The sequence below is a fragment of the Myotis daubentonii genome, chromosome 1 (genome assembly GCF_963259705.1).
Source record: "Myotis daubentonii chromosome 1, mMyoDau2.1, whole genome shotgun sequence".
NCBI lineage: Eukaryota > Metazoa > Chordata > Mammalia > Chiroptera > Vespertilionidae > Myotis > Myotis daubentonii.
In genome coordinates, this window is record NC_081840.1 from 63,321,673 (window position 1) to 63,610,030 (window position 288,358).

The following is a 288,358-nucleotide window of genomic DNA, read 5'->3' on the forward strand; positions in this document are numbered from 1 at the left end:
ACAGAAAGAGTTCCCTTAGATGTCCAGCTGAGGTTACCAGAGGCTAAATGAGTGGAGGGGGCAGGGAGCTGAGACCCTGCCTTCAGCCAGCCCAAGTTTCTTTCTAAGCCTTCCCAGTCATCTGACCCAGCTCCACCCTCAACACCAACGGATCTTGCAGCTGCAGAAGCACAGTCGAACACCAAGGTAAAACCTAGACCAGGAGCGGGGTTGAAAGCAGCTCATCTTCGTGCTGGGTTTTTCCCCCAAGTCCCTGCACAATTAAGACTCCTATAGTGCTGCCCACCTCTGCACCTTCTCCCATCCTTACCAGACAGCTCCACTCCCTTGGGAAGTTCACGGTGGCAGGGTGGGTGGGTCTGAAGGGATGCTCCTCCTGGCTTAAAGGCCCCCAGCCAAGAAGCCCTGGTCTCGGCAGTCAGACACCTATGCTAACCTCATGACCCGCAAAGAGAAGGACTGGGTGATAAAAGTGCAGATGGTTCAGCTGCAGAGTGAGAAGCCCTGCCTGGATGACTATTACTACCAGGTGAGCCCCGTGTGCTCTTCCCAGCCTTTAACCTTGGGGTTGAAAGGTCCTGGACTCCACGGGCCCTCTCAGGTTCTCTCTTCAGCTCATAGGGGCCATATTTCTAAAGTTGACAGTCACCTCTCTGTTCTCCTACATTCAGCCAAATGGGGTTGTGTACAATTTCCCAAATACACTCTGGGATTTTGTCTCTATCCTTTGCCAATAATTTCCCCTATTCAGCCTGAGAATATAGACTTTTCCACCTTTGTACACTTTTCTGAGTCTTTAGAAATGTCATTATAAGCATTCATCTACTTAACTTTATTATTTTAGGTAAAAAATACAAGGATCTTAGAAATAGTAGGATTCGATTTGTTGAATTGAACAAATGATGGCAGACATTTTGACTCACCTCCTCCTGTTTCCTATCTACCCTCTATTACGGGACACATCTTTGTTTATGGGTTTTGGGGTTGTCAAAGCTTTGTCTCACTTTTCTCCTCAACCTCCATGAGCCCTCTACCAAAGTTCCCACTTTTATCTCCTTCCTATTTAGTTTCTTTTTTTTCTTTCTACCCTGGTTCAAAAATCCCCTCTTTCTGTCAAGATCACTGAAAGTGAAATTGTTTTATATTCTGGCCTTTTTAAAAAATATATATATTTTATTGATTTTTTACAGAGAGGAAGGGAGAGGGATAGAGAGTCAGAAACACCGATCAGCTGCCTCCTGCACACCTCCTACTGGGGATGTGCCCACAACCAAGGTACATGCCCTTGACCCGAATCAAACCTGGGACCCTTGAGTCCACAGGCCGACGCTCTATCCACTGAGCCAAACTGGTCAGGGCTATTCTGGCCTTTTTTGTTCTGCTCCTAAATAGAGGAGCTTTATTCAAATCCTTGTTTGTCTCGCAGTCAGTGGCTTTATTTCAGCTTGGGATTTTACATATTTCTTTAAGAGAATATCAGAGCTGCTGAGAAAATCCTCAGAAGTATAAAATTGGCCAACTGACAACAGTGCTATCTCTGTACTTCTCCATGCCACCAGATAAAGTGACTTTGGAAAGCACAGGCAGAATCACAAAATCAAAACGGGGAGGATATATGATGTGTAGTGTGTAACTTGGGAACAAGGAATGCAGGAAGGTTGCAGATGCTGGGACAGGTTTGCTTCCTGGCTCTACACTTCTCTCTCTGCCTCTGCCTTTCTATCAGACCTGGAAGTGGTACCTGGCTCTTTTTTTTTTTTCTTTGAGAGAGAGAGAGAGAGAGAGAGAGAGAGAGAGAAACATCAATTGGCTGCCTCTTGCATGCCCCTACTGGGGACTGAGCTTGCAACCTGGGCATGTGCCCTGACCTGGAATTGAACCCCTCTTGGGTTCATGGGTCAACACTCAGCCACTGAGCCACCCGGCTGGCCAGTACCTTGCTCTTGAAGTCCTTGGTATGAGGATCCCATGAATGGCAGCATGAGACCTAGGGTGTTTAAGGTACTTTAGAATGATTGCAAATATTGCTTATGGTGCCAGGAACATTTCTGGAATAGATGCTATAGGAAAAGGTGCGTTAAGACGTTGCACTTGAGAACCTTAATTCTAAATTCAGAACACGAGGACTGTATCCATTTTTACATTCCATGGGCTCCCAGAAATATTATCAGAAACTAGAGAAGAAGGAGGCAGATGAAGAGCTGCTTGGACAAAGGAGCAAGGTGGGGTCCCTCAAGCTGGTAACACCTTACATTCAGAAGGCAGAGGCTTACGAGTCAGGTAGGCCCAGGGCTGACCTGCTGGGTTGGGCTGACCATCTGGGTGGACAGAGGGTAGAAAGGAGAGGGAAATATGCCTGTCTTGACTCCTTTCCTGCAGTGGTTCGATTCGAGGGTTCCCTGGGCCAGGTGGCCATGTCAACGTGTTTTAGCCCTCGCAGAGCTATTGATGCTGTACCCCATGGAACTCCAGAACCGGTAGGAATGTTGTCTTCCCAGAACCCTTTTTTCTCCTCCCTGTTTTGGAGAAGAGTCTTAAGCATCATCATGCTTGAGTTCAGATTGTGACCTAAGAGAGAGAGAAGTGTGATCAGACTTTGTGTTAGCCTTTCCAGCTCAATGTTTAGCTCCCCTGAGGCCTGGGTTGCTGCTGTGGAGGTGTGGCTGATGGCTGGGGACTCTTTCTTCTAGGAGATAGGAGCTGCAAGCAGCCAGAGGCTTCGGGTGTTGTCCTGGATTGAGAAGGTGAGATCAGCTCCTACAGATGAGTTCCTAACTACTCCTTGAAAATGGGATATTGCTCAAATTGACCTCTTCTTCCTCTTTTCCCACCTCAAATTCCCAGATGTTTCTTCAGTTACTAGAGATAGAGGAGGGCCAGAATGGGCCTCCACAGTCCTGCTACTCTGAGCAGCAGAGAAACCAGGTTGAGAAGCTCTTCCAGGCCTTAAAGACCCAGGAGCAGGACAACCTGGAGTGAGCGTGGGAGGTCATCCCTCCGCCCAGGAAGGGGAGGATCAGCAAATTTGCTTTAGCTGCTCCTTTCTGGCATGTCGCCCTCTCCGTTACGTACAGCCCTGAAAATACTCTATCTCACTCGTAGGGAGGCAGCAGATGGCTTCCTGCAGGTGCTCTCAGTGAGGAAGGGGAAAGCCCTAGTGGCCCGGCTGCTCCCCTTCCTGCCCCGGGACCTAGCTGTCAGCCTTCTTCTGGCGATCATCCACCATCTGCCACTCCTGGTCAAGAGGGATGCAGCTGATCAGGTACTGTGGCACCAAGTGGAGAAGAGGATGATTTCACGGATGAGATAGGGATCTTTTCTCCTCTTCCAGTTCCCACCCCCAGAGATGCCAGAGAAGGCTGGGCAGTGAGGGGTGTCGACCCTGCCACCTCAGGTGAGGGAGTTACAGAATAAACTATAGGAACAGCTGATCATCTTTAGGTGTAATGGACACAAGAAAATATACAGGTGTGAGTGCGCTGTGGAGGGTGAGAAAATAAGGACTCCCCGACAAGTATTGAGCCCTGTATCTACTTTTCTTAGGGAAGGCATCCTAGAACAAGTAGGTATTGAAGGACCAGTGTTGGTGATGGAGGGGCATTAGTGGTGATAGGTCTGGTGAATAACCTGACCAGGTAGGTGATCAAGGCAGGTCAGCAAGAAAAGGGACGGAAGGCAAGGTGGGAGGAGGTGAAGTTGTAGTAAAGTCTGAGAGAGGCACTCACTGACCTTCCTGTAGGTCCTACAAATGTTATTCAAGCCTCTGGGCAAATATATCAGACACTTGACCTTCCAAGAACTCCTCCAAGGACTTCAGGGACTAATGCTGCTTCCACCTGGCTCCTCAGAGCGGCCAGTCACTGTGGTGCTTCAGAATCAGGTAATATATCTGGGAGGCTTTTTTTTTTTTTTTTTTTTTCTGGGAGGCTTTTGTCTTTCCATAGATGAGTGGTTCTCAACCTTCCTAATGCCTCGACCCTTTAATACAGTTCCTCATGTTGTGGTGACCCCCAATTTCATTGTTACAAATTGAACATAATTAAAGCATAGTGACTAATCACAAAAACAATATGTAATTATATATGTGTTTTCTGGTGGTCTTAGGCGACCCCTGTGAAAGGGTCATTCAACTCCCAAAGAGGCCGCGACCCACAGGTTGAGAACTGCTGCCATAGATGGTCTCCAGGCTGTTATCACTGGCAAGGAATAAATGAGGGAATGTTCTCATCTCTGCAGTCTCCTCCTCTCTCCCGTTTATCCTTTCCAGTGCTTATCAGCTTCTAGTGAGCATTAGGATCACCTTGGGCCCACTGCCTGAGTCATTGAGTAGACCCGGGGTGGGGCCCACACATCTGCTCTCCTAAAAAGCTCTCTGGTGATGGTGCTGCTGTAGACCTCTAGAGCAGAAGTCACCAAAGTTTTAATAGAAATAAATTCTGACCCATATCACCTATGTGTGTATTTATAAGCAGTTTATATGTAACACTATACTAATATTAGGCACGTAATAAATACACAAGTAGAACATTTTAAAAGATGAGACTCTAGATATGAAGTTCTGATATCTTCTAATATGCCAGTGGATTGTCTTATGAACCTCTCTCTGAAGATCTTTCCTAAAACAGTGCTTCTTAAAGTGGGGTCAGCAGACTACCTGCATCAGGTTCCCAGGTCCATTCCTAATTTACAGACTCTGGGGGCAGAACTCATGAGTGTGCATCTAGTACACTCCCCAGAAGAATCTTTAGGGTAGTTCAGAGCAGTGAAAGGTCTGAGAGTTCTTCGGCCAGCCAGTGTAAACTCTGACAGTTGTTTGGGTGTTGGACTCCATTTGTGCACGTAAACTTGTCCTTTTAGTTGGGAAGACAGAGCCAGGTAAGCACCGGATGCCTCGGATGAACTCATTCCCCCTGGGTACTTTATCACTTGCAGTTTGGAATATCTTTGCTCTACACCCTGCTGAGTCATGGGGCACAGCTGGTATCCCTGGATCCATCCCTGGAGGAACCCAGCAGTGACCATACAGCTTGGTAAGATCATAATGACCTGTACGTATTATTTCAGTACATCTGGGATGTATAGGCTGGGCCAGATGAGATATTTCCTGAGTAGTGTATACAAACATCAGGCAAGAACTTGGTCAAAGGGAAAATTCCCAGAGTTGTAGCTGCTCTGCCTTTTCCCCTCCTTATAGTCCCCTAGAGTTTATTTTCCATGGGAGGCAGTGTAACATAGTAATTAAGGGGACAAGCGTTAGCATTAAACAGATCTACGTTTGAATTTTGCCTCCATCACTTATTAGCACTCTAAGTTTTGGGAATGTTACTTAACCTTTTCTTAACCTGTTTCTTCATTTACAAACTAGGGATCTAGGGATGACAGTACTAGCCCCTTGGAGTTCTTAAGATTAAGAAAAATGATGTGTAAAGCCTTAAGCTGTGCCCTGGCATATGTCAAATGTGCAAATGTTCTCCCTTATTTGCTACATGCACAGAGGGTGATGGTGGTGTTAAAGGGTAATAAGGATCTTGGCTTTGGGTCTGTTTCCTGCATAAATACAAATACTTTGATGTATTTCCTCCTCTCTGGTCTCCAGGACAGACATAGTGATTTTGATCGCCTGGGAAATAGCTCAGATGCCTACAGCCTCTTTGGCTGAACCCCTAGCCTTTCCCACCAACCTCCTTCCCCTGTTCTGTCGCCACGTGGACAAACAATTGATACAGCAGCTAGAGGCTACAATGCAGTAAGTTATGGCAGAAACAAGGTCATTGCCCCTTGTTCAAGCCCAATCTAGGGCCTATCATTTACTTCTCTATTTCTTTTAAACCAAGAGCATGGACAATAGCTTGCTTTTATTATTTTTTTAATATATTTTTATTGCTTTCAAAGAGCAAGGGAGAGGGAGATAGAAACATCAATGATGAGAGAGAATCATTGATCAGCTGCCTCCTGCACATCCCACACTGGGGATCGAGCCCATAACCAGGGCATGTGCCCTGACAAGAAATGGAGCCGTAGCCTCCTGGTTCATAGGTTGACTCTCAACCACTGAGCCACGCCAGTTGGGCGAGAATAGCTTGTTTTCAGAAGTAGTTCCAGACACTGGCAATTACTGAGTAAAGAGTCTACCTCAAGTTAGGACCCTGTGGTATCTTCAAATAAACCGTTGAATTGATTCCCAGGTGCTTTGGTCACTTATGCTTAGCTACTTGAGGGCAAGACTTAATTTGAGAAACTGAATCGTTAATTCAAGAAATATTTGAGGGACAACTATTCCAAAACATAAACACGAACAACACGGAGGCCATCTCTTTCCTCAGAATTTGCCATCTGCTGGAGTCAGATGTTAATTAAATCACCTAATACTTTAAAAAATGTAATTGTTTGCCGTTAACATCTGTTCCCTTTGTAGGCTTGCCTGGATCTACTGATCTCATTGTTCTAGAATATGGACATGTGGGGAAAGTTTAATCATCAGACACTAGCTGTGCGAACTATGTCTACAGGGATCCAAGAGTCTGAAGACATTTCTTATGCCTTGATACATTGGAGGACCCTACCCAAAACATTTTCTTAGCTGTCTTCAAAAACCCGAGTGATGTGCCTAAAAAGGCATGGCATAATAAGGTATAATTAAAGAGATAATGATGTGTTGAAACTTGTTTGTAAGAGAAAGTACCCCTAGATGAGCTATGATTGTTGAATATACACATACACATCTCTTTGGGGATCTGAAATGTTTGGTTTAACTTGACAAACAAGGTTATCAGTAAAGACTGGAGTGCCTTTATGAACCAGGCACCGTTTTAGGCGTCAGGGTACCAGTGGTAAGCAAGAAAAAGTCCCTGCTCTTCTGAAACTTGCATTCTGTTTGGACAGGGACTAACCCAAAACATCAGGTGGTGATAAAAACCACGGTGAAAACAAAACTGGGTGATGAGTGACTGGAGTGGAAGCTCTGTCAATAGAGGTTATATTTAAGTTGGAATGAAAAGTATTTCATGTAAAGGCACTACTGAGCACAAAGCCCCCAAAGTGAGAATGAATTTGGTATGTTTCAGGAAAAGATTGAAGTACACAGGTAAGTGGGGAGGGTGATGAGGCTGGAAAAAGGGAGGCAGGGTGTAAGATCTGTAAGCCATGATTTTTAAAAATTTGGATTTTTAACTGCGATGAAGTCAGAATTTTAAACAGGAAGGTCCCTTTTAGAGGACCACTTTAAAAATGTTACCAAACATTGTTAGTGGTGTTACCAAAGTTGAAAAGAAAGTACGTTAAGAAGGGAGTGAGGCCAAAACCGGTTTGGCTCAGTGGATAGAGCGTCGGCCTGCGGACTGAAAGGTCCCAGGTTCGATTCCGGTCAAGGGCATGTACCTGGGTTGCGGGCATATCCCCAAGTGGGAGATGTACAGGAGGCAGCTGATCGATGTTTCTAACTCTCTATCTCTCTCCCTTCCTCTCTGTAAAAAATCAATAAAATATATTTAAAAAAAAAAAGAAAAAAAAAAAGAAGGGAGTGAGGAATGATAGGTTGGTTGTGGCAGTCTAGAGATCATTCATTTTGAGGGAGAGTTTTTTTTTAAAACCCAGGTACAATGCCCTTGGACCGGAATCGAACCTGGGACCTTTTAGTCCGCAGGCCGACGCTCTATCCACTGAGCCAAACCGGTTTCGGCAGAGGGAGAGTTTTGGTGGAGATGGCAGCCTGATCAGAGGGTTGAGGTGAGGAGAGGGAGTTTTTCTGACCACAAGAAGAGTCAACTTGGAATTTTCTAAAAGGGAAGCAGAAATTTGACAGTAGGTAGCCATTGGTGTAGGATAAGGGAAGTCATTTTCTTTTTTAAAGAATGACATATGTTTTAGAACAGAAAGAGTTTGTCCACCCAGCACTAGCAAAGCCAAATACTAAACACTGAGACTTGCAGTAGAGAAATATTGGCTATTTATTTTATTTTTTTTAAAATATATTTTATTGATTTTAGAGAGGAAGGGAGAGAGATAGAAACATCAATGATGAGAGAGAATCACTGATTGGCTGCCTCCTGCATGCCCCCTACTGGGGCTCGAGCCCGCAACCCAGGCATGTGCCCTTGGCTGGAATCAAACCTGGGGCCCCTCAGGCTGACACTCTATCCATTGAGCCAAACCAGCTAGGGCATATTGGCTATTTATGGACGAATGGCCTTATCAAGGAGAATGGGAAGCTAATGCTCAAAAGCTGGAAATCCTTGATGGCCTGTAGGTTACAGATCATATAGGGCAACTGATTGGCTGGAGGTGAGGGAAGGGTAATGAATCATTTCTTCAGGTCTTGAGGACAGCTCTGAAGTCTTTTCAGACTCCCTCTGGTCTCATGGAAAGTAGCCAGGGGGTTGCTCCACCATAGGACTCAAAAACTGAAACATAATTTAGGTCAAGATGTTATCTTTCGTTTGCCAGAGGTCTGGTCGGTGTGACTATTGGTCAGGTCGGGGCTACTAACTTCTGTTTGAGAGGTTGCTGATTATTCAGGGAGAAAGGCTGGGTCTACGGGGTGTATATATAGATAGAAAGAGAGAGATTATTTCTAGAGCCAAGACTTAACACTAAATTTAACCAAAGTCACAAGGAACCACCAGTTTCACATATCAGAGCACGTCTGCATGATAATGAAGTCACCCCAATAAAGAGGGAGAAAGCAAGGCAGGAGAAAAAGAATTTTGTACACACCGAGCCCTAGAACAGTGATGGCGAACCTTTTGAGCTCGGCGTGTCAGCATTTTGAAAAACCCTAACTTAACTCTGGTGCCGTGTCACATATAGAAATTTTTTGATATTTGCAATCACAGTGAAACAAAGACTTATATTTTTGATATTTATTTTATATATTTAAATGCCATTTAACAAAGAAAAATCAACCAAAAAAATGAGTTCACATGTCATAGGTTCGCCATCACTGCCCTAGAACTAGAGCAGTGGTTCTCAACCTTGGCTGCACATTAGAATCGCCTGGAAATCTTTTAAAAATCCTGATTTCTGGGCCTCATCCTCCGGAAATTCTTTGTTACTAATGTGTGTCCCCAGCCCATAACAAAGAAACAGAATTTCTGGAGGATGAGGCCCAGAAATCAGGATTTTAAAAAGATTCCCAGTGATTCTAATGTGCAGCCAAGGTTGAGAACCACTGAACTAGAGGGTTCGAGTCAAAACAAAAGGAGGCGCTAAGCTTTGGGAGCCTGTGGGCCCACCTGACCGCGGGTGAGAAAGGCACTGCTATTAGGGCCCTTTTCCCAAATGCCTTCTCCACACCGCTCCTCGCCCCTCTGCTCCTCTCTGCCCACGACCTTGGGTCACACTTCCCTGCGGAGAGCAAAGGGCAACGCCACCGCCCCTTACCCCGTGCCCCTGCGCATTTCAACATTCGGGTCAACTCAGGACGGGCCGGTCCACGCTGCTAAGGATTGCTTGCACCACCCCAGGGCTGTAAACAAATAAAAATAAGAAATGCCATGAGAAGGGGCGGGGACTTCCAATCCCTAGGTGGCGCCTAGATTAAGGCGGCAAAGGGTAACGCCACAGCGAGCCTCCTGTTGCAGCCGGCCCGGCCCGAGTCCAGCAACAGGTGCAGATCCGCGGGCGCCGCAGGTGCGGACCCCCGCACGCAAGGGAGTGGCGTCTGGCCGAGGCCGCTGGCCCGGGGCGGCGGGAGTCACGAGGCAGCCGGGGTCGGCTCCACTGCGCATGCCCAGGACGTGGGGGGCGGGGGAAACACACACACACACACACAAATAACTGCCGGACCAAAGATGGCGGCGAAGTGATCCGGAAGTGCTGCCGCCGGCGGCTTCTGCAGCGCTGCCACCATGGAGCGGGTTGTGCCGATGTTGTTGGTGCCGGTCCCCGCTGAGGCCACGGCGCGTCTGGGAAGCCGGGCGCAGCTGCACCGAGAGCAGGAGGTTCTGGGGAGCCTGACCGCCGCAGGCAGCCTTCAAGTGCTTTCCTTGGCCGCGGGCGGCCGGGGCGGGGGTGGCTGCTCCCTGGACGGCCCCTTCCGGCAGTAAGTGCTGCGAGAGGGTTGGGCAGCTGCGGCAGGGCTGGGCAGCTGCGGCGGAGGAGCGAGGGGTTCGGAGCCCTAGCCTGGCGGGCCCTAATGCCCTTCTGGCAGGGCGGGAGCGGGATGCCGGCCGGGACAGTGCCGCCGGCGCGCCCGCCCCGCTCGCGGAACCTTTCTCGCTCGGCCGCGGGTCTGCACCGTCGCCTCCCAGTTCCGGGTGGGCGGGGCGGGGCGGCGCCGCTTCTTCCCCCGCTGTGCCGCCTCTTGTCACTCGGCGAAGCTCGGCTAATCGTCATTGTGCCGTGCACCTTGCGCATTTTCTCCTTCCAGTGAAGTCCGCTGACGATAGCAGCTGGGGTGATGTTAGATTGGGATCATCTGGATTGGGACCCTTTTCTTGCCCCTGAGACAGAGCGAGTTCCGTCACCGACGGGCTCCCCCGCCTTCTTCCGGGACTGAGAGCCTAGTCACGAAGTGGTTCTCAACCTGTGGGTCGCGACCCCATTGGCGGTCGAACGACCCTTTCACAGGGGTCGCCTAAGACCATCCTGCATATCAGATATTTACATTACGATTCATAACAGTAGCAACATTACAGTTATGAAATAGCAATGAAAATAATTTTATGGCTGGGTCACAACATGAGGAACTGCATTTAAAGGGCCAGAAGGTTGAGATCTATTTGTATTAATAGATCTTAAGACTCCAGAATAGTTCTGTACAAAAGAACTCTTTTGCACAGAACTGGTAGTGTGTCCCGCTCGCTTATTCGCGCCGCGTGCATTCCTGTGCGCTGACTGTCACCTCGGGGCCAGGCCTCACTAGTTGAGGAAGACAGTTCTTCCCTGGGAGGCTGGCACGGTTCAGGAATGCAGGGGAAGACCAGCGTTACAGTCGTGTACTATGACTTTCCGTTTTGTGACCCTCGGTCCAGAACTTGGTTTTTTACCTCATTCAGTTTGGTAGTGCCCTCGGAGTCTTCGGGCTCTTTTTATCATAGAAAACGTTTTGGAAACGAGCAGCTCTGTAAGGCCTTGAGGAGTCAGGAGGTGCCTTCCCTGGGGATCTCCAGGCTGCACGGCAGTGTCCCACATAGGAGAGGCGTCAAGTCGGCCAATGCTTTCATCTGTCCTGCGTGGGCCTTCTTTCTTCCTGACCCCTGGTCTCCCCAGGGGAAGTAAGTTTATTCAGCAATATTAAGTCCCCTGTGAACAGAACTTTGTAAATCCAGGGATGAGGCAGTGAAAAGCAGAACGCTTTAGGTGTTGGAGAACTTAACAGAAGATAAGAGACCCACACCTGAATTAATGGGGCATGAAATTAGTAGAGGGGGTAGGTCAAGAGAAGCTTTCTTATTTGCATTTAATTGAATTAAAATACTTCACAGGGTAAAAATAAGGGCAAATTTTTAGTATTCAGGGTTTTATCCTACTTTTCTCAAAGTATACATCGTTCTTTTATATTGCTGCAATCACTGTACATTCTATATTTTCATTGAAAATTTTGCCTTCCCACATGCTAATGTAGTCCATGTGCTAATGATGTTAATGGTGTCACAGTGTGCTTAATTTGTGGAACGTTTTCCATATTCAACATTTATATTGGGGAGGCAGAATGAGAGAGATGACATCTTTTCAACTGGCTGCCTTCCCGTGGCATGGCAGTCTCAGGCACTAAGTGTGTGTTCCCTGACATTTGTATGTTGAAACCTTAACTACCCATGTGACTGTTTTTGAAGATTGAGGAGCCCTTAAGGAGGTCATTAAGGTTAAATGAGGTCATAAGAGTGGGGTTCTAATTCTATAGCATCGGCATGCTGATAGTAAGAAGAAGGGACACCAGAGATCTCTCTCTCCAAGCACACGGAGTAATAGCCATGTGAGGACACAGCAAGAAAGTGGCCGTTAGTAAGCCAGGAAGAGCTGCCTCACCAGAAACCACTCTGCTGGCACCTGGTTTCTGGGTTTGTAGCCTCCACAACTGTAAGAAATAATATCTGTTGTTTAAGCAACAAAATCTTTATATTGTTTTCCAAATTTCAATGTAAACAGTCAGGAGTTGGTTGTTAAAAAAATCATCAGTCTAGCTATAGGATTAGAAATATGCAATGTGCTAATCTTTTTCTCTGATAAGGACATTATAGCACCAAAGTCCAATTTTCCTAGATATAAAACTTACTACTTTGGTAGAAAAAAGCTTTTTTAAAAAGATGAGACTTATTAATGTGGAAGTCTCATCTCATTCCATTGCATTGTTTTCAGAATTGGGGCCCTTTGATGTTTTTAAATGATTTAACAATCATTTAATTTTTAAAAAAATTTTACTTTTGTTAATCCTCACATGAAGATATTTTTTCCATTGCTTTTCAGAGAGAGGGCAAGGAGGGTGGAGAGAGAGAAACATCAATGTGAGACACATGGACAGATTGCCTCCCTCACACGCCCCAAATGGGGGCGGGTAGCAAACCAGCAACCAAGGTCTGTGCCCTTGACTGGAATTGAACTCCGGACTCCTCAGTGCAAGGTTGGATGCTCTAACCACTGAGCACACCCACCAGTGCTAAATGTAATTTAATTTGAATATTTAACTTGAAGCTATAGCATCATTAGTCTCTTTCCATCCTTGTTAGCCAGTATTCTTATGTTGACACTGCACTGCTTTAAAAATTCTGTAACTGTTCTGTCCAGCATGGTAGCCATTAGCCACATGTGACTTAAAAATTTAAATTCATTTCCACAGTTGCGTTACTCACATTTCAGCTGCTCAGTAACCATATGTGGCCGTTGGCTACTGTATTGAACAGTGCTGATATATAGAACACTTCTATCATCACAGAGTTCTTTTGGACAGAACTATTCTGGAGTCTTAAGATCTATTAATACAAATAATCACTTTCTTTTTTAAAGTTGAAAGCATTTAAGTTAGTAAAACTTAGTTTGTTAATTGTGAGCACCACCTCATTTAAATAATCTACATCCTTGGTTGTTGAAATTTACCTTTGATCATAACAATTCTTTTAAATATATCATCAGTCAGGATTTAGGATGAAGAAATAAAAGCAGATGTCATTTCTTGCTCCATGCCCCCTTTTCACCACTTACTTCTATATTCTCGTGCTGGTGTGAAGGGGCTGAGGGGGAAGAGGTAGGAATGCAGTTTACTTTCTCTTAAATTGGATATAGAATTAATGCTACCAGGTAAACTAAAGAACTTTTCTCTGTTCATTCTGCTCTTCCAGTCTCACCATTGTGGGTAAATATTATTGTAGATAGAGAATATAAAAAATAATGTAAATTTTTTCCTTAGCTTTGTGTGGGAGGATTCTCATAACAGCAGCACACCAACAGACAAGCCCAGACTGCTCGCTCTTAGTGAAAATAATGAATTGCTCATCTATGAATTTAATTTGAAAGATGGAAGATGTGATGGAACCATTTTGTATAACTGTAGTGAGGAGGCTTTGCAAAAGCTCATTGAAGATCAAAATGTCAGTAAGTATTTACAGGTGGGCTTTCAACATGTTTAAATCTGTGGCATTACTGTGTAATTTTGTGTATTTCAGGAAAGGTTCTTATATATGTGAAATCAATGTGGGAGACCTGCCTGTCCAATACTACCCACTAGCCACTTGGGGTTCTTGAACACTTGTCCGTTTAGTGTCAAATACATACCAGATTTTGGAGACTTAGTACAAAAAAAGTAAAATATCTCATTAATAGGTTTTTGTATTAATTATATGTTGAAATATTTTGGGATATAATGAGTTAAGTAATATATATTAAAATTAATTTCACTTTTTTTTTTCAATGCAGCTACTACTAAAAAGTTTAAAACTACATGTGGCTTGCATTTGTGGCTGGCATTATATTTCTGTTGGATAGTGCTGATCTAAGACTGGTTACAGAGCTCTTTACTAGGTCCCATTCTGAGAGCTGCAGGGAGCAGAAATCAAGGCACTTGGGCTTCTATTTTTAAGGCAGTAGCATATTTGCCACCTTTGATTTTAAGATTCCTTTTCCCCCCCAAAAAATTTGTCATTATTGATTTTAGAGAAAGGAAGGGAGAGGGAGAGGAAGATAGAAACATCGATGAGAGAGAAACATCGATTCAGCTGCCTCCTGCACGCCCCCCATGGGGGATCGAGCCCACAGGCCAGGCATGTGCCCTTATCGGGAATCGAACCAGTGACCTCTTGGTTCATGGGTTGATGCTCAACCACTGAGGCACACGGGCCCAACCCTTCTTTTGCATTTTTTCAAAAAGTCTGTGATTATTCTTGTGGGGTCTCATGGATAGTAAGTAGGCTTTTTGAAACTTCTGGTGTGCTGTCAGAATGGCCATAACACAAGGAACAAGAGACATTAGACCAGCTGCTCTCAATCTGTGGGTCGCAACGCCTTTGGGGGTCGAATGACCTTTTCACAGGGGTCGCCTAAATACATCCTGCATATCAGATATTTACATTACGATTCATAACAGTAGCAAAATTACAGTTATGAAGTAGCAACGAAAATAATTTTATGGTTGGGTCACAACATGAGGAACTGTATTAAAGGGTCACGGCATCAGGAAGATTGAGAACCATTGCATTAGATCATCTTTATTCATACCCTTACCTACCTTTCAATATCCACTTGCTTAGGTAGGTATGAATAATAACTGCCTAGAGTTGGATTGAGTTAAGTGGTGTGTTTTTTGTTTGTTTTACCTGTTTGTGTTATGTTTTACAAAGTCAAATTTGCCCATTGTAACAATGTGACCAATGAGTTTGAAATACTATTCTTTTGTTTCATAGGTATTTCCTTATTAACTTTGAGAATTCTGTCATTTCACAATAACACATCATTATTGCTCATCAACAAATGTATCATCCTGCACATCATGTTTCCTGGAAGAGATGCTGAGATTAGAGTACTCAACTATTTCACATTATGCTTGCCTGCACAGGCTGTGGACAGTATTATTGACATGCAGCTCTGCAGAGGAATTCTTTTCGTTTTGAGTAGTTTAGGCTGGATCTGTATCCTTGGCGGCAAAAATGTTGTTGTGCAGGGGAGGAGAATACCTAGAAAGATAAACCCTATTAGGCTTTTAGTTTTAAGGAACTTGGGTGTAGGTTGATGGTTACTTTTTCAGTAAAAAAAACTGCAGGGAAAAAGATCTTCATGAACTTAACTATATTCATGATTCCATTCAAATACTTTTCATTGTATACACAAGTTTTTTCATAGTCATAATCATCTTGTTAACTTATTTGTGTTCCTTTTAAATTGTGTATACTCTGCATTACCCATTTATTCAAATATGATTATTAAATATCTGTTTTGTTCTTGTTCCAGGAATGTTTTAGATGACCACTTATGATATAATATGCCCACTCATCACAAGTAATGATTCCATCATATTATTGAATCATATGATTTGCTTAACCACTTTTATTTATTTTTGGAAAATATTATGGGCTTTTTATCTTTAGCAGATCCATAGGTCATCAGCAATATTATTTCAAAGGCTTGAAAAAATGACCTCTTATGTGATTTTGGAACCTTATTTTCTAAAAGGAATAGGTGTTGTGTGTGTGTGTGTGTGTGTGTGTGTGTGTTTAGATATATCAGCCTCTATTAAAACTTTTTATACAAATGTCAAATTATTGGATTAACTTCATTTTTGTTGCCAGATTATAGAACTCCACTGTTCAACATAGCACTAGGCATATGTGGCTTTGAACACTTGAAATTGGCTAGTATGATTGAGGAACTAAATTCTTAATTGTATTTAATTACTTGAGTTAAAAGCTAATGCTTGGAGAACTTTTAAATATGTTTGGAACAACTTTGGTTGTTCCAAGTTCTCAAATGTAAATTTTATGAAGTCTAAATACAGATCAGGTATTTTCAGTGAAAATTTAGTGTCCATATGGCGATATGCTTTAAGTGTAAAATACCAGATTTCTAACACTTATATGAAAAAAAGGGTTTAAAATATCTCAATTTTTTTACTGATTACATGGTGAGATGATATTTTGGATATATTGAGTTAAGCAAATTATATTATTAACATTAGATTCACAGATTTCTTTTTACTTTTTAAATAAGGCTACTAGAAAATTTACAATGGCAAATGTGGTTTGCATATATTTTTCTTGGACAGTACTGTTGTAGAACACTAGTGGAAAAATATCACCAGTGTCTCAGCGCCTGCTCAGAGTGGGCATTCAGCAAGTATTATTGAATGAACTCTATCAGGTTGTTTATTGGGCCGCCAACTTCCTAGTCATCTGGTTACTATGATATGGACAGCTTCAGTGTCCTGTACTTACAAGGTTGGATCTCTAGCCATCCTATGGTTTAAATGATTAGGCATACTTAAGACTGGCATTTTCTTTAACTCTAACTCAAAGACATTTTCGACATTGTGGGTGGTACACATGTAGCTCATGTGGATTTAGCACTTCACCAAGAAGATATGTGTGATGAGCAGCAACAGGAGCCAGCCAAGATTTCTTCCTTTACTTCACTGAAAGTGTCTCAAGACCTAGATATTGTTGTGATTGTCAGCTCCTCCAACTCTGCAATTGCTCTTAACTTAAACTTGTATTTCAGGTATGTAGATTACTGTAATCTCTAATTTGAGGTAAATAATTTGAGCCATAAGAGGTTAAAAATGTATTTGTTAACTTTTCCTTAATAATAGTTTTCTTCCTCTATTCAGTTAGGTCATATTGTAGCTACTACATGGTCAAGTTGTTATTGTATAATAATGGGTGCAAATGACTACTGGTTACCTTTTTTTTTAATATGTTTTTATTGATTCAGAGAGAGAAAGGGAGAAGGAGAGAGATAGAAACATCAATGTTGAGAGAAAATCATCTATTGGCTGCCACCTGCACACCCACTACTTTAAGCCTGAAACCTGAGCCTGGGAATCAAACTGTGACCTCCTGGTTCATGGGTCGATGCTCAAACACTGAGCCACACTAGCCGGGCCACTGATTATCTTTTTATTTCTGGGTGTATATAAAATTCTTCATTTTGATTTATATATGTTATTATATATGGCTTATGTCATTATAGAAGTGAAAAAGTAATCAAGCACAATTTTAAAAGCCCTTTGCGATTATACATTGTCTACTTCCCTCTTGCCTCACATTAGAGTGGAAGAGAAATGGGATTTCCCCTGTGTTAGGACTCTTAACGTGAGTGGCTCAGCATCCTGGCTTCTTTGGGGATTACTTTCCTCTTAAAGTAGTTTGTCAAGATACAGTAAGCTAACTTTCTCCACCTGAGGATTTCCTCAGGTGTTTCCCTTGGAGAGGCCACCCTTTTGGCTATCTTAATATATTAGTAAAATTTGAGTGCTTATTTGTGTTGTTTCTTGATTTAGGTGGTATTCTACTTGCTTCTGATTTTATAATGTTTGAGAGGGGTGTGTATGTGTGTGCGTGTGTGCTCACACAAACACAGAGTAGCCTATATATTGCAACTTGCTTATCTAAAAGTCAGCCAATCCACAATTAGGAATTTTAGTATTTAGGGCCATTCAAAATCATTTAGGATTTTTGGTCCTAACTTAATATGAATGAGATGAACAAATCCTTGTAATTGTAATGTACCTTGATGGGTTTTATTGCTTATTGGATCACAAAAAAATGATAAATTCATTTTTACATACCTATCAGAACTCATCACTGTGATTTATTTTATTATATATTTTTTAAAATCTTTGAGTAGGGATGATTAGCATATTCCCATATTGTGTGCTTGTTTATTAATAGGCCATTTTTACTTACTAAAGCATACCTGTATGTGTAGTTACCTCCTGATCATTAGTAAAAACAATTTGGCAGGTGGAGGGAAGAAAGCCTACACGGCCACTCTGGTCCTTGAGTGTAGGGTTCTATTCCTCTGGCAGCACTCTGAGAGAACTCTGAAGAGGGCACCAGGCACATTCCTTTTGAACAAATTTCCTTGAACTCAGCCATGTAAGAGCAACTTTTATTCTGTTTCCTGCAGTACAGTTAGGAATCTGTTCTGTCCAGCTAAATGAGTGATTTCTGTTTATTAAATACATGGGTGGGATCCCTCTGCCTGGCCAGTGATTTGGGGACGACCGGCTGTGGGGAGGGACCATGGGAGGTTGGCTGGCTGCAGGAGGTTGGCTTTGGGAGCACACTGACCACCAGGGGGCAGCTCCTGCATTGAGTGTCTGCCCCCTGGTGGTCAGTGCGCATCATAGCTAATGGTCAACCAGTCGTTGGGTCCACCAGTTGTAACGGTTGCTTAGGCTTTTGTATATATAGATTTACATAAATGCTCTTTAATTAGTATAAGTCCTTTGGAGTTTACTGCTTGTTTTATTTTGTAAGTGTGCTCTGAAATCTAAGTGTTTCTGTCTTTCCTGCCTCATGGCTCTGGCCCTTCTTTCCCCTGATACAGAATGTTAGTCCCTCCTTTTCATTTTCTTAAGTCCTTTGCTATCCACCTCTTTCATGAAGCCTTTCCTTAATAAAAATCCCTTCCTCTTGTAATTTTATACTCATTTTGTAATTTTCCTCTTTGAGCTTCTGTTTTGAACTACCATCTAGCACTTAATTGTATAGTCTTGTATTCCCTAATTTTTTTATGCTTCCAATAGAGCTTGGAAGCTCCTTGAGAACCCAAACTCATGGTTTGTTCTCTCAGTGACTTTTTCTTCCAGTTTACCTTAGCTGTCCACTCTCATAGTCATACCCTGGGCTTTGTCATTATTTGGAACTGCTCTTCCCTCAAATCACTGTTCTACACATCTCACTCATTGACCACACTTACCAAATTTTCCAGCTCACATACTCAAGTACTCCCACTTCATCTGTCATATGACCTCATTGGAATTTCCAGTTAATTTACCTTCCACCTTCCAGCCCACTCCTGTCTTCATTTCCCTATTTTTTTCAGCAGTAGTCCTGTGACCCAGTATTTAAGTCATTTTTTTTTTTTTTTTTTTTTTTTTTGCACACACCGAAAACTCTTGCTCTTGCCCTATGGTAGTGCTCGGTCTGACAAAATCTTTTTTTTTTTTTTTTAAACTCTGCCTTTGTAGTCCCTGCTCCCAAGGAACTAAACACTTGTGTGAAAATCACAAAGAAAAATTGATACCATTGTAAGTTCACATTCAGGACCTTCAACTGGTCTCTCAATATTACCTAGAAATTTTGCAATGATTTTTTGTGTGAGCCCATTTTCTTTTTGTTTCAACTAAGTTTTTAAAAAATCTTTATTGTTGAAAGTATTACATATGTCCCCTTTTTCTCCCCATTGACCCTTTCTAGCCTGCCCCCACTCCCCCCCCCCTTTACCACCCTATTGTCTGTGTCCCAGGTTATGCATATATGCAAAAAGTTCTTCGGTAGGTCTCCCCCTCCCCCCCCTCCAGATTCCACAGTCTGTTCTATGCTTCTGTGTCTTGTGAGCCCATTTTTTACAACAATGTTTTTAAGCTTCCATTTTCTTCAAACCTTCTATTCATCTCTTTATTCCCACCTCTTCTTGGGTGACTTTGCTTCCTGCTTTATAAAGGAGTAGATCCCATTAAATTTCTTCACATTAAATTACAAACCCTCTTTTCTTTATCCATCTTGTCTGTCTTCCCTCCAATTACAATGGAAGGATTTCCGCATCCTATGAAAGCCCATCCCTCTGTGTGTGCTCTGAATCTCACTTCTTCCCTCAGGGACCGTTTTCCATTTCCTCTCTTTTTATATTTCCAACCTCTTTTTTTCCCCTCAACCTCTTAAGTATTACATCCAGATAATCATGAGATCCTAGCCATTCTATTGTTACAAATGTTTCTTAAATCTGTTCACTTAACTCCTCTGTTATCATGCCACTATCGTCACCTACCTGAACTAGCTTAACAGCCTTGAGATTGGTCTCCTCATGTCTGTTCTTACCCCCTCAGACCCATCCTCTATAGAGCAATCAGTGATGTTGTTAAAATCTTATAAGAGGTATATCCAGGTATTAACATCTGGGGACAGGGTATATACCTTCTCCATGTATCATCTTTTTTTCCACTATCATCCTTCCTTCTATAACTTATTTTCATCATCTCCTTGACAAATCCATGTCTATATACTACCTTCAAATTGTTGAAAGGGTTAATAGTTAATAATTTAACTAAGTACCTGGGGTTTAAATGCATCCCTTTTTCAACCCAGCTACTCTTTTGCATCTGACCATATCACTCCTCTGCCTAAAGCCCTTATTTAGCTTCCTTTTCCCCTCCCCAAGCTAAAAACTAAAAGTCCTTAATAACCCATAAAGCTCTGCACCATCTGTCCTGCCAACCTCTCCAATTTTATCTCATACCACCTTGCTTCTCATTCACTATGCTTTAGCCACCCTAGCCTTCTTTGTGTTTCTCAAACATGACAGCCCTCTCTCTGCACGTACTCTCCCACACTCCTGCTTTGTCTCCTAGTTTTTATGCCTTTCCCTGTCTTTATGGTGTCGATAAAGAGAATGCTTAAAAGCCTTTATAGTGACATTGACCTGGTTCAAATCCAGCTCCACTGTTTCTCTGAGCCTTAGTTTACGTATCTATAAAATGAGAGCATATTTATTTCTTAGGGTTGTTGAAAGGCTTGGATAAGATAATTTATATAAAGTTTTTATCACATCTGCAATATAGTAGACAGTAAATGCTCTTATATCTTTATAAAGCTAACTGCCCTTAAGGGTCATATTCTTTTTTAAAATTCAGATCAAATTGACATATAACATCATATTAGTTTCAGGTGTACAGCATAATGACCCTATCCATCCATCTAGCTAGCTATCGAAATGATCATCATAGTAAATCTAGTTAACATCCATCAACATACATAGTTACAAAAGGGAAAACTCTTAAGGCTGACTATGATTCTGCTGTAAGAATAGAGACAAGAAGGAGTTTACCAGTTTCCCTGTTTAGGGAAACTTACTGTCTGCACTGTCCCTTCTCTGTGATACCCTCGCTACCCCCCGCCCCCCATTTTTAGCTGGAGCGGTAGTAACAGATTTGGATTTGATCATCATTTTTGACTGTGCCTATTATTTTAAAATGTAGGCAACACCCAGGACACCTATTTTGTGAAAAAACTCTAGAAGATATTCCTATTGAAGGTGCTAAGGGGATAGACGAAGACGATCTTGTGAATTCTGACTACAACATGAAACTGACCAAGTTTTCCTTCCAAGTTGATAGGTACAGAAACCCTTTTTGGATTTACTTTATTATTTTCATTGTTGTCAGAAATAGACACTTCTTTAAAAAAGTGCACTTTATTCCTTGTTCAATGTGTTACTTAATTAGTGCCTTTCGCTTGTAACAGGTGTGGGTTCTACCCTGTCTTCCAGGTCTTGGAAAGCCCAGCTATTATCATTGAATGAAACAATAAAGAGCTCCACAATGGAGGTTTCCCACTGTGCTCCATGGTTCCAGGATATTTTGCATTTGGAGTACCCTGACTCTAATAACCATTGTACCAATGTGCCAGGTTGGGCCTTCATTCCACAGGACATAATGCACAGTCAGTATAGTTTTCCACAGAAAAGTCATGCCAAGACCAGTGATCCAGGAAGAGCATGGAAAATAATGCACATCAGTGAACAAGAGGAACCCATCGAGCTTAGATGTGTGTCTGTGACAGGATTCACTGCCCTGTTTGCTTGGACAGTAGGAAAGATGGGCTGTACCATTGTCCTTTGGGATTTGGAGATCGAGGGCATACAGTGCTTTTCCCTTGGCAAAAGGTGTATTCCTATAGATAATAGTGGAGACCAGCAACTGTGCCTTGTTTTGACAGGTGAGAATGTCTTGTATCGGGCTGTCTATTGCTGAGAAGACGTGCTTTCTTTTAAACACTGCTGCCCTGCTGGTTTTAGTGCCTCCTCTGTTCTCTAAGTGAATGCTATGATTGAACTGACCCTGTGTCTTTAGTACCCCAGTTTTGGTAATCATATATTTCTGTGTGTTAAGAGCATGCTATTAGTTGTTTTACTTAGTAAACCAGAAATGTGACATCTTTTTAAATAGTTAAGGACTCCAGGTATTGATTGTGCAAGATAATACAAAGTAAAAAAGTGAAATTTAGTGCTATTTCATAGACGGCATTGTTCTTACTAGAATTGCCTTTTGGTCAGTGTTTTAAAAATAGAACACTTTAACAACATTGAAAAATCATGATGAATTAATTAAGGTCATAATAGTACCTTGTGTCCAATAAATATATTTATAATTAGTTCTGAAGTATTAGATAATTAGAAATTAATTCCTGCCATAATCCTAAAACCTAAGTCCTACTAATTTATTAAAGCTAACTTTTATTTTTCACATAGAAAATGGACTCTCTCTGATTTTGTTTGGTTTGACCCAAGAGGAGTTTTTAAATAGACTAATGATCCATGGAAGTGCCAGCACTGTGGACACTCTCTGCCATCTCAATGATTGGGGCAGGTGCTCAATCCCCATACATGCACTAGAGGTAACAATTAAATTCTGTAGAACTTTATATTCTGTCACATACAGTGGGGCCTTGACTTATGAGTGTCCCGACTAACGAGTTTTTCAAGATACGAGCCATCTCTAGGCTGATTTTTTGCTTTGAGTTGCGAGCTAAAATTCAGGTTACGAGCCAGCTTCAGATACCCCACTGCTAGTTGGCGCAGCAAACGTCACAGTGATTTGACATATGAGTAATTTGAGTTATGAGCTCCATCACGGAACGAATTAAACTCGTAAGTCAAGGCGCCATTGTACTCTTATATGACTGAAGATTTGGGAGAATTCACTTAACCTAGGAGCAATAAAAAAACAACAACAACAAAAAACCTATAGTCTTTATCTATCTGTTTGCTTAGTTCTGGTTATTTCATTACCCTAATTCTGCTTAGCAGTGTACACTTTTTGGCTTTAAAAGATATAAGATTATAATAAACACTATTTAAGGAAACAAAAGGTACAAGAAATAGAAGCAACAATAAGCCAATGAGACTAAACAAAGTGGAAACAAGCTATAGAAAGCTTGAACAGGAGTAATCTTTTATTCCTACCTGGTAGTCCTACTATTATAATCCAGCTATAGAAACATCACCTGAATTTTTATAGCATATTTTAGTTCATAAACACTCTTTTTAATTGTACTATCTAATTTTGTCCTAAAATTAACCACATGAGATGGGTTGGGTAATTTTCATTCATTTTATTTTATGAATGAAAATCCTAAGGCTCAAAATGGTTGAGTGAGTGGTTCATAGCCATACTAATAAAGACAGGAGCTAGCATCAAAGTCAGGGCACTTTCTGCTATATCACACAGGCCCTGAAAGGATAAAAAGTAGAAGTTAATAATGTTCTGTGCCAGTGTTTTGTTTTTTTTAATGATAGCTTTATTGAGATACTAGTGGCCCGGTGCATGAAATTCGTGCACGAGGGGCGGGTCCCTTAGCCCGGCCTGCACCCTCTCCAATCTCGGACCCCTTGGGGGATGGCCGACTGCCGGTTTAGGCCCGATTCCCAGGGACAGTCGGACATCCCTCTCGCAATCTGGGACTGCTAGCTCCTAACTGCTCACCTGCCTGCCTGCCTGATTGCCCCTAACCACTCTGCCTGCTGGCCTGCTCGCCCCCCACTGCCCTCCCATGCCAGCCTGGTTGCCCCCAACTGCCTGCAGGGTGGGGGGTCCCCGCTGGGGTGCCTGACTAGCTTGGGTGAGGGGCTGATGGCTGTTTGCAGGCTGGCCACGCCCCCAGCGGGACCCTCACCCCACGGGGGCGTGTCCAGCCTGGGTAAGGGGCTGAGGGCCGTTTGCAGGCCCCTCCCTCGGCAGCTGGCCCAGGTGACCCAAGCCTCCCATGCTCAGGCTGGCTCCGTGGCAGCTGTCCACAGGCCCCTTCTTCAGCAGCCAGCCAGGGTCGGTGGGAAGCTTGGCTTCCTCCATCACCAGGGCAACCCAGGCTTCCTGCCCGCTCTGGCCGGCTCTGTGGCCACTGTCATCTTTGTCCTACTAATTTGCATACTCACTCCTGATTGGTGGGCATTGCGAAGTGATGGTCAATTTACATATTTCTCTTTTATTAGTGTAGATAATTTAAATATCATAAAATTCATCCATCTACAGTTCAGTAATTTTTTTATATATATTTTATTGATTTTTTACAGAGAGGAAGGGAGAGAGATAGAGAGCTAGAAACATCGATCAGCTGCCTCCTGCACATCCCCCACTGGGGAAGTGCCCGCAACCCAGGTACATGCCCTTGACCGGAATCGAACCTGGGACCTTTCAGTCCGCAGGCTGACGCTCTATCCACTGAGCCAAACCGGCTTTGGCAACAGTTCAGTAATTTTTAATATATTTAGAGTTGTGCAGCCATCATCACTGTCTAATTCCAGAACATATTCATCACCCCAAAAAGAAACTCTGTGCCTATTAGCAGTCACTTCCTATTCCTTAAGGACCCTGAGTCCCAAACATGAACCTACTTTCTGTCTCTGGATTTGCTTTTTCTGGACATTTCATTTAAGTGGATTTTTGTGATTGCATTTTTTCACTTAGCATGTTTTCAGGGTTCATCCATGAGGTTGTATGTTTCAGTACTCCATTCTTTTTTATGGCTGAATAATGCTTCATTATATGAATATGTCACATTTGTTTGTCCATTCATCAGTTGATAGATGTTTGAGTTGTTTCCACTTTTGGGCTACTGTGAATAATCCTGCTATGAACAGTGATGTAAGTTTTTGTGTCATTCTATGTTTTTATTTCTCTTGGGTAGACAGCTAGCACTGGAATGACTGGGCCATTTAACTTTTTAAGAACCACCAAACTATTTCCACAGCAGTTGCACTATTTTACAGTCCCTCCAGCAATATATGAGGGTTCCAATGGTAGTTCCACATCTTTGTCATCACTTACTGTTCACCTTTTGTGTTATAGCCATCCTAGTGGTTGCGAAGTCAAAATGAAGTGGTATCTCGTTGTGATGTTGATTTGCATTTTGCTAATGACTAATGATGTTGAACATGTTTTCATGTGCTTATTGGCCATTTCTATATTTCTTTGGAGAAATGTCTATTTAAATCTTTTGTCCATTTCTAAATTGAGTTATTTGTGTTATTGTTGAGTTCTAAGAGTTCTTTTTTTAAGCATATTTTTACTGATTTCAGAGAGGAAGGGAGAGGGAGAAAGAGAAACATCAATGATGAGAGAGAATCATTGATCAGCTGCCTCCTGCACACCCCCCACTGGGGTTGAGCCTACAGCCTGTGCCCTTGACTGGAATTGAATCCAGGACCCTTCAGTCCACAGGATGATGCTCTATGCACTGAGCCAAACAGGCTAGGGCTCTAGAGTTCTTTATATGCCCTGGATTGTAGACCTTTATGAGATGTAAGATTTGTAAATATTTTCTCCCATTCTGTGGATTGTCTTTTCATCTTCTTGATGGTGTTCTTTGAAACACAAGTTTTTATTTAATTTCGATGGCCAAAAAAATTTTTTTGGTCACTTGTACTTTTGGTGTCACATCTAAAAAACCATTGCCTAATCTGAGATTTACTCTTAGGAATTTTATAGTTTTAGCTCTTACATTTTAGGTCTATGATGCATCTTGATTAATTTTTGTATTGGTATAAGGAAGGAATCCAACTTAAAGGAAGAATACCAACTTAATTCCTTTTCATGTTCCAGACCATATGTTGAAAAATTTACTTTTATATACTGGAAAATAATCATTGTAGAATGTTAGAGTAATAGGGGGAAAGGAAAATTTGCTTTTATCCCATGAGAATTTTTCTCTCTTTCTTGTTCAACTGAACATTTAAAGATTCATACATACACATTTTTTTACATCTGTAATTTCTAAATATTCTCTATGGAGAGGTTCCTCAAGATACCTAGTCAGAAATGGTAGTCTTTTTTTAGCCTGCTTTTCAGTTAACTTGATATCATACTGCTTTAACATGTTAATTTAAATAGACTGTAACATAATTGTAAGGGTGATCCACAAGTACCTAGCATTGAATTGTTTTAGGATTACAGAACAGTAGTAGAGCTGGAAAGGTGTTTTCATCTAACCTTCTGTTTCTGGTGAAGCAGAAACTAATGTTCGGAAAGGTTACAGACACTTGCCCCAGATTGCGTAATTAGTCATTGTCAGAATCCTCACTAGAACCCAGGTACTCCTGTGTTGTAAATGTTTCCCTCCTGTCCCGCGTGGTTCAGGGTTCGGATCTGGAAGAGGAGCCGCACACAAATGAAAGAGAAAGACAAGAGATAATTTGGGAATATTGGGGGCCAGGCGGGCAAGTCCAACTCAGGAGGAAGGACTTCCCCTGGTGCTCAGGCCGCACCAGCCTTTTATTTGGTTTGGGATCCACCCATAGTTTCGCCCTCAGGCAGGAGGTTCCAGTGACACACAGACTATCTTATCAATAAGGATTTACATGACTAAAGGTGGGGAGGTTGCTTCGGCTACCATTACCTGGATTAACAGAGTTGGTGCACAGCTCTGACCTTTGCTAGGGCTTCAAAGGTCGCCAGCCTCCCGGGTTCTCTGTCTACACCTCTCTGCTAGTGAAGACAATAGGCGGTTTCCCACACTCCTGGAGCAAGATAAAGATAGGTTTGTGTCTTCAGTCTCAGCACATTTAAGTTCTGAAGTTTAAAAATATTTTTTTGTTTCCCACCATTTTTCCTATTGTAATTTTTTTCTCCCATTTCAGGCAGGAATAGAAAATCGTCAGCTGGACACAGTAGATTTCTTTTTGAAGAGCAAGGAAAATCTTTTGAATCCATCCCCAAAATCTTCTGTACCTGATCAGTTTGATCACTTTCCATCACAATTATATTTAAGAAGTAAGTAAAAGAAAGATGTCTACATTTGTGTTTACTATTTTATCTTTTTGTTGTTGTTAATCCTTACCTGAGGGTATTTTTTTCATTGATTTTTTTTAGAGAGAGAAAAAGGGGGGAGGAAGGAGAGAGAAAGACACATTGATGTGAGAGAGACACATCGATTGGTTGCCTCCTGCAGGTGCCCTAACTGGGGCTAGGGATTGAACCTGCAACCCAGGTGTGTGCCCTTAACCAGGAATCAAACCCATGACCCTTCAGTGCACCAGCTGACACTTTAACTACTGAGCACACAGTCAGCTCATTTTATCTTTTTAATCACTTCCAAATTATCATTGTATTTTCTGATGACTTATTTATTTACCGAAACTCAGTCATGAGATTTCATTTAGTTGGTGGAAACTTGAGTTGTGAGAACATATAAATGTTCTAAGTGGGGTGTTTATTGTTCATGTCCTGTACTGTGTTTCATATTTTTAGTATAAAGGAAGAGATGCTCTTTCAAATTCAGAAGGTTTTTGTACAAAATAGAAAATTTTTATTTGAAAAATTCTGTGCCCTTGCAACTGTCTAAGATGTACAGTGACAGTGCAGAGTTGGCTGAGATGTACAGTGAGAGTGCAGAGCTGCCTGAGATGTACAGTGACAATGCAGAGCTGCCTGAGATGTACAGTGACAATGCAGACCTGCCTGAGATGTACAGTGACAGTGCAGAGCTGCCTGAGATGTACAGTGACAATGCAGAACTGCCTGAGATGTACAGTGACAGTGCAGAGCTGCCTGAGATGTACAGTGACAATGCAGAAATGCCTGAGATGTACAGTGACAGTGCAGAGCTGCCTGAGATGTACAGTGAGAGTGCAGAGCTGCCTGAGATGTACAGTGACAATGCAGAACTGCCTGAGATGTACAGTGACAGTGCAGAGCTGCCTGAGATGTACAGTGAGAGTGCAGAGCTGCCTGAGATGTACAGTGACAATGCAGACCTGCCTGAGATGTACAGTGACAGTGCAGAGCTGCCTGAGATGTACAGTGAGAGTGCAGAGCTGCCTGAGATGTACAGTGACAATGCAGAGCTGCCTGAGATGTACAGTGACAGTGCAGAACTGCCTGAGATGTACAATGACAGTGCAGAGCTGCCTGAGATGTACAGTGACAGTGCAGAACTGCCTGAGATGTACAGTGACAATGCAGAGCTGCCTGAGATGTACAGTGAGAGTGCAGAGCTGCATGGGATGTACAGTGACAGTGCAGAGCTGCCTGAGATGTAGAGTGACAATGCAGAAATGCCTGAGATGTACAGTGACAGTGCAGAGCTGCCTGGGATGTACAGCGACAGTGCAGAGCTGCCTGGGATGCACAGCGACAGTGCAGAGCTGCCTGGGATGCACAGTGACAGTGCAGAGCTGCCTGGGATGTACAGTGAGTGCAGAGCTGCCTGAGATGTACAGTGACAGTGCAGAGCTGCCTGGGATATACAGTGAGTGCAGAGCTGCCTGGGATATACAGTGAGTGCAGAGCTGCCTGAGATGGACAGTGACAATGCAGAGCTGCCTGGTATGGACAGTGACAGTGCAGAGCTGCCTGAGATGTACAGTGACAGTGCAGAGCTGCCTGAGATGTACAGTGACAGTGCAGAGCTGCCTGGGATGTACAGTGACAGTGCAGAGCTGCCTGGGATGCACAGTGAGTGCAGAGCTGCCTGAGATGTACAGTGACAGTGCAGAGCTGCCTGGGATGTACAGTGACAGTGCAGAGCTGCCTGGGATGTACAGTGACAGTGCAGAGCTGCCTGGGATGTACAGTGACAGTGCAGAGCTGCCTGGGATGTACAGTGACAGTGCAGAGCTGCCTGGGATGTACAGTGACAGTGCAGAGCTGCCTGGGATGTAGAGTGACATTGCAGAGCTGCCTGAGATGCACAGTGACAGTGCAGAGCTGCCTGAGATGTACAGTGAGAGTGCAGAGCTGCCTGAGATGTACAGTGACAGTGCAGAGCTGCCTGAGATGTACAGTGACAGTGCAGAACTGCCTGAGATGTACAATGACAGTGCAGAGCTGCCTGAGATGTACAGTGACAGTGCAGAACTGCCTGAGATGTACAGTGACAGTGCAGAGCTGCCTGAGATGTACAGTGAGAGTGCAGAGCTGCATGGGATGTACAGTGACAGTGCAGAGCTGCCTGAGATGTAGAGTGACATTGCAGAGCTGGATGAGATGTACAGTGACAGTGCAGAGCTGCCTGGGATGTACAGTGACAGTGCAGAGCTGCCTGGGATGCACAGTGAGTGCAGAGCTGCCTGAGATGTACAGTGACAGTGCAGAGCTGCCTGGGATGTACAGTGACAGTGCAGAGCTGCCTGGGATGTACAGTGACAGTGCAGAGCTGCCTGGGATGTACAGTGACAGTGCAGAGCTGCCTGGGATGTACAGTGACAGTGCAGAGCTGCCTGGGATGTACAGTGACAGTGCAGAGCTGCCTGGGATGTACAGTGACAGTGCAGAGCTGCCTGGGATGCACAGTGACAGTGCAGAGCTGCCTGGGATGTACAGTGACAGTGCAGAGCTGCCTGGGATGCACAGTGACAGTGCAGAGCTGCCTGGGATGTACAGTGACAGTGCAGAGCTGCCTGGTATGGACAGTGACAGTGCAGAGCTGCCTGGGATGTACAGTGACAGTGCAGAGCTGCCTGGGATGCACAGTGAGTGCAGAGCTGCCTGAGATGTACAGTGACAGTGCAGAGCTGCCTGGGATGTACAGTGACAGTGCAGAGCTGCCTGGGATGTACAGTGACAGTGCAGAGCTGCCTGGGATGTACAGTGACAGTGCAGAGCTGCCTGGGATGTACAGTGACAGTGCAGAGCTGCCTGGGATGTACAGTGACAGTGCAGAGCTGCCTGGGATGTAGAGTGACATTGCAGAGCTGCCTGAGATGCACAGTGACAGTGCAGAGCTGCCTGGGATGCACAGTGACAGTGCAGAGCTGCCTGAGATGCACAGTGACAGTGCAGAGCTGCCTGGGATCTACAGTGACAGTGCAGAGCTGCTTGGGATATACAGTGACAGTGCAGAGCTGCGTGGGATGTACAGTGACAGTGCAGAGCTGCCTGAGATGTACAGTGACAATGCAGAGCTGCCTGAGATGCACAGTGACAGTGCAGAGCTGCCTGGGATGCACAGTGACAGTGCAGAGCTGCCTGGGATCTACAGTGACAGTGCAGAGCTGCCTGGGATGTACAGTGACAGTGCAGAGCTGCCTGGGATGCACAGTGACAGTGCAGAGCTGCCTGAGATGTACAGTGACAGTGCAGAGCTGCCTGGGATGCACAGTGACAGTGCAGAGCTGCCTGAGATGCACAGTGACAGTGCAGAGCTGCCTGGGATGTACAGTGAGTGCAGAGCTGCCTGGGATGTACAGTGACAGTGCAGAGCTGCCTGAGATGTACAGTGAGTGCAGAGCTGGATGAGATGTATAGTGACAGTGCAGAGCTGCCTGAGATGTACAGTGAGTGCAGAGCTGCCTGAGATGTACAGTGACAGTGCAGCTGGCTGAGTTATGGATTGGGATTTTTTATAAGAATTTTCAGCCTGACTCATCTGCTGTATTACCAATACTTTTCAAGATTTGGGCTTTCCTTTTTAATAAACAGAAAAGCTTGCTTTTATTCTTGGGCCAGGTAGCCATATAGATCTATTCTCATAGGCTAGGGTAACAAATATGTTTCCCCCATACAAAAGGTTTATAATCTTAGTAGAGGCCCGGTGCACGGATTCATGCACTGGTGGGGTACCTCAGCCTGGCCTGCACCCTCTCACAATCCAGGACCCCTGGGGGGATGTAGTAGTGTGTGAAGTGGCGGGCAGCTGGGGAGGAGCCGCACTGCTCCCACTCATCGCAGCCCCACTGCATCTGCCTCTGCCGCTGCTTCGTAGCGCTGCCACAGAGGTGAGAGAGGCTCATGCTGCTGCAGCTGTTCTCCCCAATCGTGAGCCTTGCATTTGGCGCTCCTGCTGGGGAGAGCACACTGACCACTAGGGGGAAGCTCCTGTAATGAGCATCTGCCCACTGGTGGTCAGTGTGCGTCATAGCAACCAGTCGTTCGGTCATTTGGTCTCTTAGGCTTTTATATATATATAGGTAATATATTTAATTGATGACATATTATAGACATCTTTCTTGTTAATAATAGATATGCTAATTATTTATGGGATTAGCGAACATTTGATTCTGTCCAAAATATCCAGAGACATTTGGTCCAAATCCAAAGGTCCTTGAAAATTGGTCCTGTCATAAACCTCCATGAGCATATTGGTTCATGCCAAATGGTCCTTGACATTTGATCCTGTCAAAAATTTCCATACCACCCTGGCCGATGTGGCTCAGTTGGTTGAGTATAGTCCCATGCACCAACATGTCACAGGTTCAATTCCTGATTAGGGCACATGCCTGTGTTACGGACTTGATCCCCAATAGGGGATGTGCAGGAGGCAACCAATCGATGTTTCTTTCTCGCATAGATATTTCTCTCTCTCCTGCTCCCTTCTTTTCTCTCTAAAATCAATAAAAACATATTTTTAAAAAATGTCCATGCTTAGGAAATATTCTTGGGTTCAAACAGCTCATAATGTTTATTTATACTTTTGGTTTACAGGATTAACACATAAGAAATATTATCATGTTGTATTAGTCCAATAATTGTGTTGTGGTTGTATTGCCAATAATAATTCTTCTTGCCATGGCTCCTCCTCGGCTGCCATGATAGCCTCACATGGGATTTAGGTAGATGAGTGGCCTGGACCATCAGTGATTATATGGTTGTTATACACTACTGCTTTTTGGCGGTCCGTGATTTCTCATCAATTCACTGTCACCTGCATTGCTCTGCCCTAAAGGATAGGGGGAAGAGTCGGGAAATAAGGAGCCTGGGAATAGCTTTATCTGCTCTCCCAGAGGAAATCCATGTTTCCCATCCTTGTCATTCACACAGATAAAGTCCTAGAGCTGATGCTGAGATAAACAGGAATCACTTTATTAGGGCCTGTAGCTGACAAATTGGAGATTCAGGGGCACATATTCCTTGCTTTCACCTGCATGTTTAAGGTAATGGTTTTGGAATCAGACAGGCTTAACTTCAAATTTTGACTGCTGTTTACTTTCCAAATTAGCTTGGGCAAGTTATTTATTCTTTCTGAACCTTAGTTTCCTCATCTATAGAAATGTAGCCGCAACATTTACCTCTCAGGTTGTTGAAAGCAATAAATGATATAGCATTTATAAAACTTAAGATACAGTAGGTGGCAAAATGATAGTTATTGTAATACAGTACCAGTAAATAATGACTAGTAGTAAGTAGAATCACTAAAGTTTGCAGATAGTAAAATTTTATAAAAGTTTTGTAAGCTTTTTTGAGAATTAGACATTAGTCCTTGTTTTTCTTTTTTTAAAAATATTTTTTTATTGATTTCAAAGAGGAAGGGAGAGGGAGAGGGAGAGGGAGAGAGAAATAGAAACATCAATGATGAGAATCATTGATCGGCTACCTCCTGCATGACCCTTACTGGGGATTGAGCCCACAACAGGGGCATGTGCCCTGACTGGAAATTGAACTGTGACCTCCTGGTTCATAGGTCGGTGCTCAACCACTGAGCCACACTGGCTGGGCGGTCCTCGTTTTATGTTTTAAAATATTGCAACATGGTATTTTTGGATATGTTATTTTTATTGGGAATATCCTGGTGTTGTTCATGTTAATTAATTTCTTTCATTCTTTCTCAGATGTGGAAGAGCTGACACCAGCATTGGATTTACTTTGCTCAGCAATTAGAGAAAGTAATTCTGAAACCCAAAGCAAAAACTTTTCAGAACAATTACTTAATCTTACACTGTCCTTCCTTAACAAGCAAATAAAGGAGCTTTTTATTCACAGTGAAGGTAAGAATAGCAGCAAAGAAGGGTGCAATTCTCCGATTCCTGTGTTAGAACAGAGATATAAGTGAGCGTATTGCATGAGAGTACATAAGCCAATGGAGTGTTATTTACTGAAGTGGGGTAAAATCAATATGTAGCTGAGTAAGTAATATGGGCTCTAACACTGGGAAAGTTGGCAGAAAGGACTAATCATTGTGAGAGGGGTTATATTAAATCACAGAACTAATTGTAAATAGGAAAAAGCTCAGATTTTTTTTGTTTGAAATTTTAAAAACACTGAGTTTGAATTTTGGATTTTCTAGAATTCTTCATAACAGCTGTTGATATATTCTCTCTATATATACACACACATATTTTTATGTGTATATGAAGTTGTTATGTTGGTGTTTTCCATAGAGTTAGATGAACATCTACAGAAAGGCGTGAACATTTTGACCAGCTACATTAATGAACTTAGAACCTTCATGATAAAGTTTCCTTGGAAGCTAACAGATGCTGTAGATGAATATGATGTAAATGAAAATGTCCCCAAAGTAAAGGAGAGCACTATATGGGAGAAACTCAGCATTGAGGTAAATATGAGTAATTATCACTTCTTTTATTTGCCAGATTCATAGGATCTTAGAAAACAATAGAGGAAACAGAATTTAGACTCTATACTGTGATTCAAAAACTTTGGCAAGGGCTTTAAGTTTTGTAGATTTGGAAATCTTCGGGCACAACTTCAAATTTATGTTTACAAGCTTTGTTATTTAATTCAGAATACAGATAAGCTCCCTCTTAGTGCCACATCTCCTACTTGGCTTCAGTGACAAATACCCAACCCCAAACCCATGAGCAACACTCCCTGAATGGCTAGGGCCATTAAATCTTTGTTTTTTATATGTATTTTTTATTTACTTATTTTATTTTGTGGGTTTTGTTTGTTTGTTTTTAATCCTCGCCTAAGGATATTTCTCCATTGATTTTTAGAGAGAGTGGAAGGGAGGGGGAGAGGCAGAGAGAGAGAGAAACATTGAGGTGAGAGAGACATCGATTGGTTGCCTCCCACGGCACCCCAACCAGGGCTGAGCATCAAGCCTGCAACTGAAGGTATGTGCCCCTGACTGGAATTGAACCCAGCACCCTTCAGTCTGAGGGCCGATGCTTTCTCCACTGAGCAAACCGGTTAGGGCAGAGACCTGACCTTTTTATTATAGTACTAGAGGCCCAGTGCACAAAAATTTGTGCACTGGCGGGGGGGGGGGGTGGTGTCCCTCAGCCCGACCTGTGCCCTCTCACAGTCTGGGACCCCTCGGGAGATAACCACCTGCTGGCTTAGGCCCGCTCCCTGGGTGGTAGATGGCAGGCCCAATCTCGTTGTGCCTGCCCCACCTCCCCGGGTCACAGATGGCAGGCCTGGATGGCGGCAGGGTGGGCGGCGGCTCACGCTGTCCCACCCCGCTGCCCCGGGTCACAGATGGCAGGCCCGGATGGCGGCGGGGCGGGCAGCGGATCACAGTATGCAAATTCAACGGCCATCTTTGTTGGGTTAATTTGCATACTCTTCTGATTGGCTAATGGGCGTAGCAAAGATACAGTCAATTAGCATCTTTGTCTTTTATTAGTGTAGATCTCTAGGGTCCTCGCCTTCCCCCATTCCCATTCTGCACATTTCCTGTGGTAATCTGTCCCCAAACTGTCCTGTGCACTCCATCCATCCATTAAGGCTATGCCCAAAGGGGCTTGTTTCCCTCCCCTACCCACAGGGACTCTCCCACCCATTCTTACAAATGTCATCAAAGAGCATTTGTATAAAAAGTAGGGGGAATTGGGGAGGAATCTGGTGATCCAGTGTAAAATCAGGGAGGCAGGCACTGCTTTTAGCTGGGACTAGTTATGGGCTCCCTGTCACCCCAAAGAAACCCTTCTCTCCTCTCTCTGCTCTAGCCTGCTGGACTTTTGTTTGTTTTTTAAAAAATATTTTTATTGATTTCAGAGAGGAAGAGAAAGAGAGAGGGAGAAACATCAATGACGAGAGAGAATCATTGATTGGCTGCCTCCTACACACACCTACTGGGGATCAAGCTCGCAACCTGGGCATGTATCCTGACCGGGAATGGAACTGTGACCTCCTGGTTTATAGGTTGACACTCAACCACTGAGCAACACTGGCTGGGCAAGGGCCTGACATTTGGACTTATGCATTCTGCCTGATATTTGAATTGCTGCTGGTGATTCAGTCTTAGGAAACTTTTATTTTATGACATTATCACCTGGAAGCATACTTGATTTGAGTCCTATCTCAGATTCTAGTTAAGGTATTTTGCCAGTTAAATTTTCTGTGCTCATTTGCTTGCCTTTCTTTTTATAATAGAGGTTAACACAACCAAACTAGTCTAGTGTACTAGACTAGGACTGAAAGAATCCCTCCAACCACTTGGAGAGTCAAAGGCCAAAATAACTTAACCCAGCTGATCAGTATCAGTAGGGAGTGAAAGTGATAAGGTTGAAAGGCTGCCAGGTTCAAAGGACTGCTGTTCTTGGGGTGGAGACATGGGGAAGTAAAGTACCTAGTGTAACTGCATTTTCTGTATCTCTTATTTATTCTCTAACCAAAAATTACTTGATTTTTTTTTCTACTTTATTTGGCTTCTCTTTTCCAGTCTCCTTTGCAGGTTTCACCTTCTCTTCCCCACTTTGCACCCCCCTTTAATGTCTCCAAGGCTCAATCCATGGTCCTCTGCTCTTTTTACTCAAAATCACTGGTTTTTAATTCCGAGGGAGATTATAGTCTAACTACTTGCATTCTGCCTCTAAAAACATACACTTTAATGTATGCGTGTGCACATACACACAATTTTGCACATGATTTGATAGGATTTACTTCCTTTCTATTCTCTCTTGGGTTTAGGCCTTCAATTTATGCTTGATTTCTTCTTACTCATATTATTGCAGTAACCTAATGCCTTACTGTCTTGACCTTGAATCCCTTTCAGTTCATTCTCCACATTGCTGCCTGAATATTCTTCCTGATATATATACATATATGTGTATTAATATATGATTATACCATCTCACGCTTTTAAGATCCTTAAGTGTTCCACATGAGTTTCAGGATAAAATCCATCTCATACACAATGCGCTTCAAGATGGAACCTCTGCTCCTCTGCTTTTCTCTCAAGTCTTATCTGCTACTCTCCCCAGCTTTCCGCCGCCCGCTCCCCCCCCCCCCCCCCCGTTTTATTGAGTAATTTGGAGTTCCCTGAAGACTTGATGCTGTTTCTTGTCTTTATGCCTCTGCACATCTGCACATAATTTTCCCTCTTTTTGGAACTCTTGTCTTCTTTTCTCTTATTTAGATGATTCTCTTCTGAACCCTCCTCTCTAGAACCTTGGGTGACACCTGTATCCTTTCCTTTATCATACAGAACTATAATCAGCACTTTATTTGTGTGTCTTCCACTAGTCTAAAAGCTCTTGGACAGCAGGGTCTGTGTTTTGAATGAACTTTATATCCTCCGTGCAAAGACCCAAATGTAGTAGTAGATTTTCAGTAAAAGTCCTGTAGTGGGATCGGTCCTCAATAAATGTGTAAGTCATGTTGATAATCATAAAATGGAACTTAAAAAGCGGATTCCCCCCTCCCCCCCTTTTCCTAGGAAGTTATTGCCAATGCCATTTTAAACAACAAAATACCAGAGGCACAAACTTTCTTCAGGATTAACAGTCACTCTGCTCAAAGACTCGAAGAGCTGATTAAAATAGGCCTCGATTTGGTCTTTGACAATTTGAAAAAGAGCAATGTAAAGGAAGCCTCTGAACTTTTAAAGAATATGGTGAGTACATAATCCATTTGTCTGATCTTAAAGTCCTTAAAGTAAGAGAAGATCTCTATGTACTTAATACCGTTTTCTGGTTGATATAAGAATTTATTTATGACTGCCCTGGTCATTGGGAAATCAGACTTGATTCCAGCCAGTGTGAGTCATTTATCTCAGAGTTGCAATGGAACTACATACTGATATGATGAGAATGTGCAGCCTTTTTTATGTAGATGTGGTAGAATGAATATTTTTATAACATGGAAGGCCTTAATCCTTTAAAAATGTCAAGGTGAAGCTTAAATTTTTTAGTACAAATGCTCAAATTGGAGCTTAGTTACATTTCTTTTATAACCTTTTGGGTGTCTGGTCAGGAGGAGACATAGATTTTTCTCTGTTTACAATGATGCAATGAACTCAACACGTGTTGGCCACCTTTGGACTGCAGTTACTGATTTGTAACTTGAAAGGCCACAGTTGACCAAGGCCTGGCCTTCCCCACCCCACAAGATATAGACAGGAGCTTGAGTTGACCTACTGAATAGAAAATAATAAAGCCAAAATTTTACACTCCCCCTCCCCCCCAAAAAAGAATTGATTTGTATTCATAGTTGTATCACAGACTGAGAAATTTGTGTAGCTTTTAGTAGGAAATAATGACAGTGATACTAAAATGGTTTTTGGGTACTGAGAACTTTCTTGAGGATATATATTTTTTAAATATATTTTTATTGATATCAGAGAGGAAGGAAGAGGGAGAGATAGAAACATCAATGATGAGAGAGAATCATTGATCGGCTACTTCCTGCACATCCCATACTAGGGATCAAGCCTGCAACTGGGCGTGTGCCCTGACCGGGAATGGAACTGTGACCTCCTGGTTCATAGGTCGACGCTCAACCACTGAACAACACTGGCCGGGCTCTTGAAGATATTTTTGATTCAAGTTTCCATCATTTGCTCTCTGTTGGGCTTAGCACTTTGGTTAGAAGTAGGCAGTGTTTTTCGTCGAAGGATTCACACAAGGCCAAGCCTGCACAGGATCTTATTATTTGTTGGGGGAAATTCTATATTGTGTATGTGACCGCTTACACCTCCATTTGAATTTTCTAATAGCCTATATCTTTGCTTTGTGCTCCATGGTTTTACTTCATTTAAGGAGGAGAAATCCTAGAGGTAGGACTCCTGGACTAAACTAAGTTGTGGCTCTAATCTTCATGGTCAAGGTCTTAGCCATGGCAACTTTCTGGAAGTGTAGAGGAGTGAAACTACGTAAGAGTTGTTATTTGTATTGACTGTTGTTTTTAAGTGAACCATCATAGCAGATACCTGTAGTTTTGGTCCAATGGTAGCCTGTTATTACCTTAAATTGTTCAATGTGCTGCCTTTATTCTGGCAAAATGCTTAAGGACTTTAGGCAGAGGCAGTAAATATATATTATAAATGTAGAAAATGAATGTTCACAAGAGCAGGAAAGCTGTGGAATTTTATACATGTGTATAACAGAGTATTTCTGTATATAACATATATATTTATATTTAAAATAGCTCCATTACAAAATTAAGTTTTTTCTATGTTTATTGTAGGGTTTTGATGTAAAAGACCAGTTGCATAAGATATGCTTCTATACAACTGATAAAAATATACGGGACTTTTTGGTAGGTAAAGGTGAGACTATGTAGTTTACATTTTCTAGTAAACCTGGTGAAATTTAAAAATAAATTATTTTAAAATTCAACTAATATCCAGTAAGTAAAAGTAAGACAACTTCTTTATCTTTTTAAATGATCACTTTGCCTTTGTGGTAAAGGAAAATTTGTGTGAATATATACATTACTTCAAAAATTCAAAATACAATTCTTAAGTGGCATGTAATTTCATGACATTTGTTTTGCAATGTACTTGATTTTTGTGACGTCACTGCTTTACTTTTTATTCAAGGTTGAAATTTTAAAAGAAAAAAATTCTTTTTCTGAAAAAGAGAAAAGAACTATAGACTTTGTGCATCAAGTTGAGAAGTTTTATTCAGAACATTTGCAAGAAAATATGCAGATCCAGTCCTTTCCCAGGTAGTCTCATTAGCCCCCTTTTGGTAACATGGGAAGAATATTTTAGATCGTGTTTAGTTTTTGTTAGTGAGCACAGATTTTTTCTGTGGAACTGAGCTTATATTCCCTATAAAGGTAAAACTTGCCCAGAAGTCACTCAGGAATTTCCTGTTCTTTCAATATGCACATAATCAGATATATATTTTTAAGATAATAAATATAACATTATGAGTATTAAAGTATGTGTTCCCCAAAAGAATAATAGTCTTTGAGCAGATAAAGAGAAATGCTGCTTTTTCCTTCAAAATTAAAAAAAAAAAACTATATCACTGTTTCAGGTATTGGGTAATGGAGCAAGACTTTTTCAAGCACAAGTCTGTTTTGGACTCATTCCTGAAATACGATCATAAAGATAAACTTAATAAACAGAACCACAGAATTGCATTAAATTGGGCTCAGTGGTGGAACCAACTAACACAAGAATCTATCCTCCTTCCCAGGATAAATCCAGAAGGCAAGTGTGAGAAAGCCTGAAATCTGAACATACTGAATGAGTATTAAATTAAGCTGTAGTATATTTTGTTGTCTCTCCATTTTAGAATTCCTTTGGGGGGGAAAAAATCAGTTGCTTTAAAATTCAAGTCTGTAAGACTTCTTATCTCAAGGTTTCTGTAAGGGACTTGTGAAAGAAAAAAGTTGTATGTTTCAGTAAATTGAGACTTCAAGGCTGAGTTGTTTGCCTCAAAGTGACATTCTTTATTTTTCCCAATAGTCTTTGAGTTTCTTCTTGTGTAAACTAAAGATCTATATCAATTGGGGTTCCAGGGAATAACTAACAATGGTAAACAGTGGTAATTCAGAGGGTGTCAAATTCATGTTTATTATTATAGCCAAAGTTTTCATTTATATTAAGAAAAAGAAAAGGGGGAAAGAGACCTGAAAAGATAAATGAAACAGATAGCTAATTCCCAAGTTTTATTTAACAACGGTACTAATAAGCAACATTTTGCTCTTCCTCCAGCTGAATATTGATTATAAAATGAACAGCAACATAAAAGAGGAAAATAGTAGAAGAAGAAAAGGGCCTGCATATTCACATATAAATATTTGTCCATTTTGTCATATTTCCTCAGTTGATTAGTGTTGAGCTTTGTGTCAATAATCATAACTCATTGCTATTTTAAAATGTATTTTGTTCTTAATGTAGAATATAAATCATATTCCCCTGAAGCCCTCTGGAGATACCTCACAGCTCGCCATGATTGGCTAAGCATTACCTCGTGGATTGGAGAATTTCAAACCCAGAATAGTTATTCTTCACTTCAGCAGAACAAATGGCCTCCTCTGACTATTGATATTATTGATCAGAGTACTTGCTGCAACAACAACATGAGGAATAAAATTTTAGATGAGCTGGCCAGGTACTATAATTGTGGGGAAGAGTAATAAGAAATAATTCTGTAATGTTTCCTTTGCAGTGCCATGAATCCAATGGAACATTGTTTCATAGTATTTTAAAATTGAAAGGTTTTAAAATTACATGTTTTTAGCATCATAGTGACTAAGCTCTCAGATTCTATATTTGCTTTGGTGTGGAAATGGTAAGCTGTCGGTGCAGCTACAGGGCCCAAGTGCAAGAGCTTAGTAACGTCTCCCACTGTTCTCACTGAAGCCATATGCTATGTATGGTCTTGAACTAAAGAAGATTACTCAGGTAAGAAATTAGTGCAGGGTCGGAGCTTCTGAAGTGGTAAGGAAAGACTTTAAACTTTAATTAATTTCTAAAAATAATTCTCTTAGATCAAACCATGTGAATTTGCCATTTGTGTAGGTCAAAAATGGATGAATAATCAGCTATTTCATATTGTTCAACCTAATCTATCAAAATAATATATGGAGACTTAAATGTGTTAATTTTTTAAGTTTCTTAAACTTCCCATATATTACTTTATTTTATAGTTATACTTATTGGGGAAGTATAGCTGTATTATTTACCCAACTTAAAGTTGTGGAATCCAGAGAAGTTAAGAGCTTTGCCCAATCCAGTACTTGCCGGCTTTAATTTTTTTTTTTACCCTTGTCTTTGTAGTCATTCTTCTTCCCATTGCAGTAAATTCTCTTCTTAAAAGTAACTTTCATATAACTTGTATGCTTATTAATTATTTTGGTTAATATTTGATTAAATAAAAAGCTAATATATGTGTGATTTAACATAAATTATGATAATAATGAACTATTGAGATCTACTACATTAACAGATTAAAGGGAAAAAATACTACCCTGATAGATACACAAAAGCATTTGATAAAATTCAACATCTATCTATTTATGATAAAAGCCATTAGCAAACTAAGAACAGATGCAATTCCCTTAACTTGAAAAGGGTATCTAAAAAACAATCTTCTAGCTCTAGCCGGTTTGGCTTAGTGGATAGAGCATCAGCTTCCAGACTGAAGGATCCCGGGTTCAGTTCCAGTAAAGGACACATACCTCTGTTGCAGGCTCCTCCCTGGCCTAGGCCCTGGGGGGAACGAGGGCAGGGGGAGGGTGTGGTCAGAGCCCTGGTCAGGGTTTGTGCAGGAGGCAACTAATATTTCTCTCTGTCTTTCCCTCTCTCTTCCACTCTCTAAAAAAAATCAATGGAAAATATCCTCGGGTGAGGATTAAAAAAATAAAAACAGTCTTCTAGCTAACATTATACTTAATGGTGAAAGTCACAAGCATTCTCTCAGATTTGGAATAAGATAAGCCTGCTATCAATTCTTCTCAAAATAATCTTTAGATATAGTACAATCTCAATAAAAATCCCAGCAGAATTTCTTCTGGATTGTTATAAGCTGATTATAAATATTAATATAGAACTGCCAAGGGTCAAGAATAGCCTTAAAAAAGAACTTGCCCCTTGAGAGATTAAAACTTATTCTAAAGCTATAGCAATTAAGACATTGGGAATGTTAATGGAGGGATAGACAAATATACCAGTACAACAGAAGAGTGAGCATAGAAACAGACTTATATATGTTCACTTTATATATGACAAAGGGACCATCACAGAACCGTGGGGACTGAATAGTCTTTTCACCAAATGGACCTGGGGTGACTGGATGATAGTTTTATGGAAGAAAGTTAAATTGAACCCTCTGCCTTATATCATGCATAAAATCAATTCCAGGTAGATTTTTAAACTTAAATATCAAATGTAAAACTATAAAGCTTTTAGAAGATACAGAAGAATATGTTCATGACCGTGGGAGTAGTGTATGCTTTCTAAAAGGCCTGAAGGGGCAAAGGAAGAGAACAATTAGTGAGATCAAGAGAGAGTGTCAGTCACCCAGCACAGAGAGAGCTAAGGCATCCCCACCCCATCTTTTTCTGACTCTTACCTCCTGGTAGGGGTCTCCCTTAGGGCAAACCAAAACAGAAGCCTGATGGTGGGATAAGGACACATATGTAATACCTTAATAAAGAAATTTTAAAACAAAACAAAAACAGAAGCCTGAGGGCACTGGAGTCTTCTTGAGCAACTGATAGAGGTGAGCTTTCAAGGACATAAAGCAGGAGAAGAGTAGAGCTTGGATCTGAAAGGGAAGATACCCCACAATTGGGCATTTCATAAAGAGGAAGCAAAAATAGCCAATAAACATGTAAAAAGGTACTCTTCCTCATTTATAGTCATGGGAACATGAATTTATTTTACCAAAAAAATCTAGGAACAACTGCAATGGCCATCAAAGGTAGAGTAGATAAATAAAATCCTATATAATAAAAGCCTAATATGCTAAGTGGCCAGGTAGCCAGTTGGCTGTTCAACCAATCAAAGCATAATATGCTAATGATATGCTAAGGCCGCTCAACCGCTCCCTATGACGTGCACTGACCACCAGGGGGCAGACAGCCGACCAATCACTATGACGTGCTCTGATCACCAGGGGGCAGACGCTCTGACTGGTAGGTTAGCTTGCTGCTGGGGTCCGGCCCATTGGGACTGAGTGAGATGGGCCGCACATGCCCTGGAGCCCTCCTGCGGTCCCTCCCTGACTGGCCAACCTCCCGTATCCCTCCCTGCCCCGATCATACACTGGTGGGGTCCCTCAGCCTGGCCTGTGCCCTCTTGCAATCCGGGACTCCTCGGGGGATATCAGAGAGCCAGTTTTAGCTCAATAGTGGAATGACAGGTTGCTATGACCTGCACTGACCACCAGGGGGCAGACACTCAACACAGGAGCTGCCCCCTGGTGGTCAGTGCGCTCCTACAGGCTCACAGCTGGTGTATGCAGTGGTGGTGGCAGGAGCCTCTCCTGCCTCAGCGGCAGTCGGACATCCCCTGAGGGCTCCTGGACTGCAAGAGGGCGCAGGCCAGGCTGAGGGACCCCCCCAACCTCCCTGAGTGCATGAATTTCATGCACCAGGCCTCTAGTGCATTATAATCATACAGTGTAATATATAACAAGACTAACAAACTGTAGCTACAGGTATCAACATAGATATATTTCATAATGTGGAGTAGAAGAATGTTCCATAATGTACCAGAATGTGTTTGTTTTGTTTGTTTTTTCATCCTCACCTGAGGACATGCTTAGAGAAAGGAGGGGAGAGAGAAACATTGATGTGAAAGAGAAACATCGACTGGTTGCCTTCCATACATGCCCCCAACCAGGGATCAAACCCACAACCAAGGTATGTGTCCTGACCGGGAATCAAACCGGCAACCTTTTGGTGCACAGGACAATACTCAACTAACTGAGCCATGCAGACCTGGCAAATGTTTTATTTATAAATAAAGTTTAAAATAGGCAAAACCAAACCATATATTATTTGAGATTACATATATGAGTGCTAAAACTATGACTAAAACTAAGGGAATGGTTATCACAAAAGTCAAGCTAGCAAATGAGATGCAGTGGAGAAGGGATACCACAAGGGCTTCCAAGTATAATGTGCTATAATCTGGGTGGTGGTTACATGGTTTTTCTTTTTTTTAAAAATATCTATTTATGATAAAAGCCATTAGCTTTTACCTTTGGTTTTTATCTTTTTAAAACCTCTTGGTTTTTATCTTTATATATATAAAATTGATTTCATAGAGGGAGAGAAACATCAATGATGAGAGAGAATCATTGATTGGCTACCTCCTGCACACCCCCTACTGGGGACTGAGTCTGCAATCCAGGCATATGCCCTTGACCGGAATTGAACCCAGGACCTTTCAGTCTGCAGGCCTCTCTATCCACTGAACCAAACTGGCTAAGGCAACATGGTATTTCTTTAAACTTCATATTATATATATTTTTTAATATGTTTTTATTGGTTTTAGAGAAAGAGGAAGGAAGAGGGACAGAGAGGTGGAAATGTTGATTGGCTACCTCCTGCATGCCCCCTCCCGGGATGGAGTCCACAACCCGGGCATGTGCCCTGACCGGGAGTTTAACCGTGACCTCCTGGTTCATAGGTTGACGCTCAACCACTGAGCCACACCGGCTGGGTCATATAATATATTTTCTGTATTCCTTTATATGGTGTATATGATGTTTTTAACAGTAAATTTGTAAAAAATAATATTTCAATGCAGATTTCTACTGTTTAGTAGTTGGTTTATTTAAATTATTCTGCTTTAGTTTCTCCATCATTTTGTTTGTATATTTTGGTGAATTTCTCAGTGCTTAAAACATCTAGCTTCAAAAGCTAACCACTGTTACACACTGGATTGTATAGTTCCAGCCAAAACCAAAAAAAATGTAGATAGCTTAGTTTAGGTTTTTGAAATATTTAAGATAACTCAAGACCGTCATTACTACCTTTAAATACTACAGTGATTCAGAAACCTTTGTTGGAAACCAGCAAAATATGACTCATAAGGTATTTATAGAGTAAAAATTGGCAGTCTTAGTTTTTAAATACTTTTAAAAAAATACAGTAAGTCCTTACTTAACGTTGTCAATCGGTTTTGTGACTTTAAGTGAATTGACGTATAATGAAACAGTTTTGCCACAGGCTACTTGATGAAAACAAGAGTTAAGTTACATTGGCATCTCATCAATATTGTAAGTTATGACAAAATGGCATTGAGAGAAACAAAAGAACATTATGTGAGGACCTTCTGTAGCTGAGACTTAAACTCATGGAAGTGGTTTGGTGTGCTCTGAATCTATCAACTTCTTAAATTTGCCATCTCTTAAACCTGCTCTTTAGGAATGGGATTTTTCTTATATCTGAACTAGAAGACTTTGAACTCTTCCTCCTAAGACTGAACCGCATTGGGGGTGTGATGCAAGATACCCTCCCTGTTCAAAACTACAGGTCCAAAGAAGGTTGGGATTTCCATTCTCACTTCATTCTTTATTGTTTGGAACACAGCCTGCAGTATCTTCTTTATGTCTATCTCGACTGTTACAAGTAAGTACTGAGAGTGATTTGTCCTTGAGCAGGTCCTCATGTGACAAGAGCACATGATACTTGAATGTGACAAGAGCAAAATATTGAGCATTCACTGGAGGAATACTGATCTTCCTGAAGTAGTTCCCCTCACTGCAGCACTTGGTACATCTTTTAGTTTCATGCTACATCCAACTAAATGCTTACCATGGTTTTTTGTTTGTTTGTTTGTTTTGGTGATGTTAAATCTGTAAGCTCTCTGTTAACCTTTTAAATAACTAGAGATTAGAATGAAGTGGAAGAAATGCTTTAAAAGTTAAAAAGAGAGGAAGAGACTAAAGGTTAACTTGGGAGTTCTTTGGTAACGTTCATTACCAGGCAAATGTTAAACAACTTTGAATTCATAAACACTGCAGGTTAGATATGCTCTAAAATTTACATTTGGATGGATGGGTGGGTGGATTGATCGATAGCTATACAGACATGCACCAACATATACTTACTTAAGATCAACTTGCAGAATCATATCTGTGGCCAGTGTTCATTGCTATTGGGTCAGTAATAACAATAATAGTAGTAATCTCTAATATATGAGTGCTTACAACGTTCTTGGCACTTAGATTATTTTACTAATCTTCACAAAAACCCTATGAATGGTTACTTTTTGACAGATGAGGAAACTGAAGCTTCAAGTGACACTAAGTGTCTTATTATGGCACACAGCTAGTAAATGGCAGAGTCAGATTTAATTCTACTTACGTTTGATTCTAGAGCCCACTTTCAGTGTGCTAATGAGAACATTTAAATGTGTGTAGTAAAAGCAAGAAATTCAAACTGGGTATATTTCTGGTTCATATCATTGAGGCTTAATTACACACAGAGATGTTTTTCCCAAAGCTACTGTCAAGAGATGATTTAAAAGCCATATTTTCTTTTCTTTTTTTAAAATATATTTTATTGATTTTTTACAGAGAGGAAGGGAGAGGAATAGAGTTAGAAACATCAATGAGAGAGAAACATCGATCAGCTGCCTCCTGCACGCCCCCTACTGGGGATGTGCCCGCAACCAAGGTACATGCCCTTGACCGGAATTGAACCTGGAACCCTTCAGTTCACAGGCCGATGCTCTATCCACTGAGCCAAACCGGTTAGGGCTAAAAGCCATATTTTCAAAAGACCTATTCTGAACCTTAACTCCTTAGTCCTAGCTTCTCTGTAGTTGTGTAAAGCGTTTTAAAAACCTCTTAAGTTTGAAAATGTTAAAGAGTTTTTATTGTAAAAATAATAAAATACAAAGTATTTTAAAGTACAAGGTATCTGTTAATCTTATACAAAGCTGGTAATATTTTATTATGGTAATAAACACAGTTTAAATATTATTACCTCTGTCTCTAAAATTTACCTCTATTTCCAGATCATAAGGAATATGTAAAACACAACACAACTGGGAGTATATTATATTTACTTTTTAATTTCGAGATTCTTTTTTTAAAGCTAGTTATTACATGAGCAAACATGGTTGTAATTATCTGTCTTATCTTGCATGTTAATCAGAGAGTTTGTTTTCTTTTGTTTTATATACAGGCTTAGTCCTCCAAATTGTTCCTTTTTGGGGAAAAAAGAATTACATGAAACTCACCCCTGGTTTGAATTTTTAGTTCAGTGTCGAGAAGTTTCTAGTAACTTAACAGGTATGGGTACTCTATTAAATACAAAAATTTCTTTGAATAAATAACTGGTCTGTTGAGTGGCATTTAACTTGTGAACTTTTTTTAAATAAATCATTTGGCTGTAGACAAATATATGACTATAATCTAGTCTCCAGCTTTGTTTAAAAAGCAGAAGATCAAAACTGTTAACCTCTTCCGAGCCAAGAAAAACCAGGCAGAGCAGACAGTATATAGTTGTTTCCTTTCCCTCTCACTCTCCTGCTCTATTCCTTTTGGCTATCTCTCTTCCTACCAGTTTATTACAGGCTGAATTCCTGCTCTCCGGCAAATTGGCACCCTTTTCCAATGAAGAAGTAGTCTGTCTTTTAGGAAGGAACTCCAGATGGAGTGAAAAGATATGCACAGTGTGTGTGGGCTTGTATCTTCTGTGGCAGAGCTGCTGACAGAGAACATTGCTCTGATTATAATCAGACTAGGGGCCCGGTGCACGAAGATTCATGCACTGGGCAGGAGGGGGTGGAGGGGGGGTCCCTCAGCCCAGCCTGCACTCTCTCCAATCTGGGAATTTCTGTCTGTCTTTGCAATCATATGAGTGAATTGTCTGAGACCCCCCCCAACCCAGTTTGGTTTGTTGCTCACAGAATAATACAGGCATTTTTTTTTCTTTGCTTCATTGGTGGAGATTTCCTGAAAGTTTTAGGATATCTTCTCTTTAATTTTTCCTAGGCACTCTGATTTTACTTATGTCTCTCACCTTTGCTTTCCCTCCATCCCCAACTGCAATAGTAACTTGCTCCAGGCTCAATTTGCTCTAGTGTCTAGATCCGTCTGCCACCAGAACTATGATTCCCAGCATTCCTGGTGCTCCCCGCGCTCTGGGCTTCTGCTTCCAGTCCTGGAGCTGCCACCAAAACTATTCCCAGAATTCCTGGTGCTCCCCATCCTCTGGATTTTCCCCGACCGAGGGAGCCACATGCCCCCAGGTCTCCGGCTCTCCTGCTCTGCTCTCTGTCCAGTGACCGAGGGAGCAACCGAGAGAGCCACGCCCCCCCCCCCCCCAAGCTGCCGGCTCTCCCACTCTGCTCTGTGTATGCAAAATACCCACCATCTTTGTCAGGTTAATTTGCATACTCCTCATTGGCTGGTGGGCATGGCTTGAGCGTAGCAAAGGGATGGTTAATTTGCATGTTCCTCTTTTATTATATAGGATAGAACTGCCCTGTGAGCCCTGAGGGTATTATTCCAGAGATTCAGGGAAAGGGCAAGGAATGTGAACAGCCAGTCTTTCACTTTTATGTAATGTCCAGTTTCTTTCCAAAGGAAGAATTTTTTCCTAATGTGTTCTTTTGTTTTGTTTGTTATTTTTGATGCTGATTACAAAGTAATATATGTTTATTGTAAAAAAATAAATAATTGGAAGCCACAGACAACTATTGAGAAGATAACATGTCCATGGATAGATAGTAGATAGGAAGATTCATAGGTAGCTCTTGATATATTGTAATGTATTTTGTAGTTATTGTCTTCATGCTCTTTTTGGTCTATAGTATTTCATTCATCTAACAAATATTTATTGAGCTCTAACCTTGCAACAGTCTATAAATGCTAGGGATACAAGAAATATTTGTGGCCCTAACTGGTTTGGCTCAGTGGATAGAGCGTCGGCCTGCGGACTGAAAGGTCCCAGGTTCGATTCCGATCAAGGGCATGTACCTTGGTTGCGGGCACATCTCCAGTAGGAGGTGTGCAGGAGACAGCTGATCGATGTTTCTCTCTATCCCTCTCTCTTCCTCTCTGTAAAAAATCATTTATATTTTTTTAAAAAAAGAAACATTTGTGTATTTGTATTCTGTTTTCCCCCCATATAGTAATTATAAGAATTTTCCTGTGTACTTGGAAACAATGACCATTTTATGTTTACACTAGGGGCCCGGTGCACGAAATTCGTGCACTGGGTGTGTGGGGGGGGGGAGTGTCCCTCAGCCCAGCCTGCCCCCTCTCACATACTGGGAGCCCTCAGGCGTTGACCCCCATCACCCTCCAATCGCAGGATCGGCCCCTTGCCCAGGCCTGATGTCTCTGGCTGAGGCATCCAGCCCGGGCAGCGGGGACCCGCAGCTGCAGCAGCCCCACGATTGTGGGCTCCGCTTTAGGCCCAGGCAAGGGACCCCTAGCTCCCGGGACTGCCAGCTTCGACCGTGTCCAGCTCTCATTGCTGGCTCCACCCCTACTTCCTGCTATCACTGGCCAGGGCGGAAAAGGCGCCTGATTCTCCAATCATGGCTGGGGGGCAGGGCAAAGGCGGCCCCAGGGCCGCCTTTGCCCTGCCCCCCAGCTCTTAGCTCCCCCCTGGGTTTCCGATCACTGTCCGTGGCAGGGGGCTTCTTCCTGCTTTCCCTTTCGCCTCCCTGCATTGTGCCTACATATGCAAATTAACCACCATCTTGTTGGCAGTTAACTGCCAATCTTAGTTGGCAGTTAATTTGCATATAGCCCTGATTAGCCAATGAAAAGGGTAGCTCGTACGCCAATTACCATTTTTCTCTTTTATTAGTGTTGATAATATTTCCTTGTATGAATATATTCATTTAATTTACTACTCTCTCATTTATTAGCATTGAGACTGTTTTTTCTCTCCTGTAAATAATAGTCTTTAGTATATTTGAACATAAAATTTTTGTCTTGTTCCAGATTTTTTTTTTTTTTGTAATCCTCAACCGAGGATATTTTTCCATTGAATTTCAGAGAGAGTGGAAGAGAGAGGGAAAGACAGAGAGAAATATTGATGTGAGAGAAACACATCAGTTGGTTGCCTCCTGCTTGCGCCCTGACCAGGGCCTGGGCTGGGGAGGAACCTGCAACCGACGTATGTGCCTTTGACCAGAATCAAACCCAGGACCCTTTGGTCCACAGGCCAATGCTTTAATCCACTAAGCCAAACCTGCCAGGGCCAGATTATTTCTTTAGATAGGTTTTTGGATATGAAATTACTGGGTCAAAGGTTATACACACTTTGAATATTCTTGCTATAAGACCAGATTGCTTTCTAAGGGGTTTGTACCATAAGTCCCAGCTATTCTACACACCCTGTCCAGCTGTCTGATTGAGGATGATTATTTTTTAAAATCATTACTGTTTTGATAGGTGATATATGGCATCTAATTATTTTAATGTGCATTTCTGTATTGTTAGTGAATTACATATTTTTATGGTTGGACATTTATAGTTTCTCTTTTGTAAAATGGTTTTTTCTTTTGTTCATTTATCTGTTAGTATTTGGGGCATTGTTTTGTATACGCTCTTGGCTAAAGACATTAATCCTTAGGTTGTCATCTGTTGTTAATCTTCCCCCTAGTTCATCACTACCCTTTAGTTTTTAATATAAGTTTTTGTTTTTACATAGACAAATCTTTCATTTTTCTCTTTGTCATATTTTCCTATTGCTTTTAAATTTAGAAAGTCCTTCTTCCTTTAGAGAGACTTAAAATTAATTTTCTTTCTCAGAATTATATAATTCTTAATTTACATTAAGGAGAAAAACATAATCTTTTATTTTCCAGATCCTAAACTGATCTTCCAGGCTAGCCTTGCGAATGCTCAAATACTGATTCCCAGCAACCAGGCCAGTGTAAGCAGTATGCTGTTGGAAGGACATACCCTCCTGGCCCTTGCTACCACAATGTATGCTCCTGGTGGTGTCAGCCAGGTATGGACAGTACCTCTACCTATTATGGCGAAATAGGACTGATTTTAAATTTAGCAGAAATATCTATGGATTTCCTAGAAATCAGTTGTATTAAAATATAACCACTCGTATTAAAAAACTGTGGTATGTCTACACGATGGAATACTATGCCGCTATAAAAAAGAAGGAACTTTTACCATTTGCAATAGCATGTTTGGAACTGGAGAGCATTATGCTAAGCGAAATAAGCCAGTCGGACAAAGATAAATATCACATGATCTCACTCATGTGGGATATAATGATCAACATAATTTGATGAACAAGAATAGATCCAGCGACAAATGGTAGGGGCGGGGAGTTAGAGAGCAACCAAAGGACTTGTATGCATGCATATTAGCATAACCAATGGACACAGACACTGGGGCGGTGGGGTCTTGTCTGGGGTGGGAATGGCTGGGGGTGAGGGGGGTAGTCAACTGGGGGAAAAAGAAGACATATGTAAAACTTTAGACAATAAAAAAAAAAGATCCAGCAATAAATGTTGGGGGGGGGGGGCGGTTAGAGAGCAACCAAAGGACTTGTATGCATTCATATTAGCATAACCAATGGACACAGACACTGGGGTGGTGGCGGCTTGCCTGGGGAGGGAATGACTGGGGGGGGGGGGGGGTCAATTGGGGGAAAAAGGAGACATAAAAATAAATAAATAAAAAGAAAAGGGACACTGGTCACCCTAATGGATGATGTCCACAATAGCAGTATTTTATTTTAATACAGAGACATTCCATGCAATATATATATATATATATATATATATATATATATATATCCACTCATAAGTATTTTATTAGATTAAAAGAGCATAAAACAAGGGTGAATTTTGAAATTTTATATCATATCCTCTTAAAAGGGAACTAATATGTTGTAGCGATATTATTTTTCCCCTTTATTTGTTTTCTAATGTTCTAGGTTCATTTTCAGGATTGAATTAGGATCTGATTGTTTCTGGGAGTAAGTATACTTTAGATCTGTGACTTGGGAATTATTTTGTGCTATTTGCCCTCTTAGGTAAAAGGGAAATCATAATTTTTAGCTATGTAAACTCTTTTGAGGGACCCAATAGAAATTTGCCCATCTCTCCATTTTTGAAAATTATAGTGTGCCTGGTTGGAGGGAACATAAGAATGCTTTTAAACATTTAATCTTCAAAGATTTCTCTTTTAGATTGTTGCAATATACCTTAATTTATATGGTTATTTCCGTGTTCTTAATCACCTTTCAGAAATTAGTCATAGAGTAACATGAGAGCTGAACAAGGGTCATCTAGTCTAGTAGTTATTTTTCTTTTAAAATATTTACTATTTAATATCTAATTCAGTATTTAATATTTAAGTACTTTAAGTAATCCAGCAACAGTCTTTTTTCAAACAACTTTCCACACAGTTTGAAAACCACTGATCCAGCTGAAATTCCTAATTGTGTAGGTGAAGAAGCTAAAGCCTGTGTTAAATGTGACGCCCGAGACCACACAGTGGTTTGTGTTACAACCAGAACAAGATCTGTTGTTCTCTGACTCCTTTTTAAAAATATATTTTTATTGATTTTTAGAGAGAGAGAAAGGGAAAGGGAGAGAGAGATAGAAACATCGATAACAGAGAAACATTGATCGGCTGCCTCTTGCACGCCCTCTGGGTATGTGCTCTGATCGGGAATCGAAGCAGCAACCTCTTGGTTCATAGGTCCACACTCAACCACTGAGCCACACAGGCTGGGTGGCTTCTGACTCCTTGGCCAATGTTATTTTCACCACCATGTACACTCAAGCTAATCTTATTTCACAGGTTCTTGTGAAACAAGAGCAAATGTGGAGAAGAAACAAACATTACTGTGTACCATGTTATCTGTCTTTTTATTTAGGTTGTTCAGAATGAAGAAAATGAGAACTGTTTGAAAAAAGTAGATCCCCAGCTACTGAAGATGGCATTAACTCCTTATCCCAAGCTAAAAACTGCTCTCTTCCCACAGTACACTGCCCCTAGTGTCCTACCACCGGATATTACACTCTACCACCTTATTCAGGTACAGTATTTATTTAGGTGGCTGGTATTTAGGAGTATCAGACAGGATTCAACCAGGAAAACAGAAACCACTCTGGGTCTTTCAAATAGAGAACAGTTAATGTAGAGACCACAAATTTTCCCTTGATTTAAAATCAAAGCTGCTCTTTCCTTAGACATCTAAATCTTGACTTAATAGTTCTGTTTTCTCCTGTATCCCTCCCACCATGTGTTTATAGTCTTTGCTAAACCTTTGGCCTAGACAGATTTCAAATAGTCACCGCTCCCTGCTCTCAAAACTTTTCTGACTGACTTGACCTTAGTCTGCTTTTTTCTTTGTTGTTCATGATTTGATCATCACATACATTTTTTTAAAATATATTTTTATTGATTTCAGAGAGGAAAGGAGAGACAGATAGCGACATCAATGATGAGAGAGAATCATTGATCAGCTGCCTGCTGCATATACCTCCCACTGGGGATCGAGCCCACAACCTGGCCATGTGCCCTGACCGGGAATCGAACTGTGACATCCTGGTTCATGGGTCAACGCTCAACCACTGAGCCACGCTGGCTGGGCACATACATTTCTTTTACTCTTGATCTGATTGTCTTACTCTTTTCCTTTCCTGATCTGCCTTATCTTACCTTGTCATGTTTACGTGGTAATATATTCTAGCCTCTTAGTCCTCTTGCCTTTTGATTCCAAAAACATTTCTAAAGTCCATTTTACATTATAATTAATGCTGCTTCTACCAAAAGAGAGTGCACTTTGCACACACAAGTTGAAGTGAAGAGAGTCTTTAAAAGGAACACAGCCAGTTCTATTTTTATTAAAATAGAAAAGTGGCTCATACATTCTTTTTTATGTTCAAAGAATTTATGTCCAGAAAGATAAGATTTTTAGTTGCCCTGGAGAAGGGAAGCAGACTGCCTGTGAAGTCCTTTCATATAATTTTGTTTACTTACTTTAGAATCAATCAATTCCCCCCTCCCATCACCTTTTAAGAGGCCTAGGTGGGAGAGAGCCACTGCCCCTAAGAGGGAATGCAGGGTCCCTGTTAAGGCATTCTGAGGCTCTCATCGAAGTTAATAATGAAGAAAAGATGGTTAGCAAATAGTCAGCCTCAAGATTAGTTTCCTCTTGCAGAGATTCCTTTAAAATAATCATTTTCCCATTGGTTTAGTAATCAAATTAATTTAGTTCTAAATGAATATAGAAAATAGTTATGTGGCTGTCACTGATTTCAAGAAAATCTTGTTCTATCAGGAAAATTGGGGCAGATTTTATTAGCAAAAAATTTATATTATACCATAACATTCCCTAGTTGGCAGGGAACAGGTTCTGATATCAAAACAGGCCTTGGGCCGAAACCGGTTTGGCTCAGTAGATGGAGCGTCGGCCTGCGGACTGAAGGGTCCCAGGTTCGATTCCGGTCAGGGGCATGTGCCTGGGTTGCGGGCACATCCCCAGTAGGAGGTGTGCAGGAGGCGGCTGATCGATGTTTCTCTCTCATCGATGTTTCTAACTCTCTATCTCTCTCCCTTCCTCTCTGTAAAAAATCAATAAAATATATTTAAAAAAACAAACAAACAAACAAAAAAACAGGCCTCGGTTGATTAGATACCCCTACCATTTGTACCGAAGCTTTTCTCGGAGGGAAAAAGCAACCTCCTTGGGTGTGGTTCAGAACAGATAAAGTAGCCCCAGTATCTACAAGGGTCTTAGTAATTTCCTTTCTTTCAGTTTCTCCTAAACAAGTAGTAAGAAGGGAAACACCCTCTCATAGTCCTCGGAGCAACCCTGTGCTTGCTTCTTTTCTCTTTCTGAATCCCATTTCAGTTTTCTATAACCCTTCTTAAGGTGATCTGGCTTTCTGTAATAAACAGGAGTTTCCCAGCAGTTCTTATTTAGTAATTCTGTTGCTTTGCTCCACAAATCAGTAGATATACTGATTGAAATAGATCAGTATAGTCAGGATCACATGTTCTTATAGTTAAATTCCTTTGTGAACCCATCAGGATTTTGGAGAAAGTCATGGAAATCTTTAGGTAGATTCCTTAATTCTGTACAATCTCTGGTTTTCCTCTGCCTGAGACTGACTTTTCTGGTTTTCTGAGTGTCCCCTAGGTCAGTAGAGAGCTGCATAGGGAGCTGAGGGGGAGGAGGTAAGAAGAGAAAGAAGAGGGAGGAGGAAAGGAGAGTTAAGTCCAGACAATGAAGTAAAGAGTACAGCAGGGCAGTTGGAGAAGAGGGAAAAGTGGGGCATTGGCATTGAGCAGCTTCAGGAGCCTTCCTTAGTTCAGAGATAGGCTCTACAAGTTCTTATTAACTTCTTGTGGAGAAGAGAATTTATCTGTGCTCCTCCCAGAAGCTTCTAATTTCCAATCAAGATGAGTTTCCCATTCATTCAGTTTAATTTTAGAGCTGGCATTTTCTAATTTTGCATGCAAAAATTTAATTTTGGTGTCAAAAGAGTTTCATTTTGGCCATCTTAAGTTGATATCACTTCTAGTTACATCTTCCCATTTCTATAAGTGCTTACAAGTAAAAGTTTCCTATTTATTGGATATCTACAGGAGTATTAATGGGGACTGGGAGTTGCAGGCCTTGAAAGCACAATTTCCCATGTTAATTTTAGTTTTATTTTGGGATCTGCAGAGTCTGAACCAATTTTTAGGGATATTGTGTAGTTGGTTGAAGTGTGCTGCCTATGGGTTGAGCTCCAAGGGGCTATTAGAATCAATTAACTTTTAACTCTGATTTAATTTTTCCCCTTTTACAGTCATTATTGCCCTTTGATCCTAGCAGATTGTTTGGCTGGCAGTCTGCCAACACACTGGCTATAGGAGGTAAGTCATTATGGGCACTTCTTGCTTTGGAAGCATTTCAATAATGTTGATCCATAGGAGAAGTTGATTTATGTAAAAGCCAACCCAGTGTTTTTTTTTTACTGCTTTCTACTTTAAAAATAAAGGTATATTCCAATGAATTGAAAACATATTGTATTAGGTCACTAGTGCTGTACTTGCTGGGAAATATAATATGTATTTATCTGCTTAAGTTTCTTCTTTTCCCCAAATCCCTTTGTTAGTGGTATCTATACTAATAAAAGGGTAATATGCTAATTAGACTGGACGTCTTCTGGACAAAGCAATGGTGGCAGGGGCTGAGGCAGAGGTGGTTAGGGGCAGTCAGGCTGGCACGGGAGGGCAGTTAGAGACAGTTAGGCTAACAGGAGAGGGCAGTTAGGGACGATTGCACCAGCTTGGGAGGGTAGTTAGGGGCGATCAGGCTGGCAGAAGAGCAGTAGGTAGCGATTAGGCCGGCAGGGGAGCAGTTAGGGACATCAGGCTGGCAGGCAGAGGCTGTTAGGGGCAGTCAGGCAGGCAGGTGAGTGGTTAGGAGCCAGTGGTCCCTGTGGGATCTGCCCTAAACCGGCAGTCGGACATCCCCCGAGGGATCCCAGATTGGAGAGGGTGCAGGCTGGGTTGATGGACACACACACCCCCTGCATGAATTTTGTGCACCGGGCCTCTAGTAGTATTATAAAGGGTAAAAGTGTAAGTGTTGGTATTAGGTAAATCCTAGCTCTACCATGTAATAGTTGTAGGACCTTGGGCAAGGACCTTAAATTCCCTATAAAAAAGTTTAATAATAGTGCCCACCTCACATGTTACATTGAGAATGAAAGGAGACAATGAAAGGCACTTAACAACCTCTCACAGTTCCTAACACAGTTACTAACACAGTCAGCACCAGTTATACACAAATTGTCTTCCTCTCTAGATTATGAGAATTTCTGTTTTGTTTCTCTGTGTGTGTGTGTGTGTGTGTGTGTGTGCGCACACACCTTTTTAAAAGTATAGTTAACATACATATGCTATTCTTAAACACTGCTTTTTCTATCTTTTTAATTATTAAATTTAGCGTTAGCCTTTAATATCATGTAACCTGTGGTGTCTCTGCCTAAATTACTCTAAAGTTGGCTTCAAATTACTACTTAAAGTACTTAGCACATAATATACAACCTGTGACTGTTTATTGACATACATAAAAATGAATGTTCTAATGTGTCAGTTTTATAAGTTCACATTTTAATATATTGAATTTACCTAGTGTCCAGAGCCCATTACAGGCCTATAATAGATGTTCAATAAATATTTATTGAGTGCTGAAAAAGTAATGCTTATTGTATTTTCAAATGAAAACACATGTTTTAATCTCAGTAAAGTTACTAGAGACTAGACAGAATACCCTGTCCTGTTCTTCTACCTCCACCTTCATCATGTAGCCAGGGTCTTGGTCTTCCTCTTGGAGATCGAGCATTCTAGTAGGTACACAGAGGAAAAGGACATTGAAGGCATGTTCCCTGCCTAGTTTTTGGACATTTAAAAATTTTTGAGCAAATAAATCACAATGTAAATGAAACAATGATGAAGACAATAATACAGATTTATATAATTGGAAAGCTATATTTATTTAGTTAAAGTATTTACTAACTTTTTCACATGGTTTTACCACTGAAAGGGGATATGAAGTGACTGCATATTTACTTTGTTTCCATGGCAGGCCAGAGAAAATTCTTCATTTGGGTAGAATTTTCTCACACACAATCTCCAACTGCCAAAAAATCAGGGTCTTATTTTAATAAAAAACTTAAGTTTACTCATTTGGCACCTGGAAGTACCATATACTTGACATGTACTCAGTAAATATTTCAGAAATGAATGAATAGTTTTATGTGAAACTAGAGGCCCGGTGCATAAAATTCGTGCATGGGGGAGGTGGGTGTCCCTAAGCCCGGCCTGCACCCTCTCCAATCTGGAACCCCTCGGGGGATGTCCTAAACTGGCAATCGGACATCCCTCTCGCAATCCAGGACCACTGGCTCCTAACCACTCACCTGCCTGCCTGCCTAATGCCCCCAACTGCCCTTCCCTGCTGGCCTGGTCGCCACCAACGGCCCTCCCCTGCCAACCTGATCGCCCCTAACCTCCTGCCAGCCTGATCTCGCCCCTAACCCCCTGACAGCCTGATCTCACCCCTAACTGCTCTTCCCTGCCAGCCTGATCTCACCCCTAACTGCCTCTGCCTTGGCCCCCACCATCATGGCTTTGTCCGGAAGGAAGTCGGACGTCCGGAAGATGGCTGGTTGACCTGGTCTAATTAGCATATTACCCTTTTATTAGTATAGATTATAAGTAACCAAAGTTACTCTGTTCTCACAAAGCATACAGATGCATGTGACTACTTTTTAATCACAAAGAGGATGTACTTTTAAGTAATAGTTTTGTAAAATGACGAGACACCATTAAGATCTTTGTCTTTTTTAAACAATAAAAAAAGTGAAAAAAATAAAAAGATCTTTGTCTTTTTTTGTGGGAGCCAAGTCACAATATAAGAAGTCTTTATAATTCCATGGGAGGATAAAACTTTATTTCAGAAATAAGCTTTGAACTTTGAAAATAAGAACACATACACTGTTTTCCAGAATTGGTTTCTTAACAGTTCAGAATGTTAGCTCACCTTTTAAAAAATCTCACTAATAAAAGAGAAAGATGTAAAATGACCATACCTTTGCAACGCCCACCAGCCAATCAGGAGTGACTATGCAAATTAACCCAACAACAATGGTGGGCTAATTTGCATACACAGGTACTGAGCAGCCGGGGGCGGGGCAGGACATTTGCATCACTGCCATGGCGACAACACAGGTGTTCCACACTGCCCCAGCTGCTCCGGGCCTCTGGGCAGTGTGGGAAGGCGGAAAGGCAGCTCCGGGCCGGAGCGAAGGCAGAAAGGCGGCTCCGGGCCTCTGGGCAGCGTGGGAAGGCAGAAAGGTGGCTCCGGCTGGAGCGAAGGTGGTGCTGGCAGCAGGGGAAGGAAGGCCATTGTTTTTTGTGTTTTTTTTCTTTTTTTAAAAAAATATATCTCTTTATTGATTTCAGAGAGGAAGGGAGATGGAGAGAGAGATAGAAACTGCCGGGAGCCGGTCCATCCTTGCTGTTTCAAGGGACCTGGCATATATGGCATACTTTTCTTAATATGTTTGCTCACCTTCTTGGCGCTGTGTTTTAACCAAAGTCACCTCTCCGAGAAAGGTTGAATCCCCAGGTAGGGATTTTCCCCTGAAGTTAGGGAGGGAATAAAACCCCTCAACTAAGTGCCAGGCGGGTAATTAATCCCTTTAACTACGAACAATCATGCTTAAACTACATAATCTTTTCTCCCTGGAATGGAGATAAGAAACGCCCTAACCTTTGTAATAGAGATTGATAGGATTGAATCAACTGGTATAAATACAGTTGTAACAAGACAGAAAGACTCAGAACTCAGGAGACAGAATTCAGAAGACAGAACCTACACGGAGCCTAGAGACAGAAGAACTTCGCTGGCGAGAGCATGCCAGAGGATCCTGGACCGGGACTGGCCTCGGAGCCTAGAGACAGAGCCTAGCGGGAGAACATGGCAAGGGATCCTGGACTGAACCTGACTACAGAGATTGGCAGGAGAATCTGACTGGAACCTGGACACTGAACCTGACTGGAGAGCCTGGACAGAACCTGGCTGGAGAACCTAGCGAGGGAACATGGCTACAGAACCTCTCTGGAGATCCGAAGCAGAACCTCTCTGGAGATCCAGACCAGAACTTGGCTGGAGATCCTGGCTGGAGATCCTGGCTAGGCTGCTGATCAACTGAACGCTGTCTCCGTGACATTCCTTCTTCGCCGACTCCGTCCACACCTTTGGGGACCCCTGGACCTGCTGGGGTTGGACCCCGGCAAGAAACATTAATGATGAGAGAGAATCATTGATCGGCTGCCTCCTGAATACCCCCCACTGGGGATCAAGACCGCAACCCAAGCATGTGCCCTTGGCCGGAATCGAACCAGGAATCCTTCAGTCTGTAGGCTGATGCTCTATCCACTGAGCCAAGCCAGCCAGGGCAGGAAGGCCCATTCTTGCACGAATCTTCGTGCATTGGGCCTCTAGTAGATAATAAATGGTTAAGAGACAAATATTAGGGCTTGACAGGAGTGGTTATTGCATACTAACTTCTCACATCCGAGTATCTTCTGACTTTAAATTTCTCTGAAAAGAGAGAAAAAAACTTCTTGGCTATTTTCATGGGCACAGAGGAACTTAATTTTTTAAGATTCATCTTTTTTACATTTATACTAGAGGCCCGGTGCACAAAAATTTGTGTACTCGGCGGGTGCGGGGGCGGGGGGGTCCCTCAGCCCAGCCTGTGCCCTCTCGCAGTCTGAGACCCCTCGGGGGATGACCACCTCCTGGCTTAGGCCTGCTCCCTGGGGGGATTGGGCCTAAGCTGGCAGTCAGACATCCCTCTGGTAGCCCAGGAGCCCTTGGGGGATGTCCACTTGCCAGCGGGGACCAGGCCTAAGCTGCAGTCGGACATCCTTAGCGCTGCTGAGGAGGCGGAAAGGCCCCCACCACCACCGCTATACTGGCAGCTGTCAGCCTGGCTTGTGGCTGAGCAGAGCTCCCCCTATGGGAGCGCACTGACCACCAGGGGGCAGCTCCTGCATTGAGTGTCTGCCCCCTGGTGGTCAGTGTGTGTCATAGTGACCAGTCATTCCCAGTCGTTCTGCTATTAGGGTCAATTTGCATATTACCCTTTTATTATATAGGAGTGCTGGCCAGCCTGGGTGAGGGGCTGAGGGCCGTTTTCATGCTGGCCACAGCCCTTCAATGTGAGGGGGTCCTGCTGGGGTGCCTGGCCAGTCTGGGTGAGTGGCTGATGGCTGTTTGCAGGTTGGCCAAGCCCCCCAGCGGGGACCTTCACCCCATGAGGGTGTGGCCAGCCTGGGTGAGGGGCTGATGGCTGTTTGCAGGCTGGCCACAACCCCCAGCCACCCAAGCTCCCAGTGGAGGCTGGCTGAAAGCAGGTATCTGGGATTTATTTGTCTTCTATAATTGAAACTTTGTTGCCATGAGCGGAGGCCACAGCCGGCTTAGGGCCGGTGGGAAACTTGGCTTCCTCCATCGCTTGGGCAACCAAACCTCCTGCTTGCTCCAGCTCCGTGGCTGCCGGCTGCCATCTTGGTTGGGTTAATTTGCATATAGTCATTCTGATTGGCTGGTGGGCGTGGCTTAGGGCATAGCGAGGGTATGGTCGATTAGAATCTTTGTCTTTTATTAATGTAGCTATTTTTTTAAAAATATATTTTATTGATTTTTTACAGAGAGGAAGAGAGAGAGACAGAGAGTTAGAAACATCGATGAGAGAGAAACATCGATCAGCTGCCTCCTGCACATCCCCCACCGGGGAAGTGCCCACAACCCAGGCACATGCCCCCGACCGGAATCGAACCCAGGACCCTTCAGTCCGCAGGCCGACGCTCTATCCACTGAGCCAAACCGGTTTCGGCAATGTAGCTATTTTTTTATTGATTTTAGAGAGGAAGGGAGAGGGATAGAGAGCGATAGAAACATCAATGATGAGAAAGAATCATTGATCAGCTGCCTCCTGCACGCCCCCTACTGGGGATCAAGCCCACAACCCAGGCATGTGCCCTTGGCTGGAATCGAACCTGGGACCCTTCAGTCTGTAGGCTGACACTCTATCCACTGAACCAAACCGGCTAGGGATGGAAATTTAAACTGAATCACTCTGCTGGAAAGATGGTACCAACATGTAGATAATAAGGTGCTCTGTGCCTACAACATCAGAAAATACAGCTAGTGATAAGGAGAGTAGAGGAGGGTATTAATATAGAGAAAAAGATGTTCTTCTCAAGGTATTTATTAGCATGGTACAGTGACCTGGCCTTGGTGAATAGAGGACACAAATATATTAGGTAGAGATTTTATTGCATAATGAACTTCATGAATGAATTAAAAGCTTTTGCAGATCTTTGGCAGAGATTTTTTAGTCAAAAGGTTATTGCTATTGTGAAGTTAAATATAGATTTAAAATATATAAAATTATAAGTAAGTTCATGGGGGAAAAGCACAATTTATAAGTTTTCATGCAGCTTCTCAGATACACATTTTTGCATAAAATGAGGGCCATCTCTCCACATTAAAATAAAACTATTACATTTAGGTGGTTCAAAGTGACACATAACGGTACAAAATGATTATAGCAACCAGTTTTCTTAAAGTTTTAAAACTTAAAGACTTAAGTTTTCCATGTACAGATCTGCAGTTGATCATGATGAGGTGTAGGGCATTAATATTGCTTCACTTTTCCCCCAGATGTATCAAGTCATCTCCCACATTTCTCTAGCCCTGATCTGGTTAATAAATATGCTATAGTGGAACGTCTGAATTTTGCTTATTATTTATATCATGGACGGCCATCATTTGCATTTGGTACTTTTCTGGTCCAGGAATTAACTAAGAGCAAGACCCCCAAGCAGCTGTGAGTAAAGTATAATTTATACTTGTTAATAAAAGGTATATCTCTGTATTTTACCTGTACATTTAAAAAATGTACTGGAAGCACGTATAAGAGTTAATAGTGATTCTATTTGGATGGTGATTTTTTTTTTCCATTTGTGTTTTTCTGTGTATCCTCAGTTTCTGGCATTTAGTGTGTGTTACTTTTGTTAATAGGAAAAAAGATTAAAAGTATATATACACACACACACACACACACACACACATATACATATTTTTTTAAAATATACTTTTAATTGATTTTTTTTTAGAGAGAGGAAAGGAGAGGGATAGAGAGATAGAATCATCGATGAGAGAGGAACATCATCAATTGGCTTACCTCTTACAAGGCCCCCACCAGGGATTGAGCCCATAACCTGGGCATGTGCCCTGACCGGGAATTGAACCAGTGGCCTCTTGGTTCCATACTGGCGCTCAACTGCTGAGCCACACCGTTTCAGGGGGGAAAAAAAAAAAGATTTTAAATAACTTTTTAAAAAAATGATCCAGGAGCTTGTTAAATGTTAGCCATTATGCTAAAGAGAGAGTTCTATAATGAGATGTGAATTCTGAATTTAAGATCTTTGTTAGGTTTGCTTTATTGGTTTGTTTTATAATTAACAAAGTAATGCATTTTATTGGAAAAATATTCAAGTAGCTCAGAGGGTGAAAAATGAAATATAGAAGCCTCTCAAGGGGGGGGGGGTTTATGGGGGGATAAAAGAGGGGAGGACATCTGTAATACTTTCAACAATAAAGATAAATTTTTTAAAAAGTCCCTCAGTCTTCTAGCCTCATTCTACATAGTAAATTCTTGTGTGTCTTTCCTCAAAAACTTTCTATGCATATAAAAGTACAGATGAGTCCTTTAAAATGTGTGTGTTTTATGACATCAAACTTTAAGTGGCATTAATTTTCTTGGTAGTTTGTGTACATATAATTGACAAGATCACAAGTTGGCAATCTTGGAAATTCTACTCCCTGTTCCCTAGATGAAATTGGAAGCAGAATAATTTAGACTGTGAGTAGGTGTTTTAGGAGAAGGTAAAATACGAGGTGTTCAAAAAATATATATATGCACTTTAAATGATTATAAAGTCAGTCTTATTAGCATATAGTTCATTTTCAAAATGTAAAAGAATCTACATAAATGAATAATTTTGGGGGGTCAATGCCTGTTTTTAAACTGATACCTGATCTGGCCCAGGCCCTGCTGAAAACGCAAAACAACGGAATTGAAAACATCAAGAACCATTTCGTTTGGTATTTGTGCACCCTCAATTCATTGACTGTTGCAGATTTTATACCATAAACTTTATCTTTTATGTACCCCTATAAAACAAGTCTAGTGGCACTTTACGATATATTTCCTTTGTTCAAAGCTTAGTCTGGCTTCACCCATTTTTTCAAATCAGTTAAACCTGAAAAGGAGTGAAAGTCAAGTGAGTTATAAGCTGTTAAAGTGTGTATACATTTTTTGGAAACATCCAATATAAAGAAATGGGGGGTGGGGGGTGAAAAGGCAATCACAGAAGAATTGCTTGCTTTCTTAGAGCAGCGGTTCTCAACCTGTGGGTCTCGACCCCTTTGGGGGTCGAGCGACCCTTTCACAGGGGTCTCCTAAGACCATCCTGCATATCAGATATTTACATTATGATTCATAACAGTAGTAACATTACAGTTATGAAGTAGCAACCAAAATAATTTTATGGTTGGGTCACAGCATGAGGAACTGTATTTAAAGGGCCAGAAGGTTGAGAACCACTGTCTTAGAGGAAGCAATATGGAACAGTATTCAACAACAGGAAATAAAAAGGTTTGTGAGTTGCAATCCCAGCCTCTTTCAGCAAGCTTTTGTTGTCCCAATGTGTGTCCGCCTAGTCTTTCTTCCAGTACCTCAGGTGTTTTCACCAATCCCCCAGACCTTATCTTCCTACTCCTCCAACCTACACAACCTAAATGAAAGTGAGCAAAGGGCACAAAAAGGGAATGGGGAGGAAGCCAAAACTCACATGCGTCTGACACTCCATGTATCACTGATCTGTTTTTCCTGATGATGAGATAGTTTCATGTTTTGATGTGATTTTGCTTTCTTTCAGGATCCAGCAAGTAGGCAATGAAGCCTATGTTTTAGGCCTCTCTTCCTTCCACATACCTTCAATAGGAGCTGCCTGTGTTTGTTTCTTAGAATTGCTTGGGCTCGACAGCCTCAGGCTCAGAGTTGATATGAAAGTGGCCAATATAATTCTGAGCTACAGGTGTGCAAATGAAGACGCTCAGTACAGCTTTATCAGAGAGTCTCTAGGTATAGCACCTTTCTTTCTGTGGGTTGGTTTGTTTAGAGGACATAGGATGAATTAGGTCTACGACACTGAATTGTGAGTTGTTGGGGAAGAAACAGTTATCGTCCTGTTTCATCCCTTTCCTTCAGTGCTTGTTCTTTGCCTCACTTTGTTGGGCCCTTTAATTGGATACTGAAATGGTTCTGGACTATACTTTTCAAACAGAAATGCCCAGTTCCTTAACACTTTCTCTTGATCAAATTGGTTGTTTGTATTTCTTATAGCTGAAAAGCTGTCTAAACTGGCTGGGGGTGAAAAAGCAACCACAGAAGAATTGCTTGTTTTCTTAGAGGAAGCCATATGGAACAGTATTCAACAACAGGAAATAAAGAGGTTTGTGAGTTGCAATCCCAGCCTCTTTTCCAGCAAGTTTTATTGTCTCAGTGTGTGTTTGCCTAGTCTTTCCACCAATACCTCAGATGTTTTCACCAACCCCCCAGACCTTATCTTCTTATTTCTCCAACATACAGCAGATACTCAGTAAATGGATATTGGTTTTAATCACATCTTACCATCAGTATAAGGAGGGTGAAGATAATGATTCCCTGTTTTTCTGTTTTTTTTTCAGTTTTTTTTTTATTTCAAGAAAAATGATTTTAAATATAATAATGTTACATGCAGTAAACCTTAATATTTCAAGAAAAGTGATCTTAAATATAATAATGTTACATGCAATAAACATTAATATCTCAAGAAAAACTATTTTAAATATGATAATGTTAAATGCAATAAACAATTCAAGAAAAATGATCCTACATATAATATTACATGCAAGAAACATTAATATTTCAAGAATAAAAGGATTTTAATTATAATAATATTACCAAAACTGTACTAACATAGTATGATATCACAAAAGTTGTAGGAAATATTAAAAAGCTGCAAATAACAGGATTACTTATTTTATATACTAGAATATTCCCTCCCCCATGTCTCTATTTTTGTTCATCAGTTTATGTTGTTTATTATATTCCAAAAATGAGTGAGATCATATGATATTTATCTTTCTCTGACTGGCTTATTTTGCTTAGCATGATGCTTTTAAAGTCTGTTTTGTCGGATATGAATATTGCTACTCCAGCTTTTTTTTTCTTTTCTATTTGCATGAAAAATTTTTTTCCATCCCTTCACTTTCATCCTCTATGTGCCTTTTGTTTTGAGGTGGGTCTCTTGTAGACAGCATATAGTTGGGTCATGTTTTTGTATCTATTCAGCTACCCTACACCTTTTGACTGGAGCGTTTAATCCATTTACATTTAGGGTTATCATTGAGGGGTACTTATTTATAGCCATTTTAATTCTGTATGGCTAGGTTTCTCTCTCTGTTTCTTCTTCTCAGCAATCCCTTACAGCAATTCCTTTAGCATTTCTTGTAATGCTGGCTTGGTGGTGATGAACTCCTTTAGCCTTTTTTTTTGTCGGGGAAGCTCTTTATTTGACCGTCTATTTTGAATGATAGCCTTGCTGGATATAGTAATCTTGGTCTCAGATCCTTGCTTTCCATTAACTTTGAGTACTTCATGCCATTCCTTTCTGGCCTATAGAGTTTCTGATGAGAAATCAGGTGTCAGCCTTATGGGAACTCGTTTGTAGGTAACAGTTTTCTTTTTTCTTGCTGCCTTTAAGATTCTCTCTTTGTCTTTAATTTTTGGCATTTTAATTATGATGTATCTGAGCATGGGTCTATTGGATTCTTCTTGTTTGGGGTTCTCTGTGCCTCCTGAACTTGTGTGACTTTTTCCTTTACCAAGTTAGGGAAGTTTTTTACCATTATTTCTTCAAACACCTTCTCTATTCCTTTCTCTCTTTCTGCCTCTTCTGGCACACCTACTATTCTAATATTGTTACATTTCACCACATTGTCCCACAGCTCCCTTAAGCTGTCCTCCTGTTTTTTAATTGTTTGTCCTTTTTGGTTCTCTAATTGAGTGATATTTTCAACTCTGTCTTCTAGTTCACTGATTCAGGCCTCCACTTCCCCTAATCTGCTGTGTATTCCTTCCAGTGTGTTCTTTATTTGTGTTATGTCATTCTTTATCTCAGACTGTTCTTTTTTCATAGTTATATATCTTTTTTCATACTGTTGAGCATTTTTAACATCATTACTCTGAACTCTGTTTCAGATAAATTTCTTGTCTCTGCTTCATTTATCTCTTCTGGAGAATTCGCTAGTGCTTTCATTTGGGGGTTGTTCCTTTGTTTCCTCATTTTGGTTGTCTGTTTGGGTTTGTGACTATGTATTAGGTAGATCCTCTACACCTCTCAATCTCTAGTGCAGGACAGTATTAAAGGCTGTTTCTGACTAATTGGATCAGGCAAAGACTCAAAGCCTCCAGAAACCACCTCTGTCTACAGACTAATAGGATTCCAACTTGAATTGCCCCCAGGCAATCATCCTCAGGTGTGGTGAGAGTTTTTTCAACAGGGTGGGGCAGTTGCTTCTGCCTGGAGGCTAATTGTTACTTTTAATCTCTTAAGTCAGTGGTTGGCAAACCGCGGCTTTCGAGCCACATGCGGCTCTTTGGCCCCTTGAGTGTGGCTCTTCCACAAAATACCACATGCGGGTGTGCACGTACAGTGCGATTGAAACTTCGTGGCCCATGCACAGAAGTCGGTTTTCGGCCTGGGCAAGTCTATTTTGAAGGAGTGGCGTTAGAAGAAGTGGGGGGTGTCAGTTGGTCAGGCGACGGGACACATGGCGCAGGCAGGCCAGGGAATTCGCAGTGTGGGGGAGGCGCGAGCGATTCATGCACGAGTTGAGTGTGGATGGGAGAATTGGATGGGGTCGACCTCAGCGAACGTACCTCAATCAGCTTGAGGATGTTTTTAGCAAAGGCCAGCTTAGGAGTACCCTAAGTCAGTTAATAACAATGTACCTACCTATATAGTTTAAGTTTAAAAAATTTAGCTCTCAAAAGAAATTTCAATCGTTGTACTGTTGATATTTGGCTTTGTTGACCAATGAGTTTGCCGACCACTGTCTTAAGTGGACTCAGGGCAAGGTGTTTTCCAATAGGATGTGTTGACTGTCTTCCCCCCAGGCAAGGTAGATGTCTATGTGGGAAAGATGTCCTCTGCTGTGTGAGGGAATGACTCAGCCCAAGGAACTTGGGGTGTCTGCCTTCTGAGCTCTATCCCCCAAGACCCCAGTCCTGGGTTCTGCTCTCATAGCTCCAGTCCACTTCACCCTCCCTCTGTCAAAGTACAAGGTGGGTGGCTCCACAGGGAATTTTTGTGTGTTGGCCCTTTAAGAGGATGCCCAAACTTTCAGCTGCCACTCCCTGGCAGACAGTACCCCACTGCTTTTTACAGCTAGATGTTATGTGGGTACCCTCCTCATTTTGGTGCTCTCTGCTGGGGAGCCCAGCTCCGGGATTATCAGTGGCTCTCCCCACACCTGAGATAACTCTCCGGGACTTCAGTTGCCGTGTGTGGGTGCCCGGCCAGCCCTTTCACACCTCTATCCCTCCTACCAGTCTCTATGCCATCTCCATCTTCAGTCCTTGGGTATCAGGGTTCTCTCCTGTGAGTTTTCCGTTGATTATTCAGGAAGCCTTTCCGTATTTCACTTGTAATTCCAGCTTGTTCCTGGGAGCATGTCCATGCAGCATCCTCCTACTCTGCCACCATTTTTAATCTTGTCATGATTCCCTCTTAAGAGATGGAGTTTCTAAGAGATGGAGAGGAGCTTTACCCGCTCCACTGCCCTACTGGTCAGGAAGTCTATTAAATTGTAGATGTTGAAATCATTTCAGAACATGTGGGGTGGATATCGGAAAATTTGACTCTGATATCTTTAATGTTTTCTTGCTATTATGTCAGTTGATACTGGAATTTGAGGTGATCATCTATCCACAAAAGCTCCTCTCCTTTTACAGAGTGGGGCAGAAGTAGGTTTACAGTTATGAGTGAAACAGTTTATCCTTGAATTTTATTGTATTATTTTCCATATGAACAACTATAAACCTACTTTTGCCCCACTCTGTACGTTCTTACTATCCTTCCTCTGTGCTATCCACTGGGGCTGACCCAGCCACCCCAGACCATGGGTACCTACCATTCTCCTGAAACACCTATCACTGATTCTGTTCTCAACAGCTTCCTACTTTCAGCAGGAACAGGTATCTTCCCCTTAGTGAGGAAGTCCAGGTCCCTGTCAGGGCTCTGATTCTCTGAAGTGAGTCATGAAAGATAATTAAGCACTCAGAAGATTTCTTGAGTGACTCTTTTCTCACTTTTCCTAAAGATTATACACAGCTAGTTTGATAGATACTTGCTTAATAAAAGGAATGAATTGTACCAGCATGCTAAGAAAGCTATTGTGTGTTAACAGTTCTTTTTTGTTTTTTTCAAAACAATCTAATAAATATTTGGTATTTTTTGAAAAGCTTTTTATTTTTTAAATATATTTTTATTGATTTCAGAGAGGAAGGAAGAGGGAGATAGAAACATCAATGAAAAAGAATCATTGATCAGCTACTTCCTGCATGCCCCTACTGGGGATCAAGCCCACAATCTGGGCATGTACCCTGACCAGGAATTGAACCTCAACCTCCTGGTTCATTGGTCAACACTCAACCACTGAACAACACCAGCTGAGCTTGAAAAGCTTTTTAGAGAATATACTGTAGTTAAATTTATTTAATTTTTCAGTCTAAAACTAAAGCAATATTTTAACAAGTTTTTCTCTCTACCACTCCCACCCCCAATTACAGGTTATACAGCGAATCTAGCATCCAGTGGGCATTGGTGGTACAGTTCTGCAGGCTCCATAATATAAAACTGAGCACGTCTTACCTTAGAGAATGTGCCAAAGCAAATGATTGGTTACAGTTCATTATTCACAGCCAGCTCCATAATTACCACCCAGATGAGGTAAGCCACTGATTGTTGCTAATTATGCAAGAGGATATTGGAACACTTCTTAGAGTGAAAATATTGTCCTTTCTGTTGTGAACACATAGGCTTTTTTTTTTTTTTTAAATATATGATACTGTTATTTTTACTAAAATTTTAGTGGGTTGGCTTCAGACAAAGGACTAGTCATTATTACTAAAGAGATGAAGGAAGAACTTTGTGACTCCAGATTGCAAATGGAAATTCACTCAAAAGCAGCAAACAACTTTTAAAATTATATGGTCACCTCTGAGTGGGTCAGGTTGAGAAAGAACAATTTTGCTTATGCTTTTTTCTAACATTTTCAGCTCCAGCTGAAATTGAGACTTGGTTATCTGCCTTGTGCATTGTTGGTGGGATTGCAGATTGGTGTGGCCCCTACGGAAAACAGTATAGAGGTTACTCAAAAAATTAAAAATAGAACTATCTTATGAACCAACAATTCCACTTCTGAGTATTTATCTGAAGAAATCTCAAACAAAATTCAAAAAGATATATGCACCCCTTTATTCAATGCAGCATTATTTACAATAGCCAAGATATAGAAACAATCCAAGTACCCATCAATAGACAATTGAATAAAAAAGATGTGGCACACCCGGTTGGTGTGGCTCAGTGGTTGAGTATCAACCTAAGAACCAGGAGGTCACAGTTCAAATCCTGGTCAGGGCACATGCCCAGGTTGTGGGTTTGATCCCCAGTGTGGAGGGTACAGGAGGCAGCTGATCAATGATTCTCTCTCATCATTGATTTCTATCTCTCTCTCCCTCTTCCTTCCTCTCTGATATCAATAAAAATACATTTTAAAAAAAGATGTGGCACATATATACAGTGGAATATTACTCAGCCATAAAAAAGAATATCTTAACATTTTAGACAGCATGGATGGACCAAGGGGTAATTATGCTAAGTGAAATAAATCAGACAGAGAAAGACAAATACTATATGATTTCCCTTATATGTGATACTAAAGAACAAAATAAATAAAACAGAAACGGACTCAGAGACAGAGAACAAACTGAGGGTTGCCAGATGGGTAGGGTTTGGGAACTGGGTGAAAAAGGTGAAAGGATTAAGAAGTGCAGATTGGTAGCTACAAAATAGTCATGGAGATGTAAAGCATACCCTAGGGAATATAGTAAATAATATTGTAGTAGCTACGTATGGTGCCAGGTGGGAACTATTTATTGGAGGGTCACTTCATAAAGTATATGATTGTCTAACCACTATGCTGTACAACTGAAACTAATCCTATATAATAAAAGCCTAATATGCAAATCGACCAAATGGCACTGATGTGCACTGACCACCAGGGGCCAGATGCTCAATGCAAGAGCTTCCCACAAGCTTGTAGGCCCCAGGCCAGCCAAGGCGGGTGCCAGCGGGGGCTCCCCATCCCCCGATCACCCTGCTGGTTGCCCCACAGATTGGCCCTGATCACTGGCCAGGTCTAGGGACCCTACCTGTGCATGAATTTCATGCACCAGGCCTCGAGTATAAAATAATATTGAATGTCAACTATAAGTGAGAAATAAAAATAACTTGGTTGTCTGTTTTAATCGTCTAATGTGTTTTCCAGGTGAAATCTCTTCTCCAGTATTTCAGCCCTGTCCTTCAAGACCACTTAAGGCTAGCTTTTGAGAACTTGCCCTCAGTGTCCAACTCCAGAATGGATAGTGATCAAGTCTGCAACAAGTCCCCCCAGGAACTCCAGAAAAGCAAAGAAGAGAGAACTGATTTCTTCGAAATTCTGCTCCAGTGCTCAGAGGAGCCAAACTCCTGGTGCTGGCTCCTGGCTGAAGCAGTGAAACAACAGTCCCCTATTCTTAGTGTCCTAGCCTCATGTCTGCAGGTGAGAATCATGAGAAGCCTAAATTAAAGAACCAGAGAGTAATAGAAGAATTGGGGAGGGACAGGAAAGGCTGATAATCAGAGGGTGTAGGGGGAATGATGATATTGAGGCTCTAGCCCAGGGGTGGGCAAACTTTTTGACTCGAGGGCCACAATGGGTTCTTAAACTGGACCGGAGGGCCGGAACAAAAGCATGGATGGAGTGTTTGTGTGAACTAATATAAATTCAAAGTAAACATCATTACATAAAAGGGTATGGTCTTTTTTTTTTTTAGTTTTATTCATTTCAAACGGGCCGGATCCAGCCCGCGGGCCGTAGTTTGCCCACGGCTGCTCTAGCCTCAAGGTCACTGCAACTCTTTATGCTTCTCCAGTGTGGCCATCCAGTGCACTTCTTTGTGCCTTGACATATAATAGCTTAAGTGGTCAGAGCCTTGGTTCCTGGTTGGCAGTCACAGAGAAGGATGCTTTGGTGGACTGACCACCACTGCCTCTGAGCAGGGAAGAAGGATACTCCAGACAGTCCCTTGGTCAGCAGCTCTGTGTGTTTTCTTATACTTAGTACTTCCCTGACTTTCACATATATCCTCTCAGTCTCTTGGCCTTTTCACCTGCCATACCCTACAGGATGGTTTATAAAAGTCCCTTGGTTGTTCATTAGAGTTTATTTCACCTTTGAAGGATTTTCAAGCCACTTTAACCAATTTAGTGAGGTGATTTTTCCTGAACAGGAAATAGCCATCTGTAGTTGTAGCATTGCTGGAAACTTCCCTTGTCAGGTAATCCAAGCCCAGTTGTTATTTTATTTTGAAAAGTTTTTATTCAATGGTAGGATGCCAGTGCTATTTCTTGTCTCTGTGTTTGGATCATCGCTTCTGTGGAGGACAGTATTGCAGCTGAAGCAATGGGACACATCCAGGACTCATTGGAGGGCCATACATGGGACCTTGAGGACTTCTCAGTCATCTGGAGAACATTATTAACAAGGCAGAAGAGCAAAACTCTCATCAGAGGTTTCCAGCTTTTCTTTAAGGTATTTATTTATTTATTTACTTATTTAAATATGCTTTTATTGATTTCAGAGAGAGGAAGGAAGAGAGGGATAGAAATATCAATGATGAGAGAGAATCATTGATCGGCTGCTTCCTGCATGCCCCTTACTGGGGATAAGCCTGCAATCCAGGCATGTGCCCTGACTGGGAATCAAACTGTGACCTCTTGCTTCATGGGTCAACATTCAACCACTGAGCTACACCAACCAGGCCTAAATCTATTTTGTAGCCCATAACAAATAATGATAATAGAACTACCATTTATTTAGCAGAGTGCTTTCTATACATTATTTCAGTCAATTCACACAATAATCCCCAAAAGGTAATTGTCTTAGGATATTATGAAGTGGTCTTATCCTCATTTTACAGAGTAATAAACCAAGGTTTACAGAACTTAAGTAACATGAGCAGGATTTCACAGTAATTTAGTGAGCAGAGTACTTACAGTTCAGATCCATACTTTCTAATTCCCAGACTCCTGTGCTCTGACTGGAAAGCTCCCACTGGAAAGCTCCACTGAAGTGATGGAACTGTATGGATTGATGCTGCAGGCAGCAAGCAGTAGGTTGGCAGGTCACTGGAGCCCATTATCAGGAAGTGTATGTAAAGGTTTCCTAGCACCATCTAGTGGACTATGTCCTGCTCTCGTGTGTTGGACCAAGTATAGGATAGACAGAAAATGGACCGACCTTTGAGTAAATGTAACTGCCTTTCTTTTTAACATACATAATTTAATTCTATGAAACTGCTATTAATAATATTTGCCTTTTACTTTAACCTCTTATATTGCCATTATTCATGAGAAAATAGTATTAAGTTCAGGATTTTGTCTTTTTTTAAAAATATGTTTTTATTGACTTTAGAGAGAGGAAGGGAGATGGAGAGAGGGATGGAAACATCAGTGATGATAGAGAGTCATTGATCGGCTGCCTCTTGCACATCCCCTACTGGGGATCGAGCCTGAAACCTGGGCATGTCCCCTTGACTGGAATCGAACCGTGACCTCCTGGTTCATAAGTCAAGGTTCAACCACTGAGCCATGCCAGCTGGGCAGGACTTTGTAATTTCTTTCAAACTCTTCTTCAAAGGATTCCCCATTACTACTGATGTTGGAGATGTATGAACTCTGTATGTTCTTCAAGAATTATAAGGAAGCCAAAGCTAAACTACTGGAGTTCCAGAAGAGCCTTGAAACTGTAAGTTAGAATAATATGTTCTTTCTTACTGACCTGAAATTTGTTAGAGTGGCCTGCTGTCTGCTAGTAGTCGGGATGTGACATTAGGTAAACAGCTGTTATGTGGTGTAATTCAAATGAAATCATTTGTACTGTGCCAGAGATAGCGAGTCAGGGTAGGAGTGACAGTGGCCTTGCTTATAAATCACCTCAGGTGCCAAGGATGACAGGTTTCATCTAATGTGCTAACTCTGATCAGTATCCTGATGCGGCAGCCAAGCTCAGTGGGAAAGAAATTCATGGTATCTGTTATGGATACTAGAGAAGAGTATGGTGATACATGGGCCACGTTTTAACAATTCAGGATAGCCTGTCCAGAAGAAATATACCTTAATCCTGCCTGGAGTTTTGGCACTTTTGCCTTCTCTACCACAAAAGAGCTCTATGATAAATAAGACAAAACTATTTACTGATTTTACACAACACATTTATAACAGTGGAACCTCAGTATAGGCTTTTGCTCTCAATCACATTGGTCTTCACTGTAATGAAGATTATTATTTGAAAATACAGAATCAGTTATTCAAATATGCCTGAGTTTTCTAAATCACAGAAAATAGGGACATTAATTTCTTTGGTTTATAACTCTCCATGGCTTGGCACCCTAGTAGGTATCTTCTTTTGTTATTTGTGGTCAAATATACATAACATTTACCACCTTAGCCATTTTTAAGTGTACAGTTGTATTAAATACATTCTCATTATTGTGTAACCATCACCACCATCCACCTCCAAAATAACTCTTTTCATCTTGTAAAACTGAAGCTATACCCATTAAACAATAAATCTTTATTCTCCCCATATCCCTAGCCCCGGGCAACCATCATTCTGTTTTCTGTCCTTATGGTTTTTACTACTTTAAGTATCTCATAAGTGGAATTGTATAGTAGTTGTCTTTTCATGACTAGCTTATCTCACTTAGCATAATGTCCTCAGAGTTCATCCATAGCATATGCCAGGATTTCCTTCCTTTTTAATGCTGAATAATATTGCATTGCATGTATATACCACATTTTGCTAGTCCATTCATTCATCGATGGATATTTGGGTTGCTTCAACATTTTAGCTATTGTGAATAATGCTGTTATGACATGGTATACAAATAGTTCTTTGAGATCCTGCTTTCAATTCTTTTGGGTGTTTACTCAGAAGTAGAATTGCTTGCTGATATGGTAATTATACTTTTAATATTTTGAGGAATACCATACTGTTTTCCACAATGACTACCATTTTACATTCCTAACAGTATTACATAAGGGTTCCTATTTCTTTACATCCTCACCAATACTTGGTCTCTGTTTTTTTAATAGTAATCATACTAACGGGTATGAGGTGGTGTCTCATTGTAGTTTTGATTTGTATTTCCCTAATGATTAGTAATGTTGAGCATCTTTTCATGTGCTTATTCGCCATTTGTGTATCTTCTTTGGAGAAATGTCTATCTAAGCCCTTTACCCATTATTTTTATTGTTGACAGTATGCAGATGTCCCCCATTTTCTTCCCCTTTGCTCCTATCCACCCAGCCCCTTTTTAAAATTGGGTTGTGTGGTTTTTTTATTGTTGAGTTTCAGGAATTCTCTACATATTCTGGGTATTAATCCCATACCTGATATATGATTTGCAAATATTTTCTTCCATTGTGTGAGTTGCTCTTTTACTCTTTTCATAGTATCTTTTTATACACAGAATTGTTACATTTTCATGAGGTCCAATTTGTATATTTTTTCTTTTGTTATCTATGCCTTTGGTGTCATTTCTAAGAAATCATTGCCAAATCCAATGTTATAAAGGTTTTGTCCTATGTTTTCTTCTAGTTTTATTATTTTAGGTCTTACATTTAGGTCTTTTGTCCATTTGGAGTTAATTTTTGTATATCTTGTTAGGTAGGGGTTCAACTTTATTTTTTACATGTGGATAGTCAGTTTTCCCAGCACCATTTGTTGAAAAGACTGTGCTTTCCTCATTGAATTGTCTTGACACCTTTGTCAAAAATCATTTGACCATATATGCAAGGATTTATTTCTGGGCTTTCTTTTCTATTCCATTGGTCTATATGTCTGTCTTTATCCCAATGCCACACAATTTTGATGACTGTAGCTTTGTAATACGTTTTAAAATCAGGAAGTATGAGTTTGTTCTTTTTTAAAATTGTTTTGGGCCCTAGACGGTTTGTCTCAGTGGATAGAGCGTCCCAGGTTCGATTCCAGTCGAGGACACATGCCCAAGTTGCGGGCTTGATTCCCAATAGGGGTGTGCAGGAGGCAGCTGATCAGTGATTCTCATCATTGATGTTTCGATCTCTATCTTCCCTCTCCTTTCCTCTCTAAAATAAAAAAAATAATAATAAAAAAAAGATTGTTTTGGCTCTTTGGGGTTCCTTGGGATTCCATATGATTTTAAGATGGGTTTTTCTGTTTCTGTGAAAGCATCATTGGGATTTTAATAGGGATTGCATTGACTCTGTAGATTGCTTTGGATAATATTTACAATTAGACTTCCATTTCAGTAACATGGGATGTGTTCCCATTTTTTATATCTTTAATTTCTTTCAGGAGCATTTTGTAGTTTCATTGTACAAATCTTTTACTTTCTTGGTTAAGTTAATGTCTTAAATATTTTATTCTTTTTGATACTGTTAGAATTATTTTTATAATTTCCTTTTCAGATTGTTAATTGTTTATAGGAATGAAACTGGTTTTTGTGTGGTGACTTTTTCTCTCCTGTTACTTTGTTGAATTCATTTATTCTGAGTTTTTGTGTGTGGGATCTTTAGAGTTTTCTACATATAAAATTATATCATCTGAATAGAAATAATTTTACTTCTTTTTTTTTCAACTTGGATCACTTCTTCCCCCTTCTTCTTCCCCCCGAAATGCTCTGGCTAGAACTTCCAGGACTATGTGGAAAAGAGGAGTTGAAAGTGGGAATCCTTGCCTTGTTCCTGATCTTAGAGCAGTGTTTTCAGTCTTTTGCCATCGAGTATGATGTTCACTGTGGCTTTTCACATATGGATTTTATTATATGGAGGAAGTTTCCTTCTGTTCCTCATTTATGGAATGTTTTTATCATGAAATGGTGTTGAGTTTTGTCAGATACTTTTTCTGCATTGAGATGATCATGTGGTGTTTTCTTTTGTCCTATTGATGTGGTGTATACATTGATTGATTTTTGTATGTTGAATTATTTTTGCATTCCAGGAATAAATCCTATTTTGTAATGGTGTATAATCTTTTTAATATGCTGCTGAATTCAGTTTATTAGTATTTTTTTGTTGTTAATCCTTACCTGAGGATATGTTTTTTTCATTGATTTTAAAGAGAGTGGAACGGAGGGGGAGAGACAGAGAGAGAGAAACATCGATGTGATAAAGATACATTGATTGGTTGCCTCCTCACATGTTCCCCGACCAGTGCCAGGGATGAAGCCTTCGATGAAGTATGTGCCCTTGACTGGAATCAAACCTGGGACCCTTTTTTCTGAGAATCAATGCTCCATCCACAGAGCCAAACGGGCTAAGGCTATTAGTATTTTTTAAATGATTTTTAAATTGATTTTTAGAGAGGAAGGGAAAGTGAGGGAAATATCGATGTGAGAGCAAGACATCGGTTAGCTGTCTCCTGCATGCCTCGTACCGGGAATCAAGCCCTCAACCTAGCATATGCCCTGACTGGGAGTCGAAGTGGCAGCCTTTTGGTGCACCGGACGATGCCCAACCAACTATGCCACACCGGTAAGGGCAGTTTGCTAGTATTTTGTTAAAGATTTTTGCATCAGTGCTCATAAAGGATATCAGTATGTAGTTTTCTTTGTCTTTGGTGTCAACCTTATGTTGGTTTCATAGAATAAGGTAGGTAGTGTTCCCTCCTCTTTAATTTTTTGGAGAAGTTTGAGAAGGATTGGTATTAGTACTTTAAATGTGTGATTTGCCAGTAAAGCTATCAGGTCCAGACTTTCCTTTGTTGGGAGATTTTTGATTGATGATTCACTCTCTTTACTAGTCATAAGTCTATTCAGATGATATATTTCTTTGTGATTTAGTCTTGATAGGTTTTGTGTTTCTGGGAATTTATCAATTTCATCTAGGTTATCCATTTTTTGGCATATAATTTTTTCACAGTAATCTCTTATAATCCTTTTTATTTTCTGTAGAATCAGTAGTGATGTCCCCACTTTCATTTCTAATTTTAGTAATTTGAGTCTTCTCTCTTGTTAAAAGTATATTGTTTAATTTCTAAAGTTTTGTGAATTTTACAGTTTCCTTTTGTTACTGACTTCTAACTTCATCCCACTGTGGTCAGAGAAGATACTTTGTATATCTGTCTTTTAAAATCTGTTGAGACTTAATTTGTATCCTAACATATGGTCTGTTCTGAAACATTTCATGTGCATTTGAGAAGAATGTGTTTCTTGTCATTGTTTTCTTCTGTCTGGTTATTCTGTCCATTATTATGAGTGGGGTATTAAAGTCTCCAACAGTTATTGTGGAACTGTCTATTTCTCCCTGCAGTTTCATCAGGTTTTGCTTCATATATTTGGTGCTCTGTCATTAGGTCTGTACGTGATTATAATTGTCATATTTTCTTGCTGTGTTGAACCTTCTATTTTGTTGTTGTTGTTAATCCTCACCTGAGGACATTTTTCCATTGATTTTTAGAGAGAGTTTTTAGTTTTAATGAGTTCAGCTTATCAGTTTGAGTTTTATGTTTAGGTCTTCCCAGATATCTTCTTATTCTTAGCTGACTTCTCCTGCTGCAGCCTTTTGCAAAGGGGCAATGCAGCTGCTCCATCCTTGCCTCAACCCTTTATTCCCATATGTTTGTTCCTTTAACCAGTTCCATCATCTGCCTGCTGTAGTTTCTCTTCATAGGGCAACAGAGGTAAATAAACCAGAAATAAAGACTAAGAAATCATGTTCTAATTCAAACTAATGAGGCCTGCTACTTGGGGTCATTTTCCTGTTAATATTTTTATCATTTCCTTGAAATACGATAACTGAGAACCTTCTTAATTGAGAATCTTCTCTAGTGATATTATAAACTACTAGAGACCTGGTACATGAAATTTGTGCACAGGGGGTGGGGGTCTCCTCAGCCCAGCCTGCACCCTCTCCAATCCAGGACCCCTTGGGGGATGTCCAACTGCCAGTTTAGGCCCAATCTCGCAATCCTGGACTGGTGGTTCCTAATCGCTCACCTGCCTGTCTTCCTGGTTGCCCCTAACTGCTTCCCGCCCCGCCCCCCCCCCCCCCCCCCCCGCACGCCAGCCTGGTCTCCCCCAACTGCCCCCCCCTGCCGGCCTGGTCACTCCTCACACTCCCCCCGCTGGCCTGGTCGCCCCACACAGCCTGTTTGTTCAGTCGTTTGGTCGTCCCTCACTAATCCCCCTGCTGGCTTGGTCATAGGCAGCCATCTTGTGAGGGCGTGAGGGTTAATTTGCATATTACCTCTTTATTATATAGCACTAGGGACCCAGTGCAAATTTGTGCACTTTGAAAGGAACTGTGGGCCATGAGGCTGCAGTAGGCACAGGGGCGGGTCTCAGCCCATCCTCCGCGCCCCTGCCCAACCCCTCCCCCTGCGCCCCACCCCCATCCCCTGTCTGCGGGCAGTTCCTGCCGCCACCACTCCCACACGCTGATGGTGCCAACCCCGCTCGCACCCGCTGACGGTGTGGAGTGATTGGGGCCAGCGCCAGCAACGGGTGCAAGCAGCAGTGGGACTGCGGCGCAAGGGAGCAAAGAATTTTCAGTAACCACCAGAGGCTCGCCCCAATGACAGCGACTGGTGCCCTGCCTTGATCTGGCGCCCCTGCTCACCCGCTCCACCACCCCATCGTGACCAACGCCTGCCATGTTCCATACACACCCCCTGGTGGTCAGCACACGTCACAGCCGTTCCAGTTGTTCAGTTGTTCCGGTTGGTCCGCCATTCGGTCTATTTGCATATTAGCCTTTTATTATATAGGATAAGATAACTATTAGAACCAGCTCAGCAATGTTAAGCAAGTCTTTCTAAGAGGTCTTCTTTCATATGTGAATTGCCAAACTTCTGGATTTAAGGGCAGCCTATATCCTCTGAAGAAGCTTTTAAGTGAAACATGTCTGCTTAATTTCATAGCAACTCACAGGGCTGTTAGTCAGTAAGGGGGCGTATTTTCATCAGTTCACTCCAAAGTAGTCCTGGGTCTCTTTCCCATCTTTGACTTTCATGCACACAGTTCTCTACACCAAGATGCCACACAAAGAGGCACACTGCTGCTTCCTGCCTTCGAGAGGACCTGAAGAAGCATCCCCTTTGTGACAGATCAGCACTTTGGATGGCCATTTGGAGGTTTTGAGTTGTCCCTGTGAAACCACTTTCCCTGACCCTGTCTTTTTTTTATAGCTTGAAACAGCAGCCATAAAGGTCCACGCTGCCATCCCTGTCCCATGGCTGAAGGAGCAGGTGTCTTTTCTTTTGAAGCTTATGCTGCAGCAGTGCAGGACCCAGTACGAGCTGGGAAAGCTTTTACAGCTGTTTGTTGGGATAGAGCATCTCTTCTCTGAGGGTAAGACAGTCCTTGCAGTTAAGTTGCTGTTAAGAAGTTAGCTGTCTTAATCTTGAAAGTATTTTAGAAGGGAATTCTTGGAATTAAAATGCATATGATATATATATAACATTACATTTAAAGTTCATAACAGGATATGAAGGAGAGATTATGAAACTTCAATCATGGTTAAAACATTTAAAACAAAGCACAATAGGATATAACATAAGTAATATAACTATCTACTCATCCTAAGCAGTTGTCAAATAGCCACAGTTCCCCCTGGGTAGCCTCTGCATTACCCTGTCACTATCATGCCTTTCTCTTACAAGTCAGCTTAACATATCATCACTGCTCAGTCACAGGCTTGTTTCAGGAATGTCTAATTTGTTTTGAAGGTCTCAGACAAATTACGCTTATTTTTTGCAGGTGTTTCCAGAAATTGGTAGTCTCTAAGCTTGTTGATTATTGAATAAAACCAGTATTGCCTTACCTTCTTTCTACTTGTAATAATTTCAAGTTTTTGTTGAATAATAATGTTATTCTTTTACACTAGATTCTGACGTTTTCACTACTAGGGTTGTTTTATCACATTTAAACTCACATAGGTTCAGCTAAAGAGCTCAGAGTTGCACAGAACACAGAGAATGCTGGGCTCAGTGCCATTGTTGCAGGCTGTGGGGCTGATGACGGGGAGAAGAGAGGCCTGTTTCCTAAATGTAGGGCATAGAAGATGACTTTGTAGACAAGAGAATAGATCCTTTTAACATATTGGTGTTTTCATTGATTGGTAATAATTTTGTTTTCAGAAATGAATTTCCTGTTTTCTTGCTAGAGTTGCTCTATCCTTAAAAAATTAAAAGGATTGTCTAGATTGTTAACATTACTATAATGCTTTTATTCATATAATTTAATTATTTCTATTTTTTTAAAATATATTTTATTGATTTTTTTACAGAGAGGAAGGGAGAGGGATAGAAAGTTAGAAACATCGATCAGCTGCTTCCTGCACACTCCCTACTGGGGATGTGCCCGCAACCAAGGTACATGCCCTTTACCAGAGTCGAACCTGGGACCCTTGAGTCCGCAGGCTGATGCTCTATCCACTGAGCCAAACAGGTTAGGGCTAATTATTTCTATTTTTATAGTGTGTGTGTGTGTGTGTGTGTGTGTGTGTGTGTGTGTGCGCGCGCGCGCGCGTCACATACATGCTTAGAGAAAAGAAAAAAAAAATTTTAATCTGTGTTTTATATGATGCCAGCAAAGAAACGCAGCATGCTCACACTGGTGTTTATTGTGCAGGATGTCTCACTGTCTCTGTATTACCTGAATCAGACCACAGCCCAGTAGGTGACATTGGAGCAGGCTCATATAGAATGCTTTTCATGCTCTTCCCCTATGGTAGGGCACACATAGGATTCTCAGATTATTTGGGAATGGGAGCAAAACCAGCCACATAAGCCGTAACCGGTTTGACTCAGTGGATAGAGCATCAGCCTGTGGACTGAAGGGTCCCGGGTTTGATTCCGGTCAAGGGCATGTACCTTGGTTGTGGGCACATACCCAGTAGGGGGTGTGCAGGAGGCAGCTGATCGATGCTTCTCTCTCATCGGTGTTTCTAACTCTCCATCCCTCTCCCTTCCTCTCTGTAAAAAATCAATAAAATGTATTTTAAAAAAAACAGCCACATAAGTTGTTGGCAGAGAATCCTATGTTACTGTGGAAAAGAATTTCCCAGGGACATCAGGAAGAGCTCAGCTGGGCCTCACTGGGTTAAGTAGATAGATATCCAGAGGAGCAAGTGATGCTCCATTCTGAAGACAATGTGCTACTGGCCAGCTGCAGTTTCAGCTGCTCTACAAGTCTGTGTCTTAATACCCATGACACCGCATTGAATGAACAAGTGAACAGTCATAAAAACAAATTTGTTCAAGATAGGAGAAAAATACAGAAAGAGATGAGACTGACCTGAATGAACGGCCAAATCTTCCCAAGATTGACTTGAGTTGCTACTGCATAGTAGACCACCAACCTCTGCTCTGTGTTTAAAGCCAGATGTGTGGGTTGAGTCCATGTGCCAACCTCTAATAGTTCTTACTGTAAAGGAGCTGCCTATGGCTTCCTCTGCTCATTAACCAAGCTAGAAAAAGAGGTTTTTCATTTTTCCTTTAACCACATTATTATTTTAAATATACATATTTCCCTTCCTGATATTTAATTAAAAATGCCATAGTGGCATTTTTTTTAATGAAGTGTTTATACCCTCTTTTCTTTGGTACAGGTCCAGATGTAAAGAAGCTGTGTATCCTTAGCCACATTTTGAAGGATACATCCATAGCCATTAATAATGTAATTATTGCCAACTATAGCCTTCAGAATTTTCAGCAGGAATGTAAATCTATTTTGGAAAAACTGGAAACGAATGGACAGTTTGCTTTGGCTAAGAGGGTAGCAGAATTAGCTGAGTTACCTGTGGACAACTTGGTTATTGAAGAGGTAAGGTAACATAAGTCTTTTAAGTTATTTAAAGTCTTAGCTTTTTGCCCTAGCCAGTTGCTCAGTGGTTAGAGCATTGGCCCGTGGACTGAAGGTTCACGGGTTTGATTCCTGTCAAGGGTATGTACCTTGTTTGCAGGCTCGATCCCTGGCCCTGGTTGGGGCACACGCAGCAGGCAACCAGTTAATGTGTCTCTCATCAATGTTTCTCTCTCTCTGTCTCTCCCCTTCCCTCTACTCTCTAAAAATCAATGGAAAAAATATCCTTGGATGAGGACTAACAACAACAAAAAATCTTAGCTTTTTGAACCATCAATAAACCAAAAATCAAATGAGATATGCAATTTATAGGAGATGAGACTTTTTTACTTTTGATACACATTAGTTTCAGAAGTGGATGAGCCTAGAATTCCCATTTTTTAATAATGTATGCTTTATTATTGTTTTTATTGATTTTAGAGAGATAGGAAGGGAGAGGGAGAGAGCAACATTGATCAGTTGCCTCCCGTATGCACCCTGACTGGGGATTGAACCCACAACCTGAATATGTGCCCTGACTGAGAATTGAACCAGCAACCCTTTGGGGCATGGGATGACGCTCAACCAACTGAGCCATACTGGCCAGGGTGAAGAATGTATTCTTTTTTTTTTAAACTATTTCATCAATGATTTCTTCTTTTTTTTTTTTTTAAACATATTTTTATTGATTTCAGAGAGAAAGGGAGAGGGAGAGAGCTATAGAAACATCAATGGTGAGAGAGAGAGTCACTGATCGGTTGCCTCCTGCACAACCCCAACTGGGATCAAGCCTGATACCCGGACATGTGCCCTGACCGGAAATTGAACCATGACCTCCTGGTTCATAGGTCGATGCTCAACCACTGACCCACACCGGCTGGGCAAGAATGTACGCTTTAAATATAAGGTTAGCTTAGGTGGCTTTTCCTTGAACCCCATTCAATTGGATAAATTTAAAATTGTTTTCCATACCTTAACTTTCCAGATAAAATACCCAGAAACATCTGTAGCCATGCCTCATATTCTTTGACTTGGGTTTAAAAAGTATGGTGTAATTAAGGAACGGTAGCATTTATGATACTTTTTAATAAAATTTCACAGGTAACACAGGAAATACAGACCTTAAAACACATTGACCAGTGGTCCCTGAAACAAACAAGAATTGACTTCTGGAAAAAATGCCATGAGAATTTTAAGAAAAATTCCATTTCAAGCAAAGCAGCTTCTTCCTTTTTCTCAGCCCAGGCCCTTGTGGCGCGTGAGTACCCTACTGAGGAGGGACAGAGCAGCACTGAGGAGTGCCATCTGCTGCTCACCCTGGCAGGGCATTGGCTTGCTCAGGAGGACCTGGTCCCTGTGGAGGAGCTGGAGGAGCTGGAGAAGCAGATCTGGCTCTGCCGTGTCACCCAGCACACCCTCAGAGGAAACCAGGAGGAAAGAGAGCCCACATTTTCTCAACAGATCTCAGCTAGTGGTGAACTTTCCTTTGACAGCTTAGCCAGTGAGTTTTCATTCTCCAAGTTGGCTGCCCTGAACACATCAAAATATCTAGAACTTAATGGCCTTCCATCCAAAGAGACTTGTGAGAACAGACTAGATTGGAAGGAGCAGGAGTCACTAAACTTTTTGATTGGGCGCCTATTGGATGATGGCTGTGTGCATGAAGCCAGTAGAGTATGCCGGTACTTTCACTTCTATAACCAAGATGTTGCCTTGGTACTGCACTGCAGAGCACTGGCTTCAGGGGAAGCTAGTGTGGATGACCTACAGCCAGAGATCCATGCTCTCCTACAAAGTGCTGAGCTGCTGGAGGAAGAAAAAGAACCTCGCATTCCTCTAAGGAAAGTCTCAAGCAGTAAGTAAAGGAGATCAAGCTGCCCTCAGTCCTAACCAGTGTGTTGGCACTCTTTCCAGGAAGCAAAGGGTCTCTTTTGAGATAATATTTACACTGTTAAAAGGATAGCAACTCTTTTCTAGGTAATCCATAGGCTAGTTAATTAACTAGTTGATGAAGTAGAAACACTTATGTGATAACTAGCTGTGTATCAAAATTAGAGGGACTCCATCTGACTTGTAATTACAGTGGGGCCTTGACTTACGAGTTTAATTCGTTCCGTGATGGAGCTCATAACTCAAATTACTCGTATGTCAAATCTTAAAGTGAACAAGTGAGACACCTTATGCTGGGCTGATGTTGTGGCGTTCACTGTGATGTTCGCTGCTCCAACTAGCGGTGGGGTATCTGAAGCTGGCTCGTAACCCGAATTTTAGCTCGCAACTCAAAGCAAAAAATCGGCCGAGAGACGGCTCGTATCTCGAAAAACTCATTACTCGGGACACTTGTAAGTCAAGGCCCCACTGAGCTCATTGAACTTTATTCTATACAATAATCATGTTTCCAGTTGTACATTGATAGTGTATAGAAATATGGTTAACTTTTATGTTAACCTTATATCCTGCGACCTGGCTAAACTTGCTTACGTTAGGGGTTTACTTGGACTCCTTGGGATTTTCTAAGAGAGAATCATGTCATGAAATAGAGACCGTTTTATTTCTTCCTTTCCAATCTGTATGTCTTTTGTTTCTTTTTCTTGCTTTATTTTACTGGCTAGGACTTCCAGTATGTTGGATATTCTTTCCTTGCTACTGATCTTAGGGAAAAGCATTCAGTCTTTCATTATTAAGTACGATAGTAGCTGTAGATGTTTTGAAGATGTGCTTTGTTATGTTGAATATGTTTCCTTCTAATCCTAGTTTGCTGAGAGTTTTGAATCAGTGTTGAATTTTGTCATGTTTGTTCCGCATCCATTGATATGATCACGTGTTTTCTTCTTTAGACTATTAATATGGTGGATTACATTAATTGATTTTTTTCATATTGAACCAGTTATGCATTCCCAGGATAAACCCCAATTGATCATGGTGCATTATTCTTCTTGATATATATTAATGGAATCAGTTTGCTATTTGGGAATTTTTGTATTTATGTTTATGAGCAATATTAATCTGTACCTTTTCTTACTGTTGCATTTTTGTATCAGGGCAATGCTTGTTTCATGAGTTGGAAAGTTCTTCCAACTCTTCTATTTTTTGGAAAACATTGTGTAGAATTGATGTTATTTCTTCTTTAAATGTTCAATAGAATTTACCAGTAAAACAGTCTGTACCTTAAAAATTCCATTTTGAAAGACTTTTAATTATGAACATTTTTTTAAATTTAGTCTTCAATTTTAGTTATTGTAACTTTATATTTTTGCATAGTCTTTTTAATTGTTTGCTTTAGGGATTACATTATACATTTTTAACATTCCAGTATATTTAAAGTCAGTATTTTTTATTAGATATATTGGGACGACATTAGTTAATAGGATCATATAGGTTTCAAGTGTACATTTCTATGATATATCATCTGTATATTGTATTGTGTACCCACAGCCCAAAGTCAAATCATCTTCCTTCACCATATATTTGGGTAAAGTTGGTATTTTACCACTTCAACTGGAATGCAGAAACTTTACCACATGTAGATCACTTTATTTCTCTCCCTTTATATCCTAGTTGTATATCTACATACATTGGAAACCCATCAAACAATGCTATAAATTTTGCTTTCAACCAAAAAGTATATTTTAAAAACTCAAGGAGAAAATAATTTATTATATTTACTAAGATATTTACTACTTTTGTTGTTCTTCCCTCGTTCCTGATATTTCAAGTTTCCTTCTGATTTCTTTTTTCTTCTGCTTAAAGGAGTTCTCTTAGTAATTCTTTTAGAGTTGTCTGTTAGTGACAGATTCTCTTTGATTTTCTTTATTAGTTTTTCTTCATATAAGAACTAGAGGCCTGGTGCATGAAATTCGTGCACTCTTGGGGAGGGGGGTCCCTCAGCCTGGCCTGCGCCCTCTCACAGTCTGGGAGCCCTTGGGGGATGTCTGACTGACGACTTAGGCCCATTCACCAGGAGCGGGCCTAAGCCATCAGTCAGACATCCTGAGCACTGCCACAGAGGCGGGAGAGGCTCCTGCCACCACCGCTGCGCTTGCCAGCCGTGAGCCCGGCTTCTGGCTGAGCAGTGATCTCCCTGTGAGAGCCCACTGACCACCAGGGGGCAGCTCCTGCATTGAGCATCTGCCCCCTGGTGGTCAGTGCGTGTCATAGCAACCGTTCTGCTGTTTGGTCAATTTGCATATTTTTTATTATATAGGATGTCTCTATTTCACTTTCATTTCTGATGGATGGTTTTTGCTGGATATAGAAAATTCATTGCCCAAACCCCGTGGTCGGCAAACTGCAGCTCACAAGCCACATGCGGCTCTTTGGCCCCTTGAGTGTGGCTCTTCCACAAAATACCACGTACAGTGCAATTGAAACTTTGTGGCCCATGTGCAGAAGTCGGTATTTTGTGGAAGAGCCACACTCAAGGGGCCAAAGAGTCACATGTGGCTCTTGAGCCACAGTTTGCCGAGCCGCAGTTTGCCGACCACTGCCCTAACCAGTTTGGCTCATTGGATAGAGCATCGGCCTGTGGACTCGAGGGTCCCAGGTTCGATTCTGGTCATTCGATTTCTTACTTGTTTATTTTGATTTTTAGATTCAATTGTTGATAGATATGTATTTATTGCCATTTTATTCATATTTTTTTATAAATATAAATCACGGCGTTTTGTTTTTTTTAAATATATTTTATTGATTTTTTTACAGAGAGGAAGGGAGAGGGATAGAGAGTTAGAAACATTGATGAGAGAGAAACATCGATCAGCTGCCTCCTGCACACTCCCTACTGGGTATGTGCCCACAACCAAGGTACATGCCCTTGACCAGAATTGAACCTGGGACCCTTGAGTCTGCAGGCCAACACTCTATCCACTGAACCAAACCAGTTAGGGCTACTGTTCATATTTTTTATCTTTTTCTTCTTCTTCCTCTTCTTAAAGAATACCCTTCAACTTTTCATGTAATACTGACTTGGTGGTGATAAACTCCTTTAGCTTTTTCTTATCTATGAAGCTCTTTATCTGACCTTCAATTCTGAATGATAGCTTTGCTGGGTAAAGTAATCTTGGTTGTAGGTTCTTGCTATTCATCACTTTGAATATTTCTTGCCACTTCCTTCTGGCCTGTATAGTTTCTGTTGAGAAATTAACTGACAAGGGCGCTCTCTTTCTCTTGCTGCTTTTAGGATTCTGTCTTTGTCTTTAGCCCTTGGCATTTTAATTTGATGTGTCTTGGTGTGGTCCTCTTTGGGTTGCTCTTGTTTGGGACTCTTGTTTGAGTTTCCTGGACTTGTAAGTCTATTTTTTTCACCAGGTAGGGGAAGTTTTCTGTCATTATTTCTTCAAATAAATTTTCAATATCTTGCTCTCTCTCTTCTTCTGGCACCCCCATAATGCGAATGTTGATATACTTGAAGTTGTCCCAGAGGCTCCTTACACTCTCTTCATATTTTTGGATTCTTTTTTTTTCCTCTTCTGATTGGGTGTTTTTTGCTTCCTCATATTTCAAATTGTTGATTTGAATCCTCTACTCTACTGTTGAATCCCTGTAAATTATTCTTTGTTTCAGTTAGTGTATGCTTAATTTCTGAGTGGTCCTTTTCCATGTCTTTGGAATTCTCACTAAGATCCTTGAAAGTCTCACTAAGTTCCTTGAAGACCCTTGAGTAACCTTATAACTATGGTTTTGAACTCTGTATCCAGTAGTTTGCTTTCTTCCATTACTTTCATTTGTGTTATGTTTCTTTGTCTCTGCATTTTGGCTGCTTCCCTGTGTGTGTTTGGGTAGAGCTGCTATGTCTCCTGGAATTGGTAGAGTGGCCTTATGTAGTAGGTGTCCTATACGGCCGTGTCTCAGTCTCTCCAGGCACCTGAGCTGGGCCCTCTAGGTGCACCTCTGTGGGCTGTGTGCAGTCTTGTAGTTGAGCTTTGATTGCTGTTGGCATCACTGGCGGGAATTGACTTCCAGGCCAATTGGCTGTGAGGACCAGCTGTGGCTACAGTGTGAGAGCTACTGTGCAGGAAACACCCTTATGGAGCAGGACTTGCTTCAGTAGGGCTTTGGTACTCACTGAGTCTGCCCCTTGATTGTGTCGCTTGTGAATATATAGAGTTGTAATCTGGTATGTCTGAGGCTGTCCACTGGGTGCACTGGCTCGAGGGCCTTCAGGAAGTTGCAAAATTAGCCACTTCTGAGGGCCACCCAGCAAGAGCTACAGAGAGATCTGCAGATGGCTGCTGTTTGTATTGGGCTAAGAAGTGCCCAGGTGTGGCCCAGCTGTGAAGCAAGGTAGGCTGGTACTAGTGCCAGGTCTTGGGCCTTTTACTGATAGATTTGGGGCACCCTGACACCAGCTGAAGCTTGTTTGAGAGATTTTAGCAAAGTCTGAAGTCTGAGCCAGGTCAGGCCATTCATATGGAAAAGCTGCTGCAAACAGCTTGGGTAGGGTTGCAAATTAGATGGGGCGGGGTCTCAGAGAATCACCACGGCGGAGCAAACAGTGTTCTCCAGGTTGATGGCGACTCAGATATGGTTGCCAGACAGCCCTGGGACAGGGGAGGTCTCGGCATAGGACCAATGACCCCTGTGAGCACCTCCATCTGGTAGAAGGCCGCCCCCAAGTTCCTGCCCTGATGCCACACAATCCAGTTCCTCCTAGTATGTGTCTGGGTTCCCCAGTGACTCAGGGCACTGGATCTCAGAGGAAGTGAGTCCAAGTAAGTTTGTGCCTGGCCCTTTAAGAGGAACACCTGGGTCTCCAGCAGCCTCCGTGTCCTGCAGCCACAATCCTCACTGGTTTTTACAGCCCGAAGTTACGGGGATTTCTCTTCCTGGTTCTGGGACCCTGGGCTGGGGGTCTGGTGTGGGTCTGGGACCCCTTGCTCTTCATGGTGGTGTCAGCAGGGACAATCTGCCTCTGGATTAAACAGATGGCCCATGTGGGTGCCAAAGCAGCCTATTCCACCTCTCCACCCTTCCTACCAGTCTAGTTGTAGGGCTGCTGCTTCTTTTTTTTTTTTAAGAAATCTCTCTTCTTTTTTTAAAAATATATTTTATTGATTTTTTTACAGAGAGAAAGGGAGAGGGATAGAGAGTTAGAAACATCAATGAGAGAGAAACATTGATCAGCTGCCTCCTACACACCCCCTTCTGGGGATGTGCCCGCAACCAAGGTACATGCCCTTGACTGGAATCGAACCTGGGACCCTTCATTCTGCAGGCCGACGCTCCATCCACTGAGCCACACCGGTTAGGGCAGGACTTTTTTTTTTTCCTCTAGTGGTAGGACTTCCATTCAGCCAGCTTTCAAGCAGTTCTGGATGGTCTGTATTTTAGCTGTAATTTTGATGTGGTTGTAGGAGGCAGCGAGTACCGGCGTTTACCTATACTGCCATCTTTTGTACCACTTCCTTTGGACCTCCATGGTATCTGATGAATAATGTGCAGTGATTTGAATTATTTTTTTCCCATATAAATAATGCATTTTTCTCTGGTTGCTTTCAAGATGTTTTTCTGTCTTTGGTATTCAGCAGTTAGATTATAATGTGGCTGGGCATGTATTTCTTAGTATTTATCTGATTTGGGGTTCACTAAGCTTCTTGAACATGTAGTTTTGTGTGTTCCACCAAATTTAGGTTGTTTTCAGACATTATCTTTTCAGATACTTTTTTCAGCACCATACTCTTACTCCAGTCCTTTTGGGACATGAATCTTAGAACTTTTATTAGTGTCTCACAAGTCCCTGAGGCTTTGTTCAGTTTTTCTATTTTTTTTCTCTCTATTGCTCAGATTGGATAATTTCTGTTCATCTGTCTTCAGTTTCACCGACTGTTTTCTCTAGCATTTAAAAAAAATGTTTTTATTGATTTCAGAGAGAGGACAGGAGAGGGATAGAAACATCAATGATGAGAGAGAATCATCTATCGGCTGCCTCCCACACTACTAGGGATCGAACCATGACCTGGTTCATGGGTCGACACCCAACCACTGAGAAACACCAGCCAGCCAGACTTCTCTGGCATTTTTATTCTGCTATTAAGTGTTTTAATTTCTGTGATTTTTAAATTTCAGTTATTGTTCAGTGCTAAATTTCCATTTTATTCTTTACGCCTATTTATTTGCTAAGACTTTGTTTTTCTGTTTATCATAAGAGCAGTCATAATTGCTTGTTGGAACATTTGTATAGTGGCTACTTTAATCTTTTTGTTTTTGAATTGATTTCAGATAGGAAGAGAGAGAGAGAGAGAGAGAGAGAGAGAGAGAGAGAGAGAGAGAGAGAGAGAGAGAGAGAGAGAGAAAGAGAAAGAGAAAGAGAAAGAGAAAGAGAAAGAGAAAGAGAAAGAGAAAGAGAAAGAGAAAGAGAAAGAGAAAGAGAAAGAGAAAGAGAAAGAGAAAGAGAAAGAGAAAGAGAAAGAGAAAGAGAAAGAGAAAGAGAAAGAGAAAGAGAAAGAGAAAGAGAAAGAGAAGAGAAAGAGAAAGATCAATGATGAAAGAGAATCATCCATCGACTGCCTCCTGCATACACCACACTGGTGATCAAGCCCACAACCCAGGCATGTGCCCTGACTGGGAATCGAACCATGACCTCTTGGTTCTTAAGTTGATGCTCAACCACTAAGCCACACCAGCCAGGCTAGTTGCTTTAATCTTAATCAGACAATTTCAACATTTGTGTCATTTTAGTACTCTGTCATCTGTTGTCTTTTCTCACATGAGTTGAGATTTTCCTGTATATTTGTATGTTGAGTAATTTTGTGTTGCATTTAAACATTTTGAATAGTATGATATGAGATTCTGAGTCTTAATTTAAATCCTATGAAGAATTTTGATATTTTTTTAGCAGGCATTTGACCTGGTTAGGTTTAGGCTACAGGTTCCGACCCACTTTCTGTGGGCCAACCCAGTGCACTTTTCAAAGTCTTTGTGATACTATTCAGATCCATCCATGTGTGTACGATCCTCAGGTCAGTCTATGACCTAGTCCTAGGCAGTGGTTTATCTGTTAATTCAGTTTTATAAACACCTTCATGTTGCTTTCCCGAATCTCTCTCCCAAGTGCTTTCTGTTTTTCTGAGGCTTCCCTTTTCAGTCCTCTGGCCAAAAGCTAGAGGTTTAGTTACCCCATTCTGCCATGCACTTCCCTGAATTTGACTGCATCCAGGGCCACCTTACGGGGGACCAATGGAAAAAGGAACAGGATCACTCCACCCTCTTGAGACCAGAGCTCCTCTGATCCTCAAAGAGGGTTCCTTTCTAAGTTTTGGTTCTTGCCACCTGCTGCATCAGCCTCTGTCACCAAGGCCAAAGGGTTGCTTAGGAGCTTAGATGAGAGAGAATGAGCATTAGGAGTTCCTGTTCCTACTCCTTGAGCCCATACTAGAGGGCTTTTCCTGGGGAGCACACTCTCTCTGTGAGCCTTAGTGCTCAGTTCTGGGTTTTAGGTGGCACTGCCTTCAGGCTGGCGGTTACTAGAGGGGAAGAAAGTGGTAATTCTGGTTATCTGCATTCCACCGCCTACTATTTCCATTTCAGAGTCCTTGTATGGTGCTACATGCAGTGTCCAGGTTTTATGTTGAGTTCAGTGGGAGAGAAGGGTGGAGTGATCTCCTTACCTAGAACTGGAACCCCCGAAGAAGGATTTTAAATAGGGGAATAACATGGTCTGAGTTGCTTTTTACTTTGGTCTTTAAAGTGTATTTTTTAAAAATATACTTTTATTGATTTCAGAGAGGAAGTGAGAGGGAGAGAGAGCTAGAACCATCAATGATGACAGAGAATCATTGGTTGGCTACCTCTTGCACACCCCCTTCTGAGGATCGAGCCCACAACCTGGGCAAGTGCCCTTGACTAGAATCGAACCTGGGACCTTTCAGTCTGCAGGCTGACTCTCTGTCTACGGAGCCAGAGTGGCTAGGGCTAAAGTGTATTTTTTAATGGATAATATCTTAAATGCAAAAGTATTACATGTTTAGTGTAGCAAATAACACAATACATAAATGCATAAAGTGAAATCATTTACCCATTCAACACCACCCCCACCAAATTCCCTAAAATAAGTATTTACTTGCTTGGCATGCATTGTATTGTACTTGTGGGCTTGTGTGTGCCAGTGCGCATACACACACACACACACACACACACACACAATTTCTTTCTTACAAAAATAAAATTACATTGTTCTACTTTTTTTTTTCCAGTACACAGATTGATTGATCTCATTCTTTTTTTCTTTTCTTTTTCATGGCATCCTTGCGCAGGGGCCATGCCAATCTTCTCTGTGTTGTTCCAGTTTTAGTATATGTGCTGCCAAAGTGAGGACGCCTCATTCTTTTTAATGGCCGCAGAGTATTCTATGTGGATAGACTACTATTTAACAATGCTCTATTGATACAGATTTAAATTTTCAATTTTGTTTTTGCGATTAGAAATAGTGTTACATAAATAATCTACTTTTTTACTTAATAGAAACACTTGATCAAATTAAGAAAGCTTTCTTCTATTTCAGACTAAGAGCATTTATTTGTTGTTTGTTTTTAATCAGGAGTGGATTTTAATTTTATTATTCCCTTAAGGTATCTATCCAGATGATCCTTTTTTTGTATGATTTGCATTTTAAGAAAGACCCTGATGAGTATGTGGAAGATTGACCTGGGGACAAGGGGAGGCTGGCAGCAGGGACCAGTGACAGCCTCTTAGATGCCGGGTGCTGAAGGCTGGAACTAAGGTGGTGATGGAGAGGCGTTTTGGAGATACAGTCAGCTAGACCTGTTGACTTATTTGATAAGGGAAATTAGGAGGAGAGGGTGTGGAGGAGAGTCTATCAGTCAATTTTGGTGATCATCTCTAGAGTGCTCGTTAGGTGGCTTTGAGTCTTTTGTACCCTATGAGGCCTGTGAGGTATTTCAGCCTGGGATTTCCTGGAAGGCAATGAAAGAAGTTCAAGGGGACCCAGACCCAGGGGGACTGATGGGGGTACAGTGCAGTAAGTTGTGGGCAGAGAGGCAGAGCCATAATGGGCTGAGGAGAGGCCTTAACTTACCAGCTTCGTCACCACCACCCCCTACCCACCACCTTCAATCTGTATTTGCTTCTAGCTTCAAGTTTGGACAGTCAGTCATTTGTGGTGCTGCCCCCCAGTGATGAAATGGTGACTAATCTGGAAACTCTGACACACAAATGCCTCCATGGGAAGAACTACTGCCGACGGGTCCTCTGTCTGTATGAACTTTCCAAGGTAGTGCCAAAGGGGGGACCTCCAAAGGAACCTCCCTCTGAGAGGGAGGGAAGCGTGAAGCTCGAGGGAGATTTTGCACATTGCCAAGTCAGCCCATTAGATGATGATCGTGACCTGGGAGTAGAGCTCTTGTCAGGATACAAATCATTTCTTGGAAATAATGGGGAGGATGCCCACCCAAGTGACTTGAGTCCTGGCTGCAGCTTAGCCAACCAGAAATTAGAGCCAGACATTTCACTTCTTTAAACCCTAGTTCTTGATCTATAAATGATTTGACCACGAGAGTCCCTTCCAATCTTAGGTCTTGCTTCAGGAGCTTTCCTTGTCAGGGGGAGCCCAAAATAAGTTTAGAATAAAGTAAAATGGAGTATGATGACCCTAAAGACAGGAGCAGTACAGCCAGGAACTGTTTGTGGCTTTGTGCTGACTGAAGGAGAAAAACAGTAGATGCTAAGTGCAGAGGGAAGAGCACGGGAGACACAGAGTGGAGCAGTAATGCCATTTGCCTTGGGTAAGGTTCAGAGGCTTCCTTGGAAGTGGAGGGTTATGCAGCTGTTGTGGGAACAACACGGAAAGGGCTCTTCCCTTTTATTCAACTTTCTCACATTGTATAACATTTGAAGAACTCAGTGTTCAATACAAGATAAGTCACCTGATGCTTTTTGAAGACAAGACTCTTCCTTGGATCCAGCTCATTGGTGAAGTGGTGGAAAGAACTGGAATACAGTGCTTGCTTCTTTTAAGGTTCCTGCTCATGGCAAGCAATGCAGCCTGTCCACATCAGAATTCAGAAGGGGCTAGCTTTTTCCTGGCTCCTAACAGTAGCTTTGACTGACTTGTCTTCTTTTCAGGAGTTGGGCTGTTCCTACACAGATGTTGCTGCTCAGGATGGTGAGGCCATACTCCGAGCAATCTTGGCCTCTCCGCAGTCTGACCGATGCAAGCGAGCCCAAGCCTTCATCAGCACTCAGGGCCTGGAGCCAGAAAGGGTGGCTGACCTTGTGGCCGAAGAGGTGACCCGGGAGCTACTGTCCCCATCAGAGGGAGCAGGTACCCTCCCTTCAGGCTTCCTCAGCCTTTCAGACAACTTTCACAAGTATCTAGAGTTAAGGATTTGGATGTTATGCTCGTATGTCCTGCATGTTGCCCTCTCAAGTTGCCAGGTTGCATTCATAAGAGGAAAATACATTGCGTTTATTTTGTTGTAATCGCTTTTTGTTCATTCATTGTTTTACAATTATGCTTTGAGAGCTGTGCCTTCCTCTGAGCTAATGAACTCCTGCTGTTGTGTCAGCTGACCACTAGGCCAAGAGAAGAGCTGCACTGGGAACTCCTTCAGCATTACTTCCTGGTGCCCAGGCCAGGGCAGCATGGGGCTCTTATATTTCTCTCAACTGTCTCCAGGTAAACCAGTGCCTTTCCCCATGTCTTTCTGTACAGGACAGAAGCAGATGGTCACCCCAGCAGAAGAAAGCCAGGCATTTCTTCAGCTAACCACTTTGTGTCCAGACCGCACCTTGGTAGGAATGAAGTTGTTGGAAAAGATTTCCTCCGTTCCCCATGGGGAATTGTCCTGCAGTAAGTTCTTGGCCATTTTCTCACGTTTTGGGCCCAAGCAGGTCTTCAAGAAGTCTTTTAGAGCTAGTCTTTCTAAAACTCAATTTGGATCCCTCCTGCTCTCACCCCTACTCCTCCAGAATAGTTTATAAGTTCTTGGCAGAAAGCCATAAGTTCATAGGATATGTATGGAAAAGCAGCCCCAAATTTATTTATTTATTTATTTATTTTTATTTATTTATTTTTTTTATTGCTTAAAGTATTACAAAGGGTATTACATATGTATCCATTTTATCCCCCCGCCCTAGACAGTCCCCTAGCCTCCCCTATCACCCAGTGTCTTATGTCCATTGGTTATGCTTATATGCGTGCATACAAGTCCTTTAGTTGATCTCTTACCCCCCTACCTCCTGCCCCCCAACCCTCCCCGGCCTTCCCGCTGCAGCTCGACAATCTGTTTGAGGCAGCTCTGCCTCTGTATCTATTATTGTTCAAAAGTTTATAATGGTCTCTATTGTCCACGAATGAGTGAGATCATGTGGTATTTTTCCTTTATTGACTGGCTTATTTCACTTAGCATAATGCTCTCCAGTTCCATCCATGACGTTGCAAATGGTAAGAGTTCCTTCTTTTTTATAGCAGCATAGTATTCCATCATGTAGATGTACCACAGTTTTCTAATCCATTCATCTACTGATGGGCACTTAGGCTGTTTCCAGATCTTAGCTATGGTGAATTGTGTGCAGCCCCAAATTTAAAATCACACAAAAAGGTAAACCTTTAACATTTGGCATATTTATCTTTTTACCTTATAAAGTGGATATTATTGTCCCCACTTTAGGAGACTGAAGCTTAGAGAAGTTGATTAACTATTAAATGGCAGAATTGGTATTTGAACCCAGACTGTGATTTAAAAGCTCACTCACTTTCCACAATGTCTAGTTCATTACAGGCATTCAGAAATATGTGTCCCTCTGATCTTTTTCTATGCAAATCAATAGGCTTTTATTTTTCAAAAATGACAGTTTTGCATATTGTTTATAATTTATGAATATGCTGACATTAACATCTTTCCATTGAGTATTCTCCTATATCATTTTTTAAAACATTGATTTTTTAAAATTTATTTCTTGTTGTGAATCCCCTTCTGAGGATATCCTATATCATATTTAATGGTTACACAGTATTTCTCTTATATGTAATTAAAAATTGTAGACCCTGCCCCAGATGTGCTCAGTGATTGAAGATCAACCTATGAACCAGGAGGTCACGGTTCAATTTCTGGTCAGGGCACGTGCCTGGGTTGCGGGCTTGATCCCAAGTAGGGGTGTGCAGGAGGCAGCCAATCAACATTTGTCTCTCATCGATGTTTCTCTTTCCCTCTCCCTTCCTCTCTCTAAAATCAATTTTTTAAAAAATTGTAGACCCTATTGTGGGACTTTATATTATTTCCAATTTTCTGCTGTCTTTTTTTTTTTTTTTTTTTTTAGGATGTGCAGAGGCACAGAACGGGCTGGCACCAGGATGCGCTTTTTTTTTTAAATTAAATCTTTATTCAGATTATTACAGTTGTTCCTCTCCCCCCCCCCCCCCCGGTTCCCACCCCACACCTCTGCCCTTACCCCCCAGCCCCACTGTCCTCATCCATAGGTGTATGATTTTTGTCCAGTCTCTTCCCGCACCCCTCACACCCCTTCTCCCTGAGAATTGTCAGTCCACTCCCTTTCTATGCCCCTGATTCTATTATATTCACCAGTTTATTCTGTTCATCAAATTATTTATTCACTTGATTTTTAGATTCACTTGTTGATAGATATGTATATGTTGTCACTTTGTTGTTCATAATTTTTTTATCTTTACCTTTTTCTTCTTCTTCCTCTTCTTAAAGGATACCTTTCAGCATTTCATATAATACTGGTTTGGTGGTGATGAACTCCTTTAGCTTTTTCTTATCTGTGAAGCTCTTTATCTGACCTTCAATTCTGAATGATAGCTTTGCTGGATAAAGAAATCTTGGTTGTAGGTTCTTGGCATTCATCACTTTGAATATTTCTTGCCACTCCCTTCTGGCCTGCAAAGTTTCTGTTGAGAAATCAGCTAACAGTCATATGGGTACTCCCTTGTAGGTAACTGAGTTTCTTTCTCTTGCTGCTTTTAGGATTCTCTCTTTGTCTTTTGCCCTTGGCATTTTAATTATGATGTGTCTTGGTGTGGTCCTCTTTGGATTCCTTTTGTTTGGGGTTCTCTGTGCTTCCTGGACTTGTAAGTCTATTTCTTTCACCAGGTAGGGGAAGTTTTCTGTCATTATTTCTTCAAATAGGTTTTCAATATCTTGCTCTCTCTCTTCTTCTGGCACCCCTATAATTCGGATGTTGGTACGCTTGAAGTTGTCCCAAAGGCTCCTTTAACTATCTTCATATTTTTGGATTCTTTTTTCTTTTTCCGGTTGGGCGTTTTTTGCTTCTTTGTATTTCAAATCTTTGACTTGGTTCTTGGGATCCTCTAGTCTGCTGTTGGGTCTCTATATAATATTTTTTATTTCAGTCAGTGTATGCTTAATTTCTAGTTGGTCCTTGTTCATATCCTTGAGGGTCTCACTAAATTTATCGGCGGTTTCTAGAAAATTCTTGAAAAACCTTATAACCGTGGTCTTGAACTCTATATCCAGTAGTTTGCTTTCCTCCATTTCCGTCATTTGTGACCTGTTTCTTTGTCTCCGCATTTTGGCTGCTTCCCTGTGTTGGTAGAGTGGCTTTCTGTACTAGGTGTCCTCTAGGGCCCAGTGGCTCAGCCTCCCCAATTACCTGAGGTGGACACTCTTGGCACACCTCTTTGTGGGCTTTGTGCACAATCTTGTTGTAGTTAAGCCTTGATTGTTGTAGGTGTCATTGGGAGGAATTGACCTCCAGGCTAATTGGCTGAGAATCTGCTGTGGTTATGGTGGGAGAACTTCTGTGCTGGAGACACCCTTCTGGGCAAGACTTGCTTCAGTGGGGTTTTGGTGCTCACTGAGTCTGCCCCCTGAGCGTGTCCCTTATGGATCTGAGGAGTTGTAATCTGGATGGTCCCACTCTGACCACTGGGTACACTGGCTCTTGGATCTCTAAGGAGGTGCTAATTTAGCCTCTTCCTGAGGCTACCCAGGAGGAGCTATGGAGAGATCTGCAGATTCCTCTTCTTTGTTTGGAGGTGCCTCGATGAGGCCCAGCTGTGAAGCAGTGTAAGCTGCTGTGGGGCCTTGGGCCTTCTTTTGGATGTTCTGGGTCTCTCTGACCCAGCTGCAGTTTGTTACGTAATTTTCAGATTACAAAGGGCCAGGCCTTTCATATGCAAAAGCCTCTGAGCACAGCTTGGGTGGGGCGGAGTCTCAGGGAATCAACAGGGCGGAGCAAACAGCTATGGCTGATCCTCAGCCCTGCCCTAAGAGGCCCCGGGTCTCACTGTTTGGCAGTAATCGCTGCAAGCATCTCTGAGAGAAAGCCGCCCTCAAGTTCTGCCCAATGCCGGACAATCCAGTTTCTCCCCGTATGAATCTGGGTCCCCAGAGACTCGCCCGGAACTGGTGTTCAGAGCCATCGGGAGCTTGTGTCTCCCTCCCAATTGAAAAAGACAGCCGCGTCCTCAGCCACCAGCCCTTTCTGCGTGCGCCTCCGTACATCTGCACTTTACTTCCGTACCTCCTCTGAGTCTCAGTGTGCTTTTCTCTTTCCTTCTAGTTGTAGAATTTCCACTCGGCCAGCATTCCTGTGGTTCTGGATGATGTCCATTTTGTCTTTTAGTTGTATTTTTGAAGTGGCTGTGAGAGGCAGTAATTTCCAGTGTTTACCTATGCCGCCATCTTAGTTGCCTCCTCTGCTGTCTTAATATACTGGCAAACATCCTTATAGGCAAATCTATGTGCACACCCATGATTATTTCCCTAAGATGAACTATGATTCAAAAGTATGCTGTCATAACATCTTTCCATGATGTTTTTAAAGCTTATATATATATTATCAACTTTTACTCCGGAAAAAAAAGTTCACTTCTTACTTCCATTTAAGCAGAGGTGAAAGTAGTATTTCCTGGAACCCATTCCACTTTGCAAATTTGATAGACCCAAAAAGGGCATTTTAATGATCTTTAGTGAACAAATAAGTTTTTAAAGGTTGAACAGTTTTACTTTAAAAATAACTTTCTATATCTCTTCTCAGTCCAGTCCATAGTATGTACAGAGTACCAGCTGTGTGCTAAGTACTCTAAAAACCAGGGATGTGGTGAACATAAAGCAGCAGTCCCTGGAGCCCAGACTAGGGGTGTGACACAGTAAGAGCCAGACTGATGAGGGTCAAGAAATGTTTTTGGAGGAAATGTCCAAACCAAGGCCTGAAGGATTATTAGTCAAGATTGCTCAGTAGTCAGGTTTGGGGAGGGTTCCACAGGTACCAAGACCCAAAAGGCACATGTATTAAGGCTGGAAACCCTGTTGCTGTCTTCAACATTGCAAACATTTTTCCCAGTTGGCTTTTTAATTCGCTTACAGTGATTATGTGTAACAGTTTGGAATTTGTATGTAGTCAAATCTTTCATTAATCTAGAAAGCCATCAGAAGTGCAGAATATTGCCCTGGCTAGTATGGCACAGTTGGTTGGAGTGTCACCCGTGCACCAAAGGTGGAGGGTTTGATTCCCAGTCAGAGCACATACCCAGGTTGCAGATTCGACCCCTGTTCAGCATGCATGCAGGAGGCAACCAATCGGTGTTTCCCTCTCTTTCTCTCAGAGGAAGTGCAGAACGTTATGTGGCTCTTGATTAGGCCCCAGGACTCTTCACTGAGATAGAGACTGCCCTCGGGTTCGGGTTCATGTTGGCATGAACTCCATCAGTTTGTCTCCAGAGTGTCTCCATCATTAGAAGTCAAGGATTCCTTGTTCTCATGTGCCTGGGCCTCAAAATGTCACTGTGCAGTCACTACATGACTGTCTTTGGGGAGAGATTGTACTGTCACCGAGAATAATTTAGACATCATCTGGGGGGTTGGGGGGGAGTTGTCCCAGAGCTGGAGCTGGTGCGGCCAGGGATCTCAGAGAACTGGTGAAGAGTCTTCTCCAGGCTGTGTGTAGACAGTGGGTGGCCAGGGTTCACAATCTTATCTGACCAGTACCCCACCTAACCAGCCACAGAGCTGCTGATTCTGGCCCATCACTGCTTCACGCTGACATGCCACATGGAGGGCATCATCCGAGTTCTGCAGGCTGCTCGGCTGCTCACAGACAACCACTTGGCCCCCAACGAGGAGTATGGGCTGGTGGTAAGTAAATCCCTCATCCCCACCTTCCATCCTAGGGAAACCTTTGAGAGCAGGTAGGCTAGGGGCCAGTCCAGGGCTGATTCTTACGGAACTTGCTCATCCGGATACCACTACCTACTTGGTAGCCAGCTGGGCAGCCCTCTGCTCCAGGCTCTAAGTTCTGTCAGAATTAGATTGTTCCAAAGGAGAAATCGAGAGGTTCCCTACCATGTTCCTGGGTGTCATCCCCCTTGCCAGAGGCTAAGACAGCTGTATTTTCCCCCAAAACAAGGCTCAGACCTACCTCTTACCTCTGAATTGAAGTAAGCTGACAACACAAGCCTCCTATGCCTCCCCAAATAGTCACTTTTAGAGACAACAGAGGAGAGAGCAGCAAGTGGTGTGACTAGGGTTTCTGAATCCCCCAGAAGCGGCCCTTGGTTGGGTACAAGGGAGAGGGAGCTCAGCAAGGCAGCCTGGTCATTAGCCCTTCTACCCCTGGAGCTTGGCATCTGCAAGCAACCTTGATGAGGGCAGTGGTCTGGCTCAGAGAATTCCAAATGATGCTGATGGAAGCTGCCTTCTTCCTTTTCAGGTGCGTCTCCTCACTGGCATTGGAAGGTACAATGAGATGACATACATTTTTGAATTGCTGCATAAAAAGCACTACTTCGAAGTGCTGATGAGGAAGAAGTTGGATCCGGTAGGTGTATGGTATTTTGAGCTCCAGGATGACATGTACTGACTTTCAGGAGTCTTACACTTTCTCAGAAATAACCCCAATCAGAGTAAACCCCTGGGATATGCAGGGAGCGAATTAAGGGCCTCCCTAGGATTTGTACTGTAACCAGTACTGTAAGGTTACAGATTTCAGACCAGACAGTGAATGTGGTAACAGGTGCTAACAAGTGAAGAAAATAAGTTTGTGCATATTCACCTCAGCTATCACCTGCCTCTGCTATCTAGTGTCTGCTCTGACAGGGGCAAAAACCTTTTCTGAGCCATGCAGAAATGGACTGACCAGCTCGGAAGGCCATGTCTGAGGGCTAATTTTACAGGGGAGTTCTCAGGGGACCATAAAAGAGTGTGTTGCTGAGAGCTATTAGGAAGTGAATGCCAAGGCCTGGGCCTGGGAAGCTGTGGAGCTGTTTATGATGGTGACCAGAAAGGAGGCTTGGAAGCAAAGACCAGATTTGGCAGGCCTTTGGACTCTGGGCGTTTGTCTGTCCTCCGCATGCTTATGTGATACCCAGCATGTCACTCAGAGCCTGTTTTCAAGTCACTTATTTGGCTGAGTCATTGCTTCAGCCCATTTCACCTCTGAGGATTTAAAAACCACAGTACACTTTTGGCTTCTGGGAACTTGGGATGAGCCAAGCAGGATTAAGAGACAAAGCAGAAAAATTCTCCTCAGTGCGGAGTTTCAGGACAGACCAGCTAGTCATCAGGAGACAAGTCCTGAACATCTTTAGGATCTCCCAAAGGGTATTTAAATTGTTTTTGAGGCATTTTTGTTTCTACATTTAAATATTCTCTTTTAATAACTTTCTTATTACAAAAGTAATGCATATTCAAAGTTAAGACACTTGGAAAACAGAACACAGAAAAAAGCCCTCTGTGTCTACCATGTGGAGATAGCCACTGCTAACATTTTGGTATAGGCCCTTCCTTTGCATACATACTCACAAACATATAAACATACATTCTTAATTTTTTTAATAAAGCTTTTATCATGCTGTCCAAATATGAGTCTGCCTTTCTCACTTGATAAACATGTTATATTTCCCAAATCAACATCAGTTTAAATAGCTACAAGGTATTTTCTTAGCCCTTATTTTGAACATCTGCATTATTTTTAATTGTTTGCCATTATATATCCTTGTTACATCCATCTTAGCACTTCTGCCTGCTTATTTCTTTAGGGATGGATCTAGAAATGGAGTTGTGAGAATAACACGTGTGCATTTTTAAGGCTTCCCCCTTCTGACAGGTTTTACTGTTCATACTCCCAACAGCAAAGAGGATGTACCTGTTTCCTTATATTCAGGATAGCATAAACTTTTATATTAATTTTTCTTTTCCTTTTTCTTGGGTGTTTAAGGAGCTTTAAGAACCAAGGGACTCAGCCAGGCCTGCCTGCCTTGCAGTCCCTAGTTGAGACCTTGGTGTTTCTTTTTTTCTGGGCAGAGTGGTACCCTGAAGACAGCCCTACTTGACTACATCAAACGCTGCCGCCCTGGGGACAGTGAGAAGCACAACATGATCGCCCTGTGCTTCAGCATGTGCAGGGAAATCGGGGAGAACCATGAGGCAGCTGCCTGCATCCAGCTGAAACTGATTGAGTCTCAGCCCTGGGGTGAGCAGAGGTCACAGTAGCACCCTCAGGGATGGTTCTTAGGGCTTAAAAAGACAGGAGCTCATTGTATTGACTAAAACCCACCTCAGCTTCTAGCAGCTACTGAATGCCACCCCAGCTGGGCAGGTAAGTGATGTAAGGGGACTTGGAAGGCATTTGTCTGCCCTGTAGCCTGAGTGTCCAGGTCATCTGTCAGGAACCAATGTGTATGCTGATGCCATGTAAGCCTGCCTTGATGTTTCAGAAAGAAATGAAGAACTAGATGGGGCACTAAATTCTATTCCAGACTGTGTACTTCTGGCCCAATACCCTCTAACTGAGACATATCTGCTCCCTGTGAACACGAGCTGGGATATTTCTAGTCCAGCCGGTGATCACTCTGATGCGGTGGAGTAGCCAGCCGTGGGAGTCAGGCACACTCCCATTTCTTTTACTCCTTTGCAGAGGATAGTATCAAGAATGGGCACCAACTGAAGCAGCTGCTACTGAAGGCCCTGACTCTCATGCTGGATGCCGCCGAGAGTTATGCGAAGGTAACCATGGAGTCTTAGTTTAGGCTGGTTTGCAGCTTGGTACCTTTGGGAACTTTGTCCCTGAGCTCTCCCAAGGGAGTTATGGGGCAATTGGCAGCAGAAGGGGGAGGAGGGCTCAGTTGCTGGAGGCTTCATTGGGAGATGATGGCTAAAGTTCACTTTTGCATCCCTCCACCCTGTCCCTCAGGATTCCTGTGTACGACAGGCCCTGCACTGTCACAGGCTCACCAAGTTGCTGACACTGCAGATTCACTTTCTGAACACTGGCCAAAACACAATGCTTATCAACCTAGGCCGCCACAGGCTGATGGACTGCATCATGTCCCTACCTCGGTTCTACCAGGTAAGCACGGAAGAAAAATCTAGCCAGCACTGCCAGCATCCTCTCTCCTGCTATCCATCTAATAGGGCTAAGATTGACTTGTCTAGTCTCAGGGTTAGTGTCAGAACCAGGACAGTTCAGCTCTCCTGACTTAGCTGTCTGACATACAAATTGCCTTTTTTTGTAGTATTTCTTGCTAGCATGTTTGGACAAAGGTTGGAGAATGGTGAGACACATTGTTAGGCCAGCAGGGAGGCAGACACTTTCGCCCCTTAGACAGTTGAGGTTCAGAAGAACATCCCTGCTAGGGGTTCAGCAAGCACCTCTTAGCCGCAGTGTTTTACAGAATGGTGCACCGGGGTTAGCACAGGGAATCGGGGCTATTGGGGGCCTGGTTTCAGTCTTGTAATGAGAGATGGTTTCAGGAAATTGGCCCTTTCACTGTTTCTTACACAGTTTAGTATGAAAAAGATGTTTTTCAGCAGTTTTACTAGTATTAATCCACTCAGGGAAAGACTGTGTTTTGGGGCTTTAGGGGAAGCAAAATGTCAAACTGACACCAATTCTGATAGACGGAGCCTTTTAGTATGATTGATAATGATCAGTCAATGTATATGCAGCATTAAGTTTTCTAGAACTATCTGCCTTCAATTTTACATCAGATAGGCTCTAGTGGTGTTCTTCCCTCCATTCTTTTAAGGCTTCTATTGTGGCTGAGGCCTATGACTTTGTTCCTGATTGGGCTGAAATTCTATACCAACATGTGATTCTTAAAGGAAACTTTCATTACTTGGAAGAATTTAAGCAGCAAAGGTTATTAAGAACCAGTATATTTGAAGAGATTTCAAAAAAGTAAGTATTAAAATGCCTGATTTGGATAAGGCATGGGTAATAATTTTATGGCTAATTATAACATGCCACCCCTGTGCTTGAGATGACAAAGAAATGTCAAGAATCCCCAGGAAGATCTTTTTGCAAAAAGATGAGTGAAAACACTTTGTTTATAGTGCTCTGTATTTAAAATGGGAGGACAGTTACTCAGCTAGCCTGAGGTGCCAAAAATCCTAAACATCAGAGATCCCCTTTGGAGTATTAACTTATTCCAATTAAGGTAAGCAGTAAGGCACTCATTTTTAAGAAATAATGTCAGTCTTCCACTGTAGGTAATTGTGTCAGAGCTGATAGCCCTCGCTCAAGATACATACAGTATCTTAACCTGTACATTCCTGTTTCTTTGTCTAGATATAAACAACACCAGCCTACTGATACAGCTGTGAAAAACCTGAAGAAGTTACTCACATATTGTGAAGATATCTACTTGTATTACAAGCTGGCATACGAACACAAACTTTATGATGTTGTGAATATGCTTCTGAAGGACCCTCAGACAGGCTGCTGTCTAAAGGACATGCTAGCAGGTTAGATGGGTTCTCATACAGGTGCCTGTTTTCTCATACTGCAACGAGGTACCGTCAGATGTTTGTGATTACAGTAGAATAATGCATTGGGAGCTTTGTTGTCCAAGTTATAAAATCCAGAACTGATCATACCAGTCCTCTATGGGTCAAGAATGAGAGTGTTTTCACAAGGATATTACTATTTTAAAAGTGATGTTTCTCTGTACCATTTTATATAGATACTGGTATTAAGTTCAAAACTCCCATCTTCCTCAGTATGGCTTTTACTTTAGGACATGATATAATATTGATTAAAGAATACCTGTGCCTGCAGATTCCAGTTTCAAAGGAATTTAATATTATTTACACAGTTAAGGAACAGATGATACATTTCCATTAGTTAGAAACTGATCTCTATAATAAAATAGATTTTAAATTCAGTGCATGTCATTATTAACTGCTAAGGAAATCTTAGCCCTTGTCTGCCTTAAAACAATTTTTATTGGCTGTAATTATTGCTGTGTAGTCACTGCTTTCTGTTAATTCCTCAAATTATTTGGATGGTCCTGTCTTCCACTTAGTGCTCTACAGAGTTTTGATTGAGACCCTCCCCTTTGTATGTAAGAGAAATTTAAAAAAAATCATTTAATTGTTCTGTCCCTACTTTTGAGTCTGTGACAGTTTTAAAAATTTAACAAATTTGGTTAAATTGCTTAAAAATATATATGTAATAAAGATGACTCAATCTATGCTCACAGCCATACCTGAGTTATAAGCTCAATTACTCCAATAAATAGTTCTAGGTATCTTAGACCTTACATACAAATTGCCTTTCTATAGTAACTAAACCACCAAATAATTTTTCCCCAAATAAATAAAATGAGGAAGGCAGCCCTATACCTTTGTTGCTCTAGGGTGACCCTGTTAAGGGCCTGACAAATCATTTTTGTTTTAAAGCTATTAACTACTCATCAAGCATTTATTAAGCTTTGTTAAGTATATAGAGAACTCTAGTCCCAAGAGCTGTGCTCTATACTCTCCAAAAATATCTCTTGGGAGATAACACAAAATTTAAGTCCTCACAATAGTGATTTTATTAAATTAGTTGCTTTATAAAACATTGCAGATGTCATAATTGTTAACATAACAATTTACCAAACTAGTTAACTGGTGCAGCTTGCTAGCATGTTTTATAAAGGAAAGGAAATGCCAAAACCCTGTTTAAAGTTATTCCATTGCAGCCCAGAAGAACAAAGGAGATTTGTTCCTCAGACACTCCAATCACGCAAATAAAGCAGATAGGGTTTCCCTCCCCCATCTGAAGCAATTCATCAGTAGAACAGTCTGATAGACAGTATGCACTCAAGAGATTTCACAACTTGTAATACAATAACGGAGAGGTTTACCTTCTTCAGCTTCAAAGTGGAGGGTTTTGGTCAATTTTTAAGTATCAGACTAGTAGTTTTCAGCCGCCGTATCTTCACTCTGACAAAAGCAGTCTTCTTCACAATGTATGTTTAATATCCTCACGCTCAATTTTAAGACAAAGCAATTTTAATACTAGGTGCACATCACATGCCCTTGCTGCAAACTGCTTTTCTTGACAAGTTATGAAGTAGTTCAAGGAGGTATGGTTAAGGCTGTATTACTGAATGGTGCTGGTCAATACTACACAATTTCTTGTCATGTTGCAACCTTTGTTTCCAATTTAGTGACTGCTGCTATAGAATCAGATAGCAACAATGACAACATTATTAAGTTTGTGTGTTTTTTAAAACTATGATTTAGTAGCAATTGAGGTTCCCAATTTTAACCCCTTGGCAGCGAGATCCAAGTTCCCTCATTTGCACATTAGCACCTAAGTGTCAAGGGGTTAAGTAACCAGCACAAAAGATACTGCACTTCTGATTGTAGCATTTGGCAGAACTGAAAGGAAAGGAAGTTGTGCTACATGTTGAAGGGATTGTGGGCAACAGAAAGAAGACACCAGAGAAGATAAAATGTCACATGAAATCTTCAAAGTCTTGTACATATCCTCCATCATAACCACCATAATCTGCCAGATCGTCTTTCATGGTGGCCTTTAATCCCCCTCCAGGAACCACACCTTTCTTCTTCTTTTTGGCTTTGCTTTGCTAAAGATAAAAGAGAGTCAATTCATGAGACTTGATCTACCAAGTGTTTCTTATCTGGTATAGCAATCCTCAAAGAGACACCAAAGCCTCTGGTCACAGAAAAACTTCAGTTCTTTAAGGGAGATTCCCAGACAACCCAGGACAATTTCTACTATTAATTCAGAAACCAAGACTGTGAACATGTTTGTTTGGAAAAAAAAAAAAAAGTAAAAGTCACTCACACTCACACTGTTCTATTCCAATTTAAATGGTATTGGTAACCTTTAAGTTTTCCAGGCTTGTTAAGAATGTTATGCCTGCACCACTATCCTAATGAAATACACATTGCCCCACACAGCTTGCTCTTACCTTTTCTTGCTTCTGTTTCTCACTACAAAGCACAGTCAGTGAATTGGTGATCTTTTTCAAGTCATCAATTTCCACTATAAAAGAAAAAGTATGCCACTAATTTTTAATCATTTTTGGGAGTAAGGCAAAATATACATTCTTCCCCATGTGCTATGAAAAATCTAATTTTTCTATCATTAACTTCAGTATCTTTGAAAAGGTTGTAATTCTCCTGTTTGACATACGGCCAGGCATACAAATCAGAACTATTAAAAACTAGAGGCCCAGTGCACGAATTTGTGCAGCAGTGGGGTCCCTTGACCTGTGGGATCGGGCCAAACCCAGCTCTGCAACATCCCCCTAGGGTTCCTGGATTGCAAGAGGGCACAGGCCCGGCCAAGGGACCCCACTGGTGCGCAATCAGGGTCAGGGAGAGATGCAGGAGGTTAGCCAGCCAAGGAGAGACCGTGGGAGGGCTCCAGGGCGTGTCCAGCCCATCTTCCTCAGTCCCGATTGGCCGGACCCCAGCAGCAAACTAACCTACCAGTTGGAGTGTCTCCTCCCTGGTGGTCAGTGTACATCAGAGCGATCGGTTGAGTGGCCTTAGCATATCATTAGCATATTACACTTTGACTGGTTGAACAGCTGACCGGACACTTAGCATATTAGGCTTTTATTACATAGACGAGGGGCCCGGTGCACAAAATTTGTGCACAGGTAGGGTCCCTAGGCCTGGCCCTGCCCCCTGCCACCAGTCGCCTTCCTCTGCAGGGCAATTGGGGGAGGGGGGGGTCCCCACTGGCACCTGCCTTGGCTGGGCTGGCACTGCCCATTTGCTGGCCCCACCCCCCACCTCCCTCTGCAGGCTGACTGGTAGGGCGATCAGGGGTGTGGGGGGGAGGGCCCCCAGCTCGCACCCACCTTGGCTGGCCAGGGGCCTAGGGGAAACTCCTGCGTTGAGTATCTGTCCCCTGTGGTCAGTGTGCATCATAGCAACTGGTCGTTCTGCCATTGAGTCAATTTCCATATTAGGCTTTTATTATATAGGAGATATATGTGAGTGTGTGTGTGTGTAGCCAGTGTCTGTGACGACCAAATGACCAGTCACCATGAGATGGTCCCTCCCCCAACTCAACCTCCCACCCATGAGCAGGCAGGGCAGGACTACGGACTGGCAAACAGGCAGAATGGCTGACCTCTTGGTCCCTTCCCCTGGCCCGCAGGCTCCGATGGATTAGAGATGGTGAACGGGGGAATCGGGGTGGGTAGCGGGAGGACCGGGCTGGCTGTCAGGCCGTTGGGATCACCAGCTCATCCCCGGCTGCTTGGAGGCTCAGGCCTGCATAAAAGCAGGCGCTGGTGACTTCACCTCCATGCACATGCGCCGGGCCAGCCGCTGAGGGAACACGCTGCCCGCTCAGGCCTGGGCGGGTAGGTCGTGGGTGTGCCCCACAGCTTCCATCAGGACCTCAAGCCCCAGCAGCGGCGGTGGCACCCGCGTGAGCGGCCCCAAGTGGGCAGCGTGTTCTATCAGCCGCCAGCCCAGCGCACGCACATGGAGGTGAAGTCGCCAGCGCCTGCTTTTCCACAGGCCTGAGCCCCTGAGCAGCCGGGGATGAGCTGGTGTTCCCAACAGCCTGACCGCCCGGTAGCGGAGGTGGTGTTCGGCCTTGGGACTGCTAAACGGGCAGAAAATGGCCCTGATCACAGGAGGCTAGGCCCTAGGACCCTACCTGCATGATTTTGTGTGTGGGGCCTCTAGTATAGAATAAAATGGCAAACTCAGCAACAAAAATTTATCTTTATAATGACCTGTTATCACCAAGACACCAATGCTAACCAAAGAGAGAAACTAAGTGTCTTTACAGCTCAGTGTTCCCTCCTGTTCTCCTTTCCCCACCAAACATACAGATAACCATGCCCTTCCATAATATCCTTGATGCTCAGTGAATGAACATGGAATAATAATTATTAAACCTTCAGATGACAACTCCCCACCTCCTGGAGTCTCCATTTTCTAACACAGGAACTAGAATGAAAGTAGTAGCTATCTCAGAAATCTGTGTCCTACCAGGAGACAACATCTTTTAGTGAACAACAACATATCCTCCTATCTTTATAAAAATATTAAGCTGAAAACAATTTTTAGCTACCAAAAAAGTAACTAGTTTTGATTAGGGAGCTCCTTCAAAACAGGAAAAATAGTATATGCAGAAAACACCAACTCTGGGGATATAATAACTCATCAAATAACCCCCAACTTAGTAATAATTTCTCAAAACCCAATTTAAAATCCATTATGTAAAATTCCTTTTCCTCAATCTTAAAAACAATAAATACTAGCAAAACCCGTCCCTTACTGTATTGGTGCTGCACCACCCCTGGTTGTCACTCCCACACCCAGCCTCTGAAATGCGGGACTGAGTCCTCTCTCAGGGCACAGCACCACACCCGTGGGCCCAGAGAATAGGTGCTAGCTCTGTTGAGCAACTTGCACCTGTCACAGGCTTCTTCATTTATAAAAGGAATTTACAATTGCTGTGATCTCAGCTCTAAAATCTTATATGCCCAGAGAGCATTTTCCCCAAAAGACACTTCCTAGCCCCTTTCAAGATATTAGATAAAAGAATAAGCTAGTGCTGTATTAGCTGCTGTGGCAACAAATCTCAGATGTCTCCTTGGGAAACCATTGTAAAAACATTAAGAAGGCAGCCTCAAAAAGGAACAAAACCATTCAACCTAATTGCATGTTTGCAGAACACCATTCTCATAGTAACTACTAAAAAGTAAATACTAAGTCTGTATATTATAGCATTCCTCCTCCCAGCCCTGCAAAAAGTCAACCTCCATCTTCTTGAGTGCGCCCTTACTAAAATCCACGTGCAGGGGCTAGAGATTAGAATTACTTACATGAAATACACACATCTCGAACTAAGGCTTCTAAAAAACTGGCATAATATAATGACTTTTCATATTGTGTAATTTTATCTTTTAGTAGCTTTCCAAACTCTGTGAAGTCCTCTCTCGAAGATGGGTTCATAGCATCTATTCCAAAAACTGTATTAGTAACACCTGTAATAGAAAGGGAGCACTGCAAATATCAGAAAGATATTTTTAAAGTTTATAAACCAATTAGACACCTGAACAACCCTGCTACGTCATTCTAAAGCAGAAATTCTTAACCTGGGACCTTGAACAGAATTCAAGGGGCCTGTGAATTTGGATGAGAAAAAAATTATAGCTTTTGTTTTTACTAACCTCTAGTTTCCTTCCATTTTGATTACCGGCAACAAATCACAGATGCAAAACCTGACTGTTACCAACAGAGATCAGATACTTTCCTTTCACATTACAGTTGTCTCAGATATCTTGAAACATTATTCAGTCATTATTACTTTAAAATTACATTACTTATTAGACCTGCTCTAGGTCTTACTCAATACATCAAAGAACCATGTAATTATTGTATCAAAAGTTATTTTAATATTTTGATAGCTATTTCAATATTTATTTCAAAAGATTTATTTTGTAAGTAAAGTCCTGTGTGTTTTGTTTTATGCATTTAAAACATCAGATTAAAAAGGGGCCCACGGGCTTTGGCAGACTGCCATGCCAAAGGAGTCCCTAGCACAAAAGAATGCTCTTAAGGCAGGGGTGGGCAAACTTTTTGACTCGAGGGCCACAATGGGTTCTTAAACTGGACCGGAGGGCCGGAACAAAAGCATGGATGGAGTGTTTGTGTGAACTAATATAAATTCAAAGTAAACATCATTACATAAAAGGGTACGGTCTTTTTTTTTTTTTTTTTTTTAGTTTTATTCATTTCAAACGGGCTGTAGTTTGCCCAAGGCTGTCTTAAGGTATCTGTCCAAGAACAGCCCGGAGTGAAGTGGGGAGAGAAGGAATAAAGCAAAGAAAACGATGGTTTCTGTCAAAGTATCCAGCTAACTAACTCTAGAAGCTAAGCAGGAGCAAACCATGTGTTAAATCCCAATAGAAAAATTAATATGTCGGTACACTTTTTTGTCCTCAGTAGTCTAAATTAGTTGTTAACAATGCCACTGATTCAGTATTTTAATATGAAAAACACAACACTGAAATCCTATTAACCAAATAATGACTGTATGTATGCATGTTTTGGCCTTTTAATCTGTAATTGGTGTCCTATATTAGGATTTATGGGTACCACATAAACCCTTCTCTTTAATAAACACATGGGCAGCTTTTACCATCCTTGAAGACACAAGAGAATGGCTGAGTGCCCTCTGTGATGAGATGAGTGCAGTTAAGACATTGCGAGCACATTCCAGCAGACAGGAGCATCTCTTGAAAGATAAGGTCACACTTCCCATAAAAAGGAAATGACTACTATAGTCAGCCTGCTTGATTGTTTTAAAGAAAAGGAATGAGGGGAAAACTAGATTGTTTTTGGCTCTAGGTTTCGATTTCCAGTTATTTAACTGTTTCAATATGATCTTCTACTCTACAAAGTACTCAATAGCTGACAACAATAAACTTGGTTAAAATGAGAGCTTTTACTTTCTCTGGGCATGTTCCTTCCTTTTACCCTCTGTGCCATGTAACTATCCTCCTGGGACACTCTGAACTGATTTTTTTACAGGACCTTGAACATGTCTTTTATCTCATGCACTAACCATAGCTGCAGGTATGGCACACAGAATGGAAGCCGTCTGCAGCGGTCCTCAACCTGTGGGTCGCGACCCTGAAAATACATCCTGCATATCAGATATTTACATTACGATTCGTAACTGTAGCAAAATTACAGTTATGAAGTAGCAACGAAAATAATTTTATGGTTGGGGGTCACCACAACATGAGGGACTATATTAAAGGGTCGCGGCATTAGGAAGGTTGAGAACCACTGGTAGAGATAGGGCATGGTGAGGGCCAAGAAGGGTTGCAGAAAGAAAATACTCTGAGCACAAAAAGGCACAATCAAAGTGGAATACCACCCTCTCACCACCACCTCTCTCTCCCAGCACTAGCATGCAATACTAAGTCTTATTCAAACTTAATTAAAACAACAGGACAGCCCTACAGGTAGTTTGGTATTTAAATCTCAAAGCTACAGACCTCACATTCCATCCAAATTTCACACCGTTGATAAATACATTTTACAAAGTGGTAGACTTTATTTGGGTCCAATGACTTTTTAACTTAATAATCTTTTATTTGGCCTGGCTGGTATTGCTCAGTGGTTAAACATCAACCCATGAACCAAGAGGTTGCCGGCTCAATTCCCGGTCAGGGCACATGCTTGGGTTGTGGGCTTGATCCCTGGTGGGGTGCGTGCAGGAAGCAGGAGATCAATGCTTCTCTCTCACTGATGTTTTTATCTCTCTCCCTTCCTCTCTAAAAAAATCAACTGAAAACATAGTTTAGAAAAATATATTTCATTTAATACTCAAAACATAATTATTCAAAAATCTAAATATGTGTCTCACTCCACCATAATTCATTTGAAACCTCAAATATAAAGAGAATAAAAACTGCTAATACCTAAAGTAGCCAGTAATATGTTTCTTCAAAAAAGATGTTTTCTAAACTTTCATAACTACCAAGATTTTCACAATAATTACTTGAAACCTCAGTATCTCCCACTTACCAAAAGTTTCTTTTGCTAATTCAAGGTCTGCTTCTTCCTGTAATTTCTTTAGCCGCAGTTTATCTGCTAATTGTTCTTCTGGTGTTAGTACTTTTGTTTCTTCAGGTTCTTCTAACTAAAATGATACAGAAGTGAAGTTTTAAAAGGGCTGGAATCATGATAGGTGGACCCAGTACATCTATTTTCTATGAATTTTTTTATAAGCACATGTAATCATAAATAATAGCAAACACTTAAAAGTATATACATACTGTATTTTGGCATTCTTCTAAACATTTTAGATATTCTTATCCTAATATTAGAGGGGAAAAAACTGAGGCACAGAGAGGTTAAGCAACTTGCCCATGGTAACAGGTTAACACAGCTTGTAATGGGAAAGAGCTAAGATTCGAATCCAGGAAGACTGAGCTTATTTCTACAACCTTTTTTAAAAATAAAGAATTGAGCCCTAGCTGGTTTGGCTGTGGATAGGATCCTGGGTTTAGTTCCAGTCAAGGGCACATGCCTGGGTTGCAGGCTCTATCCCTAGTAGGGGGCGTGCAGGAGACAGCCAATCAATGATTCTCTCATCATTGATGTTTCCCTCTCTCTCCCTCACCCTCTCCCTTTCTCTCTGAAATAAATAAAAATATTTTTTTAAAAGAAAGAATTGAAATTGTAAAAAAAAAAAAAAAGATTTGAGATTGTAGACAGAGTGAAAATGGCACTCACATTCTGCTGCTAACACTGTATACTGAAACAATCTTCCTAGAGCAACTTGGTAATAAGTATCAAGTCTTTATTTATAATTTCAACTAAATTTAGAACCAACTTGAATGTTCAACAACCAAATGGCATATCCATATAATAATATGCAGACATAAAAACACTTATTTCCCAATCACACACCACTGAGATGACAGTTAACATTTCTATATATTATGATATAATTTTCTACAACACACACACACACTGCTTTTACTATAATAAGGGGAAATCTTCGACAATATTTATCCAAGTGGGAAAAGTGAAAGGAATTTGTGTCATTCATAATTATCCATGCCTATGCAGTTTGAGGATTTTGATTCAGAAGTCCACTTCTGAAATAGATCATTTTATTTCTCATGGAGAAGATGAAATGAGAAAGTTCATTATGCCAAGTTAGGAAATCTCAAACACTTGCTAGAAAGAAAAAGGGAAGTATCTTGACTTATTTGTCTAACAGTTAAGTGTTGACATCAAGTATTTCCTGCATCAAAGCTAAATATATATTAACTCAATACCTGGCCTAAGATAAACTGAGTACATTCAAAGTAAGGTTTATGTTAGATTTGTATGTACCCATGGACATGGACAAAGACAATAGGGTGGTGAAGGCCTGGGATGGGGGTGGGGGGGGGCGGGCTGGAAGGGGTCAATGAGGGGGAAAAGGGAACATAGGTAATACTTTCAACAATAAAGATTTATGGCAGGGGAGGGGGGGTTAGAGATCTACCAAAGGACTTGTATGCATGCATATTAGCATAACCAATGGACACAGACACTGGGGTGGTGGGGGCTTGTCCTGGGGGGTGGGAGTGGCGACGGTGCGGGTGGGGTCAATCAGGGAAAAAGGAGACATATGTAATAATTTAAACAATTAAAAAAACTAGAAAAAATAGATGGGGGGCCAGTATGGCACAGTGATCGAGGGTCAACCTATGAACCAGGAGGTTATGGTTCCATTCCTGGTCAGGGCACATGCTGGAGCGGCACAAACCCCAGTGTGGGGCATGCAGGAGGCAGCCCATCAATGATCCTCATCATTGATGTTTCTATCTCTTTCTCTCCCTCTCCCTTTTGTCTCTGAAATCAATAAAAATATATTTAAAGAAAAAATAAAGTTAAGCCACAGCCAGCTCAATTGTTTGGAGAGTCGTCCCATATACCAAAAGGCTGTGGGTTTGATTCCCAGATGAGAATTAAAAAAATAAATAAATAAACTAAAATCTTAAAACTGAAAACAAACAAAAAAGTGTACCAAACTAGACATAAGGCCACTGGGAAGAGAATTCAAATGACTTTAGAACCCAGGACATAATTATACATCCTTAGCAGGACATATTCAAAGCTCAAAATGAATTGCAAGGAAATCCTAAAATTCATTCAGTAGCTCTACCTTGTTAGTAATATTGGTATTGTAAAAAAAAAAAAAATGTGTAGTCAGAATAAGAAAAAATACCAGTATGAACTAATGATCACACATACACCTTACTTTCCTAGCTTATTAATCCACAAAAAGGGATGTAGGCTATCACAATAACACTAAGTACTACTGACATCTAGATTTGGCCTCTATATATTATTTTCCACTAAAAGAAACCTCAGAGGAGCAGCTAATTCCAGGCTTAATGAAGAATGTTTATCGGGTAAGGCTGGCACTTCTTATTGTATCAGATACAAGGAAGCTTTCAAAGACTAATGGAATCCCTACCAAAAGGATAAAGATAGAAACTACTTAAAGGGATTCCTACTGGCCAAAGTTGGGACAGTTTGACCATCAAAAAAACTACTGTATATTAGTAAAACACAATGAATTTATAAAAATCTCCAAGTCCATAAATTTATTCAAAATAAAATCCACAAAATCCTTCATTTTTCACCACATGAAGTTATTATCTCTTTACTCTGAAAATTTATAATTAAAAGGAAAAGAATTAAGCTTTTACTCTTTCTAGTACAAACCATATCCAAAGGAACCAAGTAGCAAAAGAAGAAAAAAAGCCAACCAATAAAAAAAAAAAGGAAGAGAAGTCACAATGAGAAAAATCACTATTCTGTAGTATCTAATGTAATAATTAGGCAATGATCAACAGTGATACAAAACTATTGGGTGAGAAGCTGACGTGAAATTAGATTATTTGCCAGAAGAAATATGTAATTTTATGAGAAGGATCAGGCTGTCTCAACTTTAACCCAGTGATCAATTTTAGCATCACTAATAATAGGACAGACATTACATGACTACTGATGTGATGTGAAGTAATATGAAGCACACAGCATTACCTCTAAAGCAGTGGTCGCCAACCTTTCGGACCTCACGGACCACCAGTGGTCCGCAAACCACCGGTGGGCAACTGCTGCTCTGAAGTATTGTAAAATGCATAATGTGTTATTTATCTTATTTTAGCAAAAAATTGCTGAAACAGGTTTGGCTCAGTGGATGAAGCGTCAGCCTGCGGACTGAAAGGTCCCAGGTTCGATTCCGGTCAAGGGCATGTACCTTGGTTGTGGGCACATTCCCAGTGGGAGATGTGCAGGAGGCAGCTGATCGATGTTTCTCTCTCATTGATGTTTCTAACTCTCTATCTCTCTCTCTTCCTCTCTGTAAAAAAAAATCAATAAAATGTATTTTAAAAAAAATACATGAAGCAAATATGGCAAAATATTAACAACTGTGATGTGTATGATTATTCATTATGCTATTGATAACTATGTGTTTTTGTTGAATATTTGGAACAAGATTAGGAATCTTGTATTAATTTGTGTTTGTTTGTTTTTTTAAATAGAAAACACATTTAAATGATTCAAAAATAAAAACAATAAGAAGCACTTCCAACAGCATGGATGGAACTGGAGAGCATTATGCTAAGTGAAATAAGCCAGTCAGAGAAAGATAAATATCACATGACCTCACTCATTTATGGAATATAATGAACAACATAAAATGATAAAAACAGATCCAGAGACAGAGAAGCATCGATCAGACCATCAAACCTCAGAGGGAAGGTAGGGGAAGGTGAGGGTAAGGTGGAGAGATCAACCGAAGGACTTATATGCAGGTATATAGGCCTAACCAATGGACACAGACAACGGGGGTGAGGGCATGAGTAAGGGGTTTGAGGGGTAATTTGGGGATAAGGACACATATGTAATAACTTAATCAATAAAGAAATTTAAAAAAATATAAATAAATAAATAAACAAACAAACACATAGTACCTGGCAGAGAAACAGACACTTTTTATATGGCTGTGGTCATTACACAATTATAACTGTTCCCGAATGTTTGTGAAAAGTTAAAAGGCATTCTAATACATAAAGTTTCTAGGTTTGGGTTTTGTAAAAACCACAAATTCAGTTTTGGGATTAATTTATTGATGGTGTTTATTTAACGTCTTTACAAAGCCCCTCAAATTGCAAGGCAGTATCGGTTGCCTGTTAAGACACTGTACTACTACTGATGTGAGAGGTCTATATTTTAGAAAATCAATAGTACTTACCCTCTTTTTAATTTCTTCTTGCCTTTTCTTCTGTTGCCGTTCTTTTTCTTTTATCTTCTCTGTTATTTTTTTCTTTTCTGAAATTTTTACTTCTAAAAGTAAAGAAATTTTTTAATCAATTATTTTGAATATTTTCCAGTTTATGGATGAGACAGACATGATACCTGTATACTTCAAAAAGCCAACCCTCTCCCAGCTCCAATTTCATATGGTGATTTCTTGGCAAATAAGAATGGGAACGTTCTGGAACTCTTTTTCCTCTCTAACCTGACCCCTAAGATCCAAACACCTGCCTTCATATTTTCCCATAGTCCTTTACGCAGGACTTAGATCATTCAACTATGATACCACACCCTTTACTCTCTCATAATACTAAAAAAGAAGCATGTATCTAATCTAATTATGTTTTGAGATGAGAGAAGAGATGCAGGGAGAAGAGAATAAAGTGGGAATGAAAGGATGTTTGGTTTCTAAATACCAAAATTTTCAGTCTTGTGAGTTTTTTGTCATTTGTCTTAACATAAGTACCAGATACTCACCAAGACATAAAACCAAAAATGTAGAAACCCCAGTGGCTCACCTGGTTTTACTTCTGCTTCCTCTTTTTTTTCCTCCTCCTCATCATCCCAATTATCCTAAAGAAAAGAACTTCCATTAATAACTCTTGCATTTTTACTTTTCCATGTGAACTTTATTATCAACTTGTCTAACTCTACAGAAACATGCTTGTTGGTATTTTTTTGGTCCTGCATTAAATTTATAAATTAATAGTGGAGAACTGTCATCTTATGTTAAGCTGTTCTCGCCAAGAAAAAGGACTATCTTTCCATTTGTTCAAGTTGACCTCTATATCTTTCAAGGATTGGTTTAAAGTTTATCTTTTAGGTTTTGCACATTTCTCCTTTTATTTTATTTTTGCACATTTCTCAAGCATTTCATCTTCCATGTTACTACTGTAAATAGGGCTGTGTTTTTTTCCCTTTTATGTCCTCTAACTGGTTATTTGTGTATAGAAAAACAGTTTTTGGTTTTTATTTTAAAGAGAAAGGGAGTGAGAAGGACACTGATTTTGTTGTTCTACTTGTTTATACATTCACTAGAGGCCCAGTGCACAAAATCATGCATTGGGGTCCCCTCTAAGTGGCCTGCAGGGATTGGGCCGAAACCTGCAGTTCAACACCCACCTGCAATTCAATGCCACCTGCAGCTCCTACCTGCTGCTCCTGCTCATCCTGGCCCCACTGTGCCTGCCATGGACTCACACCTAATCAGTCCTGCATCTGGTGCCCTCCCAAGGGGAGTGGCCTGTGGGATCCGGCTGAAACCAGCTTTCCGACATCCCCCAAGGGGTCCCAGACTGCAAGAGGGCACAGCCAAGGCTGAGGGACCCCACCGGAGCACGATCAAGCCAGGGAGGGATGGAGGGAGGTCTCCAGGGCGTGTCTGGCCCACCTCGCTCAGTCCCAATCGGCCAGACCCCAGCAGCACTGACCTACCGGTCAGAGCGTCTGCCCCCTGGTCATCAGTGCACATCACAGGGAGTGGTTGAGCAGCCTTAGCATATCATTAGCACATTACCCTCTGATTGTTTGGTTGTTCTGCCATTCAGTCTATTTGCATATTACCCTTTTATTTAGGATTGCTTGTTTTTTTGTATATGCTTTGACTGGAGGTCGAACCTGCACCCTTGGCATATGGGGACAAATGCTCTAAACAACTGAGCTACCTGGCTAGGGTAGGTTTTTGTTTGTGGTTTTTGTTTTTTTTGTTTTTTAACTTTTTAATTGAATTTATTGAGTTGACAATTGGTTAACTATGTTAATTTTATAGTCTACCATACTAATTTACCACTTAGTTTTATCATTGATTCTCTAGGGTTCTCAAAGTATACTATCATATCATCTGCAAACAAGAGCTACTGTACCTTTAATTCTTCTTTACTAATTCTATGCCTCCACAACTGATTTATCTAACTGCACTGGCTAAACCCCTAGAGCACAATGTGAATAGCAGGAAAGATAACGGGTATCACTGCCTTGATCTTCTTTAAGGGAAATGCCTCTAGTGTTTCCCCATGAAGTGCTATGAACCCCACCACATTTATGCAATAAAATTTATCAATCTTACTGCCTCTTGATTTTCTTACAGCAAGGAATTTCCTTCTAGAACACGTATGATTTCATTCTTTTTTTCACTTAGATATCTGATCCATTTGGAGTTTCTTTTGTATGATGTGAAATATGACCTATTTTATCTTTTTCCAAATGGTTACCTAGTTGTCACAGCATCATTTATTAAAAAGTCCATTTTTGCCCAGTCATTTACAATATACTATATTTTCATAGGTATCTGGTCTATATCTGCTTTCTATACTATCCCATTAACCTACTGTTTCTTCATACACCAGTACCAGACTGCTTTAATTAATTACATCGACTTTATAGTATGTTCTTATGTAAGCTAGGGCTAGTCTCCTCTTGTAGATTTTTTAGTGTTTTCCTGCCATTCTTGCATGTTTGTTTTTCCATATTAACTTATATCAAATTGTCTAATTCCATAAAAAAAGCTTTTCCATTAAGAATTAAAACATAAGCCCTAAACGGTTTGGCTCAGTGGATAGAGCATCGGCCTGCGGATTGAAGGGTCCCAGGTTTGATTCCGGCCAAGGGCATGTACCTTGGTTGCGGACACAAGAGTGTGCATGAGGCAGCTGACTGATGTTTCTCTCTCATCAATGTTTCTAACTCTCTATCCCTCTCCCTTCCTCTCTGTAAAAAATCAATAAAAATATTAAAAAGCAACAACAACAAAAAAAACATAAGCCCTGTTCAGGTAACTCAGTTGGTTAGAGCATCATGCCAATTTGCCAAGGTTTCGAGTTTAATCCCAGGTCAGAGCACATAAAAAAATCAACCAATGAATGCATAAATAAGTGGAACAACAAATCAGTGTTTATCTCTCTTCTCTCCCCCTCCCCGCCTTGCTTTCTCTCGCTCCTCTCTCTTCTCTCTCTCTCTCTCTCTCTCTCTCTCTCTCTCTCTCTCTCTCTCTCTCTCTCTCTCTCTCTCTCTCATATCAATAAATAAAAGTGAAAAACACCACACAGGACAACCAAACCAAAACTAAAACCCTCTCTTAAATTCATAGTTTTAAAATAAAAAAGTAAGTACTTTATCCTTCTTACTTTCCCATATGTAAAAACATCCAACATTCTAACCATTGGCTCAATTATTTTAAGCAGTATTCCATATAGCACAACCCTGGTTACTGAATTAAATACAGTGCAAGGTTGGGCAAAACTAGATTCATAGTTGTTGGTATGGAAAATAATACAATAATAAATAACTAATACAAAAACTCTTTTGCATACTCAATATTTAAGAGGAGTCAAGAACTGATACACAGCTTCATGGAACACACTCCCTAACTCGGGTGGGACACTTTAAGGTAGATCTATACTCTGTCTTGTCTACCTATAACAGTCGTTGAGCTAAAAATAAACCAATTATCAAACAATTTTCTAAAGGCTCCACAGAATTCAGAAGGTTTAAGTTTAATAAGGATAGACACAGCCCTGTGTTTAAATAGGGCTTTAATGTATAGGTAGCTTGGACATTGTCTAAGCAACCACCAGGCACACTATGACGCACCATTTGAATTTGAGCCATAGGATGGCAGATGCAGAGCAAGCAGTCCTGACGCTACTAAAAGATGCAAAGGCTGACTAATGTGCTTTAAATATGACACTGAGGTTCTGGTTTTATAACAAGACAGATCATAAAATCTAAATCAGTCTAGATATATAAAGTAACCAAGCCTTGATTCTTTCTTAAGATTTTTTATTGGTTTTTAGACAGAGAGGAAGGGAGATGGAAAGAGAAACATCGATGTGCGAGCAAAACACTGATAAGCTACCTCCCACATTCTCCCCACTGGGGATCTAACCCCACAACCCAGGCAAGTGCTCTGACCAGAAATTGACCCAGCAACCCTTCAGGGCTCGAACTGAGCCACACTAGCCAGGGGAAAACTTGATTTTTTTTTTAATTTTATTAAATACTGGAGGCCTGGTGCATGAAATTCGTGCACTGGGGGAGGAGGGTGTGCCTCAGCCCAGCCTGCACCCTCTCCAATCTGGGTTCCCTCGGGGGATGTCCAACTGCCGATTTAGGCTCTGATCACAATCCAGGACTGCTGGCTCGCAACCACTCACCTGCCTGATTGCCCCTAACCGCTTATGCCTGCCAACCTGATCACCCCCTAACCACTCCCCTGCCAGCCTGATCGACACCTAACTGTTCCCTGCCGGCCCGATTGCCCCCAACTACCCTCCCCTGCCGGCCTGGTCGCCCCCAACTGCCCTCTCCTGTTGGCTTGGTCGCCCCTAACTGCCCTCCCCTGCCGGCCTGGTTGCCCCTAACTGCCCTACCCTGCTGGCCCGGTCGCTCCCAACTGCCCTCCCTTGCTGGCCCGGTCGCCCCTAACTGCCCTCCCCTTGCTGGCCTCATCACCCCTAACAGCCCTCCCCTGCTGGCCTGGTCGCCCTTAACTGCCCTCCCCTGCAGGCCTGGTCCCCCCCAACTGCCGTCCCCTGCCAGCCATCTTGTGACCACATGGGGGCAGCCAGCTTGTGACCACGTGGTGGCCGTGGCGGCCAACCAAGCCTTCTTTTTTTTTCTTTTCACAAGCCTTGATTCTCAATAAAAATCTGTATGTCCATCAAAGAAACAAAAAGTCCCAATTAAGGCTGCCATGAGGTCTGCAGCACAGTAGAAAGAACTTGTATAAAAGTAAAAATATTTTTATAATCACTGTACCTTGGCAATTTAACCCATAGCTCAGAGTTCACAGAATGAAAGCAAAACAAGAGCAGATTGGGGGTTGGGGGGACTGGGTGAAAAAGGTAAAGGGATTAAGAAGAACAAATTGGGCCCGGCCAGTGTGGCTAAGTGGTTGGGCATCAACCTATGAGCCAGGTCAGGGCACATGACCAGGTTGCGAACTTGATTCCCAGTGTGGGGTGTGCAGGAGGCAGCTGATCAATGATTCTTTCTCATCATTGATATTTCTCTCTCTCTCTCTTCCCCTCTGAAATCAAGAAAAAATATATTTGGGGGTGGGGGGAAGGAGTACAAATTGGTAGTTACAAAATAGTCACAGGGATGTAAAGTACAGCATAGACAAATCTAGCCAAGAACATTTTGGTAACTATGTATGGTCCCAGAGGGGTACTGGAAATACTGGGGAGGACACTTTGCAAAATATACGATTGTCTAATCACTATGTTTGTACACCTGAAACCAATACAAAGTACTATTAAAAGGAAGCTGTAATTGAAAAATAAAATATTAAACCCATGTTATTGGTTTAAAAAAAAAAGAAAACCAGCTAGTCATTGTTGGTACATCTGAGATAACAGAGTTAGAAATTAGAGAGCAAATGTTTGCATTACCTTTCTGGTTTACTTAAGTCCTTATATCAAGACACCACAAGACAAAAGGAACCAGCGAACTAAAAATAAAAGTTAACTACCAGACATGTTGTTTTAATCTTCACAGAATATAGGAGAGCTGGGTCTGTGAGTGGCATGCTGCTTAGGCAGTGCTTCAGATAGGAGGACCATTTGCTTATTTCCAGGAAGTGCATATTCACAACTCTAATAGTGATAATGATGATGATAATAATAATAATAGTAATAGCATTTACTAAGTGCTTACTTCACACCAGGCACTGTACAAAGGACTTTATATGTAACACAGTAACCCTCACAAAAGTCCTGTAAGATGGTGTTATCCCCATTTACAAAGACAGAAATAGCTACCCCACAATCTCAGTGAAAAATAATGAAGGAACATGTTCTGAATGGACCAAAGTTCCTTTAAAGTGTCATGGTAAACGACTTCTAACCCGAGACATGAAGTATAAAATAACTATCTGGGAAGTAGGTCCCTCCCCACCAAAATTTGTTCTTTCAATTAGTTATGAATGAGCTCCCCTGGAATCTCCTCAAAGAGAAGGGTATGGTTCCTACAAAGAAAATATGCCCAGCTACAACTACATAAGTTACCCATTTCAAATTACTTGTGATGATTTTATACTAATTTTAAGAAACTAGTCTAGCATCTCGGGTACTGAAAGGCTAAGAAGAAGTATGGCTGAAAAATGAGCAGTTCCTCACTCCAATAACTATGAAATAGAGAAAACATGCAACAAAGCATTTTTTTCAATGCTGATTCCCTTTCCCATTAAATCATCCCCACCCTACCATATCACTGCTCCCTCAGACAGTCAAGTTAAACTGTCTCATCAGCCAGACATAATAAGACTACATAGAATTCCACATTCCCTTCCCCATCTCCTTCCCCCATAGGCAAGTTTCCCTTAAACCAGTGGTCAGCAAACTCATTAGTCAACAGAGCCAAATATCAACAGTACTTCTTCAAAATAGACTCGCCCAGGCCAAAAACCGACTTCTGCGCATGGGCCACAAAGTTTCAGTCGCACTATACGTGCGCCCGCATGTGGTATTTTGTGGAAGAGCCACACTCAAGGGGCCAAAGAGCCGCATGTGGCTCGCGAGCTGCAGTTTGCCAACCACAGCAACCCATAAGGGACCCCATGAGACTTGCAACCAGGGGACCAATGGGCAGCAGCAGCTCGTCCCAGGCTAACCCCCTGAACCTGTCTCCAAGGCCCCCTTTTCTCTGACTTCCAGGTGAGCCAGAGCAGCCCAGCCTAGGCACTATTGCTCCTTCTATGCCCTTCGTTGTGTCACTGCCCTGAGTTTTTGCTGTGGTCAATAAATTCTTGCTTGCTTTTCTAAAAAAAAAGGAAACTGGTCACATTTCCAAACAGATATCATCCCGAACCAAAAAGCCAGGTGGCTTTCCCCAGGAACTTAAAAAGAGTTTTTGTTTCCCTAGTTATAAAATATGCAGGTGCTCTAAAAGTAAATGTAAGGTAGAATTGTCTAAATCTGCCCAATTTTCTGTAAACACTAGGACTTTGTAAATGCTGACAATAAATTCAGATAAAATGCAGAAAAGCCCTAACCGGTTTGGCTCAGTGGATAGAGCGTCGGCCTGCGGACTGAAGGGTCCCAGGTTCGATTCCAGTCAAGGGCATGTACCTGGGTTGCGGGCACATCCCCAGTACGGGGCGTGCAAGAGGCAGCTGAATCGACGTTTCTCTCTCATCGATGTTTCTAACTCTGTATCCCTCTCCCTCTCACCTTCCTCTCTGTAAAAAGTCAATAAAATATATTTAAAAAAATAAAATGCAGAAGATTCCTAGAGAAACCTAAAAAGTTAACACTTAAAATAGGAAGTCTATAATTTAGTAAGCCTTAAATGGTTATTTGCTTCAAGAGACTACCTATCAATATCCAATTAAATTCCTTACCAAGTTATTTTAGGTAGCCAATAAATCTTCCAACTGTTACATACAATTTATCTCCTAAAATGGCTAGCTTCCTCAGAACAGAGGCTGTTTATAAACTACAAATTGCTTATCTATACTCTTCTCCCACAGACACACACCCAACATCATTTGAGCCATTTCTCTGAGAGATATGGCTGCTTTTCAAGTTTAAAAACTGCTTCCCAATTGAACTAAGAATTGAAAACAAAACAAAAATTTTAAGCCCTGTTTTCTTTTTATTTATAACAATGCGGCCAGTAGTTGGTTGGTCTGTCATTTTTATAATGTACAACTACAGAATGTCACATGCAATTAGAGAACACATTTGGGCCAAAATGCTTTCCAACTTAAGCAAGATATATTTATAGATCGTCAAACAGAAGTAGTTTCAAGAGCAGTAAAATTATTCTGCCCCATAGCCATAGCCCACTAACATATACTTCTTCCCCCTTTTCTTCAGTTTGGATTAAAGCATAACCTCTTGCAGGAAAAGAGCCTTTCACTGGCCGGTGTTTTGTTGTTATTAATCCTCACCAGAGAATATTTTCTCCATTGATTTTCAGAGAAAGTGGAAGGGAGACAGAGAAACATCAATGTGAGAGACATCGATTGTTGCCTGCACACATCCGACTGGGGCAGGGATCAAGCCGGGAACCGAGGTATGAAGTCCGTGCCCTTGACCGGAATTGAACCCGCAACCCTTCAGTCTGCAGGCCTATGTCAACAATAAATTCAGATAAAATGCAAAAGTAGCTAGGGCCTGGCTAGTGTTTTGTAAAGCTATTCTAACCTGCTCTGAGAGGCCTCAGAACTCTGTAATGGCCCCTGGCAAGGCTGGACTTCCCAGCCAAGTACAGTTTTTAAAAGAAGCTCAAGCCGTGACTGGTTTGGCTCAGTGGATAGAGCGTCGGCCTGCGGACTGAAAGGACCCAGGTTCGATTCCAGTCAAGGTTATGTACCTTGGTTGCGGGCACATCCCCAGTGGGAGGTGTGTGCAGGAGGCAGCTGATCGATGTTTCTCTCTCATCGATGTTTCTAACTCTCTATTCCTCTCCCTTCCTAGCTGTAAAAAAATCAAAAAAATATATATTTAAAATAAATAAATAAAAATAAAAGAAGCTCAAAGATTCTTCCATCATCTTAGAGCTATACTGGTCTCTGGAAACCAAATCATTCATTTAATTTAATTTCATTAAGTTTTTAACATCCTATTATGCATGGTTTAGCACTCAGCTGAATTCCATCTCAGTGCCTGTCTAATATTCTGAAGTGTTATCAATCAATACTACTTTAAATTCCTGGCTAAGCAAGATCTAGATCAAGACACTGAACTCTAACCAAGTAGCTTATTTTCAGTGTTCCAGCACTACAATAACAGTATGTAAGTATTTTTCGATAGCAAACATGCTTCCTAACTAAAAACTTTCATTTATAAAACCTGTAAGGGTATTGCTCTGGCCGGTGTGGTTGAGTTGATTGAGTGTTGTCCCATGTACCAAAAGGTTGCTGGTTCAATTCCCAGTCAGGGCACATGCCAGGTTGTGGGCTCAATCCCCAGTAGGAGGTGTGCAGGAGGTAGCCGATCTATGTTTCCCTCTCTTCCTCTCTCTCTAAAATCAATAAACATATTCTTTTTTTTAAAAATGCCAGGGTATTGAAATGATTTAATTGGGATTTTCTTCAAAATAATCTGGTTGGGCCCTAGCAGGTTTGGCTCAATGGATAGAGCATCAGCCTGCGGACCAAAGGGTCCCGGGTTCAATTCCGGTCAAGGGCACATACCTCGGTTGCAGGATCCTCTCCTGCCCAGGCCCTGGTCGGGGCTCATTCAGGAGGCAACCAATCAATGTGTTTGTCTCACATAGATGTTTCTCTCTGTCTTTCAATGGAAAAATATCCTCGAGTCAGGGGAAAAAAAATCTGGTTGGGGGAGGAGAGATGTAAGTGGGAATATAGAAGAAAGAAGATTGGCCATGAATTTATTAAACTTTTCTTTCTACTTCTGTATATGTTTGGAATTTTTCATAAGTTACACACATACTTCAAGATACCCATTTCCTGGCAAAATGCTCACCTTCTGAATATTTCCCAACAATCTCCCATTTCTCTAAACATAGATCCCCTGCTTCAGAAGTGCTATTTCCAATGCTTAAAAAATGTCCTTACTGTGACAGATTTAAGCTATTAACCCAGAAAGGATCCTAACAGATGGTTCAATGGGTAGGACGATGCAGGGAGTTTTCAACTCTAGGGTCTTCATAAGAAATTCTATAACATTATAGAAGCAAATGCCTGAGACGCTGAACACAATCAGAAGCAGTTTTCTCAAAACAAACTGTACACTCTTTGAATAAATCTAGTTTCTAATCTGTTCTACTGAAATGCTGGGAGACTAGTAAAATGCAGTAAAAGTTGTACTATCCCAGCTTGCAGTGGGTAGGTACTCACTGCCTTTTTGTCAACACAGCCCATACATCATTCCAGCAACTGGGAAGGAGTCCAGCAATATATACCAAACGAACAATTCCTCCCACAGCCTCTGTATAACATCAGTATAGTAAGTAAAATAAAGCCAGTGTAACAGGAAAGTATGCTCCCTGGTTCTAACCTTTTTAAGTGGAAGAAACATAGGCTTTCCCTCCACTAATATTAACAATTCCATAGTTTTACCTAAACCACTTCTGCCACTGTCAGACAGCTATTTTAAAAGTCAAGCGCAGCAAAATGCTATAATGTCTACTAAAAGATAGTAAACTACTGGAGTAAATTACTGTAACAAAGACCTGTTTTCCTTTCATTCCTCAGGACATTACAGATGACATTAAATCTATATATATTTTTTTTTAAAGAAACTTGTTTATTGGGGGGCAAGAGGATACAAGCAATATAAAAATCAAAAGTTTATCCAGCTTTATTGGCTTTTCTTTCTCTTGGTCAATGGGGTGGGATTTTATTTGTACATTTTTTTAAGGGTCCCAATCTGTTCATGAAATTCTTATATAGGGGGAAGCTGTGGGGCACATATTCCTTAAGGGACCCATTGGGAGAACTATTATCAGGGCAAAGTAACTGCTCACTTCCTTCCCTTCTGCTTCATGTGTACTACGAAATAGTCATTGCATGTGATGTGAGTCCAGCAATTAGCGAAAAGCAGCTCTGGAAGCCCACTCTGCCGTCTCGGCACTGGTCCAGGTCCTTCATTATTTTGTCTACAGCCAGAGGGTCTTTTTGATTTTCCAAAAATCCAGGGAACTCTTTTTCCATGAGTACTCTTAGGTCCTCCTTTGTTAAGTAGCCTTTATCCCCAGCAAACTTATGAAACCTGAACATCATGGCTTCCATGGCATGTTCCATTTGAGACGGTATTTTGGTGAGGTCTTGGCGGGACGCATAGCAGGACCGTCGGCTGCTGGGATGCGCGGCCAGTCTAAATATACATTCTTAAAGGTTAAACACTAGATACTGATATAAACTGAAAACTTACTGTTTCCCCCATATCTTCTGAAGACTTTAAAAAAGTCTCATATTGGCTGGTGTGCTCAGTGGTTGAGGGATGACCTTTGAACCAAGAGGTCATAGTTCAATTCCCAGTCAGGCACATGCCCAGGTTTCAGACTCAATCACCAGTTGGGGGCATGCAGGAGGCAGCCGATTGATGTTTCTCTCTCTCTCTTCCTTCCTCTCTCTGAAATTAATGAAAACATTTTTAAAAATTCCCATATTGTATTAAGGACGGTGATTACTCAATCTCATGGAAACTTAGCCTTGTATGCATCTCCTTAGGAAAGGATTAGGTACTATAACATTAGAATTCAGATAGGTGGTATTACTACCATCCAAGGAGAGAAAATTCAACTTTGATTGGTAACCTTTGAGCAAGCAAAACCTTGCTTGATAAACTTGGTCATTCCATTCAAAATATAAAATTCAGCCTTTTGGCCGGAACTGCCATCTTCCAGTAATTTGCCAAAGTGACTAACACAAAGGGAAAGAGGAGAGGCACTTGCTATATGTTCTCTAGGCCTTTTAGAAAACATGGAATTGTTCCTTTGGCCACATATATACAAATCTACAAGAGAGGTGATACTGTGGACATCAAGGGAATGAGTGCTGTTCAAAAAGGAGTGCCCCACAAATATTACCATGGCAAAACTGGAAGAGTGAACAATGTCACCCAGCATGCAGTTGGCTTTTTGTGAACAAGCAAGTTAAGGTCAAGATTCTTGCCAAGAGAATTAATGTACATATTGAGCATATAAGGCACTCTAAGAGCAAGATAGCTTCCTGAAACATGTGAAGGAAAATGATCAGAAAAAGAAGGAAGCCAACGAGAAAGGTACCTGGGTTCAACTGAAGCATCGGCCTGCTCCACCCAGAGAAGCACTCTGTGAGAACCAATGGGAAGGAGCCTGAGCTGCTAGAACCCATTCCCTATGAATTCATGGCATTGTAAGTAGAAAAAATAAAGATGACTTCTGTGCTGATAAAAATGTTTCTCTTAATTGAGTAGAAGTGTGGCGGCGTCTCTTCTCCCAAAGAATAAAGAAAACTTTGTGACCTTAAAAGAAAACAACCCATAAAATTCACAATAAACTGCCACTATGGCGAGAACTTAATCCTTCTGAGCTTAGGAAATAAAAAATGTGGTACAAAATAAACCCCAATACTAGATCTAAACAGCCGAAGCATACATTCCATTAGCTAGAAAAAGACAATATCTTAAAGTAAGAGACAATTAACATTTACTGAGTGCCTACTATGTATCAGGCAATTCTGCTTAAGGCTTCCCCTGCAATCTCATTTAAAATGCAAATTAACTCCCATAATGACAAGTTACAGATTGAAAACTAAAACAAAGATCAAACACTTGCTCATGACCACAAATATAAAAAATGTCAAGGCAACAATATCAACCCAGGTCTGTCCATTCCGGAGTCCAGGAATCAAACTATTCCGTGGATATCATTATGAGAATCTTGAAGAAACTCAACAGAAATAATCCAACATTTAAACTTGGAAATAAAACAGGCAAGTTCAGCTTTCTTCTCCAAGATCAACTTCAAAGTTTATGTAAAATAAATAAGCTATTTGTATAAGAAAAAGAAATTCTGCATTGAAAGAGTGAATTGGCGAGATGACTTTTATAGTCCTTTAAACTCGTAAATCTCCAAAATTAATTCCAAGTGGTCAGAATTAGAATTACATTTATCAGGATTAATACCATAGATCCAATAATCTCAGGCAGTTTACTTCATGATATCAGCCCAGATTACTCCATTCAAACCTCATTTTCTGATATTTTTGTCCAGATTTCTCTAATAGTTTCTTCTCATTTGGTAATTTATTTCCAATTTTCATTAACAGGTATCTTAACTGCTGCATCCAAGTATACATAGAAAAATTAAAAGGGCAAATCTGAACTAAATGCTCCAAACAGAAAATGTTCTACAATGTAGGAAAGTAACTTATATCTTGCAACGAAGGGGTTAACATAATCCATTCCCATGTCTAAGTACTTTCACAACAACACTACTCATTTATTAACACCAATGTGTGCAAAGCTCCCTTCGTTTCTGAACCTCAGGTTGTTCAAGAAATTGTACATTCACCTCATCAGACTCAGGAGAAAGCAGTACTGAGTATTAAGTTAATAGCAATTTTCTAGCTTAAAAATTTTCAACCCAAGCAGAAGGACTTGTAGAATTAAGTATATGCCAAGGAATAGAAGTTGGGAGTGAAACATTCACTAAATGAACCCCAAACCACGAAATACCATTTTCCAATTCATACAAAACTTTATCTGCACAAATATTTAAAAACGTTGAGAACTTTATCAATAAGAGTCTTCACATGATGGGCTTGAGACTTCTGGAGCTACTTTTAAAAAATCGCCATAGTCATGTTTCTGAAGCCATAGGCTAAGCCCCCAGGAGTGCTCACAAATGCGCCAGGAGGGCAAATCTGGATCACCCCTGAGAGGATGCACTGGCCCCGCTCTAATCCAGCCTCCAAGTCTTCCATCTCTCGTGTGAAGATGAATGTCACTGTCAACTTCACGGTTTCCCGGTCGCTGCGGACTGCCCGGTTTCTGGTCAGTAACTGCCGGCCCTTTCGGCACTCAGCTCACCCTTCCACCACAGGGTGTGGGCAGGGAGGCGAAAAGTTATTTCGCTTTACTGTTTCTATTTCTCTTGCGTGGAAAAGTTAGACTTAAGCCACAACAGTTCCCTTGTCTAATTGTACCAACTCTACCACTGGGCCTTCGGGGACGTGAATGAATGACTGGCTCTGGGGAGACAGGCGCTCGAACAGGCGGGCGCGTGGCGAGGTGTCCCATATGGGGCAAGCCGGGGGGCTCCGTCCCCGCGTCGCCAGCCTCACCGCGGCCAGGGGCTCCGGACCACGAAGTTTGCACGTGGGCCGCCCCGCCGCTGCTGTCACCTCCCGTCGCCAGTTGGCGGGTGGGATGCAGGCCGGGGCGCGGACCGACCAAGGGCTGGGGCAGGGCCGCCGCCGCCTCGCCGAGGAAATCCGAAAGGCCACGCTGCCCGTCCCGGCCACACAGTCGGCGAGCGGAGGGAGGGAGGGCAGCGTCGGGCCCTAAGCTCGCGCCCCACCCAGGGCTCGCAGGCCCGGGCGGCGCCCCTGGGCCCAGAGTCCGCCCGCCCGCCCGCCCGCCCAGCGGTGGGCAACTCCCGCCCGCGACGGCGCAGCCCGCAGCCCCGGCCCGCACCCACCTTGACGTCCTCGTCCTCGTCCTCGCCTTCCCAGCGGTCCCCGCCGGCCGTACCGCCGGCCCCCACCTTCCGTACCGGGTCTTCCACGGAGAACGTGTCCGCATCTACGGAAGAGAGCAAGCCGCGTTAGTGCCAGCCGGGGCGAGGGCCCGCGCCCGGCCCCCGGAACTTCCCCTCACCCCAGGAGTCGGAGTCCCCCGCCGCAGCCGCCGCCGCCATGTCGAGCCGGGCGTGAGCGTGTGTGAGGGGAGAGCCAGCGAGGAGCGAGCGCGGCGGGGGTGAGTCACTGGATTCGCTCTCGTTGGCCCGCGCAGGGCACGCTGGGACCGTGGCTGACTGGACGCCCGGGCCCGGGCCCCGCCCCCTCTGGCGGCGGCGACACGCGCGCGGGCGGGAAGGGGGCGTGGGACGTGGCTGGCGGCGCCGCGGAGAGCTCGGGAGGGCGCGGCGGACACTCGGTGCCCAGCGGGGCGGGAGGGAGCAAGCGGCGTGGAGGCCGCCACGCCAGCCTGGGCCCCGCGGAAGAAGCGTGAGTGCAGGAAAGTTAGCAGCGCTGCCTCTCGCCTGGTCCTGGCCGGTCCTCGCCTCCCTTCCCGGCCTGCCCCACCCCCGCCCCGACCGGTCGGTCCCTTTGCTCGCCGCAGGTGGCAGGTGGCGGACGCCAAGAAGACCCCCACGCTCGGAACCGGGCTCTGAAGGCCATGTCCGCCTGTGGGGACGGGGACGGTGGACCGGCCTCCCGAGCCCCCGGAGGGCGCGGCCGTGCGCCGGGCGAGGGGCCCTCGGCCTGGAAGCCGGCGTGCGCGGCGCGCCCGGGAAGGAGCGAGCGCCGAGGGCGGGGCCCCTGGCCGCCTTCCCTGCCGGGTGCGCGGACTCGGCGCCTGGCGGGTCGGCCTGGCCGGGGTCTCGCAGGGGTCAGAGAGAGCACGGTGCTCGGGGATCGCCGCTTCCTGCGAGCCGCTGGCGGCCGGCGCGGGACTCATCCTCTCGCGGAATAACCTCGGGACGCGGTCTGCGCTCGGCATGCGCTCTCGCCTGGTCCTCAGGTCCGCACAGTCAAGGAGCTAAGATAGACGCGTAAATAAGTTCTGGCCCAGTGTGCTGACTGAGACAGACAGCAGCATTGTGAGGTTAATACATATAAAAAGGCGACATTAACCGTGGGGGAGAGGGGAGGAGGCGGGAGAGGAGCGCTGCGGAAGCGGGGGTTTGGAAAGATCCAGTGAAGTTTGCTCAGGTGCATTTCCGGTGGAGATGACACAAGCGCTGCCTGACCGACCGAGGGGTGAATTGGAGATAAACGCAGCAGGTGAACTGTTCGTAATGGAGGGCTTCGGAGAGGCTACGCTGCGTTCCGACCTGTGGGTCGCTGGGCTCCACGGCAGGGTTTTTAAAAGCGAACAGTTGGAGATATTTTGTTTTTGCTGTTTTCTTAATTTATTTTTGAATATGTAGCACACAGACTGAGTGCATCATTCGGGTTATAAAAGGGAATGTACAATTGTCGGCCATTCTGTTCTTTCCAGTGGTAACTATTGTTTCCCATTTCTTGTGTGTCTTTTCAGAAAGCGTACAGATACACATTTTAAAAAGGTGATCTCTTTGGAGAGAGACTCTACAGTCCAGTTACTCTAAGTTTGTTCCTAATCCAGCAGCAACACCTGGGGAGCCTGATAGAAATGCAAAATCTCAGACCATCCCAGACCTAATGCATCAGAAGCTGCCTTTTAACAAGACCCTCAGATGACTCAGCAGATTAAAATGAGAGAGGAGGTGATCACAGACATCCCTTTACAAAGATGTATTGGGAGGAGGCAAGGCAGAAGACGGCAAGGAAAGGCTGGAGTGTAAAGTCCCTAGAGCACAATCTATCTTTTATTCACAGTTGTATCTCCAGCATTTGGCACAGTGTGTAATACATAGTTAAATATTTTTTAGTTAAGTGAGAATAACACAAGCCTCAAATAAGGCAATGGTAACAAAAGGAGGAACCAATCTGAGAAATATTTAAAGATTAAGATACACAGAATTTAATGGCTGTGATGGTTAATTTTTTGTGTCATCTTGGCTAGTCCATGGTACCTAGTTTTTAGTCAAACACTAGTCTGGTTTTTGCTGTATTTGTTATATATTATTAACAATTAAATAGACTGAGTACAGCAGATTACCCTGCATAATATGAATGGTTCTCATCCAGTTAGTTGAAGGCCTTAAGAAAACACTGAGCCCTGACCAGTTTGCCTTAGTGGATGGAGCGTCGGCCTGCGGACTCAAGGGTCCCAGGTTCGATTCTGATCAAGGGCATGTACCTTGGTTGCGGGCACATCCCCAGTAGGGGGTGTGCAGGAGGCAGCTGATCAATGTTTCTCTCTCATCGATATTTTCAACTCTCTATCCCTCTCCCTTCCTCTCTGTAAAAAAATCAAAATACAGTGGGGCCTTGACTTACGAGTTTAATTTGTTCCGTGACGGAGCTCGTAACTCAAATTACTCGTATGTCAAATCAGTTTTCACCATTACAATGACACGTGATGCTGGGCTGATGTTGTGACGTTCACTGTGACGTTCACTCTGCCAACTAGCAGTGGGGTATCTGAAGCTGGCTCGTAACCCGAATTTTAGCTCACAACTCAAAGCAAAAAATCGGCGGAGAGATGGCTCGTATCTTGAAAAACTCGTTAGTCGGGACACTCGTAAGTCAAGGCCCCACTGTATATTTTAAAAAACAAACAAAAAAACACTGAGGAGCCCTAGCCTGTTTGGCTCAGTGGATAGAGCGTTGGCCTGCAGACTGAAGGGCCCCAGATTCGATTCTGGCCAAGGGCACATACCTGGGTTGCCAGCTCCATCCCCAGTAGGGGGCGTGCAGGAGGCAGCTGATCGATGGTTCTCTTTCATCATTGATGTTTCTATCTCTCCCTCTTCCTTCCTCTGAAGTCAATAAAGAAATATATATTAAAAGAAAACACTGAGGAAAAAGGAATTCTGTCTCCAGACTGCTTTGGACTCTGCAGCATCAGGTCTTCCCGGAGTCTCCAGCCTGCTGGCCTGCCCTGCAGGTTTTAGACTAGCCAGCTCCAAAATATCGTGAGCCATTCCTTAAAATACATTTCTAAATAATACACACATCATATTAGCCCTGTTTCTATGGATAATTCTGACTAATCCAGTGACTGGATATGGAGTTGGTGGGAAAAGTGGTTAGAGGATAAGGCCTTTGGAGATGGAATGAGTGGTAGTGACACCCAACTATAGGTGCTCCAGTCAAAAACTGGAAACTATCCTTGCTTTCTTTCTCTCACCCCCTAAATTCAATCCATCACTACATTCTGTGATTTACTTTCAATATTAATCTTGAAGTCATTTAATTACCCCCATATGTCTTGCTACTGCCTTAATCCAAGCTTTCCCAATAGAATGAGAAGAAACCTTGAAGGACATCAACATTTAAGGAGCAACCAGAGGGAAAAGGTATGGAGAGGATAGAGTAAGATTTTATTTTTTTATTTTTTTTTTAAATATATTTTATTGATTTTTTTTACAGAGAGGAAGGGAGAGGGATAGAGAGTTAGAAACATCAATGAGAGAGAAATATCGACCAGCTGCCTCCTGCACACCCCCTACTGGGGATGTGCCTGCAACCAAGGTACATGCCCTTGACCGGAATCAAACCTGGGACCTTTTAGTCCCCAGGCTGACGCTCTTTCCACTGAGCCAAACCGGTTAGGGCTAGAGTAAGATTTTAAAGAACCCTAACTGGTTTGGCTCAGTGGATAGAGCGTCGGCCTGCAGACTGAAAGGTCCCAGGTTCGATTCCGGTCAAGGGCATGTACCTTGGTTGCAGGCACATCCCCAGTAGGGGGTGTGCAGGAGGCAGCTGATTGATGTTCCTCTCATCGATGTTTCAAACACTCTATCCCTCTGACTTTCCCTTCCTCTCTATAAAAAATCAATAAAATATATTAAAAAGAATTTGTACCACTGTGGAATATGGTGTATTTGAAAATTCACCATTAGATGTCAGGAGACCTGGGTTCTAGACATTCAGGTGATCAGATTATATTGAACTGAACACTGGACACTGTGGTGAGAGGTGGGGAAGGCTCACAATGATTCTTCCTTGTCTGGAAAGTATCCCAGTACACAAGTATAAGTGGGTTCCCCAAAGCCACATTTGCTCCTTTACCATAGCTAATTTGGGAAAGGGGGGTCAGAAACAGATTAACTGTGAAGTTCATGAAGCTCTAGCTTCAGGGCCTCTCATTGCATCAGGCCCTCATTTGTCAAGGTCCTCCAAACTGTATATGCGTCAAATGATATAAAATCTGGATCTGCCCCAGGTGGAATCCCCAAATTCTCTAGTAGCTAGTCTCCAAAGATGCCCCTTCAGTGAACAGTATTCAAGTCCTTATGTGCCCCCCTCCTCTTGAGTCTGGTCTAGTCCTATGATTCATTTTCGATCAGTAGAATAGGGCAGAAGTGACACCCAATGCTAGGCCATAGCAAGCCTTGCAGCTTACATTTGTGCTTTTCGGAATGCCCACTCTGGTGGAAGTCAGCTGCTAATTAAGAAGTCTTACTACCTTATGACAACCCTGTGCTATTTCAAGATAACCATGTAGAGAGGCTGTTTAGGAAGAGAAATACTCAGCCAACCCCTGACTTCCAGCAGAGATGCCAGACATGGGAGTGAGGAAGCATCTTGGACATCCATCCTGTTTGAGCCTTCGGGTGATGCCTTCCCCAACTACCACTCCATCGCATCCACCGAAGACCCCAAGGGAAGGGAGAGTTGCTCGGCCGAGCCCAGTCAACCCACAGTCTCTGAGAGAGAAGTTATCTTAAGCCTCTTAAATTTTGAGGCAAATTGTTACGTAGCAATAATGGAAAGATTCACTTTCCCAGGCCTTTAGAACTTGGAACGAGACTTTCACTGCCTCGAAATTGGTGACTGATTACAGCACCTGAAGGGAAGACCACAAACTCCTGATGAAGTGATGATTTCCCAGGTCACTTTACTGTCTCTTGCTTTCTCTTGAGGCCCAGTTGTCCAGCTCTTCCTTACATGCCCAATATCTTTCCAGTATTCCATTCTTGGCCTCAGGTAACAATTTTAAATACATTCTAGGAGTCTATTTCAGATAAACTCTGCTTTACTTAATTTTGGGTATAGCACATTGCAGATACTTAACTGTTGAATGACTACATGAATAAATTTCTATGCAGAACTGAGTTTTCCCCCAGGAAATACCTGCCTCTCAGGCCATTGTTTCTTTTCATGAAAGGTAGTCCCAAAGAAAATTAATATAGCCGAGCCCCAAAGAAAGATGCTTTTTTTATTGCATTATTAGTAAGCTCACAACATTGTACAGTAACCTGAACTAGGAAATAGTAAATAAGTGACTAAGAGGATGTGAGACCCAATCAACTCTCCCGAGGTGGTCTCAGGAAATCAAGATTGGATATTGCTGAAGTGGTAATATAGTCACCTGTATTAACTTGCCTAAAGTAATTGTAAGATAGTGTATCTAAAAAAAACTTAACAGAAAGGTGAAATACAGAGAAAGTGAGACCAGAGAACAAGATTTTTAGTCTCCAGGGAAAAGGGTAAGCTGACCTACAGACTTCTAGCAGATATTTAATAGAGATAACGGTATCCTATTGATATTAACCATAATGTTAAGTGCCTGTTCTTTGCTAAACCCAAAGTTTCTGGTTCTACCCTTACCAATTGTGATTTAGTTTCCTAAGGAGGAAACTTGCCAACAGTAAACAAATGAAATTGAAATATAACTTAAAAATTTGTGTCTTATGAGTTTAGTGTGAACCAGTTCTGCTGAGTCTCATCAATTCTGGGCTGCACTTTATTTTTTTTTCTTTTATTTATTTTTTATTGCTTAAAGTACTACAAAGGGTATTACATATGTGTCCATTCCCCCCCCCCCCCGCCCTAGACAGTCCCCTAGCCTCCCCTATCCCCCAGTGTCCTATGTCCATTGGTTATGCTTATATGCATGCATACAAGTCCTTTGGTTGATCTCTTACCCCCTACCTCCTGCCCCCCAACCCTCCCCGGCCTTCCCACTGCAGTTTGACAATCTGTTTGAGGCAGCTCTGCCTCTGTATCTATTATTGTTCAAAAGTTTATAATGGTCTCTATTATCCACGAATGAGTGAGATCATGTGGTATTTTTCCTTCATTGACTGGCTTATTTCACTTAGCATAATGCTCTCCAGTTCCATCCATGCTGTTGCAAATGGTAAGAGTTCCTTCCTTTTTAGAGCAGCATAGTATTCCATTGTGTAGATGTACCACAGTTTTCTAATCCATTCATCTACTGATGGGCACTTAGGCTGTTTCCAGATCTTAGCTATGGTGAATTGTGCTGCTATGAACATAGGGGTGTATATATCCTTTCTGATTGGTGTTTCTGGTTTCTTGGGATATATTCCTAGAAGTGGGATCACAGGGTCAAATGGGAGTTCCATTTTCAGTTTTTTGAGGAAACTCCATACTGTCTTCCATAGTGGCTGCACCAGTCTGCATTCCCACCAGCAGTGCACAAGTGTTCCTTTTTCTCCACATCCTCTCCAGCACTTGTCGTTTGTTGATTTGTTGATGATAGCCAGTCTGACAGGTGTAAGATGGTACCTCATTGTTGTTTTGATTTGCATCTCTCAGATGATTAGTGACTTTGAGCATGTTTTCATATGTCTCTTGGCTTTCTGAATGTCCTCTTTTGAAAGGTGTCTATTTAGGTCCTTTGCCCATTTTTTGATTGGATTGTTTATCTTCCTTTTGTTAAGTTGTATGAGTTCCCTATACATTTTGGAGATTAGGCCCTTATCAGATATGACATTGGCAAATATGTTTTCCCACACAGTGGGTTTTCTCGTTGTTTTGTTGATGGTTTCTTTTGCTGTGCAGAAGCTTTTTATTTTGATGTAGTCCATTTGTTCATTTTCTCTTTAGTTTCAAGTGCGCTAGGAGCTGTATCAGTGAAGAAATTGCTTCGGCATATGTCTGAGATTTTGTTGCCTTTGGATTCTTCTAGAATTTTTATGGTTTCCTGTCGTACATTTAAGTCCTTTATCCATTTTGAGTTTATTTTTGTGTATGGTGTAAGTTGGTGGTCTAGTTTCATTTTCTTGCATATATCTATCCAATTTTCCCAACAACATTTATTGAAGAGACTATCTTGGCTCCATTGTATGTTCTTGCCTCCTTTGTCAAATATTAATTGAGCATATTGGTTCGGGCCGATTTCTGGGCTCTCTATTCTATTCCATTGATCTATATGCCTATTCTTGTGCCAGTACCAGGCAGTTTTGAGAACAGTGGCTTTGTAATACAACTTGCTATCTGGTATTGAGATCCCACCTACTTTGTTCTTTTTCAGGATTGCTGCAGCTATTCGGGGTCTTTTTTTATTCCAGATGAATTTTTGGAGAGTTCATTCTAGATCTATGAAGTATGCCGTTGGTATTTTAATGGGAAGTGCGTTGAATTTATAGATTGCTTTGGGTAGTATGGACATTTTGATGATGTTGATTCTACCAATCCATGAACACTGTATGTTCTTCCATCTGTTTATGTCTTCCTCTATCTCTTTTTTCAACGTCCTGTAGTTTTCTGAGTAGAGGTCTTTTACCTCTTTAGTTAAGTTTATTCCTAGGTAGCTTAATTTTTTTGGTGCGATGGTAAACGGGGTTGTTTTTATAATCTCTCTTTCTGAAAGTTCACTATTGGTGTATAGAAATGCCTCAGATTTCTTGGGGTTAATTTTGTATCCTGCTACATTGCCAAATTCATGTATTAAGTCTAGTAGCTTTTTGATGGAGTCTCTAGGGTTTTGTATGTATAATATCATGTCGTCTGCAAATAAGGACAGTTTTACTTCCTCTTTTCCAATTTGGATGCCTTTTATTTCTTCTTCTTGCCTAATTGCAATAGCTAACACTTCCAGTACTATGTTGAACAGGAGTGGTGAGAGGGGGCATCCCTGTCTTGTTCCTGTTCTTAGGGGAAATGGTGTTAGTTTTTGTCCATTGAGTATGATGCTGGCTGTGGGCCTGTCATATATGGCTTTTATTATGTTGAGGTATGATCCTTCTACTCCCACCTTACTGAGAGTTTTTATCAATTTTGTCAAATGTTTTTTCTGCATCAATTGATATGACCATGTGGTTTTTCTCTTTCAATTTGTTTATGTGATGTATCATGTTTATTGATTTGCGGGTATTGTACCATCCTTGCATCCCTGGGATAAATCCTACTTGGTCATGGTGTATGATCTTTCTGATGTACTGCTGGATCCGATTTGCTAAGATTTTGTTGAGGATTTTGGCGTCTATGTTCATGAGGGATATTGGCCTGTAATTCTCTTTCATTGTGTTGTCTTTACCTGGTTTTGGTATTACGGTGATGCTGGCTTCATAGAATGAGCTTGGAAGTGTTCCTTCCTCTTGAATTTTTTGTAGTAGTCTGAGAAGGATAGGTTTTAGTTCTTCCTTGAATGTTTGGTAAAACTCCCCTGTGAAGCCGTCTGGTCCGGGGCTTTTGTTTGATGGAAGCTTTTTGATGACTGCTTCAATTTCTTCCATAGTTATTGGCCTGTTGAGGTTTTTAGATTCTTCCTGATTGAGTTTTGGAATGTTGTATTTTTCTAGGAATTTGTCCATTTCCTCCAGGTTGTCTAGTTTGTTGGAGTAGAGCTGTCCATAGTATTTTTTAACTATCATTTGTATTTCTGTGGGGTCTGTTGTTATTTCGCCTCTATCGTTTCTGATTTTGTTTATTTGGGTCCTCTCTCTTTGCTTCTTGGTGAGTCTGGCTAGAGGTTTGTCAATCTTGTTTATCCTTTCAAAGAACCAGCTCTTGGCTTCATTGATTTTCTGTATTGTTTTTTTGGTCTCTATGTCATTTATTTCTGCTCTAATCTTTATTATCTCCTTCCTTCTGCTCACTCTGGGGTTTTCTTGTTGCTGTCTTTCTAATTCTTTGAGTTGTAGAGTTAGATGATTTACTACCATTTTTTCTTGTTTTTTGAGATAGGCCTGTAGAGCTATAAACTTCCCTCTCAGGACTGCTTTCATTGTGTCCCATAGGTTTTGGATTGTTGTGTTTTCGTTGTCATTAGTTTCCAGGATGTTTTTAATTTCTTCTTTGATCTCATTGGTAACCCAATCAATATTTAATAGCATGCTATTCAGCTTCCAGGTGTTTGAGTATTTTGGGTTGTTTTTATTTCAGTTTATTTCTAATATGCCATCGTGGTCTGCGAAGATGCTTTTTATGATTTCAATCTTCTTGAATTTGGGGATACTTTGCTTGTGTCCCAATATATGGTCTATTTTTGAATATGTCTTATGAGCATTTGAGTAGAATGTATATTCCATGGCTTTGGGGTGAAGTGTTCTGAAGATGTCTATTAAGTCCATCTGATCTAGTGAGTCATTTAGGATTGCTGTATCTTTGCTGATTGTTTGTCTAGCGGACTTATCCAGTGATGTCAGTGGTGTATTTAAGTCCCCTACTATGATTGTATTGTTGTCGATCTCTCCTTTGATATCTTCCAGGAGTTTTTTTATGAATTTGGGTGCTCCTGCATTGGGTGCATATATGTTTACCAGAGTTATATCTTCTTGTATTGATCCCTTTAGTATTATGAAGTGGCCTTCCTTATCTCTTGTTATGGCCTTCACTTTGAGGTCTATTTTGTCCGATATAAGTATTGCTACCCCAGCTTTCTTTTCCTTTCCATTTGCCTGAAAGATATTTTTCCATCCCTTCACTTTCAGTCTGTGTGAGTCCCTTCTAATGAGGTAGGTCTCTTGTAGACAGCAGATGTATGGGTCATGTTTTTTTATCCATTCAGCCACTCGATGTCTTTTGGTTGGAGCATTTAGTCCGTTTACGTTTAAAGTTATTATTGAAAGGTACTTGTTTGTAGCCATTTCTTTTTGTGTGTGGCTGTTTTCTTTCTGAGCTTTTTATTTCTTCTTTTTACACCAGTCCCTTTACCATTTCTTGCATTGCTGGCTTGGTGGTGATAAACTACCTTAGTCTTTTTTTGTCTGTGAAGCTTCTTATTTCCCCTTCAATTTTGTTTTGTTTTTTTTTTTCAATAGTTTTATTCATTTCAAATGGGCCGGATCCGGCCCGCGGGCCGTAGTTTGCCCACGGCTGGGATAGAGTGTCAGCCTGCGGACCAAAGGGTCCTCCCCTTCAATTTTGAATGATAGCCTTGCTGGATAGAGTATTCTTGGATTCAGTCCTTTGCTTTGCATCACTTTGTAAATTTCCGTCCATTCTTTTCTGGCCTGATGTGTTTCTGTTGAGAAGTCATTTGATAATCTAATGGGAGATCCCTTGTATGTAACTTTCCTTCTCTCTCTTGCAGCTTGTAAGATTCTCTCTTTGTCCTGAACATTTGCCACGGTAATTATGATGTGTCTTGGTGTGGGTCTTTTCGGGTTCACCTTGTTTGGGACTCTCTGGGCTTGTGTGACTTTTTTCTTCCCCACCTCAGGGAAGTTTTCTGATATTATTTCTTCGAGTAGGTTTTCTAATCCTTGTTCCTCTTTGTTGTTCTGGCACCCCTATTATTCGTATGTTGTTTCGTTTCATGTTGTCCCAGAGCTCCCTTAGGCTCTCCTCCTGTCTTTTAATTTTTTTCTCTAATTGCAATACAGTTTGGGTGTGTTTTGCTTCCTTGTCTTCTAATTCACTAATTCGGTCCTCCGCTTCTCCTAGTCTACTGTTGATACTTTCAATGGTGTTTTGTATTGTAGCTATATCACTCTTCATTTCTTCTTGGGTCTTACTTAAGTTGTTGATTTTTTCATCTGTTTCTTCTAGCTTCTTGCATATGTTATTGATTTTTTCCTCCGTCCAGTTTATGAACTCTAGGACCCTTATTCTGAATTCTTTATCTGTCATGTTGCATGCCTCTGTATCACTTAGCTGCTTTTCTGGCGAGTCCTCTTTTTCTTTCCTTTGGGGGTTTCTTTGTCTACCCATGTTTGATCTCACTGACATATCTAGACGTTGAGTCGTTCAGTGGCTGCTCCCTTGGTGGCAGTGACTCCTTGGGCTGTGGTTGCTCTTCGGGCGGTTGCGGTAGCAGCTGCTTCTCAGTTGGCAGCAGCTCCTCTGGTGGGTGCTGTTCACAGCTGTGGTAGCTCTTCTGGCTGGTAGGGGGAGGTTTCACGTACAGCTGCTGTTCCTCAGACAGAGGGTGTGGTACTCAGGAGGCTGCTGTTGTTTGGATCTGCTGCGTTGATTTAAAGGCACAAAATACAACACAACAAGGCACTGCGTACCAGGCACCACTCTGTGTTGTTGCTGGGATTGAAAATCCCTCTATAGGCCAGACCCTGTTAACTCCCAGGGAGTGATCAGATTATTTTAATCCTTGATCTTGTTCAGGATGGAATCTGGGTGTGGTTGTGCTCCTTGCCTGGGGGCTAGGTAGGGGAGTCCCACCCTCTGGAAAGAATGGCTGCCCTGATCCTGGGCCCAGGGGTGTCTCAGCACTCAATCCGCTGCCACCTTTCCCAGCCCCCCCTCTCTCCTCAGTCTCCCCAGATTCCACTCGTCCGCACCTTCTCCCTCTCTTTAGCACAGGTGAGTGTCTGTATCCGAAATGTCTTATGAACAGGATTCAGTGAAAATAAACAAGTAAAAGCCAGCCACGGAAACGGGGAAGGCTGACTTTCTACAAGCTCTTCTATTACTGGCACTGCATGCTCTGGTCAGCTCTTCAAGCTGTTCCCCTGTAGGCTCAGTCCTCCGTGCTCACAGAACCCAGCTCTCAAATCCCCCAGTGGTGCCAGGAATCCTGCGGATCTCCTTTCCCCAGTCAGGGGCTGTGCCTGTCCCAAGGGACGTTGCTATCTGCCACGCGGTCTCCCTCTAACCCTCTGGGCTCAGAGGTCTGGCAAACTTTCCTGCCCAGATCCCTGGTTTTTTACCTTTCCAGGGGAGCTCTGCCCTTCCCGGCTACAAACTGTCTCACCAGCTGAGTAGTTTCGCCAATTTGGGGTGGGTGTTATTAGTTTCAGCTGCTTACTCCATTTGCTCCGGGAGACGACCTGGGACGCGTCTGCCTATATCGCCGCCATCTTCTCTTTTCTCTGGGCTACACTTTAATGAATCAATTTTCTGGACTTACCTATATATACAAAAGCCTAAGAGACCAACGGATCAAACAACCGGTCGACTGGTCACTATGACAGGAACTGACCTCCAGGGGGAAGATGCTCAATGCAGGAGCTGCCCCCGGTGGTCATTGCACTTCCGCAGTGGGAGCCCTGCTCTGCTGACCCATGGGTGCTAGACACAGGTCTCACAGCTGGCTAACGCCTGGAGACCTCAGCAGAGCAGCAGTGAGCCTACTGAGCAGCGGCAGCAGGTGCAGTGGGGCTGGGATGAGCAGAAGCGGCAGGCAGCATTGGACTGCCGTTTTCAGCCCGATCCCTGCAGGCTATGCCGAGGGACCCCACAGGTGCACGCATCTGTGCACTGGGCCTCTGGTAAATAAATAGAAATCCAAACTTTGAAATGAGAACATATTCACTTATTCAACAGATAAATAGTGCCTACCCTCTACCTAGTACTATTCTAGGTTCTTGGGATATTAACTTTAAGGAATTAAAGCACGTGTAATTGAAAATGAGGTGTAGGGGTTGGAGGTGCTATGGAAAAAAACATGGGCTATGTGTATGGAGCACTGCTAAATTTTTGAGGCAGAAATTGAGAATTTATTCACAGTATGGTACATGCTGTTTTTTGAAATGAGGAAGCAGGGAAACAGTTGTCTAGATCTGTGTGCTGGGGACTTCATTTAGTCTTTAAAACTGTGTGGCCCTCGCTGTTGCGACTCAGTTAATTAGGTGTCCACCCATTCACCAGAAAATTGCCAGTTTGATTGCTAGTCAGTGCACATCCCCGGGTTGCGGGCTCTATCCCCCATTGGGATGTTTCACTCTCATATTGATGTTTCTCTCTCTCTCAAAAAAAGAATCCATTAAAAAATATTAAAAAACAAAAAATGAAATGTGATTCGTGTTAGTCTCTAGGTGAGCCCTATAATCGTACATGACCATATTCTCATTCTACAGATAAGCAGAGTAATTGAACAGTGTATGTTGACTCTGCCTTTAAGAATTTCATCATTAAAGCCATACGATGGTAAATGGCAGCAGAAATGAAGCAGAACTGCTCATGGCTCCTTTTTAAAAGAAAGTGCTTTAAGCACCAGACTAAAAATCTCATAAAGATGAAATAAGGCAGAAGAGGTTTTAATTGCAAATAGAAACAGGTTAAACTCATTTATAAAATACCCAAATCACTGAGTCATTACATATGTGAGAAGATTTATTATTTGGAAAACTATGTAATTGAATGACTTTTTCCATTTTAAACCACCTTCCCCCAAAAGCTTACCCAATAATCTTTCAAGATTTGAAATGCCAGCATGTGTGTCCATTAAACTCCTACACATTCCATACTTATTTTTATACAGTGCCATAAAATCCCAAAGTACCTTCCTATTCCTGTCAGTCAACCGGACAAGCCATGCTCTCCTTAGGACTTCAACCTTCTCCTGACCTCAAACTATCCATTATGATGCTAGCACCCAATGCATTAGCCTTTTGTTGTCTTGGAAAAAGGAATGCATTTGTGTGAATCAGGTCAACTGCTACATCTTTTAACTGGCTTCCTATCCACCCACTCTATTGCCAAGGCCCGTGGTTGGCAAACTGCGGCTCGTGAGCCACATGCGGCTCTTTGGCCCCTTGAGTGTGGCTCTTCCTAAGCCTTAGGAGTACCCTAATTAAGTTAATAACAATGTACCTACCTATATAGTTTAAAAAAATTGGCTCTCAAAAGAAATTTCAATCGTTGTACTTGTTGATATTTCGCTCTGTTGACTAATGAGTTTGCCGACCACTGACCTAGGCAGCAGCCAAAGTGGTCTTTTTTTTTTTAAAATATATTTTATTGATTTTTTACAGAGAGGAAGGGAGAGAGTCAGAAACATCGATGAAAGAGAAACATCGATCAGCTGCCTCGTGCACATCCCCCACTGGGGATATGCCCGCAACCCAGGTACATGCCCTTGACCAGAATTGAACCTGGGACCTCTCAGTCCGCAGGCCGATGCTCTATCCACTGAGCCAAACCGGTTTCGGCACCAAAGTGGTCTTTTAAGACAAATCTGATCATTAATTCCCTTGCTTGATTTTACCTCTTGACCCTCAACCAAACCTGGTTTTACATATTTTTCAATATTCTACAGTTCTCATCTTTTGTTGTTGTTAATCTTCACCAGACGATACTTTTTCAATTTTTTTAGAGAGTGAAAGGGAGGTAGAGGGAAAGACCCATGTGAGACACATGGATTGGTTACCTACCAAATGCCCCAATCAGGACCTAGGATAAAACGTGCAACCCAGATACATGCCCTTGACCAAAAATTGAACCCATGACCTTCGATGCATGGGCCAACTCTAACCACTGAGCACACCAGCCAGGACTACAGTTCTCTTTTTTAAAATATTGTTAAAAGTATTATACATCCCCTTTACAGTTCTCATCTTAATACTTCAGCCAACCCAAGCCTGACTTTCATGACCCTTTCCCCCACAACACCCAGTCTCCACTGCTAGACATAAGCTTGAGGGCAGTGTCAGGTTTGCTTTTTCTGCCATTTGCAGTGTCTAACACATAGTAAGGCAGTGTTTTGTTTTGTTTTTTAATATGTTTTATTGATTTTTTACAGAGAAGAATGGAGAGAGATAGAGAGTCAGAAACATCGATGAGAGCGAAACATCGATCAGCCGCCCCCCGCACATCTCCCACTGGGGATGTGCCCACAACCCAGGCACATGCCCCTGACCGGAATCGAACCCGGGACCCCTCAGTCCACAGGCCGACACTCTATCCACTGAGCCAAACCGGTTTGGGCAGTAAGGCAGTGTTTTAAAATGATTTTTACTCTGATTAGGAAAGCTACTTATACCTACCCTCAATAAATATTGTCATACTTCAAATCTAAAGCTCTAGTTAATTTGATTCATCCATTAAGACTTCTAACTTAGCAAATCATATAAGCCTGCTACCCCAATTACTTACCAGACTTCTCAAGCCAGTCAATACTCACTCTTCAATTTCCTCATCACCCACTTCTTCCTGAACACTCAGCATGTTTTCATAAAAACATATTGTTATAGGTGACCTCTCCATTATCATTATCCAGTCTTCATTGAATGCTCTCTACTGCTCATGTCTTCTTTCTTCTCCCTGACATGTGGCAATACTGATTCAAGTGCCCATTTCTGCCCCCAAGTTAGGGGCAGAAATGGGCAGTGGAATCAGTGTTCTTTCACATATACTTGAGAGCTAGCTCCTTTAAACATGTCCATTCTGGCAATTATTTGTATATTGCTTTACCGGTTTCATCTTTGTAATTCTGAGAGGTATATCTTGACGCACCCATTTTACAGATGAACAAACTGAGGAACAGCTGCTTTCTCTCTTAAGTGGGTTATTTCCAAAGGCCTACTGCAGTGACTCTCAAACCTGTCTGTTAAACTCCTTTGAGCTTATGGAAAATTGTTTTATAAGTTTCATCATAGCCAGGGGGCTTGGGTTTGGGGTAAATGATGAGATGTTGGTCAAACGTTAGACTTCAGTTGTATGAGGATCTAATGTTCTGGGGGTCTAATGTACAGCATGGTGACTATAATTAACAATACTTTGTCATATACTTTAAAGCTGCTACTAGGTTTGATTTTTAAATGTTTTTTATTTAGAGAGGGAGGATAAAAAACATCAATGATGAAAATAATCAATCAGCTGCCCCCTGCATACCCCCTATTACAGATCAAGCCCACAACCCAGTTATGTGTCTTGCCAGCAATAGAACTGTGACCTCCTAGCTGATGGGTCAACACATCCACTGAGCCAACATGGGCCGGACACTACTAGATTATTTTTTTTAACACATTGTTTGCGGGTAGTTTTTATCATGCACTAACAGGTGGCGTGGGCCATTTTTGCTATTTTTTTTTGCGCAAATGGCAACGTTCAGTAAAATTACGATAACTTTAGTTTACGTATTTATACGTTACCCGCATTCTACCGATAGTCTACAAAAAACGTATTAATATGTGTCCCGCGCTCTACTACCAGTCAACATAAAACGCATAAAACATATAAATACGTTTCCCGCATACAATGTTAATATGCTTTATTGATTTTTTACAGAGAGGGAGAGGGATAGAGAGTTAGAAACATCGATCAGCTGCCTCCTGCAGACTCCCCACTGGGGATGTGCCCACAACCAAGGTACATGCCCTTGACCAGAATCAAACCCGGGACCCTTGAGTCCGCCGGCCGGTGCTCTATCCACTGAGCCAAACTGGTTAGGGCACTACTAGAGATTTTTAATGTTCTCAGCATAACAACAAAAAAAGGTAATCACATGAGGTGAAGGATGTGTTAACTAAACTGGTAAGCATTTCAATATATCCGTACATCAACTCATATTTTATACTTAAACTTACATCGTTATGTCATTTTTATTCAATAAAGCTGAAGAAAAAGATCCCATCAGATAGGAGGTGGGACCAGAGTGTTATTTTGCAGATACATTGGCTCATTATTTAGCCCATTACATCAAGCATTGACTTCTTTTTAGCTTACCATAGTCTGATTCTTCCTTGCCATCTTATCTCAACTTTTTAAAATCAACACCTTCTTTATTCAGGTTTTATTTTCTACAGTGGTACAAGAAATTAAGAATGCCATTCCATTAAGTAGTAGCAGTTGAGACCTAGATTCTAATCCCAACTCTGTGATCCTGGGAAGACACTCCTTCTAAAGACACTCTTTCTAGACATATTTCCTTACGTATAAAACTAGTGACCCAGTGCACAAAATGGAATTAGAGTAAATATTTTAATATTGCCGTTTGCCCTTTTCCTGTGTCAAGAGATAAATCTTCCTCCTGTCAGAGTCTGGGGCACACCATGGGAACCAGAGTCATCTCCGCACATCCACCCACATGTGCCTCAAAATCGCCCGAGACCCAGACCTGGCTGGCCCCACCCCCGTCAAGCCCCGCTGGGTGGTGGGCGCAGCGTCAAGTCCCTGCTGATTGCTCGTTACGGTAATTCGGCCTCCACTGTGGGCACATCCGTCTTGTGTTATGGAATTCCTGCCTCTGCTCTGGGTGCAGCCTTCTTGTTATGATGTGATGGTCAATTTGCATATCCTCTCTTTATTAGATAGGATAAAGAGGCATGCTAGAAAGTTGGAATTTCATTCTAGTTTGTAACAACTTTTACACTGAATTACCTTCCTTTATAAGAATTTTGTTGGATAAATTGATTTATAAACTTGAGAACACTTTGTATTTATGTGACATGCTTATACAAGAATGCCAAGGCCTAGGGAGCTAGCATATTGCAGTGATACTTGAATTCAATCTCCCATAACAGTTATGAGGTCTTGGGTCACAATCCTGTGAACCTCAGTTACCGTATCTCTAACCTGCTCTGTATTCCTTACAGGTCTGTCCTGTAGAGCATCAAAAGGGAAAGAAATATGAAAAACTTGTGTACTTGTAAACCAAAAGAGCACTGTGCAAATAAGTTGTTAGATATTAGTGTTTCTAATGGCTGATAAAATATCATCAAAAAAAAGTGTTTCCATAAAAGTTTTATTTTATCCCCACAACAACCCTGTGAGGTAGGGTGACCAGGGCATTTGAAGATGAGAAAACTAAATCTACATTGCTTGTTCATGGCTATACTGCATAGTAAATATGTAGAAATTGAACTGAGATTTTTAAATGTCCATGACTTCATATTGATTCACATGGAAAAAAGCAGAGAGAATATTAACTTCTCCCTACCTTAATGCCGAAAGGACAATGCCTTGAAAAATCCCATTTCAAAAGATGAAAGTAGTATTTCATTCCTTATTTCTACAAAGATTTATAAAATAAAAAAATAGTGAAATACTTTACAATTTATATATAATGGTCTCATTCAGGGATATGTCCTTCAGCTGTGTATATGATCAACTATTCCAAGTGCTAGGTATGCAAACTCTTAAAAGTATGAAAGAATAATGAGCAGTAGCTTCCATCTTCTTAATTATTCCTCCATGTATCTTGAATAAGTTCTGTGAAATCTGGTCCCAGTTTAAAATAAAAGAAAAAAGAAAAACTACCACAAAGATGTCCGGTAAACTTTTATTTTGTTGCCTACTCTCAAACCACTGTCACATTTAAAACAGTGATTTCCCAAACCTGGTTATTAGAATCACTTGGAGGGCTTAAAGAAGAAATACAGAACTCTCAGGCCCCACTATAGACCCAATGAGACAATTTTGCAGGGGTTAGGCCTCAGGAATCTATTTCCAAAGGTGAGAGTAATTCTAATTGAACAGTCAGGTTTGGGAACTACTAATGAATTTTAAAATACTAACTAATATCAAAACCATAAAGTATAAACTTGTTGCTTTCTTATCCCCCTTTAAAAAATTTCTCAAAACACATTATCCCAAGAACTCTTGCCTCTGGGCAAGTAATTTCAATTCAAGATACAGAGAAACATTTTATAAAAATGTATCCTAGTGAGTGAGACTTGGATTCCAATAATTTAAGGAGCATTTAAATATAAGATACTAAGTTTTGTGGTTCTTATTCTGAATATTTAAAAATGTATTCCATACAGGTTCCTAGCAGGCTTTCAACTCAGGGGAAGACATGAAAAGTAATGACATAATCAAGCACATCAACACTGAAAAAATACTATACTTGAACATAGGTCATGAGAGGAATAAGAAAGTGAATGAATGACAACCTAAGGCCTTTTGGCCCATACATTTTTGTTCCCAGTCCACTCTTCCCCTATAAGGGGAAATAAAATAAACATTCTTTCCTAGTTGCTTGGCATAGTTATTTGATGGGTAACTATTAACTAAGTTAATTTTAGATACACAAGATTAAAAGAGATAACAAATAAATATCTAGGAAGACAGAGAAATTAGGTCAGAAAACCTTAACTAGCTAATAATGTAGTATATAACACCACCATGTTAGTACAATAAATGAAGGCTTCAGTGTCCTTTACGTTTCAGCTTTATGTGATTGACACAGATGTGGAAAAGATCTGGTCCTTATTATGAAGAATTCTGTGCTCGCTGTAAAGATTTGTAGGAATAATGAAATACTTTCTTCATTGATGAGATGAAGTCTCTGTTTTTCAGGTAAGTTGACTGAACAAAACAATGAAAAATGAACTTCTTTAGAACGTTGAACGAAAGTAATATCTAGCTGAAAAAGTCATTGGCCAAAGAGAACTTAAAAAAAAACCAAAAAACATTCTATGTTTAACCCTAAAAACAAAACAGAAAAACCAGAGAAATGAAAAAAAAAAAAGTACACATACATTTTCACGGACAGTTACAAGAAAATAGCCATTTATAGAAGTCACAATGCTTTCAACAAATTCTCCCCAAATTTTGGGAAACAAGATAAAGCCATTGGGTAAATAAATATACATACTAGCTAATATAAAACAATTTATGATTTTAAATTGTTATTAATTCTTTTAAAACCCAAGGAGAAATTTGGTGATATAAACCTTATTAGGGCTACATATATTACATGGAATTAAAAAACAGAACTGATTAAAACATTCTAACAATAATACAAATATTTAAAAGAATGTCTTAAAAGTCAGACATTTATCACTGGAAATATCACAATTATAATATGTACTTCAGAGTTGTAATGTGGATATAGGTCACTTTTGCTGTGTCTTTACAGGTAGCCATCTCTCCTGCATTTACTATAGTCAGTTTTTAAGAGTTTGTGTTTACTGTGTGAACTGTAGGGGCTGGGCACATCTCAGGTTCATAAAATATACACCTCCGCTTTAACCAATTGGAAGTGTTTAAGATAACATCTATAAACAGATAAAGAAAAGGGGTAATGAGACAATAAAACATTAACGTGGAAGGAAGCTGGATAGTTGTCTCTATAAATTATTTAAAATTCTGTATTAAATTTAAAATGACTCAAGTCAGGTAATGAAAAATATATATATAAATTGGTCTCAAGAAATTTTCTCAGGCCACACAAAATTTCCCTTAGTTTATTTCTTTACGGAATCTTGTTATGCTTGATTCATTTGTCAGTCTATTTTAGGGAACTCTCCCTAGCACAGGACTGAAAACAGCTTTACTATTAAAACAAGATGATTAAAGTGGGTGTTCATTTAAAGTGCCCACAGGCACAGTGGTATAGGTGCTTACATTTCCCTTTAAGTTATGGGAAAGCCCTTTGAGACTGTATTTACTTAATCAGAAAAGCTTTCAGCAATTATAATGCATGCTGAAAGATTAGATCTTGTATAAGTTTGGATTTTGCTGTTTGAGCATAATAAAAAGGGAGCAAGGAGAAATGTAACTAGGTTCACAATTTTGAGCAAGAGCATATGTAAAGGTAACGTATGTACATTTTATTTCAAGAAAGACAGAAGACAAACAGCATAAAGATGCCCAGATGCCCTAAAGATAAATACATCTCAAAGATTCTCATTAAAATGAATCTGTAGTATTTTTTCCTGCAAGCAAAATACCTTTCTTTAAATTAAAACAAAAACGAAACAAAAAAACCAGTATTCTGAATTGCAAATGCTTCTGCTCTTTTTTGCAGAAAACCTGCCATGATTATTTAATGAATAAGGATTTTCCACAAAACAGGCTTGCTCTACATGCTAGATTTTTAAACAGTTCAGTGACACAATATGCTAACTACATACACAACAGATAATATAGTAAGAAAACACTCAACCTGATGAAAAGTTAAAATTTTCATTAATACACTGAAAATTGACATAACTCATGCCTTTAAAATCAAAAATACAAAAATTAAATGTTTTCCTAAAAAGATTTCCTTATTTTAAGGATTCATTTGAAAATGAAGCTGCATGTAATTTGTACAGTAAGTTGTACAAGTAAACAGGTAATATACATAAAAAATTAAGTGACATACTCCTCAATTATCAGTTGTCCACCTTTAATTTCCAATACTGTACTTTCTTAACAAGCATACAAAATATCAAACTTCTCTTTAGAAAAAGTGCCGTTCTTTGACATCCTTTACACAAAAACAGTCTGAGCCTGTGGCATGTTAATGCAGTTGAGAGGCAAAGCATACTAACCTTACAAATTCTACCTTCCATAAAAAGCCTCCCGAAAAGAAGATTACACGCCACTATAAAAATATCAACCTCTTGTGGTAGCTGCATTAGAGAACCAAGGCTTGAAGACTATTTTCATATAGTATAGAAAACCCACTATGAGAGCATATTAACTGCATTGGTGGCTTGGGAGTTTACTGTGCCACAGGATTATGCATAGCTACTGTAAGGTACCAAGACTGTTACACAGAGTTTTAAGTTGATTGTAACCGAGAGCATAACAGAGGTACTACCAGCCCATGCAAAATAATTAAAAATACCGAATCACTGTGCTGAGTACTTCATTCCTGGAGGAAACCAAAGGCAGCAGTAACCAAATCAAGCCCAAAAGGTGACCAAACACATTCTCCTCAAAGATTGGTAAGCACAGTGAAGTCTGAGGTATACCTTTATCCATTAAATCTGTGTGCCATTGCAAGATATTACCATTTGGAAACACATGCCATCACAATGGTTTAAATCATTTGAATATTACTCATATATTCTTACCTACCCAGTCTCTTGATTTTTGAAAAGATTTCACCTACAGTAGAATATTACAAAAACAAAATATAAATGCATGTCTTTCTAAATGAAACTTACATGGACTAAAAGTAGAGAATATTTTTAAACAAATATACAATATGCAGGCAGACAAAGCAGGAAAACAGCCATTCAAATATATAATAAAAAACTAAAAACTATTTCCAGAAAACTGAAGCGCCTCAACTAAAAGGAATGCATAATGAAATTCTAATCTAATACAGGTCAAAAATGTAAAAAGGTTATAAACCTTAACAGGAAAATAAAACAACTTTTACTGGCCATTCCTGTTGAAATGAGAATCTTAAAGTAACAGAAAAGTGGCTACAAACCCACTTAGAGCACCAAACAGAGAGAAAATAAAAAGTCCATTTTCATCTCTGTTATTATCATAAAATCCTGTGTGACTACAGGTCAAACTGCTGGTGGCAGAAACAGAATTCTTTATAAACTGCAGATGTCCTGTACATAAAAAAATTTCACTGGAGTTGCACTAGTTCTAAAGACTCTTCTGTTTTAGCCTACCTACTGTATGTATTCAATCTGAGATAAAGTCTCTTTCTGTAACCCTTGATTATTATTGGGCACCAAAGATAAGAAAAGCAAGACGGGGTACAAAAATGCAAAATTTCAACAGTAATGGCAATGTTTTGTCTTAGTCCAAAAGGGTCCTGCATTCTCTCCCCCTTCATGATTTGACAAGTCTTTGTACTTAATCTGGGGGCAGCAAATCATGCAAGCGAAATCTGTCTCTGATGTGAGGTCGAACATCTTCATTCTGTGCGAAGAAAGAGACATTGTAAAGGCCACATAATTTCAAAAATATGATCCTCAGACCATTATGAACACTTACTTTGCAGATAAACATATCATTGCCTATTTTCCAACTCATTTATTTGCCAAATATAAATGTACCACACAGAAGCAGTTAACTTAGAATTAAATTAAGACATAAAAAAAACTGCCAATAAATGGCTCAACAAAAAGTTAGATACAAGCATTAAGCCATTGAATCCTATTTCATGTATTAATTTAAAATTAATCCATGGATATAGAAAAAAAAAATCCCAGAAAAGTTTTAGTAGCATAAGCAATAATTCTACACCAATGAAAGCAAAATGAAACCGATTTAACAAAAGTAGTTAGTGACTTCCAAGAGGAAGCCCAGTGAAATAAAAATAATCAATCTATAAACTTTTAAATATTTATAATTTTAATATAATTTATGGCCTGGTTGGTGTGGCTTAGTGGTTGAGCTTCAACCTATGAACCAGGAAGTCATGATTTGATTATTCCCGGTCAGGGCAGATGCCCGGGTTGTGGGCTTGAGCCCCAGTAGGGGCCGTGTAGGAGGCAGTCGATCAAAGATTCTCTCTCATCATTAATATTTCTACCTCTCCCTCTTCCTTCCTCTCTGAAATCAATAAAAATACAAATACATTAAAACAAATTTTAATGTAATTTTTAAGGTTTGATAAAGCTTATAATTCTTTTCAATCTTTCCCTTAATCTCCCACCACACTGACTTTTTAAAGCAATTTAAACAATTTCAATAAAGTTGAGCCAATAGCATAACTGAAAAAGATAATTAAGACATACTTACCAGTTCTACAAGCTTCTCCAGAAATGGAATCAATTTTAGGAGTTCATTGTCATTTTTATCCATAAACCAGCTTTCTATAGGGATTCCATTAGATAGCTAAAATGATAAATAAGTAATTAAATCCTCTTTTTTGCCTACATTTTCCCTACTTTGGAAAAGCTTAAAAAAGAAATCAGCCTTGTCCAGGGTAGCTCAATTGGTTAGAGTGTCCTCCCGACATGCCAAGGTTGTGGGTTTGATACCCAGACAAGGAACATGCAAGAAACAACCAATGAATGCATAAATAAGCAGAACAACAAATTGATGTTTGTCTCTTCCCCTCCCTCCCTCCCTCCCTCCCTAAAATCAATAGATTGAAAAAACTAAAAAAGAAAAAAACCTGAAGCCTAATTGGGTTTTTAGCATAATTTATTCTTAGTGTATATAAAACTGAACAAGAAAGATCCATTAACAAGTTTTGCATTAACGTAACGTAACTAAAAACATTTCTTTACTCATTCAAGAATCAGTTATTAATTCTTGCTAGGTAAAAATTCTTGCTACCTATAGTCAATGCTAGGTACTGTGAATGAAGGGGTACTGCCAGTCTAAACAAAGAAAACTATTAGAGAGCATATACTTCTACACAGGGACCATGTCCCATTCATTGTTTTATTCCCAACAAATAGCAGGGTAATCTGAAACACAGGAACATAAGTTGACTCAAAACTAGTTCACTGAAGACTCTAAAAACAAGACTGCAAACCTTATTTGTTTTATAAGTAAACTAGAGGCCTAGTGCACGAAATTCGTGCATGGGTAGGGTCCCTAGGCCTGGCTGGAGATCAGGGCTGATCAGGGCCTTCTGGCTGATAGCCAGGGCCATCCTTCGTTCCACACCACACGCTGGTGGTCAGTGCACGTCATAGCAAGCAACTGAACTCCCAGTCTCCAGGTCGAACTCCTGAGGGACAATTTGCATATTAGGCTTTACACACACACACACACACACACACACACACACATATGGCCCGGTGCACAAAATTGGTGCATTTGGGGGGAGGGGGGACGTGTCCCTCAGCCCAGCCTGCACCCTCTCCAATCTCGGACCCTTTAGGAGGTGCCTGACTGTCGGTTTAGGACTGATCCCAGGATGTCTTACTGCCGGTTTAGGCCCAATTCCGCACTGGGCCTAAACCGGCAGTCAGACAACCCCCTCACAATCTGGGACCACTGGCTCATAATTGCTCGCCTGTGTGCCTGCCTGATCGTGCCCCTAACCGCTTCTGCCTGCCAACCTGATCGCCCCCAACTGCCCTCCCCTGCTGGCCTGATCACCCCCAAGGCTTTTATTAGTATAGATATGACACTTCACAGAAAATTTCACTAACCCTGCTTTACAATAAGGGCTTGAAGATTGAATCATCGGGGCCAGACAACAAGATTTCCTTTCTTTGAATAGTGGAGGGAATAATTATCTTAGCTTTAAGTTGCCCTTAACATCAAATGAGATAATGACTTAGAAAAGTATAAAAGCACCATATAAAGACAACTGTCTTTTTCATGTACTGAAAAGACAATAAAGTGGTAAAATGAAAACCACTATTTTTATTCTCCCCCTTCCATTACAGCCTTTATTTAAACTTTGAAATTTATAAAAATTTCACTCCTATTTTCATTTCTTAAGATTCAATATTATTTTGTATTAGTTTCAGGTTTTATATTAGTTACAGAATAGTGGTTAGACAATCATATACTTTACGAAGTGTTCCCCGATATTTCCAGTACGCACCTGGCATCATACTGTCAGTACAACACTATTGAATACTAGGGGCCCAGTGCACAAAACTTTGTGCACTCGGGGGACAAGGGGGGGTACCTCAGCCCGGCCTGTACCCTCTCACAGTCTGGGACCCCTCGGGAGATAACTACCTGCTGGCTTAGGCCTGCACCCGGGTGGCAGAGGGCAGGCCCAATCCCTAGGTGCAGCCCCTGGTCGGGCTCAGAGCAGGGCTGATTGGGGAGTTGGGGGGCTGCCCCCTGTCATGCACAGAGCAGGGCGGATCGGGAGGTTGCGATGCCACCCTCAGTCACGCTCAGGGTAGGGTCGATTGAGGGGTTGGGGCACCGCCCCGTCACACTCAAGGCAGGGTCGATGGGGAGGTTATGGCTCTACCCCATCACACACACAGCAGGGCCCGTGGCAGGGGGGCGGGGAGGGGGCTGGGGCGCTGCCCTCTATCACCCACAGAGCAGGGCCGATCTGGGGGTTGGGGCACCGCCACTGTCACACTCAGGGCAGGGCCGATGGGGAGATTCTGGCTCTAAGAGCAGGGCCCGTGGGGGGGTGGGGGGCCGCACCCTGTCACGCACAGAGCCGCAGGGCAATCAGGGGGTTTGGGCGCTGTCCCGTCATGCTGATCCTGGTGCCGGGAGGCCTCGCGGCTCCGCTGATCCCAGTGCTGGGAGGCATATTACCCTTTTACTATATAGAATAGAGGCCTGGTGCATGGGTGGGGCTGGCTGGTTTGCCCTGAAGGGTGTCCTGGATCAGGGTGGGGGTCCCCACTGGGGTGCCTGGCCAGCCTGGATGAGGGGATGATGGCTGTTTGCAGCTGGTCACACACCTTTCAGGGTGGGGGTCCCCACTGGGGTGCCTGGCCAGTCTGGGTGAGGGTCTGAGGGCTGTTTTCAGGCTAGCGGGTGATGGAAGCTCCCAACTGCTCCTTTTTTTTTCTTTTTTTTTTTTTCTGGGCCAGCTTTAGCTCTGACTCCAGCTCTTCGGCCTCTGCTGCTGAAAGCAGGTATCTGGTTTGTTTCGGTTCTATAATCGAAACAATGTATAACTCCAGCTCTGAGATCCCGGCTCACTGAAAGCAGGTTTCTGGGGTTTTGTTTAGCTTCTATATTTGTTACAATGTTTCAAACTGCAGGCTCAGAGGCCTGCAAAGCAGGCGGGGAACGTTGGTTTCCTCCGTCACTGAAGCAAGCAAGCCTCATGTTAGTTTCAAGCTGCCTGGCTGCCGGCCGCCATCTTGGCTGGCAGTTAATTTGCATATCTCCCTGATTAGCCAATGGGAAGGGTAGCGGTCATACGCTAATTACCATGTTTCTCTTTTATTAGATAGGAAGGATATTACCTATTTAAGTTACAATAGGTTTACAGGGTCCTTCCAATCTTTCTTTTGTGTTGCTCGCCCTTCCTTTTCTTTCTCACGTCTTCACTCATTTTCTTTATATAGTATTTCAATTGGCCCTGAAAGCTCAGCGAAGGCATTGGTACACGCTTAATCCATTTTACACACTAGGAAACTGAGGCCAATTTCAGTTGGGTGTGGAACTGGACTTAGCTCGCAGGGAGCCCTCACAACTGCACTCTCTGCCTTTCTTAAGGGACAGCCCCAGGGCAAACAGAACAAACCTCCCCGTGAGATAATGACTTAGAGCAGTGGTTCTCAACCTGTGGGTCGCGACCCCTTTGGTGGTCGAATGACCCTTTCACAGGGGTCACCTAAGACCATCCTGCATATCAGATACTTACATTATGATTCATAACAGTAGCAACATTAGTTATGAAGTAGCAACGAAAATAATTTTATGGTTGGGTCACAACATGAGGCACTGTATTTAAAGGGCCAGAAGGTTGAGAACCACTGACTTAGAGACTCGTTCTTAAGCACCTCTTCACCGTGGATGTCTACATTCTTTCCTCTCCCCCACCCCCACCCCCATTCATTACTGCCCCCCTTTCTGTGGAGCAGGTGGTAGGCTTCGCACTCACTGTGCAGGCGCACATCCCCGTGGGGTGGGATGGGAACTGGGGGTAGGGTGAGCACAGGCTTGCTTTTGGGCCAAGGCAGGAGCAGAAGTGCAAGGGCCAAGGGGAGGCCCGGTTAGCGCTGGGAGCTTCGAGCTTCGCCAAACCGCCGCAGTGGGGTACCCAGCAGTGCGGCGCCCTCCACTGAGGTGGCACCGCCCCTCAACCCCCGCCTCAGGGCTGTGGTTCCGCGCCTCTCTACCCAGGCGTCCTTCCACGCCAGCAGTCATCGCCTGTTTCCCGCGTTTTGGGGCCACTGCAGAACCTCACTCTTCGCAGGCAAGGCAGACCCCCGCCCACCAGCACCCTGCCATGGCCCAAGCCAGCTCCAGTGCACGCCTCCTCAGCGCTGCTCTGTGCCCCTTGGGCCGTCTGCCTTCTGGCTGGCCACTTTGCCAAAGCTGGGCAATGTGGCTCCTGGGCAAGGAGCCGCCCCTCAGGCAGAGGACTGTCCGCACGCCTGCTGCTGACCCCCCGACTGCGGCTCCTGGCTGGCCCCTTTGCCAAAGCTTCCTCTTCCTTCAAGTGCTCTCCTCAGACCCCTGGGAGCTTGGCTCTGGTGGCCCCGCCCATCCGTGGCTCCCTGCAGCTCCCGCTCTACTTGGCTCTCGGAGCACCCTGCTGGGGAAAGCAGGGTCTTGGGGCAGTGGGTAGGGGTGTGGGGAGCAGCTCCAGTAAAGTTTAGTAAACCCCAGGTTGGCGTTGGGATTTGTCTGCAGCCATGGGGGAAGTGTGCCTGGGCGGGACGAAATCACACTTAAACCCCAAGTGACGCCCCACAGCCCTGCAGCCATTCCCATCCCGTGAACAGCTGTAACATGACAGCATACCGGGCAAATCTGCATATTCATCTATCATATATGTAGATGTGCTAGAGGCCCAGTGCACAAATTCGTGCACAGGTGGGTCTGGCAGGCCCGGCCCCGCCCCTGATTGGGGTGGGGGGTGCCAATTGAGGGCAGAACTGGCTGGGGGGAGAGGCCGTGGGCCGACTGGGGTAGTGGGGCCAGCTATGGAAAGGGGCTGTTGACCGGCCAGCCCCACTCCCGAATGGGGTGGCAGGGACTGATCGGGGGCCAACGACCTGAGGGAGGGGCCATGGATGGTTGGCCAGCCAGCCTTGCTCCTGATTGGAGTGCCGGGAGCCGATGTGGGGTGGAGATGGCTGGGGGAGGGGCTGTGAACCGATCAGGGTGGTGGGGGACCATCAGAGGCGGGGCCTGCCAGGGGGAGGGGCTGCAGGCAGTTGGCCAGCTGGCCCAACCCTCAAGCAGGCCTGTTTGCTGGACACAATGGACGTCATAGCGACTGGTAGTTCTGGTCCTTACAGCCTTCTGGTCACTGGCTTTTTATATATATAGACTAGAGGCCCAATGCATGAAATTTGTACAAAGTAGGCCCTACTCTCCCCGGCTGCCAAAACTGGCTTCCCTCTGGCACCCAGAACCCAGGCTTCCCTTGCAGCCCCGGCTTCATACGGAAGAACATCCAGTCTAATTAGCATATTACGCTTTTATTATTATAGACTAGAGGCTGATGCACGAAATTCGTGCAAGAGTAGGCCTTCCTTTTCCCCCAGCTGCCGGCACCAGCTTCCCTCTGGCACCCAGGACCTGGGCTTCCCTCGCAGACCCGGCTTTGTCTGAAAGGTCATCCGGTCTAATTAGCATATTAGGCTTTTATTATTATGGATATATATATAATCTCTGGATAAAAGTCTTTAAAAGTTTATATAGAACACTAAAGGCCTGGTGCACAAAATTCATGCACTGAGGGAGGAGTGTGTCCCTCAGCCCAACCTGCACCCTCTCCAATCTAGGACCCCTCAGGGGATGTCCGACTGTGGTTTAGGCCCGATCCTACAGGGACTTCCCTCTCACAATCTGAGACTGCTGGCTCCCAACTGCTTGCCTGCCTGCCTGCTAACCGTTTCTGCCTGCCAGCCTGATCACCCTCTAACCACTCCCCTGCCAGCCTGATCAACAACTAACTGCTCCCCTGCCAGCCCAGTCGCCCCCAAGTGCCCTCCCCTGACAGCCCGATTGCCCCCAACTGCCCTCCCCTGCTGGCCTGATTGCACACAACTGCTCTCCCCTGCCAACCATCTTGTGATCAAGTCGGGGCAGTAGCCATCTTTTGCGAGGGTGTGACAGTCAATTTGAATATTACCACTTTATTATATAGGATTGTTTGAGATTGAGGATAATTGAAATGATTTTATCTAAGCACCAAGAAAAAATTCTTAAAACCATTTCAAAATGTAAGCAAATAAAAGTAGTGACCTAAACTGAACATATTTCAAAACCATATGAAGTTGACCTTTCTTTTTCTTTAGTGGACATTTTAAAACACAAGTTAAAGGCAAATCTTGTTTTATCTATACCCAACCTACCTTCCGTCATCCCCACTCTGCACCTATTGATTGTGAAGGAAATCTCAAATGGATCACATGAAGGCATTCATAATGTACAATATATATCTTGCAAGGGTGGCTTGTCTCTAGTCAAAGTTATATTTCAAAGAATCATTAACAAAGGGTACAAATATACTGATAAAATAGTCCATGAAAATATTAAAAAATGTCAAAAATGGACCAGAGGAAGATGGTTAAGCTATTGTAATTCTCAAACATGTTTATAATTACTGATGTAATAACTCATAAGAATGCTATTATTAAATGTTTATCTTGTTGTCCCTTCTTATTCACATTTACTATTCAGATTTTTATTTGTTGTACTTTATCTTTTTAAAAAATATATCTTTATTGATTTCAGAGAGGAAGGGAGAGGGAAAGAGAGATAGAAACTTCAATGATGAGAGAGAATCATTTATTAGCTGCCTCCTGCACATCCCCTACTGGGGATCAAGCCCACAACCAAGGCATGTGCCCCTGACTGGAACTGAACCTGGGACCCTTCAGTCCTCAGGCTGATGCTCTATCCACTGAGCCAAACCAGCTAGGGCTATGTTGTACTCAATTTAAAAGAAACTTTTTCACAAGGAGTATGCCAATTTGGCATTTCTAATTATAAGTGTGACACTAAACAGGGAAATTCCTCCAGTGAAAATTCTGTTCCCCCATCATATTGTTTGGCAGCATTTGTCCTCATTGTGATTTTTTTCCATTCTGAATTTGCTTAGCAACCCTCTTCCTACCTGATATGCAAAGGCTTGTGGTGAGTTGTCAATTATTATAGTTTTTGAAAGATCTCTTCCAAGGATATTTAAGTCCTTTATATAGTTTCCTTGTACACAAACACAATGTTCACGAAAAAGTCGGTGCCTAAACATAAAAATAAAAACAAATTAACTAAAAAAAAAAAGCAGCCTCTAAAAAGTATAACATATACTGAAACATATACGAACACACCATAGGCTTTACACGTTACGTCTTATTATTTTGTCACAAAGGAAACTCATACACAAATGTGGGCCTAAGCTTCAGCCTATAGCTTTACTATAAAAATTCTTAGCAATTACTGAAAACTTACAACCAAATATTACCATGTCTTAAATGGTTTATCCCAAAATGTTATATTAAATAAAGTGGGACTAAAAACTCTGTAAATTGTTTTTGTAATTTATTTAACCAGAAAGCTCAGTTCAGATGCAGCATCTGGTTGTCAGCAAGGTCCTGGCTTTTAAACCAATTTTCCAGATGGTTGACTGAGGCACAAGAAGGTCAGGTGACTTGCCCAAGGTCAAACAGTAAGTCAGTGGTTAGCCCCGCATTGGAACCCAGAATCTTCCTGGCTCCCAGTCCTTTGCTCTAACCAGAAGGCCACAAAGCCTCCCTACCCCTGTACATACCAGAATAGAAAATATAAGAAGGACTGTTTCTGTGTTGGCATTTAAAAAATATGTTTTTAGTTTCCCTTACAATTTTTGAGAAAAGGTGGTCAAAACATTCCATCATTTCAACTTTTCCCACTCATTTTTCAATTTAGTGTGTGTATGTCATTTGAAAAAACAAAGACTGAATGAAATGAATTTAGATTTAAGTATGACATGTAAACTGATGTTTCACTAATGATAGATGCTAAGTTGAAAAATTCTGTATAATTTAACAAAGCTATTAAAGGTTTTATAATACTTAGGTACTGTAATAATGATATAATCTTCATTCCGAACTAAAAAAATATTAGTCCTGTATAATAATTTGATAGTTTGGCTTCCTTGTGTCTTTTTTTTAATATATATTTTATTGATTTTTTACAGAGAGGAAGGGAGAGAGGTAGTTAGAAACATCGATGAGAGAGAAACATCAATCAGGTGTCTCCTGCACACCTCCTACTGGGGATGTGCCCGCAACCAAGGTACATGCTCTTGACCGGAATCGAACCTGGGACCTTTCAGTCCGCAGGCCGATGCTCTATCCACTGAACCAAACCGGTTAGGGCTTCCTTGTGTCTTAATTTCACTAAACAATTTTTCAAAAGCCAAGGCCTACTCATTCATACCTGTATTTTTAATCATGCAATTTTAAGAAAAGGGCAATTTCTATCAACAAAATCTGTCATAGTTCTAACACCACCACCTCCCCAAACAAACCTCAACCTTAAAAATATCACTCCCAATGAACAACAAAAACTGATCTAGAGACAGAGAAGCATTGATCAGATGCTCAAATCTCAGAGGGAAGGTAGGGGAGGGTGGAGGTAAGGGGCAGAGCTCAACCAAAGGACTTGTATGCATGCATATAAGCACAAGTGATGGATGCAGACAGGGGGTGAAGGTGAGGGCAAGACGGGGGGATGAGGAGATAATGGGGGATAAAGACACATTTGTAATACCTTAATAAAATTTTTTTAAAAAAATCACTGCCAGTGGTAATGGCAAAGAGTTAAGAATTTTACAACCAGACAAAATATAGTATAAATAATTCTTTCCCCATTATAAATACTTTTAATTAAATTATCATCTATCTCTAAAGGCTTAAAGACAGTCCTACTTTGAAAAAATAGACTAAATAAAAGGATTTAAGTAATTTTATTTGCATAAACATTTAGATATGAGGCAATTGGAGAGGCAGATAGAGCATGTATATGCAAGTCAGTACCAATGCTTTTCTCTTCACGAGCAGCAAGCTCACCCAAGTCAGGAGACAACTGAATATGTATATGGATACTAACAGCTACTTTAAATTAAGCTGAAGCCTCTCCAGTATTCAAAAATCCGAGAGTCAATAGCATACATTTGCAGTTTTAGAAAGAAACTATATTTTTGTTATTTTTATTTATTTTTTTGCTAGTCATCAAATTTGCATTTGGACTCATGGGATTGAGAGATCATAGGAATTTCTGAGTTTACCTTGTCACCAACATAGATAGTTCTCTATAGCACTCTAATGAATTCAATATATTCTTCAAAAAGGTTTTCCTGTTTTTTGTTGTTGTTGTTGTTTTTTTAATATTTTTTATTGTTTTTTTACAGAGAGGAAGGGAGAGGGATAGAGAGTTAGAAACATCGATGAGTGAGAAACATCGATCAGCTGCCTCCTGCACACCCCCCACTGGGGATGTGCCCACAGCCAAGGTACATGCCCTTGACCGGAATCGAACCTGGGACCCTTCAGTCAGCAGGCCGATGCTCTATCCACTGAGCCAAACCGGTTACAGAAGGTTTTCCTGTTTTCAGTTTTCATATTGTAACAAGATAAAATAAATTTAAACTCCTAAATGTGAATATTTTAGAAAACTAATTTAAAAGAGGGATAAGATTATAATTGCATGAGTACAATTTGTCCTCCAGTAAAATGAAAGCTCCTGGAGGGGAAGGGCTTATGTGGCTCACCACTATTCCCTGGAACACTGGAGGGACTGAATAGAATGAATGATCAAAGCAAAATCATTTGTATATTTTTGTTGAAGTTGGGTAAAATGAGCATAAATTATAATACACTCTAATGAATAAAAAATACATTTTCTATTTTGTACGTCTAAAGCTTGCTTATATTAAAGATAAAAATAAAACTAACTATAAGGACAAATTTTAATCCGTAGATAAGTTTAGAATTTTCCATTAAGACAATATGGGAGAAAGCATTCAAGAAAATGAATAGCCAGCTATTAAGGTTGTTATAAGCCTTTTGTGGCATCACTCTCAGCTCTTGGTCAAAAACTCAAAGATTAACTCCCATATTTTATAGGATGCAGTAAGACTGCTTTAGTCTTAATATCTCAGTTTAACTAATTTTCAAACTATTTAAAATTACCCAAGGCAATCCACCTAACCAGGAACACACTGTATCTGCTGGCTCAGGACACACACACAGGGAATAACCTGAAGGACTAAGCCAACTGCAATTCCCAATTAGATTCATGTAACATTTTCTTTCCATGGAAGATAAATTTGCTCTTGAAAAAAGCAAGAGTGTTTAATTTAATCCTTTCTGTTAAAATTAACTTTTATTTCTCTATGCCATTAAAAAGGTGCCATCACATGCATTATATCAACATAAAGGAAATGAAAACATCATGCACACAGTGAAAAATTCCACCTACTTCCCTCCCCCAATCCCAAAAGAAGTAAGGATAAAGATGTAACAATAAATACATTTGATCTTCGTGTCCTTTTAAAGAACGTCTGTCTGGAATTATAGCATTAGGAACTCTTTAAGAGTTTGGGCATTTAAAAAGTTCATTTATTTTCACCATTCAGCATGACAAATCTCTAAATATGTAGCCAACTTAAAAAGGCCATTAAAGTTAAATATAATCATAGTAATTTCATAGATCAGTGTGACAGACATTTCCACTATTTCTTAATTAAATTTACCTGACCAGTTGCTTTTTAGGGTCTAGTATGTTCAGTAACTTGTCTGCATACACCTTCTTAGAAGCAGTAAAAAGAATGATCTATAAATTCAGGGGAAAAGAAGTAATCATTATACATGATCTAAATATGGGTACTATGTTGAATAAAATAAAATATTTATGCTGTTCAGTTCATGCATGTTTACCTCATACATCTGAGACATTCGTTCCAAGAATTCCCTGAAGAATGGCCTTAATCTCACATAAACCTGAAGAAACACAAAGATGGCTTCAGCAAATAAACACATAAAATAGAACAAACTTATTTATAAGATATGTTATATTCTAACTCTAGATATATTATAAATTCCATATTTTAAAGAAATAAATTTTACTACCACTCAAAATATATTTTACATTCCAAAAATCACTTAAAACAATCTTTTGGCAGGGTAATAATCATTGATCATTTCATTCTTTAGTAGTTAAATACCAGCATACAATAGTACATCATGGAATATAATTCTTAATAAACATTTAACCTAAAAATAAAAGGTTTCCCTCTGAGATTTTGATCCACCAATCAGCTCCATCTTCCAGCCAGGTAGCATCCATCCAATTATTAGGCAGGCTGCGTGTCCATCTCTAGCTGACCTATCTCAATGACCTTCCTCAATAATTACTCAGAATTTCTTCTCAACAATCACCTGCTAAGAACAGCTTTATTTCAATTTTCTATTAAGGTAAATAATGTTCAAGAAAGATATGTTTGGCCTGGCTGTGGTGGCTCAGTGGTTGAACGTCGACCTATGGACCAGGAAGTCACAGTTTGATTCCTGGTTGGGCACACACCCAGGTTGCAAACTCGATCCCCAGTGGGGGGCATGCAGGAGGCAGCCCATCAATGATTCTCTCTCATCATTGATATTTCTATCTTTCTCTCCCTCTCCCTCTCCCTGAAATCAATAAAAATATATATACATAAAAAAAGAAAGAGATGTTTGGATTGGTAGGTTTAAATAATTGGAATATTTACAGAAATCAAGTTTGTTTTTCTACATTTACTGATTCAGATGGGGCATCTAAATTAATACTACTTGACTACTTGAGATAAAACTATGATAGTCAAATACAAGTTGTCAAAATCTATTAGCACAATCATGGAAGACTACAGCACCCAAAGAACTGCTTTATTTCTGTGCCTGTCTTCTTGCCTACATTTAATGTAGCTCTTGTAATATACTCCCACATTTAAAAAGCACAGAAATATAAACCATAAGCAATCACTAAAACTGATTTACAAAAGATCTGACTCCTTTAAATTGTATTCATTTTGTGACAAAATTTTATAAAAAGAAAATTTTGTACTACACTCAAAAAGGTGATTATTAACTTCAAATACTATGAACAAACATTTGCAGAACACCTACCAGATTCTTTGGATTGAGATTTTAAAAAACACAACAAAAAACTGTGGTGGCAACAAATTAAAAATCTAGTTCTAGGAATGTTTTAGGGGCAGAACAGTGAAATCATGCAAAGGATTCTAGGAGTTAGGGACTATGTACTAGCAATCTTTGTAATTTCCAATGCCCGAAGGGTATAAAACAATGCCAAATATATAGTACTTGATAAAAACTAATTGAGTAAATGAAATAGAACTGCCTGAAGTTAAGCAATATAGATAAAACAGGCAAATTTACATGACTACATAAGGACAACTATAAATTTTTTCCACAACTTGATCACTCATGTAAGACAAATTTGAACATTAATATACTAATATCATCTGACCCCACCCCCAAACTAGAATGATAAAGGTATACTTGTTTGTAATCCTACTAGGCATTTTATCTCAATTTATTGACTAGCCAAAAACGAAGTAAGCCAAGTATTCCTATCCCTAGCAAATAAAAAACCCAAATCCTCAGTATCCAATCGCTATGATTTAGGATGAGTTACAAAAACTTTAACTAGAGTTGCTAATTAATTTTAACATTTTCATCTCAAAACATTTCGTATAGTTTGTGGCCTTGGTTGAAAATCACACACCTTACTTGTTTGGTAATCTAAGTAACTGACAGATTTTAGTTACATTACTACCTTAACTAACAAATCATTTTTATTAACTATGGGTGTTTTCAAAAGATTTATTATGGTCAAGAAAAAAAAATAAATTCTGCCAATACTTTTTTTTGTAAATTACCTCATGTCAAGGAGGATGCTAAACCATGAAACATCAGATTTTTCTGATTGTTGCTAAAGTTTTTATCACTTACATGCACTTAATAACCAAAAATATTTCTTTTTACATATGTACAAATGTTTTCAATACCCCTGGTTATCACTTGCTCTACATATTGTAAACTAAGATAAGCAAGGCCTTTGTAATTTGGGATGTTTCCTCTGAACATGAACACACGTTTTATAGGAATAGTTCTACTTAAATAATATTGTACAAGCATAATAAGTGATGTTTTCCAACTTCTTATACAAGTGATTCCAGATTAGTTCAAAACTATAACCTCATTATGCATTCAACTACTTTGACTATATTTAAATATAAAATGCATCTTAAATGATATTACTTTCAAAAGGTGCTTGTTTACTGAGGATGAAAGGTGGCACTAAAGATGGGGAAATATATTGCTAGGGTGTTTCCTTACCATAGTAAAATATAGTAACTGTTGACTGTAAAAGTTCCTATCCTGAGAACAACATCACCATTTGAACAGAGGTGTTTCAGGATTAAAAGACATAAGCAGAAACTGAAGTGGTTAGTGAAAAAGACAAGAATATAAGAAAGGTACAAAGTTACAGTGAGCAGGGATAGGATTGGAACAACATGGGGTTCTGCCATCTGCTGCAAAGGCAAAATCTCAGAACAAAAAATAGAAAGAGATATAAGGCCAGCAGGATCCAAGTCACTTGGATGGATATATAAAAGCAGAAATATATAGAGGGCAAGTACTGTCCAGTAGGAAACAAATAAAAAACGATTGTAGAGTATGTATAATGAGACTATAATCAATTACTGTGTTAGGGCACAGAGATACATTAACATACAGATGCACACAAAGGCATGCTTCTAAATGCTTCAAAATCTATCCCACAGATGCTCAACTCTATTTTCTTCTCCTAAATAACAAAGATTCATGTCCTGAGTTGCCTACTTCCTATTTTCTACGTTTTTTCTCTACTTAGTATTTCAACAACCATCCTTCAAAACTTGCAACTCTTCAAAACCATGTCATCTCCCAAGTGTAAGACTAGGCCAAAAGTCTCATTTTAGTGTGTATGTATGTGTGTGTGTGTGTGTGTGTGTGTGTGTGTATATAATATCACTGTTTTTCTGACATTATTATTATAATAGATTTTATTTTAAAACTTGAATAATGAACACATTCATAAATGCCTATTTTGGGTAATAAGTCTTATTGAAGACATAGTCTAGCTACATTACAAATAGTGTTAATCTTCTACCAGTAAACCAAATATATTTTGAAATGTTAATAGTTTGAAAATAATGTATAATGCTATAAGAAATAATCATTATATAAGAATACCCAGATATGTCTTCAATAAGACTTATTACCCAAAATAGGCATTTGTGAGTATGTTCATTACTCAAAGTTTAAAATAAAATCTATTATTATTATAATAATATCAGCAAAACAGTGATATTGGGACTGATTTTATGAAAATTTTAATTTTATATAAAAGTGCTAAGTATATAACAAAAAAAATAACATTACATTAACAAAACTTGAGATGAACGAAACCATCTGTACTTTCTTTGGCATTAAGACAATGAGAATATTCTATAAGTGTGTGTATAGATGGTACTAATAGGCCATAAATAGTTAATATAACTAGATTTAGTAAGAGCAGTCATTAAAACAGCAATCCAGTTATAAAATAATTATATAGGTATTGTGTGATAAACTCTTGTCTAAATACATATTCATGTCTAAGTATGCAATGTTAAATTATACTATATACTGAATAATTTCTGACTGCTTGTTTACTAAACTTTTATCTATTATTACAGATAACTTTCACAGCATGAACAAAAAAGGAAATAAAACACGCAAAGATAAGCAGTTTCAATTTGTTGGCAAGTAATTGCAAAAAACAAAACTTCTTACATGTAAATCTTTTTTGTAAAAATATTTCTAAATGGTTTTAAGTACACAGATAATATGACCTTAACATATCTGAAGTGAAACATGTGTAATCATTTTTCTATGATATCCTTAGAACTTACCACTACACTGTTGTAGGCGAAAAAGAAAAAAAGATAAATTCAGTGGAACTCACTCACTTAATAGTATGGCATCTTTAAATTAAAAAATAATTTGTGGCCCTAACCGGTTTGGCTCAGTGGATTAGAGCGTTGGCCTGCGGACTGAAGGGTCTCAGGTTTGATTCTGGTCAAGGGCATGTACCTTGGTTGCGGGAACGTCCCCAGTAGGGGGTGTGCAGGAGGCACCTGATCGATGTTTCTCTCTCATCGATGTTCCTAACTCTCTGTCCCTCTCCCTTCCTCTCTGTAAAAAATCAATAAAATATACTTAAAAAAATAGTAATTTGTGAATGCTATTTCATCAGCAGAAAAGAATTTAAAGCAGTAGAAAAATAACAAAAAATAACAAAAGAAAACTAACAAAGCTGGGGAATGTGAAGAATGAGATGGTATGAATAAGTGAAACATCAAGATACCATAGATCTAACCCTTCTGTACACCTCAGTTTTCTCATCTATAAAATGGGTATAATAGTGCCTATCTCATAGGGTTGTGAGGATTAAATAAATTAATGCATGTAAAGCACCTGGAACGGAAAGTGCCTGGCACATTGAAACTACCAATAGCTATTACTATTATCCATCTTTCTATTTAAAAGTAGTGGATGGTAAGGAAAATAGATGGAATGATTCTATGGGACAGAATTGGGCAACCTTAAGTAAAAGAGAAAGCCCCATGACTATAAGCTATATTTTTAGAAGAGGAACAGTAATAATGAATTGCATCAGTTGATAGCTTAACTATTCAACTTGCTTAACATTTTCTTAACCTCAACACCAGAGAATAGACAGAAAACTCCAGCCTTCTCCACTGAAAGAGGGTTGTGCTCAGGTAAGCCCTGCGTAGGCTTCAACTTTATAACCCATTGGGTGATTTCACAGTCATCTTTTCACACAGTTCCAGTAAGAGTTAGATGGCTGGTGAGGAAAGTATTTGTAGATGGATGAGTAAGGAAACACTAAAACATCACAACCAATAAAAATAAAAACAATTTTAAAAAATCCCTAAACTAAAAGCTTCTACAAACCTTATACTGAATTAAGTGTAAATAAATTTAAAAAGGAATTTTCTTATAGAGTCCAAATGGGATAAAATGAAGCTGAACACATTCAAATAACTGGTATAGCAAAAGTTAGCAAAAAAGAAAACTTTTCAAGTAAAAGCAGCCATTGTGTGTGTGTGTATGTGTGTGTGTATATATATGTATATATATGTGTGTGTATACACACACACACACACACACACACACACACGTAAAATACTAATGTGGTTATAGTAAAATAAACTTTAGTCATTTTAGGAGCAAAAAATGGCCTTTGTAGTAAAATTAAAATGTCGCCTTTAAAAACAAATTCTAAACTTTGAAGCCTTCAAACTTAATATGCTTAGTAATCAATTGTCACCTCTCCTGAATTTACAGAACATTTTCAGCTTGTTGAACAAGAACTTCCCATGTATTTTTTAATGAACTGCTTCTAATTTTAAGATACATTTTACAAAGAATAGAGTTCCCCATGAAATACATTTTATCTTTGAGAAGTAGATAACTGTAAGTTTCACTATATTGTTCCTTTTTTAACCTAAAAAATAATAATTGTGGTGAAAAAAAAAATGAGTGCCAATGACTATACTTACTAATAAGGATAGGAAAGTTACTTAACATTGCTTTTAAGATTTACCTACAATTAATTATCGAAATATTTTTCCAGACCAGCTAAAATATTATCCTCAATATTAAGTGTCCATGACTCCAATGTTTTAAGACACAAATATACATACTACTTTTGTACAACAAAATTATGCTTTATGAAGGTCAAAACGAATGCCTCTTGGTTATTGTCAATTTAAGTAAGAGCTTTAGAGAACAAATATCTTGATTAGGTAGTTACGACAAAATCCTCCATTTAAATGATCGGTTTTTTTCTTCATGAACCAAAAATAATGCTGACTTTCCTAGGAAAGACTATAGAAAGGACAGAAGCCTCTCGTTCGTGGTATAAGATATTCGAGATCCTTATGAAAATTATCCTAGGCTGTAAGGTCCCCAAGAAAACAAACGATAATAATGGTGAAGAGGCTGACCTTTGCTAAACATGGGATTTCCCACCCACTTCTCCCCCCAACTTTCCCCATAAAAATCTCTACTAATAAAGTATCCTTTAGCAAGTAGCTCCCTAAAGGATCCTCTCTCTCCTTGAGTGCTTACCACAATCTGATTTCTGGACAGCTGACCCAAAGTTTGTTGATTTTACTGATCTTCAGAAAGCCACTGACTGGCTAAAGGTCTTATAGGTGAACAGAATAAAAAATTAGATGCCCCTGCCATACTTTACAGAATGAGGAGTTGGACAACACAGTTACGTTTGGCTGCACTGTGGTGAAACATATGAGGCATCTTCTTTTTGTCTTCAATAAGCCACGTTTGGGCTGAGTAGCTCTATTACATCTTCAAAAAACTGAGCTCCAGTTCTTGATGGAGACAGAGGAAGGTCATTGAGGAGGTGGTTCAGCTCAAGAGCTAAGTGAAAAATCTGTCTTTTGATTCAGTCCTGCTTGTGGATAGAAGTCATCTTCTGGATGGAAGAGGGAGTGAGATGACCTAGAGTCTTGAATTGGTGGATCTGCAGGAACAGAAACTAAATACAGTGGAGACCTCTTAACTGAGTAACACCACGAGATGGATTTCCTGATAATGTGTCAATATAAGCTAAATATAAAGATTAAACATGTGCATTGGAACTGATCATGCACCTGTTCTCCATATATCAAATGCATCTGTACCATTCTATAAATAAATATTATCCCAATAACTGTCTAACAATTTATGGAAAAAGTACCAATTTAAGAAGGGGGTTCAACCCATTCAAACAAAAATCTTTAAACTTTGCCTTTGTGAGTACCATAACTTCATTAAAAAAAGGTCAGTTCTTCTTTAGAATTACTTTTTCTCCATATACACAAATCGTAATCTGTCTATCCATATAGTGTCAGTAGTAGCATACATCAAATTTTGAGTTGAAATTTTTAGGTACTTTTTTATCCCCTAAAAATGGATTTTAAGTATACTCAAAGTACTAAATTGAGATTTGAATAATCTACCTGCTGGTAAATTCTAAGTCTTGAAATAATGAAGTTGAGTCCTACTTATCAATCAAAAGAAGAATGTAAATCATGAAGTCAGGCAATCTTTAAATGTGAGTAGTGGCCACCTTAAATTTCCCCTCAAACTTACAACTAAAAAAACCTAAGAAGTCCACAACCAGATTAGAATGGATATAATTTTAAATTTCTCTAAATATTAACAAGAATTCTGATGAACATTTGATTGCCTATTGCCACTTAGAAAAAATCTGAGTACGTAAATTTACTGTATATACTCTCATAATTATTAGACCACAGGTCAGCAAGCTATAGCCTGTGGGCCAAATCCAAAGTGTCATTTATTTTTATAAAGTTTTTTTTTTGTGTGTGTGCACAGCTATACTTAACAATTATGTACTGTCTATGACTACTTTCATGCTACAATGGCAGAAAAAGCAGTTGCAATAGAGACTGTAAAGCCTGAAATATTAACAAATAGCCCTTTATAGGAAAATGTTTGCCAACCCCTAATATAGACAATCATGGAAACACATGTAAGACAATTTACACTTTACACTGTTTTAAAAGAAAGAGAAATAACAGTGGAATTAAAATTAGGTAACGAACCATAATGAACTTACCACAAAAAGGAAATAAAAGTAAAATAAGTCCTTAGAGGACATTATCTGGTTTTGATTCAGAGAAAGAAACTGATCCTATCTTAACTTTACCCTTTTATTTTTAAGAGTATATATACATAAATGCTATGAAACTAACATATTAAGAGTATGTAAATAAATGCCACAGAACTGTTAACTTAAAAAGTTAACTTTATGTTGTGAATTTCACCTCGATACATTACTTTTTAAAAGAGTATATACAGTATTTTACAGGTTTCTACCTTTAAGTGGGCCACATTATATTGTAGTGGTTAAATACGTAAGTTACATCTTACCTAATAATGTGGTTTCTCCAAAATCTCTTAGATCATCTCAGACCCTTGTGTATATTTCTTCTTTGCCAGTAGATGGAGACAACACCACTGAAAGTTTAAAAGACATCATTCCCTGTTTAAAGGGAGCTTGCTGGTCTGAAAACTGGGGGAACTCTAACCCAAGATTTCTTCAAGTTATTTTTTTAAAAGCAGACAGAATAGCCATGCCAAAACCAGAAGTCCAAAGAAATGTACCCAATATTAACTATGGACATCCTCAAAAATTTACTGAAGGGGAACTAAACTCTGTATATGATGTAGTAACTAAGTCATAATATTAAATTGCAATCATCTCTATAACTTATAAATTGAAACTCCCATTTTATTGCTCCTGATTTAGGCATACTATTTTTCAGTTTTAGAAAAGTGTAACTCATAATATATAAGAAAAAGAGTTCTTTGAATTCAACAGAGGTATACAGTACATATAGGATTTTTATTAGTTATATGCACTGTTAGAAGCCTTTTATTCAAAATAAGACAACTATCCAGATCCACATGAAAATAATAAGAAATTTATAAAGGAGAGAAATGAAGCAGAAATGGTCAAAGCAGTAAGAAAAATTCAGTTTTATGGTCACACTGAAAAGAAATGCTCATGCAGGGGAAGAATCAAACTCTCCTACTTTCCAAGTTTCTTATTTCACTATTAAAAATTACATAAACAGATCAAAACCATCTGCAAGAAATAAACTCCAAATATAAAAGCTTAAGAAAGTCATCTCAAAATATTATTTTTAGGTAACAGCTTTATTTTCCAAATTCAAAGCCCGTGTTTATTAAGTGCAATTTTGAACAAAAAAAACCAAAGGTATCAAGCTAAAAAGAGAAAACTAAAATATTTCTATACTATGTTTATTTTCCAAAAGACTGCTGTCCTTAAGAGTGCACTAAACAAGAATAACCTATGGCAGAAAATGCCTTATTAAGAAAAAGATTTACCTTAAGCCAAATAATACTGTTACAATGGAATAAATACCCTATTTGTGTGTATATTTTGCTCATCCTATGATCATATATCAGAACTAAAATCAGTTTCCATAAAAGGGAAATGAATATAGTACTCCGATATTACCATACCTACAATACCTTTCTAGGTTAAACTAGAATTGACAATAACTGCTAAAATAAAGCTCCTCATAACTCATTACAAGAAAAAGTACGTAAAGTAGACTCTGAACCACAAACTTTATATTTAATTGATATTGAAAACGAAACCCAAGTTCTAACTGCCTATTAAAAGCAAATAACAATCATAAAACACCTTTTCATCATCTTCATAGTCAACATTCTGTGGCTTTATTTAGTTAATCCTTAGGTTGGCTTCCACCTGACAAACAACAAACATTTTGACCTTTTCCCAATCCTTCAACAACTGGTATATATGAAGGTAATACTAATCAAATAACAACCGCCACCACAGAAAGGCACTTTCCTTGCAATTTTCAAAGTATATTCACATATATTAATTCAAATTTTATGTTAGGAAAATCTCAAACACAATGTAAAAACTATGACCAACACACATAAATGTAATTCGTAGTATTTTGTACTGTTACCTGTTCAACAACACAGATGAGAGAGAAATGCTTATACCTAATTTTTTAAAGTAAAGCAATAACTAGAAGAATATCCTGGAATTTTGTGATTATAAACTAGGTCAACCAAAATGCAATCTACAGACCATATTACTACAAAAGGAAATAAAAATGACCAACAGGGAATGAGTTTTCTTTATATCATTTGGATTTTGGAGGGGAGAAAAACATACCAGGTATTAACCTGGCAAGTTCTTCTTAGGGATCTATGATGTCAGTGCTCCTGCCTCCACCTGCTGGCAAATACATTATAAAACTAGCAGAGATCACTTGGTAAAATATTTGTGGCAACAAATTAATGTTGTTTTATGTAATTATTTAGTATGATTCTACTCTGTTAACAAATCATTAAAGTACTGATGAAATCTAATAGAAAACCACATTAAACTTCACCAAAAAAAAAATTTGAAAAAGATTTCTTAGTTCAGAATGTTAATCTAACAGGCCAAGAATCAAATTAAAATTTTTCTTTAATTACCTGATAAATGACATCTTGGAAAAGGACTGGAAAAGTAAGTGCTGCATCTTCTAGCTCATTTAGACTACAGTGTACTAGTGTTTCATCCTTAAAATAAAAAACACATATTGAATGAACCAAGATATTAAAATAAATTTCCAATAATTTTATATGTCCACGATCTCCAAAAACATCTATTCAAGCACCCATTCAAATATGGAATTTTATATTCATCATACATTACTGTGTGTAACATAACAATTTGGACAAAATTTTCTTTTTTATTAAAAAAATTTTTGTTTTAATTTATTAATTTGAGAGAGACAGGAAGGTAGGGTGGAAGAGAAACACTGATTTTTGTTGTTCCACTTATTTATGCATTTATTGCTTGCTTCTTATATGTGCCCTGACTGAGGCTTGAACCCTGCAACCTTGGTGTATTGGGATGACACTCTAACCAACTGAGCTACCCATTCCAAATCCCTGTTTCTCTGGTGTAGTCTCTGGACCAGCAAGCAGCATCACCTGGGAACCAGTTAGAAATAAAAATTCTCCAGCTCCACTTCTGATAATTCAGAAATTCAGCAAGAGGTGAAGAAAGGAGCGCAATAATCTGCTTAAAAAGCCCTTCAGCCCAGCCAGTGTTGAATGTTGGACCCATGAACAAGAGGTCACTGGTTCCATTCCCAGTCAGGGCACACGCCCAGGTTGCAGGCTCAATCCCCAGTAGAGGGCGAGCAGGAGGCAGCTGATCCATGTTTCTCTCTTATCGATGTTTTTATCTCTCTATCCTTCCCCCTTCCTCTCTTTTAAAAAAAAAAATCAATAAAAAATATTTTTTAAAAAGCCCTTTAAGGTGATTCTAATGCATGTCAGTCTGAGAACCACTGTTTTGAGTTCCAACTTTCTGTTAACTAAACCACATACATACCGCTTTTAAAAACAATTAAAAAATGGAAGTTTAGAATCTATTACATATCTTCCAAAAATAGATATATTCTATTTATATAGCTCATCTTTAAATCTTTTATGAAGAATTTCATTTTTAAAAATGAATGTTTCAGTACCTGTTGAATGTTCAGACATAAACATTTGTTTAATTAAATCAATGAAGACTTGCCATCTTTCATTACAAAGCCCTGTTTTCTCATTAAAAGAATAAGGCAAAGATCAATCTAAGATATGTGCAAATATTAATATTTCTCAAATCCTGAATGATTAAAAAAATAAGGCTTCCATCTATAGTAAGTGACATTTAAAAAATAAAACTGATGATAACTATACCCCCAAATTTTCAATGCATTTAAAATGAATTAAAATGAAACACAAATATTCATACCTTGTGATTCCACATCTTACTAGCTGAAATGTTTGGTGTTTTTTTTTAACCTAAAGTTAAACTCTGCGGAGGCAAACAGCAAAATATACTCTATATAAACCTCATTTCCTTTTAATAGCACGCTAGACTACTCATTTCAAGGTATTCTCTTAGCACCTTATAAAAGGTATTCTTTCCTACAATTGACTCATAACTAATTCTACTAACTCACCTATAGCCTAACTTTTGCTCATTCTACTTTATCCACTTCTGTAAAATAACTTAGCCAATTCTTATCTTTCTTTTTCTATTTGTCTTCACATTTAATTAAAAACTATATGGCCAAATTTGCTATATCAACTCCTAACATAAAAATCTAGCAAAATCTTTTTCAGTTTCTTCACTACCTTGCACATCAAATCTAAATTAACCATAATCAGTTTCAAATTCTTGTTTCTATTTATTCTCTAATAAATACCTTAAGTACTTAGCACTACTGGCTATACCTCTTACATCTCTTTGGCCAGGCAAAGGCTTAGGTGCTAAACTCTCAAAACAGAACTACACATGCTAATTAATATCCTATATAATAAAAGCCTAATATGCTAAGTGTACGACCGTTAGACCAGCTGCTATGGCGTGCACTGACCACCAGGGGGCAAACATTCTGACCGGTAGGTTAGCTTGCTGATGGGTTCTGGCTGATCAGGACTGGGCGAGACAGGCAGGACACACCCTGGAGCCCTCCCATGGTCCCTTCCCAGCCTCTAAAATATTTCTTCTAATTAATTTCCTTTCAATGTGCACAGATCCGTGTACTGGGCCTCTAGTTTAAAATAATATGCTAAAATAATATGCTTTTCCTGAAGCAAAATTCTTTATGAGAATTAAATACATCTTCAATTACAGAGTACCAGTAACAAAGGCTAAATTATATAGTGTTTTCCAATATTATATAATAGACATTCAGTTTTTAAAGCTCTTCTGGTACCATAAAGTATAAAATTTAAAATCATACCAATAGAGCATATTAAAGGTTTTATTAGCATTAAGATACCATACTTTTGAGAGTGTATTAATAAATAGTCCTTGATATTAGATAATACATAAATACAAGAATAGGAAAAGAAGTATGGTCTTGCAAAGGTTAACTCACTGAGACCTAGATTATATCTGGTCCTTCAAGGAAACAATCCTGACCCAAAAGGTGAAATCTAGGCATGAAATGAAATTAGAATTTTATTGGGAGATTTAAGAAGGTACCTGTTATCAACCAAGCTAGGGACCCTAAGCATTAGACCGAGCTTAAAATAAAAACATTTCAGCAGAAAGGGTGGGAGTGATGGGGGTGCAGGAAGAGATTAACCAAAGAACTTATATGCATAGCCCAAGGACACAGACAAAAGTGCAGTGAAGGCCTGGGCTGGGACGGGAGCCAAGAGGGAAAAATGGAGGACATCAGTAATATTCTCAATAATAAAAAAACAAAAACATTTCAGAACACTTAAGACATTTTCATAGCAAATGTGTAAGGCTATTTAGTCACCTAATATTCTTCTTGGTGCTTTGGGCTAGTATTTTAAAAGAGAATTTAACTCCTTTATTTTTCTTACATCTGCAAATAATATACTTACCAGGTCTAAAACTAGGGAGAATTCTGGTGTGCTTCTTGTTTTCAATGGAAGAGCAGGTTTCCTATTTAGTTGTTCTTCTGTCAGTGGTGGAACATGTTTGATGAAATAATAGCTATAAATCAAATTTTAAGAAAATTTCAACATTTCTACTTTTTATAAATGTAAGACATATTACTAAATTCAGCTCACGTTAATTAAGCAATCCGTATTTAAATTAGTAAACCAAACATGTAAAACATGTAAATAAAACTGAAAATATACAAATTAGTATTTGAATAACTCAGCAAAAGTATTACTACCTATAAGTTACATGCTCTTTGCAATATACCACCCAGCTACCCCTCCACACATGGACTTTCATTCTGGTAAGAAGGAAGAAAAAGAAAACAACTCACGGGTCAAACACTTCCCAGTCTTCTTCATAAGTGGCTTCTGCATGGGCTGATGAATAACCACTATCTGGAGTTATTGGTGCTATTTAATAAAAGTGAAAAGTAAAATGTTACTTTTACTCACTTAATGTTGCCATGAAGTATACATTTTACTGCTTTTATGTAAGATCTTCCTGAAGCCCTGTGTATTTTAGGTTGAAGATTAGACAGAAATAATATCTAAACAGTATTTAAAAGCAAATTTATTAGCACATAGCTCTAACTCCAGATCCAAAGGAAAAAACTACCAATACAGACAAAATGGCAAGCTATATCATGACTAGCAGAAATTAAAAATTCTGAGAGAAAATTTACTAATTACTAGAAAAATACACTCCACAAGAATTCAATTTCTAAGTGGATGGTGTTTATATACATAACTATAAAAATTTCATGGTGCTCTTACAGTAGTAGTATTTCACAAAATGCCTTGTACATTCAGGTGGTCAATATATGTGTGCTCATAATAGACCCAAACCTAGGTTTTAATCTACAATTCATGAACAGTCTTTAAGAAGTCCATGAACCCCTTGAAGACTTATGAAAAAATGTTATATGTAAATTTTTCCAGGACTCTCAAGGCTGTTTCTGAACTTAAATAGTTTTAAAATGCTGTTCAATGTAGAAAGCATTGATTTAGAAGACCCATTATATTTCTTTTAATGTACAAGCAACTGAAAATAAGCAATTCTATATTCCATGACAATAATCCACTCTGTTTAATCTAAAATTATATCAACTAATAGAGCTTTAGAAATTATGTGGGGAATAATTACAACTTAAATTCAAGGAGAGGAAAAAAGATAACTTAAAACTAAACAGGTAATATCTCACAGATAAAAATTTAAGGTGGATGCTAGAGACTGAATGTTTGTACCCCTCCTCCCACCCCCCCGCCACAATTTCAATGTAATATTTGGAAGGTCATGAGGTCATGAAGATGGGATCAGTGTCCTTAGAGCCCTCACAGAGCTTCTGCCATGTGAGGACACACTGAGAAAACAGCTGTCTATGAACCAGAAAGCAGGCCCTCACCAGACATCAATGCTGTTGACACTGACTTGGATTTCCAAGCCTCCTGACCTGTGAGAATTAAATTTTGTTATAGCAGCTCAAAAGGAGTAAGACAGTGGAACTCTGCTATAATTTTTTAAACAACTTTATGCCAATTGAACAGTTCATTAGCACAAAGGGATAATAGAAAAAATATATCTTCCAACCACCTGTTTCAAATTCCAATTAACCTCAGAGAAAGGAAAAAAGGAATACTTGAGTGCCTTCATCTAAGCATTTTTCATACTTCATCTTTCTTACCCTCAAAACCCTGAATTATTACCATTTTAAAGCTAAAAATACTGTCTCACAGAACTTACATAAATGATACCAAGTCACAAAGCTAAGTAAATGACAGAGCCAGCCTCCTTCCTTCTTGTTCTTTTTGGCTACATTCTTGAAATTAGGGAAAAGTAATAATTTTGTTTCTCCTATTCATCTTTCAAGATCAGCAACAATTTTACTTAATGATCCTCCCAGAGTAATTGCAATGGGCTACCACATTATTTTGCTCATTTATTACTATTTTTAAAATTTTATTTTTCAATTACAGTTGACACACGATATTAGTTTCAGGTGTACAACATAGAGACTAGACATTTATATACCATACGAAGTAGTCATCCAGATAAGTTTAATACCCATCTGACACCATACACAGTCATTACAAATAGTCATTACAATGTTACTGACTATACTAGAGGCCCAGTGTATGAAATTTGTGCTGTCCCTCAGCCCGGCCTGCACCCTCTCAAAATCTGGGAGTGCTGGCTCCTAACCGCTCGCCTGCCTGCCTGCCTGATCACCCCTAACCACTTGCCTGCCTGCCTAATCGCCCCTAACTGCTCGCCTGCCTGCCTAATGGCCCCTAACCGCCTCTGCCTCAGACCCCACACCCGGGCCCAGGCTTCCCTCCTCCAGCTGGCCACAGGCACCTGGAACCCCGAGCACCGCTGCCTGGGCCCCAGCTTTGTCAGGAAGGACGACTGGAATGACATCTGGTCTATCCAGTCTAATTAGCATATTACCCTTTTGTTAGTATAGATTCCCTATACTGTATCTTACATTCCTGTGACTATTTTAATAACTGGTAATTTATACTTCATAATCCCTTTCACCTTTTTCACCCATCCTCCAATGCCTCTCCTATCTGGCAACCACCAATTGGTTCTCTGTATTCCAAGTTTGCATCTGTTTTGTTTATTCATCTACTTTGTTTTTTAGATTCCACATATAAATGAATCATGGTATTTTTCTTTGACATATTTCACTTAGCACAATACCCTCTAGATTCATCTATATTGTTATAGATGGTAAGATTTCATTCTTTATTATGGCTGAGTAATATTCCATTGCTCATTTATTTTTAATAGCACTCACCACACTGTATAGTTATTTTTTTAAAATATATTTTTATTGATTTCTAGAGAGATAAAGAGATAGAAACATCAATGAGACAGGAAATCATCGACAGGCCGCCTCCTGCACGGACCCTACTGGGACTGAGCCACAACCCGGGCATGTACCCTGACTGGGAATTGAACCAGTGACCTCTTGGTTCCTGGGTCAATGCTCAACTGCTGAGCCACACCAGTCAAGTGCATAGTTATTTTTGTGTATACTTGGCTCATCAATTAACTCATGTATTCTTTGGGGTCAAGGGGCATGAATTGCCCTCTATTTTCTTTTTCCATTGGTTTTTAGGGAGAGTAAAAGAGAGGGAAAGACAGAGAGAAACATCAATGTAAGAGAAACATATCGATTGGTTGCCTCCTGCAGGAGTCTTGACCAGGGCCTGGGCAGGACCCTGCAACCAAGGTACTGCTCTTGACCAGAATCAAACCCAGGACACTTTGGTCCAAGGCCTACGCTCTATCCACTGAGCCAAACTAGCTAGGCCAAGGGGCATATCTTACTCATCTTTATAAACCCATCACAAAAATTGGTGTTCAATAAATGTTAGGGGAATAAATAAATGAATAAGACAACTGGAATAAATCTTACTTTTCCCCACTCTAGAAACCCCTAAGGTTATAGAAATCCCTTCTCCATCTTCACAGCTGTCAGATAAAATAAATACAAAGGCTTATACAGCAGAGTAAAAATACAGAACAAACATCAAATAGGAAGCCAAAGCCCTGGACTTTACCATTCAATAGCCTGTAACACTGGGCAAAGTAATCAGCATGAAATGATAGACAACAGTAGGTTCATTTAAAGTCTTATCCACCCAAGAATAAACTATGTGCACAACCCATGTTAATTTGCTTGTTAGATTCAGTATTTCAGTATGATTTTTACATTATAACATAATTTAACATTATAGATAGTAACATAATTTTAACATAGGCATTAATCTTTTGACAAATTTAAAATAAATTTCTCCTCTATTACGTCACTTTTCTCTTCATATTGGCATTATTGAGTTGAAGTTTCACAATTGTATGCATTTTGAAATGTTTTCTGCTATTTCAAGAATTTTTTTTAAAAGTTAGCCCTTGCCATAACCGGTTTGGCTCAGTGGATAGAGAGTCGGGCTGCGGACTGAAGGGTCCCAGGTTCGATTCCGGTCAAGGGCATGTACCTTGGTTGCGGGCACATCCCCAGTGAGGGGTGTGCAGGAGGCAGCTGATCGATGTTTCTAACTCTCTAGTCCTCTCCCTTCCTCTCTGTGAAAAATCAATAAAATATATTTTTTAAAAAAAATAAAAAAATAAAAGTTAGCCCTTTTAGCCCAGCCAGAGTGACTCAGTGGTTATAAATCATGCCCGAGTTGTGGGCTTGATCCTGTGTGGGGCATGTAGTAGGCAGTCGATCAATGATTCTCTCTCACCACTGATGTTTCTATCTCTCTCCCCTTCTCCCTTCCTCTCTGAAATCAATAAAAGTATATATTTTTAAAATGTCTGCTCTTTATATTCAACAGAAGAACATCATCCTACTTCCTTATACCAAACTAGGGGCCCGGTGCACGAAATTCGTGCACTGGGTGTGTGTGTGGGGGGGAGTGTCCCTCAGCCCAGCCTGCCCCCTCTCACACACTGGGAGCCCTCAGGCATTGACCCCCATCACCCTCCAATCGCAGGATCAGCCCCTTGCCCAGGCCTGACGCCTCTGGCCTAGGCGTCCGGCCCGGGCAGCGGGGACCCGCAGCTGCAGCGGCCCCGTGATCGTGGGCTTCGCTTTAGGCCCAGGCAAGGGACCCCTAACTCCCGGGACTGCCAGCTTCGACCATGCCCAGCTCCCATCGCTGGCTCCACCCCTACTTCCTGCTATCACTGGCCAGGGCGGCAAAGGCGCCTGATTCTCCGATCATGGCTGGGGGGCAGGGCAAAGGCAGCCCCAGGGCCGCCTTTGCCCTGCCCCCCAGCTCTTAGCTCCCCCCTGGGTTTCCGATCACTGTCAGTGGCAGGGGGCTTCTTCCTGCTTTCCCTTTCGCCTCCCTGCATTGTGCCTATGTATGCAAATTAACCGCCATCTTGTTGGCAGTTAACTGCCAATGTTAGTTGGCAGTTAATTTGCATATAGCCCTGATTAGCCAATGAAAAGGGTAGCTCGTATGCCAATTACCATTTTTCTCTTTTATTAGTGTTGATTATATTTCTTAACCAATATATTTGCACTAGGCTCTCTCAAATAGCTAGCACCACAAGGAACTTTTTAAAAAATCTAAAATAATAATCTAAGATTTTCTCCCTCTGAGAAAAATAGCCATCCTCAATTTTATTTCTGCTTTTAAGCATGATGAAACAATTTCATCTTTTCGTCTTATATGTCTACTTATCACAACTCCTCAGAGGTATAAATTATGATCTAATGTGTTTCTACATTTCTCTGACAACTGGCTCAGAAACACAATTATGTTAAGCCTTTATAAGGATTCAGAATTAAGCTCTAAAAGTTGGGTACAGAGAGATATCCAGGAACAGAAGCTTCTTTGGGGGGAATATCATTCATGTATGAAACAAATCTGAAGTTATGATTTGAGACTACCTCTAGGTAGGAACTTCAGACCTAAGGGTCTAAGACTGTTACAATTATATTCATAAAATAAGCACATATTTTGCTAGTTGTGTTAAATTTCTCCAAGTAGTAAAACTGGTACAAGTAATTAAACTGTAAAATATTAATACTGAATCACAACAAAGTTTTTAAAAATTCAATTTCAAAATGACTAACTTTTGGGTACAAATTTTATTTCCAATTTTAATTTTCTTAACTTCAAGGAAGAAAAATATGCATTTAATCTGGTATTTAAGAAAAAATATAAAATACTGTATTTTTTAAAAAAACATTTTTATTGATTTCAGAGAGAAAAGGAGAAGGAGCAGGAGAGATAGAAACTTCAATGATGAGAGAGAATCACTGATCAGTTGGCTTTTGCACATCCCCTACAGGGGATTAAGCACACAACCCAGGCATGTGCCCTGACTGGGAATCAAACCCTGAACTCCCGGTTCATAGGTCTATGCTCAACCACTGAGCCACATTGGCTGGACTAAAATACTCCATTTTTATCAACTATTCTTGAAGATGCCTAAGACATTTTCCTCACCTGTAAGGGGTGGGATATCACGATTAACTGTTTCTTCTGCGTCTTCTAAACCATTATTTACTGATGGCCTCACTTGAATTGCTTGATTTGAGTAAGCTGCTCCATTAGTTGACGTAGTAGTACTGGTAGTGATCTCATCCACCTGTTCCATATCAAGTTGTTTTACTATCTCTTCAGCTTCCACAGCCTGTCCTGGGGAATCGGATCCTGATGTTCCTAAAATCATGATTCAGGGTACTCACAATCATCATTTAAAAACTCATAGGGGGTAGGAGAGTAAAGCATGTTATTTAAGGGCACAAATTTACAATGATTAATAAATAAGCCCTAGAGATCAAATACACAGTAAATATAGATAATACTGTATTGTAATCATCAAACTAGTTAAGAGACTAGGATCTAATTATTCCAACCAATAAAAGGAAAAGGTAATTATGGACCATGATAGCAGTGCTAATTATTGCTATAATAGCTATTATATTACAATATGTAAATGTACCAAATCAACATGTTATATACCTTAGATTTACACAATGTTATGTCAAATATATTTCAATACAAATAAAATAATTAAAACCTATAAATATTTCAAAAACTAAACACAATAGAAACAAAGCTGAGGATACCACTGCTTGGTGAGTCTCTTGTATACATTTCAAACAATGAGGTATAAAGACTACTATTAAAAGTGTTCAAATAGTTTAGAAACACCTATTTGGAGTCAAATAGTTATATAATTTAGAACATCTTTATTTTTACTGAGATATAACTGACATATAACACTAAGTTTCAGATGTGCATATTGATTGATATAGTACAATATGATTACCAATCTATTGTTAGCTAACACCTCTAACCCATAATATAATTATCATTCTTTTTTCTCTTAACAACTCTGAAGTATATAACACAGGATATTTTACTATAAAACTTCTTTACATTAAAGCAAGTATCATTTATTAAGTGCTTACTCTGTCTAGGCATTTTATATATATTCATTATCCTCAAACAGCTCCTGATCCTTTCAGTACTAAGCATCCTAGACATTGTGGGCAGTTGTGATTTTTAAAACAGAGTTACTTATCCAAGAATGAGAACATTGTTCCTGACCATGGGGACCCTTTTATTCAAAGACACAAGGACAAATTCGAAATGAGATTTCATCTTAATATTCAAGTTAGTTTCCTAATTATACACAGCCATCACCTACATGACCATGCTGCCCAATTATGGAATGACTCCCAACTCTTTCCATTTTTTAATAGAATCCTCCAAAAGTTGTTTTCAACAACAAAATCAATCTCCAATACTCTCAACTGCCTCACAGAATATTCATTCTTCCTAACTGCTTTAAATTTAATCTTTTTCCAAAAAACCCCTCTTTTCCTGATACCCTTCCCTCAAAGCTCTTTATTATCCCATACTCAACTTACCAAGTGAATCAGAATTCATTTATCTCTATTGCTGCCACCAGATAACTGGTTTCTACAAATGTCTAAAAATGCCTGCTCCATGCCCTGACCGGTTTGGCTCTCCCCAGACGACAAATACTCTCGACACCGAGTCACCATCAAGAAACGTTTCAAGGTGCTGATGACCCAGCAGCCACGCCCTGTACTGTGAAGGTCCCTTAAATTTCATAATTTAATTTCTCCTGCCACCTGTGACCCCTCTGAGACTTTTCCAAAACCAAGCTTTTCAGTCTGTGAGCCCTGAGGCCTTCTTACCACCCTTGCTCTTTAGAATCGGTGTCATCATTACCTTAGATCATGCTTGTGTGAAGCAATCATGGTAGCACCCCCCCTTAAAAAAAACAAGTTTGAGTCTGCTTTTCGTATTTTGACTGCCACGTTATTAAAATGATTTGAAAGAGAAAATAAAAAATAAATTAATTAATTAATAAAGAAGCCTATTTTGATACTTTTGCAAAAGTATTATATAATGAAATACTTCATTTGAATTAGGGTAGTTTTATTTTGTCTAAATTGAAGATCCCTAAGGGGAGAAGTCAACCAAAAGATAATAAAAAATAAATTGTTACAAGAAAATGATCTTGTTTCAACTCACTTTAAATATTTAAAAAAATACTTTATTGGTCTAGAATACTGAAAATGCTTCTAGATTCTTTCCTATACACATTCTAAGGATTACATTAAGTCATCCAACAAAGAAATAATAAAACTTTCCCTCCAGCCCTAAGTTTATCATCTAGCTCTTCAGATAGTGAAAGCAGAGTCCATTCACTTCAATAGAATTAAACATATCCTATATTTATTTCAGTCACTTAAAACAAACATAAAATGCTGACATATATGCCACTAAAATCAAATAGAATTTTTTTAAAAACTAAAAAAACACAAACATTAAATTTTTAAACCCAAATTATAATTAATGGTTTATACTTACCATTTTTATTTGCTGGTGAAAAAAAATTGAAGACAGGAGAAAATATGGTCCCCAACAATGTAGTCCTTGGAGGACTGCCAGAGGAAGGGTTATCTTCTAATTTTCCATTTTGTTTTACATGTTGATTTGTCATTTCGTAACTACCAGCTTCTAAGAAAAAACAGTAACAAAAAAGTTGGAATCTAGAAAACATGGCTTTCAGAAATGTGTTCTAAGACATTCATTGTGAAAATACCTTCCCCCCAAAAAAATTTCATGAAGAGTACTGGACATTAATGTTAGGAAAGTTTATTATTTAAAAAAATCTTGAGGTAAATCACTTGTAAATCAAATTATCTTGATACAAATTTATAAAGCATTAAGTCTAATAATCTGACTTCTTTATAACTCTCCTATCTTATTCCTTCTATAAAGTCTAATGCTTTATAGATGCTAAAATTCAGTTTTTCAAAGTACAGCTGACCCTTGAACAAGATGGGTTTGAACTAGGTTGGTCCACTTAAACTTGGATTTTCTTCAATAAACACAGTTGGCCCTTCACACCCCTAGGTTTCGCATCCACAGATTCAACAGTACTTATTATACTACTAGGGGCCCGGTGCACGAAATTCGTGCACTGGGTGTGTGGGGGGGGGGGGGGGAAGTGTCCCTCAGCCCAGCCTGCCCCCTCTCACATACTGGGAGCCCTCAGGCATTGACCCCCATCACCCTCCAATCGCAGGATCGGCCCCTTGCCCAGGCCTGATGCCTCCGCCAGAGGTGTCAGGCTTGGACAGGGGACCCCCATCTCCCCCCGATCACTGGCTCTGACCCCCATCTCCCTCTGATCGCTTGCTCCACCCCCCGCCCAAGCCTGACGCTTCTGACCCAGGCTTCAGGCCTGGGCAAGGGGACCATCATATTCCCCCAATCCCCAGCTCCGCCCCCCACCCAGGCCTGATGCCTCGGCCAGAGGAGTTGACCCTCATCACCCTCCGATCACCAATCACTGGATCGGCCCCTTGACCAGGCCTGAGGCCTCCGGCAGAGGTGTCAGGCCTGGGCAGGGGATCCCCAGCTCCACGCGGTTGCAGGCTCCGCCCCTGCCCAGGCCTAACGCCTCTGGCTGAGGCATCCGGCCCGGGCAGCGGGGACCCGCAGCTGCAGCAGCCCCGCGATTGTGGGCTCCGCTTTAGGCCCAGGCAAGGGACCCTTAGCTCCCTGGACTGCCAGCTTCGACCGTGCCCAGCTCCTATCGCTGGCTCCACCCCTACTTCCTGCTATCACTGGTCAGGGCGGCAAAAGCGCCTGATTCTCCGATCATGGCTGGGGGGCAGGGCAAAGGCGGCCCCAGGGCCGCCTTTGCCCTGCCCCCCAGCTCTTAGCTCCCCCCTGGGTTTCCAATCACTGTCAGTGGCAGGGGGCTTCTTCCTGCTTTCCCTTTCGCCTCCCTGCATTGTGCCTACATATGCAAATTAGCTGCCATCTTTGTTGGCAGTTAACTGCCATCTTAGTTGGCAGTTAATTTGCATATAGCCCTGATTAGCCAATGAAAAGGGTAGCGCCGTACGCCAATTACCATTTTTCTCTTTTATTAGTGTAGATTATATGGTTGGGAATCCACAGACACAGAGGGCCAATCGTATGCATTATTCTATGCCATCTACACTAATAAAAGAGAAATATGCGAATTGACTATACTTTCACACGCCCACCAACCAATAAGGAGTATGCAAATTAAGCCAACAAAATGGTGGGTTAATTTGCATATGCAGGTCCGAGTGCCCCAGCAGCTCCAGGCCTCTGGGCAGCGTGGTAAGGTGGAAAGGAGGCTCTGGCAGGAGCGAAGGCTGTGCCGGCAGCTAGGGGAAGGAAGGCCCGTTCTTGCATGAATCTTCGTGCATCAGGCTTCTAGTCTTATATAAGGGACCTGACCAACTGCAGATTTTGGTATCCACCAGGGTTCCATGGATACCGAGGGACAACTGAAGTTTTGGGGAATTCAAAAGTTATATGTAGATTTTAGACTGTGCAGGGGGTTAGCGCCCCAACCCCTCCACCCCCCATGTTGTTCAAGGGTCAACTGTAGATTTACATCTAGAATTATATAGACTGAAAGGCTTCAAATCAACACAGAGTTTCAGAGAATAAAATAAACTCTTTGTAAGTAAAGCAAATTACAATATTAAAAACACAAATGCAAACTTTTTGTCTTTGGTTATTTATACTTTGGGATGCTGCCTACTTCACAAAACCCAACCTCCAATCTATTTCTAATGAATAACAGCAACATAGCTCTACTGAAGCAGAAAACTATATATAGTAGTGTCAAAAATTACTTATGGATAGTGAGGCACCATTTCAAAGTAGCTAGGAAGAATAACTAGTTTTCTAAAAGTTTCTTGTTAATAAAAAATTTCCATGGGTTTTTGGAAAATATTTAAAAAATAAATTCAAACAAATGTTTTGATTAATCATCCATAACCTTCCACAACCTTACTATCTATCTCAATTTTTTCCTTCTTCGCTATAGCTCTTTTAACTTACTATTTTATTTCTTTTCTCCCTAGTGGTCAATTCCAACAATAGAGATACATCACTGCATTGAGAGGAAAAAGCTAAGAAATTATTATGTGTTTAAAGTAGCACTGGTTAAAAGGCTCCATGCTCTTAAGTGTTATTCTTTAGAAAAATCTGTTATCCTTCTTGTTTTTCTCCTTTTTGACTTTGAGGTGCTTGAACAGGGTTTATCAACAGCAATACCATTGATCTTTTGGCTGGATAATTCTTTGTTGTGGGAAGATGACCTGTAAGATGTTTAGCAGTGTTCCCTCAACAGGTTCTGACAAGCAAAAAAATCTCCAGATATTGACAAATGTTCTCCAGGGGAACAAAACCACCTGTAGTTGAAAACAGCTGGCCTAAGTGATCCAATCCCCTCTGAACTCTGAAATTTACTGACCAAGAAACAAATTCTTTGTACATATTAAGAACATATTTCAAATCTGTACATTTACAAATTAAGTCACAACTATTATTGCTTTAAGAAGTACAAAATGTTGCTCCATTTACATTTTCATGCTAAGCAGTATAAAGCTAGTTGCTCTGCCTTTGTCATTTTAATTCAGCAAAGTAGATTTATAGTAAGAAGGTAAATTTTCTTTTTATTTCATGCTACTAATATATAGTCAAAGAAGATTACAAAAACTAGGCAGGAATTGCTTAAAGTAGATTTTTTAAAACAGAAAAGGAACATGTTGGGTCAGATCTCTCCCTGTACCTAATAAAGCAATTATCTAAATATTAACAAACCTCCATTTACTTGACTTTTCCGTCTTACTCGAGATATCTGTTTGTTAAGTTTTCCTCCTGCTCTTGGTGTTGATGTGATCAGATTATTATCTATATCACGTTCAATTCTACTCCGTTTCGAAGGATTTTCTCTCTCTTCCTTAAGATATAAAAGGAAAAACATTCATTGAGTAGTCACTCTGTCTTATAGGTTACACTTTTAAAATGATAAAATATGATATGCACCCCAATCATGTTCACTGCAGCATTATTTAAAATAGCCAACAAATGGACACAATCTAAGTGGTTCATTGATGAATAAAGAGATTGTGGTATATATATGCAATGCAATATTATTCAGCCATAAAAAATAATAAAATCTTGCCATTTGCAAAAACATGGGTGGACTTTGAGGGCATTATACTAAGTAAAATAAGTCAGACAGAGGAAGACAAATCTGCATGCCCTCACTTATATGTGGAATGTAAAATTTAAAAACAAACAAAACCTAGTTCATAGATACAGAGAACAGATTGGTGGTTACCAGAGGTGAGGATGGAGTGGAGGGGGGAATGAGTGAAGGCAGTCAAGAGGTACAAAATTCCAATAATAAAATAAATAAGCCATGGGGATGTAATGTACAGCATGGTGGATATAGTTAATAATACTGTATTGCATATTTGAAAGTTGCTAAAAGAGTAAATCTTTAAATTTCTTATAAGAAATAAAACCCCTAGAACTATGTATGGTTATGGATAGTAACTAAAGTTACTGTGATGATCATTTCACAATACATACATACATCAAATCATTATGTTGTATAGACCTGAAACTAACATAATGTTATGTCAATTATACCACCAAAAGAGGAAAATATATGGTATGATAGACTTTCCCCTGTTTTTTAAATCCAGGAGAAACAAAACAGAACATCTAATGTTTGGTAGAAAACACAAGAAAAATTTGAGTGTCATAAGAGTATTTACTAATGTAATTATAATACGCAAATATAATTACAGCATTCTCATAATTCAGATCCTTTCCCCAGGGTCCACTCAATTTCCATGCTATTGAAATACTGAATTGTACAATGTGCTCTGAATTTTTAAAAATTTTCCCATATTCCTAGAACTGCCTAAAGAACAGAGGTCATTTCATGGCATTTGCTGACATATCACCAAAAATGACCAAAAAAAAAAAGCCTGCCACTGCCCCCCCCTCTTCGCCCCCCAAGGATAACCTCAATTCTTTAAATGCCCAAATTAACACTAAGGAGTCTACTCCATAACAAAGTCTCTATTCATTTCCTTATATGGGGCAAATCCACATATGACCAGTCTATACTATTCTTGTAGTATTATTGACTAAAGTATATTCCAAGCAATAGCCTGATTTATTTTTCTCATTTGTAGGTTTTTTTCTAATGTCATCTGCCACATGAGTGTTTTCTTATATTACTGTAATACTGGCTTGTAATTCCTTGCTGTTTTAATGAGACTACTTGAAATCTTTAGATAAGGACTAGACTTTTAAATCTATAGTACATATAATTTATACATATAATCAACATTCTTATTTAATAGTAATAACTTCTCTACTTTTTTGTTATTTGATGCTTTTACAGCACAGCAAATAATATAATATACTACTATGTATTTTCTGAAAATTGAATATTGTTCTATTATTTCTGAAAAAAACCTTGGTACTCTAAGTGGCCAAAATTACAATTCCATATTTGGATCAAAATAGAAAAAAGATAATACTGCAATTACCATTCTAAAGAATGTTAGCACTCGTTGGTTTGGATCAGTGGTTAGAGCATCGGCCTTTGGACTGAAGGGTGGGTCCGGGGTTCAATTTCCAGTCAAAGACACATACCTTGGTTACAGGTTCAATACCCGGCCCTGTTTAGGCGAGAGCGGGAGGCAACCAATTGACATGTCTCTCTCACATTGATATTCCTCCCTATCCCCCCTCCGCTTCGCTCTCTCGAAAAACCAATGGGAAAAATATCCTCACTCCTCGGGTTAGGATTAAACAAACAAATAAAATTTCAGTGTATTTACAAAAATAAATAAATAATTTTACTTTTACTGAGTAGTTTCTCTAATGTTATGTAATTCCATCAAAATAGTCATTACAGTAGCTACCAAGTGCCACCCTCCACACTCCCTTGGCCCATGGTTTTGCTTTCTATAGTTTCACTTACCTGCAATCCAAAAATATTAAATGAAAAATTCCAGAAATAAACAATTCTTAAGTTTTAAAATGCACTCTGAGTAGTGTGATGAAATCTCATGCCACCCGGCTCTATCCTACCCAGGACATGAATTGTCCCTTTGTCTAGCATATCCGCACATGCTATCCACCCATCTGTTAATAACTTAGTAGCTGTCTCAGTTATCACACTGACTGTGTCGGTGCTTCTGTTCAAGGAACCTTTATAGTAGCCTAACATTACACGTCACAATGCCATTGTCATTCACCTCACTTCATCTGATCATATAGGCACTGTATCACCTCACATCACAAGGGTAAGCACAGTACAATAAAACAGTTGGAAGACCACATTCATATAACTTTTATTATAGTATACTAGAGGCCCTTCCTTCATTCTGTGCCCGCCCACTGGTAGTCAGCGAATGTCATAGCGAGTGATTGAACTCCTTAGGGGACACTTTGCATATTAGCCTTTTATATATATTGTAATAGTTATTCTATTTTGTTATTATTTTTTTAATCCCGTACTGTGCCTAATTTGAAAATTAAACTTTATCATGGGTATGTATATATAGGAAAAAAATCATAGTACAGTGGGGCCTTGACTTACGAGTGTCCTGACTAACGAGTTTTTTGAGGTACGAGCCGTCTCTTGGCCGATATTTTGCTTTGAGTTGTGAGCTAAAATTCGGGTTACGAGCCAGCTTCAGATACCCCACTGCTAGTTGGCGCAGCGAACGTCACAGGAACGCCACAACACAGCCCAGCATCACGTGTCTCACTTGTTCACTTTAATGATTTGACATATGAGTAATTTGAGTTACGAGCTCCGTCACGGAACGAATTAAACTCGTAAGTCAAGGCCCCACTGTATACATATGGTTTGGTTCTATTTAGCAGTTTCAGGCATCCACTGAGGATCTTGGAAAGTATCCCCTGTGACTACGGGGATAATACTGTATAGCACAAAATAATGCCTCCTTGATTCACAACAAAATTCCTCATATTCTTTCTGTTTATCATTCCTCTGCATTGTAAAATGAGCAGGATGCCTCACATTATATCACAAACATGGGATCTCCATTACTAGAAAATATAGGGGTCTCTTTATAAAGTCCTTCAAGAACACAAATACATAATGCCACAAAGCCACAACTACACTAAGCTCCAGCATCCTCTTAAGGAAGTCTCTTAATATATCTGATATTAACAGAAATTCATGTATTTCTGAAAACCTTGCATTCTGTAACACTAAAAATATCAAAGCTTACGTGGGAGGAATGGGTCCAGGAGGGCAGAGAGGGGTATACTGGGGCAAATCAGTCAATGTCCCTGGAACTCCGTAACCAAAGCATTAACAAAACAATGACTGAGACCTCCAGAGATAATTTGGACACCCCAGGCAGTTAAGAGAAGCTGAAATGCTACCTGAAGGACTAATAAAAGGTATTAAAAAAGAGAAAAGTAGAAACAAAGGCTATGGGAGCTAATAAGTGAAGCTTTAAGCCAGTAGGGCTGCTAAAATGGACACAAAAGGAAACGTAAACTGCCACATAAAAATCGCTGCTAGATCAGGCTGTACCTCTCCAGGAGGGCACCCACAATCTGTATCTCACAGTGGGGAGAGCCGTTTGTCTCTATAACAGTTTAACTTGACTTTTTTAATTTTCCTGATGAAGGATAAAATTCCATTCCCATTATTCAGGATCACCCTGTCCAGTTTAGGAAAAACCACATATATAACAGCATGCCACCCATCCTATCTAATAAAACAGAAACATGGTAATTGGTGTACGACCGCTACCCTTTTCATTGGCTAATCAGCGAGATATGCAAATTAGTCGACAGCCAAGATGGCGGCTAATTTGCATATGTCAGCCCCAAGCCTCAGACTGAGGCTTAAGGCTGGGGCCTGGGCTGAGCCATCCAGCAATTATTGATGGCGGCAGCGGAGGGGAACCAGGTGGAGCCAGCCAGCTATGCTTGATGGCAGCAGAGGCAGGAAGCTGGGGGTGCTCGGGCCCAAACCTAAAGCCTCCGCCAGAGGCTTTAGGCTTGGGCCAGTCCAGCCAGCCAGGGATCCTTGATGGCAGTTGCAGCGGGGAACCTGGGCGGAGCCAGCCAGCAATCGGTGGCGGCGGGTTGCTGGGGGTGCCCCAGTCCAGGCCTAAAGCCTTGGCCAGAGGCTTTAGGCTTGGGCCGGGGAGGAGCCAGCCAGCGATTGTTGATGGCGGCGGCTGCAGGGAGCTGGGGGTGCCCCGGCCCAGGCCTAAACCCTCAGCCTGAGGCGTTAGGCCTGGGTCAGGGAGGAGCCAGCCAGAGATGTTGATGGTGGGGAGCATGGGGGGTCCGACCCAGGCCTAATGCCTCAGCCAGAGGCTTTAGGCTTGGACTGGGGCGGAGCCAGCCAGCGATCATTGATGGCGGCTTTGGCGGGGGAACGGGGCGGAGCCAGCCAGCGATTGGCCACGAGGAGCTGGTGGTGCCCAGGTCCAGGCCTAAACCCTCAGCCTGAGGCGTTAGGCCTGGGTCAGGGAGGAGCCAGCCAGAGATCGTTGATGGTGGGGAGCATGGGGGGTCCGACCCAGGCCTAATGCCTCAGCCAGAGGCTTTAGGCTTGGACTGGGGCGGAGCCAGCCAGCGATCATTGAGCCAGCAATCATTGATGGTGGCCCAGGCCTAACACCTTGGCCTGAGGCTTTAAGCTTGGGCCAAGGAGGAGCCAGCCAGCACTGGGATCGGTGTGAAAGGGGGCAGCGCCCAAACCCCCTGATCACCCTGTGGCTCTGTGTGTGACAGGGGGAGGGGCCACAACCTCCCTATCCGCCCTGCTCTGTTCGTGACAGGGGAAGGCGCCCCAACCCCCTGATTAGCCCTGCTCTGTGCCTGATGGGGGGAGCTCCCCAAACCCCTAATCGCCCTGCAGCTCTGTGTGTGACAGGGTGCGGCGCCCCAACCCCCTGATCGGCCCTGCTCTGTGTGTGACAGGATGCGGCGCCCCAACACCCCCCCCCCCCCACGGGCCCTGCTCTGTGTGTGACGGGGTAGAGCCATAACCTCCCCATCGACCCTGCCCTGAGTGTGACAGTGGAGGCGCCCCAACCCCATGATCGGCCCTGCTCTGTGGGTGATAGAGAGCGACGCCCCAACCGCCCCCCCACGGGCCCTGCTCTGTGTGTGACGGGGTAGAGCCATAACCTCCCCATCGGCCCTGCCCTGAGTGTGACAGGATGCGGCACCCCAACCCCCTGATCCGCCCTGCTCTGTGTGTGACAGGGGGCTGTGCCCCAACTCCCCTATCGGCCCTACTCTGTGAGTGACAGGGTACGGACCCCCAAGCCCCCTGATGGGCCCTGCTCTGTGAGTGACAGGGGGCAGCACCCCAACCCCGATTGGCCCTGCTCTGTGCATGACAGGGGGAGCTCCCCAACCTCCTGATGGGTCCTGCTCTGTGCGTGACAGGGTACGGAGCCCCAAGCCCCCTGATGGGCCCTGCTCTGTGAGTGACAATGGGTGGCGCCGCAACCTCCCCATCGACCCTGCTTTGAGTATGACAGGGGGCGGTGCCCCAACCCCCCAATCAGCCCTACTCTGAGCGTGACTGAGGGTGGCATCGCAACCTCCCGATCCGCCCTGCTCTGTCCATGACAGGGGCGGTGCCCCAACTCCCCAATCAGCCCTGCTCTGAGCCCAACCAGGGGCTGTACCTAGAGATTGGGCCTGCCCTCTGCCACCCGGGAGCAGGCCGAAGCCAGCAGGTCATTATCTCCCGAGGGGTCCCAGACTGGGAGAGGGCACAGGCCGGGCTGAGGGACCCCCCTTTCCCCCGAGTGCACAAATTTTTGTGCACCGGGCCTCTAGTATGTGTGTGTGTGTGTGTGTGTGTATATATATATATATATAAAACTATTATGCTGTTTACATGAAACTAATATGAATAATGTTACCTATATTTGAAAAAATAAAGATAAAAGAAACTTTTAAAAACTTGGTTAAGAGATAGCTCAGTTGGTTGGAGCATTATCCCAAACACCAAGAGGTTGAGAGTTCGATCCCTGATTGGGGCACATATGCGAAGCAACCAATCAATGTTTCTCGATCACACTGATGTTTCTCTTTCTCTCTCTCTCTCTTTCTCCCCCTCTTCTCTCTCTCTAAAATCAACCACAAAAAAATTTTTTAAGGGAATCAGATGATTTGTGATTTTAATCCACTGCGTACGGATGAAATGAAAAACTGACATATTAGAATTCTCTTACACACAAAAGAAAATATATTCCAAATTAACTGGATGAAACTGTAAATTACAAATGAAAATATGATAAACCTATTTCCCTTTGGCTGCATAAATATTAAATTGTTTTGTTGTGTCTTGTGTAATAGAACATGTTCAAACTGAATTATGGTGCCAATCCAACTGCATTGTTATTTGAGATCATTCAGCATTTTTAAAAAAGGAATTTAATATTTTAAAAACACACATGATTTCTTTAAAAGCCAAAAATTGTTATAGCTTTTCAAAATAAAAATACCAATGATGTATTTTAAAGAGTAAGTTATTATATTGCATCAGTTGAAAAAGTATACACAGTATCTGAGAGACTTATAAACTCTTACAGCACTGCAGACAATACTGAAAGCCTACTGGATAAAATGTCAATGAAAGAAACAGGCACTTCCATCTGCCAAGGCTAAAGTAACTAACTGAATTAAAAACTTATCTGCAAATACAAAACTTGTCTGGAGAACTTGGCTTACAGATGTGGCTGGACTTTTAGTTTTGACTGTATTTATCTAATACCAGTATCAACTAATCATCAAAAATCTTCTTCAATTATCAAAGATCTTTACTGTGACTGCATGATAACAAACATAAATGGTGAATACTTTTTTTGCATCTGTTTATCCTGGAATAACTTGTGCTGACATTTGTGCTAATTGTGCAAAAGCAATGATGGATATAAATTACTACCACTTTAGCACAAATCAAGGCACTAACACCCAATAGTCATTTTATTTTTTATTGCCATGTACTTGCAGGGGAGAAAAGAAAGCCTGGTTCTACTTAATGACGTCCTTGATGAAGCCATAAAATTAACTAAATCTCAAACCCTTAAATATGTGTTAACATTCTGCATGAGATGGGAAGTACTGTATATATAATATACTTCTGCAGCAAATGTGCTTCCACAATTATCTTGAGAAAAACTATTTGATTGAGTTGTAACCTGAATTAGATTACCTTGCCTTTTTAAAAACATATATATCTTAATTGATTTCAGAGAGGGAGAGATAGAAACATCAATGAGAGAGAATCATTGATTGGCTACCTCCTGCACACCCCATACTGGGTATCATGCTCAAAACCTGGGCATGTGCCCTGACTAGAAATCAAACCGTGACCTCCTGGTTCATAGGTTGATACTCAACAACTTAGCAACACCGGCCAGGCTGATGGAAAACTATTTTTACTTGAAGGGGGTATTTTTTGAAAAGTGAACAAAGCAACCCTGTCGCTGCAAAAACAAAACAACAAAAAACAAAACAAAACACACACACACAAAAACCCAAAAACCACCAACAAAAACAACAACAAACACCACAAAACTGATATTGCTGTCAACCGCTTCCCAATACTTAATGCCTGTTCTGTTAAGTGGAGATTTTCAGAAATGTGATTTTTTAATACTGAATAATAAAATATGTTCAAGTGGACACACATGTAGAAGATCTGCACAATTTAGTGAACCAGTATTTCCCAAATAATCAATGCACGATGTTACAAGCCATACATAGGTAAAAGATTCATTTTAAGTATAAGACACACCAAGGAAAAGATCTTTACAGTGCTTTCAAATTCAATCTTGGCACAAGACGCTAAGAAACTACACCAATTGTCAAGTTTTGAAATAGCATCAACAGCCTGGCCAGGGTGGCTTAGTGGTTGACCGTCGACCTATGAATCAGGAGGTCATGGTTTTGATTCCAGGTTGGGGCACATGCCTGGATTGCAGGCTCTATCCCCAGTGGGGGGTGTGCAGGAGGCAGCGGACCAATGACTCTTTCTCATCATTGATATCTCTCTCTCTCACCCCACTATTTTCCTCTCTGAAATCAATAAAAATACGTATTTTTAAAAATAGCATCAACGGAGTATTTGCAATTATCTAATAAGGACATTAAAATACTCTTCCCTTTTCTCAATAATGTACAGTTTCCTTTATATGCTTCAATGATAAAAATCAACTCCCTTCTATGAAGCCATCATTAAAGTGATTCCTAAAGTAGTAAATAATGTCTTGCTTACGGTTAATTTCCCTTTTGTTTTTAGAAAATAGTCAAAATTTTATTTGCATTAACATGTAGTAGGTATATAATTGCAACTAGGATTATTTTCAAAATTCCTTCGTTTTAAGATCTAATGAGATATACTGATAGATACAATCTCCATAAACAAATGTTCTTTAGGGTTTTCAATACCTGTAAGAAGGTAAAGGATTCTAAGATCAAAAACTTTAAGTACCACATGCTCAATAGGCACTACTAATGAAATCACACACAAAAAGTCACCTCCCCCAAACAGAAAAAAATTTCAACTGACAGTTGACAAAAGAAGATCCACACATGGCCACAAGTCCATGAAAAAAAAAAAAACAAACTCAAAATCATTAATCATCAGGGAAATGCAAAATAATACACAATGAGATACCTCCCACCCACCCCTATAGAAAGGCTACAGTAAAAAATACTATTCCAAATGTTGGTGCTTCAACATTGCCAGGTACAATGTAAAATGGCACAAATACAATGGAAAACAGCTGGGCAGACTCTTAAGTTAAAGTCTTTTAACAAAATGGTACTGGGACCAAAGGATATCAATATGCAAAAGAATTAAGTTGGACTCTTCCGTGACATCACCTACAAAAAAAAATTAAAAATGAACTAAAGTGTTAAAACTATAAAATATTTATAAGAAAACTTAGGACGAAATCGTCATCGCCTTGAATTTGGCAATGGTTATTTGTATATGACATAAAAAATACAAGTAAAAAGTTAAAAATAAATTGAATTTCATCAAAATTTAAAACTTTTGTGCTTCAAAGGAGTTCACAGAAGAGAATATTTGCAAATCATATATCGAATAAGGGACTTGTAGCTAAAAATGTATTAGAAACTCTTACAATTCAATAATAAAAACAAAAATAACACAATTAAAAAATGGGTTTAAAAGACATTTTTCCAAAGAAGACATAGAACTGGCCAACAAAGTTCATAAAAAGATGCTCAATGTCATTAATCATTAGGGAAATGTATATCAAAACCACAATGAACTGCCATTTCACACACACCAGGATGGTTAAAATTAAAAAGACAGATGATAACAAGTGTGGAGAGGATGTAGAGAAACTGGAACCCCCATATTATCTGGTGGGACTGTAAAATGGCAGATCCACCTTGGAAAACAACCTGCAATTCCTTAAGAAACTAAACACAGAGTTACCATATAAACGAGCAATTCCTTTCTAGGTATACACTCAGATGAATGAAACTGGACATATACATAAAAAGTTGTATGGGGCCCTGGCTGGTTTGGCTCAGTGGACAGAGCATCAGCCTGCAGACTGAAGAGTCCTGGGTTCGATTCCAGTCAAGGGCACATGTCCGGGTTGTGGGCTCAATTCCCAGTAGGGAACATGAAAGAGGCAGCCGATCAATGATTCTCTCTCATCATTGATGTTTCTCTCTCTCTCCTCTTTTCCTCTCTGAAATCAGTAAGTATAAATATATATATACTAGGGACCCGATGCACAAAATTCGTGCACTGGGTGTGTGTGTGTGGGGGGGGGGGCGGGGGGAGCATCCCTCAGCCCAGCCTGCCCCCTCTCACATACTGGGAGCCCTCAGGCGTTCACCCCCATCACCCTCCAATCGCAGGATCGGCCCCTTGCCCAGGCCTGACGCCTCTGACAGAGGTGTCAGGCCTGGGCAGGGGACCCTCATTTCCCCCCATCACTGGTTCTGCCCCCAGCCCAGGCCTGATGCCTCTGGCCCAGGCATCAGGCCTGGGCAGGGGACCCCCAGACCCCTCCGATGGCTGGCTCTGCCCCTTGCCCAGGCCTGATGCCTCAGCCAGAGGCATAGACCCCCATCACCCTCTGATCACCTGATCGGCCCCTTGCTCAGGCCTGACGCCTCCGCCAGAGGTGTCAGGCTTGGACAGGGGATCCCCATCTCCCCCCCGATCACTGGCTCTGACCCCCGCCCAGGCCTGAGGCCTCTGGCCCAGGAATCATGCCTGGGCAGGGGACCCCCATCTCCCTCTGATCGCTTGCTCCACCCCCCACCCAAGCCTGACGCCTCTGACCCAGGCTTCAGGTCTGGGCAAGGGGACCATCATATCCCCCCAACCCCCAGTTCAGCCCCCCGCTCAGGCCTGATGCCTTGGCCAGAGGAGTTGACCCTCATCACCCTCCGATCACCAATCACTGGATCGGCCCCTTGACCAGGCCTGAGGCCTCCGGCAGAGGTGTCAGGCCTGGGCAGGGGATCCCCAGCTCCACGCGGTTGCAGGCTCTGCCCCTGCCCAGGCCTAACGCCTCTGGCTGAGGCGTCTGGCCCGGGCAGCAGGGACCCGCAGCTGTAGCGGCCCCGCGATCGTGGGCTCCGCTTTAGGCCCAAGCAAGGGACCCCTAGCTCCCGGGACTGCCAGCTTCGACCGTGCCCAGCTCCCATCGCTGGCTCCACCCCTACTTCCTGCTATCACTGGTCAGGGCGGCAGAAGCGCCTGATTCTCCGATCATGGCTGGGGGGCAGGGCAAAGGCGGCCCCAGGGCCGCCTTTGCCCTGCCCCCCAGCTCTTAGCTCCCCCCTGGGTTTCCGATCACTGTCAGTGGCAGGGGGCTTCTTCCTGCTTTCCCTTTCGCCTCCCTGCATTGCGCCTATGTATGCAAATTAACCGCCATCTTGTTGGCAGTTAACTGCCAATGTTAGTTGGCAGTTAATTTGCATATAGCCCTGATTAGCCAATGAAAAGGGTATCGTCGTATGCCAATTACCACTTTTCACTTTTATTAGTGTAGATACACACACATCTACACCAATAAAAGAGAAACATGGTAATTGGCGTACAACCGCTACCCTTCCCATTGGCTAATCAGGGAGATATGCAAATTAACTATCAGCCAAGATGGCGGCCGGCAGCCAGGCAGCTTGAAACTAACATGAGGGAAACTAAAAGAATTGGAGAACCAAGATGGCGGCATAGGTTAACGCCGGAGTTTGCTGCTTTGAACAACTACTTCAAAAGTGAAACCAAAAAACGGAAGGGACATCACCCAGAACCACAGGAACGCTGGCTGAGTGGAAGTCCTACAACTAGGAGGAAAGAGAAACGCATACAGACACTCAGAGGAGGCGCAGTGCTGAAGTCAAATTCTGAGGTGCGGAGTGCGCGGAGCCGGCTGGCGGCGGAGGGCGCGGTTGTTGTTTTCAATCGGGAGGGAGGCGCAGACTCTGAGCTCCAGATACAGGCGAGTCTTTAGGGACCCAGACTCAAACGGGAGAAGCGGGACTGTCTGGCTTCGGTCAGAGCGAGTGCAGCTTTCTCTCCCAGCTTTGCAGCGGGTGCTGGGACTCAGAGAGGCAGAGCCCCTGGGGACAGGACTGAGAGCCACCATAACTGCTCTCTCTGGCCCACCCTGTTGATCCTGTGCGACCCGCCCCACCCAAGCCCTGCACAGAGGCATTTGCCGGATAGCCTCAGGCAAAGGCTAGATTAGCACCTCCCTAGAGGACAGAAGTTCTCTCACTGCTGACACAGCTGATTCTCATAGCCACTTGGCCTGGAGGTCAAACCCTCCCTGGAATTAGCTACAACAATCAAGATTTATCTATAAGACTGCGAACAAAGACCACTAGGCAGTGCACCAAGGAAGCATAACAAAATGCGGAGACAAAGAAACAGGACAAAATTGTCAATGGAAGAAATAGAGTTCAGAACCACACTTTTAAGGTCTCTCAAGAACTGTTTAGAAGCTGCCGATAAACTTAATGAGATCTACACGAAAACTAATAAGACCCTCGATCTTATATTGGGGAACCAATTAGAAATTAAGCACACACGGACTGAAATAACGAATATTATACAGACGCCCGACAGCAGACCAGAGGAGCGCAAGAATCAAGTCAATGATTTGAAATGCGAGGAAGCAAAAAACATCCAACCGGAAAAGCAAAATGAAAAAAGAATCCAAAAATGCAAGGATAGTGTAAGGAGCCTCTGGGACAGCTTCAAGCGTACCAACATCAGAATTATAGGGGTGCCAGAAGATGAGAGAGAGCAAGATATTGAAAACCTATTTGAAGAAATAATGACAGAAAACTTCCCCCACCTGGTGAAAGAAATGGACTTACAGGTCCAAGAAGCGCGGAGAACCCCAAACAAAAGGAATCCAAAGAGGACCACACCAAGACACATCATAATTAAAATGCCAAGAGCAAAAGATAAAGAGAGAATCTTAAAAACAGCAAGAGAAAGAAACTCAGTTACCTACAAGGGAATACCCATACGACTGTCAGCTGATTTCTCAACAGAAACTTTGCAGGCTAGAAGGGAGTGGCAAGAAATATTCAAAGTGATGAATACTAAGAACCTACAACCAAGATTACTTTATCCAGCAAAGCTATCATTCAGAATTGAAGGTCAGATAAAGAGCTTCACAGATAAGGAAAAGCTAAAGGAGTTCATCACCACCAAACCAGGATTATATGAAATGCTGAAAGGTATCCTTTAAGAAGAGGAAGAGGAAGAAAAAGGTAAAGATACAAATTATGAACAACAAATATGCATCTATCAACAAGTGAATCTAAGAATCAAGTGAATAAATAATCTGATGAACAGAAAAAAAAAAAAAAAAAAGAAACTAACATGAGGCTTCCTTGCTTCAGTGACGGAGGACTCCAACGTTCCCCGCCTGCTGCTGCAGGCCTTTAAGCCTGCAGTTTCAAACATTGTAACAAATACAGACACTAAACAAAACTCCAGAAACCAGCTTTCAGCTGGCTGGGATTTCAGAGCTAGAGTTGATACAGAGTTTCAAGAACTGAAACAAACCAGATACCTGCTTTCAGGAGCGGAGGCCTAAGAGTTGGAGCCTCAGAGCTAAAGCTGGCCCAGAATAAAAAAAGAAAAAGAAAAAAAGGAGCAGTTGGGAGCTTCAGTCCCAGCCTGAAAACAGCCCTCAGCCCCTCATCCAGGCTGGCCAGGCACCCCAGTGGGGACCCTCACCCTGATCCAAGACACCCTTCAGGGCAAACCAGCCGGCCCCCACCCGTGCACCAGGCCTCTATCCTATATAGTAAAAGGGTAATATGCCTCCCAACACCGGGATCAGAGGAGCCATGAGGCCTCCCGGCACCGGGATCAGCATGACAGGGGGCAGCGCCCAAATCCCCTGATCGCCCTGCGGCTCTGTGTGTGACAGGGGGCGGGGCCACAACCTCCCTATCAGCCCTGCTCTGTTCGTGACAGGGGAAGGCGCCCCAACCCCCTGATCGGCCCTGCTCTGTGGGTGATAGAGGGCGGCGCCCTAACCGCCCCCCCACGGGCCCTGCTCTGTGTGTGATGGGGTGGAGCCATAACCTCCCCATCGGCCCTGCCTTGAGTGTGACAGTAGCAGCGCCCCAACCCCCTGACCGGCCCTGCTCTGTGGGTGATAGAGGGCGGCGCCCCAACCCCCTGATCCGCCCTGCTCTGTGTGTGACAGGGGGCAGTGCGCCAACTCCTCTATCGGCCCTACTCTGTGAGTGACAGGGGGGAGCTCCTCAACCCCCTGATGGGCCCTGCTCTGTGCGTGACAGGGGGGAGCTCCCCAACCCCCTGATGGGCCCTGCTCTGTGCATGACAGGGGGCAGCTCCGCAACTCCCTGATTGGCCCTGCTCTGTGAGTGACAGGTGGTGGTGCCACAACCTCCCCATCGACTCTGCCTTGAGTGTGACAGGGGGCGGTACCCCAAGCTCGCACCGGCCCTGCCCTGAGCATGACTGAGGGTGGCATCGCAACCTCCCGATCCGCCCTGCTCTGTGCATGACAGGGGGCGGCGCCCCAACTCCCCAATTGGCCCTGCTCTGAGTCCAACCAGGGGCTGCACCTAGGGATTGGGCCTGCCCTCTGCCACCCGCGAGCAGGCCTAAGCCAGCAGGTTGTTATCTCCCAAGGGGTCCCAGACTGCAAGAGGGCACAGGCCGGGCTGAGGGACCCCCCCCCCAGTGCACAAATTTTTGTGCACCGGGCCTCTAGTATATATATAAACACACACAATATATATATATACATATGTACACACACACACACAAAACTTGTACGTGAATGTTCACAGGAGTTATTTTTCATAATAACTAAAACGTGGAAACAATCCAAATATCTATTAGCTGATGAACTGAAAATCAAAATTATCAGAAGAAAAAAAGGAAAGGTACCAAAGAAGTCAAAGTGGCAGCACAGGGAGTTGTCTAACTAACTTGGATTTGAAAATGACACTTGTGGAAAGTAGCCTACCATCCAGTCAGAAATACTAAAGACAGAGGGTAATAATAAATGCAAAAAATACCAGGGGAGAAAAAAAATTTCCTATAAAAGAATAAGCTTCAAGTTTTGAGCCAGTAATAGAATATAAATAAATGACCAAGTGGGTGGCACAGGAAGACTCAACTCTTATTTACTTTCCTCAAGAATAATTATCAATCCCTACAGAAGATAGGTAATGCTATAAAGACACTATCTACCCACTTTGGGACAGAATGGTATAGGACAGTGGTTCTCAACCTTCTGGCCCTTTAAATACAGTTCCTCATGTTGTGACCCAACCATAAAATTATTTTTGTTGCTACTTCATAACTGTAATGTTGCTGTTATGAATTGTAATGTAAATATCTCATATGCAGGATGGTCTTAGGCGACCCCTGTGAAAGGGTCGTTCGACTGCCAAAGGGTTCGCGACCCACAGGTTGAGAACCGCTGGTATAAGAGGAAAAGCACAGGTATTAAACTCAAATGTATCTGGATTTAAACCTCAGCACTGTCATTTATTGGAGAAGCAATAGTGTACTAGTATAGTGGTTAAGAGTGTAGGCTCTAAAACCAGTAGTATCTGGGTTTCAACTCCAGTGTTGCCACTAAACGCTAAGTAACCCTGCACAAGCTATATAACTTCCCTGTGCCTCTGTTTCCTCATCTGTAACATAGTGTAAGGGCTTAAAGAAGTCATTACACTTAAAGCACTGAGAATAGTGCATAGCACATAGTAACTGCTCAATTACTGTTTATTTGTTCTTGTTATTTTTAATCATGGGCAAAATATTTATTACACTTGTTTCTATTATTGACATTGTAAAAGTTACCTAAATTCACTTTTTCTCAGGAGATACTGGATACAAAGCACCTAATAGATACTCAATAAATATTAGCTACCAACCCTTACCCAAATTTTGGAAAAAAACAATGATGCTGTATTAAGATATTGAACATAGGCAAGCACTATATACTCAGTAAAATTAGATAATGAATAAAATTATAGAATATATTATCGAGAAGACAGTGTAATGAGAATGTACATAAGAGAGAAATAACAATTAGAAGCCACTATAAGCTCATTAGGAATAATAGATGACAAGTTCACCTTTTAATTTATTTCTAACATAGGGTTAGACTTGGGGGAAAACACACATAAACACACAAAAAACGTGTACCTTGATTTCAGTAAGGCATTCAAATACTATTTTTCATAATAATCTTATAGAATATAATAAAGAAATCTAAGGCAAATGACAGTACAATTAAATGAATCTGTAGGAAAAACTGCCCAAATTATTAATGAAGATTCTAGTCTGCAAACAGATTTCCTGTGGTCCTATACTTATTAAGAAATTAATTTTAGCCCTAACCGGTTTGGCTCAGTGGATAGAGCGTTGGCCTGCGGACTCAAGGGTCCCAGGTTTGATTCCAGTCAAGGGCATGTACCTTGGTTGCGGGCACATCCCCAGTAGGGGTTGTGCAAGAGGCAGCTGATCGATGTTTCTCTCATCGATGTTTCTAACTATCTCTCTCCCTTCCTCTCTGTAAAAAATCAATAAAATATATTTTTTTAAAAAAGAAATTAATTTTAAAAATCCTAGATGTTGGATTTTTAAAAAGGCAAAAAGAAACTCAACACCAAAATCTTGACTGTTTTAGCTGGCATGGGCAAAAATCTAACCATTAACACTAGATTGTCCAAGGAAGTCATTTTGACTGCTTTTTAATTTCAATTAGAAAAACAATTATGTATATAAGGACACAATGTCTTAGAATTTTGTGACTTTTTGTACAACATATAAATGCGTTTATTAATAATTGTAGTTACCTCCCCCTCCTTCATTTCTGGTGTATATATATATATATATGTGTTATACCTATATTGCCCAAAAGCAGTCATTTTGACTGCTTGGGAAATTTTAAATAATCAAATGACTCTTATTATTGAATTGAATCAATTTCTTATATGACCAGTTTGGCTCTGTATTGAAATAACAGTTTTCATTTTTTTTCGAGTACCGTCACATGATAACATACAAGTACATGATAAATTGTCGATACCTGATAAGTTGCAGTTGCTCAATAAGGTAAACTAGTACTTGGTATTCGAATCTTTATGCAGTGATACTTGTTCTAATAGGTTGTTTATTGTACTTCTTTTGCTCCCTAAATTCATGAAAGAAATGTCGAAGAGAAGGGAGTTACTGGAAAAGCTAACGAACGTAAGTGAAGAGTGCTCCGATATAGAATCAGATGCAGCAAATTCTGAAGTATCATCTGAAAATGAAGCGGATTATATTCAAAGTGAAACATCTGACACTGAAGATAGCGATGAAGAGTCGATCACCAATGATGAAAAGGAAAGTGCCATCAATATGCCCAGGAAAAGGTGTAGGGTGCTAAGTAGTTCAGACTGATGAAGAAACTGAACACACCGTTCAGGAGACCAAAACAGCTGCCGATGGTACTGTGTAGTCAAAATTTGACGAAGGTGGTATTCCTGGAAGGTTACCATGTACTTGTATTTTCAAGGGTGAGAAAGGGCCAACAGGCTACGCAAAAAGGAACATTATGGCAGATAATCTTATCAGTGCATTCTCGTTGATAATAGATAACTATATTATCAAACATATAAAGAAGTGCACAGAAGAAGAAGGCCGCGGAATTTTGAGGAACGATTGGACAACAACATTACCGGAAATACGTGCATTTACTGGGATTTCATATGCTCGTGGAGCCTACGAGGCAAAAAATTTAAAACTCAGTTATTTATGGTCAGCAAAGTGGGGTCCTGAATTCTTCAGGAAAACTATGGCCAGAGAAAAGGTCAAGCAAATCCTATGATTTATTCCTTTTGACAGAAGAACCGAAAGAAGTAGGCACCTACAAACAAATAAGTTTGCCTTGGTTTCGGAAGTATGGGACAAGTTCATTGAAAAGAGTCAAGCTTGCTATCAACCAGGGCAAAATATAACAGTTGACGAGCAATTATTTCCGTCAAAAGCCAGGTGCAGGTTTACACAGTATATGCCTAATAAACCCAACAAATTTGGCATCAAATTCTGGCTTGCATCAGATGTTAGTAGCAAATATGTTTTGAATGGTTTTCCTTATTTGGGGAAAGATGAACAGCAACCATCGTCAATGCTTCTCAGTGAACACGTTGTTCTGAAACTTGTCGAGCCATATACAGGCTGTGGAAGAAATGTCACGACCGATAACTTTTTCACTAGCATGTCACTCGCGACAAAATTATTGGCCAAACAAACAACTCTAGTTGGAACTATTAGAGGAAACAAAAGAGAACTACCCAAAGCAGCCAAACAAACGAAGGATAACATGTCTCATTTTTCCACTCTGCTATATAAATCAGAGAATTGTGTTCTTACAATATATAAAAGCAAACCAAATAAAAGAGTAGCTGTTCTAAGTTCAAGGCATAAATTTGTGAAAATTGATAAGAGTAATAGAAAAATGTTACCGGAATCTATTCAATTTTATAACAGCACAAAATTTGGAGTTGATATGGCGGATCAAATGGCCAGAAAATACACAGTAAAAGCTAGTTCTCGTAGATGGCCCCTCCAAATATTTTCCAATATTTTAGATTTGGCTGCTATAAATGCTTGGATCCTTTACAAAGAAACGACAGGAATACAAATACAACGAAAAGAGTTCTTGTTTCAATTAGCAGAACAGCTTTCCACCAAATACAGAGCTGCAAGACAGAAAAATTCATCAGAACATGAAGACCCACAAAGATCAACTGCAACATCAAATGCAACCCATTCTAAAAAACCCAAAATTTGTCAAGTACGACTTTGCCACAACAACAAAACAAATAATATATGAGAAAAAATGTCAAAAGTATGTTTGCAGAAGATGTACACATAAAAAGATTTCCACTTTCATTTGCATGAAATGTACAAATAATAATGCATAAATTATTTTTTTCCCAAGTGAGGTACATTTTTTTGTTAATATTTACTAATAACTTGTTATATAACTGTAAATACTATACAAAATATTAAAAATTAATTTTAAACAAATTTCTTTACACATTAGTTATTCTTTCACAATGCAGTCATTTTGACTGCTTTTGGACAATATAGGTATATACTAAATTTCAGTCTTTCTAGTGTTAAAGGAGAGAGAGAGAGAGAGAGAAAAAAGAAATGATAGAATATATGATATAACATAATGCCACATTAATAGACTGCCCAGTTCAAAGGAAGTAAAAATGAACAGAAGTCAGAAGACGTGAGAAAAACCTATCTTCACTCTGGTTGTTACCTTTTATGAACGGAAAAGGGTGACCAAGATGGTTATCTGTATCACATACTGTCATATAATGGAAACTAGAAATATTTAGTTTAGATGTGAAGGCTTGCACTTTCACATGAAGAAAAGAACATATAAGAAAGTAAAGGGAGATATATTTTCCTTAAGATGAAGAACTTTATAATATTTAGAGTTGTTTAGAGAATGAACTGACAAGTAACATTCTCTTCAAGAGAAATGATGACAACCCATTAGGAATTTGTAGATTCAGGAAATCATGTTTCTGGAAGGAATTTGATCTTTGTTATACGAAAATAATATATTACTTTTGAGTTTATAGAAATTAGCTCAAAGAAACTTTAAAAAAATTCTATTTAAAATTAACAAAATTTTTTTTACCAATATTAGAAAAACAAATTAAGATTAAATCATCAAAACATAAAGAAAAACTCTATAAACAGAATACTGCTAAATCTTGGCCAATGGTTCACAGTAACTAAGCTTTTTAGTGATATGACAACAAAATCTACCCCTCTGAATAAGAAGCAATAGTGATTTCTTTTACTAATTACCAAAGTGATAAACTTATAATAAAAATGTATCATAAAATGATCCCAAGAAAAGAATACAAGAGTAAACAGTGATACAATCTACAGACAATTAAGGTTAATAACACAATCCATTTATAGAGTACGTTAAAATTTCTTAAACTATTTTCCACCAATTTGCTATCTGATCTGAAAACAACTCTGAGACAGACAAAACAGTTGGTATTAGTGCCATTTTACAGTCTTCCTAAGGCTCAGAGGGGTAAATGATTTCCTCAGATCACTCAAGTTGGTCTAGAGCACTGGTTCTCAACCTTCCTAATGCCGCGACCCTTTAATACAGTTCCTCATGTTGTGGTGACCCCCAATTTCATTGTTACAAATTGAACATAATTAAAGCATAGTGATTAATACAAAAACAATATGTAATTACTAGGGGCCCGGTGCACGAAATTCGTGCACTGGGTGGCGGGGGGGGGGGGGAGTGTCCCTCAGCCCAGCCTGCCCCCTCTCACATACTGGGAGCCCTCAGGCGTTGACCCCCATCACCCCCGCTGCAGCGGCCCCATGATCGTGGGCTTCGCTTTAGGCCCAGGCAAGGGACCCCTAGCTCCCGGGACTGCCAGCTTCGACCGTGCCCAGCTCCCATCGCTGGCTCCACCCCTACTTCTTGCTATCACTGGCCAGGGCGGAAAAGGCACCTGATTCTCCGATCATGGCTGGGGGGCAGGGCAAAGGCGGCCCTGGGGCCGCCTTTGCCCTGCCCCCCAGCTCTTAGCTCCCCCATGGGTTTCCGATCACTGTCAGTGGCAGGGGGCTTCTTCCTGCTTTCCCTTTCGCCTCCCTGCATTGTGCCTACATATGCAAATTAACCGCCATCTTATTGGCAGTTAACTGCCAATCTTAGTTGGCAGTTAATTTGCATATAGCCCTGATTAGCCAATGAAAAGGGTAGCTCGTACGCCAATTACCATTTTTCTCTTTTATTAGTGTTGATGTTTTCCGATGGTCTTAGGTGACCCCTGTGAAAGGATCACGACCCACAGGTTGAGAACCATTGGTCTAGAGTAGTGATGGCGAACGTATGACATGCCTGTCAGAGGTGACACGCGAACTCATTTTTTTGGTTGATTTTTCTTTGTTAAATGGCATTTAAATATATAAAATAAATATCAAAAAATTTCTGTATGTGACACGGTATCAGAGTTAAGTTACGGTTTTTCAGAAACCAAGATGGCGGCATAGGTAATCACCGGAGTTTGCTGCCTCGAACAACCACTTCAAAAATACAACTAAAAGACGGAACGGACATCATCCAGAACCACAGGAAGGCTGGCTGAGTGGAAATTCTACAACTAGAAGGAAAGAGAAAAGCATACCGAGACTCACAGGAGGCACAGTACGGAAGTAAAATACTAAGGTACAGAGGCACACACAGAGCGTGCTGGCGGCTGAGGGCACGGTTGTCGTTTTCAATCGGGAGGGAGGCTCAAGCTCTGAGCTCCAGTTCCGGGCGAGTCTCTAGGGACCCAGACTCATACGGGAGAAGTGGGACTGTCTGGCAGTGGTTGGATCTCGAGGCCAGCTTTCTCTCCCAGGGGCTTGCAGCGATTACCGGGACACTGAGGAGCAGAGCCTCTAAGGGCAAGACTGAGAGCAGCCATAACTGCTAGCCTCCCCCCAGTTGATCCTGTGGGACCTGCCCTGCCTCAGCCCTGCAGGGAGGCTTTTGCTGGATAGCCTCAGGCAAATGCTAGATTAGCACCTCCCTAGAGATCCAGGAGCCAGGAAACCCAGAGGACAGAGTGGAACCATCCAGTTTGCAGCTCTGTGGAACCATAAAGGACACACTCAGGGGGCAGACTCAGTGAGTACCAAAGCCCCATTGAAGCAAGTCTTGCCCCAGAGGGGTGTCTCTAGCACAGAAGTTCTCCCACTGCAGACACAGCTGATTCTCACAGCCAATTGGCCTGGAGGTCAATTCCTCCCAGTGATAACTACAACAATCAAGGCTTAACTACAATAAGACTGGGCACAAAGCCCACAAGGGGGTGCACCAAGAGAGTCAGCCTTGCCAAAACCGGTTTGGCTCAGTGGATAGAACGTTGGCCTGCGGACTGAAAGGTCCCAGGTTCGATTCCGGTCAAGAGCATGTACCTGGGTTGCAGGCACATGCCCAGTAGGAGATGCACAGGAGGCAGCTGATCGATGTTTCTCTCTCATTGATGTTTCTAACTCTCTCTCTCCCTTCCTCTCTGTAAAAAATCAATAAAATATATATATATAAAGAGTGTCAGCCTCAGGTAATTGGGGAGGCTGAACCACTGGGCCCTAGAGGACACTCAGCACAGAAAACTACTTTATCAACACAGGGAAGCATAAAAAATGTGGAGACAAAGAAACAGGACACAAATGACAGAAATGGAGGAAAGCAAACTGCTGGATATAGAGTTCAAAACCACACTTTTAAGATTTTTCAAGAATTTTCTAGAAACTGCCGATAAACTTAATCAGATCTATAAGAAATCTAATGAGACCTTCGAGGTTGTGATAAAGGACCAACTAGAAATTAAGCATACACTGACTAAAATAAAGAATACTATGCAGAGTTCCAACAGGAGACTAGAGGATTGCAAGAATCAAGTCAACGATTTGAAATACGAAGACACAAAAAACACCCATCCAGAAAAGCAAAATGAAAAAAGAATCCGAAAATACGAAGATAGTGTAAGGAGCCTCTGGGACAGCTTCAAGCGTACCAACATCCGAATTATAGGGGTGCCAGAAGAAGAGAGAGAGCAAGATATTGAAAACCTATTTGAAGAAATAATGACAGAAAACTTCCCCTACCTGGTGAAAGAAATAGACTTACAAGTCCAGGAAGCGCAGAGAACACCAAACAAAAGGAATCCAAAGAGGACCACACCAAGACACATCATAATTAAAATGCCAAGGGCAAAAGACAAAGAGAGAATCCTAAAAGCAGCAAGAGAAAGAAACTCAGTTACCTACAAGGGAATACCCATACGACTGTTTGTGGATTTCTCAACAGAAACTTTGCAGGCCAGAAGGGAGTGGCAAGAAATATTCAAAGTGATGAATGCCGAGAACCTACAACCAAGATTACTTTATCCAGCAAAGCTATCATTCAGAATTGAAGGTCAGATAAAGAGCTTCACAGATAAGGAAAAGCTAAAGGAGTTTATCACCACTAAACCAGTATTATATGAAATGCTGAAAGGTATCCTTTAAGAAGAGGAAGAAGAAAAAGGTAAAGATATAAATTATAAACAACAAATACACATCTATCAACAAGTGAATAATCTGATGAATAGAATGAACTGATGATTATAATAGAATCAGGGGCATAGAAAGGGAATGGACTAGCTATTCTTGGGGGGGAAAGGGGCGAGGGGGATGCGGGAAGAGACTGGACAAAAATCGTGCACCTATGGATGAGGACAGTGGGTGGGGAGTGAGGGAGGAGGGTGGGGTGGAAACTGGGTGGAGGGGAGTTATGGGAGGGAAAAAAGAGGAACAAATGTAATAATCTGAACAATAAAGATTTAATTAATAAAAAAAATGAAAAAAAGTTAGGGTTTTTCAAAATGCTGATATGCCAAGCTCAAAAGGTTCACCATCACTGGTCTAGAGAATGAATTTGAAACATCTGCCTACTGGTCAGCATCCATTCTTTCTTTAATAACTTTGTTTTCTCTTTAATGAAATAATACAGTTTCATTGGCAAATGTAAGAATACAGATAGATCATCTCCCTAAGCAATGTATTAATAATATTGAGAAATTTTACCTTTCCTTTGAAATAAAAAACAATGTGAGTATAAGAAAAAATTCAAGTAAAAGAAATATATATTTTCTACTTCCTATAATACTATGCTGGAAAAAAAACCCAGAAGATTAAGCAATCAGTTAAGTAAAATAAATGTTTTCTTAAATAGCCACTAAATATTTTGTATGTTAATACTCTTAAAATAACACCAAATGTTAATACTCTTAAGTGGGCTCTAGCAATGTTAGATTTCTCATTTTTACATGTTTGAAAATAAACTAAACTTTAATTTTAATGATGTAAGAACAAGGTAAAACCATTACCTTGGGTGTGCTTCCTTTAATGAATTTTTTAATTGAAGACAACAAGCCGGTTTCATTTTTCGGTGGTTTTTCTCCTCCTGTAGGTAGGCTATCATCAACTTCTGAATATTTCCTCTTTGCTCTGGCAGTGCGCTGTGTTTGGATTGGATTGGATTGCTGAGAAGCTTTCCGTGTTCTCAGCCTCATCTTTTATGGGTGCCACATGTAAAACTGTAAGAGAGAAATAACAAGGGTTATTAAAAACTTAATCTAGCCGAACCGGTTTGGCTCAGTGAATAGAGCGTCGGCCTGCGGACTGAAGGGTCCCGGGTTCGATTCCGATCAAGGGCATGTACCTTGGTTGTGGGCGCATCCCCAGTAGGGGTATGCAAGAGGCAGCTGATTGATGTTTCTCTCTCATCGATGCTTCTAACTCTCTATCCCTCTCCCTTCCTCTCTGTAAAAAACCAATAAAAAATATATTAAAAAAAAAAACAAAAAAAAAAACACCTTAATCTAGCATACCCATAGTTTTCCAGTTTATATAATAAAAACCGCTTGGTTAAAAAAAGTACAGGTTTCTAAGGGATTGAAGTAAGAAATTAACATTTTATGTGATTGAACTTTATAGTATACACGAGAGGCCCGGTGCACAAAAATTTCTGCACTCAGGGGGGATGGGGGGGGTCCCTCAGCCCGGACTGTGCCCTCTCGCAGTCTGGGACCCCTCGGGAGATAACGACCTGCTGGCTTAGGCCTGCTCCCGGGTGGCAGAGGGCAGGCCTAATCCCTAGGTGCAGCCCCTGGTCGGGCTCAGAGCAGGGCCGATTGGGGAGTTAGGGCGCCGCCCCGTCATGCACAGAGCAGGGCGGATTGGGAGGTTGCGATGCCACCCTCAGTCACGCTCAGGGAAGGGCCGATTGGGGGGTTGGGGCACCGCCCCCTGTCACACTGAAGGCAGGGTTGATGGGGAGGTTGCGGCACCACCCCGTCACGTACAGAGCAGGGCCAATCAGGGGGTTGGGGCGCTGCCCCCTGTCACTCACAGAGTAGGGCCGATAGGGGAGTTGGGGCACCGCCCCCTGTCACTCACAGAGTAGGGCCGATAGGGGAGTTGGGGCACCGCCCCCTGAAACACACAGAGCAGGGCCGATCAGGGGGTTGGGGCGCCGCCACTCTCACACTCAGGGCAGGGCCGATGGGGAGGTTATGGCTCTACCCCGTCACACACAGAGCAGGGCCCGTGGGGGTGGGGGGGTTGGGGCGCCACACCCTGTCACATACAGAGCCGCAAGGCGATTAGGGGTTTGGGGAGCTCTCCCCTGTCAGGCACAGAGCAGGGCTGATCAGGGGGTTGGGGCGCCTACCCCTGTCACGAACAGAGCAGGGCGGATAGGGAGGTTGTGGCCCCACCCCCTGTCACACACAGAGCCACAGGGTGATCAGGGGGTTTGGGTGCTGCCCCCTGTCATGCTGATCCCGGTGCCTGGAGGCCTCGCGGCTCCGTTGATCCCAGTGCTGGGAGGCATACTACCCTTTTACTATATAGAATAGAGGCCTGGTGCATGGGTGGGGGCTGACTGGTTTGCCCTGAAGGGTGTCCTGGATCAGGGTGGAAGTCCCCACTGGGGTGCCTGGCCAGCCTGGATGAGGGGATGATGGCTGTTTGCAGCTGGTTACACACCCTTCAGGGTGGGGGTCCCCACTGGGGTGCCTGGCCAGTCTGGGTGAGGGGCTGAGGGCTGTTTCAAGGCTGGCGGGTGACGGAAGCTCCCAACTGCTCCTTTTTTTCTTTTTTTTTTTATTCTGGGCCAGCGTTAGCTCTGGCTCCAGCTCTGAGGCCTCTGCTGCTGAAAGAAGGTATCTGGTTTGTTTCGGTTCTATAATCGAAACAATGTATAACTCCAGCTCTGAAATCCCACCTCGATGAAAGCTGGTTTCTGGGGTTTTGTTTAGCTTCTATATTTGTTACAATGTTTCTTAAACTGCAGGCTCAGAGGCCAGCAAGGGAGGCGGGGAATGTTGGAGTCCTCCGTCACTGAAGCAAGCAAGCCTCATGTTAGTTTCAAACTGCCTGGCTGCCGGCCGCCATCTTGGCTGGCAGTTAATTTGCATATCTCACTGATTAGCCAATGGGAAGGGTAGCGGTTGTACGCCAATTACCATGTTTCTCTTTTATTAGATAGGATTATCCCAAGTAACCTTCCAATCTTTTGAAATTATACCCTGTGATTGTACACCAGTGTGCATGCTCTCTACGGCACTATGTTGCCTCCATCCATGCCCACATTATCATTCATTTAACCATTCATTTATTCATTCAGTAAGTTTTTCCTGAGCACCTACCACATTTCAGGCACTGGGCTAGGAAGTTACCTGGTAAACCATAAACAAGATCAGGAAATTTTGCCCTCTGGAACTCAAACTGTAGTTTGAAAAAACCCTTCGTCAATAAATGAATTCCATTAGCACATTCTAATAATCAGCAATCATACAACTGTAACAAGAAGTTAAATCATTTTGCCGGATTTGATCTTACCTTACTTAATGATACTTTAAAAACTGAATTCCCACAAGAAAGAACATATGAACCAATCTACTTGACTCCTCTCATTTTATCGATGAGAAAACAGGTGGCAAAACTGTCCCAAGACTTACACTTATCTAACCACTCTGAGACCCAAAATGAAAAAGAAATTAGAAAAGAATATAAAGTGTGGAGGACAATAAAATTACTCACAAAAGTGAATGCATTTGTAGAAATTCTAAGCACTCTAAAGGTGTAGAAATGCCTGGCAATAGTTAGGGTCTTCACTGACCAAATAGGAAGCTTAAGAAATTGTGTCTTTACTAATTCAACATAATGGTCACAGAAAAAAAGTTAGAACCCTTTAAAATATATATAAAAACTTTATACTACTCTAGTATGCTATGCTATACTATACCTACTTTATGAATAACAACAAAAAAACCATATCCCCTAAATTCAAGGGATTCACCAGAAGTTCCAAAATCTCTTTTGAAATAATTTTTTTCCCCATCACCAAATGATACTCAGGTTTTTCCTTTTATTTTTTTAATCCTCATCCGAGGATATGTCTTGACTGATTTTTTAGAGAGAGAGAGAGAGAGAGAGAGAGAGAGAACATCAATCGGCTGCCTCCAGTACACACCTCTCCTGGGGGTAAAACCCACAGTGCCCTGACCAAGAATCGAACCCTCAAACCTTTTGCATATGGGACAACATTCCAATCAACTGAGCCACCCGGCCAGAGGCAAATGGTGCTCAGTTAAGTTGCTATCCCCAAATGAAATAAATATTGCCTTTTCTCCTAAAGAGTCAATGTTGACTTCTAAAGGGAGTTATCATTAAGCGCATGTATTATTTACTTAACTCTATTTACATTGCATAAATTTGTCTTAATTCCTTTGGTCTTCACCTCAGCACTTCTTAGAAAAGGAAAATTCCCATGCCATAAATGCATAAAAGAATTTTTTTAAAAGAGTTATTTTTAATCAATTTCTATAGATTTTTTTTAAAGATTTTAGTCTTGAAACTTACCAAGACTTGTTTTATGGCTCACCACATGGCCTATCTCGGTGAACCTTGCATGTGAGATTAAAAAGTAGTGTTTTCTTCATCTGTGTGTGAGCAGTCAGTTTTAAAATTCCATGAGGGCTTGACTGCTCTAGCCCTTTCAGACTTAAAATTACACCTTTCACAACTCACCATCAGAATGGACAAAATCCCTCCACATTTCATAGCTTTCTTGTTTAAATGTTCTTGTCTTGCTTTCCAGCAAATACCCACTGGTTATTTTTTAATTCAGAGGACTTTTTCTCCTAAGCTTTCCCAGAACCTTCATTCTCTCCATGCAGAATGGTCTAGCATTTTATATATACACTAGAGGCCCGGTGCACAAAAATTTGTGCACTCAGGGTGGAGGGGGGGTGTCCCTCAGCCCGGTCTGTGCCCTCTCGCAGTCTGGGACCCCTCGGGGATGACCACTTGCTGGCTTAGGCCCGCTCCCCGGGGGATTGGGCTTAAGATGGCAATCAGACATCCCTCTGGCAGCCTGGCAGCTCTCAGGGGATGTCCACTTGCCAGCGGGGAGCAGGCCTAAACTGCAGTCGGACATCCTTAGCGCTGCTGAGGAGGCAGGAGAGGCTCCCACCATCACCACTGTACTAGCAGCCATCAGCCTGGCTTGTGGCTGAACAGAGCTCCTCCCATGTGAGAGCGCCCTGACCACCAGCTCCTGCATTGAGCGTCTGCCCCCTGGTGGTCAGTGTGTGTCATAGTGACCAGTCATTCCAAGTCCTTCTGCTGTTAGGGTCAGTTTGCATATTACCCTGTTACTATATAGGATAGAGGCCTGGTGCACGGGTGGAGGCTGGCTGGTTTGCCCTGAAGGGTGTCCCGGATCAAGGTGGGGGTCCCGCTTGGGTGCCTGGCCAGTCTGGGTGAGGGGCTGAGGGCTGTTTTCAGGCTGGCGGGTGACTGAAGCTCCCAACCTCTCCTTTTTTTCTTTTTTTATTCTGGGATTTATTTACCTTCTATGGCTGTGACTGGAGCTGAGAGCCAGCTTTAGCACTGAGGCTCGGCTCCAGCTCTGAGACCTCGGCTGCTGAAAGCAGGTATCTGGGTTTGTTTGGGTTCTATAATTGAAACTCTGTTGCAACTCCAGCTCTGAAGGCTGAAAGCAGGTTTCTGGGGTTTGTTTAGCTTCTATAATTGCAAAATAGTTTCTTAGAGTGCAACCTCAGAGCCCAGCAGCGACAGGCAGGGAACCTTGGCTTCCTCCTTCACTGGAGCAAGCATGCCTCCTGTTCGCTTCAGCTGCCTGGTTGCCAGCTGCCATCTTGGTTGGCAGTTAATTTGCATATCTCACTGATTAGCCAACGGGAAGGGTAGCGAAGTTAGTTAATTACCATGTTTCTCTATTATTAGATAGGACCAGAGGCCCGGTGCACGGATTTCTGCACTGGTGGGGGGTCGTGGCCTGCGGGGATTGGCTTGCTATGGGAGCACCACTCATCCCGGTCAGCCAAGCGATGCTCCCACTGTGGGAGCGCACTGACCACCAGGAGGCAGTTCCTGAGTTGAGCATCTGCCTGCTGGTGGTCAGTGTGCATCATAGCAACTGGTTGACCAGTTGTTCTGGTCATTCCACCATTCGGTTGCTAGGCTTTTATATATAGCCTATCTAAATAAGAGTAATATGCAAATTGACCATCACTCCAACACACAAAGATGTACGCCCCCATGTGGTCAAAGATGGCCGTCACAAGATGGCCAGGGGAGGGCAGTTGTGGGCGATCAGGCCAGCAGGGGAGGACAGTTGGGAGGGACCAGGCCTGAAAGGGAGGGCAGTTGTGGGCAGTCAGGCCAGCAGGGGAGGGCAATTAGGGGTGACCAGGCGGGCAGGGGAGGGCAGTTAGGGGTGATTGGGCCGGCAGAGGAGGGCAGTTAGAGGTGACTGGACCAGCCGGGGAGGGCAGTTGGGGGCGACCAGGCCAGCAGGGGAGGGCAGTTAAGGGCAATCGGGCTGGAAGGGGAGCAGTTAGGTGTCGATAAGGCTGGCAGGGGAGTGGTCAGGGGCAATCAGGCAGGCAGGCAGGTGAGCGGTTGGAAGCCATCAGTCCTGGATTGTGGGAGGGATCCCTGATTGGAGAGGGTGCATGCTGGGTTGAGGGATATACAGCCACCGCCCCCGCCCCCCCCATGAATTCCGTGCACCAGGCCTCTAGTAGATACATATATACACTATGATATGTATATGTACTTACTTGCTAGATTTGAAGATTTTAATACCTCAATCTCAATAATGGGTAGAACAACTAGACAGAAGATCAACAAGGAAATGAAAAACCTGAACAATTCACTTGGCCTAAGAGAAATATATAAAATAATTCACTGCACAACATCAAAATAGATATTCTAAATTTACACACAAAACATTCTTCAGGAGAGACATGTTAGAACAAAGAACCAAGTCCCAATAACTTTAAAAGGACTGAAACCATACAAGTATATTGTCTCCATGCCTTTATATAAATATAATCTATCTATAATAATAAAAGCATAATATGCTAATTAGACCAGACAGCCGAACGACCTTCCGGACATCATTCCAGACGTCCTTCCGGACAAAGCCACAGCGGCGGGGGCCAAGGCAGAGGTGGTTAGGGGCAATCAGGCAGGCAGGCGAGCAGTTGGGGGCAATGAGACAGGCAGGTAGAGAGGTTAGGGGCGATCAGGCAGGTAGGGGAGAGTGGTTAGGGACAATAAGGCCAGGAGGGGAGAGCAGTTAGGGGTGATCAGGCCAGCAGGGGAGCAGTTACGGGCATCAGGAAGAGGTGGTTAGGGGGCGATCGGGCAGGCAGGTAAAGGCAGTTAGGGGGCGATCAGACAGGCAGGCAGAGGAGTTAGGGGCGATCAGGTGGGATGGCAGGTGAGCAGTTAGGAGCCAGCAGTCCCAGATTGCGAGAGGGATGTTTGAGGGGTCCCAGATTGGAAAGGTTGCAGGCTGGGCTGAGGGACTCGCCCCCCCTGTACACAAATTCCGTGCACCGGGCATGTAGTATCCTATCTAATAATAGACAAACATGGTAATTAACCATACCTCCACTATGCTTCCCATTGGCTAATCAGCAGGATATGCAAATTAATTGCCAACAAAGATGGCGGCCGGCAGCCACACAGCTGAAGCGAACACGAGGCTTGCTTCCTCCAGTGATGGAGGAAGTCAAGGTTCCCCACCTGCCGTGGCCCACCTCTGAACTCGGATGCAACAATGTTGCAATTATAGAACCTAAACAAATCCCAGATACCTGCTTTCAGCCGGCAGAGCTTAGAGCGCCAGTGATGGCAACAGAGTTTCAATAATAGAAGCTAAACAAACCCAGAAAACTGCTTTCAGCCAACCACAGCCTCAGAGCTGGAGCCGGCTCTCAGCTCCAGTGACCACTATAGAAGTTAAATAAATCCCAGAATAAAAAACAAGAAAAAAAAAAGAGACTGGGAGCTTCAATCGCCTGCCAGCCTGAAAATGGCCCTCAATCCCTCACCCAGACTAGCCAGGCACCCCAGTAGGGACCCCCACCCTGAAGGGGGTGTGACCAGCTGCAAACAGCCATCAGCACCTCACCCAGACTGGCCAGGCACCCAAGCGGGACCCCCACTCTGATCTGGGACACCCTTCAGAGCAAACCAGCCGCCCCTTCCCGTGCACCAGGCCTCTATCCTATATAGTAACAGGGTAATATGCAAACTGACCCTAACAGCAGAAAGACTGGGAATGACTGGTCACTATGACACACAATGACCACCAGGGGGCAGACGCTCAATGCAGGAGCTGCCCCTGGTGGTCAGCGCGCTCTCACATGGGAGGAGCTCTGTTCAGCCACAAGCCAGGCTGATGGCTGCCAGTACAGTGGTGGTGGTGGGAGCCTCTCCTGCCTCCTCGGCAGCGCTAAGGATGTCTGACTGCAGCTTACGTCTGCTCCACGCTGGAAAGTGGACATCCCCCAAGGGCTGCCGGGCTGCCAGAGGGATGTCTGATTGCCATCTTAGGCCCAATCCCCCCAGGGAGCAGGCCTAAGCCAGCAAGTGGTCACACCCAAGGGGTCCCAGACTGCAAAAGGGCACAGGCCGGGCTGAGGGACCCCCTACCCCCGAGTGCACAAATTTTTGTGCACCAGGCCTCTAATAATCTAATAAAAGACAAACATGCAAATTGACTGTACCTTCACTATGCCTTAAGCCACGCCCACCAGCCAATCAGAGCGACTATATGCAAATTAACCCAACCAAGATGGCGGCTGGAGCGAGCAGGAGGCTTGGTTGCTCCAGTGATGGAGGAAGCCAAGCTTCCCACCTGCCCACCCTGGCCGGCTCTGAGCTACACTGATGGCAACAAAGTTTCAATTATAAAAGGTAAGTAAAGTCCAGAATAAAAAAAAAAAAAAAAAAAAAGGAGAGGCTGGGAGCTTCCATCGCCGGGGGTTTGGCCAGCCTGAAAACGGCCCTCAGCCCCTCACCCAGACTGGCCAAGCGCCCCAGTGGGGACCCCCCCACCCTAAAGGGGGTGTGGCCAGCCTGAAAACGGCCCTCAGACCCTCACCCAGACTGGCCAGGCACCTCAGTGGGGACCACCTCACCCTAAACGGGGTGTGGCCAGCCTGCAAACAGCCATCAGCCCCTCACCCAGGCTGGCCAAACCTCCATGGGGTGAGGGTCCCCACTGGGAGGGAGGGCTTGACCAGCCTGCAAACAGCCATCAGCCCCTCACCCAGGCTGGCCAGGCACCCCAGTGGGAACCCCCACCCTGAAGGGAGTGTGACCAGCTGCAAACAGCCATCACCGCTCACCCAGGCTGGGCAGGCACTCCAGCGGGAACCCAACCCTGATCTGGGACACCCTTCAGGAAAAACCGGCCAGCCCCCATCCGTGCACCAGGCCTCTATCGTATATAATAAAAGGGTAATATGCAAACTGACCCTAACAGCAGAAAGACTGGGAATGACTGGTCATTATGACACACACTGACCACCAGGGAGCAGATGCTCAATGCAGGAGCTGCCCCCTTGTGGTCAGTGCGCTCCCACAGGGGGAGCTCTGCTCAGCCACAAGCCAGGCTGATGGCTGCCAGTACAGCGGTGGTGGTGGGAGCCTCTCCTGTCTCCTCCATAGCAACACTAAGGATGTCTGACTGCAGCTTAGGCCTGCTCCCCGCTGGCAAGTGGACATCCCCTGAGGGCTGCTGGGCTGCCAGAGGGATGTCTGATTGCCATCTTAGGCCCAATCCCCCGGGGAGCGGGCCTAAGCCAGCGGGTGGACATCCCCCGAGGGGTCCCAGACTGTGAGAGGGCACAGGCTGGGCTGTGCCCCCCCCCCCGAGTTCACAAATTTTTGTGCACCAGGCCTCTAGTAATAATATAAAAGGCTAATATACAAATTGACCCCACAGGCGTGAGTTTGACTGACTGGGTGTTAGACATACGCTGACCACCAGGGGGCGGCGTGGAATGTGGTGAGCGTTGGTGATGCATTCTGGCAGCGGGCGGCAGTGGAGGCACTGCCAGCACTGATGGACTACGATGAGAGCGGAACAGTGGCAGGATGGTGTAACAGGTGAGTGGGCGGCGCCAGGCCAAGACGAGTGCGAGCGGCGGCCCCCATCACCCTGCTGGTCACCCCAAAGACAGCGACCAGTGGCAGCAGTGGCGGGGCCGATGAATGGGTGGCTCCAGGCCAAAGTGGGTGCAAGTGGGGGCCCAGGACGCCCTGCCAGTCACCCCACAGATTGGCCCTGATTGCCGGACAGGCCTAGGGACTCTACCCATGCACAATTTCATACACCAGGCCTCTAGTCTATAATAATAAAAGCATAATATGCTAATCAGGCCAGATGTCCTTCCGTCCTTCTGGACGAAGCTTGGGCTGCGAGGGAAGCCCGAGTCCCAGGTGCCAGAGGGAAGGAAGGAAGGCCTACTCTTGCACGAATTTTGTGCATCAGGCCTCTAGTATCTCCAATAAAATCAGAAATCTCAAAAAGGAAATTTGAGAAATTAACAAGTAGGCAGAAATTAAACAGCAAACTCCTAAATAACTACTGTGTTAAAGAAGAAATTACAATGAGAATTAGAAAATACTTCAAAAAGATGAGTAAAAACAAAAACACAATATACGAAAATTTTTGGGATGCCCAGAAAGCAGTGCTCAGAGCAATTTATTGGTAAACATAAAATTCTTTATGTTAAAAAAAACAAAAAACCCCACCTCAAATCAATAATAAAACCTTCTACTTTAAGAAACTAGAAAGAGAAGCAAACTAAATCATCCAAAGCAGGCAGACGGAAGGAAATAAAAGCAGAAATAGATAATTTAATTGAAAAATGACAGAAAAATCAATAAAGTAAAAAAAGATGGTTCTCTGAAAATATTAACAAAAATTTGATAAACATTTAGTTAGACTAGCCAAAAAAAAGAGAGAAGACCCAACCTTTTCATTTAAGTAAAGAAAGAAGAGACATTAATATCAACTTTACAGATGTAAAGGTATTTTTTAGGGAATATTACGAACAATTATACAGCAACAAATTAGATAACCTAGATGAAATGACAAATTCCTAGGTAGACAAAACTAAACTGGGCTCATGAAAAAATAGAAAATCTAAAAGGCTCGTAACAAGTAAAGACTGAATTAGTAATAAAAAAATAAAACTTTCCACAATGAGAAGCCCAGGACCAGATGGCTTTACTAGTGAGTTTTACCAAATGTTTAAGTAATTAATACTCATCCTTCTCAAAATCTACCAAAAAATTAAGGAACATCTCCCAACTCAATCTCTGAGGTCAGCATTACCTCGATACCAAAGTCAAAGACACTACCAGAAAACTGTAGGTTAATTATGCCTTAGGAACACGGATGTAACATCCCAACAAAACACTAGGAAAACAAATGCAGCTTAATCATAAAAGGATTATGCAGCAGAACCAAATGGGATTTTATCCCAGGAAAGCAAGGTGATAAACTTTAACCCTAACTCTAACCCTAACCAGCATATGAAAATCAATCAATATAATACACCACATTAAAAAAATAACGGGAAAAGTCCACATAATCATTTCAATTGATGCATAAACAGTCTGATCAAACCAACACCCTTTCATAATAAAAACACCCAACAAACCAGGAATAGGAAGGAACTTCTTCAACCGGAAAAAAAAGGCATCTATGAAAAACTCACAGCCAACATCATAATCCATAGTGAAAAACTAAATGCTTTACTCCTGAGATAAAAAAATAAGCAAGATGCCTACTCTCACCACTTCTATTCAATCAGGCAAGAAAAAGAAATAACATGATCCTGTATAAAGAATAAAATCAAGAGCCCTAGCTGGTTTTGGCTCAGTGGATAGAGCGTCAGCCTGCAGATTGAAAGTCCCAGGTTCAATTCCGTCAAGGGCACATGCTGGGGTTGAGGGCTCGATCCCCAATAGGGGGGGTACAGGAGGCAGCCAGTCAATGATTCTCTCTCATCATTGATGTTTCTATCTCTCTCTCCCCTTTCCCTTCCTCTCTGAAAATGAAAATATATTTTAAAAAAATAATAAACAGAAGAGCAAAAGCTGGATATGAACTTCATAAAAATTTTTTTTCTGTTCACAAAAAGACACCAGTAAGAAATTAAAAGTCATGCAACAAATTGGGATAATATTCACAAAACACATCTCCCTCAAAGTACACATGTGCAGAATACATAAAGAAATCCTAAAACACAAAAAGAAAACCCAGCTGATAGAAAAAATGAACAAAATATTTGAGAAGGCAGTTTGTAAAAGCTAGATGATAGAACACAAGTATATGAAATGCTACCCAATATTATCAATGATAAGTACAATTTAAAAATTAGAACAGCATACGAATGCACATCTGCTTAAATGGCAAAATTTAAAAAGACTAAAGAACAAAGGTAGCAAGGATGGGAAACAATAAGAAGTCTCATAATCTACTGATGACAATGTAAGGTTTTTGGTTAAAGGTTGTAATTTCTAATAAACAACACCTAACCTTTGATCCAATAAGTTCACTTCCAAGTTTTTAACCAAGAAAAATATAAACATGTCCTACTCACGGGTTTATTTACAACTAGAGGCCTGGTTCACGAAATTCATGCACTGGGGAGGGGGGAGGGCGGGTTGTCCCTCAGCCCAGCCTACACCCTCTCGCAGTCCAGGACCTAAGCCGGCAATCAGACATCCCTCTCACAGTCCGGGACCCCTTGCTCCTCACCGCCCACCAGCAGCGGAGGAGGGAGAGGCTCCCGCCACTGCTGCTGCGCCCACTAGCTATGAGCCCAGCTTCTGGCTGAGCAGTGCTCTCCTTGTGGGAGCACACTGACTACCAGGGGTCAGCTAATGCATTGAGCGTCTGCCCCCTGGTGGTCAGTGCACATCATAGCGACCGGTTGTTCTGCCATTCGGTCTATTAGCATATTAGGGTATCTTACCTAATAATAGGCAAACATGTAAATTGACCATCCCTCCGCTATGCTCACCAGCCAATCAGGAGAGCATTCAAATTAACCCAAGAAAGATGGCAAATAATTTGCATATGTAGGCGTGAAGCACCGGAGCAGTGAAGACTGAAGGCTCCGGCCGGAGCAAAGGCCTGGGTCCTGGGTGCCGGAGGAAAACCGGTGCCAGCAGCCTACTGCACGAATCTCTTCATGCAACGGGCCTCTATTATTTAGTGATAGTTATATGGGGATTAATAATACCATTCTGTTTACTTTGTACATATATTTGGTATTTTCTATTAAACAATAACAACAAAACCAACCCTGACTGCCTCTATTATTATATAGGATAGTCCCAAACCAAAAAAAATGACAATGCCCAGCAGCAGAAAAATGAAGATGCTATTTTCATACAGTGAATAAATCAGACACAGAAAGCAGCAATTACTAATATCAACTAACATAAAAGAATCTCACAGACATTATGCTGAGCAATGGCAGACACAAGAGTATGTTCGATGACACGATTAAAAAATATTAGGGGCAAAAATAGTATGAGAATAATATCAGAAGAGAAGTTGCCTCGGGAAAGGAAATGTCCGTTACTGTGATAGGGGTGTAAAAACTTATACATAAACCCAATGTGTTTCAAAGTATGTAAATTTTACCCTGTAAAAAGTTCTTAGAAAAAATAACCACCAACCACGTTGGAGGAAGTAGGGAGCAAGGTAGACACTCAACAAGAATGACAACATGTTAATGACTACTAAAACTGAGTGATAGTTATATGGGGATTAATAATATCATTCTGTTTACTTTGTACATATATTTGGTATTTTCTATTAAACAATAACAACAAAACCAACCCTGAGTGCCCTAACCGGTTTGGCTCAGTGGATAGAGCGTCAGCCTGCGGACTGAAAGGTCTCAAGTTCAATTCTGGTCAAGGGCATGTACCTTGGTTGCGGGCACATCTCCAGTAGGAGGTGTGCAGGAGGCAGCTGATCGATGTTTCTCTCCCATCGATGTTTCTCTTTATGTCTCTCCCTTCCTCTCTGTAAAAAATCAATAAAATATATATTTAAAAAACAAAACAAAAACCCAACCCTGAGTACCAGAACTACTGTCAGGGTTCCACATTTGAGAAGAAAATGATGAATAAAACAAAAATATACAAACAAAAATGAGAAAAGAGAACATCTAGAAAAAGTTGGAAAGAGAAACACAAACTAAGCAATCTCAGAGAGCAATTCTCCATATTTTAGAACATTATAAGAAAACCACACCCAGAGAGAAAACCAAGATGGTGGCATAGGTAAACACTGGAGATTGCTGCCTAGCAAAAACACTTCAAAAATACAACTAAAAGACGGAACAGACATCATCCAGAACCACAGGAAGGCTGGCTGAGTGGAAATTCTACAACTAGAAGGAAAGAGAAAAGCATACTGAGACTCAGAGGAGGTGCGGTGCAGAAGTAAAATACAGAGGTACAGAGGAGCATGCGGAAAGGGCTGGCAGCTGAGGACACGGTTGTCTTTTTCAATCGGGAGGGAGTCTCAAGCTCTGAACTCCAGTTCCAGGCGAGTCTCTGGGGACCCAGACTCATACGGGGGAAACTGGACTGTCTGGCATTGGTCGGAACTCGAGGGCAGCTTTCTCGCGGGGGTGCTTGCAGCGACTGCCGGGACGCCGACAAGCAGGGCCTCTGAGGGCAGGACCCAGAGCAGCCGTAACTGCTCGCTCCGCCCTGTTGATCCCCTGGGACCCTGCCCCACCCAAGCCGTGCATGGAGGCTTTTGCATATGAAAGGCCTGGCCCTTTGCAATCTGATAATTACCTAACAAACTGCAGCTGGCCCAAGGCACCAGGGAAACTTGCATTGAGTCATAGCTGGCTCCTGCTGGATAGCCTCAGGCAGAGGCTAGATTAGCACCTCCTTAGAGATCCAGGAGCCAGTGTGTCCAGTGGTCAGAGTGAAACCATCCAGATTGCAGCTCCTCCGATCCATAAAGGACACACTCAGGGGGCAGACTCAGTGAGCACCAAAGCCCCATTGAAGCAAGTCTTGCCCCAGAGGAGTGTCTCCAGCACAGAAGTTCTCCCACTGCAGACACAGCTGATTCTCACAGCCAACTAACTGGCCTGGAGGTCAATCCCTCCCAGTGTTACCTAGAACAATCAAGGCTTAACTACAACAAGACTGTGCACAAAGCCCACAAAGGGGTGCACCAAGAGTGTCTACCTCAGGTAATTGGGGAGGCTAAGCCACTGGGCCCTATAGGACATCTAGCACAGAAAGCCACTCTGTCGACACAGCGAAGTATAAAAAAATGCAGAGACAAAGAAAAAGGACACAAATGACAGAAATGGAGGAAAGCAAACTACTGGATATAGAGTTCAAAACCACACTTTTAAGGTTTTTCAAGAATTTTCTAGAAACCGCCGACAAACAATGAGACCCTCAAGAAATCTAATGAGACCCTCGAGGTTGTGATAAAGGACCAACTAAAAATTAAGCATACAGTGACTGAAATAAAGAATATTATGCAGACTCCCAACAGCAGACTAGAGAATCGTAAGAATCAAGTCAAAGACTTAAAATGCGAAGAAGCAAAAAACACCCACTGGAAAAGCAAAATGAAAAAAGAATCCGAAAATACGAAGATAGTGTAAGGAGCCTCTGGGACAGCTACAAGCGTACCAACATCCGAATTATAGGGGTGCCAGAAGAAGAGAGCGAGCAAGATATTGAAAACCTATTTGAAGAAATAATGACAGAAAACTTCCCCTACCTGGTGAAAGAAATAGATTTACATGCCGAAACCGGTTTGGCTCAGTGGAAAGAGCGTCAGCCTGTGGACTGAAGGGTCCCAGGTTCGATTCCGGTCAAGGGCATGTGCCTGGGTTGCGGGCACATCCCCGTTGGGGGATGTGAAGGAGGCGGCTGATCGATGTTTCTCTCTCATCGATGTTTCTGACTCTCTACCTCTCTCCCTTCCTCTCTGTAAAAAATCAATAAAAATATATTTAAAAAAAAAAAAAAAGAAATAGACTTACAAGTCTAGAAAGCGCAGAGAGCCCCAAACAAAAGGAATCCAAAGAGGACCACACCAAGACACATCATAATTAAAATGCCAAGAGCAAAAGACAAAGAGAGAATCTTAAAAGCAGCAAGAGAAAGAAACTCAGTTACCTACAACGGAGTACCCATACGACTGTCAGCTGATTTCTCAACAGAAACTATGCAGGCCAGAAGGGAGTGGCAAGAAATATTCAACGTGATGAATGCCAAGAACCTACAACCAAGATTACTTTATCCAGCAAAGCTAACATTCAGAATTGAAGGTCAGATAAAGAGCTTCACAGATAAGAGAAAGCTAAAGGAGTTCATCACCACTAAACCAGTATTATATGAAATGCTGAAAGGTATTCTTTAAGAAGAGGAAGAAGAAAAAGGTACAGATACAAATTATGAACAACAAATACACATCTATCAACAAGTGAATCTAAAAATCAAGTGAATAAAAAATCTGATGAACAGAATAAACTGGTTATTATAATAGAATCAGGGGTATAAAAAAAAGCAAAAGAACACACCCTCGCTGATGTGACTCAGTTGGTTGAGTGTTTTCCTGTGCACCAAGAGGGTACAGGCTTGATTTGGTTTGATTCCCAGCTTGCCTGCCTCTCTCTCTCTTCCTTCCTTTCTCTCTCTCTCTACCCCCCTCCCTCAGATTTTAAAAAAACACACAGAAAGTTCCATTTAATTCAAAAACTATCTTGAAACAAAACTTCTAAAAGTTCAGGAAAACAGGTTTTGTATTAAAAAGTAATAAAGCCCTGGCCGTTTTGGCTAGTGGTTAGAGTGTCCACCCAAACACTGAAAGGTCTTAGGTTCAGTTACCAATTGGAGCCTATGTGGGAGGCAACCAATCTATGTATTTCCACCACATCGATGTTTCTCTCTCTGTCTCTCCCACTCCCTTCCATTCTCTCTAAGAAACAAATCAATGGAAAAAATATCCTCGGATGAGAATTAACAACAACTTGATGTTGTCTATCTCCCCATTCCTCTCTAAAATAATTTCTTTTAAAATTTTAAAATCTTTAAAAAAAAGACAGGCCTAAGATCAGCAATATAAAACAGTCTAGTACAGGGGTGGGCAAACTTTTTGACTCAAGGGCCACAATGGGTTCTTAAACTAGACCGGAGGGCCGGAACAAAACATGGATGGAGTGTTTGTGTGAACTAATATAAATTCAAAGTAAACATCATTACATAAAAGGGTATGGTCTCGTTTTTTTTTTTTTTAGTTTTAGTCATTTCAAACGGGCCAGATCCCGTAGTTTGCCCACGGCTGGTCTAGTATGTATTACTAGAACTTTACTAAACTTTAAGGAAAGGGGAGTGGGGGAGAGAAGAAACATCCTTTAGGCATTAGAGAGAGAGAGAGACACATCCTTTGGGGAAGAGACATCCTTTGAGCATTCACACCAAATGTAGGCAAACTGTTTTTTATAAACCCAGATAGTAAATATTTTCGTCTTGCAGACCATAGGATAACAGTGATATAAAATTCAAATATCAGTGTCCATATTGTCTATGGCAATGTATAGCAAAAACAGCCAAACACAATATGTAAATGAATGGGCGTGGCTGGATACAATACAATTGTATTTGCAAAACCTGATAACAGTGAGACCTTGACTTAGTGTCCCGACTAAGGAGTTTTTCGAGATACGAGCCAACTCTCGGCCGATTTTTTGCTTTGAGTTGTGAGCTAAAATTCGGGTTACAAGCCAGCTTCAGATATCCCACCGCTAGTTGGCGCAGTGAACGTCACAGTGAACGCCACAACATCAGCCCAGCATCACGTGTCTCACTTGTGATTTGACATACGAGTAATTTGAGTTATGAGCTCTGTCATGGAACGAATTAAACTCATAAGTCAAGGCCCCACTGTATAGTTACACACTAAGTAACTTTAATTATTTTTTTAAAATTTTGTTTTTATTGATTTTTTAGGAAGAGAGGAAGGGGTGGGGGGCATCAATTTGTTGATCCACTTATTTATGCATTCATTGGTTTTTTCTTATATATGCCCTGACAGGGAACAAACCTGCAACTTTGGTGGATCAGGATGATGCTCCAATCAACTGAGCTACCAGACCAGGGTTCCTACTAAGTAACTATAATGGAAAGAAAAATAGACTATTCTAAATTTTTGAACAGCAACACTTTATGCCAGAAGAAAAACAGAGTAACATATTTAAATTACAATAATCAAGGAAAGAATATGTATACCAAGGATTTTATATCCAACAAAAATAAGTTACAAGAATAATGGCCACAGACAAACTATTATCAGTATGCAAGAATTCTGAGAATATTGTGCCAAAGGAGGCCTTCCTGAAAAACCTAATAGAGCACTTCAGAAAATCAAATTTACTACAAATACTGCATAAAAACTGGTGATGAGCATCAAGTACAAAAAAATGTAGTTACCAATACAACTAAAATAAAATGAAGGTTGAAAGGAAGAGAATATAATATGTAATAGCTATTTCTTTGACAATGTAAATATAGACCCAACTATTTAAAAGTGAGGGAAGAATGAGAACAGCACAGCAAAAAAAAAAAAAAATATATAGAGTATATAAGGCGCTAGTAATCAAATGTGTATGGTGAAAGTGCTGGCATTGTTATTTTGAGACTGTTGTGATATAAATCTGATTAGCCTTTAGATTTCTAATCCAAGTCTGTCATCCACTGAGTCCTTGGGAAACAAGACATAGTTTGGAAAAAGACAGAGATGTAAGAAAGAGAAGTTAAAATCCCTGGAATTCTGACTCTGGCCAAGTTAAAAGGGCAAAAAACCCTCTCCCAAAAAGCAACCGCACAGGTGGACAAAATGACAAAAACTATTTCAGTAATGTGGAAATCAACCAGAGGCATACAACAATTTGAGAATGCTTATAAAACTGCTCAACGTGTGGTAAGAACACAGAAGTGTGTGCCACTCTTGTCTGGGGCTGCTCTAGTCTCTTATGTTCCCACCTGCAAGAGCAGATGATTTTGGCAAGCTGAGAGGACTGGCAGCATTGAAGTCACCATAAAGAGAGACTCACATGATTTAGAGAGTTTGACAATGACCACACTCAGTGGTATCATCAATATAAGCTATAATTTTGGGATAAGAGATCATTTCTGTGGCAGGCAAACTGAGTGTCAACAGCTCTAGTAGCCTGAAATTGCAGGGGTTGTTGGGACAACCATATTGCTGGCTGAGGCAGCTCACATACACAGCAGAGACCAAGAAGGCCCAAATTATCTACACACTCTTGGCCAAGCTGTGGCTGCACATATCAATGCAGTAGATATGAAATGGATCAATGAAAAATAAAAGCTGAGATAGACTTGGAAAAGGCCTGAGCTTTGAATGTGCATCTCACAAAAATCCATAGGCAGAGGAAGAAGCCTTATTGTGCAAGATGTTTGAGCACAATATGTGTCGGATCACTAGCTGAACCACAAAACTATGCAGACACAGGGGGCTGCCCTAGTATGCCAAGCATAAAACAAGAATTTTTAAAAACATATATATTTTATTGATTTCTTACAGAGAGGAAGGGAGGGATAGAGAGTTAGAAACATCATTGAGAGAGAAACATTGATCAGCTGCCTCCTGCACACTCCCTACTGGGTATGTGTCTGCAACCAAGGTACATGCCCTTGACTGGAATCGAACCTGGGACCGTTGAGTCCGCAGGCTGACGCTCTATCCATTGAGCCAAACCGGTTAGAGCAAAACAAGAATTTTTTATTAAGTGGGTGCAGACTTGCAGGAAGATAGATTTCATAGATTTTGCCTGTGGAAGTTACTAAACAAGTAACCTTCAAGATTCTGAATCCGGAGTGGCTACAATATATTATCTAAAATGAACAGTTTTCAACAAAAAATTATGACATGCAAAGAAACAGGAAAATATGACTCAAGCTCAGGAGGGGAACATGCAGTGAATATGTACTATATACCACGCTTACAACAACTCAAGGAGAAGTACAGGTAATCAATCTACATAAGACAAAATTCACTCTTGATCCCTTATAAGTTTGAGAAATTTCTATTTCTGCTGGCAATATTCAGCATTTTTTGATTATAAAATATATATCATTAGCAAGTTTTAAAAGCACAGAAATATAGGGGAAAAGCTCACATAATTCCTTAATCTAGAAATAACTGAAATGAGAGTATATACTAATATTACTCTGCTTGTTTAAATATTTTTAATCAATAGGATTACACTACAGGGAGAATGATAGACCTCTTTTCCCCCTTTTATACTATGAATTCCTTGCCAATGTTCTTTTAAAAATCTGAAAACATAATTTTTAATGGCCACGTACTATTCCAATGTACAGATAAGTGTTCTGTAATTTACACAATTACTGACTGACCTATTGAAAATTAAGTTGTTCATAATTAATATCACCTCAAATGTAATAATTTTGTACATAAATTTCAGTCCATATTTTTTATTCTTTCCTTAAGATAGTCTTTAAGAAGTGATTTTATTAGGTCAAAGATTATTAACATTTGGTAGTACCTCTTAGAAATACTAAAAAACTTCTATTTAGAAAGATGGTTTCACCAGCAGAATATAGAAAGTGCCTATATAGCTGAGTCATGCACAACAGAATTTATTTTTACTCTTTAAATTGGTAATTGAAACTGAAAATTATTTTAAATTATAGTCATAAATAGTAAAACTAAATGCTTTAATTATATTTATAGGCTACAATCTATTTCCCATTTTGTTATGTGCCTGGGAATGCCCTTTTCTCATTTTTTTCTAAGAATTAACCTTCCCAACCAAAGCAGAAATCTCTCAGGTAGCACTCCTTTCTAACGGTAACCTAGAATCTGCTTGAATGATTAAGGAAACTTACCACTGCATAATGCAAATATTTTAAAATGTTAAATGAGTTCCAAAATAAAAATATTTTAAACTGAACTGAATAAAACCTGTAAATATGTACTGCCAATTCCCGTACTTAATAAAAAATAAATCTCTAAGAATTTAACTCTAGCAACTTGGTTAAGCATAATTCTACTTGCCTTAACCCCAAAGTTTAAATTGTTTTTCATTTTAACACAAGAATAGATATATAACTTTTTAAAGTTTACCACTTTGACTAAATTTACAGGTTTTTTGTTTGTTTTTATAATTTTTTTTATTGATTTCAGAGAGGAAGGGAAAGGGAGAGATAGAAACATCTATGAGAGAGAACCACCAATTGGCTTCCTCTTGCATGCCCCCTACCCAGGATCAAGTCCGGGTATGTGCCCTTGGCCAGAATGGAACCTAGGAACATTCAGTCTGCAGGCCGATGCTCTATCTACTAAGCCAAACCAGGTAGGGCTTACTTTACAGTTTACATCAGCGGTTCTCAACCTGTGGGTCGCGACCCCTTTGGGGGGTCTAACGACCCTTTCACAGGGGTCGCCTAAGACCATCGGAAAACACATATATAATTACATATTGTTTTTGTGGTTAATCACTATGCTTTAGTTATGTTCAATTTGTAACAATGAAATTGGGGGTCACCACAACATGAGGAACTGTATTAAAGGATCGCGGCATTAGGAAGGTTGAGAACCACTGGTTTAGATATTTGCATTATTCCTGCCTCAAGGCCCCAAAACAATGGGACTATATTTAAAACTTTAAAAAATAATCTATATTTCCAAAAATCTCAATAAATATTTGCTAAATTTAATCTCTTGCATTTCCTGCAAATTATTAAAATCCTAAAGTAAAGGCTTAAATGCCTGTTTGCCTGCATACTGAAACAGAATCCAAGCAAGTATACTACCAAAGCACTGAGAAGTATTGTCAACTTCAGAAAACCAACCGTCAACCTATTCTTTTAAAACATAAAGTACCTATTTTAACTACATTTGCCTTAACACAGAAATGGTTAAATGATATAAAACCAACAGCTATTCTTTCTTAACAGCTATGTGCAAGGCACTGTCCTAAGTGCTTTAACAGATTGTATCTGGCTTACAATGGCTCAACTTAAAATATTTTTTACTTTAGCCGAAACCGGTTCGGCTCAGTGGATAGAGCGTCGGCTTGCAGACTGAAAGGTCCCAGGTTCGATTCCGGTTAAGGGCATGTACCTGGGTTGCGGGCACATCCCCAGTAGGAGATGTGCAGGAGGCAGCTGATCGATGTTTCTCTCTCATCGATGTGTCTAACTCTCTATCTCTCTCCCTTCCTCTCTGTAAAATATCAATAAAATATATTAAAAAAAATATTTTTGACTTTACCATAGTGTGAAAGTGACATGCATTCAGTAGAAAATGTACTGCAAATTTTGAGTTTTCATTGTTTCCCAGACTAGTAACATTTAGCAGCAGCCAGTCACAGCTCCTAGTCAACCATGCAATAATGAGGGTAAACAACTGCTACATGTACTAATACAATCATCCTATACCCATACAGTCATTGTTTTTCACTTTCAAATACAGTATTCAATAAGTTACAAAATATTCAACACTTTATTATTATTATAGGCTTTGTTCTGAGCATAATTAAAGTAGGTTAGGCTACGCTATGATATATGGCAGGTTAGTTTATTATAAATGCATTTTCGACATGATATTTTCAACTATGATAGGTTTGCTGGGACTGTACATCAAAAAAGGTCTGCAACAAATTATTTCACTTAATATTTTCAACAATATAAAGTAGTGTCCATTATTTCCATTTTATGACTGAGAAAAATGAGGTAGAGATGGCAGAAGTGTTTTAAGTAATAATTTCTGGATATTATCATTAAATTTAACCAGCACTGTAAAAACTATATTTATCACCAACAAAAAAATCTAATTAAAAAGTCACCAAGAATTCTAATCTCCCATTTCCCTCTAAAGTGTTGCTGTTGTTTTAAAATATATTTTTATTGATTTCAGAGAGAAAGGGAGAGGGAGAGATAGAAACATCAATGATAAGAGAGAATCATTGATTGGCTGCCTCCTGGGGATTGAGCCAGCAACCCGGCATGTGCCCTTGACTGGAATCAAACAGGGAACCTTCAGTCTGCATGCCCACGCTTTATCCACTGAGCCAAAGTGGACAGGGGTGGTGTTGTTTTTAACTTCTACTCTTTTTCTAAATAGTCATTCACAATGGGTGATTTTCGTGAGGAAACAAGGTCAAACAGCAAACATCTGCATTTACAAACTGGCACTTGGAAGCTCAAAATCAAACTTCTCATAAACAGAATACTACAAATGGGGTTTAGAGTTCCAGGGCAGCTCCTATGACATATTTTTACCCATAATATAACTAAACAGAGAAATCTAGAACCAAAACACTTCTATATTCCATATCTCAACACAAGGCCTAACAGTACCCATATTTATCACTATAGAACCCTAGCACTGGGGAAAACTGGATATCCAATGCAAAACAAACAAACAAACAGAAAAGAACTTGGATCCTTATCTTTCACCATATACAAAAATTAACAAAAAATGGACCAAAGACCTTAAGAGCTAAAACAATAAAATTTTTAGAACACAGCTTTGGATTTGATAGTGATTTCTTGGATATGACATCAAAAGCACAGACAACAAAATAAAGGGGGGGGGGGGAGATAAACTGGACGGCACCAAAATTAAAACTTTTGCCCTCACCGGGTGGCTCGGGTGGTTGGAAAGTTGTCCAGTAGACCAAAAGGTTGGGGGTTCAATCCCCAGTCAGGACTCATATGGAAGGCAACCAATCGATGTTTTTCTCTTACATTAATGTCTTTCTCTCCTTCTCCCTTCTTCTCTCTCTAAATTCAATAAACATGTCCTTGGGTAAGGATTATAAAAAGAAATTAAAAGTTTTGCACATTAAAGGATACTATCAACAGAGTGAAAAGGCAACCTATGAAATGGGAAAAAATGTGCAAATCATATCTCATAACGGGTTAATATCCTAAATATATATATATGTTAAAGCTTCTATAACTCAAAAACAAAAAACTCAAATCAAATATGGGCAAAAAACATTTCTCCAAAGAAGACATATAAATGGTCAATAAGCAATGAAGAAATGCTCCCCATCACTTAACCATTAAGGAAAATGCAAATCAAAACCACAATAAGATTCCTCTTTTCACCCACCAAAATGGCTATTATCAAAAAAACAGAAAAAGAAACAAAAACAGAAAATAAGTGTTGGTGAGGATGTGCAGAAATTGGAATCCTTGTGCATTGCTGATGGAAATGAAATGGTGCAGCCACTGTGAAAAATACCATGGCAGGAGTATCTGAGATCTTGCTCTCTGACACATTTTGTCAGTTTGGCTTAAATAAACTCTTACAAAAATTCTCTTAAAAAAATACTATGGCAGTTCCTCAAAAAGATTAAACATAGAATTACCATATTATGTAGTAATTCTACTATGTATATACTCCAAAGAACTGAAAACAGGGACTTGAACAGATATTTGTATAACTACATCCACAGCAGCATTACTCACAGAACTAAAAGTGTCTATCAACAAATAAATGGGTGTGGCTTAGTGGTTGAGCGTCAATACCCATACACCAAGAGGTCGCCAGTTTGATTCCCAGTCAGGGCAAATGCCAAGGTTGTGGGCTCAATCCCCAATAGTGGGCATGCAGGAGGCGCAATTGATGTTTCTCTCCATCCCTCTCCCTTCCTCTCTCTAAAATCAATAAAGATTTTTTTTTAAAGTTCATTAAAAAAAACCCACACATACAAATAAGTGGATAAACAAAATATAGTATATATACAAGGTGAAATATTATTCAGCCTTAAAAAGGAAATTCTGGGCCCTTGCCAGGTAGCTCAGACTGTGAGTGTCATCAGATGCACCAAGGTTGCGAGTTCCAACCCTAGTCAGGGCATATACAAAAAGCAACGAATGAATGCATAGAGCAACAAAACAAACTGATGTTTCTCTCTCTCTCCCCTGACCTTCATCTCTCTAAAATAAAAAAAATAAAAGTAAAGGAAATTCTGGAAAATACTACAACATGAATGAATCTTGAGGACACTATGCTAGCCAAGTAAAATAAGTGTCACAAAAGAACAAATATTGTACTTCATTTATATGAGGTACCTAAAATAGTCAAATTCATAGAGACAAAACAAAGCAAAATGGTGGTTTCTAGGGACTAAGGAAAAAGGGGAAAGAGGGTTACTGTTTAATAGATATGGAATTTCAGTTTGGGAAGATGAAAAGTTCTGGCAGTGGATAGTGGTAATGGTTGCACAAGATGAATATACTTAGAGGCCCGGTGCACGAAATTCATGCGGGGGGGGGGGGGGGGTATCCCTCAGCCTGACCTGCACCTTCTGCATCAGCGGATGTCCAACTGCTGGCTTAGGCCCGCTCCCCATGAGCCAACAGTCGGACACCCCACTTGCAGTCCGGGACCCCCTCATTCCTTACTGCCTGCCTGCTCGCTGCTCCTTACCACTCAGCTCACTGCTCCTTAGCACTGCTGTGGAGGCGGGAGAGGCTCCCGCCAACACCGCTGTACATATCAGCTGTGAGTCCGGCTTCTGGCTGAGCAGTGCTCCCCCTGTGGGAGAGCACTGACCACCAAGAGGCAGCTCCTGCGTTGAGCGTCTGCCCCCTGTGGTCAGTGAGTGTCATAGCAACCGGTCGTTCCGCCGTAACGGTCGCTTAGGCTTTTTTTCTAGACTACAGGCCCGGTGCACAAAAATTGTGCACAGGTAGGGTCCCTAGGCCTAGCCGGCGATCACAGCTGATCTGTGGTGCAACCAGCAGGGCGACAGGGGTCCCCACTCTCACTCACCTTGGCCTGGCGCTGCCCACTCGCCGGCCCCAACCCCCTGGTGCTGATCACTGTCTGTGGAGCAACTGGTAGGGCGATAGAGGCCCCCGCTTTGGCCTGGCACCACCCACTTGCCAGCCATGCCCCCAGGCCGCCACTGCCAGTCGCCATCTTTGGGGTGGCCAGCGGGGCGATCAGGTACCCCGTTCTACCTGCCTTGGCCTGGCGCCGCCCACCTGCTCCACCATCCCACCACAGTCCCACTCTCATTGGGGCTGGCAGTGAGTCCATTGCCGCCTGCCATGTTCCACGCTGCCCCCTGGTGGTCAGCGCATGCCTAACTCCCGGTTGGTCGAACTCCCTCCAGTGGGGACAATTTGCATATTAGCCTTTTATTATATAGGACTAGAGGCCCATTGCACGAAGAGATTCATGCAATAGGCCTTCCTTCCCCTGGCTGCCGGCACCAGTTTTCCTCTGGCACCTGGGACCCAGGCCTTTGGTCCGGCCGCAGCGAGGCTTGGCTTTAGTCTTCACTCCAGCCAGAGCCTTCAAGTCTTCGCTCCATGCCTGTGTATGCAAATCAACCGCCATCTTTATTGGGTTATTTTGCATAGTCACTCTGATTGGCTGGTGGGCATAGTGGAGTGACACCAATCTGCATGTTTCTCTTTTATTAGTGCAGATACCACTGAAATGTACATTTTATTTATTTATTTACTAAACCTCACCTGAGGATATTTTCCCATTGATTTCAAGAGAGAGCAGAAGAGAGAAGGAAAGAGAGTGAGAAATACCGATGTGAGAGAAACACATCGATTGGTTGCCTCCTGCATGTGCCATGACCGGGAGAAGCCTGCAACTGAGGTAGATGTCCTTGACCAGAATCAAACACAGGACCCGTTGGTCCGCAGGCCAACCCACTATCCACTGAGTCAAACTAGCTAGGACTGTACATTTTTAAATGGTTAAAATGGTTCATTTTATGCTATGTATATTTTACCACAACTTAGAAAAACTAACTAGAGATCTCCATCCCTTTTTCTAAGCCATTAATGATAGTATAAGGTAAAGGTTTCCATTAGGGTGACAGACAAGGGACACTGGAATGGAAAAACAATTTTTTTTCCCCTTTCAAAATAAAACAGTGAAAAGTGGAAGGATAGGTAGAATGGGAACCGAAGTAAGATATACCAAAAGGTACCAAATAAAATTTGCCTTCCTATTCTGCCTTTTAAATATTTACTTCTTGCAAAACATGACAAAATAACCTATAGACAAAAATAAATAAATAAATAATGGATCAGGTATATAAAGTATAGAAATATTTAATCTAAATTTAGGATTAAAAATTCAATATATACTTGGTTTTTCTGGGCATTTCATAACAGGAAATGAAACAGAAGGATAAGCAGGGTTGGGAAGAAGAGGGGTTCTGGGAAAAAACAACAAAAACTTTAGAAGGCACTGATCACAAGATAGTCTGGAGGGAACCGCAGTGTTTAGGGAAGAGGAAAATGAAATCTATGGCCAGTGGGGGGATTATTCTCTCTCTTTTTTTACAATAAATCTAGCCAATTGGAATGCTTTCCTTTGGTCTAAACCAGCGATTTTCAACCTTTTTCATTGCATGGCACACAAAAACTAATTACTGCAACTGCAGTACACCAAAAATATATTTTTTGCTGATCTGACAAAACAAATAGGTATAATTTTGATACATTCACACTGGATGGCTATTGTTGTGCTGGATGTTGTCATTTTTTAATTTGACAATCTAAGGGAAAGGAAGTCAGTGTCACTGACTAAACCAGCGGTTCTCAACCTGGGGGTCGCAACCCCTTTAGGAGTCGAACAACCCTTTCACAGGGGTCTCCAAGGCCATCGGAAAACACATATATAATTACATATTGTTTTTGTGATTAATCACTATGCTTTAATTATGTTCAATTTGTAACAATGAAATTGGGGATCATCACAACATGAGGAACTGTATTAAAGGGTCACGGCATTAGGAAGGTTGAGAACCACTGGACTAAACAGTCAGGTATTGCATGTTTTATAAATTCTTGCAGCACACCAGTTGAAAATCGCTGATCTAAATAAACCAAGGAAGCCCTAACCGGTTTGGCTCAGTGGATAGAGCGAGGGCCTGCGGACTCAAGAGTCCCAGGTTCGATTCCGGTCAAGGGCATGTACCTTGGTTGCGGGCACATCCCCAGTGGGGGGTGTGCAGGAGGCAGCTGATCGATGTTTCTCTCTCATCGATGTTTCTAACTATCCCTCTCCCTTCCTCTCTAAATAAACCAAGGAGAAGAAAAGAGAGTTTTTCCCAATGTACCTGAGGCCAAAAAAGTCACAGAATTATAAATTATAGATCCAGAAAATAGAGGAGAGCACTTCTGACTAATTGGAGTTTTGTCTAAAGATCCATTTATATGCATTAACTGGGCTCTGCCTATGCAATAGAAAGCTAGAAAAAAAATGCCTAACAACAAAACTGAATAACAAAACTAAACTTCTTTAACCCATCAGGAGCTAAGAACTTAAAGGCAACCAAATAAAGAGCCAACAAAAGACAAGCCCTTCCTGGGGAGAAAGGATGTAAACACTGGCTCACAGGTAGCATAACAAGTGAAGAGATGGTGGTACCATAAAAGTAGGTAAAAATTTTTAATCTAAAATTGTTAATAAACTTGTGGGGGCTAGCATAGCATGTAGTTCCTGAGTTATAGACACAACAGGAATTCAAATCTATCTGTAGCATCTTCACCACAGACTTCCACCAGGTGCTCACAATATGGGAATATGAGACTGGACAGTTTTCCTCTGTGGTGGAAACACTTACCAATTCGTTTTTATGAAATCAGCATTACCACGATACCAAAACCAAAAACAACACATATTAACTGGGCCAAGTACAGGTCAGTAATTGCCTATATAACAACATATGCAATAACCTAATTTTCTTACCCACACTTAAAATATAAAGGGAAGAATTTTAAACACATATATGGCCCGTCTTGATAATCCTATTCATGTTAAAACTTAATACATCTTCTAGGTCAGGGGTGGGCAACCCCTGGCACACGTGCCAAACATGGCACGCCAGTAACTTTTGCTGGCACGTGAAACCCTCTCTTATAATCTTCCGTTTACAATTTTTGTGAACATTTGAATGACTTAAATGTTAAATTACAAGGAACTGGCAAGACACTTGATGTTAGGTTTGGTTACATAAAGGCTTTTGAAAAGAAACTGGAAGTCTTTAAGAGGGATGTGGATGGTGAGAGATTTAGCTATTTCCTAAACCTCAAGAGGCACATCAAAAACCTCCCAAAAGATGACAGAACAGACTGTCAAAGCCTTCAAAAGCTGTTTTTAAACATCATCGAGTCAACTACTGAGCAGTTCTTCTAAAGATTTGCGAAATTCAGAGAACTGGAAGAGACAGCAAAATTCATGAGGTTTCCAACAGCATGAAACTGGAGGAACTAAACTTACAAATGTTTTCATGGGTAGACATGGCTGACTTTGAAATGCAGTTGATTAAATTTCAGAGTAGCTCAATTTGGAAGGAGAAATTTATTGACCTTAGAGTTGACTTGGAAAACATTGAAAAAAAGCGATTAGAGACAGGAGTACCAGAGAGAAGTGTCAAAAACGAAGTACTGAGGACTTGGAATGCCATTCCAGAAAATTTTTTTGTTTAAAAAACATTGCAACAGGCCCTAACCGGTTTGGCTCAGTGGATAGAGGGTTGGCCTGCGGACTCAAGTGTCCTAGGTTCGATTCTGGTAAAGGGCATGTACCTTGGTTGCGGGCACATCCCCAGTGGGGAGTGTGCAGGAGGCAGCTGATCGGTGTTTCTCTCATCGATGTTTCTAACTCTCTATCCCTCTCCCTGCCTCTCTGTAAAACACCAATAAAATATATTTTAAAAAAACACAATAAAACAAAAAAAAAACTTTGCAACAGCTTTACTCTCCATGTTTTCATCCACATACGCTTGTGAATCTTTGTTCTCAGTGATAAATTTTGTTAAGTCTCGTAATACGAGTAGCCTGACGGATGAAAGTAGTAGCTCGTGCATATATCTGAAGGTCACGAAATATAAACCTGATGTAAAATCTCTGTCATCAGTGATGCAGCAGCAAAAGTCCCACTGATAATATCAGAGTCATAAAGTTTTCTGTCGGACTATCAGTGTACATGTATACATTAAAAAATAAATGTATGCCCTGACCAGTTTGGCTCAGTGGATACAGCGTCGGCCTGCAGACTGAAAGGTCCCAGGTTTGATTCCGATCAAGGGCATGTACCTTGGTTGCAGGCACATCCCCAGTTGGGGGTGTGCAGGAGGCAGCTGATCGATGTTTCTCTCTCAATGATGTTTCTAACTCTCTATCCCTCTCCCTTCCTCTCTGTAAAAAATCAATAAAAAATAAAAATGAAAAATAAATAAATAAAAATGAATGAATTTTATTATTTCTTCAAGGTTCTTCACATATGTACACCTTAAGAGATATCAAGTAGGCATAACATGTTCTCAAAAAATTAGGGTTGGCACGCAGAAGAATTTTGAGTCAGAGATTTTGCTGGTTTTGGCACGCACTCACAAAAAGGTTGCCCACCCCTGTTCTAGGTCCTTTAGAGCTCCATTATGAGATGAATTCTTTTCTATTATTATTAACTAGTGGCCCAGTGCATGGATTCATGCCCACTGAATGGAAAGTAGAATATTTTAATATCGCTATTCACCCTTTCTCTATAACAGAAGTGTCAGAGATTAAAGAAAACTAGTAAAATGTATATGAAAATAAATTGATTAATAAACAATAACATGACATAACAAAGACATGATATAAAAACAAAAACATGATACAAGACAATGAAAACATGATATAAAAACATTGATAAAAACAATGACTGATAAATTGACTAAACTTATTCTAATATCTCCCTGTATATCACATTAAGAGTAAAAACACTTTCAGAGTGCTTGACTAATTTCCCTTGTGATGAAGTATTTACAACTTTAACATCACATGCTCTTCGAACTCGAGAAAAAGCAACATATAACTGACCATGTCCAAAAACGGGTTTAGGTAGGAATATTCCTACTCTGTCTAGAGTTTGTCCTTGTGATTTATTAACAGTCATTGCAAATGCTGGCATCACAGGAAACTGTCTTTGAATTAATTTAAATGGGAGGCCAGTGTCAGACGGGGACAAATATCACGCATGTGCAAGTCAACATTTTTAAACTAGACACCCGGTGCACAAAATTCGTGCACAGGTAAGGTCCTTAGGCCTGGCCAGCGATTATGGCCAACCTGTGGGGCAACCAGCAGAGCGTTTGGGGGGCCCCCACTGGCACCCGCCTTAGCTGGCCTGGAGTCTGTGGACTGGGGGCAGCTCCTGTGTTGAGCGTCTGCCCCCTGGTGGTCAGTGCATGCCATAGCAACTGGTCATTCTGCTGTTTGGTTGATTTGTAGATTAGGGTTTTGTTATATAGGATTGCGGGTGTGTTATATGTGCTGGTCGGCTGGAAGTACAGTCACTTAGCCATTAATATATAGAGATAATAAAACAAAATAGGTAGAGAATGGAAATGACTAAGGAAATAAATCTACTTATGAATGAAAATGATACAATTTAAGTAGATTACCACACAAAACAAAAACAATGGGGGGCAACAACATTTTAAAGTCTAAGAACTCATGACAATGAGGCAAAAAGTATATAATAAAAACCATTCTAGATCTCATTTCAGAAATAGAAAAGGCTGATAACTCAGCAATCTAAAACTGAGCAATGAATTCTGCTTTCCATTTACTTGCAGCCCAGCTAAAAGGAATGGGGGTGGGGAGGGAGTCTCTTCCCAATGCTCATAATAAATTAACTAGAGGTCCAATGCACAAAATTCATTTTAAACTGGTAGTACCAGTTTAAAGGCAAGAGTAGGCCTTCCTTCCCCTGGCTGCCGGCACCAGCTTCCCTCTGGCACCCGGGACCCCAGCTTCCCTTGCAGCCATGGCTTTGTCCGGAAGGTCATCCGGAAGGACGTCGTCTAATTAGCATATTACACTTTTATTATTATAGATTCTGTTAGTTTCTCTACTACCTCTAAATTTTAGACTCACATCCAACAGCCTTCAAAACACTTTTACTTGGCACCTCAAATTCAACTTATCCCAAAACTGAATTCAGTTTTCCCATTCCACCCCCATCCTCAAACCTGTTCTTCCTACTGTATTTTTCCTACTACTATGATCTTGATCACAAGGAGCATCACAGTCAAGCCAGAAACCATCCCAAGCATCCTAGTTATTCTTCCTGTCTTTTGTGCCCTATGGTCAATCACCAAATCCTGATGATTGTACCTCTAAAATATTTCTCAGGATATTCCCCTTTAAATTTATCCTCTGCCTTTTTCTTCCTATTAACTCCCTTCAAAATAAAGACCAAGCTCTGGCAATATATATATGATCTACTTCTCAAAGTCTTTTTTTTCTACTGCTATTTGCTGCCTCACTCTTTGTACTCCAGTAATAATAGTTTCCTGCCCACACTGTGCTATACCATGCTTCTGCTTTTCTCTTTACCTCATTCTTCAACGAATTCTTATCCTCATCATTTAAAGTTCAGCCAAAGTATCATGTACCCCAATAAGTAACTACTTCCACATCCCCAAGCCTGTGTAAACCTGTGCTTATTTCTACCTTAACTCTCATAAAGTTAAATTGAAATAATCTGTTTTTATATCTTTAACTACACTAGACTAAGAGTCTTAAAGGCAGAGATCTTATCTGTAACTCCAGTAACCTGTCACATAAGATAACCCAATCTTTGTTGAACTGAACCATAATTTTTCTCATTTCCTTAAAAACACACACACAAACAACAAAAACCCAGAGAATTGAGGGTGAAGGGGAACTATGTCACTGAAACACAATCCTCACAGTAGTAACCAATTCTTGCTCACAAAAAGGGGCCTATAAATAAAACTAAAAATGTTCCTTTCTCATAACATTTCCTTCTTCTTCAAAAATCCCTGATCCCAAACAACATTTTTGGCAAACAATTATGGTAGCAAATTATCTCATAAGATTATAATAATGATGCAAGCAAAACTCAGTTGATAATTTTGCTATTGAGGTCTTTCTTGATTGTATAAATTTCTATTAAAAAACACAAAAAATAACACACTGTATGTGAAGGATTCTTAACAAAATTACCTAGGACTAACCTAATGTACATTTTTACAATCAAAAGTTTGCTGAATGTAGGGATACGAGGGAAACAAAAGTGGATAATAAAAATAAAATCATGAAAAGATCAGAAATCATACTTTATCACTAGTTAGCTGTGACACTGATTAAGTCATGCAATCATTCTAGTATTTCACTTCCTCAACAGCAAAAGTTACTGGACATCAGATCTGTGAATTTCACCACATGTAAATTTTACCTAAAAAAAGAACTGTCAAAATGAGAGGTGAGTCATTAATTAATCTGAGCTGTTTTCATCCTTCTATCATACACAACTCATCCCAAAGCATACTAATTAAGACAAACATTTACTACAGTAGTTAAAAAGTCTTCAGAATGGTTCATCATTAATAAAACAAAGGCATTACTGGACTAGATGACCTCTTTGGTCTCTCTAGCTCTAAATTTCTATGGGTTTGTTAATTTATACTCTATTACAAATGGTAACACTACTAAATTTATGTTAAAATTTATATTCATGAAAAAAAAATCTAAAAATCATTGACGCCAAATGACATTTTCAAAAGTGTCAGCATCCATTTTCACTGTCTATATTTCTAGCTTGACTAATCTGAAATCAACAGCTTCAGGTATTGTAACTGACCACTTTTACTCTCTACTACTTCCTTAAGCCTTATTTAATTACTTCAGAGAAGGTTTCTCTGTCACTCCCACTTATCACCTAATGAAAGTCAAAAGTCAACTAGGGCCCTGGCCAATGTGGCTCAGTTGGTTAGAGCATTGTCCCATATACCAAAAGGCTGTGGGTTCGATTCCAGGTTGGGGCAGATACAAGAGGCAATGATCAGTGTTTCTCTCATATCGATGTTTCTCCCTCCCTCTCTCCACCTCTCCCTCCTTCTCTCTCTAGTATCAATGAAAAACATATTCTCAGGTGAGGATTAAAAAAAAAAAAGTCAACTAGGGCAGAAGGAATAGAGCAGTTTTATATAAAGCATCAACTCCAAGACTCTTCATTGAACACTTCCCAACAAACTGTATGGTAATGACAGGTGGTCTTTTGGGGTTCATAATTTCTGATATAAGATCTTCTCCTTTTTTAATTAGCTAACTATAGGCCCAGTGCACAAAATTTGTGCACGGGTAGGGTCCCTAAGTGCAGTGATGGCGAACCTATGACACGTGTGTCAGAGGTGACACGCAAACTCATTCTTTTGGTTGATTTTTCTTTGTTAAATGGCATTTAAATATATAAAATATCAAAAATATAAATCTTTGTTTTACTTTGGTTGCAAATATCAAAAAATTTCTATATGTGACACAGCTCCAGAGTTAAGTTAGAGTTTTTCAAAATGCTGACACGCCGAGCTCAAAAGGTTCGCCATCACTGCCCTAGTGGCTGCCGATGCTGGCCAGGGCCTTCCTTTGTTCCGCACCACCCCCTGGTGGTCACCACATATCATAGCAAGCGATCAAACTCCCGGTCGGTCGAACTCCCAAGGGGACACTTTGCAAATTAGGCTTTTACTGGTATATATATAGTATCATAGAATTCTTCAGAAACTATTAAATGTAATAAACTTATAAGCAAAAACATTTGCCAAAAGAGTTAAGTTGATCATTTAATGGTTTTCTTCAATGAACAACAAAAAAAGAATATTTTCTAAAACCATGATCAATCAGTTTTCTCTACAGAAACAAAATATGTGTGCTGTTAAGAGTACTGATGACTAAAACACTGCATGAAAATGGTATTATTCAGTTTGTTGATCACTGAAAATACTTAAGGCACAGTCATTCAGATATATGTTTTAAAATGCTACTATTAATACCCCAACTTATTAACCTTCTATGTACTCAGCAAAAGTAACATTAGGGCAAAATCATTATTTGTTAGGGACAGAATGAGAATATGTCCTTATGCGGAGGACATACTTACTTGTATTTCTTTAACCTAAGCTTTACAAGAAAGTAATTTGGAGATTAACTGTCTCTAGTAAATATAACTTAAACAACTTGTAAAAAGAGCATTCTATTACATAGTATGAAACTCATACCAATAAAACTTTATAACATGCTGTGTTATTTTAGAAAAAATATAGTTATGATTTTATAAGGACTGAGTACCAAAATACTCATGAGAAACTTTTTTCCTCTCAATATGCGCCTAAGAAACTTGTCACTCTGCCGTTTTTCATCTTGTTACCATCCTTTTTTATGTATATAAAATATATATATTCCAACATATATACTTTAACTTACTGGGGTTAACTGTATACATACAAGTTACAATGTACTTATTGGATACATTAACAAAGACAAGTTGAAGATCAAAAAAAGTGAACTTAATTTCAGCAGTTTTCCTAAGAGTGCTTGTTATTTAAGTAGTTCTCACCAGAATAGCACAAGAAAGAAATAACTACTTATTTATACTCTTTGACAAAAACTTCTATTTAAAGAAAATTAATTTTATATTAAACTTACTCTCTTAGGCCAGTAAAAATCTGAAACTCTCAGAACACATTAATATGTCAGTAAGAAAAGAACCAATAAAATGTTGACAAAAATAGAAAAGTTATTAACTTAAAAAAATCTTAAAATTATGAAAAAAGAAATCAAGGCCTTTGCCCAAAATAAATTTGCACTGAGTATCTGAAATAATTTCCCACTATCCTTACCACTACCTACACCAAGGAAAAAACTAATTATAATTGAGATAAAGTGAAGATAAGGTCTATGAAGAGAGAATTTTTAAATTACTAGTCAAAAATGAGGTATAATCATAATTCTCTAATAGAAGTGCCCTTTTAGTTTGCTACTACTAAATAAAAATATATAAAGGGATACTCTCGATGAGGAAAAAATGCATGATTGTTTGAAATGGGATTGTAAATATTTTTCAAATAATTTTTATTAGTTATATCAGAAAATTAAAGGACCATATAATTATCTTATTTAACAAAATACACTAAAGCAGGTACTTGTAAAGTCAGTGAGAGGTTACTCATTTTCAATTCAACAGGATAATCATATATATTTGGGAAATAGCAGGAAGAAAGCAATTATCACTAAAACAATCAGTTTTATTCTCAACTAAAAAGGTATTTATGTGTTCTGGATATTTTTCTTTAACAAGTAACATACTTTTAAAAATAAAACATACTTTTAAATTCCTACTTAAAATTACTTTAACTGGTCAACATGAGAAACTTAAATATCGGGTTATGCTGCTAATAAGGTTTTAATCTTCTCCTTCTGATTTTTGCAATGTCTCTGCTTTTTTAGTTCCCATACAATTTCTCAATATAGAAGTATTTAGACCAAAGAAAGAAAACATCCTTCCTAACCTATATAAACCACTATTACTAAATATTAATCCCAATTATTTATAAAGTATTTAAGCATCTTTCAACAGTACAGTTTTGTGCTTCTTTAATCAAAGTAGTAAACACATTTCCTTCTCATAGAAGTATTATAGCTTATGAAAACCTGATTGCTAGAACCTCAACTCAAATGACTGCTGATGATTGATGTTTAATGTAGACATAGTTCCTTTCCTAGAATCTCTGGAAGAGATTAATACAAGAAAGCCTATGAATACCATAAAACATGGGACCAGTAAGATAGTCAATTGGCCTGTGACCTTATATTACCATACTAACTGGGGAAACTACAGATGAACAAACTGTAGAATTAATTGCAGATTGAATAAAATGGTATAAATTATCTCAGTCATAGGCAAGGCTGACTATGGTTGTTTAAGGTAAACAAACAAAAGGGCTGGCCAAACCTATAAGCCATATTTGTCCTTAAGGTCCCACGATTCTTCTTGGGACCACACTTAGTCTCACCCATCATTACTGTCCGATTTACAAGATTCCCAAAGGACCTCAAGAGGCTGAAGCTTCAAACTATCATTCTACCCCCACCATGCCTTTATCTCCTAGACAATCTTCCTATATGCTACACCTCTCCTAATCACAGACATTGCATAAAAGTTTACTTCAAGGCCTGGCCAGTGTTGTTCAGTTGGTTGGAGCATTGTCCAGTACACCAAAAGGTGGCGGGTTCAATTCCTGGTCAGAACACATACCCAGGTTTCGGGTTTAATGCCCACTTGAGGAGCATGCAGGAGGCAACCAATTGATATTTTTCTCTCTCCATTCTTCTCTCTCTAAACACACACACACACACACACACACACAAACATACAACAAATAAAATAATTTAAGTTTTACTTTTCTATATTCCACTGACTCTGAAACCTCACTGGTTTGTAAACTACAGCAAGTTTGCTTGATAAACTAATCTGTGCCAATATTGTTGATAAAAGACAGTATTTTAAAGTTTCTTTTTCCAGAAATTTGTGATTTTTAAACAATTATTTTAGAAAAAAGTTTGTAACACACAGGAGAGACACAAATAAAGTTTGCTATTGCAATTCTCAAATTACACTTCACAGTCAACCACCTACTCTACTTATTAATATACATCCAATTACAACATAATCTAGTTTAAATTAAAAACTAATGTACTCATATAATTAGTAATGAACATATGCCTGGCTAGATATATGTCTCATGCAAATGTCAAGTAAGTGGAGACTAAAACTACAATTGCATGGTTTTATAATAAATTCCCTATATGTTGAATCTTCTCATCCTCAAAGTAGAGCAAATGATCCCTTCTAGCCAATCCAGTGAAAATGGCCAGGTAACCTTTTAACCTACTCTAAATTACTTAGAGCACACCATATATGAGATCCTCTCTGCACATTTGCTATTTAGTTTTTAAAGTGTCTTTTCTACTTTGTGCTTTCATAAGAATTTGGTAAATTACAAATATAATTAGATAGCAGTATTTATTTTGAATTCTGACAGACCACTTTATTCTTTATCACATTAATCCAAAGCACTACCTATAACTGAGATAATTTATATTATTTTATTCAATCTGCAATTAATTCTACAGTTACAAGTCTAGAATCTTTCTTAACAACAGGTCCAAGTTTTTTAAAACTACAATTGAAAGGATTCTGCTATATAATAATCTTGTGAAGAAACCTATTGACCAGAAATTTTAAATATGGCATACAATTTCCCCAATTCTTAATTTCTGGACAGTGGAAAAAGAATAACGTTACTAGCTCTATGTAGACTGAAATATTGTAAAGCCATACCAATCCCATTTGTTTTTTTCCTGCAATCCTATTTAGAACTTTTAAATAGCTACAAGTCCACAAAGTTAAGGACTATACAATTTAGAGCTTTTACATCCTTTCGGAGTTATTAGAAGAGTGCATGTACTAAATGAATGTAGAATTAAAACAATTTTGGAGAATTCCTGAAGACAAAATCTACATACAATGTTCACTCAGCTAGCTGTAAACCAAATCTTATTAAAAACATTAGTGCTTTATAAACTACCCAAAAAAAGTCATTAAAGTACAGGTAAAGCCTACACTAGACCAATAATTTATTTTACATACACATTTGGCCCTATTTTTTTTTTTAAACAATTGGCTCAGCAAGTAAGTATCCAACATGCCTTCACCTCCACTTCCCACTTCCCATTCTTTTGGTCCTAGAAGGTAAGTATGAAGTGCAACTCAATCCTAAAAGGATGCTTCAAGTAAGAGCTACATTTTGCCTTGACTTTCTTTATGACCTTGGATGAGGAATCTACCAAATGAGGAATTTAATGATGTTTGTGCGTTCCCGTTTATTATTGAAATTTAGTTCTAATATATTAACAATAGTGAAATCTAAACTGGACCTAGGGAGCTGAAAGCCTCTGAGTTATAAACATCAAATGATAAGAACCACATTTTAAAACTTAATTTGACTAGTTCAAAAAAAAATTAACTAGAAAGGTCCCAAATTTAACAAGACAGAAAAACAAATTCTAAAAAATACCAACAGCCTCTTTATGAAGAACTAGCCTTCAATGTGAAAAATAAAGGAGGAATAAAACGTGCTTGAACTAGCCATTTCCTTGCTTTAATAGCTGGACAACAAACGAACATTTGCGTTGCAAAAGAATGGAAAGACAGTAAGTATAGAAAGATTATCTACGATCTGAAAATTACGAAGATACATCTATCATTTAAGTCATTAATCTGCATACCCATATTGGGCAGTCATCTTGGTACCTTTTATGAGCATTAGGAAGATAAATCCCTGCCTTGGAGGAACATCTACTCTCAGTACATTTCCTTTCGGGATCTTGGAGCAATCTGCAAGCGGGATCTCTTTAGATTTCCCTAAGGTATTCTAATTCCAAGTGTTTAACCTCATCCACACATCCAGCCGCCACCAGGGTAAGAAGTACGTGTGACCGACTCGCACGATGATTTACACACGGAACTCCAGTCGTGAATGCAGAAGTAAACATCCATAGTGGCATTTAACGCCCAAAGAAACGCGCAGATACTACGGACGCGAGGATTCACCCCTCGCTGACCACTGAGGACGCCAGGGGCCTTCCACACGGGCTGCTCTTCACCAGCACTCTTGATGTGGAAAAAGTAACCGTGTCAACTCAACATTTTAGCAGCACAGAGGATAAACAGAACTTAGCGAGCGCTCTTCTTCCAGATCCTCCCAAGGTGTTGATAAAAACCGAGCTAGAGCAACGCCCCCCTAAAAGCACCCTCCTAGAAAGAATGAAATCTCGAAAACATCAGGCGGGCCGAAGCTGAGAAAAGCCGATGGAGCCCAATTATCCGGAGGGGCCACAGGACTGGGAACCAGGAACGTGAGGTCGGGGTGGGGGTGGGGGTAGCCAAGTGAAATCTAACCCCAGAAATCACAACACAGGCCGCGCAGCCCGGGAGCCGCAGCTGGCGGGAAGCGAGCTCCCTCTCGGTTCCCAGGGCAAAGTCCAGAGGAGAGCGGCTCCGCACGGCGGCCGCGAGAGGCGCCCCGAGTGCGTGCCTACCGAGGCGCGGGAGCCGCGGGAGAAGCCGCTGGAGAAGGAAGGGGAGGAGATCCCGGCAGACGGCCCTGGAAGAGGAGGGGGACTCAGGTTGGAAGCGGCGGCACTGTCTGAACGAGGGGGATTACCTAACTGTGACGACAGAGAAGTGTCTTCAGGCTCCAGCGATGGTCCCGACTGCGCAACGTGTGGTGTCTTCCCCGCTTAGCCCGCAGCAGCAACAGAACCAGCTCCTTCAGCCAGTCGCCATTTCCCGCCTACCGACCTGCTGCACCGCACGGACAGGGACCCGGATGGAAAGCGGCCTCTCCGCGCAGGCGCTCTGACTTCCTCCTCCCCCTCCCGCCACAATTCCGCGAGGTGGGAGGGCAGGAATGCGGGCGGCCACAGCGGCAAAAAAAAAAAAAAAAAAAAGAGAGAGAGAAAAAAACAACTTTTATTTCCGTGAAGAGCGCCGGAGTTCCTGCCGCCGGGAGAAACTCGCGGGCTCGAATTCCTGACAAAAATTGAACGCAGGGCCTTAGGACCGGATAAAATAAGAAGACCAAAGCCTATCAGGATACGCCGAGGGCCTGCGGGATATTTGTACTTCAGGGGCCGCCGTAGCTGGCTGTGTAGTGGTCGCAGGGGTAGTCGAGAGTAAAGCGTTGGGAGTGGAGAGGCGGGGAGCGAAGGACGGTTTTTCCTCCCGCTACTAACGGAACTGCTGGGGCAGAGCTGGGAGGGGGAGCGCGCCCTCGCCCGGGGGCGGGGCTTAGGGCGCGGCGCGCGCTCCGGCGGCTCGGACTGGGGAAGCCGGCGCGCCAGGTGGGTGGAGCCAAGGGGCTGGCGGGACTAACGGCTTGGCGCGCTGGCGGAGGCAGTGCGTGGAGAGCGCTGCACGAGGTCGGGAGGAGAGGACTCTTCTTTTCTGGAGTCCCGGTGGCCCCGAAAGGTCTTCTGTAAGCAGTTGCTCATAGATCTGTAATTACAAACCCACGCTCTTCGACAGCACGCGATGCCGGCGGTGGTTCTGCGATTATTCAGACCAACGGGTTTCTACCTGCCGGCCTGGGTCAAGGGACCGTCAGCGTCACAGGTCAAAACATGCATCCCCAGTGTCTAGTCCAAGTGGAAGATTATATATATATATATATATATATATATATATATATATATATATATATATATATATATATATATATATATATATATATGAAGTGTACTGTTTACTAAAACTCCAGCCACTCATAATTCAACCAGGAAATATTTATTGAGAAAGTGCAATGCTAGGACCATACTAGGTGCGGGGATGTAACAGTGAATGGGCATTGCCTTCCCAGAATTCAGACTATCGAAGAAGACAATCTAAATACAGTGTGATAGAATGACAGGCGTTGTAGAACACACGAGGGGTGCTGGTGAGGGGGTTGGGAAGGCTTTCTTGAGATGACATCTAAGTGTGACATGAAGAATTGATGCTACAGGGGAAGTGTGTCTAGGACCTAGACTCTAGGGTAAAGCAAACAGATGGGATGGGCCACATACGAGATTGCTTTGAGCAGGTGGGGAAGCAGTTCGGTGCACCGGGAATAGATGAGGCTGAGAGGTAAACAGAGCACCCTCGTGAATCTGGTTGTTTCTCAGAGTGTGAGGAAGGTGGGCTGTCTTCTGAAAGCCTTCCACAGTACAGATCCTGTCAGAGCTCTGAGTTATTTGCACCCTAAATCTTTCTAGCACAAGAATGCTCTGAATGCACATTTATTGAGAGCCTGTGGTATACAGCGTGCAGAACTGGTGGTAGTCCACAAAATAATAAGATTTCTGAAAAACTAATTGGAAAGCAACAATTACTAATTACTGTCTAGGCAGTGTGTATCATCAAAAGGAATATAATATAAACTAAACAACTGCCCTAATTGATGACTAAAATAAGTTTTAAATCGGGTAAAAATATATTTCTAAAAATACATTCCAAGTAGTAGTTATTTCAAGCTTTCAATCTCTTAAGACTTAAATTAAAATATGCCACTTACAAAGCACTTTTGTATGCATTTATATGCACTTTGATTCTCCCAACAAGCCTGTATTAGGTATGATTGGTCTCCCACTCTTGAGTTAGACACTGACGGGTGTTTTTTGTTTGTTTGTTTTAAGGAGAGGGGAGACCATGGCTGGGTAGCTCAGGTTAGCGCATCCTCCTGATACACCAAAGTTGGGAGTTGAGTCCTGGTCAGGCACATACAAGAATCAACCAATGAATGCATAAGTAAGGGGAACAATAAAAATTGGTGTTTCTCTCTCTTTAAAATAAAATAAAAAAAAATTGCAAGGAGGGCAGAGAAAAAAGATGCTTACCCAAAGATGATTTGTGGAAAATACTTAGCAAGGTGGTTTTTTTTGGTGCCTTAAATGGTAGTTCATGTCATTAAGCTTCAGTAACAACTCTGTCCAAGATTTTAGAATAAGGTAAAGTTTCAAAAATATGAACTTAAAAATGAAGTCTTAAGTATATTTAGATGCAAAGCAGTAGCCACAAGGGAGAAAAACATAAAGCAGAACAGTGGCATGCATGCTTTTTAAGCTATTCAACATTATTGTTATATGAAAATAATAATGAAATAGATAGTTCACTAAGTAAGTCATAGAAGTATCTTGTATCTGCAAGTGTCTTTCAGATGGCCCCACATTTCAGAGTATATAAAATATACATTTTTTCACCAACATATAGGGCATTCCTATATTCTATCTCTGAGCTATATTTTTATCGCTGTCTTATTTACTAAGGATGTAATATAACTATTGAAATATCAGCTGTCACTTTGCTCCAATATTGTGACCACTTGATGTCAATGACCATCTAAAATTTAACATGGTCAAAACTAAATCATTTTTTTTTTCTCAAACCTGCTACTCTGTGTGTTCTCCACCTTACAGAATACAGTTTTTCTAAAACGTAGTGTCAAATTCATGATACGTATAATAAACGAAACCTTCAAAATATATCCTGAATCCAAACACTTTTCATCACTCTAGCTATCTTCCTAGTTCATTCTTGAACCTCCTTTAATCTTTCCAACACAGAAGCTAGAGTAATTATTTTAAACCCTTTTAAAATCTTATTTATTATATATAGACAGAGATATAAACGTTGATTTGTTGTTCCACTTATTTGTGCATTCATAGGTTGTTTCTTGTATGTGCCCTTACAAGAGATAGAACCTGCAACCTTGGCCTATGAGGACGACACTCTAACCAACTGAGCTACCTAACCAGGGACTATTTTAAACCTCTTTGTAAATTTGACATCACCCTTAAAATCTAGTCTTTTACTATGCAAGGCCCTTTATTAGCCTACTTTTGGCTACAGCACAGACTACATTTCCTACGTCTTGCTCCTTGTACTCCAGCCATACTGACCAATAAATTGCTCTTTGAAAAAAATGTATTCCTGCTTCAAGAGCTTTGTATTTGGCCTTGCTGCGGTGGCTCAGTGGTTGAGCATCCACTTACGAACCAGGAGGTCACAGCTCGATTCCCCGGCATGTGCTTGGGTTGCTGGCTTGATCCCCAGTAGGGGGCATGCAGGAGGCAACAGATCATCATGGATGTTTCTATCTCTCTCTCCCTCTCCCTTCCTCTCTGAAGTCAATAAAATATATTATTTCTTAAAAAAAGAGCTTTGTATTTGTTGTTTCCTCTGCCTCTAATGCTCTTTCTCTAGACCTGTACTATTCGATAGCCACTAGCCACGTATGGGTACTCAGCACCTGAAATGTGGCTAATGTGACTGAGAAACAATTTAAGCCTAGTTTTAATTAAATTTTAAAATTAATACATGAGTGACTAGGAAGGTTCCCATTTGGAGCGATGAAAACATTCTGGAACTAGATAGTGGTGATCGTTTGCACAACATTGTGGATGTACATAATGCCACTGAATTGTACACTTTAAATGTAAATGTACAATGTTAAATTTTATGTTTAGGTATACTTGACTACAATTAAAAAATTGCTCCTTGGTGTTTACCCAAAGGAGTTGAAAATACATGAATGTTGATAGCAGCTTTATTTATAATTGTCAAAACTTGGGGCAACCAAGGTATCCTTAAGTAGGTGAATAGATAAATTATGGTATATTCATACAATGGAATATTCAGCTAAAAAAATGAGATTAAACCATGAAGAGACATGGGGAATCTTAAATGCATGTTACTAAATGAAAGAAGCCAACTTAAAAAGGCTGCATGAAGTATGATTCCAATTATCTGACATTTGGTAAAGATAAAACTGTGGAGACAATGAAAAGATCAATGGTTATTAGGGTTTTAGGCTAAGGAAGGAGGAATAAGTGAAAGAGGAAATTTAGGGAAATGAAACTTCTGCCTACTACAATGGTGGTATATGTCAATATATATATTCTGTGTACTATAATGGTGGGTATATGTCTGTACATTTGTTCAAACCCATAGAATGCACAATACAAAGTCTGAGTTCTAATGTAAACTAAAAAATTTGGTTGATAATTACGTATCAATGTTGGCTTATTAATTACAACAAATAATTCTACACTGGTACAGGATGTTGATGGTGGGGAAAGCCAGGGGTGAGGAGGAGACTCTCTGTACTTTGTACCCAATTTTGCTGTAAACTGCCCTAAAAAGTAAAGTCTATTGAAAAAAAGCTAATACTTGATTGAGTTATTGGAAACCTTAAGTGTGCTTGAAACATGAGTATGTGAATATTCTTACTCAACTATAAATTGAATGAATTCTAAATACTAATAAAATGTTTCCAATGACAATTTAGTGTCCAAATTGAGATGTGCTATAAATGAAATATATACACTAGATTTCAGACTTAGTACAAAAGAATATAAAATATTGAGTATTCCATATTGATTACATGTTAAAATGGTAATAGTTTAGATATGGGTTAAACATCAAAATTACGTATTTTCAAAATGTGGCTACTAGAAAATTTAAAATTACATAGATGGCCCTCGCTGATCATCCTATCTAAATACTAGTAGCACTCTTCCATCACTATTCTTTTATTGTGATTTATTTTTCTCATATCATTTATCACTGATTATAGAAAATATCTCTCTCTCCATGTGGCATATAAGTTCCATGAAGGCAGGGACTTTTTCATTATTATATCCCCAGTACTCAGAACAGTTCTCTACCCATATTAGGCACTCAATAAGTAATTGAAAAGATGATCATTGTTCTTTCATGTGGAATCTTTATTTTTTTTTTTTGAAGGGAATCAGGTTTATTGAGATAAGAAGCACATCCAACAAAACGAATGCTTTTTAGGTAGACAGTTGTAAGAAGTTTAACAAGCACACAGTAGTGTCACTTTCACTACAATTATGATATGGAACAACCCATCACCTCTGAAAAGTTCCTTCTGTCCCCTTTGTAGCCCGCTCCTCCCTCAGCCTCACCGGTAAGCAATGATGATTACAGTGACTTCATGTTTGTCTTTTCTAGATGTCATATAAGCAAAGTTATTCAGTATCTAGCTTTTTTTTTTATTGCTTAAAGTATTACAAAGGGTATTACATATGTGTCCTTTTTCCCCCCCCGCCCTTGACAATCCCCTGGCCTCCCCTACCCCCCAGTGTCTTATGTCCATTGGTTATGCTTATATGCATGCATACAAGTCCTTTGGTTGATCTCTTACCCCTCTCCCTCCTGCCCGCCAACCCTCCCCGGCCTTCCCGCTGCAGTTTGACAATTTGTTTGAGGCAGCTCTGCCTCTGTATCTATTATTGTTCATAAGTTTATAATGGTCTTTATTATCCAGAAATGAGTGAGATCATGTGGTATTTTTCCTTCATTGACTGGCGTATTTCACTTAGCATAATGCTCTCCAGTCATGATGGAATCTTTAGGTTTATGTGTCAGAGTTGGGGTGTGAAGGTGGACAGCATCTTGAGGTTTCAAACATTTAAAGAATGAATCCCAAATCCACAATTCTAGGTCTCTCAACATTTCAACCCTCTATTTCCAAATACTTTATTCAACTACATTTGTAAGTCTTCAAGTTGTCTACTGCCATCTCTAATCTGCTATTAAGCCCACCCAAATAATTTTTTTTAAAGATTTTTAATTGATTTTTAGAGAGAGAGGAAAGGAGAGAGAAACATCAAAGTGAAACCGAAACATTGATTGGCTGCCATGATCCATGTAACCCGGGCATGCATCATGACCAGGAATCAAACTAGCAACCTTTTTGGTACATGGAACAATGCCCAACCAACTAAAGCCACACCAGCCAGGGCTTCCAATGAGTTTTTTATTTCAGTTATTGTATTTTGCAGTTCTAGGTTTTTTATAATTGTCATTTCTGTGCTGAGATTCTGTTCATTATTAAAATATTTTGTTTAATCTTTGAACATATTTTTATACCTGCATTAACAAATAACAAACAATATAAAAAGTAATAACAAAGGCCATGCCAGTATTTTAAAACTATGGATCACATATTTTTGTGCCTTTGTATGTCTTAATAATTTTTATTGAATACTGGACATTGTGCATATGTTGTAGAGATTCTGAACTCCGTTATCATCTTTAAAGTGATAATTCTTGTTTTAGCAGGTACTTCAGTTACAGATTGTTTACTTTAAATTAGTATAGGCTTGGTTTTATGTTTTGTTATTCATGTCTGCGGGAAGCCTAAGTAGTTTCATAAGGTCCAACTTGGCAGGACAACACTTCCATACGCTGTCTTCTCTGACAATGTTGTCAGAGCATGTTAGGGAAGGTCTAGAGTAGGTCTTACTAAGGCATGGTTTTTACTATTAAGGTACTTTTCTAGTATTTCAACTGCATGTCACAGTTGTTAAGGAGATCTCCGCCTTGGCAGGCCCAGAAACTCAATGTCCCTTAGTACTGCTTTTATGTCAACACACTTGACCTTTGGTACCTCTATTCCATTTTCAACTGTGTAGCAACTATCTGGTAAACGTCAGGTGGTCTTGCTCTTATTATATACAGCTCTGACTTGTGACCCCATATGGATTTCTGAGGCCACCTCTCTGAATAGCTCTCTTCTCTGATGCCAACCCCATAGATTCCAACTGCTTCAGCTGCTCCCCACTATGATCTCTGCCTTCTCAGATCAGCACTCCAACCCATTTACACCATAGGAAGCTGTGGAGCTCAGCTGCTTAAGTTTCCCTTCTCTTGGAAATTTCAGTTTTGTGCTGCCCAAAAACAGTTGCTCAATATATCTTATCCAGTTTTTATAGCTGTTACTAATCTGGAAGGGCTAATCAAGTTATTCAACCACAGACAGAAGCAGAAATACCCCTTGTCTCAGATTTTCTGAAATGGAACTAAGCAAAGAGGAGCAGCCCCTCTCATATTTTCTTTGCTGGAAGTCTTGGTTAGAGCTTTGAATGAGGGAGCTGGTGTGAGAAAAGAAAGTCGAGAGAAACAGAAATGGAGTTGATGAAACAAAGTTGGTAGCATTCAAGTCCTAGTTTCAATTGTTCTCAACTCCAGGAGACTTCTGCTCTTTATGCAGTTTGCTTATATGAACCATTAAACTTCCCTCTTTTTCTTGTATAGTTGATTGAATTTTCATCTGGAACTTATTGAGAAGAGTCTTTTAAAAGGAACTGCACAATTAGAACTGAATATTGATGAACCACATGTGATGTTAAGACTTTGGAAATGTAATGATGTTTACAGTGTTTGATTGTCTTATTGGAGCCATTGAGTCAAACATGTGAGGGAAGAGAAGTTTCCAAGGTCAGCCATTATAGCAAGTGACGATCTCCCTCATTAGTTTTGTGTGTGTGTATGTTAACAGATTCTCTGCCTTTATATTTTAGCAATTTTTGGTGTTACAGCATTATACAAATGAGAAGTCAAAAAGGCAAACAATCTTCAGATTTTTTTTAAATAAAGGAACTTTATTTTTTAAAATGGTTTATCTTCTTTTTTAAAATCTTATATAATAAAAGGGTAATATGCAAATAGATCAAATGGCAAAACAACCAAACAACCGATCAAAGCGTAATACACTAATGCTATGCTATGGATGCTCAACAGCTTGCTATGATGTGCACTGACCACCAGGGGCAGACAGTCAACTGGTCGACCAGTCACTATGACGTGCAACACTGACCACCAGGGATCGATGCTCTGACGGGTAGGTTAACTTACTGCTGGGGTTTGCCTGATCAGGACTGAGCAAGATGGGCCGGACATGCCCTGGAGCCCTTCCGTGGTGCCTCCCCAGCCGATTTGTGCACCAGTGGGGGCCCTCAGCCGGGCCTGTGCCCTCTCGCAATCTGGGACCCCATGGGGGATGTTGGAGAGCTGGTTTCAGCCTGATCATGGCCACTCCCCTTGGGAGGACGCCAGATGCAGGGCTCATGGTTGGCGAGCACTGCTGTGGCAGCGAGAGCCTTTCCTGATCAGGACTGATTGGGCGTGAGCTTGCGGCAGGCACAGTGGGGCTGGGATGAGCGGGAACGGCAGGTAGGAGCTGCAGGCAGGGTTGGACTGCGGGTTTCGGCTTGATCCCTGCAGGCCACCCAGCGGGCCCCCACCCGTGCACGAATTTGTGCACTGGGCCTCTAGTATTTATATATTTTTAAATTTTATTTCGGAGAGGAAGGGAGAGGGAGAAAGAGATAGAAACATCAATGATGGGGATCATTGATTGGCTGCCTCCTGCACACCTCCTACTGGGGATTTAGCCTGCAGCCCGGGCATGTGCCCTTAAGTGGAATCGAACCAAGGACCCTTCAGACTGTAGGCCATTGCTCTATCTGCTGAGCCAAACCAGCTGGAGCAAAGGACATATTTTAGAAATCACTTTGAAGTCTGAATATGTATTTTCCCTAGAATCAACCTTTCATGTATATTTTATATTCTGCATTTTCTCTTTGTGGGTCAGTAGCAAGTGACCTGAATTGACAAGATTCTCCCCATATTACCCCTTCCATAATGCTTCAGCCTCATTTTTCTCCTCCTTGCTCATGATTTTCTAGATTCACAACTGTAATGTTTCAGTTAAGTAAAAACCTGAAAATTTGGAACCTTATAGACCTTGGAACCTTGTTTTATTTTTAATAGCTCTTATCACTATTTTAAATTACCTGGCTCATGTTGTTTACCTTGTGTATTGTCTGGCTGCTCCCAGTTGAATGTAGTAAGTTCTATGAGGAAAGAAACCTGGTCTGTCTTATCCATGCAGATTCTTTTTTTTTTTTTTAAATATATTTTATTGATTTTTTACAGAGAGGAAGGGAGAGAGATAGGGAGTCAGAAACATCGATGAGAGAGAAACATCGATCAGCTGCCTCCCGCACATCTCCCACCGGGGATGTGTCCGCAACCCAGGCACATGCCCTTGACCGGAACCGAACCTGGGACCCTTCAGTCCGCAGGCTGACACTCTATCCACTGAGCCAAACCGGTTCCGGCTCCATGCAGATTCTTACTATTGTACCTAGAACAATGCTGGGCACATAGGAAGCATTCAATATCCTATCTAATAAAAGAGAAAAATGGTAATTGGCGTACGACGATACCCTTTTCATTGGCTAATCAGGGCTATATGCAAATTAACTGCCAACTAAGATTGGCAGTTAACTGCCAACTAAGATTGACAGTTAACTGCCAACTAAGATTGGCAGCTAACTGCCAACAAGATGGCGGTTAATTTGCATATGTAGGCACAATGCAGGGAGGCGAAAGGGAAAGCAGGAAGAAGCCCCCTGCCACTGACAGTGATCGGAAACCCAGGGGGGAGCTAAGAGCTGGGGGGCAGGGCAAAGGCGGCCCTGGGGCCGCCTTTGCCCTGCCCCCCAGCCATGAATGGAGAATCAGGTGCCTTTTCCGCCCTGGCCAGTGATAGCAGGAAGTAGGGGTGGAGCCAGCGATGGGAGCTGGGCACGGTCGAAGCTGGCAGTCCCAGGAGCTAGGGGTCCCTTGCCTGGGCCTAAAGCGAAGCCCACGATCACGGGGCTGCTGCAGCTGCAGGTCCCAGCTGCCCGGGCCGGACGCCTAGGCCAGAGGTGTTAGGCCTGGGCAGCGGCGGAGCCTGCAACCACGGGGAGCTGGGGGTCCCCTGCCCAGGCCTGACACCTATGCCGGAGGCCTCAGGCCTGGTCAAGGGGCCGATCCGGTGATTGGTGATCAGGGGGTGATGAGGGTCAACTCCTCTGGCCGAGGCATCAGACCTGGGTGGGGGGCAGAGCCGGGGATTGGGGGGATATGATGGTCCCCTTGCCCAGGCCTGAAGCCTGGGTCAGAGGCGTCAGGCTTGGGCGGGGGGTGGAGCAAGCGATCAGAGGGAGATGGGGGTTCCCTGCCCAGGCATGATTCCTGGGCCAGAGGCCTCAGGCCTGGGCGGGGGCCAGAGCCAGTGATCAGGGGGAGATGGGGGTCCCCTGTCCAAGCCTGACACCTCTGTCAGAGGCGTCAGGCCTGGGCAAGGGGCCAATCCTGCGATTGGAGGGTGATGGGGGTCAACGCCTGAGGGCTCCCAGTATGTGAGAGGGGGCAGGCTGGGCTGAGGGACACTCCACACACACACACACACACACACACACACACACACACACACACCCAGTGCACGAATTTCGTGCACCGGGCCCCTAGTCTATCATAATAAAAGCATAATATGCAAATTGACCAAAAGGCTGAACAGCAGAACGACCATCCGGATGACCTTCTGGACAAGCCACAGCTGCGAAAGGCCTACTCTTGCACGAATTTCATGCATCGGGCCCCTAGTTTGTTGAATAAACTAGCACAGTAAACAGCCCTGGTGTAAAAATTTCTGCCATTCTAAATTCACTCATATTTTAATGTTAAAATGTAGCTATTTGCATCACTTAAGTGAAATGTGTGTATATATTATCAGATTAGCAAAATAGTAAAACAAGTTTAATTTTTAATTTATTAGAACCCAGTGATGATTTCAAAAGCAGTTTTCATCAAATTAACACTTAATTCAGGGCAAAAATACATTTAAAAAACCTAAATCTTAAGGCAGAAGTAAAATATTATAAAATCAGCATGTCTAATACAGACTGTAGAATGTCAGAATTTTAAGAGATTCACATGGTATTTTATAGCGTTTAAATGTGAATACAGTTGGAAATATTACCAATTGGTTCAAGATTTCTCATTTTATAAAATGTATAGACTGCTAACTGAAGAAATTTTGCAGTGTAAGTAACAACTATCTTACAACCAAATAATTGTTTTTATGACAAAATAACTAAGGCAGAAAATTTCACTGTTTTCATTTGCAAAAATTTTACAGTATTAAACAAAGTATTTCTAGGAGTATGTTTTAGATTCATCTTCCCACTCTAACACCTAGAAGTTATACATTAATTCCCTTTAACTCCATTTTTAAAAAAATCCATGAACTATCATACCAATTCATTTATAATCCTGACTCTACTCATAGCAAAGGCATGAACTGCTTACTTTGATATGGTAGAAAAAACAATTTTAGTAAATCACTATATCTTGTCCTAGTTACTTAATAATTTCTGAACCCAAGTTTAATAATTTTTGTACCTCCAATAAGTGATAACCTTTTCTTTAAAAAAAAAAATCTCTATAAATGTGAATTTTGGCTAGAACCTGAGTACAGGGGGAAGAAAGCATTTAATGTTTATGTGCAATTACCAGTAACCCTTCTGAAACACAAAGTTAAGTTAGCATCCCTAAATTTCTCCTTATGATCAAAACTTTTTATTTTGGGGGTGGAAGGGTTAGATTTAGAAGTGTTTTAACTCAGGAAACAAGAATTAGCTACATATTCTACTGAAAAGCGTCAAAAAAAGACAAATGCATTTAAAATAATTTTGTAAAATTAGCAAATATGAGGTTTATGGGTTCTTAACTAACATTTAATTAATTACAAAGATTCATCTTTATTACAAACTTTTAAGCTACTTTAATAAAATGGCTGTAGGCCTCACTGTACTTCTATTTATCTGTGCAATAATAAAAATCTGTTAAAAGTCCTTATTTAGTAATTCAGAAAAAGTCTAGTCAAATAATATCACTAAAACTACCAGAGAAGCTTTGAAATACTGATTGCAGATTCAATTCAAAGTTGACTTAACCTCTTTTAGAATATGGCATTTAAATCATGAATATATTCACTAACTTGAACTCTGAAAATTTAAAAATTTTAGCCAGTCCTGATTATAGTTCAACAGTACTGGTATTATGTGAAAAAAAAAATATTGTCAATCATGCATTTCACAAGTTCATGAACTAAGTAAAGTATAACTCATAAATATTATTATGTCTTTGCAGGTTATCTCAACTTTCACCAGGCCTCACCTGAAAGCTTACCTGCCAAAACACACCACCACTCATCCTATATAATAAAAGGCTAATATGCAAATTGACCAAACAGCAGAACAACTGGTTGCTATGATGTGCACTGACCACCAGGGGGCAAGACGCTCAATGCAGGAGCTGCCCCCTGGTGGTCCATGAACTCCCACAACAGGGGGAGCTCCACTCAGACAGAAGCCGGGCTCACAGCTGGCGAGCGCCACAGCGGTGGCGGGTGCCTCTCCTGCCTCCGCTGTCGGACATCCCCCAAGGACTCCCGGACTGCGAGAGGGCACAAGCTGGGCTGAGGGACCCCCTCCTCGAGTTCTGAATTTCATGTACTAGGCCTCTAGTGTAAAATAAAAGGAGTAGGGAAGTGATTTTGTACACATGGTGCCCAGTGTTTGGCTTCTAGGTTCCTGTTTTTTATCTAACTATTGTAGGTATAATTCCCGGAAGAGCATGTGATAAGGGGTGGGAACAGAACACCAGTTGGGTTAACAAGAATAAGTGCATAAAAAGTTTTTAAGCTGAAGAATTAACTATTCTCACTGTGGTTATGTTATGTGCAACTTATATAAACTGTACAACCATTTTTTCCTGTTTGTCCATTTGAGTAAAGAATTAGGCTCAATAAAATGTAAAATATATATTAGTTTGCTTTAAACGCAAAGACTACAGTTTGTTTACTTTGTTTTTGGCTCAACTGTAATACAACCAAAAAGGTCTCTGCATTAATAATACAATATGACAAAGTGCACATATGTACATGGGTACATTCCTTCATTAAATTTTTCCTTAAGTTTAACTCACTGTATCTTTATAACTGATACAACTGATCTTTACAACAAAAGTCAAAAAGGACAAAGTAGAAATGATTCCATTTTACAGCACTTTAGGTTTTCTAAAGTTTCCTTTAGGTTTTAAAGGACATCATTTAAACGTTTTCCATAGTCTGCAGGATCCATTTGAAGTTCTCGTTCTTCATCATCTGAAAGAGAAATAATTATGTATCAAGAATATTGTTTTTAAAATCATTTGCAGAAATCCAATTTTAAAAAGTCTTTTTTCCTCAGGAATTTTTCTCCTTTTTAAGGTAGTTGTCTGCTCATTATTTTACACAGTCTGCAAATAGTTCTATTTCTCAGTTGCTTGGCTAAAGAGGGGAAAGTCTGTAACTATTTTAGAAGATTACTTCATTTTAACAAATCTTTTAATGATAGATTGGAAAGATGGATGGATGGATAGATGGATGGATGGATGGATGGATGGATGGATGGAAGGGAGGGAGGGAGGAAGGGAGATATAGTCAGCAAAACTTTAGGAACCCACAAACATTGAGGAGGTGATCCTTTTATATATTATTTCTATATAAATGAAGTCATTTTAATTAAAGCTTTGGTAGAAACATCTATGTATATTTTTTTCATGTCTTTAAAAATAACCTTTTTAAAATTATAAAATTAATCCTTAGTCATCAGATAAAAATTAGAAGATAAACGTTACTCATAATCCTAACATTCAACATTTTAGTGAATTTCTTTGCTTCTCTGCAAAGAGTTTACTAGTTAATTTCTTAAATAGAGTATACAAACCAAAACTTAATCTTTTCTTTACCAAAAAGAAAATATTTATTACATAATATTGTTAGACATCCCTAAAGTCACTGAGTAACTATATATATATTTGGCGGGGGGTGGGGGTGTTAATTCTCACCTGAGGATATTTTTTTCCATTGATTTTTAGAGAGAATGGAGGTGGGGGAAGGAGGAAGGGAGATGTGACACTTTGATTGGTTGCTTCCCACAAACTCTCTGACTGGGACCAGGGATTGAAACTGCAACCCAGGTACATGTCCTTTCTAGGAACTGAACCCACAACCCTTCATTGTGCTAGCCAATGCTTTAACCAGTGAACAAACTGGCCAGGGCGAGTAGCTATATGAAGCAACTCTATATAGTGCTTTGGAGTTTGACTTATTTGGCTATTCACAGGTTTTCCTGGCTCCTTTATAGGTATCACCTGTCACTTCACATTACTGTCAGTTTATCCTATATAATAAAGAGCTAATATGCAAATGGTCATCATGTCCTCATGCCTTCACGGTCACGCTGTAAGGGCTCAGACACTCAACACTGGGGAGAGAGGAATGGGGACCAGCCAGGCACAAATGAGCTCACGAGAGAGGAATGGGGACCAGCCAGGCACAAATGAGCTTGAGAGAGAGAAATGGGGACCAGCCAGGCTGCGGTCCGGGAGAGGGACAAGCCGCCTGCCCCATGGTCCCAGGAGCCAGCAGCTGCACCTGCGCCTGTGACCTGGGAGAGGGACAAACCGCATGCTCCACAGTCCCGGGTGCCAGCAGCTGGGCTGCAGCCCAGGAGAGGGACAAGCTGCCTGCCCTGCAGTGCCTGTGGCCTGGAACGGGAGAGGGATAAGCCGCACTCCCCGAGATCCTGGGTGTCAGCAGCTGGGGCTGTGGCCCAGGAGAGGGACAAGCCGCCTGCCCAGCAGTCCTGGGCGCCAGCGGCTGCGCCCACCCCACGGTTCTGGCTGCCTGCGGCTGCGGCCCAGGCAAAGCCGCCTGCCCATGGTCCCCTGCAGCTGCGGCCGGCCCAGGTGAAGCTGGCCTGGGTCCTGGGTGCCTGTGGCCAGCCAGAGGGAGGGAAGCCTGGGTCCCAGGTGCCTGCGACCAACTGGAGGAGGGAATCCTGGGTCCCGGGTGTGGGGCGAGGCAGAGATGGTTAGGGGCGATCAGGCCAGCACAGGAGCAGTTAGGGGCGATCAAGCCAGTAGGGGTGATCAGGCAGGCAGACAGAGGTAGTCAGGGGCGATCAGGCAGGCAGGCAGAGGGGTTAGGGGTGATCAGGCAGGCAGGCAGGTGAGCGGTTAGGAGCCAGCAGTTCCGGATTGTGAGAGGCAGTCAGACATCCCCCGAGGGGTCCCGGATTGGAGAGGGTGCAGGCTGGGCTGAGGGACCTGCCCTCCCCCCATGCACAAATTTTGTGCACCAGCCCTCTAGTCTGTCAATAATAATCCTTCTTTCCTAATTTTGCTACAAACTACAGGTTTTGAAATAAGACTGCTCAGAGTACTAAAATATTAGAACAAGAATGAAAAGTATTTTGCCCTGGTAGGTTGCTCAGTGGTTAGAGCATTGGCCTGTGGACTGAAGGGTCATAGGTTCGATTTCTGGTCAAGGTCATGTACCTTGGTTGCAGGCTCAACACCCAGCCCTGGTCAGGATGAATGCAAGAGGCAACCAATCAATGTGTTTCATGTTGATGTTTCTCTCTCCTCCCTCTTTCCTCTCTCTCTTATCTCTTCTCTCTCTCTGTCTCTCTCCCTCTCCCCCTGTCTTCCCTTCCTTCACTCTCTCTCTAAAAAAAAAAGAAAAAGAAAAAATATCTTCAAGTGAGGATTAAAATTTTAAAAAAAAGAATGAAAAGTATTTCAATCAGAGCCTAAGAGGCTCCCTTTTTAGTACATAGCTTTTAATGATATCTTTTGGCTCCTGCAGTCTTGAAAAATGACTTCTCTTACTTTCTGGTTCATGTTACAGTTACCCAATAGCTTAGTTTTTGGTAGATTAAGGTGTTACTATCTAGAAATATAATTTAATTCAACAAACACAGAGTGTTACAGTGTGAAAGACCCTGTTCTAAGTGCTGAACAAATATTTAAATCATATAACCCACATAACTGTTGAATTAGATAACTATATCTATCCTTATTTGACAGATGAGAAAACTGAGGCATAGAGGCTACATAATTCACAAGGTGACACAGTTGGGATTCAAATCCAGGCAGTCTTGGCTTAGAATCAGGCATTTAAGCACTGTGCTAAGCTCCTTTCATAGATATATTTATGCATTGCATATTCTATTAATCAAATTAGGAACTTCTTTGAGATTAAAGATAAGGGTACAGGGAATTTGTAAACGTCCATCTCCTTGTTACAATGAAGGGATTAAAAGATATATCCATCAGATGTGCAGTCTTTCCAAAGTAGATCTTTAAGAAGTCAGGAAAAATATATATTTTTTAAGAGTTTTCTTTTTTTTTTCTTTTTTTTTTTAATATATTTTATTGATTTTTTACAGAGAAGAAAGGAGAGAGATAGAGAGTTAGAAACATCGATGAGAGAGAAACATCGACCAGCTGCCTCCTGCACATCTCCTACTGGGGATGTGCCCGCAACCCAGGTACATGCCCTTGACCGGAATCGAACCTGGGACCTTTCAGTCCGCAGGCCGACGCTCCATCCACTGAGCCAAACCGGTTTCGGCAGGAAAAATATTTTTACACTAATGTAAATAAAATATTTCTTTTAGGATGCTTCAGGAAACCAGGAACTAAAAGCCAAAATAAACCAGGACTGTAAACACAGGAAAATTAGGCTTCACTTAATTCTATAAGAAAACACTATGTATACAGTGTTGACTCAAATGATCAATACATATGAACAGGCATCAGAGATAAAACTGGAACCCTTCAGCTCTCTATTGGTAGAGATGCTACCCAAATCTGAATTTTATAAACCAGAGTTTTGGAGACCAAAGCCAGAGTGTTTTGGAGACCAAAGTCAGAGCTGAAGCCCAAATCTCAGTCCTGCAGCTGGAATCTCTAATACTAGGTATACAAGGGAAAACTCCTCCTAATATTAGAGAGAGCAGAGAAGAGTTCCTATGGCTAGAACCTTGTTTTGATATCTCTAGTTGCAGAGTCTTGATGGCTGGAGTAGTTTCCATTTTCTTCCCTGAGTTTGGGAAAAGATGTACTTCAGGCATGCTAAAATCTGAAACACATTTCCCATAATACTTGTGTTATATGTAGTGATTCCACTGTGAATGTAACCACAGCATTTTAGCACTGAGAAGAACACTTGTTAAGTACTCTCACATTACAGATTAATAAATTTTGGCCCAGAGAGTTTAAGTGACTTGAAAAGCAATACACAGCTGATCTCCTAACTCTCAGGCTAATGTGTTTTTCCACTCTACTGCCTGCTTTGGCTACATGTACAAACTGGGCTGGGAACTCAACCATTATTTCTACAACGAAGCTATGAAGAAATACTTTTAAATTCCAAGTATTCAAACTTAATTAGGGAATAGCCACAATTTCCTCCCCACACTTTTTGATCAATTAATACTATACCTAAAAATTATAAACATGAAACATTTTTAATCATGAAAATGTTTAAAATTATTTGGGTCTCCCATATTTCTTTTTTGTCATCTCACCCAAACTTATTCCTCTTTATTTGCTGGAGTTGCTGTTCTTGCATCTTTCTGTTCCCTATAATAAGAGAGTCCCCTTGGTAGCTGCCCTTTCCTCGGCTGCTATCATTAGTGAACCCCCAAATGGGATAAAAATGTTAAATGGCAAACCCCAGCTCAAGTAAAATTCACTTGCAAATGAACCAACCCAAAAATTGACCAATCCCCTCCCTACTTCACTGAGGATATCATCCTAGGTCATTTCTTTATTTATATTCCTTAGAATCAATAGATTAATTTTCTTGTGAAAGTAAAGGCAGGCAGCATGAGGGTAATGAGGACCTACAGTGGACAGTGGCAATGAGAACTGAGGGTAGGAGAGAAAGAAGGGTACTGGAAAGAGAGAGAGAGAGAGAAGGCGATGAAGAGAAATGTACCTGCTATGGACAAAAATATTAAACTGAAGTTTTGTGATAAAAGTCATTACCTTTAAGACAGCCAAAATATAAGAAATGATTTTCAATTATAGTTGAAATTAATTGTTCTAATGAAAACCTAAAATTATCTGAGACAGAAGCCCTTCTGAAAGAAAACTAGAAATGTTTAAAGTGTAAACCAAGCAAGCTTATTAAGACCAGAAGTAAGTTAAAGGGTTATTACTCTAGTCACAGTTATAAGAATAAAAATTAAATGAGAAAAGGATAAAAGTATTAGTTAACAACATTTACTGAGCACCCTATGTGTGCTAAAAACTATGGGTGGTGGGGAGGAATATGAAGGCAGAAAAAGATACAAACAAAATAGAAGGCAAAATAAATGAAAATTCCTGCCCTCTAAGGGCTTACATTCTAATTGGTGATATGATATAAATATATGTAATTCAACATTATAAATAACTGCAAATAAGTATAACTCAAACAAATCACAAAAGTAGTAAGAAAAAATGGTAAGATTTATGAAAATGGATAAGAGTATAGAAGAAGTGAGTATAATTTATTCAAAAGACCAAAAAGTGGGTTCTTATTAACAAATCCTTAACTATTAACAATTAGTAATCTCTTTCTATTCCCAATAACCATTCTTCTAAAACTAGAATGGGCTATCAAAACAGTGCCTAGGAGGAAGTCAGAGTCTTTTGTTTCCTTTTTTCTATTAAATATGTAGTATTCTAGGACAACTACATTTTCTTATGAGTTTTATCAGAACTCTTGTTATGAACCTAAATAAAATTTAATTACCTTAAAAAGAGTTAAGGAGTAAATCAAGACAGTTACATTGGGAAAATATTGCATGCATAATATTATAAAATCTAAAACACACACATTAACTTTATAATCAACTTTTATAGAAAAAAGAAAAGCTCCACAAATACTACTAAGTGATGTAAGCAGGCAGAAAACAGGCCTTCACACTTGCAAAGAAGCAACACACACTAATATGCATGCATGGGCAGGGCTGCATGCACACAGGTAGATTCTGAACTTTCACTAAATTAAAAGCTCAGAAGTAACACAGTTAACAAGGAAAATATGTTGAATCTGTGTATTAAACATAAAACAGATAAATCTTCACAAACTGATTGTTAAAAATAAATTTTAAACCTCAGAACTTTCTATGCTGATTCAGTAGTAAAATAATTTTATCTTCAGTGTAGAGGAGACTATTTCCTTTACAGCTTCCCTGATAATAAAAAGGCTGTCTGATCAATATTTGTACCTAGAATAACTGAAATGCTTTCAGATGAGAAACTGAAAAGGGGAATTATTTTCTGGGAGTACTTGTCTAGGACCATTTTAAACAATTTAATTCTAAAATTTCTCAAGATTCTGAGTTTCAAATTGTGTCTATATCAATAACACATATAACTACAATTGATAACAATTAAAATAATTTATTTATAAGTTTATTAATACCACTATCATAAAATTGTTTTCAAAATACAATTGAAAAACTGCACTGAACCTCTTTGTATTAAGACTGTACTGCTACTAATAAGTGGGAAAATTCTACACAAATTCAACCAAATTGGATTGGTGGGTTTCATGGTCACAGCATGGAAGCCAGGCCCACGCTCACCTTGGACGTCTTCCTCTCCACCATCACCATCTTCTTCCTCATTGTAAGCCAGCTCAGCCTGCTTGTCTGCCTCATACTCACCTACGTTACCATCATCCCCATTATAATCCGCCAGTTTAGAGCCATGCTGCGGATCAACAGGGGATTCATTCTCATCAAAGAATCGGCCTGTGAAGTAGGTAGAGGATTAATTCCAGAGTAAAAAGAGAAGAAAAGAAGGGAGGGACCTGTACTGAAGGCAGATCAGAAAGTAGTCAAGTGAAACCTGGGAACTTTCACAACACTGGTTATACAGATATATTTTGTGAAAGTTATTCAAGACAAAAGGAAATAAGAATGAAAACAGAAAATAATTTTTATTTAAGAAGTTTTGTGTGGCTCAGTGGTTGAGTGTCAACTCATAACCAAGAGGTCACCAGTTCGATTCCTGGTCAAGGCACATCCCCAGTGAGGGGTGTGCAGGAAGAAGCTAATGCATGAGTCTCTCTCATTGTTGAGTATCTCTCTTTCCCTCTCCCTTCCGCTTTCTCTAAAAATCAATAAAAACATATTTTTTTTAAAAAAATTTTCTTTTGTTTTAATTTTAGTAAGGTTATAATGTTTTCTTAAAGAAAAGGGTACCATATTCAGGATTGTTTTCCTAATAACCAAGGACTTCTCTGATATAAGTATTTGTCTAATTTAACACTTTAAGAGAATACTTTTATTACTAGATAAAATGCATATTTGAAATTTGCAGTCATTTATTGCTTTATGAAATAGCACTTTCCTGAATAATTTTGGCAACTTTTTCACTTAAAAATAAACAACTACGCAGACTTTTTTTTTTTTTGATACTAAGAGAAACTGACACACCTGAGAACTTTTTTTAAAAAAAATATGTTTTTATTGATTTTAGAGAGAGAGGAAGAAAGAGGGATAGAAACATCAATGAGATGAAAGAGAAACATCAATCGGCTGCCTCCCGCATGCCCCCTACTGGAGATCAAACCCACAACCTGGTGACCTCTTGGTTCATGGGTCAACACTCAATGACTGAGCCACACTGGCCGAGCCTGAGAACTATCTTAAGTTCCTCCAGTAACAGTGATTCACTATAGGCATGTATTGATTTCCAAGGAGGGATGGCAGAGAGAGTAAACTTATGAGAATCCCTAGTGGTATGTGTTTTGAAAAAACAACCCAATTATTATGACTTACTCTTTCCCATTTCCTAAAAGTCAATAGTAGAAGAAACTTAAGAAAGTTGACCTACATGAAGCTGTGATATTGTACACATTAATAACAACTAGAAAACAAGAAGAGCAACAGATATAACACCTACACTAGAAAGCTATTAACAACCAGGCAGTGAAAATAAAAATGTTAGACAAACTAAGATCTGACTCACAAACACAAGTTAAACTCTACTCTACTTTGGCATTAAATTTAAGCACCACAAAACAAATTTTGTTCCAATCCCTAAAATATGACATTAACTTCCTCATGGTGTAGGAATTGAAGACTTCAAAAAAAAATTATAACAACTTTCGGTAATAGGTCTAAAATTTTTGGAATTATACTATAAAAATTTACATTGCAATGAGACAATCAGAAAAAAAAACTTCCTCTGCTTGGAAAGAAAGGTTAAGTGCAAATGAAAAGAAAAATATGGAGGTATTGGCTAATTCTATAGATGGTTCAACACATCATCAGGCCAATATATTTCTTTCTCTTTAAAATGTACTTATTAAATTTATAGGGGTGACACTGGTCCACATGAACATGTAGGTTCAGGTGTAGGTCTCTATGTTACAAGATCAATATGTTATTCCATGTGCCCACCACCTAAAGTCAAATCTTCTCCCATCCCCATATATTAGGAGCCTCTTCTCCCACTACCCGCTTCCCTCTAGCAATCACCACGCTGCTGTTTGTATTCACGAGTTTCAGTCTTATATCCCACATCTGAGCGAAATCATATAGTTCTTAGCTTTTTCTGACTGACTAATATTTCACTTAGCATAGGTTTTCAAAGTCCATCCATGTTGCAAATGGCGTCATTTCATCCCGTCTTATGGCTGAGTAGTATTCCATTGTGCACATGTACCACGTCTTCTTCATCCAGTCTTCTATCACAGGACACTTTGGTTGTTGCCATGTCTTGGCCAAGCATGTAATCCCATAAAAATCCCAATTCTATTTAAATAATGCTGCAATGAATATAGGGATGCATATATCTTTGCAAATACATGATTTCGAGTTTTCTGGTATATACCCAGGAGAGGGATTGCTGGGTTGTATTTTAGCTCTATTCCTAATTTTTTGAGGAACTGCCAGACTGCTTTCCAGAGTGACAGTACCAGTCTACATTCCCACCAGCAGTGAATGAGGGTTCCCTTTTATCCACAACCTCCCCAACACTTATTGCTTGTCCTATATAATAAAAGCCTAATATGCTAAATGTCCGGTCATCCGTTCAACCAATCAAAGCATAATATACTAATGACTAGGGGCCCGGTGCACGAAATTCGTGCACTGGGTGTGGGGCGGGGGGGATTGTACCTCAGCCCAGCCTGCCCCCTCTCACATACTGGGAGCCCTCAGGCGTTGACCCCCATCACCCTCCAATCGCAGGATCGGCCCCTTGCCCAGGCCTGACGCCTCTGGCCTAGGCGTCCGGCCCGGGCAGCGGGGACCCGCAGCGGCAGCGGCCCCGCGATTGTGGGCTTCGCTTTAGGCCCAGGCAAGGGGCCCCTAGCTCCTGGGACTGCCAGCTTCGACAGTGCCCAGCTCCCATCGCTGGCTCCACCCCTACTTCCTGCTATCACTGGCCAGGGCGGAAAAGGCACCTGATTCTCCGATCATGGCTGGGGGGCAGGGCAAAGGCGGCCCCAGGGCCGCCTTTGCCCTGCCCCCCAGCTCTTAGCTCCCCCCTGGGTTTCCGATCACTGTCAGTGGCAGGGGGCTTCTTCCTGCTTTCCCTTTCGCCTCCCTGCATTGTGCCTACATATGCAAATTAACCACCATCTTGTTGGCAGTTTACTGCCAATCTTTTTTTTTTTTTTCTTTTTTTTTGTATTTTTTTTTGTTTGTTTTTGTTTTTTTATTGCTTAAAGTATTACAAAGGGTATTACATATGTATCCATTTTATCCCCCCGCCCTAGACAGTCCCCTAGTCTCCCCTATCACCCAGTGTCTTATGTCCATTGGTTATGCTTATATGCATGCATACAAGTCCTTTAGTTGATCTCTTACCCCCCTACCTCCTGCCCCCCAACCCTCCCCGGCCTTCCCGCTGCAGTTTGACAATCTGTTTGAGGCAGCTCTGCCTCTGTATCTATTATTGTTCAAAAGTTTATAATGGTCTCTATTGTCCATGAATGAGTGAGATCATGTGGTATTTTTCCTTTATTGACTGGCTTATTTCACTTAGCATAATGCTCTCCAGTTCCATCCATGACGTTGCAAATGGTAAGAGTTCCTTCCTTTTTACAGCAGCATAGTATTCCATCATGTAGATGTACCACAGTTTTCTAATCCATTCATCTACTGATGGGCACTTAGGCTGTTTCCTTTACTGCCAATCTTAGTTGGCAGTTAACTGCCAATCTTAGTTGGCAGTTAATTTGCATATAGCCCTGATTAGCCAATGAAATGGGTATCGTCGTATGCCAATTACCATTTTTCTCTTTTATTAGTGTAGATATGCTAAGGCTGCTCAACCACTCACTATGACGTGCACTGACAACCAGGGGGCAGACAGTTGACCGATTGACCAGTTGCTATGATGTGCACTGACCACCAGGGAGCAGACACTCCAACTGGTAGGTTAGCTTGCTGCTGGAGTCCGGCCAATTGAGACTGAGCAAGATGGGCTAGATATGCCCTGGAGCCCTCCTGTGGACCCTCCCTAGCTGGCCAACCTCCTGCATCCCTCCCTAGCCCCAATCGTGCACCGGTGGGACCCCTCAAGGGATGTTGGAGAGCCGGTTTCAGCCCAATCCTGCAGGCCAGGCCAAGGGACCCACTGATGCACGAATTCGTGCACTGGGCCTCTAGTCTTGTTGATAATGGCCACTCTAACAAGTGTAAGGTGGTATCTCATTGTAGTGTTTTTTTAATTTCTCTGTGTGTGTATTGTGTGTGTGTGTGTGCGTGTGTGTGTGTGTGTGTGTGTGTTTGAATCCTCACCCAAGGATATTTTTCCATTGATTTTTAGAGGGAGTGGAATGGAGGGGGAGAGACACAGAGAGAGAAACATTGATGTGAGAGAGACACATCAATTGGTTGCCTCCTGCAAGTGCCCTGCTGGGGATCGAGCCTGCAACTGAGGTATTTGCCCTTAAGAGGGAATCAAACTTGCAATCCTTCAGTCCTGAGGCTGATGTTCTATCGACTGAGCAAAACTTGGCTCATTGTAGTTTTGATTTACATTTCCCTAATTGCCAGTGAGGTTGAACATGTTTTCATATATCTATTGGCTGTTTGATGTCTTCTTGGGAGAGGGGTATTTCCAGGTCCTCTGCCCACATTTGGATTGGGTAGTTTGTTTGTTTAGTGTTGAGTTTTATGAGTTATCTGTTTTGGAAATTAAATACTTTGTTGGAGCTACTATTTGCAAATATCATCTCCCACCTGGCTGGCTGCTTCTTTGTTTTGTTGTCAGCTTCTTTTGCTGTGCAGAAGCTTTTTAGTTTGATATAGTCCCATTCATTTATCTTTGCCTTTACTTCCCTTGCCTTTGGGGTAAGTTCATAAAATGTTCTCTATGACCAAGGTCCATAAGTTTAGTACCTATACTTTCTTCTATGTAATTTATTGTTTTGGGTCTTATATTCAGGTCTTTTATACATTTTGAATTAATTTTGGTAATCCAGTTTCATTCATTTGCATGTGACTTTTCATTTCTCCTAGCAACATTTATTGAAGAACTCTTTTCACTCCATTGTGTGCTTCTGGCTCCTTTGTCAAAAATTATCTGTCCATATACATGTGGTTTTATAGCTGGGCTCTCCAGTCTGTTCCATTGATCTGTGTGTCAGTTTTTCTCCCAATACCATGCTATTTTGATTATCATAGCTTTGTAGTATAATTTGAAGTCAGGCAATGTGATAACTCCAGCTTTGTTCTTTTTTCTCAGGATTGCTTTGGCTATCTGGAGTCTTTTGTGGTTCCATACAAATCTAATGATTTCTCCTAATATTTCTTTAAAAAATAGCATTGGGATTTTTATGGGATTGCATTAAATCTGTATATTGCTTTGGGTAAAATGGCCATTTTAACCATGTTGAGACTTCCAATCCATGAACATGAATATTTTTCCATTTTGTTGTGTCTTTTTCAACTTCTTTTAAGAATGCTTTGTACTTTTCATTATTTAGGTCTTTCACATTCTTTGTTAAGTTTATTCCTAGATATTTTATTCTTTTGGTTGAAATTGCAAAAGGAATTGCTTTTTTCATTTCTTTTTTTGAAGTTTTGTTGTTAGTATACAGGAAGGCAATACATTTTTCCACACTGATTTTGTATCTTGCACTTGATTGTATTTATTGTTTTTAATAGGGTTTTTTGTTTAGTTTGTTTTTTGTGGAGTCTTGGGTTTTTTTTATATATAGAATCATGCCATCTGCAAAAAGTGACAGTTTAACTTTTACCCTCCCTATCTGGATGCTTTTTACTTATTTCGCTTGCCTTATTGCTCTGGCCAGGGCTTCCAGCACTATGTTGAATAAGAGTGGTGAGAGTGGACATCCTTGTCTTGTTCCTGATCTTAGAGGAAAAGCTTTCAGTTTTTCACCATTGAGTTTGATATTAGCTGAGGGTTTATCATAGATGGACTTTAATATGTTGAGGTACCTTCCTTCTATTCCTATTGTATTGAGTGTTTTAATCATAAATGGATGTTGGATCTTATTAAATGCTGTTTCCTGTATCTACTGATAAGATCATATAATTTTTATCCTATCTTTTGTTAATGTGGTGTATTACATTGATTGATTTGGGTATCTTAAACCATCCTAGAATGAACTCTACTATTTGTGATGTATTATTTTTTGGATGTAGTTTTGTATTCAATTTGCTAGTATTTTGTTTAGGGTTTTTGCATCTTTATTCATCAGAGATATTGGTCTGTAGTTTTCTTTTTTTGTGTTATCTTTGCCAGGTTTTTGGTATCAGGGTTATATTGGCCTCATAGAATGTGTTAAGAAGTATTGCCTCTTCTTTAATTTTTTGGAAGAGGTTGAGAAGGATAGTTTTTAAATCTTCCTTGAATGTTTGGTAGAATTCACTGGTGAAGCCATCTGGTCCTGGACTTTTATTTTTTGGGAGGTTTTTGATGGTTGTTTCAATTTCCTCACTGCCGATTGGTCTATTTAGATTTCCCAGTTCTTCATGATTTAGTCTAGGAAGGTTATATAAATCTAGGAACTTATCCATTTCTTCTAGATTATTGAATTTGGTGGCATATAGTCTTTTATCATATTCTAGAGCAGCCATGGGCAAACTACGGCCCGTTTGAAATGAATAAAACTACTGAAAAAAAAGACCGTACCCTTTTATGTAATGATGTTTACTTTGAATTTATATTAGTTCACACAAACACTCCATCCATGCTTTTGTTCCGGCCCTCCGGTCCAGTTTAAGAACCCATTGTGGCCCTCGAGTCAAAAAGTTTGCCTACCCCTGTTCTAGAGTGATCTTTCTATATCTATAATATCTGTGGTGGCTTCTCTCTCATTTATGATTTTGTTTATATGGGTCTTGAATGACAAAGTATATAAAAGTATCTATTATGCTTTTAATCCATCCACTCAACAAAGATTAACTGATGTGTGTGACAGATATCATGCTAGGCACAACTATACAAAAATGTACTTATAATCTCTATCTCCAGTAACTCAAAGTAGTAAGGGAGACAAATATGCAAACAAATAATTAGAAAGTGATGCTATGTGTGCTGTAACAACAATGCTCTAGAAAAGACATCTGAATGTGGAGACTTGTTACCATTGGTTTCTATTTGATAGAGGAAGTCTGAACTTTATGTAAGCAATAGGCAGTTGTCACGATTTCTTTGAAACAGACATCAGGAATCTAATCTTATGCACCACAGCATCTCCAGGGTCTAGTCAGGTAAGAAACTATAGTAGTTAAACTAGGAAGATATCAGAGGAAATGTTAAGAACAGGTGAATCAAATACATTTAAAAATGACAAATTGAAAATATGGCACAACAAAGTGAAAGAGTCAAGGAATGTTTCTATAATCCTAGCCTGGAAACTAAAAATAATGGTGCCTACACCCAAAATGTAATAATTGGAAATGTATGGGAAAGCAAATGTTACTTTAGGTATACTGAGCTTAGGGTTAGAGTAAAAGAGCCAAATGAAAATATTTTATAGTTACATATATGGAGCTAACTAGACTCTAGGTGTGAAGTAAGGGCTAGATGTGTAGATTTAAGACTCATAAATGTAAAGATAATAGGTTAAACAATGAGAACATAATTTCTCCTTGGAAATAATTATTTAAAGAAAACAGCTATAAGTCAAAGGTATGATCCTGGAGAATAACTATATTTAAGAAAGGAAAAAGGAAGTAATGAGGGTAAAGTTACCTATGATGATATAAATCTGTGATGTGTTTCAACAGGAATGAAATATTAGACTATCTCTGAAGCATTTTACTTATTTATTTATTTTAAAATATATTTTTATTTATTTCAGAGAGGAGGAGAGAGGGAAAGAAAAACAGATGAGAGAGAATCACTGATTGGCTGCCTCCCGCATGCCCCACACTGGGGATTAAGTCTGCAACTGGGCATGTATCCTGACCAGGAATCAAACCATGACCCCCTAGTTCATAGTCTGATGCTCAACCACTGAGCCACGCTGTCTGGGACATTTTACCTATTTAAATATTTTAAATTCAGTTCTGTCTCTCAATAACCACAATGTTAAAGCTGTGCCCAGCTAGAGGAGCAATACAGTAATTATATTTAGTTTGGGTAGCTTTCCTTATATTGTAGCAGAATTCAATTGTGAACTTGAGTATTATTTTCACCCTGGTGGCTGGTTGTAAATGATTAACTTAGAGACTATCAGTAACAAGATAGCTTCATCCAACAGTTTAAACATGAAAACACAAAGAAGCAACATACACACTAGCTATTCAAAGCCTTCAGGCAGTATCAAGTTGGAAAAACAAGTCATAAGAGATTGTTGATACACTTCAGCTCACTTTAAACAACACAACAGACCTTCATATAGAATGACAGATATTCTTTAAAACACCTTAAATATCAGACTATGAATTTCAGGAATTAAATATTAGACCATCTCTGAAGCATTATTAAAGGACAATGTAGAAAATTAAAGGACAATGACAGATAATTAGAACATTTCTCAATCATAAAAGGGCATTTCAGTCAAGAGACCTGAACAGTATATTGCAATTATGTACTAAAGTCAAAGCAAGATTAATTATATACTTTTTTGCTTCATTAGCTCAAGGTTCATGAATGGGTTTCAATTTCTCAACTATTCTATTAAAAAGAGGTTTATATTTTTCATGTCATTCTTTTAATATATTACCACTTTTTTTAAAAATATATTTTATTGATTTTTTACAGAGAGGAAGGGAGAGAGAGATGAGAGTTAGAAACATCGATGGGAGAGAAACATCGATCAGCCGCCTCCTGCACATCTCCTACTGGGGATGTGCCCGCAACCCAGGCACATGCCCTTGACCGGAATCGAACCTGGGACCTTTCAGTCCGCAGGCCGACGCTCTATCCATTGAGCCAAACCGGTTTCGGCAATATATTACCACTTTTATAAACAATATGAATTAATCTGACTTCATTATACCTCTAGAGAGGAAAAAGAAAGGAAATTTTACTCTAAAGGAGGCAACCTCTTTTTCTAGCCTTCATCTACTGGTACTATCTACTTGTACCATTCATTTGGCAATGAACACATTCAACTGACTCCTGCATTATTAAATTTAATACCTACATTTTGATTATCCTGAGGTTCCATGACATGTGAAAACTTAATCTGCTGAGACATGAGTTAGAGTCATGAGTGCTGGGAGGGGAGTGGGGTGTACAAACTGTGACAGAAATGTTACTGCAGGCATTTCTCACAAAAAACTATATAGGGAAAACTACTGTCTGGCTTTTGAACTGTTTATTTTTATTTCATTACCAGGAACATTTTTGGGGCAAAAAGACCATACTTATTTTGCATCTCAGGGTATAGGCCCTCCATGTAATAGGCACAGGGAGAAATTTGTTAATTGAATGGACTTAAGGAAGGTAAAGAGAAACAGAGGAAATGAAAGAAGCATGGTAGCTAAGAAATTATGGCTAATACTATCTGAACAATTTGACTATCTCCCATTTCCAATGCAGAGAGGTTCAGCTTGTCTTTCCACTTCTTGATATAATCCACAGTTGTCTTTTTGTTATTTTTTTCCCCTTAAGATTAATTCAATGGAGGGAAGAAAGATGGGAAAGAAAGCACACAATTTGATTCCTTCAAGGTCAAATAGTTTTCTCCTTGCCTATCCCTTTTATCTTACACCACACTTACTGGACTAAGCCTTAGCATTAGCATAGGATAAGGGCCTGAGGTGGAAAGTAATTTGCTAATTTTTGGAGAAGTAATACCAGGCACACATTACATATGTATGACAACTACATTAACCTTATTACATTAAGTACTCAGACACTGCATTTCAGTATTCAAATATTCTTTAACATTCAAAATAAACAAGGCTATAATGTATTGAACAAATTCTTTTTTTTTTAATATATATTTTATTGATTTTTTACAGAGAGGAAGGGAGGGAGATAGAGAGTTAGAAACATCGATCAGCTGCCTCCTGCACATCTCCCACTGGGGATATGCCCGCAACCCAGGTACATGCCCTTGACCGGAATCGAACCTGGGACCTTTCAGTCCACAGGCCAACGCTCTATCCACTGAGCCAAACCGGTTTCGGCAACAAATTCTTATGTACTAAGTTTGACTGACTGCCTTTCTGAATCCATATCAAGAAAATGTCTTCTCAAAATAATATTGCAATACATTAAGAATAGAACCAACCATTTCTTCAAATATTTTGCAAAAATCTCTTTTTAGTGTAGCACTATGACTTACATTTTATAAAAGTTTAAAATTTTTCTATTTTTTATTAAATATTTTCAGATATACAGAGAAGTATGGAGAATATAACATTCATGTTCCTATAATCGAGGGCTTTATCAAATTTTTACTTTGCTATATTTGTTTCAGAACTCTCAAATTAAATTAAACATTACAGATACAATTAAAGTTCCCTGGGTACCTCTCCTTAGTAATCTCTTCCTATCCCAAAGGTAACCTCTAACTTAAATTGGGCATTAAGCATGCCTATGAAGATTTATGTATCGATCGACAGGCTTTTGAACTTTGAATATATGGCATCTTGCCAGGAAAGAGTTAATTCAGCATGCCTGGTGTGCTCAAACTCTGCACATTTCAAAGAAATGCTTGTCTTCAAAATTGGCCTTTGACTGGATTCTGACAGATAACTAAGTACTTATGCCTGATAGGTGACTTTATAAGACTGAGGTTTTGGGCCATAGTATACCAGTTTGATTGGATAAATTTATCCTAACAAATTGATGGTGAATATTTGTTTTTGCTAGGTGGACAGGGGAGGGCTAGAGTCTGAGAGCAAAGCCCAGTCATTTGGGCACCATATGACTAGATGGGGGTACTATATAACTAACCCCCAATAAAAACCCTGGATACTAAGGATCAAATGAGCTTCCCTGGTTGGCAACACTGAACATGTGTTGTCACAAATCTTTACTGGGAAAATCAAACACATTTCCACGCAACTCCACTGGAACTCCTGGAAGCCCGTGTCTGCTTTCTCCTGGACCTTGCCCCATGAGTCTTTTCCATTTGCTGATTTTAATCTGTGTCCTTTCACTGTACTAAACTGTAACTGTGAGTATAACTACTCTTTTGTGTCCTATGAGCCCTTCTACTGAGTCATTAAGCCTGAGGGTGGTCTTGGGACCCCCAACACAGCATCATCTTGTATCTATTCTGCAACATGCTTTATTCCTTCCACATTCTACTTTTGATATGTATTCATGTTGTCAAATGTGGCTTTATTCATTTTTTTTCCCTTTATTGATTAAGGTATAACATGTGTCCTTATTGCCCCGTTGCCCCCCACCACCACCACCTCCCCACTCATGCTCTCACCCCCCTGGTGTCTGTGTCCATTGGTTAGGCCTATATGCATGCATACAAGTCCTTTGGTTGATCTCTCCCCCTTACCTACACCCTCCCCTACCTTCCCTCTGAGGTTTGACGGTCTGATCAATGCTTCTCTGTCTCTGGATCTGTTTTTGTTCATCAGTTTATGTTGTTCATTATATTCCACAAATGAGTGAGCTCATGTGATATTTATCTTTCTCTGACTGGCTTATATCATTTAGCATAATGCTCTCCAGTTCCATCCATGCTGTTGCAAATGGTAAAAATTCCTTCCTTTTTTTTTTTTTTTTTTACCACAGCATAGTATTCCATTGTATAGATGTACCATAGTTTTGTAATCCATTCATCTGCTGATGGGCACTTAGGCTGTTTCCAAATCTTAGCTATGGTAAATTGGGCCTCTATGAACATAGGGGTGCATTATCCTTTCTGATTGGTGTTTCTAGTTTCTTGGGATATATTCCTAGAATTCATTCTTTTTAAATCCTACATGATTCCATTGTAATTATGGTATATGCCAGATTTATCCATTCTCATACCATTAGAGTATTTGTAGATACACATTAGGTTCTACGTCATAGGTTATGTACATCTTCTCACTCTAATTAATCTTTTAATTAGTAAAAGTTCTTAATTTTAATACATTCCAATTTATCATTTTTTTCCCATTTATGGTTAGCTTTCTTTGGCAGGAAGGGCATCTGATATCTGGTTTAATAAATCTTTGCGGAGAAACCAAGATGGCGGCAAAGGTTAACGCTGGAGTTTGCTGCCTCGAACAACCACTTCAAAAGTACAACTAAAAGACGGAACGGACATCACCCAGAACCACAGGAAGGCTGGCTGAGTGGAAGTTCTACAACTAGGAGGAAAGAGAATAGCATACCGAGACTCAGAGGAGGCGCAGTGCTGAAGTCAAATACTAAGGTGTGGAGTGTGTGCGGAGCAGCTGGCGGCTGAGGGCGCGGTTGTCTGTTTCAATCGGGAGGGAGTCTCAGACTCTGAGCTCCAGATCCGGGTGAGTCACTAGGGACCCAGACTCAAAGGGGAGAAGCGGGACTGTCTGGCTTCAGTTGGAACTCGAAGGCAGCTTGCTCTCCAAGGTTTGCAGCAGTTGCTGGGACTCTGAGAGGCAGAGCCCCTGGGGACGGGACTGAGAGCAGCCATAACTGCTCGCTCGGCCCGCCCTATAGATCCCCTGGGACCCACCCCACCCAAGCCCTGCACAGAGGAATTTGCCGGATAGCCTCAGGCAAAGGCTAGATTCGCACCTCCCTAGAGGATAGAAGTTCTCTCACTGCAGACACAGCTGGTTCTCACAGCCACTTGGCATGAGGGAAAATCCCCCCTAGTATTACCTACAACAATCAAGGCTTAACTACAACAAGACTGCGCACAAAGACCACTAGGGGGTGCACCAAGAAAACACAAAAAAATGCGGAGACAAAGAAACAGGACGCAAATGTCATAAATGGATGATATAGAGCTCAAAACCACACTTTTAAGATCTTTCAATAATTTTCTAGAAACTGCCGATAAATGTAGTGAGATCCTCAAGGAATCTAATGAGACCCTCGATGTTGTGATAAAGAACCAATTAGAAATTAAGCATACACTGACTGAAATAAAGAATATTATACAGACTCCCAACAGCAGACCAGAGGGTCGCAAGAATCAAGTCAAAGATTTGAAATGCGAAGAAGCAAAAAACACCCAACCAGAAAAGCAAAATGAAAAAAGAATCCGAAAATACGAAGATAGTGTAAGGAGCCTCTGGGACAGCTTCAAGCATACCAACAACAGAATTATAGGGGTGCCAGAGGATGAGAGAGAGCAAGATATTGAAAACCTATTTGAAGAAATAATGACAGAAAACTTCCCCCACCTGGTGAAAGAAATAGACTTACAGGTCCAAGAAGCGCAGAGAACCCCAAACAAAAGGAATCCAAAGAGGACCACACCAAGACACATCATAATTAAAATGCCAAGAGCAAAAGACAAAGAGAGAATCTTAAAAGCAGCAAGAGAAAGAAACTCATTACCTACAAGGGAATACCCTTATGACTGTCAGCGGATTTCTCAACAGAAACTTTGCAGGCCAGAAGGGAGTGGCAAGAAATATTCAAAGTGATGAATACCAAGAACCTACAACCAAGATTACTTTATCCAGCAAAGCTATCATTCAGAACTGAAGGTCAGATAAAGAGCTTCACAGATAAGGAAAAGCTAAAGGAGTTCATCACCACCAAGCCAGTATTATATGAAATGCTGAAAGGTATCCTTTAAGAAGAGGAAGAAGAAGGAAAAGGTAAAGATACAAATTATGAACAACAAATATGCATCTATCAACAAGTGAATCTAAAAATCAAGTGAATAAATAATCTGATGAACAGAATGAACTGGTGATTATAATAGAATCAGAGACATAGAAAGGGAATGGACTGACTATTCTTGGGGGGGCAAGGGGTGTGGGAGAGGTGGGAAGAGACTGGACAAAAATCGTGCACCTATGGATGAGGACAGTGGGTGGGGAGTGAGGGCGGAGGGTGGGGCGGGAACTGGGAGGAGGGGAGTTATGGGGAGGAAAAGAGGAACAAATGTAATAATCTGAACAATAAAGATTTAATTAAAAAAAAAAATCTTTGCTTACTCCACATCATGAAGATACTGTTTTCTTCTACAAGTTCTATTAGCTTTTAATTTTAAACCTGTCTTGAATTTAATTCTGTGTATTATGTGATATAGGGGAGCAGGGTTAATATTTTTCCATTTGGCTATTCAACTGACCCTGTACTATTTATTGAAAAGACTATTCTTTCCCCAACTGCACTGCAGTATCAACTTTGTCATAAACCAAGTGACCATAAATATGTCAACAGTTTCTGGATTCCCTATTCTGTCCCATTGTTCCATCTGTCTATTTTTGTGCCAATATCACATTGTCTTAATTACTTTATCAATAGTTTTATAAGTCTTGATATCTGATAGTGGAAGTTGCTAAGTTTTGTTCTTCTTATAGATTGTCCTGACTATTCTTAGTCCTTTTATTTCCATACAAATTTTAGTCAGCTTATCAAAATTCCACCTCCTCCCCCAATGCTGCTGGGATTATAAACGAGATAAACATTGAAATTCTAGATCAGTCTGAGAAGAATAAATCTATGAACACAAACTTCTTTACCTATTATCTAATTTATGACAATATTTTGTAGTTTAGAGAGGTTCTTGTGACTATTTTGTAAGATTTTTTTTCAAGGACCTGATGCATTTTATGCTGTTAAAATAGTTTCTATGTTAAAATTTCACTTTATATATTTTTTGTGGCATAAAAATATAATTAATTGCCCTAACCGGTTTGGCTCAGTGGATAGAGCGTCAGCCTATGGACTGAAGGGTCCCAGGTTTGATTCCGGTCAAGGGCATGTACTTGGTTGAAGGCACATCCCCAGTAGAGGGTGTGCAGGAGGCAGCTGATGTTTCTCTCTCATTGATGTTTCTAACTCTCTATCCCTCTCTCTTCCTCTCTGTAAAATTTCAATAAAATATATTTAAAAATACAATTAATTTTTATATTAACCTCATATCTAATAATTCTGTTAAATACATTTAAGTTTGTAGATTGTTTTGACTTTTCTACATATCAAATGATGTCTGTAAATAATATCAGTTTATTAGTTTCTTTCTTCCTTTCCAATCTATATACTGTTTACTTCCTTTTCTGGCACTTTATTTCACTGACTAGTGCCTACAGTGAAAAGATGAATGGAAGTGATAATAGGGCCAGTCTTCTGGAAATTCAGGGAGAAAGCTTTTGATAGTTCACAATTAAGTATGATGTTTGTTTTAGGATTTTTGTAGATACTTTCTATCAGGTTAAAGAAATTACTTTCTAATCCCAGTTTGTTTAGTTTATTGATTATCATGAATACACACTGATTTTCCTCAAATGCAGGTCTATGGAGATTACTATTTGATTTTTTTCTCATATATTTTGTTAAAGTGGTGAATTACATACATAGACTGATTTTTAAAGATTAAATAACCTTGCATTTTCAGAATAAATTCAACATAATCATCATGTATATCATATTTAGCTATTTGTGGATTTGATTTGCTAATATTTTATTTAAGATTTTTATATCTATGTTAAAAGGGACTGTAGTATGACTTTCCTTTCTCATAATATCCTTAGTTTTGCTATCCAATTTATCCTGGCTTCATAAA

At 41.0% G+C, this 288,358-nt stretch overlaps 5 protein-coding genes, 1 long non-coding RNA gene and 1 other non-coding gene across 24 annotated transcripts in view; 2 read left to right on the forward strand and 5 right to left on the reverse strand.

The window, feature by feature from the left end:
* The first annotated feature begins 250 nt into the window (after nt 1-250).
* On the forward strand, nt 251-6,616 carry PATL2 (PAT1 homolog 2). Its single transcript, XM_059702644.1, has 10 exons — nt 251-529; nt 2,160-2,280; nt 2,380-2,477; nt 2,691-2,744; nt 2,845-2,975; nt 3,103-3,262; nt 3,740-3,880; nt 4,933-5,030; nt 5,597-5,746; nt 6,416-6,616. The coding sequence occupies exons 1-10, from the start codon at nt 440-442 to the stop codon at nt 6,432-6,434; spliced, it is 1,062 nt and encodes a 353-aa protein (XP_059558627.1). The 5' UTR covers nt 251-439; the 3' UTR covers nt 6,435-6,616.
* Nucleotides 6,617-8,076: 1,460 nt separating this feature from the next.
* Nucleotides 8,077-9,897, reverse strand: LOC132238145 (uncharacterized). The gene is made up of 3 exons (XR_009453735.1): nt 9,767-9,897; nt 9,231-9,463; nt 8,077-8,399 (listed from the first exon to the last, which is right to left on the reverse strand). It is a non-coding gene; the product is annotated as an uncharacterized LOC132238145 (long non-coding RNA).
* Nucleotides 9,764-116,737, forward strand: SPG11 (SPG11 vesicle trafficking associated, spatacsin). Of its 2 annotated transcripts, XM_059702725.1 has the most exons (41): nt 9,764-10,039; nt 13,343-13,527; nt 14,832-15,056; nt 16,437-16,638; nt 21,122-21,259; nt 21,412-21,860; nt 22,393-22,538; nt 26,776-26,908; nt 32,683-32,838; nt 33,232-33,407; nt 36,477-36,653; nt 38,225-38,296; nt 38,580-38,707; nt 39,025-39,200; nt 39,894-40,107; nt 44,876-45,079; nt 46,643-46,749; nt 50,289-50,434; nt 52,331-52,492; nt 55,257-55,323; nt 61,697-61,862; nt 63,979-64,184; nt 64,446-64,554; nt 68,937-69,096; nt 70,697-70,969; nt 71,801-72,001; nt 73,109-73,216; nt 79,640-79,802; nt 82,063-82,277; nt 83,397-84,150; nt 93,383-93,522; nt 94,374-94,572; nt 94,963-95,100; nt 100,236-100,369; nt 100,944-101,051; nt 102,536-102,704; nt 103,149-103,237; nt 103,425-103,580; nt 104,260-104,411; nt 104,802-104,977; nt 116,572-116,737. In XM_059702725.1, the coding sequence occupies exons 1-41, from the start codon at nt 9,846-9,848 to the stop codon at nt 116,586-116,588; spliced, it is 7,290 nt and encodes a 2,429-aa protein (XP_059558708.1). In that variant the 5' UTR covers nt 9,764-9,845; the 3' UTR covers nt 116,589-116,737. The 2 variants fall into 2 exon arrangements, with proteins under 2 accessions (XP_059558708.1, XP_059558719.1); XM_059702736.1 differs by lacking the exon at nt 9,764-10,039 and having other exon boundaries at nt 13,426-13,541.
* On the reverse strand, nt 92,500-92,607 carry LOC132224000 (U6 spliceosomal RNA). The gene has a single exon (XR_009450574.1). It is a non-coding gene; the product is annotated as a U6 spliceosomal RNA (small nuclear RNA).
* Nucleotides 106,027-132,547, reverse strand: EIF3J (eukaryotic translation initiation factor 3 subunit J). Of its 8 annotated transcripts, XM_059702841.1 has the most exons (8): nt 131,620-131,763; nt 131,441-131,544; nt 117,865-117,919; nt 117,285-117,373; nt 113,045-113,159; nt 110,329-110,490; nt 107,440-107,513; nt 106,027-107,091 (listed from the first exon to the last, which is right to left on the reverse strand). In XM_059702841.1, exons 1-8 carry the CDS (start codon nt 131,657-131,659, stop codon nt 106,960-106,962), a joined length of 771 nt encoding a protein of 256 aa, XP_059558824.1. In that variant the 5' UTR covers nt 131,660-131,763; the 3' UTR covers nt 106,027-106,959. The 8 variants fall into 8 exon arrangements, with proteins under 8 accessions (XP_059558824.1, XP_059558835.1, XP_059558787.1 ...); XM_059702852.1 differs by lacking the exon at nt 110,329-110,490 and having other exon boundaries at nt 117,285-117,376; nt 131,620-131,762; XM_059702804.1 differs by lacking the exons at nt 106,027-107,091; nt 107,440-107,513; nt 110,329-110,490; nt 117,285-117,373 and having other exon boundaries at nt 131,620-132,547.
* Nucleotides 132,548-149,156: 16,609 nt separating this feature from the next.
* Nucleotides 149,157-253,946, reverse strand: CTDSPL2 (CTD small phosphatase like 2). 8 transcript variants are annotated; one of them, XM_059702659.1, is made up of 13 exons: nt 253,387-253,946; nt 214,241-214,450; nt 190,529-190,667; nt 187,238-187,387; nt 184,832-185,047; nt 179,188-179,266; nt 178,793-178,904; nt 175,862-175,948; nt 165,611-165,673; nt 165,427-165,506; nt 161,806-161,932; nt 154,854-154,949; nt 149,157-154,028 (listed from the first exon to the last, which is right to left on the reverse strand). In XM_059702659.1, the coding sequence occupies exons 2-13, from the start codon at nt 214,424-214,426 to the stop codon at nt 153,963-153,965; spliced, it is 1,401 nt and encodes a 466-aa protein (XP_059558642.1). In that variant the 5' UTR covers nt 214,427-214,450; nt 253,387-253,946; the 3' UTR covers nt 149,157-153,962. The 8 variants fall into 8 exon arrangements, 7 of the variants coding, with proteins under 7 accessions (XP_059558642.1, XP_059558652.1, XP_059558636.1 ...); XM_059702669.1 differs by having other exon boundaries at nt 187,238-187,384; nt 253,382-253,946; XM_059702653.1 differs by having other exon boundaries at nt 253,382-253,943.
* A 10,197-nt stretch (nt 253,947-264,143) lies between these two features.
* The window catches only part of GOLM2 (golgi membrane protein 2), a 98,244-nt gene continuing 74,029 nt past the window's right edge, over nt 264,144-288,358 (reverse strand). For 2 of the 3 annotated variants that reach the window (XM_059702761.1, XM_059702751.1), the window contains 2 exons: nt 272,871-273,038; nt 264,144-266,563 (listed from right to left, as the gene is read on the reverse strand). In XM_059702761.1, coding sequence (XP_059558744.1) covers nt 266,496-266,563; nt 272,871-273,038 — 236 coding nt within the window. In that variant the 3' untranslated portion in view covers nt 264,144-266,495. The remainder of the gene's footprint in view (nt 266,564-272,870; nt 273,039-288,358) is intronic. The other variant, XM_059702771.1, reaches the window with a different exon arrangement.

What these genes read in the sequence shown, in the direction of transcription:
- PATL2 (XM_059702644.1), top strand. Translation starts at nt 440, where the DNA reads ATGACCCGCAAAGAGAAGGACTGGGTGATAAAAGTGCAGATGGTTCAG. An exon ending in GGCAGAGGCTTACGAGTCAG is followed by an intron (nt 2,281 to 2,379) that starts GTAGGCCCAGGG and finishes CCTTTCCTGCAG; the next exon opens with TGGTTCGATTCGAGGGTTCC. An exon ending in CCCATGGAACTCCAGAACCG is followed by an intron (nt 2,478 to 2,690) that starts GTAGGAATGTTG and finishes TCTTTCTTCTAG; the next exon opens with GAGATAGGAGCTGCAAGCAG.
- SPG11 (XM_059702725.1), top strand. Translation starts at nt 9,846, where the DNA reads ATGGAGCGGGTTGTGCCGATGTTGTTGGTGCCGGTCCCCGCTGAGGCC. An exon ending in CTGAACTTTTAAAGAATATG is followed by an intron (nt 36,654 to 38,224) that starts GTGAGTACATAA and finishes TGTTTATTGTAG; the next exon opens with GGTTTTGATGTAAAAGACCA. An exon ending in CCGCCGAGAGTTATGCGAAG is followed by an intron (nt 103,238 to 103,424) that starts GTAACCATGGAG and finishes CCTGTCCCTCAG; the next exon opens with GATTCCTGTGTACGACAGGC.
- EIF3J (XM_059702785.1), bottom strand. Translation starts at nt 132,465, where the DNA reads ATGCCGAGCGCAGACCGCGTCCCGAGGTTATTCCGCGAGAGGATGAGT. An exon ending in GGGGGACTCCGACTCCTGGG is followed by an intron (nt 131,545 to 131,619) that starts GTGAGGGGAAGT and finishes TCTCTTCCGTAG; the next exon opens with ATGCGGACACGTTCTCCGTG. An exon ending in ACGAGGACGAGGACGTCAAG is followed by an intron (nt 128,131 to 131,440) that starts GTGGGTGCGGGC and finishes ATGTATATTTAG; the next exon opens with ACTGGCCGCGCATCCCAGCA.
- CTDSPL2 (XM_059702659.1), bottom strand. Translation starts at nt 214,426, where the DNA reads ATGAGGCTGAGAACACGGAAAGCTTCTCAGCAATCCAATCCAATCCAA. An exon ending in TCTCCCTAGTTTTAGACCTG is followed by an intron (nt 175,949 to 178,792) that starts GTAAGTATATTA and finishes TTTTATTTTAAG; the next exon opens with GATGAAACACTAGTACACTG. An exon ending in GAATGTCTCAGATGTATGAG is followed by an intron (nt 165,507 to 165,610) that starts GTAAACATGCAT and finishes CTGAATTTATAG; the next exon opens with ATCATTCTTTTTACTGCTTC.